Raw genomic sequence first — 288,358 nt, 5'->3', positions numbered from 1 at the left:
TCTTAAACATGAAGGATGAGTAGATGTTTATTAGGTGGATAAGTGGGGGATAGAGCATTCCTGGCAGGGGAGGCTGTGCAAAGACAAGCAGAAAAGGTCAAATCATGGAATTTGTGATAAGTTAATATAAAACCAGGCTAAAGTTTGCTCACCATTATCTCTGAAAAAGGAAACCCCCTGAAAATGAATGTGAGCTTCCTGAATGCAGGGAATTAAAAAAATAATAATAATAACCCCAATAGCTAGCACATATTAGGTGCTCAGTAAAAGTGGGTCAAAATGATAGGGTCTGTTCAAATAAATAATCTAATGTAGTATAATTTAACATAATTTCAGAGAGACTATTTGCCTACTTAAGAGGGAGAAAACCTTGGGGTGCCTGGGTGGCTCAGTGGGTTAAGCCTCTGCCTTCAGGTCAGGTCATGATCTCAGGGTCCTGGATCGAGCCCCGCATTGGGCTCTCTGTCAACAGGGAGGCTGCTTCCCCCTCTCTCTCTGCCTGCCTCTCGGCCTACTTGTGATCTCTTTCTGTCAAATAAATAAGTAAAATCTTAAAAAAAAAAAAAAGGGAGAAAACCTTGTAATCAGATAATTTATTTATTCAATAACTTTAATCCAATCATTATATAAATTGCAAGCCTCCATATATTTTCCTCAAGACAGGCCCCATAAAAATACCCCACAAGCAAAGTGATGTTTACCAGACTATTCTTAGTTAATGGAAATAATAGTCCATTTATACAGGCTCTTCCTTACTTACTCCTGATGAGAGAAGTTCTATTACAAACATAGTCTGTCTCAACTAGCTCACTTACTGTTTGCCTTAATTTGTTGCCCTTGACCTCTAGTAGCTTCTTTGCTAATTCTCTAAAACCCAACAGAGCACCAGACACAAACCATCAGGTGTATAAGTATTGCTTAGCTCAGGAATGAGATGACTTCAGAAGAAAATAAGGACCCTGCATTCAGCATTCCAGAGTTTTTAGCTTTATGGTAAAGCTGTTATTTTTGACTACACAGAAATCTTCCTCTACTCTTCTTGCAATGATACTGCGATTTTGTATTGGAGGTCTACCCCTTGGTCCCTGGACATAGATCTGGAAGTTGTCCCTAAGTCACATGCTCACTTCTGGCTAAGATATAAGCAGATGACCATTCTGCGCAAAGCTTCTCTTTTCCCAGTGTAATTTGAAACGTGAGTAAAGTGACATAGGAGATGATTACCCCCAGTCCTTCCTACTCTACATATCTGGAGCTACTCTAGGTCTTACCTGTTCCTAACGGTGGGCCTTTAGATTAGGAGTTCCCCCAAAAGGGCAGTAAATTTTGGTTTAGCCTAATTCATTCAGCATTAGATTCTGTTGTTTGCAACCAAAGAAGTCTAATTACTCACCATCGAAAAAGTCTATGAGACTTAGCAAATGATGAGAGAAGAGAAAGTAGGAAATGACATAGAAGAGGACTGAGTGGAGAGGCTTATTGAAATACAAATTCTGTTTCAAAATATGAATTGTATATTTTAAATTGTTAAATATGAGCCTAAGTGGTGTCAAAATTCAGTGAGCATGATAATCACTTGGGATACTTGTTTAAATGTAGATATCGGGGTCCTGCAACCAGAGGCTCCGATTCTGTGGGTCTGTGTAGGGCCTGGGAATCTGCATAGGTGACACATTTCCTCGATGATTCTTAGGCCATGCTTTGGGAAACACTGCCGCAGGTTCCACGGTATATGAAAAACGGCAGTTAATCAGACCTCCCAACACAGCAGCAAAATGGGCCTGTTCCCTGCTCAGGTTTGCTAAACAGTCCCAAGGTTCTAGGCATGATTGTCTTATAAAATATTCTAGCTTTGCCCATGACAATGGTGACCTTTGAAATAAAGAATAAAAAAATCATTTTAGAGTATCCCTTAAAATGGGGGAAAGGGGTAACCAAGAACAGGAATGAATCACTAGATCAGCTCTACAGGTAAGATCACACATGGAGGGGCACCTGGGTGGCTCAGTGGGTTAAGCCTCTGCCTTCGGCTCAGGTCATGATCTCAGGGTCCTGGGATCGAGCCCCGTATGGGGCTCTCTGCTCAGCGGGGAGCCTGCTTCCCCCCTCTCTCTCTGCCTGCCTCTCTGCCTACTTGTGATCTCTCTCTCTCTGTCAAATAAATAAATAAAATATTAAAAAAAAAAAAAAAAGATCACACATGGACCCTGTATGTTGATAGCAGGTAAGTCGATCTCTGGGGCCAACATACAGCATATTCCACATAATTCCCAAAAACTTATTTAAAGAATTGAATTCACTTTTCCAAAAACCAAGTTAACAGAAATAAAGGTTCTCATAATGTGCTACCTAAGCATTTTTATACAACAAAAAATTCCAAATACTTTTAAGTGTGGTCAATGCTTTCACAGATAGATCTTTATATAAAAAGTCTAAGATAGATATATTAGAGGAAACAGCAAGACCTGACTGTGTTTGTATGCAATGGCCACTTTGGGCTCAACTGCTATTTTGCTTAACAATTTTTATGATATTTTATAATATTTAGTTTATAACATTTATTTGGTTACAGTATTGTTCCATAGCTACCATGCAAAATCTTCATCCTAGAAAAAAAGTGTAGTGGTTTAAAAAAATTTTTTAAAGGTTTTGTTCATTTATTTGACAGAGAGAGAGATCACAAGTAGGCAGAGAGGCAGGCAGAGAGAGAGGGAGAGAAGGAAGCAGGCTCCCCGCTGAGCAGAGAGCCCGATATGGGCCTCGATCCCAGGACCCTGGGATCATGACCTGAGCCGAAGGCAGAGGCTTTAACCTCCTGAGCCACCCAGGCACCCCTAAAATTTCTTTTAAATTTTAAGTTCAGTTTGACATGATTCAGCAAGTCTATGATTGAAAATCCACAATCTGCTCATTATCCCACTATACTGAGGGAAGGATGGGGAAAAATGTATAAAGAGAAAGATTTTATAATAGAGATTTAAAAAGAGAGAGAGAGAGAGGAAGAGGTTCAAAACTAGCTTTTAAAAACCAGTATCTAGAGGTGCTGGGTGGCTCAGTCGATTAAGCATCTGTCAGCTCAGGTCATGATCTCCAGGTCCTGGGATCAAGCCCTGCATCAGGATCCCTGCTCAGTGGGGAGTCTGCTTCTCCCTCTGCCTGCTCCTCTCTCGCTTCCTCTCTCTCTCTTTCTCTCTGACAAATAAATAAATAAAATCTTAAACAAACAAACAAAAAACCCCAGCAGCTAGTAAAGGCATCACAAGGAGGAATACGAGGTCCGGATGGTAGCATCTGGAGCAAGCACACAGTGCTCTAGAAAGCTCATGTGAGAGGACTAAAGTTCACAGAAAGCCTCTGTGGGCTGCCTTCTGTCTTACTTCCTGCACATGACACTCACAGGGATTACAATAGAGGAAGAATATGCATGAAAACTACTGTCTGAGTTAATATTAGGAATTAGTCATGGGCTTGGAGAAATACTTTTCATTATTTAGACATGGGCTTACAAATCCAAAAGTCAAAGAGAGAATATGAAATAAACACAGAACTTTTTATTATAACTTCAAGCTTACCCGGAAAAAAAAAAATCTGTTTTGTTTCATTCTGTTAGTACATGTGACAATCACATCACACCCTGTGTGTTGTAACTTTTACCAGACATCTACCAAGCATCGCCTGTCCACAGCAGAGACAGGACGAGATTAAAGGGGAATTATTTTTCTTCTAATGCTTCTTTGTAGTATTTTGTGTCATTCTTTGGCTTTTCCTTCCCAGTAATCTTTGTCTTTCTTACTTTATTGAGGATAGTTCTCGGACTGTAGAGAGCAGGGTAGGCTCAGCTGCTTCCTTGGTTAGCACCAGAAATATGCAGATATCTAATTCAATGTGACACAGCAATTGTTTATTGAATATCCACGTGATGTTCAATACTCCATTACTCGGAAGGATACAAAAGTTGCATAACAGGATCTCTGCCCTCCTGGAGCTGGAGAGCCGGCTGACAGGTGTGGGTGAACAAGAAGTAGATGGAATAGGAGGACACTACAGGTGAGGCTTTGGGGGTAACGGGGCTGATGGTGGCACTGTCCCTTAGTGAGCGCTCTTGTGGACATTACACTTGTTTTTAATAGTCAAGAGAGTCACAGTAGAAATACTCTTAAGAAAACCAGTATCTGCAGAGTAGAAACTCACAAATTATGAGTTGATGGTTGTCTCTGGCAGTGCTAGGAGAAGCCCGGCTTACATAAAGCAGATGTGGATAATAAAGGAAAGGAATTCCATATCTGTTGGGAAGTGCATCTGGAAGATTCGCCCATCAAAGAACAGTGATCTCTTTTAAGCCTGAAGGAACTACAAATGAAAGTAACACATGGTTGGCCATTTCAAAATCTTGCCCAACCAGTGTCAAGCACAGAATTATCAGCAATGAGTAATAAGCTGAGAAATGAAATTTGAAGGAGAAGTATAAAATGGAACTGAGTTCCAGGGAAGCAGTTTTTCCCCCTCCAGTTCAGAGCTAAAGCAGTCTTCAGTCCCTTCTGGATTTTGTCTGTTTTTTGTTTTGTTTTTGTTATTGTTGTTTTTGTGGGGTTTTTGCAAGGACTAAGAACAACGACAGTGTGGTCACTTACTTTTCCTCTGCTAAAGATGATCAAATGACTAACTAAAGGTGAAAATCAGTTTGGGACTACCAGCAGAATAGTAAGTTTTTATGAATTAATTTTATTCATGGTGTGTGAGCACCATTTGGCTGTAATGTGAGATATTAGAGAGCTTTGGCATAGTTTTCATGAGGGAGGAGGCAATTGGTGATGGAGAACAGCTCTCTTAGGAGCTCATGGGTCAGCTTAAACTATTTTGTAAGCAGTAAATTAGACAATACTTCAGCAAGCAGAAAAACTGTGGAAATTTACAAAAGGAGGGTGACAAACATTTGAAAACTAATTAGCAACCAAGATAAGAGAATACTAGTTCTCAAAAACAATCAGGAATTAAACTACCGAGAAAACGAATTGCAACAAGTTGATAACATAGGAGAAAGTCTTAGAATAATAAGGTGGCTCAGTTTATAGAGTAAAAGACTTCGTTCCATTCCATGCCACTTCCCATTGTACGGCTCCTTCTATATGCTGGGCAAATAGGTTCCCAGACAGTAGACGTTCCTTGTCAACCCTTTACCAAGCCATTCGAAGCCATGTTCTGAGCTCCCATCTTGCTCCAAGCACTACTCTAACCTCTGAGGATACAGTGGGATATATCAAGCTTCTATCCCAAATTCTTTGAGATTTCCTTCCAGGAAGATGCAGATCCAGGTGGTGGATTTGCCTACATGTTCAGGAAATTTGAAAGACCTACCCAAGGACTTCACCATTCTGCCCTATTCTCCATCCTTCTTTTTTTTTTTTTTTTTTAAAGACTTCATCCATTTATTTCGAGAGTGAGCATGCACCAGCAGGGGAGAGGGGCAGAGGGAGAGGGAGAAAGAGGCTCCCACTGAGCAGGGATTCTTCCACTTGGAGCTCTATCCCAGGACCCCAGGATCATGACCTGAGCCAAGGGTAGATACTTAACTGAGACACCCAGGGGCCCCACTACTCTCCATCCTTAAATGACAGTCACTGCACAGCACACACTTGCATAGAAGTCACTGCTTCTTGTGAATCACAGTGTGTTGATTTTTGGTTATGCACCCATGTGAGCCCAGTGTGCATCTGGAGGGTGCAACCAAACAGATGCAGCACCGGGCTGGAGAGCTCTCTCTAGCCCACATGGCTTCAGGGAAATCAACTCATCACTTCCATACCTTATCAACTTTCTGTATCAAAGTAAAATACATCAAGAACGATGGCAGTGTTTCAGCTAACATTTTTTAAAAAAACATCAGACCTTCTCATATAGCTGCTCTTATTCCTACATTAATTCGATAAGAAGAATGTCAGATCTACAGAACAGATGAAAGAACAAAGTCATTTTACTTACCCTAACAGTGCTAGCCAAACTCTGTCATATTATGGTCCACAGAAAATCACAATATTTGAATGGCATTGTAGGGTAAAGGAACGCTCTTAAAGATGGATGTCCTGGGGGTGCCTGGGTGGCTCAGTGGGTTAAAGCCTCTGCCTTCGGCTCAGGTCATGATCCCAGGGTCCTGGGATTGAGCCCCGCATCGGGCTCTCCGCTCAGCAAGGAGCCTACTTCTCCCTCTCCCTCTGCCTGCCTTTCTGTCTACTTGTGATCTGTCAAATAAATAAATACAATCTTTAAAAAAAAAAAAAAGATGGACGTCCTAGGGGGCTCTGACACCTCAGGTCCAGGGAAGCCAATATCTCAGGACACCTGCAACCCTTCATGCCCATCATTTGGGAAGTTCTGATCTAAAAATTGAATTGTGAAATGTTTGACTTCATATTCAGAAATAAGTGATGTGCTTTTCCTAACCACTCCCTCCATCCAGCACCTTCAATGAAACTAGGATCTGTGGTCAGGAAAGAGGTTCACAATTTGAAATGGCTCTTGGAATGAATCTTTTTTCTTTTTTTAACCAATGGGACTGTGCCATAAAATTAAGGTGAGATGGACAGAACTGAGAAATCCTGAGCAAGAACATCCCAGCCCAACACTTTTTCTTTTACAAAGGAAGAAACAAGGCCCAGAGGCCACACCTTAGTGTCTTAGTGGAAGGAAGTTATGAAATGAGACAAAGGCAAGACTTTGTCACTTTCCATCCCAGGCTCTTTGCTCCACAGCAATGGTGCTCAAGGGCACACCCCAGACTGGCAGCATCAACATCACCTGATATCTTGTTAGAGGTGCCACTTGCCAGGCACACACCCCCAGACCTAATAGATCAGAAACTCCAGGGCTGAGGCCCAGTAGGCTGTTTCAGCAAGCTCTCTAGGTGCCTCTGATGCACATCAACATGTGAGAAGCCCTTGCACAGTGATGTGGCTGTCACAGAAGGCGGATTTGCACCAAGACCACACCTGTGTGGTCAGAAAGCCAAGCACCAAGCTGGAGCATCTGCTAGTGGAGTGCAGGTTCACTCTGACAGGGGAGAGGAACTTTTCAAGTAAATGGTAGAAGTAAAAACTTGAGAGTAGAAGAGAGATCCCAGGTGCAGGATCAATGTGGGATCTCCAGTTCTTTAAATACTATCAGGTCTGTGAATGGCCAAGGGCTTGCTGCCTTCTGAACTCCTTCAGTAAAAGGGTCAACTCTGTGTGTTTGGAAACTGAAAGGGAAAACCAGTAGAAGACAACAATTTTACCTCCTATAATTGCCCTTTGTGGCTTCTTGTGTTAAATGTAATTTTTCTGAAAATGACAAACCTCTCTAGATTTAGTTTTTATAACACAGGGAAGATTAAGAAGAAGAGAGGGAAAAAAGAGTATTTCTTAAAGGTGTGGCAAGATTGAGTTTGCCCATTTTACATCATCACTGTTAAATTCTTTTGCCCTTAAAAACAGCCAAGTTTTTTTTTTTTCCCATGTGACTCACTCCCAGATTTCTGTTCCTTAGATGTGGGTCCTACATTGTGTGGATCAGGGATATCAAATAACCAAAATATATTTTTTAAAAATGCATGGTGTGTTCTTTAGTCTAAGAATAATTCTGTCACAAGGAACTAAACAAGTAGAAAATCCCCTTTTCATATTGAAAACTCATGTTAAGCTCAGCAATATTAGTAGCATTAAAATACTTCTATGTTATATCCTCAGGACATCCATGAATAATAAAAACTACAACCAACACTGTTGTCATTCGTTAAGATCATTTAAACTGCTCCTTAAAGAGGAAGACACGACATTTCACTCATTTTCTTTTACCCTCCTCTATCTTTTCTAATGCTGTGGACTCATACTCTTGGATATTGCCTTTTAAACTCTTTATCAGATATTTATTCAATAAGTGTCAACTACCATAAGAAAATCCAACCCTCCCAGTCCCTGAAACCATAATATGCAAGATAATTATCAGGTCTATGTCCTCAGTTTGTTGGATGGCCTTCTGTTTAGCACCCACCATTGGAACCATTTCAGGGGTAGAGGTTGTAGGTACAGAGAGTGAGTATTTTGTTAGAAGACACAGTAGGAAAAAAAAAAAAAAAGACATTATTATTTTCTTTATTTGTATTATTTTTTGTTTATTATTTATTTATTTATTTATTTATTATTTTTAAGAATGTTTATTATTATTTAAGTTTATTTTTACTTAAGAATGCTTACTCTGGTCTTCGTGTCTTTCCTTTGCAAAGGATGTGTTATTTTCAGTTGTGCGGATAGAATTCAAACCGGATATTTTAAGCTCCCAAAATGGGAGAAAAAGAATGCTACTTATTTAGCAGGTCTTTCGGAGTGACCCAACAACCCAGTGCTCCAGTCTCTACAAAGCTCACGTGAAGGCTTCTGCGTTGGCCACATGTGCCATTCCCTTTGCTGAGATAGTTCACAAGGCTCTTTGCTCAGCACAAGCAGTCTCTTAGATGCACTAACAAACTCGACATTCATAAAATTTCCCATGAAAAGCAGAGACTGTCCTGAAATGTATTGACAGTAACCAGCACTGATACCAGAAAGGCATCACTACCATTTCCTGCTCTCAAGTGTAAAGTTAGGGAGGGATTGGGAAAGGGGGCTGATTGTTTAACAAAATAATTATCATTTTGAGTGCTGACCCAGCTTCCACGGTTAAAAGAAAAGCTTTAATTGTGTGAGCAAAGTAAAATTTTGCAAATATCTAATTCTCTAATGCACTGTGGTGACCACTGAACATTCTCTCTCCTCAAATGAATACCCTGTAAGAGAGGCCAGGTTTCTGGTTTTCCGAGGTGGCCACTTAATGACTCACAATTCAGATTCATTCTTATCACCACTGAATTCATTGCCACCTCCCTACCCAAGCCCTAGAATCAAGTTATGTTGTTATAATCAATGCATAGGTAAAGAAACTACATTTATAATGAGTGCTCTTCTATCAAAAATTTTTTTGAAGTCTTTTTTTTTTTTTTTTAACATTTTATGAGAACAACCGGACTTTTTTCCTCATGAGCAGCAAACTCATCTGTAACATTCTGTGACTCATTCTTCTGCCTGCTCTTCTTCCTCCTTGGTATTTCTGCAGGCGCTTGAAAAAAATAATCAGACACCTAACTAATGATTCTGAAGATTTTTGTCTTGGTTCTGTTGTCTCTGGGAAAAATGGTCAAGAAAGGGAAGTCTCTATCTGTGGTGAACCTATTGTGTGTCAGACACAGAGCTGTGGAATTTTTTAACGTAATCCTTGTGACCTGCTATAGTCCTAAGAGGGACTGTTATTGCTTTTATTTTACAAGGGAGGAAACTGAGGCTCAGAGAGACTTAGCAATAATCCTACAGATACTATTGGACAAAAATGGTATTTGAACTCTATTATTGTAACCCCAAAGCTCATGCTCTTTGTAAGCTAAGTAAAATATTATTCCTGGAATGTTTATTAATGTTAATTACAGTTATACTTTCATATAAAAATAATTTTATTTAATGACATATTTTCAAAGCACTGTCACGGGCATCAAGCCTGTTTCAAGACAGCTGACAGGATGGAGGGCTTGTAATGAGGATTAGCAATAATGTATAATATCACTGTAAAACAAGTGCTCAGTAGCCATTATTTATTATTATTGTTATTATTATTGTTGTTAATCTTCCCAGGGGGCTTAGAAGTTGCATAGCACAGCTGTTATCACTCCCTCTTGAGACACTTTCTCTACAAAGATTAATCCCTTTCACTGGCTTCACAAGCAAAGATTATTTTCAAATTTTTATTTGCAAGGCAGTTACTTACAGGAATTTCAAAACCCCATATTCAACTTCAGTTTGTTTGCAATTTTGGCAGCCGGGGGATGGAAGGGAAGTAGGTGTGAGACAGGCTTACAGTCTTTGCCAGCCGAGTCAGAATTGGAAATTATAACTTTGGTCTCCACAATGAGTGTCCTTTTGCATTGCACCTTCGTGATACACAAGGATGTTCTTTCTTGCAAGCTTCGTTATCTTCTTCCTGCCAGGGGTACTGCAGAGCCCTTCGGTCTGTTTCTTGCCTTGCCGGTAGGGGGAGCCAGCCCCGAAGCCGTGCAGACCTTTCTCGTTCATCGCGGGGAAGGCAGCTGTCCGCGGGACGAGGAGGGATGGGGTTTGACTTCTGCGGCGCATTCCCGCTCTCCGGAGAGGAGGCAGCGAAATGCGAGAAGTGCTCGGTATCAGTGACTCACAGCGAGACAGGAAATCTCAAGCGGGTCCACCCTTCCTTCCTGCCCTCCCGACCAGCTGGGTTGCAGAACCACCGGCCCCAGGCAGCCACGAGTCCTGATGAGAAGGGCTGGAGGGGGCGGAGACTGAGCCACAGCGGTGGGCTCCCTTAATGGCTCCAACGGGCAGGACGGCCACCTCCCTGGAGGGAAGGCGCGCTCTCTTTATCCTAGGGGAAGCTTTGTCTGTGGAGACACCCTGTGCCTCCTTGGTATATTCTTACCTTTGTATTGGTTAAAAACAATACAAACAGAAACAAACAGTTGGGCACAATTCAACTGAGTGATTTTCATGTACACTATGTTTTAAAAGCATGCAAGGTTGGGGGCGGCTGGGTGGCTCAGTTGGTTAAGCCTCAGATTCTTGATTTCTGCTCAGGTCCTGATCTCAGGGTCACAAGAGGGAGCCCCAGGCCATTCCTCCAGCTCTGTGCGGAGAGGGTTTGAGATTCCTTTTTTTATTTTTTTTTTTTAAGATTTTATTTATTTATTTGACAGAGAGAGAGAGAGATCACAAGTAGGCAGAGAAGCAGGCAGAGAGAGAAGAGGAAGCAGGTTCCCTGCCAGGCAGAGAGCCCCATGCAGGCTCCATCCCAGGACCCTGGGATCATGACCCCAGCCAAAGGCAGAGGCTTTAAACCACTGAGCGACCCAGGTGCCCAGAGGGTTTGAGATTCTTTCTCTCCCTCTCCTTTTGCCTCTCCCCGCCAAAAGTAAATGAATAAATCTTGGAAACAAAAGCAGCAAGTAACAACGTTAATCATCAACAAGCAGTCTCTGCAATGCAAAACGGCAGAATGTGTCTCTCCAGCAAAATGTAAACAATTTATAGGCGATTTTTAAACCCAGTGTAAATTCTTTCAATGAAGTTATACCATGTTCCTCTTCATGAGAACAGTGAATAATCATAATCATGATATAGGCTAACAGTCATATCTAGGACTGCTGTAAGCACCTTATACTTTTTTTTTTTTAAAGATTCTATTTATTTGACAGAGAGACACACAGTAAGAGATGGAACACGAGCAGGGGGAGTGGGGAGAAGCAGATTTCCCTCCAGCAGGGAGCCCGATGTGGGACTCGATCCCAGGACGCTGGGACCATGACCGGAGTTGAAGGCAGATGCTTAACAACTGAGCCACCCAGGTGCCCCAGCACCTTATACCTTTTGAGTCATATTAGTTTTACAACTACCCTTTGAGACTAATAACTGCTATTATTCCCAGTTCACAGTTGAGGAGACTATCAAAGAAAACCTCTTCCCTGTCTCCCAAAATGGTTGGGCCTCTGCCTTCCGCTGGGGTCATGATCCTGGATCCAGGGATCAGGTCCCACATTGGGCTCCCTGCTCAGCGGGGAGTCTACCTCTCCCTTTGACCACCCCCATACTCTCTCTCCACTCTTTCTCTCAAATAAATAAAATCTTAAAAAAATTATCCTCAGAAATAATAAATGAATAAAGGTCAAACATACAATATCATAAATGTATAAAAAATATCATAATATCATACACGAAACTGCTGCTTGCAGTGATTTGTTGTAAGAGGCAAAGAAATAAATGACATAAAATGATGCTGTATGTGTTTCCCATATTTGGCCACATTTTGAAATATGTTTCCAACTCATTCATTAAACTGTTAAAAAAAAAAAGAAAGAAAAAGAAATTATCCTACAAACAGCCCAAAGGCAAAACTCTGAAATGAGTTGTTACAGCAGACCAAATTTGTCGGTTATCTTTTTCAAGACCATGTCCCTCTCTTCCTGCAGGGCAACAATGTCAGAAAGTGTCAGAAGTGTGCATTGTCATGTGTCTGTAAAGAAACTAGGTCTTGGGTTGAAAAACCATGTTTTGGGATGTGGGTATATATATAAAACCTTTCAGTTCACCTCCTTTTATTTTCCGGCTCTCTCCAAGCTCAGCTCACACCCTGTGCTCCAGCCAGGCCAAAGTACCTCTAATGAGCCATTCATTGTTTTGTGTCTTTGAATCAGGTGCTGCTTTCTCTGTCTGAAAAGCTGTTTCTCCCCCATTCCATCGGTGAATCCTCCAGCATTCAGAATTCTGTCTTTGTACATTCAAGGAGTATTCATTGCCCACCTATTACACAGGGCCATATGACATCAGGTGACTGGGTGGTTACTTCTGTCAGGTGTCAGGGACCCAGCCACCAAAGCTGAGCTCTGAATGACAAGGAGCCAGTCAGGCAGAGATAGGCAACACTAGTTCCAAGGTGCTAAAATTCAGAGCAAGACTGGGTTCCCAGCAAACTGAAAGGAGCCAGCATGACTGAAGTGTAATCAGAGAGAAAGGCAGCTCCCAGAGCCATTGGCTTTCTATGGCCAGTCAGTAGTTTAAAGTGAAAATTTAAAGCAGAGAATTTATATACTCCAATGTATTTTAATAAATCCTTCTGGCTATTGAGAGCACATTGGATTTTATAATATGCGGGTCAAGTGTAGAAGCAGGAAGACAAGGGAGTATACAGATGCGTGAGTCAAAGCAATTCACTTTCTTTGTGTTCATACATTTTCTAAGTTATATTAATGTGACATGTACTTTAAAAACTGATGTATGTTTTTTCTCTTCTGCTTAGTGAGATCCTTGAGAGCAGGGATGAACTTTCACTACACAAAAGTAATAAATTAAAGGATAAATCGGGGCACCTGAGTGGCTCAGTCGTTAAGCGTCTGCCTTTGGTTCAGGTCATGATTCCAGGGTCCTGGGCTCGAGCCCCACATCGGGTTTCCTGCTCTGGGGGAAGCCTGCTTCTCCCTCTCCAACTCCCCCTGCTTATGTTCCCACTCTCGCTTTCTCTTTCTCTGTCAAATAAATAAAATCTTATTAAAAAAAAAAAGGATAAATTAATGAAACAAGTTCCCTGAAGCTTAAAGTTTGCAAAGACAACAGGCATCCATTCAAATGACCAGATTGCAAAGTAGATTATTTACAGTGCAGAAGAGATAGAATGCATTATAGTCAAGAGCAGAGGAGGGAAACTGAGGGTGTGATAGTGAATCGGAACATTAGGGTCTGGTGTTCTTTAACATAGTAGGAAGTTAAAACAAGGGGGCAGAAGTTTGACGGAGAACAAGTGGAGTCGGTTTCCCCTTCTGATGTTTCACAGTTTCAGATAATGGCTGTATTTAGACTCAGAGTTCTGGGTCAAGATGAAACTCAACGAATCTATTGAGAAATTATTTCTCTCTCCTGGACTATTAAATAAGAAGTAAACAAAAGTGTCCGATTACATCTGGATTGTTCGAATTACAGCAAAACCCTAACACTGAAGAAAGATGCTGACATTCTAAATGTCTCTTCTTGGAGCTATGAAAAGATCAATCATGAGGAAGAGTGAAGTTTGTTTTCAGTGTACTCCCTTCTTCCTTTTTCGTGCTTCACTCTTTTCAAGAGCTCCTCTTCCTCTACCCATTCAGAGCCCTCAGGTTGCACAAATAAAATCAAGGCCTTTTTCTTTCTGTTTTTCCCCTGTTGTTTTGCCCCCTCACCCAACCACTTCAACTATATATGTGTGTGTGTAACTACACATATATAACTGTAATATAATATATGACTATATATATTAGTATGACATATATAACAATACATAATATAATATATAACCATATATATATATATATAATTAGTTAGCTATTGCCTCATAGAGAAACATCAGAAAACTTAGTGACTTTAAACAACAACCATGTATTACATCTCCCAGTTCTGTAAATGATCTGGTTAGTTCTTCTGCACTATGCCAGTCCATCTGGGGCTCAGTGATGAGAAGTGGCCTCCCTTCCATGTCTGAGGCTCTGAGGCTACAGCGAGAACAGCTAGGGGCACCTGGGTGGCTCAGTGGGTTAAGCGACTGCCTTCAGCTCAGGTCATGATCCTGGAGTCCCCTGATGGAGTCCGGCAAGGGGTTCCCTGCTCAGCAGGGAGTCTGCTTCTCCCTCTGGCCCTCCCCCTTCTCATGGTCTCTCTCTCTTTCTCTCTCATTCTGTCTCTCTCAAATAAATAAATAAGATCTTAAAAAAAAAAAAAAAAAGAACAGCTAAGATGTCAAAGGCCTCTTTTCACATGGGGTCTCATCCTTAAGGAGGCCAGTTCACATGGTAGCAGAAGGGTTCCCAGCAGCAGGAAGACCCTAACTGCAGCACTTTTCAGTCCTCTGCACCATTTTCTTTCTTTCTTTTTTTTTTTTTAGTTTTTATTTATTTATTTATTTATTTGATAGAGAGAGAGAGAGAGGAAACACAAACTTGGGGGGTGGTGTACAGAGGGAGAAGAAGACTCCCTGCTTAGCAGAAAGCCCGGTGCAGGGCTCAATCCCAGGACTCTGAGATCATGACCTGAGCCGAAGGCAGCTGCTCAACCAACTGAGCTACCCAGATGCCCCAGCACCAGGTTTTCTAATGTCCTCTTGGCCAAAGGAAATTACCTGGTCACATCCAGTTTCAAAGTAGAGAGAAATAAACTCAACCTTTTGAGGGGAGGCACAGTAAAAGTCTCCTTAGGGACCTGCCTATGGGGATATAAGTAATTTGTGACAGTTTTGTGACCCATCACACTATCATTTTGAAGAAATCCCATAATTTCACTCACACTAGGGTGATAAGGACTCCTAAGGAGGTGGTGTGCTTCTTAATTTGGCAAAATATCTCACCTTGAGGGAATTTAGCTTGAGTCTGACTTGTGGACCCAGTAGCAGAGGAGAAGGAGCTCTTATGGAAAGCACTCTCCTCCAGCACTTCCAGGCCTGATCTATAGATAGCCACGGGCCTGAGCATAGATCCCACACCCGGTCCCCATATCCCTTGGACATTACATCATGGTGTGCTTGAGAGGCACGCTGAGACCCCAGGAGGGGAGCGTATCAATCACATGACTCTACCAAACTCCTAGTACATAACTGCTCTGTCGGTATTGGTTGAATTAGTTAATTCATGTGTGAGCGTGTGCAGGAGTGTACTGAGAGGGAAGGGAGGGTGAGCATTCACAAGCAGCAGTGCCATTCCAAATACTCAGGAGTCAAAAGAAAGCATGGTAGAGTGGAACTGCTAAGGGCTTTCCAGTCGGATGACCATACCACCTGTGTAACATAGTGCCAATTACTTAATCTCTCTAAGCCTTAGTGTCCTAATCTATAAGATGGGCATAATCATACCTTTGCTGCAGGGTCATTATAAAAATTAGATAGAATGAGAGATAGAATACCTAGAGCAACACATGCTCCATTAGGGACTTTCAGTAATTAGGGAGCAGACGCCAAGCGTAGTTTCCCACACAAATTCCATTCCTCACTCCGACCTTCCTTCAGCCCTAGGGGTACTTGCCCTGGGTGGCCAGCCACCCTCCGCCCTCCATCCCTGGACCAGCCCAATCAGAGAAATGAGCAGGGCCAGGACTGAGGAAGTTCATCTGCATCTTTAGGCTCTGTCTACGAGAGGGTGTGTAAAAAAAAAAAAAAAAAAAAAAAAAGGCTGTGCGTGCCAGTGGTGGCAGGAGAGAGTAGTAAAGCAACGGAACAGAGGGACCGCAGCAGCGTTACCTCTAGAAGTGTCTGGCTACTTTTTGGCGGCCATTGTGGTGCTACCTAACCTCACAGCAGAAGCAGCTGCGTAGACGCGGATTGGCCAGCAGCATTTGTGTGTTTAGAATTCAAAGGTATGGATAGATTTCAGTTAAAGGTTGTAGACAGAACACACACCTTTCCTTCTAGGCCTTTGCATCTCCCATTCCACCAAAAATACCTGTTTTTTAAAAAATATGTGAAGTTCATAATAAATAAGTTCATAATAAATCCCAGGATCAGGGAATCGAGGATTTCTATATATTTCTCCAAGGTGTGTGGGGGATGGGATCACAGGTGGTCAGGATTCAAACGTCAGCTCCACCAATCATAATCTGTGTGACTTTGAACAAGTCTGTTTCCTCATTATAAAACATAGATAATTATAGGACCTCCCCGCATAGGGTGGTTGTGTGGCTTGGCCAAGTTATGTGAATCACCTACAACACTTTCAGAAACACTGCTCGGTAACAGTTTTCATTATAAACAGAAGCCAAGGAATTTCAGCTAAGAAATGGCATGGAAAAAAAGTTGGAAGTTCCAGCTGGAAATTGTCAGGAATTCCAGAAGAAAGTAAAGCGGAAATCAGGGCTATTGGTTTAATATCTACAGAAACACTATGGAGTCCATCTTCGCACCATTCTCTACTCCCACATCCTCTCACAGGGGTGATATATACCCTAAGTAAACCCAAACCAAAGTTGTTCTCTCTAAAGAAGTTGAATAACCTGCCTGTGAGGGGCCTAGGGCTCCTGTTGTGGGCACCTGGAATATAATAGATAGCCTCTCTATTTTTGATGACCAAAAGAATGATTTCACTTAAAAGGATCTCCAAATGATACATGAAAAATCAGGGATCCACATGTAGGCAGCTTTTCTGAAACTTAACCGTGTCAAAAAAAAATAAAAGCCAAAAACTTCCTGAGAGAAGAAACAGGTTATCTATAAAGGCATGAGAATCTGACTGGTGTTAGTCTCCTCCCCAGCAAAATCAGTTGCTAGAAGAAAATGGAAAATACTCTAAAAGTTCTGAGGAAAAGTTCTTTTGAAACTAGAATTATATACCTATCTAAATTATTTTTCCAGTCCAAAAGACATTTTTTCTGATATGCAAGAGCTTAGAAAATGTTATGTCCCATGCATACTTTCTGGGGGAAAGAAATATTGGGAGATGTGTACTAGAGCAAAAGAAAAAGTAATCAAAAAAAAAAGGTCATGGCAGCCAAGAAAAAAAGTGAACTTGACTTAGAAATTTACGAAAAATAATTATGAGATGAAAGCTGCTCAGCAAGCTTAGAAAATCAATAGTTCAAATAGTAACAGGAAATCAGAGGATCCTCAAGTAGGAAACATTCCTGTGAGAAATATTCTTACTAATAAATTGGATGATCATTAACAAGATGAAACATATTAGAATTCTGTCCACAAGAAAAGGAAAGTTAATTAGAAATTTCAAACAACTACCAAAATGTATGAAGAAATTATGGTTTAAATATAAAACAAACTATATATCAATTAATTAATATGACATTAATTAATAATAAATTGAAAAAGAAGAATCAATTTGACCTCAACATAGGAATATTCTTCTTCACAAAGTACAGATTTATGAACATGGGGTTAGATCCCCTTCCATTTTTTAACTTCGAAATGTAAATTTATTGAAAAACAAAAATAGAATATGTTTGCAAGACAAATTGCAGACTTACTTATTTGATAAATATTGAGCATCCTCTATATGCCGGATATATCCACTATGCTTGTGATTGTTTTTAAATATTTTTCATTCCAAATGTTCATTGCTGGTATTTAGAAATGTGTTTATTTTGTATATTGGCTTCCCTTCCTCCAAGTATATATATATTTTTTAAAGATTTTATTTATTTATTTGACAGAGAGAAATCACAAGTAGGCAGAGAGGCAGGCAGAGAGAGAGGAGGAAGCAGGCTCCCTGCTGAGCAGAAAGCCTGATGTGGGGCTCGAACCCAGGACCTGGGATCATGACCTGAGCCGAAGGCAGCGGCTTAACCCACTGAGCCACCCAGGCGCCCCTCCTCCAAGTATATTAAGTAACAATGTTTATTTGACAATATATAAACTACTACCCTGAGCTACTCTAAAGGGGAAAACGGACCAAATGTTCCAGAAACAAATGAGACAAAATGTGCCCTGGCATATTAGAGGATCTCAGAATTCCTATATTGAAAACACCTATTTAAAATTTTCTAATCCAATGTCTACCAAATATGAGCATAAACCCCCTCCCCCCAAACTACCTGTTAATATTAATTCTATGGAATATATTTGTGGAATTGGAGATTTATGGTAAGGAATTTTACAAAGCACAAATAATCAAAAACGCTAGATAATGTAGGATAGTTTTTTTTTTTTTTCCCCAAAGTGGTACTTGCAGATATTTAGGGGGTATGAATATATTCTCAGTATTCCATAATATCTCAGGAGAATTTTGAAATAATGTGATTTTAATTATATAACCCTTAAATATTAGTACAAACATGTTCTTGACCATGTTGGGTACACATTCTAACAGAATAATGCTACGTGCTTCCTCTTAAGATTGGATTGTAATTGTCTTACATTGTTTTTTTTTTAAATAATTCAATTTATTTAAACTAAAAAAAAAAAAAAGAAATCACCCATTTCTCCTGCTCTCCTTCTTTATAGGCCTAATTATGCTACTGTCTGCCTTGGGTAATAACATTCACATTATTATAAAAGTGCAAAAGCTTTTTACTTAAAAAAATGATTTTGGGGCACCTGGGTGGCTCAGTGGGTTAAGCCCCTCTGCCTTCGGCTCAGATCACGATCTTGGGGTCCTGGGATCGAGCCCCGCATCGGGCGCTCTGCTCAGTGGAGAGCCTTCTCCCCCCACCACCCCCGCCACAGCCTGGCTCTCTGCTTATTTGTGATCTCTTCTGCTCATTCAAATAAATAAATAAAATCTTTTAAAAAATGCAAAAAAAAAAAGGTTTTTACTCAACCTATTGGCAAAGCAGGGAATAATCGACCATTTGGAGGAGCTCAGTGATACAAATATTGATGATGTAAAACGAAGGGGCGTGTAAAGGGAGCCGAGATGGAAGGAGGCATATGGGAGCATTAATTTTCTCATTTTATGTGGTTGTGAATCCAAATTTCTGAAGTTGATAGACCAAGAAAGAAATATTAATATTATTTACAGATATAAAGGTCACCTCGGAGGGCCGGTTTTGTTTCCTGAAAAATTGGATCGATGAAATATGCCCTGTGTGTCTCACAACAGCTTTGCCATGAATGTCATATAAAATTAAAGGTACAGGAGCCCCTGGGGAAGTAAAAATGTTTTTGTCATCAAAGCGTGTAGCTTTTATAGAAGTCTAACCATTTGCTTATGCGTTCTAACTGCAAATTGTCAAAGGATATTCAAAACACCAAGGTACTTTGATCGACTCTCTGCTCTCTGCTGCTTCCATCCTATCCTCCACAGGATAGTTTCCATCCTGTGGAGAATCATAGGCCATTAAAGGTGAGAGGACTTCAGAGATCCTGGCGCTTACCTTCCTCCTTTCACAGGTGAGGAAACTGAGCCCACACACGGTTGACTTGATGAAGTCAAAGAGCTCTTAAATGACAGAACCAGTCCAAAAATTAAGTGTCCTGAGTCTTAGGGCAGTGGTTTTCTGCTACATAAATGGATAGATAGATAGATAGATAGAAGGTCTAACAACAGTGTAAGTCCAGATAATAAGTTTGATTTGGCATGACTTCAGGAATAATGTAAACCCTGTAGTTTCATATGGTTAGACAATGTCCATGGTATAAAAGTGCCTTCCTAACTTCTGAAGGCTTATTCCATAACTTGTGTATAATCATAACTATTTTATTATATGAGATTCATTTGTTTAATAGTTTCTTTGCTAAGGTAATGAACTTTTCTCACATAGATTTAAAAATTCTAACATGGAGTTTGATGTTTCTTGGTTTCTCTGTTTTTCAGAGTAATTGGGCTGTAGTAGGCATTCTGTAAAAATGAGTTGGCTTATTCTTTCTCTTCTGTGTTTTTTTTTCCTTTAAGTTTGTGTTTGAAATCAGTTCAAACCTATAAAAGAGTTACAAAACCGGTACAAAAAACACCTAATTACTCGTTACCAAGCTTTACCAACTTTAAACAATTTTCTCTCTCATCTATTTACATTATATATATTACACATTTTAAAAATATGCGTATCTTTTCTGACTTATGCAAGAGTAGGTCACACACGTCATGCTGCTTTATCTTTCAATATTTGAGTTTATATTTCCTAAGAGCATATATTTCCTATTTTTTTTTACATAATCACAGTACGATTATCATATTTAAGACTCTTGACATTGAGAAGACATTTTAAAATCCATGTTTGAATTTCATTAATTGTTTCAATAATATCCTTCATTCATGTTTTTATTCTGACTCAGGAGATTGTCTAGGATGACATATTGAGTTCCGTTGTCATGCCTCTTTATTCTCATATAATTTGGAAATGTTCCTCAGCCTTCCTTTGTCTTTCATGCCATTGGCATTTCTGATGAATAAAGGCCAGTTATTTCATTGAATATATGATTAAGATTTGGTTTCCTCATGATTGAATTCAGATGAGCCATTTTTGGTTGGATTTCTACATGAGTGATAGGTCTTTCTCATGATTTCCTTTGAGGCACTGGGTATAACTTTGCCTCCTGTTGGTGATGTAAATGTCAATCCACTTGATTAAGATGTGTCCTTGTTTCTCCATTGTATGCTATATTTTCTTTTAAAATTAGTAGCTTGTGAAGAGATATTTTGAGACTGTAAATATCTTGTTCCTCCTCAACCTTCCTTCCCCTAGATATAACCCATTGATCATCCTAGCTTGAATCAATTTTACTGGGATGGTTGCAAAATGGCAATTTTAAAACTCCATTTTATCTATTGGTCTTCTCTATCAGGCAGTAAGGAACGGCTTTTTTAAAAAATTTGGGAGATGTGTTTATTATCAGTTTGGACCCATGAATTTTTATTTTATTCAATTATATTCCATTAATGCACCTCTTCCTCCTTTCTTTTTCTTGCCCGAAAAGTCCTAGATATGGCCTGTGGGAACTCACCCAAACTGCCAGTGTGTACTTTTGTCATGTTCTCATCATTTTTTGAGAATTTCCCTATTTCTGGAATAAAAAAAATAGTCTCCTTCCCATCGTGTGCATCACTGTCCAGGAATCAACCATTCTCAATAAGTCCTCATTCCTTTTAGTGCGGAATAGTGTTTGGCCTGATTGATTTTTGGAGATGACATCATGGAGGTCAGTCATGTCCTTTTACAACTCTTCTCCTGATTTAAGTCGGGAAAAGAATCAGAACTGAAAAAGCATTAGGTTTCATCTAGAATGAAAATACTCTGGGCTTGATTTTTATTTTTTTTTTTTTAAGGCTTAGGAAGTAAATGTGAGAAATGAATCCATAGCAACAAAATGTACTGAAGTTTGGTATCAAAGAAACATTTTAATTACCACATAACATTCTACAAAACAAATCAATTTGATTAGAAGCCTAGTATTTTAAGTGAGCTGAAAATCATTATGATTCCATTGAACACTGCAAATAAAGACGTAAGTTGTATTTTGGAATTCTTCAAGAAAGTCAAAATTGCTCAGCTTGAAAAGAGTATATAAACACAATCTCAAAATATGGTTTGAAAGACACAATATGAAATACATGCTATGAAAAAAAACAATTATAAGATATAAAATTTAAAACTCTAGCATCTGGTATATTATAAGTGCCGACATTTTTATTGAATGAATTAGATTTAAGAAAAAGATAGCCACTCAAAAAAAATTCAAATATAAAGACACATATGAAAAGTATAAAATTGCATAGGTATATGTAATAGAATGCACCATCGGCCCTCCTTCCCTGAATACTGTGTGGTCGGTTTCCAATTTAAATACCATTTCTTTTAAAATTTGAGTTGTTTTTCTTTTTGTTTTAAGAGCCAGTGGGGAAAGCAGGAAATACAGATGAAAGAGCTATCTGTCAAACATGGTATCACAAAGGCAGGCGGGACTTCGTGTTGTCTGTGCCCAAGAAAAGCAAGCTAGCCTAAACCAGAGCATCCTGGCAGTGGCCTTTCTTTGGGAAACCAGCTTGTGGCAATACCTATTCTCCAGCCGCGAGGCAATTAAATATCTAAGAACGGACAATCCTTCCATTGCCTCGCAAGTGTGAAATCAGCACCGAGCATGTTGTAACTCACCATATGTGGTAATTAAATGTAGGAACTCACACTTCTGTGTGGCCATAAAACCTCCCTTTGGGGAGGGAGGCCGCAGCATCTGCAGTTGTAGCCAACCTGAGATCAGACGGTGATAGGGGAGACGTACCTGGCTTCGCGCGCTTACAAACACGTCCCCACACAACCCTCGGTTTATTTCCGAGTCCCCGGGCTTCTCAAGCTACCACATTTGTAATAGTGAGAAAGAAATTTAGATCAAAAGAAACCGCAGGGCAGGACAGGAGTCCAAGAGCATGACTGGACTGGAGTTTCTAGGTCCTGCTCTTTTCTTTCAAGTCATGGAATAAGTGAACATAAAAGCGGAGACCAGGTTAAAAAACAGAAAGGAAGCTGGGCAAGAAGCAGCAATAAGACACCAGCTAGGAAGGATCAAGCTTCGCTGTGCCAGACCTGCTGAGTCTTGCTCATTTAGAGGGAGGCTTCCTCCTCTTGGTAAAGCTAGATTTAAAAAAAAAAAAAAAAAAAAAAAAAAAAAAAAAAAAAAAATTTTTTTTCTTTTTTTGCTCTGGTGCCCAAGGAGATTGCAGCACACTACAGGAAAATATTTCAGGATCCAATTGTAGGGGATGGAAATATCCCTCGGACAAATGGTCTCAGCTGGAGAAGCTATTTATTAACTGGACTCCCTGTAAGCAGCACCTTCCACCAGGCATTCAGCAGAAAATGAAGCCTTCCAGGAGGACTCAACCCAGCGGGGAGCCGCAGGCTGTGGGGAAAAGTACCTGATTTACCTGCTCCAAAAATTGGTAACAGTGGGAACACAGTGGATGACCCCTGACTACATTCTGAAACGGAATGGGGAGGAATTAACCCACAGGAAAGCGGGCCCAGCAGCGGCAGGGGTGGCTCTTTCCTCTATACCTGGTGATCTGGAGAAGGGATAGCTCACCACACCGGCTCACCGCCAACCACGTTCCCAAGAGGAGAACCAGGAAGGCTGAGGGAAGCCGGGTGACTCCTGAGGACAGGAGGCCCTGCACCCTGCCCTCTCTATCCACAGTCTGGCAGGCACAGAATGCCAAGGGATGCAGGGAATCCCTGTGGGGTGGAAGGAAGTGACAAGAGAGAGATCAAGTCACCGTCCAGTCATGACCTGGTGACTAAGCTTGACAGTCTCCCATTTACTATGACCTGAGCTCCCTAGGAGGGAAGAGAACAAGTTGGCATGGTCTCATCTCTGAGACCATATAATACGGCTTGGTAGGTGTCCTGCCTCTCTGCCCATGCCTTTGATTACATTTATGGCGAAGCCTTGTGAAGCCTGGCTCATGTTTCTTATATGCTTAATACATTTACAAAATAAAAAGCCACACCCCATGTGACATACCCATCTCGCTATCTCCCGACTCTCCACTTCCTTACTGCCTTCCCCTATATGAGACAAGTAAACAAATGATAAGTCCTTTTTTCAAACGACTTGCAGAGTATTAAAGGATGAAGGCTGTTTCAGTCCATTTCCTATATTTTTTATAGCTACAACATAATTATCATTGATGTTCATAATGGAGGTCTGCACGACTGCAAATCCTCCATCATGAAGGACTAAATTATATTCATCGTGAAGGACTAAATTATATTCATTGTAGATGTATTGCTGTTCGTTTTATGACATTCAAATTTTTGACAATCCATGTGTAACATATTCCGCAATAGCGATAATAAAGTGGAAAACCCCATTCTTCAAGAAAGCTCCCTGAATCAATTACCAGAGAATCAGGGGAGAACAATAATGGTGTGGAGTTCCTTCGGGAGGGCTGTTTGACACACAGGATGAATGCAGTACTGCTCTGCTTCACGTCTTTGTGTAGATGAGCCCAAGAGCAAGGCCAGAATTCTCATTCTTTACTTGAATCTTTCATTTTGAAAGAAAACTAAAGAATGATCATTTAGAAAATGCTATTCCGAGAGTCAATACTCTTTATAATTATAAACCTCAATTCTTTCTGCCATTAACCACTTTGTATACATTCTCGTGAGATGGGGACAGGCTTGGAGGCGATCGTGGCGTTTGAACACAGATGGAGTAAACTCAGGGGTCACCATAGACACTTTTCAAAATAAGGGAAGAGAAAGTTAATGTTGCCTGGCTTGGTTGCCTGGTTTAGATGGTAAGTGAAAACTGGATTTAATTATAAACATAATAAATATTGGTGTCAGAAAGTAACAAAAATTTAATGTGAAGCCTAGTCCACAGTGTTAGAGACCTGTGCTTTCTCTAGATAGGCTGAGCTGCCAAGTGTATGAAAATTTTTAGAGAACCTCCAAGCAAATTTTAAATCACAAATAAGGGCCAATTTGGTTTCTGCTTCTCTGAATCATGTATCTATAGGCACTTACCACCAGCAAGCACTCAGCCTGTTCTAGAAGTTATATGCAAAGATGTGCAAGTTTTTACCTGATTCAACCAAGCAGACCTTACCACAGTGGAACCACTTTAGAATTCTAAAGGTAAATAGTTGTTGTTCAAAAGTCAAAGGCAAGATTTTCCTTCCCGTAATTTACTACTGTTAGAAAATCTCAATGGGAAATTTAAAATTTGGCAATAGGATTTAAAAGAATGCTTACAAGTGCTAGTTGAGAGGGCTAGATTCAGAGCTCAAACTCTCATTGCCCTGGGAAATCTTCATAAACTTTCCAAGCAGTACTCTCAAATTCAACCTGTTATTGGCCACAGAGTTCCTTAGTCAAGCCATATTTTCACACATCCCTGAGACAGTTGGTGAATCCCAATCACCTTTGAAGTGAAATGCCTGAAGTCCATACCAGGTTGACCTGTTGTGGTCCTGCCTGTCTGCACATTGGCAAGCAGGTGACACCACTTGTGTAGACAGCAGTTTTGTGCTAAAAGCTGGGAGCCAAGCAAGTGAGGGCTTGCTGTCCCTTCCGTTGCCTTTTGTTTCCTTTCTAGGGTGGAGGAATTCTAGACTTCATTGAAGCTGAGAAATGACTGAACACTGAAACCAGTCCTCAAGATAAATAGATTCAAAATATTAGCAGCTTCATAATTCATAAAAATACTAGTTCAGTAGATGGTATTAATATGGATTTGAAGAAATTCTAAATAAGATACTGTTAAATGTTACTGTTTATTAACAGCAATAGTCAATCCTTTGAAAACATAGGACTCTTAAGAATTCTGTATGCCTTAAAACTGCCCAAATTTTCATTTTGAATTTTCTGTTAAACTTCATTTTGCCTCACTAATGCTAAAAACCTGATTTTCAAAACATGGATTTAATTTAGCCAGCTCTCATATATTTGTCCCAAAAGTAATCAGACAGGGATATGATGTTAACTTTCAGGTCCTATGAGAACTGTGACTGTAGATTATTTTTAACCTCTTATTTACTCTCACTTGTGTTTTCTAATCATTATACAAGGTTTATAGTTTTTATAGTCATATAAAAATGTGTTAATAAAAATATGTCCAGCACTGAGCCAGCCCTCAAAGGAGACTTCCACCTGCCCATGAACACACCCAGAGGTGTCTGTGTGATCAACATCAGAGACAGAACACACACATTGTTCAGTAAAAGTATTTCTCAAGAACTCTGCTATATGTCAGATGCTATGTTAAGTCCTAGATGGTTAAGGAGCCTCCCTAATTCCATCTCCTCTTTCCAAAACACTCTTTATCCACAGCTTTTCCCCTTCAGAAGAGGAACAACATCAATAATTATTACCTAGACCCAAACTTCAAATCTATGAAAGCCTATGCCAAAATTTAAAATAAGACCTCAAAAGGAATTGAACCCTAAATCCGAACTAGGGTAAAGCAAAGAAAAGATAATCTAAAATAAGCACATATCCAGTGTTGTATTTGTTTATTAGTTGTATATCTTAAGGAAGAACTAAAGAAAGGAGAACAATTTTTATGAAGTGTCAACTTTCTGCCAGGCATTAAGCATTGCAATTTATAAGTTGAAAATAATTTAATCTTCAAAATAATTTTATGACATATATCATTCCTTATTGTTCAAGTGAAAAAAAAACAGAGTCCCAAAGAGCTTAAGACACTTGCCTATGTCACCCAGTTGGAAGAAGTGGAGCTAGGATTATAATCTCTGCTTGTTCTGATTTCAAAAACAAATTGAATTTATCAGTTTCTCATAACTAATAAAATGAGTAGGAGGGATACTGATCTAAAGTGCCAAATACTAGATAAGTAGAAATGATAATTAGGCAAAATTTTCTTGTTTAATACTCCTTTTCCTCAACCACTTATTTTACTAAGGCAACCAAAGAAATAGAAATTAAGTGGGTAATTAGCATTAGTCTTTCTCTGTCCATTGGTAAATAATATCTTAGGAGTCGCAAAACACAGAATATTGGAGCAAAAAAGAGGCAGAGTTTAAGCTCCCAGCTAACTCATGAAAGAGAAGAAAGGGAAAGAGAGACTGGAAGGGAGAGAAAGAAAAGATAAAGGAAGAAAGAAAGAGAGAGGGAGGGAGAATGAAGGAAGGAAGGAAGGAAATCTAAGAGTGTTGTATGATTAAATTACATAAAATATTAACACTTTGTTTGAATTCCTTCTGATAGTCACTTCAACTTTAAAAGCTGGGCTTTATAAGACATTGAAACTAAAAAAACAACAGCAACAAAACTAGAGCTTCACTCATACAAGTTTGCAATAATTGTAAATTATGTGTCTCAAATTTTAAAATGCAAATAAATTCCAAATATCTAGTCCAGCCATTCTCTTTAAACTCCAGTTATCTCATTTGGCCACTAAGTATGTGATTTTGACTAAATCGATTCCCCTTTTGGAGTATAAGTTTCCTATTTTAAAACAATGAGGAATAGGTAGTTAAAAATGTGGTGACTCTGTAAACAATAAATGTCTCTCTTTTATCCTGATTTTCTATGGCCGTGTATGAAAAAATAAGAACTTTATCTATTTCAGAACTTTGTTCACACTGCATTCAATGGCATGATGAAGAGCTATAAGTACAATATCTTTTGAATATTTAATACAGTTACAATATCACATTATAAATAAAAATTTAAAAACGGATTTTGTGGTAACAATATACTAACCAGAGCTTGGGGCATGAGATAGAGAAAGTAAGCGGCGGGGAAGACCTGGTGTTCTCACAGATGCTCTCCTCCCTCCATTCTTAACTCTTTTAAGGTCAAGGACAGATAGCTGAGGCCCTCTAGCCCATAGCCGGTTAGCAGTATGTTGTCATTTCCCTTCTGCTTTGACACAGCACTTACTGTCCCTTGCAATGTATTCCTTCTGGAGGAATATGGCATTTGTCATCCAACTATAGAAAGCTACAGTGTTTCTCTCAAAGATGGTATTATTGTTACTGGCATTTGGGGTAGGACTTACTGGCTGGAAAGTCATTTAGCAACCCTGACCCTGGAGTACTGAATGCCAGTGAGTCCCCTTCCCAACTGCAACAACAGATTTAGCAGAACACCATGATACGTATTTCCACAACCTCCAGGGAGGCAGTATTTCCCTGACTGCTAATCACTAATTTAAGCCAACTGCTTCACTAAACCACAGAGTGATGAACAACTTGCTCAAGGTCATACAGATGAGGAATATTTTAAAAAATTTACCCTTCTTCATATGGAGGAACGACTTCTGATGGGTAACTGGATAGATATTTGAAGTACTTTTTCCAGAGATGCATATGGTTTTGAATGTAGATATTACCCTCTATGACAATGAGCAAAAGTAGGCACTTTTACAGTGTTCACTTAAAATAACTAATACCAAGTATCTGTGATGGATACTATATAAACAATATTCCCTTAGATCAGGGATTCTCAAAGTGAGATTTGCAAAGCCTTGGAGGTCTCTGAGACCCCCTCAGGGCCTCCATGAAGCCAAAACTATTTTTTTTTTTAAGATTTATTCATTTATTTGACCTGGGTGGCTCAGTCTGTTAAGCGTCACCTGTCTTTGGCTCGGGTCATGATCCCAGAGTCCTGGGATTGAGCCCCACGTCGTGTTCCTGGGATTGAGCCCCCTTTAGCAGGGAGTCTGCTTCTTTCTCTCTCTCTCTTCCCCTCTTTCCCACTTGCGTGTGCACATTCTCTCTCTCAAATAAATAAAAATAAATCTTAAAAAAAAAAAAAGAAAATGTAGGGGTGCCTGGCTGGCTCAGTTGGTGGAACATGAGGCTCCTGATCTCAGGGTTGTGAGTTTGAGCTCCACCTTGGGTGTAGAGGTTACTTAAAAGTAAAATCTTAAAAAAAAAAATTATAGAAATGTAGAGATCACCTATAAGTATAATGTCCACTACTGGGACATTTGCAAGGATAGATTGTGTAAAAGAGCCTGATGATTTGAAATTCTAGAAATTGACATGTACTGAAAAATTTGTCTGTATCTAATCAATAATTGCAAAAACATTTTTACACATTCTTTTTTTTTTTTTAAGATTTTATTTATTTATTTGACAGAGAGAGAGATCACAAGTAGGCAGAGAGGCAAGCAGAGAGAGGGGGAAGCAGGCTCCCTGCTGAGCAGAGAGCCCCATGCGGGGCTCAATCCCAGGACCCTGGGATCATGACCTGAGCCAAAGGCAGAGGCTTTAACCCACTGAGCCACCCAGGCGCCCCTATTTTTACACATTCTAAGTGTGAAGAATGTCTTCATTCTTAGGCAAATTAATACCGATATTATTTCTATACCTTTTAGTCGCTGACTACTTTTAATATACAATGAATCAAAGGTTAACTTTATGAGTTAAAATAAAATTAAAAGCCAAATTACTGGGAACATCAATTTTTAAGAGTATCGATCTAGACATTTTATTTTTTTTGTCAGTTTATCTGTAACAGATACATGTTATCAGTTACTTTTAGCCTATATAAAAATAATACATATTCATTATCTCAAAAAATTATTGTCATAATTATAAATGTTTTCTACCTTGCTATGTTTCCACTGTTTCTCTTACCAAATGACTTCAATTTGTCAGCACTAAAGAAAACCATTAAAAAAACCAAAACTTTCCTAGGCAGTATTCTTGTTAATATAGCACATTAAAATACACCTTATGTATCATAGGAATGTGACATGCTGCTATTAGAGATCACATTAATTTTATAGATGAAAACAAAAAGAAACAAATATAGAAGAGTATACAATATTTTTAAATGTAACCAAATATTTCAGTATCACTATAGATAAAATTTGATATAATCTTGACTTTATCACATTTTAGATTCTAATAGATCAGTGCTGCTTTCAGAAATGAACATAAACTCCATCTTTTTGCTTCTCTACCTTGAATCATATAAATGATAAACTGGTTCTGGGGGGAAATTGTTATATTGCTTTCTCATCTTTACTTCAGATGAGAATATTTGAGGCCTGAGTATTATACTCTATCACCTTGAATACATGATTAATAACTTTCAGCATTACTAGAACAACTTCAGTTATATAGGACTGCTGGCTTGATTTGCAAACTTTAAAATTATGGTGGTGAACTGTTTAAAGTTATGGTTTATCTTTGTAATAAACCACCAACAAATTAAAAAGGAATATTCTTGGGAGCTGCTGAATATTCCCCCCTCCCGAAATTCAACAGAGATGTGATTAGTGGAAGCACAATATGTTCTGAATAACTATCACACAGAACAACAGTATAGTCTCCATTTCAAATTTCCACAAGTAAGCATTTGAGCCAAGCTGACCTACAGATGTCAACCAAAGGGATATATATATATATCTTAAAAAGCAAAGGTCTTATTCCTAAAATTACTTCTTTTTCTTCTTCAGATGTAGTGTTCAATAATTTATCAGTTACATATAACACCCAGTGCTCGTTACATCACGTACCCACTTTAATGCCCACCACCCAATTACCCCATCCCCCCACCCATCTCCCCTCCAACAACCCTTAGTTTGTTCCCTAGAGTTAAGAATCTCTCATGGTTTTGCTCCCTCTCTGATGACTTTCTATTCTGTTTTTTGATAAATATTCTATAGTACTCTATTTACATAAATGAATTTTTAAAAATAATGATGTATGTATTGCTATATCAACATCCTATACATTGTATTAAAACAATGTACGAACATTGGGGCACCTGGGTGGCTCAGTGAGTTAAAGCCTCTGCCTTAGGCTCAGGTCATGATCCCAGGGTTCTGGGATCGAGCCCCGCATCGAGCCCCACATCGGGCTCTCTGCTCAGCGGGGAGCCTGCTTCCTCCTCTCTCTGCCTGCCTCTCTGCCTACTTGTGATCTCTGTCTGTCAAATAAATAAATAAAATCTTTTTTTAAAAAAAGTACAAATTAACATGAATACATGTTAAAAGAAAAGTTCAACATCACATTAAATCTATGTTACAGACACTTTTTGTTTATTGCCTGCCATCTCTCTAGAGCTCCTCTCCCCTGCACTTCTGAATCTATGTCCTTCTGGTGTGGTAACCTCAAAGCTGAATCCAAGAGAGACATGTGAGGATTCCAAATTCTAGTAGCAGTAGCCACAATAATTAGTTCAGACCAAGCTGATCAAAATGAATCCCAATCACTGGCTGGGATTATGAACAAGATCTGCAGTAGCAGGATATATGACCCTGCCCAAGAATAAAGCCAACCAAGAAGCATACAATGATGACTTCGGGAGAAGGAGAAATTGAATCCTGTACCATTATTTGAGGACCTGGATTCATCACTGCCCAAATTTAAATAAACCTCTGAACTTTTTTAGTCACATAAGAAAATACTTCTCTTTTTTGTTTTAAGGAGCCTCAAGTTGGTTTCTACTGCTTGCAGGGAAAAGCAACCTCATGAACACCGTCCATTACTCCAGCAATTTAAGGGAAAAAAAAGATTTATACTTAATAAGAGATTGTGATGAGACTGATTCCCCAAATACTCCAGGGGATTGTAAATCATTTTTAAACTTTGGAAAGCAATATCAATATAATGACCTACATATTAAGTTCTAGTGTTTTGCTTAAGAAGACAATATGGCGGGGTGCCTGGGTGGCTCAGTGGGTTAAAGCCTCTGCCTTCAGCTCAGGTCATGATCCCAGGGTCCTGGGATTGAGCCCCGCATCGGGCTCTCTGCTCCGCCAGGAGCCTGTTTCCTCCTCTCTCTCTGCCTGACTCTCTTCCTACTTGTGATCTCTGTCTGTCAAATAAATAAAATAAAATATTAAAAAAAAAAAGAAGACAACATGGCAGGTGAATAATTGTTCATTACAGTATTATATATGTCCTCAAAATATTAAATGCAGCAACCTAAGTCTTAACTGTATACTTAACTGAATAAATATATGATAGTATATCAATATTATATTAAATTTAAAGATTATGCAAAAAAATTTATAATATTAAGTAAAAAGGATCAGAAAACATTGTGCTTATAATAATTATAGCTATGTAAAATGATATATAGATGGAGACAAGCAATTCTCAACCCCGGTTGCAGATGAGAATCTCCTGGGGAGTTTTGTTAAAAATGAAAAAAATGAAGCCTCAGAAATTCTGATGTAATTGGTTTGGGGTGGTCATTGGTATTTTTCTGAAACTGTAAGTGATTCTGATGTGCAATCCTTAATAAAAGGTTTAGAATAGGAAAAAAATGAATGGTGAGCCCCTCCCAATTAGTCAGGACATATTTCATTTTTATATATTCATTTATTCACAACTCGGCATCCTCACATATCAATAAATTCTTCTTTGTGTTGGCATTTCTCATCTATAGTTAAACCTCCAAACAGTTCAGGTTTTGATAGTTTCTCTGATAGCAGAGAAAAAAATGGCAGCTTAATTATATCCTAGAATAGAACAGGGAAGAAAAGGAAGTTTTGGGAGCATATTTTCAGGTATACATTAATTCCTGGATACACCGAAACCTGGCATGTCCTAGTCTCTTGTTTTAATAATTTTAATGGTTTTCCTATTAAATTTGCAACCTGAACCATTTTTTTTGTTTTTTCATTTTTTTGGTAGGCAACCTGCTGTGTGATTTGCATAAATGTACCTGGGTTTCCTCTTACCTCTTACAGCCTTGTCTGAGCCTCTTATTTTGGATCTGTTCTTCCCTACATGTTGGAGAAACCCAGAGTTCAGGCTTCAGCCCCTCACAAACACACACTGCCTAATCAATGTGAATATGATTCCCAACTTTCTACGTCCAGGCCCCATCTCTTTCCTGAACTCCACATAGCCACCTGTCTCCTCAACATCTCCATTTGAATGTCTAATAAGCTCTTGAACCTAATCAGAACCAAATTTTTAAATTTTGCACCCAGACTTGATTGTCCCTGAGTGTTCTCCATATCACCATTCACCTGTTTGAACCAGTATCATCCCTGCTTCTCAGTCTCAACCCTTGTCCAGTTCATCAGCAAATCCCTTCGGCTCTACCTTAAAAGTACATTTTGGGCTCAACTCACTTCCCATCATCTTTAATTTATTCCAAGCCATCAGGACCCAGTAGCCAGCCTGCTTTTACTCTTGTCCCCCATTGTAAAAATTAGGTCAGATCATTTATTTTTTTTTCTAGTTCATAACCCTCCAGTGGTTTTCTGTCACGATCAGAATAAAATCATTATCTTCACCCCTTCTGGACTTCCTCTCCCATGCTCTCTGATGACTCACAGAGCTGTAGGCTCAGGGGCCTTCCTGCTGTTCCTCACAAGCACCAAGCCTGTACTAGCCTCAGGGCCTTTGCTCTCCTGCCTAAATTTCTCCATCCTCAGATCTCTGAATGGCTCAGCCTCTCATACTTTTCTCCCTAGTATCTGTCAGAGTTCACCTCCTCCGAGAGGCCTTCCCTGAAAACCTATTTAAGAGATATCTAAAAGAGAAAATATCTGAAAATTCTCTGAAAGATTCCTCACCCCCCACATTGTTTTCCATCCCTTTAAGATGTTTAATTTTTCTTCATGGTACTTATGGCTATCGGCACCATATATGCATCTGCTGTTGTCTGTCTTCCTTATAATCTTCATGAAGGTGGATATTGAATGAGTTTTATTCTCTACTTTATCCTCCAGCTTTAAAACAGTACCTGGCACATAGTAGGTGGTCAATAAATATCTATGGAACTACTGCATCAATGACTCAACAAGAAAACAATGAATCAGTGAGATATATATAAATGTGTATATATATATATCTATACATATATATACACACACACATAATTACATGTATATATAAAAAATTTAGGACAGTTTTAAGTTTACATGTATATGTAATTTAGGTTTACATATATATAAAATTAGGTTTACACACATATATATACATACATATGTGTGTGTGTATACACACACACACACACACACAGACAAAAAACTGCCCTAAAATTATATATATATAAAATTTTTTTTTAATTTTTATTTATTTATTTCACAGAGATCACAAATAGGCAGAGAAGCAGGCAGAGAGAGAGGAGGAAGCAGGCTCCCTGCCGAGCAGAGAGCTCAATGTGGGGCTCGATGTGGGGCTCGATCCCAGGACCCTGGGATCATGACCTGAGCCGAAGGCAGAGGCTTTAACCCACTGAGCCACCCAGGCACCCCTATATATATACAATTTTTAAGGACAGTTTTGTTTACAGCAAAACTGAGCAGAAGGTACAGAGAGATCCCATATATGCCCTGCCCCTACATATGCAGTCTCCCCTGCTATGAACATCTGGTCCCAAAGTGGTACATTTGTTACAATCTATGAATATACATTGACCTACCATTATCATCCAAAGTCCATCATTCACATTAGGGTTCACTCTTGGTTTTGTACATTTCATGGTGGGACTGGGAGGAATTAAATCAATGCTTTTCTCTGGCCACCTTGAAAGCATTCTTCAGCACCTCCCACCATCATTGCTTCTAATTTGGTGACTCAATCACTAGTTCAGGCCACATTTAATAATTTGTAATGCATCTTCCTTACTCTGGTGTGACTCACTGGAACTGACCCTCCACACTGAGAAGTGAATGTGACTATATTATCTATGAATGAAATCTTTCTCAAGAGCCCCCATGCGCAGGACACTGTTACTTGCCACACCCCTTGCCTGCACTGTTCCTTGGGGACATGGGCTTGCTGAGTCTTCTCTGACAGAAGTGCCCACACAGCTACAGCGCAGGTGTCCTCCTTTGCAGCCTCTTTGTCTCAGTCATGGCTCTTAATTGCAGCTCCCAGTGACCATTATAAGAGAAACAACAAACACATAAGACACGGAAAGGGGCATAGACCTAGAACTAGATTACTTGGGTTCCAATTTTGTTTGCCTTTTACTCTTTGTATGCCCTTGACAAGTCATTTAAACTTTTTTGGCTTCTGTTCCCTCATCTGTAAAATTAGGGTAATTATAATGCCCAGGTCTCATAGACTTGTGATGGCTGGAAGACTTGATATATGTGAACTGTTCACAATAGTACCTGGCACATGGCAAAGACTAGATATATTAGTGATTATTGTATTATTATTATTACATCAGTTTCAGCTTTCAATTTATAGATGTGTTTTGACTAGGTTGCACTATACATTTTCAGTAAGTTCGCACTCCTCCTCAATGCTTCTGATGTAAATCTGAGTTCCAAATTATTTTACTCTCACATTGGATGCTTATGTAGGTAAAAGCAATACAACACACAAGGAAATTATGTTGTTTAAACTTTGTAATTCCAGTTCTAATTGCAATTCATAATTTGCGGTCTAATGATGGTCTTAAAATTTTGTATTAGTTTCCTTAGGCTGCCACAACTAAGTACCGTGGATTAGGGGGCTTAAACAACAGAAATGTATTTTCTCACAGTTCTGGAGGCTGTCAGCAGCTTTGGTTTCTTCTGAGACCTCTCTCCTTGGCATCTAGATAGATGGTCATCTCTCTCTCTTCACATGCTCTTCTCCCTGTGCATCTCTGTGTTCTAGGTTCCTCTTTTCATAAGGACACCAGCCAAATTATGTTAAGGCCCATCCTAATGACCTCATTTTAACTTAATTACTTTTCTAGAGACTCTGCCTCCAAATACAGTCACATTTTTGAAGTACTGGGAGTTAGGACTTCAACGTATGAGTTTTATGGACCACAATTCAATTCAGAACAATACCACATCCCTAATCTCTAGCTACTTTTCTGCACAGCTGACACAAATTATGGATACTTAATATACGAACTCTATCATCATCATAAGTCATAGTCCAGTGAATTAAAAATTTTAGGAAAACACAATTATTACTACTTAAACCCAGGTGGGGAAAGGTCCTTTTCAAATTAAATATAACCACACACCAAGTCAGAGCTTAAATGTTATGGTGAAAAATAGTATTCTTGAATCCTCTATCATTACTTCTTTTTTGTATGTTGACAACATTTTATATTTTAAAAAGAGAGGTCATTTGCAGCTCTCAGTGAGGATATGGCCAAAGCCAAACAAATAAACAAACAAAAATTGTGAAGTTAAATTACTTTTTCAAGGCTAATTTAAAAAGCAGTGACTTAGGGGCGCCTGGGTGGCTCAGTGGGTTAAAGCCTCTGCCTTCCGCTCAGGTCATGATCCCAGGGTCCTGGGATCGAGCCCCGCATCGGGCTCTCTCCTCAGCGGGGAGCCTGCTTTCCCCTCTCTCTCTGCCTGCCTCTCTGCCTACTTGTGTATCTCTGTCTCTCAAAAAAAAAAAAAAAAAAAAAAAAAAAAAAAAGGCAGTGACTTAAAAATTAATAAAACTTGAAAATGCAATACATAAACTTGATGGTACTACAGACACTAATTCAATTTTTAAAATTAGGTTAATTTCATACATATTTTGGTTTTTTAAAAATTAACATCATTACTTTATAAATCCTAACTCAACTTTTTCTTCTTGCTATGATCATCTACCAGTTTGCAGGTGGATTGGTCCCTGAATCTTTGTCTATATCAATGCAGATCTGAAAAATAATACAACACAAGTAATTAATAAAATGTTAAGGGTTATATATTTCAGTCCTAGATTTCAACCAGATTTTCTCTCTTAAAAATTTAAAATTTTTAAGAAGGTAATATTTGGGGAAAAATGAATCAAAGTAGGTATTATAAACTTTAGGGTATATCCGGGGTTAAATAAATTTGCTTAGGAGCTATGCTCAAATAAGTTATTAGGTAGGAAATCATTTTAAAACAAAAACAGACTGTTGTACCACCTGCTCTCCTAATATATCTTTTTTTTCATAGCATTAAAGGACAAAGATCATCTGTTATGTGTTTTCTTGCTCTTAGTGATTAATACAAGATATAGATAATAAATCAGATTTCCTAAACCCTTTACCCTCTGTCACTAGAAAAATAAAATGTATTGATAAAATTCCACAATTAGTAAAGCACAAATGACTTTGATATGAAGCAAAACTTTAAGAATTTTTGAAGGAAAATTTTAAATGCTGTAGGAGTTATTGATGTACGGTTTAATATATTTGCAACTAATAGCCACAGAGATGAATTCTGAAGTGCCAGGCTGAGTTATTCACCATAAAATGCCTTGTTTAATGTTTCTTTAATGAAATCAAATCGTTAAGATAATGAAAATAAAGAGAAAGGTCAAGTCACTGAGGATAAGCCACTTAACCTTATATCTTATTGCACATAACAGCCCAGAGTAAGAAACCAATCTTCATAAATTGAATTTATTTCATATTCCTAATGCTTATGAATAAATCATCTTCTGTAATTAAATAATGCGTGCTTCTTTTCTGAAACCCCTACTACCAGTTGTTAGGTTTGGTTTGTATATCAAATTGGTTTTTCCCAATTTGACATCTGTCTGCTGGGCCCTCCCCATGGAGTCCAAGTGAGGTGCTGTACCCTTCCGGCACTCGCTGAATCTGAGTATTTGAGAAACAATAGAAGGAGAAGCTAATAAAGACTCCAGCAGTAAAACAGTTCGAGATAATGCTTTAAATTCCCTAAATTAGCTTGGAATTACATTTCATCTCCCACAAAGGAGAGCAACAGGTCATGTCACTATTACTATTATAATCTCTTCCCACACATTCTATTTTTCCAGAAATCTAACTCAGATGCTGTACTTGTGAGTTCAGGGACACATATCCTCACAAGCACACAATAAAAGCCCCCATTTCTTTGTCTTTTGCTCCAGATCATTTCTCCTATTTCTGTAATACTATTCTCCACAAATTCTTAAATTCCAAAATATATTTGAAAGGGAGGAATTCAGAATTAAGGATAGTATTTCTCATTATCTTTAGCAGCATGCTTAAAGCACATCTTAAACATCATCATCCTGAAATTTTGTTGATTTTCGCTTACAGTCCATGCAAATTTGAGGCTTTTCTTTTATTCAAGGTCAGTTCTTTAATCATCTGGGCCAAATGGGAATGATTCAAGCCTATTTATTGGTAATTAAATTAAAAGGAAAGGTAATCATTTATTTTCACCATGTAAGATTTATCTCACTTCCCATTGTTTTCTGCACAATAGGACATTTTGAATGAAAAAGCAACTTTCACTGTGGCCACAGTTCTCTGCCTTTTTTCTGCACAAACTCTGCAGAGGGATGACCCACAGCCGGACACACTCCCAAGCCCAGTTCCTGGAATGCTCCTAGTAACTCCATTTCTATTTGTTCCTTTAAAAGAGTCCATCAGAATGCAAGCAGGTGAGAATAAGAATGGGGAAACTTGAATATTCCCTGCTTTGTAAGGAAAACAAAGTAACCATTCCTCAAACTTTAATAATGCAATTACTAGTGGTAAATAATTAATGCAGGATACATTGATGTATTATAACCTTTCAGTGAAGAATCATATTTTGGATTTGGTAAAAGAAGGTTTTCCTGTGAATACTCAATTCCAAACACTAGACCCCACTATCCTGTTAAACACACCTGCATTTCAGACTTGTATTTGAAAGCTCTTAAAAACAATGTTTCCATGCAGAGGAAGAAAATACACTCAGTTGTGCTTCCCAGTATTTGGGATGGCAGTATTCATCTCATTGTCTACCATTTGCACGACGATCTTTCAAAATTATCTGACTCTGAGAGCAATTATTTTAAAATCTGAAATGCTTGAGTGGATTGAGTCCTTAAAAATAACATTTTATAAGCTACTTCCTGTTAGTCTTTTAAACCTAAAGCATAAACTGATGCTATGTGCTAATTAAAATACACACAATCCAGTTTGATTCAACAGAAGAATAAATGAAAAGTGTCCTTTAATAAGATTAAGATTCCCAATCACATTTACAAACATCTACCCAAGGCATTTAATTAAAAAAAAAAAAAAAAAAAGGGACATTTATCTTTTGACTCTGGCCAAGGAAGCACTTTTGTTAATGATAGTTAGGCACCCAAAATTTCATTTTTAGAAAATGTTTGTGTTGGAAGCATGTACAATTGGATTCTTCTGTTGCACTGAAATAATTGTTGCAAACTGACTGTGACTCCATTGATCATATAGGTCAAAAAGTTCTAAAAACTAAAAAGCCCTGCTTATAAATGCAAAAAAAAAAAAAAAAAAAGTCTGTAAGCAGTGAGGCAACTTTAAGCAAAGAGCCAGAATTTGGGCACCGTGCCTAAGTGAACATAGGGCATGAGGTGCCTGGGAGGCTCAGTCCTTAAGATATCTGCCTTGGCTCAGCTCAAGTCAGGATCCTGGGGTCCTGGAATCAAGTTCTGCATTGGGCTCTCTGCTCAGAGGGAAGCCTGCTTTTCCCCTCTCTCTGCTGCTCCCCCTGCTTGTGTTCCCTCTCTCACTGTGTCTCTCTCTATCAAATAAATAAATAAAATCTTAAAAAAAAAAAAAAAAGACAAACATTATTTTCCTTCCATGAGGACGGTGACAGCAATTGTCTAACAAATAATGGGGGAATAAAAAATAAAAGCCTACCAAGAAAATGTGTTTGATAGGGAGTAAACAAATGTAATCAGCTTCAACAATTTTTTTTTAAAAGATTTTATTTATTTATTTGACAGAGAGAAATCACAAGTAAGCAGAGAGGCAGGCAGAGAGAGAGGAGGAAGCAGGCTCCCCGCTGAGCAGAAAGCCCGATGCGGGGCTCGAACCCAGGACCTGGGATCATGACCTGAGCCAAAGGCAGCGGCCCAACCCACTGAGCCACCCAGGCGCCCCTTCAACAATGTTTTTTAGATTGCATTCCCCTTTTTGTCCTTCACAGCCACATGAGGATAGGTGGTCATTTTATTTCTGCAAAGCAGACATAACTTCTGGGGAAATATTCTATCTACACTTTTTGCCACAGTTACTTGAATAAGAGTTGTAGGAGTATGTGGAAAAGTTTCCTGGAAAAAAAAAAATTAGAGAGATGCCTTCCTGGGCAAGTGATTTTTTTTGTTTCAAAATCTATGTTAGAGTAAAAACTAATGCACTTTCAAATTCATTTAAAACTAATTTATTTGTAAATTAATTTATAAGTGAATTAATTGATTCACCATTTTCAACTATTACCCAAACATGGAGGGAGGGTTTTACGAAAGGCTTTGCTCACTGAGGTATTGTGTGACAAGTTAGATTTTAAATGGAGATGACCAGAATGGAGGAATCAACAGGAAAATATAAGCAGCTTCATCAGATATAATCTGTATCATTTCCCCTTGCCACACTGTGTTCACACCTGGTTTTATAAATGTAAAAGACAAAGCATTTATCCTTAGGAAGTATTGACGAGGAAGCTGTAGAAACAATAATGAAAAGGTTAGTTGTAACATAATAGTTTCATTGGAGAAATTAGACTTCAAATGAATCTATTTACTTATAAATTAAGGTTGGAATTATTTTTACACTTCACCTTCACTACTCTTCTAACAAAAAGCTAGACAATAAAATCATGAAGAAATGTTAGAAACTATATCCAGGGTAGAGGCTCAGTCAGTATTCACGTTCCCTAAAGTGAACTACCAACATTGGATTAGAATTTTGTGGGGGAGGGGATTAGAATTTTTTTAAAAACAATTATAACGATCATGTAATGGGAAAAAAAGGAAATACCCTTAATTATCAGAATAAAATAATAGAATGGAAAAATGAAAAGTACAATAATCACAACATACCAATGATCAGATATTAGAATGGAATCTAACCTCTTTTTATTTTTCCTGCAATAGTAACGACATGAATCCATTTGTATTCTTTGTAGGTAAATATTTAAAATGGGTTGGCCTTTCAGGAACAGCAGTATAGGAGGCACATGAGATTAAGAACATAATCTTTGAAGAAAGAACAGATACTTAAAAAAAAAACAAAAACAGCTCAGGGTCTTTTTATCCACACAGCCTCGCAAGTTACTTAACTTCTCTGGGTTTGAAAACGGAGAATGTTATCCACAAGTAGGATTATTCTGAGGCTTAAAGGAGATTATATATGTAAAGTACATGGCATGTAGTGGGTGCTAAACAAACCATTGCAGCTGATCATTGCAGTTGATAAATAAACATTTCTGTAAATCAGCCAGAAATCCAACAGAAGACGACCTAGATGTTAGGAAAGGCAGCAAAAGGGCTGCCCAAAATTTAAATGACATGCAAAATAACTTTTCATTCAATAAAAAGCTGAGAATTATGTATATTGTAAGGACCTATTTAGCCAGAGCGCTTCCATCTGATTAAACAATCATTTTGTTGTTTAAAACTTAAACTGTCCCTGCCCCCCTTCCCCCAGGGGACTTACTTAAAAACAAGTCCCAGAAACCAGTCCCGGGTAACAAAGCCCAAATACAAGGGTGGGTCAGGCCAGGTGGGGACATCCAATCAGTGGGGGGGGGCATACTATCTCCCTAGTTACCAAGGAGTATGGGCCCCGCCCTCTGGGCACCTTTTGGGCGCCAATTCTGACCAAGGTGATAGGATAATTCAAATATCTACTAGGGTAAATTGTAATTCAATGGGTCACTTATGTGTGACCTAGCATGACTGTGCAGCTTTCTCTGTGTTATAATCTCATTCGCCACCTGTGTGTGGCCAGGCCCAACCACATGGCCTTTGCCCTTAAAAGCTAGTCTGTGAAGCAGAGAGAGGTCGCCCTCTCTGTAAGAGGTGCGGCCCCAAATGTTCAGTCTGATTCTTGATGCCTGGAGCAAAATAAAGCTTTGCTTGACCTTTGCTTTGTATCAGTCTTGCTCCTTTATTCACAGACCCATTACTGGGGGACCTAACATCTATTAGGAGAAACAAACATAGATTTACCTAACTCATTTAAAAATACATATGTACCTATATTAAGAGATTTAATTCAATCATAAACATTCAAGGAATTAGACTCTCAATAATCAAAAACTTTTAAAATGTATTTTCAAATTGAATGCAAAAAATCTGTGTTATACACTAATGAGCTTTTTTTCAGTGGTCTACCAAAAAGTAAGCATCTTTCCATGAGAATATAATGAACAGTGTATTGCTTATATATTACCATGCAAAATTAAACTGTATTGGGTAACTGTTATTTTTAAATAATAATGTCCTTAATTACAAAGCATTTCAAACTTAGGCTCTAAATTTAAAGTTTATGTAAATAATCAATGAAAACCACCATAACTCTACTGCCTTAAATTGTGTTACATTAGTAATGATCAAAATTCTATCTGCAATTTTAGAAGAACTGTAAAATATCTGGGGCGCCCGGTAGGCACAGTCAGTTAAGTGTGTAACTTTTGATTTCAGCTTGGGTCCTAATCTCAGGATCTTGAGATGGAGCCCCACATTGGGCTCAGTGCGGAGTCTGCTTGTCTCTCTCCCTCTGCTCCTCCCTCCATCTGTTTATCCTATCTCTAAAACAAACAAACAAACAGATAAATAACAGCTTTAAAAAAATAAAACTGTAAAATTTCATTGATGCTTATTATCTTAATGTAAATCACCACAGTGTTTGAATAGCATATCAACGGTATAATCTAAATGAGTTAATCTCACCTGTGGGGTTTTTGGCCAACAGTTTCATATAAATTGGATGCAGATTATGCCATTCCTTCACTGGTATACCAAATTTCCCGAGCTCCTGATATTTTATCAAATGTTTAATTGATTAAGAGAAAAAAAGAATATTGTAACAATTCAACTAGCATTGAATCCTGGCATATTTAGTTGATATCCAGACACTTAAAACATAACATTCTAAAATTTATTCTGAAAATCACTCACTAATATTCGTAAAATGGAAACTGATTTTGAGTGACACTAAATTTCTAAGTACTGACATTCACTTCTAAATGAGAACTGAAGAATTCAGGATAGTCAAAATGAATCATTAGGAATTAGACACATTTTCAAACTTCTTAATTTAAAAGAGATGTTAGTTTTCAATTTAGTATCTTGTTCCCATTATTGAAAAAATATATCTCCTTCTAAAATCCAAATTCTTTACTGTGAAAAACAATTTTCTTTCATACTTTTTTTCATAATCTTTTTTTTACTACAATGAAACCCTTGAACTCTAGAGCCATTATTTTATCATGAGAAGTTGTCTGTATGTGAACCAAAAAGATGGGAGAGAGAACAAGAGTCCTAGCTATAAAACTCACTTGTACATTGCACTGTACACACTCCAGATGCTCAGTGAGATTCATGGCCAAGAACACAAGCATCATCACAGAACTTGTCAGAATCACAGAATCTCAGACCTGCTTAATAAGAACCTGCTTGTTCATAAGATCTGATGGTGGCAAGCGCGATTTATGTGCATATTAAAGTTTAATCCTCAATGGGAAAACAATTTGATCCACAGATATTAGAAACATCTGACTCTAATTAAATTAGAACTAGTTAGAATTAAATTAGATAAATTATAAATAATAGTCGATAAAGATAAATAAGAATTAAATTAATTCATTATTCTAATGAAATTAAGTTGATCTAGTGATGAAGTTACACTATATATTTAAATGGTAGGAAATCGGGGCTGAAAGGCACTTTAAAACCATGATTTCCTCTAAATCTCCACCCTTAGGAGAAATAGGTAGAAGAAAAAAAAAAAACACTATTTTAGAGACCTGTTAACATCCTTCGTTTAAACTACTTCTCTCTCAAATCTACTGTCGCTTTGCTTTGTTTTGCTTTGCTTTGCTTTGCTTTGGAGCCCAAGAAGCCAATTTCAGGAAACTGAGTCAATTGCCCTAGAAAACAGCTAGCTTTCTACTGAGTAGGTTTATTGAAGGCATGAAAACTCTATTTTAAGAAAGAGATCACACAATTATTTGGCTTTATTTCACATAGGGAGAAACAACTTTGCTATTTCTGACAACACAATATAGGTACACCGAAGAAACTTTTTCCTGTAATTCTAAGAATACTATATTTAGGGACAAAACAAACCAGTTGTTCTCCTCAGCATGAAAGCAATGTATGGTCATCCAAATTAGTCAAGAAAAGTAATACTGAGTTTTTGTCTTCTTTTAAAGAGTGGATGATTACTTGAAGTTCTAGAGAATCAGAAATAGTTCAAACTGAGCTCCACAGGAAGTAGGAAATAAGGCTCATCATGTCCTACCCAAGAGAATCTGAACAGCTGTTCTTTAATTTGGGAGACTGGATGATGACTGTGACAAGTGAAAGTGCCTAAGATTTAACTGCGTTGGAGTCTGAACATTTTTTATACCCTATTTGACAAAATGGGAGAAAGGAGACATTAACTACAGGGAAGAAGAGACATGGAGACAGAGATATTTCCTCTTTATGGGGGAACATTAATTCAGTGGTAGGAAATTAGTCTGTGTGCACCTATATGTCTATGTGAAGCAAGTGTCTAAAATGTGTTCTCATCCGTTGATAGGCCATTAATCACAATGGGATTAAGCAAATCATCCCTCTAATATCCACAAAGGATTCATCTATGGAGTCTAAAATACCATCTGGCTGCATTCCTCTTCCTCATTTCTAGTCCTTCCTCAGTGTTCACCTTCAGGTAATCAAAATAGTTTTCCTACAAGACTTCATTTAAAATGCAGGCAATTATAATAAAATATATATTTAATATATATATAAGATGTATATCTAAAAATAATAAGATTATGCTGAGTGAAATAAGTCAAGCAGAGAGAGTTAATTGTCATATGGTTTCGCTTCCTTGTGGAGCATAAGGAATAACATGGAGGACATTGGGAGATGGAGAGAAGTGAGTTGGGGGAAATCGGAGGGGAGACGAACCATGAGAGACTGTGGACTCTGAGAAACAAACTGAGGGTTTTGGAGGGGAGGATGGTAGAGGGTTGGGTGAGCCTGGTGGTGGGTATTAAGGAGGGCACATATTGCATGGAGCACTGGGTGTGGTGCATAAACAATGAATTTTGCAACACACACATGCACACACACACAAGTAAAAAAAATAAAATACATGCAATTAAAAATAGATTTTGAAATTTTTAGAGGAAGTTATGGTACAATTCAAAATATATTATCTTCATCCATGCTCAAGTTTTTCACATTATCACTTAAAATGCAATTACATGATTTGTGCTGAGGGGTCTGAGTTTTTCATGTAATCATTCAAGAATGCAAGTAGATTAATTAAATTTGGGAGAAATCTATCCTTATCACCATTCAAAAGAAGATTAATATATTTTCTCTAATGTACAGAATTCGAGAAGTTAATCATGGATTTATGGATAAAGCACCCACACTTCTGAAATAGAAGTGAATTATCAGCAGTCCAAGAACTCACAGCCTGAGATCTCCATTAATTGTCTCCCAGTACATATTTTAATTCTTTACTCTCAGCCAATGTGGTAAGTTTTGTTAGTGCCACAACTGGACATCTATCAAAGAGGTAGTAACCGAGAAAAGTGCTTTTGTAATGGAAGATCTTTTGCTGGGAGAACCAACCCATTATCAGGAAGATAATATTAATAAGTTTTAGAATTGCCTTTTCAAAATGATACTATACTGCTTTTTTATACAGATCAGATCTTTAGACACAAAATAGAACGCTTGGTGGTTCAAAATTAGGATCGTAAGTGTAAAGAACATGCCTGATTTGGGATAAGAAATTAAAATACAATATAAATAAGAGCTGGATGAAATATCACCAAGTTATCAATTCTTCACTCCTGTCGTTTTTCTTAAAATCGCTGCAAGCTCCAGCAGGCCTCCTCTTTTCAGGGTGTCTTGGAGGCAGTTTGCAGTGGAGGTTTTATTGAATTACTGAGAGCTGGCAACCTGGTTTTATTTCCATTGTAGCCACTAGTTAACTTTGTTGGTCAAATCCTATTTCTGGGCATTAGTATTTCCATTTTTAACTTGAAGTGATCGATCATATCGGTGATTCTCAAATTGAGAACCTGGACAAGCAGCATCAGAATCACCTGGGAATTTGTGAGAAATGCTACTTCCCAGGCCTTCTATCCTGATGACATAGGAAGTCTGGGTGTGGGCTTCAGCAATATGTGTTTTAATAAGGCAGCCAAATGATTCTGATATACTCAAATTTGGAGACCGTTGGATTATGTGATTTCAAAAGTTGTTTCTAGCTGTGAGATAATTATCGAGTAGAATGTTCTATTTATGAGCTCAAGTCAAAGATTTGAGGATTTCGGTCAAAGATTTTGTCTTTCTTAGCCTGAGAACCTAGAATACCTCAATGAATGAATGAATGATTGGGATCTCATCTCTACAGTAAAGTAGCCTCCTCTCTCCTGAAATCCCAGTTACACTTCACCTATGACGATTTTATGGCAAAAGTCATCCTTTTATTGCTGCTGACTTGTTCTTACTTTCACTTGTTTATATGTCTTATCTTTTCTATAAAGCAGGCACCATTCATAGCAGGTTTTCCTTCCCATACAGCAGTGGTTCTTGGGCTTCAGCATGAATAAAACTATATGGAGGGTGCATGAAAACACAGAGTGTTGAGCCCCAGCCTTAGAGTTTCAGATAGAGCAGGTCTGCATTTTTAAGAAGGTGATGCAGAGGCTTTAGGGGAGGCTCAAAAGGCTGCAAGAACAATGCTGGCTGGGATCTCCCCAGCTTCACAGACACTAAAAAACAAAGAAATGTCTTAAAAATCTTAAAGGCAATAAATGAAATTATTTTTAACATGTTGTAATATGAAAATTCAGTTTGTTTCTACTAGCTAACATATTTCTAGGTTCTCTCTCAAGTGAATTACTTTAAAGGTTTCTTAAAAAGTTTTGAAACTATTGCTTAGACAGCAATTCTGTTCAGTACTGGTTACTATAAAATACACTACATACAAAGAGACCTGAGTTTCATTCATCAAATAGGCTTAGGAAGACACAGGGATGAGAAGTTGAGACATAGATTAGAAACAATCCAGGCAAACAGGACTGGGGTGAACAGGACTAAGGTTTGTTTTGTTTTGGTTTGGTTTTAAGATTTACTTATTTTAGAGAGAGAAAAAGAGTGTGGGGGAAGGGGTAGAAGGAGAGGGAGGAAGAGAATCTCAAGCAGACTCCCTGCTGCGTGTGGAGCCTGATGCTGGGCCTGATCTCAGGAACCTGAGATCATGACCTGACCTGAAACCAGGAGCCTGGCGCTTAACCAACTGCAGCCCCCAGGTGCCCCAATACTACCGAGTTTAATAAGAGTCTGCCACTCAGAAAAGTAGAATTCCAGGTCTTCAAATTAAAAAGATAAAGTTATTTAGAAACAAATGTCTAACATAAGAAAACTCCAGTATGTGATAATAGAAATTCTAAGTGTTAATTACTTGTTATTTGTATTATAAGATACTTTATCCATTTTCAAATGATTCAGAGGTGGGGCCATTAAAAAGTCAGTTTCTTAATTTTACCTTAAATATGATTCAATGTGGGGCACCTGGGTGGCTCCGTCCAGAGTCTCACTCTTGGTTCCAGCTCAGGTATAGGTCCCAGGGTCCTGAGATTGAGCCCCTTGTAGGCGTATGCACTCAGCTCAGAGTCTGCTTGTCCTTCTCCCTCACTCTGTGCTCCTCCCTCCACTCCTTTTCTCTCTCCTTCTATCTCTCAAGTAAATAAAATCTCAAAAACACACTAATTTAAAAAAAAAAAGATTTTATTTATTCATGAGAGACAGAGAGATAGAGGGAGGCAGAGGCAGAGGGAGAAGCAGGCTCCCCACTGAGCAGGGATCCCAATGTGGGGCTCAATCCCAGGACCCTGGGATCATGAGCTGAGCTGAAGGCAGATACTTAATCATCTGAGCCACCCAGATGCTCCATATAATTAAATTTTTATACTAGTTTTCTCATATCCATTTCTCATATCCATTGCCTAAACCAAGGCATACCTGCATTTGGGAAACCAATGAAAAGAAAGGGGCAGGTTTACAACAAAATATACTAATTTCCCAAAAGTTCTGTCTGGAACTCTTTTGATTTTGTTCCTGACAACTTCACAGAAAATTAAGTCCCATGAACACTATAATAGCGTTGCTATTCCAAACTATAAATTTTCAGGATTAATGAATAAAAGAACAGGCCACAAGTGTTCATTCTACAATGTTTGCCTATAGTTGATGCAGAACCTTGAGCTATTCTAACTTTTCTGGTCATTATAACCTGTGTTTAGGGTTCTCCTCAAAGTTACTTCCTTTCCCCTTGTGACTAATCCATCTTCCCTTCCTTCCTTCCTTCTTTCCTTCCTTCCTTCCTTCAACTGAGTGTTGATTCATGCCCGCCTCTCTTCTAGGCAATGGGGATAAAAGGATGAGTCTTGACCTTACAGACTTAACTTCTAGTGGAGGAAATCAGTAATAAAATTCAGTGATAAACATATGTATATTAAAGGCACAGATGGATTCTTATTCTTGGTACAGTGCTTATTTGGTGCTCAATATTTAATTGACTGTGAATGCATTCTTCATGGTTTACAAATAGTTACAAAAAGGATAATGAGTTACATATATATTTGACCTCATATCTTATATAATACAGTATTCTAACTAAATTTTCTGATAATTACTTTTTGAGACTCTAAATTATTTTTTGAGACTCTAATTAATCAGTTAAGAAAGTTCATTCATGCATATTATATGTCATAAATTTAAACGTACATTGTAATATAATTATTTTTTCCTGATTCAAAATGTAAAATATTATGGTTGAAATCCTAAGTAAATCCCTCCTCTATTGCTTAGCAATCCTCCTGTTCTCAGTCTGTAGATTCTACAAACACAGCATCAATCTCCACCTTCCTCCACCTTCTATTCCCGGAAACCACACACTTAATCTAAAGAAAGATGAAAGTTAATCAGAGTTATATTGCATATATTAACCATGGCGTGAAGCAGGGAGTTATGTAAGAGAGTAAATTATGGTTGCTATAGGAACCATAATTTAGTATTTGGGGCAAAAGCATTAACTCTATTCAGGTCAACTATATTTTGAAGAATAATACCAAGGGAAAAATACTCTGAAAGATCAATTTTTAAATAACAAACTTACAGAGATTTTATTTTTGTTCTAAAATGCATATAAGGAATAGCCAAGAAAATACTTGTTTCACAAATTGAATACGGAAATGAAATTTCAGTGGCACTGATATTTGACAACAATCATAAAATTCCTCACTTTCTCTACTATATTCCTTGTTTGTGTCCTACTGCTTAGTGATACTGGACTCTATACAAAGTTTGTATTCTGACAGAAGAAATATAAAAATCAGGTTCCTATAATCTCTTTAAGTTCTGGTATGCAATACTTTAAAATACATTTGGAATTAATTGCAGACAACAAAATCTGTTCATATTCTCTGGCAAATGAAAGACTGTGTTTTTAATAGTTGAAATGGTCTAGACTTGGGAAGTCAGGGGGAAAAAAAGAATTTGGATGGTCAGAAAATTTTTTTAATGTGAAACTTGGCGATTCTCACTGTGTGGCACTATGTTATCATTTTCATCAGAGATTCTTTTAATTGCATGTTAAAATGACTAAAAAGAAATAACTTTATAGGAGGCCAACATTTTGTTTCTTTATTTCTAGTGTATTATTACTCTATACAGTATCCAAAATCGTTAACAGCAAAATGGCACTATAGTCCCCCTGTGCATGCATTTTTGATGCTTCCCTTTGGCTAGTACACATCCATTATATTACTTGTAATTAAGAGGGCAAATATTTTGCCCAAATCACCTCCACCATGATAAATCCAAAGAACTGCTGTGTGACTTTTGGGTAATTCACATGCATGCTTTTTTTTTCTATTCATAAACGCTACTCCTCTGAGGAAAAGGTTAAAAAGAAAAACTGTTAATAATTTGTTACACAATGTAAATGAGAGAACCTTCATGATAGTACTTTAAGAAATAATTGCTACTTTTTTCAAGTAGTCAAATGGTAATTAATCAAGGAAAAGGGTGAATTTCATTTCCATGGAAAACACTGCATTGAAAAATTATTCTAAGCTTTAAAAGGTAAACACAAATTATGACATTGCAAAAACATCCTACACAATTAATTTATGTGTCTAAATTTATGAATACATATATTTTCTTGGCTACTGTCTACTGTGATTCATAACAGAATATTTCTCTCATTACAAACTTTTTAATTAGAAAGAAAATATAATGCTCCCAAAGCCAATAAAAGCTGGAGATAAGGGGGAAAAATGTTGCAAAACAGCACAGATTATAAAAGAGGAAAACGAGTATAAGAAAAACAGGAAATTTAGATAAATCCAATCTGTTTTCTCTATCTTAACTGTGATCACATTGCCAATTGAATCTGATGTTTCCATTTTCAGTTTAATTCAAGATACTGCAGAGAATGAAGTATTTGTATTAACGTCATTCATTCTAATATAATTCTTAAATTTGAGAAGCACGTTCGAGAAGTCCCCAAATCACTCATCCACTTTCACCAAACAATACTTTTTATTATACCAAATTATTTCATTTACTGCCTACCTTTCTTACAGAGCCTCTTTTGGCTGATTAGATAGAGGCGTTTGATGGGGTTGGAGATGGTTCTCCCTCAGTTGCAAAACTGTTACATCTCCTACTTACTGGGAACGCTAGATTTCCGAATGTGCCCGGTATGAAGTGCAGAATCACAATGGTCTTACCCCTTGGGTGTCTAATTGTCTGGTTGCTTAAAGTTGTTAGGGGTATATTGCACAGGTTTTAAAATAACTATTTCGTTTAAAACTTAAGAACAAAAACAACAATGTCTGGTTCAGAATAAATCAAACATCCATGGTCACTGAGTTAATTCCGCATTAATGAACTTGCTGACAGGATGCTTAATGCTGTGTTTCAGGGGCTGGCAGCCACAGCATATGTGCTGGCCGGAGACTCCCGATTCCAGAGGCACTTCATTACAAAGCAATCACCACTGCCTCCGCTGTCCCCTTCTTGACAGCCTGGCTAAGGGGTTTGGACACAGGTAGGTGTGCGCAGTTAACCAGCGGGAGTCTGCCCTGGACAAACTCAGTCATTCGTTCTGAAGGTAGCTAAAAAAAAGGAAGGAAGGAAAGGGAGGAAGAGAAGGAGGGAGGGAGGGAGGAACTGTAAAAGGCAAAATAAAGACGAACAGGATGCATAAAACACATCCTTTCTCCCCCAAAGTGAGGAGTCCAGATGTTGAATAGGGGCCTGGATAAACAGGGAAGAGATTGTGAGGTGAAGTGGTAGAAGCGGAGTGAATCTGAAAAACTCCCAGATGTCTCCTGATACAGGTTTAAGGGACCCAAGACAAACTAAAACACTGTTGCCCTTGACCTCCCTTTCAGGAGGCCTCCTGTACATCTAGGTCCCTCTACTTAGTCATCAGCATGTGCTAAATTGCTCTCTGACTTTCCAAGTTCATCACCCCAACCAAAGCACACCTTCCTTTTAAATCATAGTCCTTCTCCTTTCCAATAAATCTCTATCCCTGAATACTGTGTTTTTCTCCTACGTGTGGGTTTAATGAGCTGACCAAAGTGGTATATCCCAAACACCAGGGAGAACATTGGTATTTTAGTAGAAAAGCATTAACTATAATGCTCTGGAATAAGGGAAGGTTTTGTTTTGTTTTGTTTGAATCTTAGATTTCACAATAGTTTCTCAGAGTAAGAAAAAGTCTTAAAAGTTTACTATAGGTTCGGCCTTTCTCTCCTTGGATTTATGCCTGCCTCCTCCATCTCTACATCGTCAAGTCCAGAGGAGAGGCTCTCAACCAGGGGCTTTTCTGCATCCCCCCCCCTCCCCCACCGCACCACAAAGGAATGATTTGGCAATGTCTGCAGATCTTTCTGATTGTCGGCTGGGTTGAGGGGCTTCTATGGGCATCTAGGGTGTAGAGGCCAGGGATGCCACTAAACATTAAGATGCCCAGGACAGCAGCCCTCCACAAAGAAGAATTATCTAGCCTAAAATGTGAATAGTCCTGAGGTTATGAAACCCTGAGTTAGAGTCAAATTTATTACAGTAGCATTATCACGCCATCCCATAGACTTCTTCACCCTTGGCTGTTAGCAGAACCAAGCCTCAGTAAATCCTGAGTCACAATGAATCACACATTGAACACGAGGAAATGCTCTGTACTGGAGGAATGCAGGAGTGGGGTGTGGGCTGAGGAACAGGTCCGCCTCATCCCGTCCCGGTCTTCATTCCCCTCTCAGCTCCATCACGCTCTGCCTGCTTGAGCAGCGAGGGTACCAGACCGCCGGCTGAACGCTGCCCAAATGACTAAGGAAAATATTTTATCGCCCTTCCCGCTACTTATGCTTCCTTGATAACACAATAAGTGCTGATTTGTACAAAGATGCACGAAAAACAGTTTTGTTCTTTGGATTAGGTTTTTGTTTGCTGTAGTCTCTGCCATTGAAGGTAAAAGATTCTTTTTAAAAAAAGAATGCATTTGGGCTATACCTCATTTTTTGACCTCTGCTCAAGATTAGTGAGGAAGAAGAGATGGTCTGGAAATATTTTTAGGCAGTCCTAAGTACATTAAAATGAATATTCCTATGAATGAATTCATTTTTTAAAAACTTCGTTAGTTTTTAAAATAAAGCACCAGAGGCTATGCCCAAACCTAAATATGGTATCTGTTGAGTGGGCAGCTTTAACTAGTTGGATCTGTTTCAGTCTGGACTTGAAACATAGCATGAAAAAGACTTCTCTCTTTACACTAGTACACAGAAGACACATTTATATAGCCATTAGGTAATCAGTTCTTAGATTTTTTTTTTATCAGTTAATACAGATTACATTTGTAACAGAGACAACCATTTGCATGAACCATATGTGGGTGAATGGAATGAGATACAAAAAGAAAAGTAACAGATACTACGACAAAATGAAGCTAAGTAACCAAACTCAGAGGAAAGAACTCCAAACTCAAGCCTTTTTCCACTAGATGAGAAATAATGTTGAAATCAAACTTGGAAATATACTTTTGCAATTCTCTTGCCCACTTACAATGTAGAGTGCAAAACTATCTAAAATATATTTTCAAATATATTTTGTTGACATATATGTTCATATAGAATTATACTAGTACAGATCTCTATAGATGCTCTTTTCTTGAATGAGATATAATTAATTCAGTATGTTATTCTTTAAAGAGAATGTTTAAAAATATCATATTAATATGTATAATATTAAATAACATTAAAATATTCTGAATTCATGACTAAAACCAAATTTTGAAAACTTTTTATAAATGGTCAGATAGGTGTAAAATATTAAGACCTTCACTTTCACTATAAAACTATAAGTAGTAAATTTGCATCTCATAAATGGTTCTATAATCAGATTAAAAAAATAAGCAGTGAAGTACCTTCAGATGAACAATTCTGCTATCTCTGTAGTTCTCTAACTTACCACATTTTGAAAGTGTGTTAATTCAGGAGATAGTCTATATAAAACAGTCACTAGAAATCATTTTGCAAACAGCGGGACATTAATAATTACAACTCCCTTCAATTTCTGTGGTTTTACAATCGCTATTACTATTACCTCGTACAGCTTTTCACCCAACACTTCCTTCTCAGAGCTGATTGCCTTCTTCCAATAAGTACCAAAGGCATGAAAACCAGAACCTTTGTATAAAATTACTATAAGCTCAGCAAACTTAAAGCATCTGCTTAATTCTTTGGCACACTCATTTTTAGAAAAGTATCTCCTACAAAAGAGATATCTTACCCTGAATCTTCTTCACATGAAGAACCCTAAAAGACTGTATGCCAGCAGTTGCTTCCTTTTTTTAAAAGAATAAATCTAAATTGTATTTTCCTTTTTTTCCCCTCATTTAATTTTTTTTTAAAACAGTGAATACAAATCTCGTGTTTTTTCCTCCATTTCCCCCTCCTTCCTCGGACATGAAAATATGGAAGCAACTTGATCTCCTGTTTCTAAATGTTCAGTTTTAGCTAACCTCAAAAAGGAAGTGGGAAACGCACAAAATTACAGAGTTTCACGTGCAACAAAACAACTATTAGTTACTCAAGCCTCATGGGATCCATTTTTTATTTGCAATATCCACATACCTTTCAAAGTTCCAATTCTCAACAAATCTACCTACTCTATTTGCCTGCCAGACAGACCCGTAGTATTATATTATACTAGAAGGCATATGCAGCTGCATTTTTCCAAATCCTCCTTTTGTTTAATACATGCTATTTTCACAGCTTACAGTGATAAAAGGACAGTAGTTACTCCTTTGTCTGGCTTCCTCCTATTTAAGCATTAGTCCTTACACAACAGCTAATAGTATGTGCTCAACAAACGCTTACTGAATAACGAATAAATCAATTTCAGCTATGTTTACGAACTTCCACTGCAAACATATTCTTAACAATCAAGAAATAATTTCAGGACATTTTGGGATACCTGTATCCTAGAGGCATCAATAATCTTTCTCTTTTCTATGAAAAAAAGTGTGTTTGTTACATTTGCACAATTAACACAAATAAGCCAACGAAACATATTCAAACCTCTGATTAAATTTAGCCACACATAATTTTGTCAGATAATTCATTTAAAACACGTTGCTCAGTCAGTTGGACAAAAAAGCACGCAATTTCTCTTCTCTTCTAAGAAAGCATTTCTTCAAAGATTTCTGTTTAAAACAAAGGAAGACTACAGATAGCTGTACCCTCCAGTTTACAAAACAGATTAACACTCATTCTTCTAAAAGATTAAGATGCATAAGAAAACAAGATGTGTGGCAGGTTTGTGGTATGGGCTGTCCCAGAATGAATAATTGTGTAACCACAGGACACTGACCAGATTCCTGGGAAGTCCAGCTAAGAAACTGAGTGTATGTATTTACATACACACATATGACACATGCATGTGCTTACCATGACCTGAAGACTTAAATTCTCTAATTTGTTTTGTTCTGTTTTTTTTTTTTTTTCTTTTTTTTAGAATTCTTGCTGGGATATGTGGAAAGTTAAAATCCTTGCTTTTAAATCTTGAAACAAAGAGAAGACAAACACTAAGACACTCTTTTCAAAATTTTTGAGTGGAAAAAAAGTTGATTCTTATTATTTAGGCCATGATCCTATCCTTCTCATTTTAAAAGTCAACTTCTAAAGTTAACACTGGAAACCATAGCCAAACTGTTCACATAATAATATGAAGATGGTTGAACACTCTAACTACAATGTGTCCATACCAGTCCACACTCCACAGTTTAACAGTCTGATTGTAAATGGTCTATGCCCTCTTCAGCTATAAATTTCAATCAAGACTATTTTATGACTCTGTGGTAGGTAGCACTGTAAAATGTGTGACATGGGCCTGCGTCCCTAAATATCTATGTGGCTCTTGATATAGTATTTATTTGGAGTTTGGACTATTTTATTGGTTTTCAAAGTGTGGTCCCTAGAACAGCAACATCAACGTCACCTGGAAACTTGTTAGAAATAAAAATCATGAGCTCATACTGAGACATACTAAATAAGAAACTAGAAGGCCCAGCAATATCTGTTTTAACCTCCAGGTGATTCTGGTATGTAGGCAAGTTTAAAAACCTCTGGCTAGATAATCCTAAAGCCTTCTCAAACCATCAAAATCCATTATTATTAAATCAAATATATCTTCTGAAACTAGCACCACTTTCAATCAAATGCACTCTATTCCTAGTAATTGGAGTAAAATCTTCTAATAAAAAATATCACATTCTATTAGTTTTTAGACATTTGCTGCATTTTCACAAGGACATTTGTATTAGCAAGCTTTCCTAATTAAGTGGACAGTGTAACAAATATTAGAGATCATTTTAACTTACACTGGTGATCTCTAAATTAAATCTTTGTTTCCTTTAGAAGAAGGTGGCTTATTCCAGCTATTGTGAAAAGTAAATCTATACTTTTGGTGACATCTTGCCTCTGTCTCTCAAGGTTGGCTGCTATGAGCAGTGTTCTCTCACTTTCCCACCCTACCTGCGAGAAATACTGAACTTTGACTCAAGAGGTGCAATCACATGCTGGAGAAAACATTTATGAAACTACCACAACAGGCCAAAGAAATGGGGCATTTTAGTATTCCCCCCCACCTCCAAAAAAAAGGTTAACTCGTCAGGAAGCGTGAAGCCTCATACTTTTAAATAATTCTAACCCCAAGCTGATCTGGTTCTAAAATGTGATTCAGGGAAGTCTATTTCTATAGTTAACAACCCAGAAATTGTTTTATTTAAGCCAATAAATCCCAAACATGACAATGTTAGATTTCTAATGATGGTATCTTCCATTTTTCTAAGGTTCTTACTAAAGGACAAAAATAGACCTTTGAAATGACATAAAGCTTGGAGGACAGGGACCAAAAGGAAAAGCTGTTAAAAAACAGCAGGGGCCAAGTTTAAAAGTTAACTTTTGCTCTCCAAGATAAAGGTTCCTTTCCCACCCAGTTTCTGTTGGAGCAGGTGATTGCCTTATAGCAAACTCCCTTGCTTCCTTTAACACCCTCATATCAACCCAACTTTTCCATGGAAACAAATGCTCCTATCTTTTCACACCATACTCCTACAAGGGGGCTCTTCCTGGCCAAAGAAGCGGACATATTCTTTAAAACAATGCCCTCGGGGCACCTGCGTGGCTCAGTGGGTTAAGCCGCTGCCTTCAGCTCAGGTCATGATCTCAGAGTCCTGGGATTGAGTCCCACATCGGGCTCTCTGCTCAGCAGGGAGCCTGCTTCTCTCTCTCTCTCTGTCTCTCTCTCTCTCTGCCTGCCTCTCCATCTACTTGTACTGTCAAATAAAATCTTAAAAAAAAAATAAATAAATAAATAAAATAAAACAATGCCCTCAATCTCTCTCAATTTTGTCAAGAAAATAAGGGAGAAGGCTGCAAAACACAGAACTGCGACATTTCTGCTCTAGGCACACAAACAAAATTGCTTTCATTGAGAACCCAGAAAGCATTTATTTCACAGTACTCAGTAAAAACATATTAAAATCTTCTGCCCTGGCATCTCAGACCTATAAAATATTTAGTCATGCAAGTGAATAAATCCTCTGTGAAGATGATTAATGGACCCATCAGCCTAGTTCGCTTCCGATTTGGCTTTTCAAATGTTTTCAAACTCCTTTCAAGAGCACAGACAGGTCTTAAGTGAGTCTGATACTGGCAGCACTTTATGTCAAAAGGTTTCCAAAAAACAAAAACAAAACCAAAAACCAAAAAACCAAAAAAACAAAGTCGTAAGAAACAGTCACCAAATGCCTTTTTAAAAAAATCCTTCACATAGTACTTGGTATAAGTCTTCAGAATTTTCAACACTTTACATCTACTGAAAAACTAAATTTACTCAAATGCAAGACTTAATATTTGCAAAGACATAAACTTATTTCTATTAATTTCTGTATTTATCATACACATACTGCCTTTCAACTGTGTGATTCTAAACTTATGTGAGCTCAAGAATGAAAAAAAAATGGCCATAGGACCATCACAGGCCAATTCTCTATTCCTCCTCCATGCTGGAAGAGGGACAGGTCACCTGGGCTAAGGACCCATTTTAAGGCAAGATGTTAATAGCTTTAAAGATGCCTGTGGCCTGTAACTTCTTTTGGCTTCCCCAACAGAAGACTTCACCTACACTTCACACAGCTGAGGGTATCACGTACACTCTTGATGCACAGTCATATACTTTCTTTTATTTTACAGAGATTATACTAGTAAAGAGGCCCTTAACTGAAATAAAATAAGCAGCAACAGCTCACACTTGCCTCCTACTGTTAGAAGGAAAATTTCATGAGGTCAAAATGGTCCACAAATTGCAGCTTAATGGGAGTTAGGGGTTCATCTTCGTTTTTTCTTTCTAATATCTATTTCCAAACCAAAACCTCTAGTATTAAGATTCTGCAACCCATACAAATGTACTGCAGAAAACACTAGTGGGTATGACTTCAGGACTGAAAATCATCTTCAAACATGTTTTTGACTTGATATGTGATGTAATTAAACAGAACAAAGCATTGGGGGGGAAAAAAAAGAAAGAAAAAGAAAAGTTAAAAGCTCTTCCCTGCCTGGTCAGGAGATTGGCAACTTCACCAAATCTAAGGCAGTATTAGCAGTTGGTTTCTACCCTTCTCTACCCACAGTGAGGTAAACTACTCCCTGTCAGCGGAACAGATTCAATATCCTTTGTATCTTGTAGTTAAGTGATAGTGGCCATACCCCCAGGGCTTCCTAGACCTTTATGATTTTTTTTCCATATTTAAGGAGTTGGAAGTAATGTCACCCAACTTGTCACTGAGGTTTTTCTGTTGCGGGCATCAAGCACCTGCCCCCATCCACCTCAGCCATGATACTGTATTAAATCACTGAATATGAAACACAGAAACACAAACGATAGTTTTGGGTTTCTTTAAAAATGACATTTGTATTAAAAGTCTTAAAATGAAGAGACAATGATTAAACGCGTGTTTGGAATTAAAAATTACAGTTAGTTAGAATTCTCTTGGTACATCACAACAGTAAAATTTTGCTCTTTGCTTCTGGAGGAACACCCTAGAACAGATAACCAAAAATTTTTAAAAAAATAATATAAAAAGGGGAGCTAAATACCTGAACATTTGAACAAAATGAAGCAAAATAAAAAAGAAAGAAAGAAGGGGGGGGAGCCCATTGCGAGACATGGAAATTACATTTTAAAGGCTGGAAATAATCAAGAAATTCACCAAACAACAGGCCCTATTGTCCTGGCTCCTTCAGGAAGGTTACAGAAAGGAAACTAGGAAGTGGTTTGGGGAATAGCAGATTCTGGGATATGGTGGGAAGTTCACAGGTTGGCACCGGCTGAACAGCTGAGTTTTGAAGGCACTCTGCAGACACAGGGGTGCTGGGGGCCCTGAATCACATTTTTGAAGTCTTTGTACTGTATTTTAAAGAGCTAGTCATCAAAACCTGTCACTGCCAACCAAAAACAACAAAAAGCTAAACTCAAAAAAAAAAAAAAACAAACCAGAAAAAAAAAAAACAGGAAAAAACAAAAACCACACACACACACAGGCACACAATAGTACACACAAAAATGTGCAGATCTGTAACATTTTTTTTCACAGCTGATTAAAAAAAAAAAATACTACCGTTCTCCCCCAGATCCCCCTTTGATACAGTAGGTAAACAAAATAGATTTTTTTTTTCCACAAATATCAGCAGACACTTTCTGGCACCCCACACTGTATTGGCATCAGTGTTTACAGTCCCAGTTCAGATGTGCATACTTCAGATTGGATACACTGTAACAAGAATCCAACTTTGCATAGACATCCTTAAAATCACAATCAGTCACAGGGTTGCCCTTCCAAGCTGGCAGAAAAGGAACCCCATCTTAATTTCCAGCTACTCCTGGAAAACAAGGAAAAAACCAAAAGTTTTTTCCCTTCCTCCTTCTCCTTCATTTGGTTCTCCCGGACTTCCTTCCATGTATTTAAAACTTGCAACTAGAAAAGGGTTGTTGGGGGGGGAATCCCCCCCTCCCTTTCCACCTCCTCCTCGTACTCTTCCTCCCTACCCCATTTTTTTTTCCACGCTGAAACTTTCGCTTGCCGGTGTCAAGCTGCCAATACAGCGCCCTAACGGCATTTAAACGGGGAAATATGCGTCAACCAAAATCAATGAGAAACGTACATGCTTCCAAGAGCCACATTTCCACCGGGTGTCGGATGGTGAGGACGGGACACCCCTTCGGACACGGGGCGGAGGCAGGGGACGCCGGCCGCACAGGCCAGCAGGGCTCCCGGGACACCCCGGCCAATGCAAAGTCGTCTCCAATCTCAAAGCAAGAAGAGAAATCACATTTAGAGAGTCGGGTGCGTTTGGCTTTTGTGCGCGGAGCGCGGCCGGCGCGCGGCAGCCGCTGGCGCCTCAGAGGATCACGCAGGCCGAGCAGCAGCCCTCGTCGCCGTTGGGCTGCGCCGCGTAGTTCATCTGCCGCACGATCTCTGCGAACAGCTCGTCCACCGAGGCTTTGTTTTTGGCCGACGTCTCCATGAAGGGGCAGCTCCACTCCTCGGCCAGGGCCTTGCCCTCGCCGTACGAGACCTCTCGCTCGCCCTCCAGGTCCACCTTGTTACCCACCAGGATCATGGGTACACGCTCGTACCGCTTCACGCGGATGATCTGGTCCCGCATGGGCTTGATGTCCTGGAAGCTCTGCTGGTTGACGAGGCTATAGACGAGGATGAAGCCCTGGCCGTTCTTGATGTACAGGTCCCGCATGGACGCGAACTGCTCGGTGCCCGCCGTGTCCAGGATCTCCAGCACCGACGGCGACGAGTCCACTTCAATCTCCTTGCGGTAGAAGTCCTCGATGGTGGGGTCGTACTTCTCGATGAAGGAGCCCGTCACGAACTGCACTGTGAGCGCGGACTTGCCCACGCCGCCCGAGCCCAGCACCACCACTTTGTACTCTCTCATGGCTCCGTCGGCGCTCTCGCCGCGCCTGCCGCGGCCCCGTCGGGGCTGAGCGCCGGAGGAAGCCTGGGTTTGGCGGCTGGGCGACTTCTCCTCTTCCTCAGCCTTGCAGGAAAAACCTAGGAGAGAGCGGCTAGGGAGCGCAGGGCTCAGAAATCACCAAACGGGGGGCCAGGGACCAGGAGCCGGGGGCCGGGACCCTGAAGGCGGCGGCGCGTCCCTGGGGCGCGGGTCCGGGGCCCCGCAGCAGTCCGCGGCGGCAGCGGCAGGCTTGGCGGCGGACCGGGAGGACAATGCCGGCAGCCTGTGCGAGGCGACGGTTGCAGCTCTTCGGTGCGGCCGCCCGGGAGGACGAAGGGGTGGTGGCGGTGGGCTGCGGAGGTGGCTGCTAACTGCGCGCCGGACAGGGACGCGCGTGGCATGAGTCCCCTTAGAGCGTGCGCCCACCGCCACGGCCCATCGCCCTCTCTCCCGCAGCCTCCGCGGGGCGAGGGCTTCCTACTCGCCGCGCGCAGCCCGGCCCTCCCCACCCCGGCGAGCATGCCCAGTGCGCGGACGGCCGCGCCCGCCTGATCCTCCGCTCCTGGTTTTCCGGGAGACCAGGCGGGGGGGCGGGCCCGAGGGTGGGGCTAACAGTTTGAGTCTAGTGGAGCGGATTGCGAGAGGCTCCAGTCTAGGATCTGGTTGAGAAAGGTATGGGGGTGTGTAGGTGTTTGAGGGGTGCTGGAAAAGCTCAGGTGAGAGGATGAAGGTGTGGGAGGATGGGTTCGTGCATAGGGCGGTGGCTCTGCAAGCAGCGTGTGGGCGCGGAGGGCCGCTCCCGTAATGCGTTAGGTTGTGTTCTTGCCGACTCCCGTTATCAAAAGCTTGTGGACTCCACTCTCCGAGGCCCCAGCAAGTGTGCGTCGTCACCGGGTCGGAGACCCAAAGGGCATTTGAGTGCGAGAGCAGCGGGTGGAGCATCTTTGCCCACCCACGGAGCAGCTTTTTTTAAACCCTTCGCCTCGGAGACACTGCTCGGCCTTCTGCGGCCACTCTGCCTGCAGTTCAGCTCCTCGACAAAGGAAACAGAAACTCAGGGCTGAAATCCTGTCCCGACAGGGGAAGGGGTAGCCTTTCGTGACCGGCGCTCTCTGGGGCTGAGACTTGGAGGGTCCCACCCACGTCCCTACTCGGCTGGGGCGGAAACCCGGCGGTCGGATTACAACCCGATCCAAAAGTCGTGGCGGCGCCCGCAGCTAGTCAGGGCATGCTCAGTGGGCAGAACAGGTTTTCGGGCTTAGAAATAGGAAGCTTTTGCACCACACACCCACACTCCAGCTCAAATTACCTCTCCCAGACTCGGGGCTCATTGGTTCCGGGGCGCAAATCTCACACCCCTAACTGTTGTTTCATTGGCTACCGCCAAGGTTTTACCAGTTTGGGTTGCTTCATTGGCTAAAAAGTAGCCTCGGCTCATGATTGGTTATTTATAGAGATTGAGTTGAGAGGCGGAGGCACAGCTGTTCTTTCTCTGCTGCTCCCCCCACCCCCTTCCTCCCACTTCCCCAACCTAGTCGTTTTGAAGCTCAGAGTGAAAAAATAAGAGGAATTTAGGCGGAGAGCTCAGAGCTAAATATAGTTCTTTGTTGGTGTTTTCGAGAGAGTCTGACTTCGAAGTGCCCAGTCACGACTGTCCCTTAACGGGAGCAGAAAGGTCTAGTTACATTTCTTGGTCCGCAAGCAGCAGTAAATTTCCAAGTTGTTTTTGCAGGGAGGGAAGTGGGGGAACTAGGGTGTGGAGATGGGCCACTTTGAGTTCGTGTCACCCGGAGGGGTGGGGGAATGCCCAGGCTTGCCCTTATTAAACGTCTCTTCGTTTTGGGCGTGCTGTCTGCAAATTTGGCTGGGCTCGCACTCACGGGAGGTGCGAGGGAGATGTCTCGACTTGCCCTGAGTCTCCCTCCCTCCTCGCGGAGGAGAGATGTCAAGACCTGTCAGAAGACTCGGCGAAGTTTGCGTGAGCCCTAAAGTGAAGTGGGTAGGAGGGGACTGAGCTGCGTCAACCCGGGCTCCGAGTCTTGCCTTTTTTATCCGATGCTACTTCCCACTCCCCCTGCGCATCACACAGACGAACCAGGCTGTGTGCTAACGTTTGATTTCAGTTCCTTAGTCCCGCCGTGACTCACGGCCACGTTTGCGAATTAACCTTTCCCGAGCTCCTGGCTGTAGCTCAGAATCTACCGGTCGAAGTCCCCAGTCATCCGACCCCGCGGGACATGGGCGGGGTGGGGTGGTTGGTGCCCATCCCTGCCCCTGGCCCCACTATTTAGTGGAGAGAACGGTTTAACCTTGACTATCAGAGAGCCTGGATATAACTAGGCTTATATAATTCTCCAGAAAAGCCTCTCAGAGGCGCATTCACCTAATGCAGCTGAAGAGAACTCCCGCAACATTTACTTACCCAGCATTTAATGCCTGCCAAGCGTTTTACATGTTTCATGTACTCCACATAATACTTATTACATGTATTTTAAAGATAAAGAAACTGAGGTCCTGGGATGTTGGTTAACTTTCTTGCCATTTCACAGTCAGTGAGTGGCCAACGTAGGATCCCAGCCCAGGTGTTTCGCTGCAGAACCTGGTTTGTGACTACTAAACCATACTACCTTCTCACAAGGTATTTTCCTCTTTCTTAGGTTTGGTCTTCAGGTAGTGTGATCAGACTGTTTCTTAAACCCAAGGGACCTCTGCTCTGTGGTTCTCCTTTTGATAATGCCCCCTCCCATGCGGTCAAGGAACCTGAACCCTCTTCTAGACCATGCTCCAGGGAGTCAGAGTTCTGGAATCCTCGCCCAGAGAGTAACAGACCCTCCTCCAGGACTTGGATGGGCCTCTGAACTTAGTCTTGTGTCCAGGAATGGCTTTTTGTTGGAGTGTGGGCAGTGCTTGGACTTGGGGGCTGAGGTGCGCCCTCCCAGGCACTTTGGGCCCTACTAGGTGGGGGAAGAGGACTCAGTAGCATCAGCTTCCCCTTCACTGCCCCTTTCCAGCCTCCTACTTGGAAGAATCCCAGAATTCATGATTCTCACCTGGCCTTCCAGGTTCTTGTAAAGAGGTATTTGTCAGAGTGGGAGGACAGATCGATATTTTGTTAACAGTTCATTCTCTTGATTTATAACTTAAATACTTAGATTACTGCTATGTGGGCCTCTCTTTGTCCTCTTACTAAGAGGGGTTCTCAGTATGACATAGTAGAAAATGCTTTGTCTTTTACAGGTCTGGTGTCTAATCTCAAGAGCTGGATATCAGTTATTAACTACAGGTTCCTTGAGCTCTCCTAACTTTAGTTTCCTGGTCTATAAAATGGTGATAATAAAATTTGCCCTACCCACCTAGCTACATGAAGAACCTTTGGAGAGAATCTAGTAACCAAACCCCTCATTTTGTATCAGAGAGAACTGAGCAGAATTAGAACCCTGGTGTCCTAGCTGCACTTTACATGGTGCCAGCCTGTCCTCGGGGATAATAATTAACAGATAATGGATGGAAACATGCTTTTAAAGCTGCAGTACCCCATAAATGCATAGCAATTACTACCCTGCCCCAGGTAGCCCGACAGCCCCATCTAGAAGATTCCACCGTCAGGACTTCATGTAGTCATGTGGATGGGTATTATTGAATCTTGGTATGAGTACCAGAAAGATGCCATCTTGTGAATGCTTTCTATTAGGGATTCTTCGGTAGTGATTTTTATTACATTCAGGTAGTCTCCCACAGAAAGATTTGCACCAGGGCTTTTGGCTTCAAAATGAAGTAAGGAAATGATGCAGAAATTTTTAAGGTTGGTCACTTCCTCCTATGAAATCTGTTAGATGTCTTCGCCTCACTTATGGCATGAATCATTATCTAGCCTTTACCATAATTATTTACACATCTGTGTCTTGTCACCCAGCACTGTGTGAATGCCTTGAGGGTAGAGTCCATATCTGGCTTATCTTTGGAGCCACTCTTGTCCCTCATAACACTTAGTACAGTGCCTACATGGGAGGCCCTCCATCAGTATTTACTGATGAATATATGAATCACATTTTATTCCTTTTCCAAGTTCCATTTGTAGTAGAAGATTATATTAATCCTTGGTGAGACATAACACTTCCTGGATCCTTAGAAAAATGTATACTAATGTTTCAGTCTCCCTGAGTCATAAAAATGACTTTTAAGATCAGCAGAGTCTACCCTTATTTGGGTGAAAGCACAGAATCAGTGCAGTCTTGGAGAAAGATACCAAAGTATCCATTGGATAAACCCTTTCTCTAAAGACTTAATTTTGCACATAACATGAAAAGGCATTTCTAGAAAACAATCTAATGTAAAAGTTACCAGGTAAGGACTGCTTAACCATTGACAATGTATGTTGCATAAACGAGTGTACCATCCCTTGGCCTTTGCTCACACAGTGGGACTGCTGATCTTCTGTAACACTGAGGTTGGGTCTTCGAACAGTTAGATGGTACCTGTCCTCTATGTTTGTAGAAAGTAGAGGTTTATTTCATCATGTTTGTAGTTTTAGCTGATGCCTCCTCTGGGTAGATATTTAGCTGATGCCTCCTCTAGTGTTTTCCTGGAGCACTTTAAGGTTTCATTTTTTATGGTCCCATTTCACTTTGCTTTTCATTTGAAAGGAGGGCATCAGTAAAGACGGAGAGATTGAAATCCAAGCAATAGGATGTCCACTGAATGGAAGTTTCTGAGGAGAGGACGGAGGAGGAGTCTAAGGACTCGAGTGGGATTGCCAAAGACACATCCTTTCTCTCCAACAGTCAAGAAAAGCCAAGAGAACTGAACTGGAGCTGAGAGGGTGAGACTCTGAGAAAGTTCAAGCTACAAGCAACCTTCTCTCCGTAAACAGAAATGGCAAGACACCTGCTGAAGGTTGGGAGGGCAGGTGTGGTCTTGGGAATCAGAGTAGAAATGAAACTGTTTTTAACAGTGACTGTGTGGTTCGCAGCGTGAAGTTGCTAAGCTGCTAAATTTGGTTTCCATGAATCTGTGAAGATGCCAATTCTGTGAAGATTCCAGTTCAATTTTTTTTTTTTTTTTTTTTTGGAAGGGTCTTGATAAATCTTCCGGTCAGATTCTGTTAAAATTCCTGAGAGCTATCTTGGAACACTGAAAAAATAAAACTTTAAAAAATTCCTGAGGGCTTTGTATCAACACATACAAATAAATAATTATAAAATTAACTCTGTATCTCCTATATGCCAACCTTCGTGAAAATACACACAAACCACTGACTTATGTGATGAATAGTTTCATTACTCATGGGAAATTAAATGAACTCAATAAAACTGTCTTACCTATGTGGTCTCTTGAGTGTTTCTTTCTGTTGCACGCTAAATTAAAATAAAACCTTGAGTACTTAACCTCAGAAAATGAGTCATTTTGAGTAGTGGAATATTGGTCTAGAAAATGTTGTACTTGTGTAGGGGGTTCTCTCACAATAAGAAAAAGTTTTATTATTTTCATTAGATAAGTAGTATATGTTTACTGTAAGGAATTAATATATAAAAAAAGCAGAAAGAATAAAGTGAAAATAACAAATGACCCCCCCCAAAACTCTCTTTTTTTATAGTTTTCTATTTTGTCTTTTATTTGTATATTTATTTTATAGCTTTCTATTTTATGCCTTTTATTATAGAATTATAGAAAATGTAGAAACCAGTTCTAGTTTTCTCGTGGCTGTTTTAACTTCCAGCTTCACGTAGTCTACAGCCAAGAGATTAAAAGTCAAATAAGACAAATATCTTAAGTACTTATCAAAGAATTTTCCTCTTTTATGTAATGGGTTTTGATGGGAGTATTTGTCCCTCGTATGTTCAAGTTGCCCAGGAAGTTGTTTTCTTCACGTAGTCCACCTGAGGACAGCCTGGTTTGGGGGTAGTCTGCCTGTTTGTCCAGAAGGTGGGATGAAGCATGTTCAGGTTCATGACCTCTGGGCCGCAGAACACAGCAGCCTGTTTGCTCAATTGACCAGTGAATCAAGGGCTTCAGCTGCATTCTCCCCACTGGTTTTGTCTCTCTCCAGAAATGATCTTCCTCTCTGTGGAAAACAGTGCCCTTTGATGTGTCAGCACCATTCAGAGCCTCTCAGTGACTTCAGCATCATTAACACATTTGTGCTTTCTTTGTCACTGTGCACCCAGGCTTCCAACTCTTTTGCCCTAAGTTTCCCCTGGGGCTTATAAGAAATCTGCCCCTCACTCCTTCTGTGTGTCCTACTGTATTTGGGAACTGAATTATTCTCAAGTTCACAAATTCTTTATCAGGAAAGAGGAAAAAAAAATACTTTTGCTAACATGGTTTAAAGGCTGAAATTTTCTCTCAACCGTTCTCAGTGTTTGATTTGAATAGAATACCAGGCATAAGCAACATTTAAAATTGTATATTCATTGTAATAATGGAATGGAAATTTCTGAAAATTACATGTCTGATAAATCTACTTTCTCATAGAGCCTCATATGTAGTAACATTTCCTATCTCGAATAACACGTTTTCTATAGGGTGACCCAGGCAGTTAATATTTGGTGGCTGGAAGATAGAAATAACATTCACAGACACCACTGTATTTCCTCTGGGTGAGCTGAACAATTTTGTAAAAACAGAATGGTTTTGTTATCCTTGGGAAGCCTATGGTTCTGAGAAGATCCTTCATTAAATGTAAAATAAAATGCTGGGAAAAGGTTGGTTGGACAAGCAAGACTATCTTTGACTCTCCAAGCATTATTTCTACTCTGTAAGCAACAGGTAACCACTAGGATGTTTTGGGACTGTGCCATGTAACTTCCCAAATATGAAGCAGTCTATTTTTATTCTGTTTAATTCAGATACACTTTTATTAGTGATAAAGCTACGAGTTAAATTAGGCCAACTTCATATAACTTTTACGTTTCAAGAATTACAGCTTGAGCCTAAGGTGGTTTCATTCTAAGATGTGGGCAAGCCAGGGGAGGAAGGTCCCAGGCAGTAAATCAGGCCAGCGAAAGCATGCTGTTGTAAGAGACTGAGGTACCACTGGAGAAGAAAGGGAAGAGATTGTTGAGGCTCATAAATGCCATGCAAGGAGAGCAGGAATAATCAGAGAGAAAGAGAGATATCTGTTCAATGTAGCGCTCACCTCTCAGGTTACCCCTTGGGGCTGCCCTGTTGAGACTCCCTAATGGAAAGAAAAGCAAGTGCAATGGAGTAGCAAGGTCTTCAGACCACTGAGATGGCAACAGCGTTTGGCCCACAGCGTCTGCAACATTTGTTGCTGGGGCCTGCAGTTTTTGGCAGCTGCAGCCACTACAGAGGGTCCTGGGTGGACTTCTATAGCAGCTCATATCTCTTCAGTGGATAGCCACAGAAAAAATAGTCACTTTCAGCATTGTCATGGCAGTTGCGGCAAAGACCTCAATATAATGAGCTGACACAGGAGCAAAGGGAATGGTTCAAACCATAGAGCAGCCAGGGAGGCTGGTCAGGGAAAGGTCAGAAGAGACGCCCATAGAAGGTTCCAGCACTATTTGCAAAAAATTAGCTTCCCACACTGTTGTTAAAATCTAAGGAAAAATAATAATTATAACACACATCACTGTGGCTGGCTGTCATATCCCTCAGTTGGCCTAATGTAGGAATTTAGGTTACGTGGCAAATTGTTTAGAAATACGTTTTCTTAACAAGCCACAAAAATTTTTCTAACACCCCCTCTTTCCCTTAGGATTTGCTGATCTTATTTTTAACATCTCCTAAAGTTGCCTCACACTGAAAGAATTGGAAATACTTATGGCTGCACTTAACTGGAAACTCAACTAAGGGATGGAGAGGCCAAAGAAATAAAAGTTTCTTTCTCACATAACAAGAATACTGGAATTGGAGTTCTTCTGGATGTGGTTCAACAGCTCAGTGAAGAGAAATGAGACCCAGAGATCAATCTGCTTTTGTGGCAGGAAGAAGGTGGGGCTGGGAGGGAGGGGCCAAGGATGCAGAAGAAGGACCTTCTGCTTTATCATGAAACAAAAGCACCAAGAGACTTCCCGTTAAATTTCCCTGACCAGTTCTGCACTGCATGCTCTTCTAGTTGCAAAGGAGCCTGGGAAAATTCCCATTTAACCTTTCCTTTTTACAGTGAGGGAAGACAAGAGAGAAGTAAATAAAGAATGGTCTTGTGTAAGTCAACCTACAGTGTTTAAGCCAAACATCAGATTACCCTTCTGAAACTTCAGATTTTTCAGGCAATTGAATTTACACATTATTTTTTCATGCCTGTTCAATCAATATTGGGTGAGAGGTAAATACAATCCCTTATTTGTTCATTAAAAAACATCACATTTAAAAATCCTTATTTGTTTTCAAGTCTGGTTGTGTATACGATAACATGCTTTGGGTAACCTAACTTTGGTTTACACAAAAATCTGCAAACAAAACAAAACAAAAAAACCTTTTAACAAAATTAAATCTTTCATGTCCGGCAAATCCTATGCAGTAGAAGGAGCATTGGAATTTTAGACTGACAGGCATACTTTCAAATTTTGGCTCAGTCACTTCCTAGATGTAAAACTGGATGACTTATTTACCTTCTGTGGTAGCCAGTCTACAAGATGGCTTCCACTGTTCCCACCTCCTGGCATTCATACCCCTGAACCCTCTTACAGTGTTTCAGTATTGAACTGTGTTACCAATGGACCATAATACAAGTGGTGGTGTAAGTCTTCTAAGATTAAGTTATAAAAGACTGCAGCTTCTGCCTTGGGTTTGCTCTCTTGCGTGTCTTCAGGACATCCAGGCAACAGTATGGAGAGGCCCATGTGACTAGGACCTGAGGTTCTTAGTCCAGCTTCTGTGAGTAACTGAGGCCTGCCAGTTGCCCAGAAAGTGAACTTGGAAGTTAATATGTTCCAGCATTCAGATGACTGCTAGGCCAGCCACCAGCTTGAGGACAGCCTCATCAAAGAATCCAGAACCAGAACCATTCCACTCAGCTGCTCCGAGTCCTGACCCTCAGAAACTGTGAGATAATAAACCTTCCTTATTTTAAGTTGTTAAATTTGGGGGTAAGCTGTTGTACAGCAAAAGGTAACTAATTGAACTTCTTTAAACTTCAGTTCCTCATCTGTATAGTGGGTGGATATATAGTGGATATAAATGATTGTTATGAGGACAGTATGGTGCCATATGTGAAATTGCCCAATGCAGTTCCTTCAACATAATAAGGACATAGAAAAAAATTAATATGACAAATATTTGTTTGTAATCATTTTTCACAATGTTTACCCTTTTCAGAACTTTTTATTTTGGATCGCGGCGTTTTTTAAAAACGCTTCTGTCTTTTGCTTTTCCTTAGTGATAGCGCGGAATGCATGCTGTGGAACAAGACTGGCTCCATGGTGTTGCCTTAGCACTCTACTGCACCGGGCATGGTTTTGTTAGTTAAGGTCACTTGTGTTTAAAAAAAAAAAAAAAGTCACGTGTGTTTAATAATGACTGTCTCTCCCAGAATGCTAATCTGTAGTGTCTGATAGACCTTCAGTGGGTTACCAACTAAATAAAACACTGCTGTAAATAGATCCTGTCTTCTACTAGAATACTTCTGGTTATTTTATTTTGTTTTTTAAAAGATTTTATTTATTTATTTAGAGCAAGCGCATGCGCGTGTGCTCAGAAACACTTGCGCGGGGCGGGGCGGGGCCGGAGGGGGGCGGAGCCGGGGGAGCCGGGGCGGAGGGAGAGGGAGTGAGAGAATCCCAAGTCGACTGGCTGCTGAGCAGGCGGTGGAGGCAGGGGTGGAACTCAAGACCCGGAGATCCTGACCTGGGCCGAAATGCAGAGGTAGAAGCTTACAGCTGAGATACCCAGGAAGCCCCTAGACTTCCGGTGAATTTAGTAATCGTTCAGAAAATGCAGCGCCAATCACGGATATAAGGGGTACATGGTAAAAGTGACTGCCCACCACCGACTCCGCAGAGTATCTAGTTTTTCTCTGCTTTGTCCCCAGTCCTCGCCCCTTGGCACTGCCCCATCCATGTCTAATCACAGACGCCAGGATCCCAGCACAGCTGCCACCAACTTTGCCGCGCAGCCTCAGGTCGTCTCTGCTATTTTTCCTTTTCCTTTTAAAAAATTACTTTCTTATTTCTTGTCTATACTACTTCCATTTAAAAAAAAATCACACTCATTTCTAGTCTATGCTACTATTACACCTGAGTTCATGCGTACCGTAAGAAGTATATGTGAGCAATATAAAAATGTATAAATCACACATATGTGTGCATATACATATAAATGTGTGTGTGTATAATTAGAATACTTTTTTCTCTTGGCCAACATGGCATGCTGGGGATAACTTTTGGTTTCTTGAACAAACTTTACTGTCATCTCTTGCTAGATGCTCAGGGCCCGCTTCTTTGCCCCAAAGCAGGGTTTGTTGTTGTTGCTGTTGTTTTAGCGTAAGTTTGTTATGCCCTGTAGTATTTCTAAAAGTCTGAGAGTTCTGAAATACTGGTTTCTAGAGAGCAGAGATTTTCCTGTGGTATTATTTATAGATCCCAAGCTCCCGCATTGTAGTTACCAATAAGTTCGGCCTCTCCTTTGCTGGCCTCTTTGCTCCCGGTCTTGCTTTTCCCTTCTTATCAATCAATCCTGGGTAATCTGGTAGATAGAGCTCATTGCAAATGTAACTGAGAAAATGAATGAATCACGATATGAGGATTCTTTCCCTCAAAATGTTGAGGGAAAAAAGCCAGACACAACCAAATACATACTGTATAATTCTATTTACCTAATGTTCATAAAAAACAAAATTAAACGATTTTTTTTTTTGTTCTTGTGCAATTAGGGAATAAACTGTATAAAGAAAATAAAAAATAATGGTTAGCACTCGGGAGGGAAACTGCATGTTTGAATGTGTTAGAAAATGAGGGTTGGGGACAAGAAAGGCTGCATAACTTGTGGGACCTAATATAAAGGCAGGATCCCTTATTCAGAATTATTAAGAATTTCAAGATGCAGCAGTAGAACACTAAGGCTAGAGAGGGAGGCTTGGACCCTCACGAAGCCAGCTCTGACTCAGGAACTTATGGGATTCTGCGCTAATGCTTTATTTTGCTTTTCCCTTGGTAGGAGGAGAGTCACACCTATAGGAATTCGTTTCACAAAAAAAGCAAGATATTAAACATTTATAAGGTATGTACTTTTCTGTACATTTATTCCATTCTACAACGTTTAAAAACTGTGAAAAACAAAAACAAATCGGAACTGCTCAGAGCACTTCCTCCTCCAAAACCTATAAGATGGTTTCCCATGGATGAGAAAGCCTGTGGCCGGATGCTTTCCCCTATATCCTCATTGTTACAGGCTCAGCTCACATGCCAGCTCATCTATGAAACATCCTCAGTTTCTTCCTTCAGGATTAACCATTTCCTTCCCTCTGCTCCCTTCACATTTTCCCCTTTATTATGGCATTTAACTTCTCGGCTTCAAGTTTGAGTTCTTTAAGATTGTTTGTTTTGGATGGACATGAACTCTTGGGGAAATATTTCAATCTTATTCATTTTCATATATAGGACCCTATAAGGGGTAAGGTAAGTGATTGTTGAAGTTAATTAAAATTATGTCCAAAGATGGTCACAACCCATTATAAAACCTGAAACACTCGAATTCCTACACTATGCCACATCCTTAAACTATGCAGTGATACAGGTTAACAAGGGTCAAAGTTCTGTGAACTAAGATACATTTATTCATCTGGTGAAAATTTGAAATAGGCACCAAATGGTTTAATGATATCATCCACAATTTTTCTATTTCACATCTGAGATGAATCTCTTAGCCATCTTTTTTTTAAACACTGTTTTAATATCATAATTTTAATCTTGTGAGGTACTTTGTCTGTAACAGATACCCTGGATACCATTTTCACCAGAAACACATTTTAAAGTCCTACTGCCCACTATTTCCTTTGATATTTGTTGTTGTTATTCTTGGCATATTTTAGCTCTAACACTTTGGGTTCTCTTGATAAACATGTGACTTGGACATTTTCTTATAACAGACAGATGGGTGTGTTCTCTGGGTATTATTTCTAACATGAAGAAAATGTTCCCCTTTACCAGCATCTGGGTAAGATTTGGAGTTCTGTCATGGCTTTAAAATATAGACAGAAATAATCATCTCTCTTCCACATAAGGTGTCTCTGCAAGTAATTTTTCCTATTTCTTTTTTTTTTTTTTTTCCTGTGCCAGCTTTGAAATCACAAATGAAGTATGGGTTCAGGAAAAAAAAAAAACACTATATAAAACAGTATTTGGACATTTCTTTTCATCATTCACTTTTATGGATGTCCTCCAATCGTACTATCCAGATGGCCAGGTTACAAGTCTGCGGTAACATAAAAGCCTTTTATATATAAGTAAGACACTGATGAGTAGACTTCTGAATGAATATACGACTAAGTGTATTTTATTCATCTTTGCACGTAATCTCATTGTACAAAGCCTACCCGAGTGAATGATAACATTTGGCCAGCAAACGTATGGTTACGTGCTCAATGACATAGACATACAGTAGAAACAGTCAATGAAAAATGTCTACCATTTCTACAGGATAATTCACTTTAATTGACAAGGAGATTTTAAATGATTCGTCTTTTACTCTGCCAAGTAATCCTACACAGAGGGAAAAAAAAAGCAGCCCATCATTCAATCAACGCTGAGATAATAACAGAGCATGTGAAATTTCATTAAAGGATTATTTATGCCATGTTTATTCCATCCCTTTTATAATGTTTATCAACTAATGACTGGAGGTCAATACCCACAGATGCAATAAGGCCTCTAGTTTTAAAGGGTTTTTGCTTCAGCTTTCATTCTTTAATAAACCCCAAGGTATATCATGGGGATTTTGGGCTTACACTGCTTGGAGTTTTTCATTGACTATTTGTCCTGCCCTGGGTACTTTCCTTCTAGCTCTACCCATGGCTGATTTCCTCTCATCTACTGAGATGTCACCTTTTCAGAGAAGTCATACCAAGCTCCACTTAAGTTAACTGTGTCCCACTCTCCCTGTATCACGTAGCCAGGAGTCAAGGCAAAGGGCATGTCAGTTCATTTAGCCTGCTATAGCAAGATGGGACAGACTGGGTGGTTTCTAAACAACAGGAGTTTCTCTCTCACCATCTGGAGGTTAGAAAGTCCAAGATCAGGAGTGCCAGCGTCAGCCCTTGGATTTCTCTCTGTGTCCTTGCAGAGAAGCATCAGCTAGGGAGCTCCGTGGGGGTCTCTTTTTTTTTTTTTTTTTTTTTTTTTCCGTGGGGGTCTCTTTAATAATACACTAAGCCCATTCATGAGGGCTCCACCCTCAGAACCTAAGCACTTCAGAATGGTCACACTTCCTGATACCATCATGTTGGGCATTAGGACGTGGACACATGAATTTTGGGTGGAAACAAACATTCAGACCTTAGCAAGGCATGTCTACAGTCCAAATCTGATCCTCCACTTCAGGGTTCCTTTTGTATAACTCACCAAGCTAACCTTTTTTGAAAATAGTTTAAATAAATAAATGCTATTTCATGATAGATGAAAATTATAAGAAATTCACATTTTAGAGTTGATAAATAAAGTTTTATTGGAACACAGCCAACGTGTGTGTGTGTGTGTGTGTGTGTGTGTGTGTGTGTGTGATATCGGGTATATGGTTATGTTTAGGCTGCAAGGACAGAGTGGACTAGGTGCCACAAAGACCATATAGCCTACCCACAGTCTGTGTTGCTCTTCAGAGGAAACGTTTGTCACCTCTTGATGTAGGCTGTTTGAACACCCAGTTTGCTTCACACTACTTAGTCAATCTATAATTATGTTTTATTTATTAATTCACTTGTTTACTTAGAAGCCTAATGAGGACAGAGACATTGTCTGTCTCCATTATACCCAGATCAGTAACCAAGTAGGTAGATTAAGAGAAGTGTAATAAATATTTGTTGAATGACTATAAAATAAATCAATGGGACCATAGCCTCTAGGATAAAGCACCTTGCCTTATTTCTTATTGCTCTATATAGGTGAAGCCAGAACGATAGGACCCGTTTCTTCTTATAATCAAGAGCAGCCATTGATATTTTAAACCAACACAAACACATTTCATAGAATGGGAACAGCAGTATTTATGGACATTAAGTTTTACTTTGAGTTCTCTAATTTCTGAATGGCCTCCAGAGTATGATATTCTACAGTGGTTTCACTTGTGGATCAGATGTAAGCTCCCAGAGAAAAGCAGAGACCTTCTCAGGTTCCATGGGCAATAAAATTCCTTCCCCGCTAGCAGTGCCTTGCACTGAATATACCCTTTTGCTTACTTAGAGGCCCGAGTCCTACACCTTCTTTATTATTTGGAGCTGGTCTGTTTCCTAGCAATGTCAGAGGTCTTGAGTTGTTACCCATTAACAATTTAACCTTAGCAATTAGCTACAGTCAGTAGTACAGATATGTGTCTTTTAACCTGGATTACGAGTCAAGAGATTTCCTACATAGATCTAAGATTCCAGAGCCCTTTCTTTCCTATTTTAATTGAAGGATAGACTGTCCCATGTGCTAATGAGGGTGTGTCCAGGTGCCTTTCCATTACCCACACTCAGGCTGCACGCTGCCCCGTCCTCTATTAAGTTATAGAATCTGGACTGTAGAGTGACCTTGATGCTGAGAAAACCTTGTTATTCAGGAATTGCAGAATAGAGTCTCAGCATCACAGTTGGGAGTCACTATTTTGGGCAGTAACTCCGTGAAGAGCAAAAGCTATACTCTCGATTAAATAATGGCATGAATACAGAGATGACCTTGCTCCTGTGAAATCTGGCCAGTGGGTTATACTCTGGTTTGGAGCTGTTAGGGAGCAAGTCATGTTAAAGGAAAGCTAGAGCCTAATAAACCTAAGTAATTTTTTATATCCACTTAAAGATCTGGAATATTAGCTGGTCTGCCTCATGCTGTTAGGTGACTCATTAGCCATGGTTTAATAAAATATACCTCTGCAGCTTCTCTTGAGTTTTGCTGCACATTCATAAAACCATCCATTGTTTTGTCTGTGCATAGCAACATTTTAATGCAAAGAGCATGTCTGTCTTTAGAGTTCAGTGGGGAAGCAATGGAAGAAGGTTCACCGATGTCCTCTCCAAGAAGGTGACTGGCTATAAATTTGAATAATTCTTAGGACCCCGAAAGTGGATTTCATGTATGTATATAATAGAAATCAGACCATCCCAAATATATTCTCCCAAGTTTCATAAAATAAATCTGTACAGTCATCTTTGAAAGATGGGCCATTGAGAAAAATCTTTGATTCGTTTATACATATTCCATGGCCTTAGAATTTTATAACCTAAAACCCCTAAGAAAGACATGTTATGTGCACTCAGGGGTAGGGTGATTTCTGTACCCTTACTTCAGATGTTCTTACTTCAGCTAAGTGTACAATTTGTGAGATGTATGGTACTGAGAGGTCTGGGTTTGATTTTTGGGAGAGATGGAGGGTGGCGACGTTGCATAACTTTCCCTTGAGCAGTGGTACATTTTCTCCTTGTGGACAGTGTGAGTCATGTTCCCCCCCCCCCTTTTTTTCACCTCAAGGAAATAAATTCAAACCTCAACTTCAATGCTGAATTTTTAAATTGTTTAAAACTTGAGAGGCTGTCACTCTGGGCTCTGACTTTTCTGCTTGAATATTCTGGAGAGCAAGCATATTGCTCTGCCTTACTAAGCCTCCACTTTCTCCTTCCGTAAAATGACAGCATCAGGAAACATGGGTGGTTTTCACATCATTTTGGAGCAGTGTTCCAATGGCCACTTCCGAAGGGAGAAGCTTTGGGACTGAGGAGGGACCTCAGCCTCTTCCTCTCCGATTCTAAAGCAAGAACATGGCCACTTTAGCTAGTTTATACTCTAAGAGAAATTTTTCTTGAACAAAACACTAGTAGAATTTGAGAACTCTTGTGCCCCATAATTTTCAAGGCCCCTTTCAGCTTTTAAAACTTTTAGACTGAGATTGGGAAGCAAAAGACTGGAATTCTAATTCAGGATCTTCCACGAACTTCCTGTGTCATTTAGGCAGTCACTCTTCCTCTTTGGGCATTCACATTTCTCTTCCAGTAACTGAGGGAATTGAATGCAGTGATTTTGAATTGCTTCTGCTTTAAAATGCTTTATCTATTCTCCCTTATCTGATGTCCCTGCATGGCTGCTCCTGTAGAAAGTGGTCTAGGGTAGAGGGATGAGTGGGCCAGAAACAGAGGGAGACTGACAGTTCCCTTCCTTATTTCCTTTCACTTTGTATTATGACTGGATCCATTTCAAGAGACGTAAATAAAGGAGAGGATAAGTAGAGGATTAGATGAGCAGAGACATAATAACACTTAAATATGGCATCATTGTGAAACTGTTTTATTTGCTCAACGGAAGATTCATGAAAATGACCTGTGAGTTTCTGATAGGGGACTGAGTCAGACAAAGATTACCTCATAACATTGCAATCTTACTTGTTTATAGCCAAACTGACTGCTGACCTGACAGAACACGTTGGGGGTTTTCCTCTCTGCCAGCTTCCGCCTTGGTAATGCTTGGTCATGCTTTCCCTAACCATCCTGGGGTTTCTGTCACACACCGTGCTGTGTGTCATAGGGAGTGGGCAGAGCAGTTTCACCTGAGGTCTTGCAAGTGTTTCCTTTAATGAGCTTCATGCAGTTTATCCTTAGGGCAACATTCTCCTAAGTTATGACTTGGTATCAAAAGGTTATACCATCCTGCCCTCACTTTCCCCTCCATCAGCACAGGAAGGGGGGAACATTTTGGCACCAAATATAGGACTTACATAGGAAAAGCTGATGCTTCAAGGGATCTCAGGAGAGCTCTAGAAATGCCCAGTAAGTCCTGGCTCAGGGAAGGAAGAAAGGCCTTCAACAGCTGCTTTTGATTGGTTATCACCCATCAGCTCCCATGCCCACACCCACTGGCTTTGGAAGTTAGATTTCAGAGCCCCTGAGGCCCTTTCCAAAGGCGTCTAACCCCAACTTTCTCCAATCACTTCCTGTTTGCATTAGGATCTGTCCCTAGAAGATTTTTCTTTTAAGAAGACTTAGCTTTATGTACATTTCATCTCTCCTTTAGTACCTTCTGTGCTTTTTCTTTTGCTTATGACTTTGACTTCCGTTTCCTTGCCACCTAGGATGTATCAGATCTCACCACTCTTCTGTTAGTTCTGTGATCATACAAGAGAATCCCTTCACGGTATTGATGAAAGTTAGACTACTAGTGTCAGATTCATCCTATGGCAAATGGGAAGGGGGTGCTTTTTATAAACGTCACGTATTTACAGTTTGGGCAGTAATTACAGAGGCAACCACTGGAAGAGAATCACAAGTTCAACAGAGCTTGTAAACATTAATCACCAAGTCAAAGAAATGGAATAATTTCTTCTCCTTCTACACATGTACAGGCTCTGGATGATCATGGTAAGCCTTTGTGACATCTTCTTTCCTTCCAGATTATTCTTGAAGATGTTAATTCAACCTCATTGTTCAACCAAGTTCAGCCTAGTTATTTAAGATGTTTATTGAACCTAGCTTTACTTTAAAAAAAAAGAGGAAATTATCAAATCGGTTTACTTGCAGATGCTTACTTCATTAAGATTAGCTTGGGATAGTCATGGCTTATTGAAAAACCTAGATATAGATATTACCTCCACTTTATGGCATCAATTTGACTTGTAATATTTCTAGATCATCCTAAGAATAAATCTGGAAGTTAAAGAGTTTTACTGTGTAAAACAATTATGAAGAATCAAGTCTGATTTAATTTGGCCTTAATTTACGGGCAGGTTTCTTATTGAAAAAGTAAAATTTAAGGGAAATGTTAACATTGTAAAGAAGAAGCAGTACAAAGGAAAGCCTGATCCAAAAGTATACTTTGTGCTTTTATTTACAAAATATTTTACCTTAACTGTTTATACAAAGATGCTAATCGTCCGCTTCAGTAGTCTAATCCATGTATATTCAATATGAAAATCATTTAAGCCATTATTTTGAAATGCTAGTGATTGTATTTTTCTATTAGTTTATGAGAAATGTGCCCTTAACCTTCCTTATTAGGATATCTTTCTCCATAGTATACCAATTGGCACTAAGGGAGCCTGCTTTAGCTAGTAGATTAGCCAGAGAACAGTATCTAGCAGTACTTCCAAATAGTATGTTCCAGATTGAAAGGCAAAGCTTGCTTAGATAACAAATATGGAAGACAGTTCTGAGAGGACAAGATGCTAAATGGCTCCTCACACTGATGTAATATGACAGCACTTAATCCTATGATGCACTCGATAAACATTTATTAATCAGGTATTGACCAATGCATGAATTGGCTCATTGAGACTGATGAACTCTATGGATCCTTGAATCATTAAATTCTGCCTACAATCGTTCCCTTTTTAGTAATTTGTCTGTCCAGTAGATCTTCAACTCCTCTTCCTCCCTAATCCATGCTATCATCAACTACTTTCCTAAATAGTCTTCTCCCCCACATTTCTCTCAATGGCTCTTGATTTTCATCCCTCTCTAGATTTGCCCATCAGGTCTAATTCCTTCCTCCTGAGGTTTTATTATACTACAAGGTAAGGAGGTGGGGAGGCAGGTAAGTGGGCATCAAAACCAGGGAAAGACACAACACGAAAAAATTAGGGAATTTTTAAACGTACTCATTTTTTTTCTTCTTTGGTAGAATCCACATGGTCTGGTCAGGGTTATGTTTTATAGGAAAATTTCCCTAAATTAATTTTTTCTACACTAAAATTAGGATTCAAATGAGATTAAAGCATTCTTCTAGATGAGTTCAAGACAAGCCAACTAAAACATGATCATCTCAACCATGGAAACAGAGTTCAGGATAGAAGTTCACTTCGGGGAATGGAATTGCCTGATAGAGGCTTGACATTTTCTGAGGGCTGGATGTGTACTGTATCTTGATCTGGGTGACGGTTACATGGGTATATACATATGTAAAATTCACTAAGCCTTGCATTTAGGACCAGGTGCTTTGCCATAAAAGAGCTCTATCACAATGAAAAGAAAAACAAACAAACAAACACCAAGAACATAATTGATGTAAAATGAGCTTTGAAACAATCCTAACCAGTTGTGACAGTCTTTTGAAAGATCAGTGATTGGTATAGTAATAACACCAATAGCAGAAGTATATACTTGGAATCTTGGAAAAACAGCCTGAGGCACATAATGTGGTAACATGTCCCAGGCAATTTCTAAGATGGAGTGATGGTCTCTCAGGGTCCCTGATAGCTGGAAGTAGAAAAGAGAGAGGCAGTCAGCTGATCTCTGTTTAGAGAACTTTTTTTTTAATTGCACACTCAACATTTTACCCCCTTTATTCTAGGCTAATAAGTTACTTTTGTAGTAGATATGCCTCTTTTGAATCTGAGTGGCTTCATGCACACATTTTTCTGGGTCTGCTTCTCACTTTATGAAGCACACTTCAAAGATCTGGGGTAACTAGGATAATTATATTTCCTGGACCCATAATGGCCCTACCAAGCTGAGGGTTCCATTGTCCTATTAGTCTTTCTACATTAAATGCTATGGGTAGAAATCCTCTACCTGAGGACTTGGGAAGAATTGAGAGGGGAAGTAGATTATAGGGAACGGCATGTCTTTTAATCTGAAGAGGGGCAGAAAAGGACAAAACTAATTAAATTGGTGGTAAAAATACAACTATCTAAATTCACCATTTTCCTTTGTAAAGCAATATTGCTAAAGACATTAAACATGTTTCCAAACACTTACTGTACAACAGTTGGTAGGTTGGTGTTGCCCATTAAGAGGGACATAAAGAAAAGCATCTGGAAACATGTAAAGATGGACTTAATTTCAATATGTTTAAAATGCGATGGTTACCAGATGTCAGTTTTAAGGGAATTTGGAAAATAGTATCTTTTACATGACTGTGAGTTCAATGTTTTCTTTTCTTAAATTTCTTCTGACCAGTTCTCTGTAATTATTTCATTGTAGTTAAGGAAGAGATACATTTTAAGCAAATATCTAATGCCAAAAATAATACAAAACTTTCTACAGCAAAACAAAGCAAAAAAAAAAAAAAAAAAAAAAAGTAAATAAGAAGCCTCCAACAGGAGGTCTCAGGAAATGATTTATTTTTTTTAAAGATTTTATTTATTTATTTGAGAGACAGAGAGCGAAAGAGAGCTTGAGAGGGGAGAAGGTCAGAGGGAAAAGCACTCCCTGTGGAGCTGGGAGTGCAATGTGGGGCTCCATCCCAGGACTGCTGGATCATGACCCATCCCAAGACAATCGCTTAAGCAACTGAGCCACCCAGGCTTCCCTCAGGAAATGATTTAAAGTAGGGATTTATATTTCCTCCAAATCCCAGCGATCAGATCTCAATAGAAAGAGAGCTGAAAGTACCCACGATCCTTCTGCTGAAGCATCCCTATACTGTAATCTATTCAGTGTGGTAAGATCAATGCAAAATTGCATTCTCTCCTGCTGGCATGTTTTGTTTATTGCCAGACATGCTTTTTATTAGTAATGACAATATTTTAGACCTCTTCTGTCTGTGTCTTGTAAAATTGCCCCAATTTCATTCATTTTGTTGACCAGTACTGACCTGTAACATTTTTAAGAAAATGTTCTAGACATTTACTTCCTGGGAAAGAGTTTATGTATAGACACTCCTTACACATTTGCTGACTGGCTGAAAGGGAAATTCATTTCTGGATGAGATGCTGACATGCCCAGGAAATGGAAAACACTCAGCCATACGTGGTCTAGGCAGTCATTTATGTGTAAGGAGGTGATAGAGAGATTTGAGAGAATAATTCTCTCAAATTTCAGAGCCTCGAGAGAAGACCATATGCCACAATGGTGAAAAACAGATACTTGTCATTTAAACTGTCTTCTTTGCTATTCTCTTTTGGGAAAAAATAATTCTGAAAAACATATGAGAAGCTAATAAAAGCTGGGCAAAAGAAAATAAATTTTATAACTTGCATCTCAAATGTAAAAAGGAAACAAAAGTTATCATAAAATATTCTTTCCAGTACATTTCAATAACTTTGGTAAATTGTAATAATGCAGATATCTTTGCCATCATGCAATAGCAGGAAATTATAGATGGGAGAGAAAAAGAGTGAAGAGAACTCTTCAGTGCTGTCTTCAATCACAGAAAAACCAGAGCTGGGGTAAAAATGGAATAAAAGGGTCTGCTCCTTTTCAACTATGCTACAGCTTTATGTCTCCTAAAATTCATCAATGATGTCACAGGGCAAACACAGGCTAGTCTGGCGTGGAGACTTTCTCTGTTTCTGGATGTGTGATTTGGGCCTCAGGGTTTCTCTTAGCTCCCTCTCTCATCAGTCCAGGGAACTGACTGAATTTTGCAAGCATTTATTAAACTGCGGTTTTGTGAACGCCAGGGCCATGCAATGGGAACTACTAAAAAGGAAGTCAAAACAATTTGAGCCACAACCATAAGAAGCTTACAGACAAGGCAAAGAGCCCAGGTGCAGAAAGGGAAACTTGCTTCTTGTAACTTCCTCGTCACTGAGGTTTGGTAGGAGCCTCCAAAATATTTGGTGGGTACTCAGTTGGAGGTGTATAGTTGTTTCTTATCAAAGAGGCAGAAGATACCGCACACCTATTTACAGCATACTCCCACTGAAGTTACTAATAGAGAACTACGTCGAAAGAAGGTTATGAAATCATGGACTAACATTCCTGTACTGACCAGATGAGAGCAAATCTCGCCATTTCCAGTGCTTTTTTTTTTTTTTTTTTTAACAGAACAACAACATTTTTGCATGTGTTCAAACAGTACAGACTTTTCTTCAGGGGAAAAGAAAAGATCTAGAGGTATTCAGAATGAATTTACAATATTTCATTTGGGCCTAAGGAGGTACTGATTTTAAGACTTTAAGGACAGGCAAGTGTGGTGGAGTTGTTTCCACCCAAACTTTCCAGTGGGATATTAAAACCCAGTCAACAGCTTCTTATAAACAGGCATTTAACTTTATATGAATGTTTTAAAGGAAGTTTACTACCTAAAATAAATTTTTAGTCAAGACATTTCAGTAACTTGTTAAAAATCTTTCCATCTTTCAGCAACATTTCATTTCTTGACACAGGATCCTCGAAAGAATACTGTGTTGCTGGCAGGTTTCATTGTTCTTATGCAAACATATGTATATTTATGTTTGACTTATACATGATATAATAAACATTACATTTACATGAGATTTACATAAAATATATTTAATATATAATATCAACATGTATAACATACATAGCTATAATTTTTAAAAAGCAATGCCTCCAGAGTTCTAAAGAGACTGGAGCTGAAAACTCAGAAGGTTGAAGTGACTTGGTAAAGCTTTTGGATTAAAGTTTCTTAGATTCTCCTTTGGAATTAAACATACTGTCTCCTAGCTAGCAGGATATTTCAGCTGGAATCTTCTTTACCATATTTCTAAGGTCAGAAAGGAAGCTGTCTGGTTCATAGGAGTTGAAGACCATACCTAGTAAATACTGTGAAAACAGGAATGATATTCTGATTCAGAAAATAAAAATGATAATTATGCATTCATTGGAGAAACACAGAGTCATAGGGCTTCACCTCCTGTGCTTGTGGTTTGTTACTCTGAACCAGGGTGTGGCCAGATAATCTTGCCAATGAAAAGTCAATATTTGGCCAGCATTTTGGCTCAATGCCTCAAGTATATTAGCATGAGTACCATGTCAGGGAAGGAGCCTGGCAGAAGAGAAGCTGCTGAAAACATTTCTTCCAACTCCTTTCCTTTATCTGCTTCAGGCTTCATTCTATTCCAGTCCTTAATTATCAATTTGGGCTCAGCAACTACATGCCCTTTATTTCCTGTAGACATGTTTTCTAGTCATTGATTTTCAAATAGGGCTACCGATTAAAATAGTAAAGAAGCTAATCCCTTTAATGTAAAAACCTGGCTGAAACTGGAAATGATCAACAGCAAAGGAAGAAAGCTAATGAACTGAGTAATTACTCACATCCTGTGGTTAAAAAGTTATGCACAGCTCGTGGAAATGACAGCGCGGTATCAATACATATTACAACATCCCAGTGTGTCATGAGGGAGTCAAGGTGCACAGAAAACTGGCCTTCTCAGGTTGGTGTGGACAGATGAGATGTAACACACATCCTGTCACCCATTGGTTTGGATCAGAACCACCCATATTACGTGTACTCAATGTCTGTGGTCTTTGCTGGGCACTTCTTTAACTGCTTTTCGTGTTTCCTGGGCTGAAGCAAAATAGATTAAACACTAAAATAGGCCATGATGCAGGGAGAAAAGACCCTGAAGGTGATAACCCTAAGAGCTAGAGTCCTGTAGTTTTGACTTTGCAACTGACTAAGTCGGGCAAGTTCCAACCTCTCAGTATCTCATTTCCTTCATCAGCCAAATGAGGGTAATATTGCCGACCCTGCCCTCTTGCCTCACAGGGTGATGATGAAAATCAAGAGAGATAATAGATATGAAAAGATTCTGAAGTTAAAAGTGCTGTATAAATGCAAGTGATTATTATGGAAAAAAAATAAAATGGCTGCTGTAGGCAACTCAGTTGGAAAAACTAGGCTGGTAAAGCTGCAAGGAACCTGAGAAATTGAGTCCAACCCCCTAATTTTGCAAATGGAAAAACTTTGACCCAAAGAGTAGTGAAATACACAGATAATTTCCATAATTCTGTATGATAAAAATAATAATTAGAGCCCTTACTCTGGACCAGACAGTATGCTAAGTGCTTTACATATGTTATCTCATTTAATTTTTTCAGTGTCCGCATTAGGTAAGTGTGAAGCTTAGGTAACAAATGACCTCCTCAAAGTCACATAATTGGTAACTGGAAGGGTCGTGATTCCAAGTTTCTGATGCCAAAGCCAATGCTCTCAACCAGCTTGCCGTGCTGTCTTACAGTTGTGAGCTTTTTCTTCCGGGGTGGCTAATAAGCATTAAAAAGGAGCTTCTCTCAAGAGGCTCCTCAGCCGACTGTCTATACTACATGTACATATACGACTATACTACATGTATAGGACAAAAGATATATTTATTAAGCATTGGATATCCTTTCCTTTGGTATTCTAAAACTACTGTCCAGGTATCATTAACAGATGCTGTATACACAAGCAACACTTGTTTACTTACTTATAATCTATAAGCCCCTTAACATAAAACATATGCAATTGAAAATGGGAAGCTTTCATAACATAAGAGTTTCCATGCTTTGCCATTTGCAGAGGTAGTAGCCAGCATCTCTCACCAAATAGGTCTAACTTGTGTAACCAATAGGATATTGCAGAAACAACGGAGTATTCAACGTCTGTGGACATTTCAAATAAAATACATAATGGAAATTTCCAGTTCCAGCGCTAGCCTCTTTTTAGAACTGTGATGGACCGACCAGTGACCCCTTTTGTGCCTCCTGTTTTGCCCCTTTTCCAAGGGGAGTGTCCTTTATCTATTCTACCATGGTTTGCTAGGTGTGGGAAGAGTGGGCAGATAGCTTGTCTCTGGGCCTTCAAATCATGGAGGAAGTGTACTCAGTGGGCTGTATTCAAGGGTCTACACCCATGAGGCTACATCAGCACCTGGACTTGACTTAGTAAGATGACATTCTGGACTCTGAGCTAACACTATACTAGGATGAGACTTTTGGGGGCCTTGGGAAGGAGGAAATGTGTTTTGCTTATTTGAGGGATATGAATCCCTGGAGACCAGGGAGACCTGGGATAGCCAGTCTCAATGTTCATTGTGTCAAAAATTCTCACTTCCTGTTTTCATGCCCTTCTGTAGTCCACATCTACAATGAACAACACCTCTAAAATCAGTAGCTTATTGTGCAAATGGTAGACTTCAACTTTAGAAACTAGATCATAAAAGTCATTATAGTTTCCACTTTGCTTTCTATTGGATTACTCGCTTGGAGGGAAGCCAGCAACCACGTCAGGAGGACGCTTTATCAACCCTAGGTATGTAGAGGTCCATATGAGGAAGAACTAAAGCTTCCCACTGAGAATGAATTGCCAATTTGTCAGTAAGCCATCTTTGAAAAAGATAACTCCAGGCCCAGGCAAACCTTCAGATCAGCACCCTTGCCCAACATCTTATTGCAACCTTATGAGAGAGATTCTGAGCCAGAACCATGCAGTTAAGCCATTCCTGAATTCCTGACTCTCTATGAGATAATTTTTTTTTAAGATTTCATTTATTTATTTGACAGACAGAGATCACAAGTAGGCAGAGAGGCAGGCAGAGAGAGAGGAAGGGAAGCAGGCTCCCTACTGAGCAGAGAGCCCGATGCGGGACTCGATCACAGGACTCTGGGATCATGACCTGAGCTGAGGCAGAGGCTTTAACCCACTGAGCCACCCAGGCACCCCATATGAGATAATTTTTTTATTGTTGTTTTAAGCAGTTGACTTTTGGAGGTAATTTGTTACAGAGAAACAGTAGAATATTGAAAAATGCTTACCTCAACAATTTAACTGATCTTAGAGATTATTTTTCAGCCACAATTTTTGGACTGAGGAAGTTAAAATGGCAGGCTGGCATCTTCATTTCAAATGTAGTTGTGTGTGTGTGTGTACTATTATAAATGATTATGGACCTAGATGTCTTAGGTTTGCCTTTATTTTTTTCCTACCAGTTTTTCCTGTGGTAGCCTTGAGGATGACCAGTTGCCTAACTATTCCAAATTCACCAATTGTAATGGTAACAAATAAGAACATACCAGTGATGAGATTAAATGTAATTTCTGTAACCAAATTAATTCAGGGATTTCTGAGCAAAAATTACCACTTTTTACTATTCTTGATGGAGGCAATTAAAGGAATGCTATCCTTCCCTCAAATTTTTAGAGGCAAAATTAAATGTGCTAAGGTATAACCGATAATTAAAAAGTAGCATGGGCTTTTTATTAGTGCTTGCCTCTCTCCCATCCCTCCATTTTGCAAAACTTTGGAGCATTATCCTCTCCCTAGAATCATGCATTTAAAAAATCTCATGTTTTTGTGTTTTGTTTTTTTTTTCTTATTCCTTTTGAAAAGGCTTTATTGTCTCTGTGATCAAGATTCTAAAATCTTTCAGGGAAAGATTGTTGACATTGGCATGGCAGGATTCATTTTGTTTTGTGGTAAAAGATCATTCAATTCATAAAATGCTCAACACATTTCAGAAACTGTAAATTCCCCAAATCCGTGTGGAAAAGAACAAGGTCTATGAATCAAAACAGAAGGAGATTATGAGAATTTTTTTAAACAACCAGAAACACTTAAAGGAGTTTCATGATGATTTTTTTTCCCTAGACATATCCAGAAATTTCCCATAGGTGATAATTTTTTTCCTACTTGATGGCTAGTTTACTTTCCACCTAAAAAAAAAAAAAAAAAAAAAAAAAGGAAAAATAAAACAAATGCACATAACTTAGATTGTCCTAATATTCCTAGCTCAGAAAAGAACAAGAGTTAGAGTCCTACAGATTTTGCACTGCAAGCCAGCTTTAGCTTTGTCCTTTTTAAAGAATGGGCAGATAGCTGCCCTTACTAAGAAAAGAGCTTTTCTGTTGCTAAAGAGTAAATGTGGACAACATGAGTGTTGAAGAGGCTATCAAAGAGGCTAAGAAGAAGAGGCTAAGCTGTGATATTGTACAGAATTAATGTCTAATTGTTCCCAAGATGAGAGTTGAACAAAAAAAATTGATTTCACTTTAAGAGATATTATTTTACTATTGCTTAATAAATTTCTATCAAACATAACATAGACTTTTTGTCAAATACTATTTGTTGGTATCAAGTAAGAATTGACTATTGAATCAGAATATTATGTCCCTATAATGCAATTGTGTCTGATTCTCACCAAAGCCTAAAGCTTTTTTGGTTAAATTTTGACCATCATACATGATGGCTTACACACACACACACACACATGCATACATACACACAAAGGCTTAAGCAAAACACTAGGCTGTTACCGAGTATTTTATTTTTAACTTTTCTCTTCCCTAGGAATAACACAAAATGGACCTCTTTTGGAAATGTGATAAGGATATATCTGGTGCATTTGTCTTCTGCAATATTCAAAATAGTTTTCCTGCCTCAGCAATGACAGTATTCTCTGAACCAAGCAATTATATATCCAAAGAGAGGGTGTGTGTGTGTGTGTGTGTGTGTGTGTGTGTGTATGTGTGTGTATGGGATATATATAGCATTAGCCCTGAATGTATAGCATTCCTCCCATGCAGCCACCACCCTGAGTAAGGTAAGAAAAAGCTCCCTCAGCTCCTTTCTGGCCAGCAACTACCACCTTCTCCCCCAGGTAATAACTATTCTTGCTATTCTCACCAATGATTAGGGTTATATGGCTACTTTTTGAGATAAAATAAATATCAAAAGCTCATAAATAATTTATTTGTTGTTTCACAGCTTATATGAACTAGAAGTGATCGCTACAAAGCTAGTGAGGGAATATTTACTATGAAATCTCCTCGTAGGATGTTGCTTCCTTGTCATTCCGAGGATACAAGGAGAGCAATGGAGAACCTTGAGAATCCATACTTGTTTATATGGAGGAATGAAAACGTACATTTTGTATGGTGTAAAAGAAAGTTTTCCTTTGTCCTATGGGTGGTTCTTGAACCTTGCAAGTAGGTATTACCATGATGTTCAAACCGATGATGGATAAAAGTAAAAGTGTACTGCGCAGTACTACGTGGTCACACATTATTCTTTTAACAAGAACAAGAAATCCAAACCGAGACACGTAAACTTTCCAGACAGAAACAGAGAGAGACCAAGCTATTTTTTTTTTAAATCTAAACACCATTAAGAATTTGTTGTTATTGTTTTGAAATGACCTCACTTAGTGTAACCTTCATATGTTGAGGTTGATTAACCCTGTGTACTTGATGTTCAGACTGTACTTTGGCGGATGCTTGCTTGGTTGAGAGAATACTGTCATTGCTGAGGCAGGAGATCTATTTTGAATATTGCAGAAGACAAATGCACCAGATATATCCTTATCACATTTCCAAAAGAGGTCCATTTTGTGTTATTCCTAGGGAAGAGAAAAGTTAAAAATAAAATACCCAGTAAAAGCTTAGTGTTTCACCTAAGCCTTTGTAAATAGCCTGCAATTTAGAGACAGTGAATTAAGAATTCCATGTTGAATTAGAAATTAAAAATAGATGCAGTAGTGAGAAATGTATTTAAGGCCCTGCCTACACTGCAGCAAAAATCGGGTTTGCAAAAATTAGGATGATTCTTGCTAGCATGCTGTTAACACAATTTCTCTGGCCAGGGAAGATAAAAATATATGAGATTTTTTTTGGCATATTTTTTAAGAGACTTATTGATTTCCTTACTGTTATAAATGCTAATGCATGTTTTTTTCTTTCAGCATGTACTTATCCTTTTGTCTGTTTTATAATGAATTAGAATGAAGGGAGTAAGAATTAGTGACATTTAAACTATATATGATATTTTCATAGAGTATAACCTTATATCAATGTGTTTGAGCTCAATTTTCATGATCAGTTTTACATGTAGTGTCCTGAAGTGCAATTTCAGTAAAGTCATTAATAGGGGCTTGTTGAAATTATGATATTATTATCCAGAAAGAGCATGACGTGACCCTTCTGCTTACACACATACATGCACGCACACATATAAACAGGTGTAAACTTTAGAATATATTATCAAATAAAAAAGGGGACTACTTCTATGAGAACACATAACTGAGAATTATATAACCTCTATTATCCTATTTCATAAGAATAGACACTGCTTACGAATTAAAGCATGACAGTGTTTTGCCAATAGATCTCAGAAAACTATCACTTGCTAGAATATATGTAGTTAATATCTCAATGTATTCTAGAGTGGTAGATTCCTTGACACCATTGAAATAAATTTAAGTGAACACATATATAATTTTTGTTCCCTAAACTTTCAAAAATAATCTTTTACTTTTCATTAGCTCTAAGACTGGGCAATCTCTTGTAATCAACTAATTAATTCATAGTGTAAGGTTTGTTTAAATGAACAACCCTCTCTTCTAAACTTACCATTTATATATTTTATTGCATGGATCTCTGCCTCTCATCTCCAGAGCTGTGAGGTTCTCGTCATCCAATTATTTAAAAAGTTTTTTTTTTTTCTTCACACTGATCATTTCTTCCCACTGAGATGGGCCATGAACAAGCTGTGGTCTTATACTTTCCTATCTCCCACCTTCCATAGTTCAGTTAACTCCACTGGTGTTTGTCATGTACCCAGCATCCTCTTTCATTCTATTTTTCCCTCAGCTTTATTCCAACTCTTTCTTTTTTACCTCAGGAAAAACTTCTTTTATTTTTCTCTCTCTCATGTTCCCCCTCTCTCTTCATAATCTCTAAGAGAATGTTCATCATGGAGGATGTGCCCCATGCTCCTACAGTGGAGACCCATGAGTTTTAAAGTAAGAGTAAATATAACAAAGAACTTTTCCCCTTTACCTTCTAAAGCTCTTGAAAATATTTAGAAGTTCCCAACAGCCAGTCTATAAATCTCTACCTAACCCCAAATCTTTTAATAAAGGTAGCTTTTAATAAGAAGTCTTATTAAGTGACGTTGTTTTGTGTTTTATTTCATCACTGTTACAGAAATAGTACTTCTTTGTTTTTCACTGTAAGCTTAACAACCCCAGTCATATTATGGGTGAAATAGGCATTAGCCGGCTAGCCTTGGCTCTTACTGTGCGTTTGTTCCTAATGTTTTACCTGAAGTGTGCAACACAGCTGTTCTCCCTACTTCTGCCTTTCCCTTTCCTGTTCTCTAGTTTTCACCCAGCAGTCAGAGTGATTATTTAAAAGGGTCAATAGCACTTGCCACTCAAACCTCCCAAAATACCATATTTAGAATAAAATCCAAAGGCTTCATAAAATTGATAGTCCATCAGATAACATATGTAACCCTCTACTATTGCTCCAATCTTATGTTCTTCCCTTCTCCTCTCTCACCACACTTCAGACAAACTGAACTGTTTGTTCTTCTTCCAAAACACCAATTTTGTTTACTTTCTATAGAAGTCTTCCTCCGGATTGGCTCAGATCTGGGCTCATTTGTCACTTGAGGCTGGCTAAAATTTTAGGTAATACTTGAATAGCCAGGAGGTGAAGGACAGAATTATGTGATAGGGGCCTGATCAAAGAAAGACACATTTGGAAATAACTACCATACAGATAACACCAAGACAGAGTTTTGCTGTCTAAGAGAAATCATGTGAGAGAGTGCAGCCCAGGGAACTGCTTTGGGAATGGTTCACAGTTAAGGGACTTGTAAGAGGAGCCAGTGAAGGAAAGAGGGTCGCAGAAAGTAAGAGAATCCATAAGTACAATGTCATTGAATATCTGTTATGCACGAATTGAAAAAAAAAAAAGAAGATAATAAGTCAAATATAACAAAGATTAGGAAGTGTGAGGATCAAGGAAAAAGCCTTTGGCTTTACTGATTTATTGCATTGTTTGAGTTTGGAAAATATCTTTTGTACTTCAAATATCTGTCTTGACTATGAATTTTTGGGGGCAACTTTTTGAAATAGCCTGTATATTTATGTAACAGACTTTCTATGTGCCCAACACCAATTTCATTTTTAAAAACATTTAAAAATTTAAATTCAATTAATTAACACATAATGTATTATTAGTTTCAGAGGTACAGGCCTGTGATTCATCAGTCTTTATAATACCCAGTTCTCATTACATCACATACCCTCCCTAATGTCCAACACTCAGTTACCCCATCCCTCCACCCCCCTCCCCTCCAGCAACCCTGTTTGTTTCCTATGTTTAAGAGTCTCTTATGTTTTGTCTCCCTTTCTGGTTTCATTTGTTTCATTTTTTCCTCTCTTCCCTTATGATCCTCTCTTTTGTTTTATAAATTCCACATATCAGTGAGATCATATAATTGTTTTTCTCTGATTGACTTATTTTGCTTAGCCTAATACCCTCTAGTTCCATCCATGTTGTTGCAAATGGCAAGATTTCAATTATTTGGTGGCTGTATAGTATTCCATTGTTTATATACACCACATCTTCTTTATCCATCCGTCGATGGGCGTCTGGGCTCTTTCCATAGTTTGGCTGTTGTGGACATTGCTGCTCTAAACACTGGAGTGCATGTGCCCCTTTAGATCACTATATTTGTATCTTTGGGATAAATACCCGAAGTGCATAGTGTAATTGCTGGGTCTTAGGGTAGCTCTATTTTCAGCTTTTTGAGGAACCTACATACTGTTTTCCAGAGTGGCTGCACCAGATTGCATTCCCACCAACAACACTAATCTCATTTTGATTATTATTATTTGTTCTTGATCATATGGACAGTATTAAGAGAGTCCCATCTATAATCCTGTTGCCCCTTGGAGGTTTCTATGAAATTGTTGCTTGTTAAAGATAGAAGCTATGATATGTAAGGGATTTTGAGTAATCCAGAGATATTCACAGAATGCGACTCAAATCAGAAAGAAAATACATTTGTTTACTTTAAGTTAAAAATATTTTATTACTCTGTATGCTTTCGTTGACAAGTCTATAGAGCTAGGTTAATATCATCTAAAACATTACCAGAAAACCCCTCCTGGAATGTCAGAGACTAAATCAGCCTGCCTATTAGTTAAAGAACTGCTTTTTATCTACTGTCAGTATTATGGAAGTCCTATACTCAAGCAAAGTTATAATTATATGTAATTACCTTTTCCATTTTCAACTAATTAAATTAAAAAAAAAAACCTGAAAAACCATCATCCCTGTATAACAGAGTGTACTGAAGCTTGAATGTTTGAACATTTAATCAAAAAAAGCATATCAATTTTGGCTTCTTCTTATCCCTCTTGTTAACAAAAATAGTCCACTGGCTCTAGAATAGAAATGCCAAGCTTTGAAATTAGGTGGTGTTAGGTTGAGTATAAATTTGCTGTCATACTTTTGATGTGCATTTTTAAATTCAGATCTCAAAAGATCTAAAGAGGTGTAATTTGTAATTGAAAACAACATAATTAATACAAAATGATCCAAAGAGTCAAAACAAAACAGCAGATAAATCCTCTGAATAACATCTAAACAAAGATGAGAAGTATGACGTCCTTACTGGTTGACAAAATGTACTCTCATATATATACTCATTTAATTTGCTCATTGTTAATGTCTGCTAAGAACCAGATTGCTTTTCAAATGTTACTAATGTTAGAATTATAGACGACAAATTCTGTCTTGTAGACAGGGAAACATGAGAATACTTTACATTTTGACATGATACATTCCAGGATATATATAGCAAGCACAATATGAGAAAGCACTTTCCCATCCACGTGGACTTTATTTATAAAATGTAAATTAAAATTAATCATGGAAGAATACCTCATATTGTTGAAGGGAAGAATTATTGTTGTAGAAAAGTCCATTTTTATATGGAAAAATTTTAAGTGAAAAAGTACAAGAATAATAAAGAATGATATTTTGTGTGTATGTATGCAAAAAAGGGTATATGTTTATTAAAGACCTAAGAGACATATACCAAAATGTAGTATCTTGGAATTCCAGATTAATTTTTTTTCTTATTTGCATTTTCTGCATGTTCTGCAATTTACCTGTATTACTTTGGCATTCATTTTGTAATCATTTATGAAACTACATGGCTGACAGTATGTAAAGCAGTGTATTGAGAGGTAAACCAAATAGACAGGAATCCCTGCCTACATAATGCTGATATTTACAACAAACAGTTTACTTGAACATGTTTATTTCCTGTGGTTAAGAGCATAGACTTTGGAGCCAGATTTGTGTTCAAATCCCAGCCTTGCTACTTACAAGGTGTGACTTTGGACAAGTTATTTATCCTGTTCCATGCTTCAGAGACCTCATAAATCATAGAAGGTTAATAATAATACCTACCTCAGAGAATGTGTTGAGAAATAAGTGAGTTAATACTTGCAAAGCACTTAAATCAGTGCTGGCATCTGGTAAACCTTTTCTACGTGTAAGCTGTTATTATTATTATTATTACTATGATTACTATTTATTGTACTTTTAAATCCCTGATAATACATGGATGAAGAGTTTCATTGCCCCTTTATTTAAAAGGAGGTAGCTGAGCAGGCAAAACCAAAGTGTTCACTCTGCAGAATCTACAAAGTGCAATGGAATCTATGGAGTGGTAGTTATATTGAGAAACAAGAACTTTAATCAAAACCTTATTATGAGGAATGTATTAAAGTTTTACTGTTAAACATACCATTGCAGATATGTTAGTGCATTGATGTTCCATTTCTGTGTTTACACAACAGTCCACACACATCTGACCTATCAGAAAATAAGGAAAAATTTTCCTGCCCATCTTTAATATAGGAAGAATAATTTTACTTAATGGACTTGATATAAATTGAAGTTATAAGATGTGAGGAAGAAAGGATGCTTTGAAGATACAGTGTAATTATTATTTTTAAAATAGGTATAATTTCTTGGGACGCCTGGGTGGCTCAGTTGTTTGAGCAGCTGCCTTCGGCTCAGGTCATGATCCCAGCGTCCTGGGATCGAGTCCCGCATCGGGCTCCTTGCTCAGCAGGGAGCCTGCTTCTCCCTCTGCCTCTGCCTGCCACTCTGTCTGCCTGTGCTCACTCTCTCTCCCTCTCTCTCTGACAAATAAATAAAATCTTAAAAAAAAATAAAATAAAATAGGTATAATTTCTCATCCCTACTTATCAGGTTTAATTAATTACTGTGCTTACCATGCTCTCTGATATGCAGTTCGTACTAAGTACGATGGCTGTGAAAACTGCCGATTACTTTTTTTTCAAATTGCTTTTTGAAGTTTTCAAATTTTTATCCCAGGGTTGGGATAATGGTGTTGGGAATAAACAGGGTTGGTAGAATGGTGTGAGGGGTGGGATAATAACCATAGTGAGTGGTTTGCCTTTAAAGTTAATATCGCTATTTTGCAAATTAAAAAGGAAGAAAAGAAAAGAAAAAAGGGGGCTCCTGGGTGGCTCAGTGGGTTAAGCCTCTGCCTTCAGCTCAGGTCGTGATCTCAGGGTCCTGAGATCGAGCCCCATATTGGGCTGTCTGCTCATCAGGAAGACTGCTTCTCCCCTCCCCGCCCCCACCCCCCGCCCCACCTGCTTCTCTCTCTACTTGTGATCTCTCTCTGTTCAATAAATAAATCTTAAAAAAAAAAAAATTAAAAGAAAAGAAAAGAGAAGAAAAAAGGACAATTTCTCCATCATGTTTTTGCAAATGAAAACTAACGGGAAAATCTGAGCCCAAGGGTTATATACTATTTCCTGCACTTATTTATTATTCAACCATCTATGGTTAACTGCTACGTTCCCATCTTAGTCAGCGCTTCCTTCAGTTGCTCTTACCAAGACCCTCTCTGTGTGCCAAGCACTGTACTAAAGCCAGCTTCTCAGTCAACAAAGATGAATAAGGTCCAGCCCTTGCCCTCAGGAAGTTTACCATCTAGAAGGAAAGCAGACTTATAAATAAACCATTCCTGCTCAATACATTATTACTAGAGAAGAGTTTAAAAGAAGCCATGCATTTCTTCCCGGCAATGAGTACGTGCAAGATTTTCATGGCATCATTGGTTGTCATAAAACTTCGGGAGAACCTCCATATTTCTATGCACATTAGCACTATTTCTATAACGTATGTGCGATGCAGACAAGTAATCATGATCTAACACAAGAATTGAATAGGAGGGTTGTATCATGGGGTCTGCAGAAAGACATTTATGCCTAGGAAGGGCATTTGTTTAGTAAGTACTGGGGCTCATGTCTTCATGTGCTTTCTTGATGGATTTTTAAAGCCTTCTCCCCCTCTTCCATTATTCTGTGACCCCCTCTTACCAAGTGGTGTAAACTTGATGTTTCTGCAAATGAATCAGTCAGAACAGAAACATTACTTTTTTTGAGCAAAACTGTGTCAATAAAGCTGTAAAGGGAAGTTGTTGGAACTCCCAAACAGTGTATAGACCTCCACAAAACAGGGCCATTGTGAATAGGGGAATGATCTCTCTTGAAGCTGGTATATGACTTCCTAATTATTTCCTGGATCAAAGTTTTATCCTACTAAAAATTTGATAAACATAGACTTTCATTGTTCACAGTCTAAATAACCTCTTCTATACTTAAAAACTGGATGTCAGCTTTGTGATAAACTATTTCATATAAACTAACACATGCATGAAGCAATGATCATTTATATCCAAATTATCTCACTCAGAAAAATCCCACCAGAGTACTTAAAAGAACAATCTATGATAATTTTATTTTGAGCTCATTGTCAATTCTCATTCTTGGTTTAAAGAGAAGCAAAAGGGTCTATACTTTGATCTGTATTTTGATGTCGACTTGGCCATTTCTCTTACTTTATGCATGTTTAAAGATAAAATACTTTTTAATAGGCAAAATCACAAATAAAATGAGTATGGAAGAACAAAGGGACCACCCGGAGTCAGCGTAGACGTCTCACAGTCTCTTTACATCGAAGGAATTAGAAATTGTTAGGAGCTCAATACAGAAATATATACGCAAAATAAAAATGCATGCTTCTGATAAAGAACTCTGTTTTATGGTTTTATTACATGAAATATGAGTTTTAAGAGTTTTTAAATGTTTCTAATAATTGTAGAGTGAAGACTGCTCAAAAGGAAGTTGGAATAAAATCCTTTAATTATAATAGAAGAAATATCTAATAATATTTCCAAAAATGACCATATTACCACTCTTTCTCCATCATATCCTATACACTTCCCACTTGTAGAACTGTATAATTCCTGGTTGTATGGGCACAGATTATGGGATCTAGGTAGAAAAGTTACATTGGACAAAATGTTCAAATCAGTGTGGTCAGATCACTCCTGAGAAACATTATGATGTTTGTTATGAGGAGGACATTTTTTTTTTTTAAAGATTTTATTTATTTATTTGACAGAGAGAAATCACAAGTAGGCAGAGAGGCAGGCAGAGAGAGAGGAGGAAGCAGGCTCCCTGCTGAGCAGAAAGCCCGATGTGGGGCTCGAACCCAGGACCTGGAATCATGACCTGAGCTGAAGGCAGCGGCTCAACCCACTGAGCCACCCAGGCGCCCCGAGGAGGACATTTTTTTTTTTCCACAGTATTTTGAATAGAACATGATTATTTTTGACTTTTGTTCTTGTTGTGGTGGTCAGTTTTATGTGTCGACTTGGTTGGGCTATGGTACGCAGATATGTGCTCAGACATTCTAGGTGTTTCTGTGAGGATGTTTTTGAATGAAATGAGCATTCACATGGGTGGACTTTGAGTAGAGCACATTACCCTTCATAATATAGGTAGGCCTCATTCAATCTGTTAAAGGCCTAAGTAGAACAAAAGACTGACCTTTCCTGCACAAAAGGGAGTTCTGCCATCAGATGGTCTTCCGACCTTCATGGCCCAACCTGAAGCACTTGGACTTGCCAGCCTCCATAACCCTGTGAGTCAATTCCTGAAAATAAAATCTCTCTCTGCATATGTACACGTCCTATTGAACATATCCCAGTCTGTTTCTATGGAGAATCTTAATATATTAGATAAAGCTCTAAAGTCAAATTCTGGAAAATGACATATGTAGTGGTACTGGAGTGAGATAGGGTTAGAAATTCTTTTGGAAACTACTGGAGAAGTAGGTGAACAAATTAATGTAGGTCTGTCCCCTCATGTTACGGAGTATAGTTAGTGTGGAGGCTGGGAGACACAAATGCCTTCAGGGAGCATTGCCAGCTTGTAGCATGTAGAAGGTCCTCACTTAAGACAATAGCATGGCCTGTGGTGTGTGGTAAACAACTATTATTGGATCAAGTCTAGTTTCCCTCTTCTTCCTCCTCCTCATTCTCATTTTTGTTCTCTTTTTTAGTTTTCATAAGTTAATATTATACTGTTCAAATACAAAAAAACCACTTGTAAACCATGCTAGGTCATTATATTTATGACCCCAAATACATTTGACCTTGAAATTTCAAAGAAGCTTGATCTCACAGATATTGGCATAGGACTAACAGAGGACATGTAAGGGTGTGCCTAGTTAAGAAGTAACAAATCTAACAGAGGGCAGGGAGAGTAGCATTGTAGATTGGGTCTGTGAGGGCAAAGGTATTAGACCACAGCAAGTGAGGGAGAGACACAAAAAACGGTTACACAGAGGTGATATTATTACAACTCAGTGCTTGAGTTGGAAAGTTCCATAGATTTGCAAACAAAATCCCCCAAAGATGGTGACTTTCCCAAGTTCACATCTAGGCAACAGGAGAGTCAACCAGGACAGATGCAGAATTTAGATTCCTCTAAGGAAAAAGTTAGATAAAAGTGCAGCCCTGTTAAACCATAAGTGCCCGGAGAGCTTATTTATGTACATCTAACAACTTTATCACAGTGCCTTGTACAAAGTAGATGCTTGATAAACATTAGTGATTTAAAATAGAACTTAGTAATAAATAAGTAGTCAGCCTGCTGTCACAAAGGCCTTTCTCAGTCTGAAAGTACAGGAAGGGAAGTGCCTTTATATATTTTTATTTTTTATTATTTTTTAAAGATTTTAGTTAGTTATTTGAGAGAGAGAGAGAGAGAGAGAGAATGAGCACAAGCTGGGCGGGGTTGGGGAGGGAGCCAAATGGAGAAGGAGAAGCAACCCCCTGCTGAGCAAGGAGCCAGACATAAGGTAGAATTCCAGGACCCTGAAACCATGACGCAAATCGAAGGCAGTCGCTTGACTGACTGAGCCACCCAGGCGCCCCAGAGAAGTACCTTTAAGACACAGGGACAACCTTGGGGCAGTGAGCCCCGAGGCACACCTTTGTGCCTGGCTCTGTGGAAGGACTTGTCTCAAAAATTATCTGTCCCTCAGCACTCTGTGTGAACTTTTTGGTTTTTATCTTTTATAACATTCCAGATTCCCCAACCTCAAGCCTCCATTTGGTTAGGGCAACCCTCCACCCTTTAAAAATCAATGTACATTTTTAGGATTAGTGTGACATTAGATGATAAAGCAATTAAAATTAAGTAGTTTTTGTCTACTCATTAGCTGAAGTCAACTTTATTTGTGAAGATGGGGGATTTTTTGTTTAGTTGGGGTGTAGGAAATATTTTAAGAGGAGAGACAGCAGGATGTCAAGTAAATTAGGACAGTTAACAAGGGGGGTTGGGTAGAGAGATTGCAAGTACAGACATCTTATGGCTAGTTAAGGTAATCTAAGATCTTGTTACTCAAAATGTGGTCTGAGGACCCCACTATGGTATCAACCAGAAGCTTGTTAGAAATGCAAAATCTAAATGCAGAGACCTAAAAGAGTGTTTATGATTATGAAAGTCAAGAAATGCTTCTAATCTTCCTTCTTCTATTCCAAATGACTTCCTACTTCCTGGAGCCAGGACTTAAGGCCTGTGCTGTTACTAATGGATTTGAATTACCCTATGCGTTAAGTAGGTTTTAAAACTGGCCCAAGAGACTAACTAAAGCATGCAATACAGCACCCGTAGGGGAATGTCTTCTGATTTGGACAACTACACTTGAGTTGCCTTCGGTCACCCACAGGAAAGTCTTATTCTTTTTTTTTTTTTTTTTGGAAAGTCTTATTCTTAGTTCAGAAACAAAACTGAATTTTCACACACCAATCTATAAATAGCCGAGGTAATAATATTAGAATTTCCATATTCAGATGTCAGTGACAGTGAGAGAAAATCAAATATCTAAGCAGAAAAAAATCCCTCAATATCATAAATTTATTTATGATAAGTCATACTAAGAAAGCTTAAAATATTCCACCGAATGAAGAAATTTAAAAAAATTAAAAACAACAACCAATGAATGGGAAGTTAAGATTTCTTTCTAGACTCCTTGTGGCTTCAAGATGGAGCCAAATTTCCTCTATCCCTAATATCCAGAAGTGTGTCTGGAACAAAGGAGACTAATTAGTTGTGAATGAATTGATGAACGAGAAAATCAATACCTAGTATGATGCCGCATTTAAACTGGATTCTAAAAAAATGTTTGTCAGATCAACAAAAAGGTACAAGAATATACTAAATCAAAAGAATTATCTACTAAAGAGAAGAAGGTGAGTCATGGTGATTAGCAAATAAATGTTAAATTAAAATGGCATGTCTTATGTCACTGAGGATAGAAACTGGAAAAAAGATTTTTAAAAAACTATACATTTTTCTTTAATTGTAATGAAGTAGTCTACCAGCAACAGAGGTTAAATTCATAAAGGTTTACCAAAATGAATTAATTTTCTTTGAAGACCTTCAAATCCAGATAATCTCTCCTATGGAGTCAGATTGCCATCCATGTCCATTGTCAAATTTTTAACATCTAAAAATGTAAGAGAATAAAAACCAACTTGCTGATTAATGAGCATTTTGCATATTTTGTTTTAAGTCATATCCTCCGATGTAAGTATGGAATCCAATTGTTAGGACAAAGTTAACCCAAGAGTTCTAGATCTAGCATAAGTCTTTTTAAGACTTCTAACACGTTAGTGTCCCATGGCAAATCAATTAAATACCCTGAAATGTGAAAACTTTCATAAACCTCTACTTTTAACCCAATTCCAGATCAACTCAGAAATCTGACAAGCTAGTCAGTGTCATGAATGGAGTGAAAACTTGAATAGACAATAATTGTAACCAGTAGCTCAGGACAGAGGTGTTTTTCATTTTGATTTTTCCTGAAACTGAATTCGGGATTGGAGTTTGTTTCTCATGGATCCGTGTATAGTTAGCATTTCTTTCCAAATGAAAATCCAGCACCTAAGCCATTCCAGGGTCTACCCTCCACAGCCGGGTTACATCTCCAAGAAATGAACTGCCTGAGTCTCCATGCTCAGACTGTCTTCTGAGCAAACGTAGTCATCGTTTTTTACCTTTCCAGAGTAGATTGCCACACCTTTGTGAGTCTGCCTAGGCTTCATTCTATATCAATACTATAATTAGAAGATGTTGACTGAGTGCCAGCTGTGAGGGGGCACTTTGGGAGCTGGGAGGTAGCCAGGACCAAGACAGGCTGGGTCATGGTTCTCAGGGAACCTACATCCTAGAGGGGAAGGGAGTGGGCAGACAGGAGACAAAAGAAAACCAAGCAAATAAAACCTAAACCTAACCAAGCCAAACCAAACCAAATGCAAATAAGGAAATGCCAGTTAGCGAGAAGGGCTGTGATAACAATAACATAATCTGATATGTGGTACATGGTAGGTAACTTTAGATTGTGTTGTCCGAAGAAGTCCGTCTCAGGAGATTACATTTAAGCTGAACCGCAGAGAAGATGTCAGGCATGCAGGCATCTGGGGTAAGGACATTCCAGGCGGAGGGAGGACAGTTAATGAGAAAGCTTTACAATGAATGGGGAGAAGCTGGGCTGGCTTACAAAACACAGAGAAGTGGGCGTGGAAGACAGCCGTTGGAAATGAGGTCAGAGGGTAGGCAGGAGTGAGATCACATAGAGTTTTACAGGCAAAGGTAAAGAACCTAACATTTTTTTCCAATTGGAAATAGGAAATCTTTGATATATTTTAAACACAGGAATAATATGATCAGATTTAGGACTTAAAAGGATCACCCCACTGTTCTGTGAAGGGTGGATTGTAGAGCGGTAGGGTCATCCAGACAGGAGGTAATAGAGCTTTGGACAGTGTGGTAGAAGGAGACAGGAGTGAAGTGAGTATTTTTTTTTTGTTTGTTTGTTTAATTTATTTTAGAGAGAGAGAAAGCACAAGCCAGAGGGGCAGAGGGAGAAGGAGAGAGAATCTGAAGCAGATTCTGTGCTGAACACAGAGCCCAACACGGGCGTGCCCTGGCCGGGGAGGTCAAGACCTGAGCTAGAACCAAGAGTCGTTCCCTATACTGACAGCACCACCCAGGCAACACAAAGTGGATGTATTTTTTTTTTTTTAAGATTTTATTTATTTATTTGACAGAGAGAGAGATCACAAGTAGGCAGAGAGGCAGGCAGAGAGAGAGGAGGAAGCAGGCTCCCTGCTCAGCAGAGAGCCCAATGCGGGGCTTGATCCCAGGACCCGGAGATCATGACCTGAGCCGAAGGCAGAGGCTTTAACCCACTGAGCCACCCAGGTGCCCCAAGTGGATGTATTTTTAAATTTGGAGGTAGAGACAACAGAAGTACCTACAAAATCCAAAGATTTTATAGCTTCTTAATGAGGTGTATTGTCCTGTTGTATTTCTCATATCACAATCAATATTATTAGAATTCTGTTGACATTTGTGAACCAAACTAGTTTGTAGATCAATGTCTTCATAGAAAAGTCTGTATAGACTTTTAAGTTTCCTTCCTCTTATGCCTCTGGGAAATGAGAAAACTCCCAAGTCACCACCTTTTTGAGCAGTTTGGGATATTGTTACAAAAATGGATGATTTAGTGTTTGCTTCTGAGCCCTATGAGAGCAAGGACTGTTTGTTCATCACCCACGCTCAGCACTGAATGCACGTAGGTCCCTCATAAAGGCATATGCTGGAAGTGAATAAATGCTGACATGTTAAATTTCATTTCATTTTTACTCATATAAACTTGACATGGACTCCTTAAAATGTTTCTCATTTGCTATTCTGCTACTCAGAGAAGATTCCTTTTTTTTGGGATAATTCATGTTAACATCTACTTTGGGATTATTTGATAATGGAAGATTTTATTTTTAAAATATTTAATTAAATTGGTGTTCAATGCATGGATAATTGTGTTTACATTTTGTGTTATTTTGCTAGAGCTGCCATCACAAATACTTACACTGAGTGGCTGAAACAACAGAAATGTATTTTCTCACAGTTCTAGAGGCTGGACATCCAAGACTGGGGACAGCAGGTTTGGTTTCTTCTGCGATCTCTCTTTGACTTGCAGATGGCCACTTCCTCACTGTGGCCTCCCATGGCCTTTCCTCTGTGTGCACACATGGCCCTGGTATCCCTCTATGTATCCACATTTCCTCTTCATCTGAGGACCCCAGTCAGACTGCATTAGGACCCATCCCAAAGACCTCCCCTTAATTCAGTCACCTCTTTAAAGGCCCTGTCTCTAAATCTAGTCACCTTCTATGGTGCTGGGGGTTAGAGCCTTGACACAATTTGGTAGGAACACAACTTAACCTGTGTTTGTCTGTTACAAATGCTAATTCATTATCAGTAAGAAAATAGACCTATTTTTTAGTGATGACAATACACCAGTCAATAAAACACACACACAAACACACACACACACACACACACACACGTATGTGCACTAGCCCCATAAGGTAAATAGTATTTTTTGCTGATGCACGAACTGAAGCGGAGAGAAGACCAATTGGCCCAGATCCCAGAGCTAGAAGGTCAGCGCTAGGATTTAAACCCAGATCTTCAGGGCGCCTGGGTGGCTCAGTGGGTTAAGCCTCTGCCTTCGGCTCAGGTCATGATCTCGGGGTCCTGGGATCGAGCCCCGCATTGGGCTCTCTGCTCAGCAGTGAGCCTGCTTCCTCCTCTCTCTGCCTGCCTCTCTGCCTACTTGTGATCTCTCTCTCTCTCTGTCAAATAAATAAATAAAATCTTTAAACCCAGATCTTCATGACTTCAAGGCCTGTTCTTTTAACAACAACACAGTGCTGCCATCCCTATTAGAATGATCATGAATATATCTAATAAAATAGTGCATGTAAAGTACTTGGCAGAGTGCCCGACACGTAATGACTCGACAAATGTCAGGTTACTTTGCCTAACACTACAGGCTTAAAGGACAATAGCATTTGAATCACCTCTTTCTGGCCCTCCTGGTTTTTCTGGAATGCCAGTTTGGAATATGTGTCTTGAAAAGACTGGCCATAATGGTTATTTCTCTCGACTCTGTGTCAAAGCCTGTTCGCTATTTCAGTAGATGCCTCTGTGTACATATGAATTCATAGGAGCTAGATAATGAAAATGCTTTTAAATATAAAAATAGTTTTCACAATTCTAATGCTTAGCAACTAGCATTAAAAAGGGAAAGAAAAGCACAGTAACATTCCTTTTCCTTTAAAGACCATTCTGTTTATAAAACCATCTCTAGCTGTGAGTGCTTTAAATCAGTAGGAATTAAGGCAAAATAAAATAAACTCCAAATTTAACATAGTAGTAAATTAACTATTCAAGATCCTGGCCATGAATACATTTACCAATTTATAGAGGTAAAGGTGGATGGTAAAATGAAATGTCTATCGTGAAATGAAAATTTACTCTGAACAGAGAAAACACCCAGCAGGTTTAGAAATGGAATCAAAGAGAATGCGAGACAGAATTCTCCTCGTGTGATTTCACTGCTTACTGCTACACATGCTATCTCGAAGTGTCTAGTAATAATAATAGTCGAGGCTTGTTTAATGAAATCTGTAACCTATTTTAAAAGGTTCTGGTTTAGATGGTATAATAGCACATACATGTCTGTTGGTTTTGGCTTTAACCCAAGGGGCAGGCAGTTGCCTTAATAGAGATTCCAGAGATGGGAGGCAGGCAATGTATCAGAAAACGCCACTTTTCCGAGGTAGCTGGTGCAAGTGCCTCAGCTATCTGCCTCTGTACGCCTGAGACTCGGCTAATTAGCATACTAAATGTCAGAAGTGGTTTTTATCTGGGAAATTCATGGTTTATTTATAGGCATGATGAATGTTAGAAATGGGCCATCATTGGTGACATTAAAGGTATTCATAGATTGCTAAGGAATTTTAGAGACAATTTCCACCTTTGTAGGAATCTGGTGAATTCTGAAACTGGTGCCAGCAGAGAGGGGACCCAAGGTTGGACTCCAGACGATCTTGGGTCCATTCGTGGTTCTTCATTCGATTGGCTGTCCAAGGCAAAGTGGAAAGGACAGAATCCTGCCTGCGGATTTTTGTTTTGAATAAATTTTCATGCAGAATACTTAAAGAACGCTGGCACATCTTCAAGCTTTTGAAGCTGCTTGTTAACAAGTGTTTGTGAAGTGAATATTTATTTGTATGGCAAAATTGGGTCCGAGATTTATTTTTCATTATAAGGTGGTAGCCAGTTTGTTGGGGAGGGGTCAACCCTTTCCCACTCGAGTTCTTGGGGGTCAGATAGAATTCAGTATATATATGTGTATAGTCAAAGTGGCTTAGGTCCATCAGAGCAGCATGTTAGGGGATGCTTTCTCTTTAATTCCAACCTTTAATTTTCTGTGAGAATGTTGACATGACTCATAAAAAATAAAATATTTTAATATTATTAATCATGCGATTCTAAGTAGTCCCTTAATAATACTAAAAATGAGACCACTTGAATGAATATTTTCCTTATTTCTTAGTTTTCAATTAACATTCTTTTTTATCTTTCCAGAAAACGGGAAAAACAACAAAAAGTTGCCTTGAGAATTTATAAATTAAGAAAAGCGTTGTCCTTGAGGCAAAGAATTCAGAGAGAAAAAAGCAGGAACTAGTGCTTTAGCCTTAGTTAAATTTCATAAACCATTTTGTTCTGGATTTGGCAGAACACAGAATGCTTTTGCCAAATTTTCCCTCATTATTTAAAGCCACATGTTCTATGAAGGAGATTTAATGCATATGTTACAAATGCTTTTATAAATATGTTTTACTAGTGGGGAATACTAAGCTAAGGTAACCAGGCCTAAACATTACCCCATTATAACACAAGCCATGGGATTGTTTTAATCAGTCACTTTCCTACAGTAATATGGAATGGAATTTACCTACAGAGGAAATGGAATTTAGTTAAACCATGAGGAATTGAGGTTGAATATATTTATCACCAGTGAGATTTATTAAGCCTTACAATATATGGAAAGCTTAGGAATGTAGATTCATCAGACAAATAAAAATTCGGAGTTGGAAGGGGATTTTGGCAAGTTGTAACCTCATTTGGCCTCAGTTTCTGCTTCTGTAAAATTTAAGGGTTGGTGTCTGTTGTCGAATCCCAGCCTATTAATATTAAGGACCACCTTTCTTATTCACTCACTCACTGTAGGCCCTAAATTTCAAAAATTTTGCTAACCAAATTGCATCTGATGACTAAAAAATCCTTTCTCAGATTTTTATTAATGAAACATATTAATCACTGGTTGTGATCAGTAGAAGATACCCAGGATTACCACACTGGGTGGATATATTGTTGGCCAAAACAAAGATATTTGATATTTTATTTAAGCTCTGCAGGTTGCTTTTGGTAAAATTTACTATTTCCATCAATCATTTTAAAATATAGGCAGTGCTGATTATATGAGGATAATTGATTCCAGAAAAGAGCCATTTACTGTGAGTCCATGTAAAACAGAGTTCACTCTGCCTTGAAAGTTGAAGTTTATAATTACAAAAATGAGTATATTTTATTTCAGTTATATTTGTAGTTAAGGAGATATGTGTACCTGAATATATTCTAGAATAATAGAGTGATAAGAAGGTTGTTTGTTTTATTTTGATGTAATTTTTTTCCTAAAAAGACCTCACCTCACAGTTAACTTTGAAGTTTGCAAGAAGGGTCCTTTTGGTTGGGGGAGAGGGAGGTGTGGGGCATAGTGAGTGCAAAATAGTCAAGGCCCAATGGCTTCCTTAATCCTTTGATCCTTAATCAAATTGTTCTCTTGTGCACCCTGATCATCCTTGTGCCCAATCTCGGACTTCAGTTTGCATTGTACTGGCATTGTGTGGTTGAAGGATTACAAGCATCAAGTAACTGTCATAGAGAACAGAGATACGGAAGCTAAAGGCAAGGCTAGATCTAGTGGTAGCATGGGGATAAAGGGGGACTATTTTTTTTTTGTAAGTGTTTCATTTCTGAGTGATTTTTTTTTTTTTTTTCATGTTACATCTACTTTCTTTCCTTTGTAACTGGTACCATTGTTTGCCATGCATAGAAAAGCATCATTCACCTGGCTGGCCTAGGAACCCCAGACTGGGAATCAAATTGCTTGATCTGTGTTATACCCTCTGTCTCTAATATTCTATATACTTGGTTGTATACTCTTTTCTCATGTGGAAATTGAGAGGCTGAAGAGTTATTATTTGCTATAGGTCACATGGCTACTACTTGCCGAAGCAGGTGTAGAATCTGGATTCCTGGCTTTTTTTTTTGTGGGTGTGGGGACTCTTGAACATAATATTTGTGATTGCAAATGTTTATGATTTTATTAATTCAAATCATGCCTTGTCTTTAAACTCTAAGATATTATAATTTGATTAAATAGAAATGCTAAATGTTGGGGCGCCTGGGTGGCTCAGTGGGTTAGGCCTCTGCCTTCTGCTCAGGCCATGGTCTCAGGGTCCTGGGATAGAGCCCTGCATCGGGCTCTCTGCTCGGCAGGGTGCCTGCTTCCCTTCCTCTCTCTCTCTGCTTGCCTCTCTGCTTACTTGTGATCTCTGTCTGTCAAATAACTAAATAAAAATCTTAAAAAAAAAAAAAAAGAAATGCTAAATGTTAAAAACAATAACTGTCCCTTCCTCAGGAAACCTCAGGGGCTTTAAAAGGATATTTTTAAGAAATATATTCTGTTAATTTTAATCACATTTTTCTAGTCTGGAGATCAAAATTAAGCTGCAATTTCAGACACTGGCACTCCAGAACAGCACAGTTTGCTACAACTCAGCCAAGGGAATTTCCTTTGTTAAGATGTGTCAAAGAGATGGCATCATGTGGTCTAAGTGGTAACAACACCCTCCATGTGGAACCTTCAAGATGGTACTTGGAGGGTGCGGGAGGGAGAGAGTCTTCAGTTTCCCACACTGGAACCAGGGGGAGAAGGGATGAGTTTGAGTATTAGAATCTGGGGTGGAATTTAGTATTATTGGTCTCTAACCTTTTAAAACTTACCCAGAGTTTAGATTCCCCTTAAACTAAATTATGGAACATTTCCTGTATAAATTGATTGACGAGACACTTTTTTTCATGGATATCTTCAGTGGGAACTCCAAAATAGCAGACACGCTATTGTTATTCTTACTAATCTTCCTCTCTGAGGAGCTATTTTTTTTTTAAAAGGAAAATGGAAGAAAACAACCTTATTCTGCCTTGAGTCATACCTGAATAATGTCACAGGAGAGTCATACGCAGGCTCTCATTAGCCCTTCCATGGTCAAGTTTTGATAATCTCTCCTGAAGAGTATCAGGACTTTTTTCCTTCCTTTTTTTTCTCTAAAATTCATGGAGAGCTTATCTTTCTACTAGCCATTAAATCATCTGTCATATGGTAAACTAGAAAAGAGAGCCCTTCTTGATTTATACTGGTAAAATAGGTCGTCAGGAAAAGTTAGGAGATTTAAGAATATTTGAGTGACTTCTTGCTTCCTGGTGAGACTGTTTAAATTTAAGATATGCACATAGTATAACTGTGAAAAATCTTGTGGAAATTCAGAAAAGTTTTAAAATTTCAAAAAAAGAAAACAATCACCAATAATACTAAGAGCTTTAACCTTTTCCAGGTCACAGCAGGATAGAGAGTGGTTGGGTGCATGGATTTGAAGCTGCTCTGCCTGGGATCTACTGTTCCCCAGCTGGCAGAGGCAAGCTTCTTAACCTCAGTGGGCCTCAGTTTCGATCTTTATAGAATGGGGAGGAGAATAATACCTACTTCATTGGGTTGTTGAAAAGATATAAATGAGTTAACGTACATGAATTTCTTAGAACTATGAAAACATGACCCATGTCAACGTCCATGGTCGTGTTAGTGTCATTATTATAAGTTTATTCTTCTGAATCCTTGATAGACATGTAGATGAATAACGTCACAGGTCTTAGTCTATAATTAGAGAGACTCAGAAATCACCAATACTATGTAAAAGATCAGGGTGAATCTGTAGCTTCCTATCTGTAGAATCTGGTGCCATTTAGAAATAAAAAGAAAAAAGACATGACTATTTGTTTCTCTAAATATAGGAGGAGCATGAATACCGAATGTGAAAAAAGGATTTGGTGAGGTTGGGGGAAAGTTCAGAGTTGATTTAGTGGTTAAGACATGAGTGTCTCAGTAATTTGGGAGAGTTCGTAACATGAAGCCCCTTTCTCGATAGTCTGATGGACTATCAGTGGTTCTCAAAGCTGGATCCCCAGACCAGCAGCATCAGCATGACCGGGAGCTAGTTGGGAATGTAGATCCTCAGGCCACACCCTAGACCAGACTTACTGAATCAGAAACTCTGGGGGTGGGCCCAGCCACCTACCTTTTTGTAGAGACAGCACACTAAAGTTTGCGAGCACTGGAATAGTGAGGTCACATGACAATTGAAAAACCACCTCCTGTTTTTCTAATTCTGACATTCACGTGGACCTCCCCAAAAAGTCAAGAACCACCGCATGGATGGAAATCACCCATAATTAAAGAAAAACAAAATAACTTTTGAAAATAAATTTTGTCGGGGAGGTAAGAGGGTTTTAACGTTATTTATGTATGTATTTATTTATGAACGAAAGGCCCTTACTGTAGTAATAAATAAAATCTGAATTCAAAGTCATCCAATTCTGCCTTAAAAGAAACCAAAGTGGTTCAAAAATAAAGCACCGTTCTCTGAGGGGCTTTTGTGTCTCTATAGTTCTACGTTCTGACCTGAAGTGGAAGTGTTTGCTTACCTAATAGCCTGCAAGCTTCAGAGCAGTTTCCATGTCTTGGACATCTCAATATTTTTGACGCTGACTTAATGGAAGTGCTAATACACGTTTCTGCAGATCACTAATTAACTGAGCCAAATGCTTATTACTTAAGAAAGATTAGTGGGTGAATTAATAAAAAGATGGCAGAACTGGAATTTTGATTTTCCTATACAACTTAAAAAGTAATTGTATAAAGTTGCCAAAGGAATTACATTTTTTAGTAGGCACACGGTTTTGAAATAAGAAAGGAAATTAAAGGGTCTGATTAAAGCAATATTATCAGATTTTTATTTTTAAAGAGACAGTGGAAATTAAGTACTTTCCAAGTATATATTTCATAATTCTTAGCAGAATTTATTTAGATTTCCATGATGTGTCATAGCAAATGACATGGAAAAAAAATATATATGCAAACACACACACGCACACATTTTATCTTCAATCTGATGGTAAGAAAAATTGAAGCTATTTCCTTTAATTAAAAAAGAGATTTGTTGTTTTTATTATGATAGGCGTGAACTATTATTTTTAAAAGCTAGGAGAAAGAAGAGTGGGGGAAAAAACAAGTTTAGATTCACTTGAGTCACTGGGCAAGAATCTGGGAGAAACGCTGAGCTCCCAGCCTTCCAGGGAAAAGATTGGCAATCACATGCGTGGGTTCTCAGAAGTGCACAAGCCAATGGCCAGATGGTGACAGTTTGGGGAGAAGAAGGGTTGTCAGCACCGAGAACATTCAGGTTGCATACAGATGTTCTACGTGGGTTGGGACAGAGGGAAGCCTTGCCTGAACAAAGATAGAACCTTCGTTAAGAATTATTTAGAAGCAAGCCATTCACCTTAATAATGGAGAAAATAGAAAAAAAAGTTCTATAATATTTAATGTATTAGTAGTTATAATATACAGGAAATCATGTCTGAGATCTTTGAGGTCATCATTCTTGAATTCGAGTAAATGCAGTAAGGAGCATGTTGCTTTAGTCAGCCAACTGGAATGTAGTAGAGTGCCTTGGGTTTAATACAGGTAAAAACAAAACAAAACAAAACACCCGATCTTTATGTGTTCCCAGCCTGTAAGTCTGCCAATAGGGTCTTTGTGCTGTAGCTGGTGATGTAATCACTCAGGGACAAGTACCTGGTACAGTGGCGGTTTCTAGAATCCAGAGTACCCTGTTTGGTGCTGCATGCTTCACCTTACTGTTGCCCTTAAACCTTGCTCTTTGCCAGAACATCTATTATTCAAGCTGAAGTATGCTGAAGAAGGGAAGGGAGCTGATTGAGAGAAAGAGGGCAGTGAGAGCAAACGGCAGGGTAGTGGTAATCAAATCCTAAAAATAGACAGCTAGAAGGAATCAATGGCTGGAAGAAAATTCCAGGAAGATCTCTGTGAAGTTGGTTTGTCTTGGCTCATTTGAATGAGGTTCCCTTTACAGAGTTAAATTAGTAGAAACTCTGTGGGCCTAACATGGTCTTCAGTTTCATTATGATATGTATGTGTGGATGTCAGTTTTGACTAAATTGCATGACACAATAAGGTCTGTACCATCTAGACTATGCTGGGGGCTTTGACTCTACCCACTGAGCTTCAGAAAAGAGGGTTACTCCCAGTCTTTTTCTGAAGTAGCTTGGGAGATCTGGTCTTTGCGATTCTATAGCCATTGACAACACATCTTCATTCATTGGACCAACCTTGAAAGTGCTCTCTCTCTTAATTTCAAAGGGCTATGGGATTGGTGAGATTGTGGGGCATGCACTCCAGCTAGCAGCCCCCCTTTCCTCCCTGTCATGCCTGAGGATGGTGAGAGGAAAACCTATTTACCTAAAAGTATGTCCACGTGCTCCTTGTTTTTGGACACAACCTATAGTTAAAGAGCCTTATAGAGACCTATATAGTTTTGTTGACTCCTGGCCACCAGTGAAAAAGAAACCTGGGGCCTATATGGGAAAACTGAGGCCAAGCAGCTGTTTCAGGGCAGACTTCAGGAGGTTCTGGTTGTAGTGTTTCCTGAGGCTAGTCATTCCCAGGGTTCTGGAGTTTGGAAGGTGTGTTGCGCTTTGACTTTAGCTCTCCATTACTTTTCATCCAGAACAGGTGGATAACCAGCTTTCAGTATGCCCGTGCATGGAGGCAGGAGTGGGACTATTCCTACCTTCCTAAACTACAGAAAGACTAAGAGTGAAGGAAAGAAACGAAGGTGTTCTTTATCCAAGGAAGGGGAATGACTGATGAGGGATCAAGCAGGACACTACAGATGTTAGCTGGTTTCCTCCAGCACAGTTCTGGATTTGAAAGTCTTCAGCAATTATACCTTTTCTTTTGGACGCTTCAATTTTTAAAAACCTTTTCTCATATATTTTCTAATTTTAACCTCACTGTTAGCTCTCTGTTTGAAGAGGCTGTGTAGAGCACTGATTAAGAGCACACAGATGCTGCGGCCAGTGTTCAAAGCCCATCAAGCTTATGATCTTTGGTGAATTACTTAGCCTATTGGTACCATGATTTTCTCATATGTAAAATGAAGATATGTTAGCAAGCTCTTCACAGGTTGGTTGTGAGGGCTCTATAAATTAATACGTGTAAAACACATAACAGGACCTAGCTCACACTAAACCATCAGTCTGTGTGAGCTCTTATGAGGATACTAGAGCCCCTGAGAAGTGGAATGATTTAGAGGCTACATTCCACCAGAATCTCAAGGTCACAAGACTGAAAAGTGATGGTGCCTGGACTTGAGTCCTAGTTTCATTACGTCAGCTCTGGCTCTCCTTTTCAACCATAGAAAAACATATGAAGATTTAAATGCACCCATGGGGACAGAGAGAAGAGAGAGGCCCACTGCATTTGTAGAAAATCATAATGTATGTCATTGTCTCACAATTATGTACGAGCATTTTGTCTGTGATCATGAGCGTTTTTGTGGACAGGATCCCTATCCTTCTCTTTCCCTTTACTGGTACCAGGTACGTGAAGTGCCTGGCTATATGTGTAGATGTTCTCGAATGAAAGAATGGAAGAAAAATGGAGTGAATACATGAACGGATGAATATGCATGATTAGTAAACAACACTGTGAGTCTCATCAATTAGAGCAAATAGTTGGGAGAGGTTGGGGTAACAATAACCCCCAAACTGTGTCACCGTGCTGCTAGTAGGAAAGGGCTTGAAGCAAGAACCGTCTCTCATCGACACAGCCTCACGTGGTTTCCTAAGAGCACTTATTCTTAGAAAATGATAATAAAGGGGACTGAAATGATCAGGTGCCTCAGAACATTGGAATTCACTGTTTCTTTAGCGTAACACCTTTCCCCACCCCCCAACTCATAGGTATGCAGGGTCAGATTTCCTTTTCTCAGCTAAGATTTTCCTTTTAATCTCGAGTCCTTAGTGGGAGGATGAAGGGCTTGTAACAGCCAGGCTTTAGTGGTCATCAAGTTTTGAAGTCCAGTTTTCTGTGTCCTTGATCACTCAGATCCCTGGTATAGCCTGCTAACACACCATAAATGCTTCTATGATCTACCCTCCCAGCCCCTCCTCAAATGGACCCACTCTTTCCTGTCTTTCCATGGCTGGCTACTTGGTGAGCAAATCACTAGCAGCAAATAAAGATTTGAACTCTGTAAATGAACAATCTAAAAATTAAAGTCTCTCTGCACCCTATGGAATTCCCTAGGCCATCCATCATCCCTTTAATTCAGCGTTTTGTGGAAATTATACCCTATCCTAAGTGGCATTTCAGTACCAAAGCAGTGGGTGGCATGGAGCTCTGCCACATTCCACTTATTAAGATGTACGTTACTTTGTTATGATTTGTGGATCTGCTTGATTTCTCCTAATTCTACATTTCTAAATTAATTGAATTAGTTCTCCCTATAAAACCATGATAACTAAATTTCTGCAGCACTCTGCCTCAGAGTTGCATAGTAAATTCCCCCTCCCTTCTCTCTTCCTTCCCCAACTTCTCTGGGGCTTAATTTTTGTCCCCTGCTTCAGCATTTAACACTTGAGAAAGTCAGACATTAAGTTATCATCAGGACCTTCATTTCACTCCCAAATGTAAATAGCTTAATCTATAGGATAGATTTGCAAGATTTATAGGAAGAAGCATGTGAGCGAACTTTTTAATGCTAACTTTAAGAATTTGGGTCAAACTATGCCACCGACAGTCTGGAGTTAATATTTATTACAGGTACGATAAGCTATTTGTTACATGTACAACTCCAGAATGGCCCTACTGAAGATCTTAGGATTTCCTCTGCTTTACAATAATTCCATAATTCAGTTTTTTTTTTAATTGTAATTATCATTTAGGAGGGTGCATGAATTAGTCTGATGGCAAGAGCTCAGAATAAAGAGTTGGAAGATATGACTTTAATTTCTGGTCTTTTTGTTCACTCATGTTTTGGCCTGAGGGAACAAGGTCATCACTGTAAGGAGAGGGTGGACACTTAACGAAGTGTAATGGGGGTGGGGTACTAGTACTCTTTCCATAAAGTGCCAAAGGGCCTGTTGTTCTCTTTTTAAAGGTCAGTGTATTTGTGTTAAGTCCTTCTTTCTCTCTCTCTTTAAAGATTTTATTTATTTATTTGAGAGACCAAGAGAGGGTGCATGGGCAGAGGGAAAAAAGGAAGCCAGTTCCCTGCTGAAGCCAGTTCCCCGCAGCGCGGGGCTCGATCCCAGGACCTGGAGATCATGGTCTGAGCCAAGCTGAAGGCAGATGCTTAACCAATTGAGCCACCCAGGCGCTCCTCTTCTTTCTCTTTTAAAAGAGCAAAAGGAAGTAATGCATTAAGACCCTAATAATATGCTGTGACTTAACGTACAAAACACTGTATTACTGGGCTCTTAGCCAAATGATGTCAGTGTGTGTATTTATGTGTTTATGGGGGAGGGGCTGTTGGGGCTCGGGTTGTAAGTGAGAGGGCAAAAGAAAAGAAGGGGTTGTTTCACAACACTGAGGACATATCACCTTTTTCAGTTTCTTAAACTATAAAACAGGAGAAAAGCCCTGAATCTATACAGTCATTTGAAGCTTTATCAGCTAATGGTTACTAACATGTTGAGGAATGAATGGGAGATACATACAAAGTATCAGTCATGCAACTGAGAACATCTGACATTCCCAGGGGTCACTCCTTTCATCCCTGAGAGTGAAAAGAGCCGTTAGTGCTGTCAGGAAGCTCACAGGTGCATGTGCCCACATGTGCACGGACACACACATGCATACCCCTAATGTTATATAATACCTTTCATATTGAGCCATCTAAGCAGTTAAAATAACATGTAATCATAGCAGTTAAAATAACAAGTTAAAAAAAAAAAGGAAGTTATTTCTCCTCCTTCAATGTATAGTTTTGATAAAATGTTATTTTGTTTTTTCAGTCCTTCCAGTATGACTTGTAGAAGGTAATGACAGGTTGCAATTTTGAGTCCACTTAGTGTTCTTTCCTCTGAATAATCCTATTTGACAGGTTCCCCTCCACTCTTTTTTTCTTGTCATTAAGAACAGCCTCAGTCTGGTCTGAGTAAAGAGTAGATTAATTGCATGGCTGGAGGAACACAACTGCTATGTTCTGAGAGGTGAAGAAGGGAATTTCAGAATGGGATCTGTCTTTATCAGGAATCAATAGCCTTAACACCTCTAAGCTATGAGGTAATAGTCACCCATCTGTATTATATAAGTCGAATATTATACCATATGACTTCATTTATAGTTTGAAATAGAGAGAGGATGTTCAAATCTTTTGGTCAGGATCTCGGTGTTCCCAGAATTCTGTTTTGCCTGATCTTTTGGAAAGTGATCAGAGCAGTGAATACTTAACCTCTTAAAAAGTTGCCATTTTTAATGAAGTGTTTCATTTGGAATTGACAAATATTTTAAAACTTTGTACAGTTTTGGTGTGTCCATGCTCAAAAGTTATCAAAGAAGGCCATTTCTCATCGTAAATATATATTTTTTCCATTTCAAAAGAAAATCAAGAGAATAATTTTGAGATGAATTAGTCGATGACAGTAGGTGCCTGCATTCTAACTATTTTCCCCAAAAAGCTCCATTTGAGCTTACCCTGCATTTCAGAGAGTATTACTCCTGGTGCGAAAAGCTATTACGGCATCCAGACGTTGGGTGGCCTGCCAAGATCACTAAGTCAGGCAGTGGGATCAAGGATAAAACTAGAAGTTTCCAGCCTTCCAGATGGTGGCAGAACAAGCTGAGACCCGAGTATCAGGTGTTTCTGAACAGTAGGAGGGTAGAGACAGTCCTTCAAGAGCAAGGGCCTCACCCTCTTTCCAGAAGGCAGCTGCAGTCTGAAGTTCTTAGACCTGGGTCTTACATAGGTCAGACCAGGGCTTCCCTAGCCTCTGTAGATGGACAGTCAGCGGCAGTCTGAAGTTCTTGTTTGGGTCCAAGAATGACAGGGAATTTGTGAATTAAATAGTAAGACTACCTGACAGAATAGCTTGGGATTTCCATCTCAACGAAGTGCTGCCCTCAGCAGCTTCTCCTGCCTCTTCAGAGCGGTCTGCACAGATTTAGTGTCTAAGTGACAGGTGGAGAAAATTGAGACCTTTTTGCTGCCCCCTCCCTCTTCCTGGAGAACTGAATACTAACACACAGGAACATCTCACCAACTTTTTTTTTTTTTTTTTTTTGAGGGCGGCAGGTAGTGGTGGGTTGGGGTGCAATAAAGTTTATCACAAATGCACCAAATGAGTCAGTTTTCCCTACTTGGCCCTGGAGGGGTGGAGCAGGGAGTGGTCACAGTGATCCTCTGCTGGCCTGGCTCTCAGTCACTTCCTGAGTCAGGAGCCCTTCGGGTAGGTCACCATCTCTCTGAAACCGGCGGTAATGGACCACCTGGGGCAAGTGGTTGTTTCACAAGAGAAAGAGACTCCAGGAGGATGAGGAGGGAGGGAAAGACCCGAAAGGGACAAGCAACGGAACCCCAGTGTGGGCATAGCTAAGACCATTTTCCTACACGAGAGATTGCCTATCTACCTAGAAGTGCAAAGGCTAGATTCCATTTGACCACACCTAGTTTCTAAAGATTACAGAGGTAGTTTAGGAGATAGGAAGTATCTGTCCAAGGTTTGCTAGAAAATCCAATTCTGGTTAAGCAACTCTCATTCAGTAGCTTCTGAGTTACCCATGCAGTGTGACCTTGTCTACAGGGAGGAAGCAAGTACAAAGCCTTTACCATGATTTATAAAGTCCATCCTCTTCCCTACTTAGGTTTACTGTAATCAACTCTCTGCCACTCCACCCCTCCCCCTAGCATACTCAGACACACTTTGCACTCCAGATTATTTGTCATTTGCCAAACCTACCAGGCTCCCTTTTTACAACCCTCCTTCCTGGGGTTACCTTCCCCGTCCCCTGTCCTTGTTCCCTTGCAAATATCAACCAGTTTATCTTTCAAGATTTAGCTCAAGCTTCAGCTCCTCTGTGAAGCCTAAACTGGTCACTACCACACCAAATAAAATCCACCATTTTACTTTTAGGCCCCCATACGGCTCACTTGATTCTGTCTGTTTGTTTACGAGTCTGTCTTCCCTGGCTGGACTCTGAGTGGCCTTGAGGTGGAGCCCGTGTCTTATCTTAAAGTCTCTTGAAACTAAAAGTAGTGTCTCAGTAGTTAAATATGTTTGTTGAATGAATGATGGTCAGTATTCTCTGCTCTGTTCTATCTGTTGTCTTAGAACAATCCACATCTGCAGATTTTTTAAGCAATGAGGAATTTGGAAGAATGATAGGGAAGGATTTTGGAAACTCAAAGTCCAACTCTGGGTTTCTGATAATTCTTGTCACGGTGGGACAGATTCAGTGCGTGAGAAAATTCCGTAGAAACATTCTATCTGTTGATTATAACGAACTACATTTAAGTCAGGTCCTGGCTGTGCTGAATACTAACTGTTTGGAAGCAATTTATTCCTTTTTTTGGACTGTTTTCAACCCAGATAAATATAATCCAGGGAATTTTTTATTAAAGGGTTTTATTTATTTGAGGGGGAGAGAGAGAGAGAGCATAGAAAGGTGGAGAGGCAGAGGGAGAAGCAGACTCCCTGCTAAGCAAGGAGCCTGATGCAGGGCTCAATCCTAGGACCCAGGGTTCATGATGTGAGCTGAAGGCAGATGCTTAACCTACTGAGCCACCCAGGCACCCATCTAGGGAATTTTTAAAACAATACTGATGTCTGGACCCTACCCTGGATATGTCTGGTTAAACTGGCCTAAGTAGGGCTTGGGATTTTTAAGTTTAACAGGGGATTCTAAAATGCAGCCAGGCTTGAGAATCATTGCTTTAAGAGAACTCATCCAGGACCACGGCTTACCTAGCCTCTGTAGACTGACAGTCACCAACTTTACAGGACCAATTTAGACCCAATGGGCATCTTCACCTCTATATGTCTAAAACAATCACACCCCATGCACCAAAATAACTGGCATCTCTGTCCTTCCAATAGCTCACACCAAAATCCTTGCAGCTGAGGAGATGAAAGAGTACATTGACCGGTGGGGGAGGAAGCCAGATATATTTTAATGAGGGCAAGAAAATTACTACCATAGAAGAATAAGGTAAGGGCCATGAGAATTATACAAAGACCTAAAGGTATTCAAAGAATGAGAATTTTTCGGGTGTGGGAGGCAACTGGAGATATGAATCAGCAAAGACTTCAAGGAAGAGGTGATGTTTGAGATTAGTCCTGAAGAACTAAAAGCATCATTGTAGTGGGACTGAGGAAAACATGGAAGGTGGAAAAAATAGCTTGGCAATAGCACAAAACTGTGAATGTTTGCCTGACTAGCATTGTAGGCTCGTGGTAAAATGGGCTATGTATACCCCAGTGGTCAGAATAAATCTGGAAAGACTGGACTTGGCAGTTAGGCAGGCCTGAGTTTGGACACTGGTGCTACCAACTTGATAACTCTGGGATTAGTTATGTAACCACCTTCAGCCTTGGTTTCCTCATTTCTAAAATTGATCTGGTCATGGGGCACCAAGGTGGCACAGTTTGTTGAGTGACTCTTGGTTTCCATTCTGGATCATGATCTCAGGGTGGTGAGATCGAGCACCACATTGGGCTCTGCACTTAGTGTGGAGTCTGCTTCAGATTCTCTCTCCCTCCCCTTCTGCCCCTCTCCGTCGTGCTCTCTCTCTCTTTCTCTCAGGTAGATAAATAAATCTTGGGACTCCTGGGTGGCTCAGTCGGTTAAGTATCTGCCTTCTGCTCAGGTCATGATCTCAGGGTCCTGGGATGGAGCCCCGCACTGGGCTTCCTGCTCAGCTGAAAGCCTGCTTGTCCCTCTCCCTCTGCCCTTCCCCCTGCTCGTGCTCACTCTCTCGAGCACTGTCTCTCAAATAAATAAATAAATACATAAATAAAATCTTTAAAAAATAAATAAATCTGTAATAAAACTGATCTAGTTATGCATTTCCTGGGATTATTTTGAGATATCTGTTCCGTAGTAGTTATTTAGTAAATTGTAGGTATTATTTTGTGGAAATGTTGAATATCAGGATGAAAAGTTTATTTATTTATTTATTTATTTATTAGCCAGCTAAAGGAAGATTTGCACAAGGTAACTACAGTTGGAATAATCTGCCAGCAATGTGAAGGAGGGAGGGAAGTGGGGGAGGCAGGAGAGAAGTTGGGAACATGTTTGTAGTCAGCTGGTTGATCAATAATCCTCAGGGTGATGCTGCTTCATGGTCAATCAATGATGTCACAGTTTTATTTTTGAGTTTTCAGAATGTACGGATCCTGTTTATTTTCTTCCTGTTGGATTTTTCTGGCAGTGGATAAAAGGAAAATCAGTGGAAGCTCAATCAACCAATGTTACCAAAAAAAAAAAAAAGAAAAAAAAAAGAGAGAGAGAGAGAGAGAGGAACTTAAATATCTGGGGTTAGTATGTGGATGTAAACATCTTTGAGTGATTTGGATGGGGCAGGCTAACATTAGCCACTTGAATTAATATTTTACCAAGAGTACATGTTCCAATAAATCTTACCTTCCTTTTGTTCCAGTGATACAGCCGAGTCGCAATAGTGTTCTAAGAACAGGTATGTATTCTTCTAGTCAGTTCATTTAAAAAGGCAGGAGGGCAGGGCTCATTCAGAGTCAGAAGGTTTGCCACTGACCTGCCACATAGGACCTTGGACAAGTCATTGAATTTTCTTGACCCACAGATTCCATATCTGTAATTTGGGAAAGATAATTTATTTCCTGCCTTGTTCTCAGGGTTATTGTTGGGATCAAAGGGAGTGACTGATAGAAAAATGTGTTTTATAAGCCACAAATGCACAGCATTATTATCTAGACCAATCTACATCGCATCAGTTAGGCACAAGCATTATAAACTTTCTTTGGAATGTTCCCACTTCATTTTCTTCCCTGTCCTTTGAAGGTCTGCTAGATTTATCTTTCTTTCGGGTGGCGATCATTTACTTCCATAAGCAGATCACGGTTGAGCTCCCATTTCTGGGGAGATTTCCAAAGTACAGTTTCGAACTAAATAGCCATTTCATCATTTTGGATTTGTGTTGTTTGCCTTCCCCTGTGTTTTGGGATAAGTATGGGAGGGTTTGGTTTTAGACTTCAGTTATTTCATTAAGGGCAATTCTGGAGGAGGAAAAGTTCTTTTTTGGTCATTTAATGAAACAACTTCTTGTATAGCAGATTCTCTCTCATTAAGGGCTATGCTGTAGACTACAGGGATGATTTAAGAGACTGAGTCAGCATCTTTATCTTGTGATGTATTAGAAGATGTGTTAGTTCCCGTTGGGAGAAAGAAGAGAAACGGAAAATAAAATCTTATTGCCCCCTTTTTGGTTAATTTCCTGTTTTTGCCAACAAAATGAAGCAGTTACTTCTGAAATATAGACACACAGATGAGAAAATGTGTGTAATTACTTAATAAGAGGGGAGTCTTGCATAATTAAACTGAAATTCAATGCATTTTAAGGAAAGAGAAAGCATTCCAACTAAGTTACTGGCAGATAATAATGAGGGAAAAAATTGAAAACATTTGAGGCTCTGAAGTCACACTTCTGTTGATACATATGGCATTAATGGATTTTGAGCTCCTCTGCCTCCTGGTAAGCAGATGGTTTTATACTTGTTCTAAAACTAGGGGTTAGATGGCTTGATGGCAAAAAGCAATGACCTTTCATGGCAAGTTTAGTTTTGGACCTAATGATCTGTGGATTTAACTCTGTCAAAGGATGAAGACAGACTTTGCAAACACATATTCTCATGCTTACTACTCTTTATGATACTTGAACACTGACTGGCCTTGGTAAATAAATCACCGTTGATTCTCAGGGTGATATGTCTATGTCTGTATCTATATTTATATCTACATGTTTGTATTTTCCCCTTTCCAGGATGAAGCTAAGTTTTATGACTGTTGCTTTCTCTTATCCTGGGCAAAGGGTTAAATCAGGGAATTGTTATCTCTCGTTGGATTGCCTGCTCAAGTATGCAAGTTGCAAACAATAATAGGATACTAAAAATATACACTAGTTCCTGATAGGCTAACTAGAAAGTAATATTCCTGTAAGTAATTATGCTGCCATGAAACTATAGTAATAAGCTTCCCCCGAGCCTCCCACTGCACACACATATTTTATTACAAAAATACTGGGCTCATTCCAAATCCTAACTAACTTAATTTAAAACTGTATGTTCTATACAGCAAGTACATATATATTTTTTTAAGTTAACTAACCATTGTACCATCAGCTCATACATTTTATGAATGGAAACAGCACTTCTAATTGATAAGTCTGGCATGCTTATCAAAGAAGCTTTAACAACAGTGACACTCTGGGAAACAAATATAACCATTTTACTACTTCCCAGAAGTAGCCTGTTTAGAAAAGATCCAAGAAAATGACAGATCTCTGCATTCAAGACTCATGGCTGGAAGCTGAAATGTACAGGAAAGTCAAGAAGGAGGAGCTGATCCTTTCCTTTTGGTGGTCAGAGGTGCTAGGAGCTAACCAAGGGGAGGGGACTGGCTAGATAGAACCTAGCGAATTACATCAATAAACACATTCTCACTCGGGCTCCCTGGGTCCTGGGATGCCAGGACTCTTTCAACACAGCAATTATTGAGAGAGAATTGCATCTAAAGAAGGAATTCTCACCTTCTTTAGTTTCATGTTTATAAAACACCCTGGAGAGAATGTATATTAGCATGTAATACCCTGATTGATTAAAGTTATTTGAATCAAGTGATGATTGGGTGGATATGATATCTTAAGAGGAAAGAGCATGTGCATTTTTTGTGTGAAAAATAGTTCTCTAAATGTACGTAAGAAAGACTACAATGAGGCATTCTAACAGACAGTGAGGTGGAGGGAATACAGATGCTTTTCATTTTCTTCGGAAAAGGAACTAGAAAGCAATTAAAAATATAGACATAAAGAAACAGTATTTATATTTCCTTTCATACGCGGGAAGAGTGCATTTTTGAGAAGTGAAATATTTAGCTAAGTTAGGCTGTATATATTCAAAGAATCCTATAATACATAGTTATTAACTGAGGAGTATTGTACTAAGCAAAATCCCAATTCATTTGAATATCTTATAAGAATAACTTAGCTTTAAAAAATAAAAACTCCTCCTTGTCTCTCTGAAATAAGTCAGAATTTGAACTGAGAAATATTGCTATAATAGACTGAGACCAGAAACCATCAGAAACCATAAGGATTAAGGAATATTTGTAATGGGCAGTGATGGAGAAGATACTGGGAAACAGGCTCTCTCCCATGTTACTGTTGGAAATATATTTTCACCATTCTCCAGGGCTATCTGAGAATGCTCATCAAAAGTCTTAACATTGTGGCTAGCTTTACAACCAGCATTTCCATTTCTGGGAACTTACCTTACAGATTATATGAGAATATGAACAGTCCAATAGAGATGCTCACAGCAACATCATCTATGACAGTGAGAAATTAGAAATAGCTTCAATGTCTCATAGAAGACCATAGTTTTGCTTTTGTGCTTGATTCAATCACAGCAAGCCATTCAGTAGTATACCATGTAGCCATTAATAAGTTTGTGCATGAGAGTATCTAATAAACACAATGTTGGACAAAAGAAGCCAGGCACAGAAGACTATATATGTCATTTATATCTAGCTCAAAATGAGGCGAAAACAATTAGTGGTGAACTTTGAGAGTGCCTTATGACTGCAGGTAGGCACAGGGGCTTCCGGTATTCTATCATTGCTGTTTCCTGGCTCTCAGACTGATACATAAGGATGTTCATCTTGTCAATGTTCATCAGACTGTACCTGATGATTGTTTCTTTTCTGCATGTCGGTCATTCTTCAGTAATATTTATCAGAAGAAAAGCTATAAGCAGTATTAATAGCGTAGAAGGAAGTTCAGAAGGGGTGCCTGGTTGGTGCAGTCAGTTAGGCCTCTGACTCTCAGTCTTGGCTTAGGTCCTGATCTCAGAGTCATGAGATCGAGCCCTGCAGTGAGCTCCACGCTCAGCGTGGAGTCTGCTAAATTTTCTCTCTCCCTCTCCTCCTGCTCCTCCCCCACCCAATCCTAAAATAAATAAATAAATCTTTAAAAACAAACAAAAAAAGAAGAAAGTAGTTTGGCATATATTACTAATGTAAAACATAAAAATCCTTTTCTGTCTTAAAGAATTTTATAGAAAAATAAATGGATGATGTTCACAAAGTGGCCTTGGTGTATATCTCTGGGTGATGGGATTAAGAAGTGATTTTATTTTTAGTGTTTTAAGTTTTAATGTATTCTTAAATTGTTATGATATATACATATTATTTTTGTAAGAAGAAGAAAGTCATTGTAGTATCGTTATAGAAATGAGGAAAGTACTGAGGTTTGTTAAAACAGAGAGCAGAGTTAACAAGAGCATGTGAACAGTAGGAGCTAGAGAAAGAGTTGATAGAGATCGTTACAATTCAGTCACCTGGCATTTTACAAAGCCAGTATTCAAGAAGAGAAGATCTTCATTCTGAAAGTGCATGACATATGGCTTCAAAATGAAGGCAGGATGCGAAAATTCTAAAATGAGTCTGTAATAACTGACTCTGCCCCACTAATTTGTTAGGTGATACAAAGCAGTCTGGACGTCAGTTGTTCTGTTTGTAGAATGGGTTTAATAATACCTTGTCTGCATCTTCCCAGAGGTATTTTGAGAATAAGAGATATAAAGATATAGGAAGAGCTTTGAACTTCTCAGCGATGTTGTCCAAGGCATTATTACAAGAGTAGTTTCTGAAAAAAATAAGGGATTCGATGCACTGGAAAATTTTGTGAACCTTGGGAAACTATACCTTTAAGAAGCACCTATATGTTAGAAAGATTTTAGAACACCATGTTGAGACTTTTATACAAGAGCATTTTTATAAAGAAAAAAATGGACAGAAATGAGTCTTCTTTTTCAGCTTAAGAAAAGTGGAACAGTTTTCTCGATCCAAATTCTTTTAAAATTGGATGATAACACTAATTCTATAATTCTCATAATCAACTGGCTATTTCCTACTAGGGAGGGATAAAGATGAGTCCTTTACCCCAGAAAACACATTTGCCTCAGCTCCTGTTAGAATGTTGTTTATCTGCTTATTGTCAGTTCTCTTTAATTTTAGAAGCATGGTTTTCTAGGATTGGCTAGGGAAATTCTAAAGAGGTGACAGATGGGGTGCCTGGGTGGCTCAGTTGGTTGGGCCGCTGCCTTCGGCTTGGGTCATGGTCCCTGAGTCGTGGGATTGAGTCCCATATCAGGCTGCCCCTGCTCTGTAGGGAGCCTACTTCTCCCTCTCCCTCGGCCTGCCACTCCCCCTGCTTGTGCTCACTTGCTCTCTCTGTCAAATAAATAAATAAAATCTTTAAAAAAAAAAAAAAAAAAAGATGGGCGCCTGGGTGGCTCAGTGGGTTAAGCCGCTGCCTTTGGCTCAGGCCATGATCTCAGGGTCCTGGGATCAAGTCCCACATCGGGCTCTCTGCTCAGCAGGGAGCCTGCTTCCTCCTCTCTCTCTCTGCTTGCCTCTCTGTCTACTTGTGATCTCTGTCTGTCAAATAAATAAATAAAATCTTTAAAAAAAAAAAAAAGAGCTGATAGATTCAACAGTCTGAAGCCTAGAAGTTTCCCTCTCCACCCTGACTCCTAACCTACCTGCATTCTGTAGTCTTCTTTTATTACCTTAGGGGCATGGTATTGATATGCATTTAATATTTTATAATGAAATCCGTTTTGAGCTACTAGTTTTATTTGCCAAATAGTCTATCTAGGCATTGTTTTTGTCCGTATCCTCTTTTTCCAGAGGACAAAGCTGTGTCCATGGCATTCATTCCCTCTAGTGGCCCATTGAAATGGATTTCATCGAATGGTGGTTATAACCCAAGCAAATAGATCTCTGTGGCATTCTCTAGAGCGGTGACTCCAAAGTATGGTCTTTGGACTAGCAGCATCAGCATCCTCTGGGAACTTGGTAGAAATGTAAATTATTGGGCTTCACTCCAGACCTACTGTATCACAAACTCTAGAGGTGCTGTCCAGCTTGATATAAAGACATATCTTTATATCAAGATAATTTTGATGCACGAAAAGTTTGAGAACTGCTGCCCTAGAGGAATTATAGGTGCCTATAATTACATATAATTGTATAATTGTAATATAGGTGCCTAGAGGCTCAGTATGCTGCCTGGAGGGATCCGATGAAAATTACCAGTGTACGCAAGCTTACTTTGAAAACAACATTGAAATCTCAAGATAGGTATTTATCATAAAAACCTGGTAGCACTAGCAGCTTCACTCTGCAGTCCTTTGACCATTTTTCTGCTTACCACGATGGTAGATCAGAAATGTTCCTAATTTATAGACAAAGTAAAATCAGGGGAAAGGAAAGCCCCTTAGAAGTTGGGTGCAGCTCTAGCATCATCTGAGTTTCTCTGTTAATTGTAACAGAGATGGCTACACTGCTTTTCCAAACCTTTCTCCATGGCCAGATAGAGCATGAACCTGAGTGCTAGTCTTATTTCCGCCAGTAAGTCATCCCAGTCTTTGAAGTAAGGTTCAGATATGTGAAATCCCCCAAGAGTGGAAAGATCTCTACTCTGAAATTGTCAGCCCCCTGTTCAGTTTCTCAACCTAACCACAGCCATCTGTATAAAAGAGATTTGGTCCTGCCTAGAAACTTCCTTGATACCAGGTGCAGAAAAAGAAGGCCTCTTCTCTTCAAAGTAAATTCAGTTTACACATTACACAATTGGTCCTTTCCTTGCAAAGGATGTATAAGGTGAAACCAGAAAAGACATAACGTGAGCAACAGTAGTTTTACTACTGAAATTTTTTTTTATATTAAAAGCATACTGGGGGCGCCTGGGTGGCTAGGTGGGTTAAGCTTCTGCCTTTGGCTCAGGTCATGATCTCAGGGTCCTGGGATGGAGCCCCGCATCGGGCTCTCTGCTTGGCAGGGAGCCTACTTCCCCCTCTCTCTCTGCCTTCTCTCTGCCTACTTGTGATCTCTCTCTCTCTCTGTCAAATAAATAATAAATAAAATCTTAAAAAAATAATAAAAGCATACTGTCTAACTAACCTCTCCACTAACTTTAACTTACTAGTTCGTTTCATGTAAAGACTTTGATGCACTAGAGGATCCCTACCCAGTTTATTGGATTTGATTATCTAACTTGTACTTAAAGATCCTTGTGTAAGGGAGCCTCTAAAAGGTTTAATCTATTGCTAGGAGTTTGAAAACAACTCATAAACAAAATCTCTATCTCAAGTCTCATTAAGAATCAGAATGGTAACTGTTTTTCTGACAGAGATATACATAGATAATAGTTTCAAAGTTTTAATAGTGAATTAATTCCAGAATGTTGTAAATACAGTGGTAAGGCTTTGCAACAGTCAATTGCCTGAGCCTCAGTTTTTCTCTCTTAAAAAGGAATAACAGATGGTTTTGAGGATAAATGAGATAATTCACATAAATTGCTTAGGACAGTGCCTTTCACTTAGTGCTCAAAATGTTAGCTGTAATAGTTATTTTTGAAATTTTAAATGCTATTCTGATTTCTGATGAACTACAGAATGCTGAAGTCAGTACAAACAGATCAACTAAAGTTGAATAGTTTAGTAATCGAAAAATTTTCATGATGATGGATAGGGTTGCCTTATCCAAAGGTACTACCATTTACATAAAGAATTCAGATAATAAAATACTTTATCCCATAATAATCATACTTTGAAAACATTTAACCTAGCTAAGTTTCTGATATGTAATATCTTATTGGAATTTGATTTCTATATTATAAAAACAAAACCATTTTTTAAAAGATTTTATTTTATTTTATTTTATATATAAAGAGTCCATGAGTAGGGGTAGGGGCAGAGGGAGAGGGAGAGAACCTCAAGCAGTTTCCCTGCCAAGCTCAGAGCCTGATGCGATCATGACCTGAGCTGAAATCAAGAGTCGGACACTTAATTGACTGAGCCAGCTAGGTGTGCCTGGAATACTAACTTTTATTTTGTAGACACATGTAGGTCATATTTAAAACCAAACAACTGGGAAAGTTAGTCTACAGGGTATTTGGCATTTATCCATTTGGTCCCTGATGTAAAGAAATCTTATTTGGTCTGGAAGATACGCAGCAGGAGGGTAATGGTCCTAGGGCAGAGTAGGGTCAAATTCTGTTTTTTCCTAATTCAGTATAATTCCATATTAACGTCCCTGTTACCAAAATAATGCATAAATATAATTTAGTTTGAATAGTCTTAAAATGCACACATGAGAAAGGAAAACAAAAGGAAGAAAAGAGGCTCCTTTTTATAGCTTGTCTCAGTTAATCCAGATAAGAATATTGAAATATATTTTGTGTGTGGGTATGCACGTGTGTGTGAGCATGCATGTACAGTTTTATAGAGGAGAAAGCGGGAGCACTGAGAGATTAAAACAGGGAGGGAGCGGAAACCACACTGAGAACTCACTAGAAGTCTCAGAAACAAGATCATGCCTTATAGAATGAGTCATGCCCTGTGCTTGGAATTAATTGCACATTTCAAGGCAAGGAAAAGATCTTTTCTCCTTCCTTCCTTCTTTCCCTCCTTCCCTCCTTCCCCTCTCATCCCTTCCTCCCTCCCTTCTTTCCTTTCTTTTTCCTTCCTTCCTCCCTTCCTCCCTCCCTCCTTCTTTTTCTCTTTTTCTTCTTTTCTTCTACCCATACCCCTCCCACCTCTCTCTTTCCTTTTTAAATAGATGATTAGTAAAGCTTTAAAACCTACTATTCAGAGCTCCTTGCCAGCATAACACAAACTGGTCTCCAGGCTTTACTGATTTTGAATTCTAGAAAGGATTTAAGGCAATGTACATTTCTGACCTTTGAAGACTGAGGATAAACAGCTTGGCTTGGACATATTCTAATTTGGCACTCGGAGTCCACATTCGTGGATCTAGCTCTTGGCTTTTCTCTCTTCCTGACTGGGCCCTGTAATATCTGTGCCTATCTGAAAGTATTAATATAAGATGTGCATAATTGGGTGGGTGAGGAAACATGCTAAATTAGAACGTACTACATAAATGTCAATTCTTATTATATTTTACAACCTGAAAATCTTTGTAACTAATACCAGTTGATCTCTGAAAGAGAGACCTTGGAAAGATGTTATTATGCCAACCTTTGGTACATCAGATGTTATGTAATTTCAGTTCTATTTATCAGACGTAAACATTCAGTAAGAATACCACATGACGGCCCTACATCCTACAGTCTAATTACCAAACAAATATGTACTCAGCCGGTCAGAAGCCTAATACAGAGTCTCAGCCTTAGTTATGGACGAAAATTAATGGTGATAATTATAAACAGTGACAGATTGGATGGCAGTCCCTCTACAGTCTCAATTTGCAATTTTATTTTTGGCAGAACTCATAGGTTTTATGACCAACAGTATATTGCAATCCAAGGGAAAAAAATATGGAAACATTATGAGCCATTTTCAGAGGCTGTCTCACAAAACGCACATTGTCATCACTGAGCTGGAGAGAACAATTCCTTCCTGATATGACATGGTAGGGGCTGTTGTTTATATTGTTGCGATGATTATTTTAAAGACAGGGAATATATATAGTACTACATCTTCCTAAAGGGATCAGCATGAAAGCTGCATGTTTGTGTGTAGCCAAAAGTTTGCCTAATACCATTCAGAATTAATAATTAGAGAACTGAAAAAAAGAAATTCTGTTTCGGGGAGTGGCTCAAACATCAAATGTTTAACAACGGTGTAGTTTTGATTCATAAACATGGTTTGAGAAAATATACAAAACAAGTGAAGATAAGAAAAATCATGGCAGATTTATTTTCACCTTTTTAAGTTAAACTCTAGAATAGATAATTTAAAATTGTAAGTTGAGCTATGGAAATGTGCAAATTTACTCTCCCATATTTTAATCATATGAGCTGTAAATTTGTGAGTTATTAAAATGAGACACCCCTAGTTTCATTTTCGTTTTCTGGTAGGATTACACTGATATTCAAGGATTAGCTCAGATCTGTAAATAAAATTAAGCAATGTCAACACACAGATCTCCATTCTCTTGGTTTACCTCACCTAACTATTCTTAGGTCCCCAGTTAGATTGGCCACATGGGAAATACTACTGTTCAGAAACATTTTCATGAAAAATTCACCAATAGAAAATATCTCAGAGATAAATTTTGCACAAGTTGCAAGTCTGATTGTATTCAGACGGGGAAAAATGGTCTGATTGATATTTTTGTATGACAAGTATAGAATATGAAAAACAGCAAGGATTTTAATGGTTGATGAAAAGTTAGTTTCAGGTAAAACTTAAGGACAACACAGGAAGTGAGATATGCTTTCTTTGTAATCAAACTATTAACTAATCTCTACTGAAAATGATTCATTTCACATCTCACTTTTTTTTTTACTGTCTATCAAAGCACCTTGTTTTATTTTCTTCTCAGCACTTATCACCATCTAAAATTATCTTTGTGATATCTTTTCTTGTTAATGAGCAATTGACCTTGTCAGCTTTGTTCACAAGTGAATCCCCAACACCCAACACAGTCACTGGTACATAGGTCCTCAAAAAACACCACAATTTTGGGGCACCTAGGTGGCTCAGTCAGTTGAGCATCTGGCTCTTGATTTCCACTCAAGTCATGAGCTCAGGGTCGTGAGATCGAGTCCCGTGTAGAGCCCCTCATTGGGCTGCACACTCAGCAGAGTTTGCTTGAGATTCTCTCCCTCTGCCCCTCCCCCCTGCTCTCTCTCTCTTTCAAATAAAAAAAATAAAATCTTTAAGAAAAGTACTATAACATTAAAATGATAATTAAAAGAAACATGAGGGGCACCTGGGTGGCTCAGTGTGTTAAAGCCTCTGCCTTCGGCTCAGGTCCTGGGACCGGGTGCCGCATCGGGCTCTCTGCTCAGCCTGGAGCCTGCTTCCCCCTTTTTCTCTGCCTGCCTCTCTGCCTACTTGTGATCTCTGTCTGTCAAATGAATAAATAAAATCTTAAAAAAAAATAAACAAAAAAATAAAAGAAACATGAGTGGGGGCATTCTCTTTTGATGCGTATTCTCCAAAAGTTCTGCAGATGGCTTTCTTAACCTTTTTTCTCTTTTTTCTTTTCTTTTTTTTTTTTTTTTAAACTTGTGTCTTTCTTTTTCTTGCTGTCTCTTTCTAGTTGGGAAGGAGGGAAAACATTTTGTCATGAATGATGAATGAAACATGTTCCTTGATCTGAGAACTTGAGAAAAAGCTACAGAAACATGGGCTTTTATTTGGAGAGCTTAGAGCTTATGAAAAGATACACATTGTTAAGTTCTCTCTGGAAAAACAAAAAACAAACAAAAAAAGCAAAACAAAAAAACAAACAAAAAATCATTAGCCAGACTTCTAGTTAGGTAAGCCACAGAAAAGTTTGATTTCTCCTTCAAAAATCTGAAAACCGCCTGCAGGTATGGATTCTGATTAAAAAGCATTTTTCTAGAATTAGCAGCATTGTAACCTCTCTTCTGTCTTTTGAACAGCAATCTAAGAGAATGGCTAAAACATGGGCTCCGCAGCAAGGGTGCCAGAATTTGGCTTCTGGCCCTTCTGTTTAGTAGCTGTGTAATTTTCGGGAACTTAAACAAACTCTTTGTGTCTTAAGTTTCCTCATCTGAAAAATGGAGTAATGATGGGAGCTTCTTTTTAGGGTTGTAAAGAATAAAGGAGTTAATACATCTCGGGTCTTTGGAAAAGTATGTGGCCTACAGAGGGGACTCAAAAATTTTTCTGTTATCTCTTCCAAGGTAAAGTGTCCAAAGTGATATCAGTAGTGCAAAATTATCTACTCTCACAGATACCAAATTGTCTCCTTAGAGAAAGGTCAGACCAAGTGTGGCTAGGCACATTGATTTTGAACACGCATGACCTGTTCCCCGGCCTGTAGCTCATGTTTTACGGACTGAGACTCACTTAGGGAATAGCTAATACTAAAGAACTAATGTTCATTGGGTGACAGACTACAGTATTTCTAACTTCCTATGATGCTAGAAGGTTATAGTAGCATCTTCCAAAGCAAAGTCATCGAGAGATAATAAAAAGGAAAGAGTTTGAACACCAAACCGAGATTTGTTTCATCTCCCTTTCTGGCTACTGTCTTCTCAGGTGGACCTGAGCAAACAAACAAACAAACAAAAATTCCATCTACACTAGCAAGTCTCCATATCGAGTTATCACATGTCCTTCTAAGAAAAGGATCTGAGGTGATCTGAATATATGAACATGCAGATCCTGAATCCTTTCTTAGTCAACAAAGGCTTGTCAAGTGGCTACTTAACATGCCAGATTCAGTCCCAACTCTAGATCCAGGACTGGAAACAAAACAAACCCAAAACACCATGCCTCCCTACTGCTGTTTAACAGCTTAGAATGTAGTCAGATGGAGATGGACCATGGACACACATTAGAGAAAAGGAATCCACCTCTGGGAGAAGGAGAGAATTTTGATTTCAGGAATAAGGAGAGGTAGGCTTAGCGTCGTAAAAAGGCAGAAGGGGGAAAGCTAGTGTAAGTAGAAGGAAGAGCACAGAAAAAGCTGAGGCTAGATGCAGCAGGGTGGGTTCTGGAACCACAAGTAATTCAGTACTGACTCCAGTAGAGACTTCTGACTCCTTATGCAGCTAAATCTCCAGAGGAGTTGGGTTTTTCCCACTCCTGTCTGTCCTTCTGTCTTTTCTTCTTTCCTTTTTCCTTTCTTCCTTTTATCCTCCCTATGTCCCTCCTTTCCTCCCTCCCTTCCTTCCTTTCTTCCCTCTTTCCCCTCAGAGATTTTAAAGTAACAGGTCAAGGGGTGGTGACCATGGCTTGGTATTGTTAAGTGCCTCCTAGGTGATACCGTAGCACCAGGTGACGAAAACAACCAAAGGTGGTACCAAACAGAAGACCTGACCTTGACTATTACAGAGAGCAACTTCAATACCATGCCTAGAGAAGTAGGATGACCTTGGAGAGTTTCATGTTTGGGGTGGGGGGATATACTCAGAAATTCACTCTGACTGTATTGCTCTTGCCAACTTGTGGGCTGGAGGGGAGTGAGACCAGAGGCAGAGACCACTTAAGATGCTCATGTGATAATCCAGATGACTGCCTACAGATTTCCTGTTTTTTTCTTAACTCTGACTTCTTAAGTGGAACAACTTCCCCTCAAAAAACACCTAGGCAATCCTTAATTGCTAAAACTCAAGGGGAAGCCACTGAACTACGAACCCTTACAAGTCACAAGGGCAATCACTCAAATAGGGGTTCTTAGTTCTAATGGATTTCAACAGACTATAGGCGCCAAAAATTGTCTGTAAAATTTTTACCTTTCTGGGCATGTGTTCTTTTTCTTGAGTGCTGGTCAACAGTTCTCATCACCTCAGCAAAGTGTTAGATGATCCCCACAAGTCAACAGCACATGAGGAAGGAGCACAATGTCCTGCTGTGGGTGAGGCGGGCATGTTTAGAAATTTAGTTATTCCAGATATAGCTCTGATATAATATGTGGGTGTTTTAAAAATTGTTCCTTAACTTGAATTCTCCTGTGGTTTCTAAACTTCAAAAGCATAAAATCATCTAGGGAGATTACGAGGAGTACAGAATTGCAAACCTCATCTCAGAATTATGCAGTAAGGACCTACAGGGGAGGACCAAAGTGATTTTAATAGCCAGTCAAGTTCAGGAACCACTGAGATACTTCTTTACTTATAGAAGTATTTACTTATAGTCTTTACTCTCTTGCTTTTATTATTATAAATCTTAATTATTAATGCATAAAAACCAAACCAGGATCTTTCTTTTAAAGTAATACATCAAATTAATAATAATAATAATAAATGAAAATACTATAACATCACCAATTCTATAACTCTCTGAATATGGGAGCATATAGATAATGCATTTTATAATTCTGGAGAATTTTTTGAGTTGGAAGGTTTTTATTGTTTTTTGTCTGCATCTCCATTCCCCCTCTCTCTACCAAGAACTGTTCTTCAATCTTCTTCTAATAGTACTGTTTCTATTTAAGATTTTTGTGCCAAGGTGAAAATCATTCTAAATTGCCTTATCTCAGCACTTGAAATAAATAGATACTCTTTTTAAGAAAGAGGCTTCCTGGTTTGGGGAAATTATTTTCACTCTCATATGAATCTGGCCCTCCCATGAATAGCCTTCTTATTTTCCTCTCCTTATGCTATCTGCTCCACATCTGATATCCAATACAAGGCAGACACAGCATGTTATCAACCACAAGAAGAAAGAAACATAAGGCCGTTAGAAATCTTGGATCTCATTTATGGTACAATTGAAGACATACTCTGGAGTATCAGAAAAGCTTTAGATAATTAAAAATGAAATGTAAGAATGTGTTGTCCTAGACAATTATGAAGGCAGAAAGGAGACCTTTTGTATGTTGCTGGACTACTGCTGTCTCCAAGGACAGCTTGAAATAGCAGCAGGAACATTATAATATGCAGAAGGACTGATTATATAGGATTGATACAGTATTTGATATGATTTCTTATTCTAACAGATTTAATAATATACATTTGACATAGTTTAATATTTTAAATGACAGCAACACAGTTGCTGTTTTGATGTACACCTTTCTTTTTTTTTTTTTAAAGATTTTTTTAATTTATTTATTTGACAGAGAGAGATCACAAGTAGACAGAGAGGCAGGCAGAGAGAGAGAGAGAGAGAGAGAGAGAGAGAAGCAGGCTCCCTGCCGAGCAGAGAGCCCGATGCGGGACTCGATCCCAGGACCTTGAGATCATGATCTGAGCCGAAGGCAGCGGCTTAACCCACTGAGCCACCCAGGCGCCCCTAATGCACACCTTTCAAAAGGAAATATTTTAAATAAGTTCCACAGAAATAATCCAATCTTGGAAAAATCTAGTTAAAAAAATTTTTTTAAGGTTTTTAATTTTTTTAAAGATTTTATTTATTTATTTGATAGAGAGAGATCACAAATAGGCAGAGAGGCAGGCAGAGAGAGAGAGGTGGAAGCAGGCTCCCCGCCAAGCAGAGCACCCAATGTGGGACTCGATCCCAGGACCCTGAGATCATGACCTGAGCCCAAGGCAGAGGCTTAACCCACTGAGCCACCCAGGCACCCAAGATTTTTAAATTTTTAAGTAATCTCTACACCCAATGTGGGCCTCAAATTTACAACCCTGAGGTCAAGGGTCACTCACTCTTCTGACTGAGCCAGCCAGGTGCTCCTAAAAATGGTTTTATTAGGCCTGGGGCTAGCAACCTCTGGCATGGCTTGCTTTGTACCTACTCCCTATTTGTTTTTTTGTTTTCTTTTTTCTCCTGCTTCCTTTTGGGAAGCTTTTTTCCACTTTTCTATATCTCACTGTTATCCTTTGGCTCTTCTGTGGTTTATCCCAGCTTCTCTCTCAGAGTTCTGTACCCACAGCTCTGTGGAGCTTTACACTGGCTCTCAGGAGAAAAACACCGTGTGCTCCCTTTATAAGGATGCCCAAGAGAAAGGAAGGACCAGGAATTTGAAGAAATTTGAATTCTGTATGTTCAGTTTTCTTTTCTTTTCTTTCTTCCTTTCTTTCTTTCTTTCTTTCTAACTTCAGGTGGATTCCCTATTGTCATTCCTTTGCCTTATTGGAGTTACCCTATTACACTTTTTTCTTTTTTCTTTTTCTTTCTTTCTTTTTTTACATTTTTAAAAATTTAACATGTAACATAGAATTTCTCATTGTTGTGTAGTAACAAGTTATCAGACTCTTGGGTTTAGTTTTTGTTATCAGCTTAAAATACCATCAGGTGAAGAGATAAAGTCTATCTTTAGAAGCCTGACAGTGTTTTAATTTGCCTGAAAAAATGTGCCCCAAGTCCTGAACATACTTCACATCTTCTGTCCAGTCTTTCCTCTCCCTACATTTAGAATCACATTGTGAGAGAAATGGTTTAAGGACTGCTCAGGGCCAAAAGGCTTTTCTTGGAGCGGTGGTTCTCAGTGGGCTGATTTTGTCCCTTTTTCCGGACCTGCGACATTTGACTATATCTGGAGACATGTTTTGTTTTTGGAACTGAAGAGGTTGGGTGCCTGGGTGGCTCAGTGGGTTAAGCGTCTGCTTGGGGCTCGGGTCGTGAGCCCTGGATTCTGAGATCGAGTTCTGCATCTTCTTACTCAGTGGAGAGCCAGCTTCTCCCTCTGCCTGCTGCTCCCCCTGCTTGTGCTCCTTCTCTTTCTCCCTCTCTGATAAGTAAATCTTAAAACAAAAACAAAAACACAAAAACACACCAAATAGGTGCCACTACCTTGTAGTGGGCAGAGGCCAGTGATGCTGCCAAACTCCCTCTTGTGTACCCCGTAGCTCCCCACTTTATCTACTGCAGCCAAACAAAGAACGGTCAAGCCAGAGTGTCAATAGCAACAAGTTTGAGAAACCAGCCATGTTCCAGACCTCAGCTGGGCTCTGTTACAACGCTTGCTTGATCCATGGGCAGCAATAGGAGAACGTGTTCGTGAGACCTGATGCTGAGTCACAGATGATGATTATGTGAACTCGGGAAAACTGGCTGTGCTTGTTAGACTTGATGGGTGTGTATGTGTCTCCCAGGCACTTGGTGTGTTTGTAATGGAAAGTGAAATGGAGTCTCTTAAGCAAGGGTTGCGAGGGCTGGACACAATCTATTTAAAGAGCATAGACAGGGTTGCCTGGGTGGCTCAGTGGGTTAAAGCCTCTGCCTTTGGTTCAGGTCCTGGTGTCAGGGTCCTGGGATCAAGCCCCGCATCAGTCTCTCTGCTCGGCAGGGAGCCTGCTTCCTCTCTCTCTGCCTGTGTCTCTGCCTACGTGTGGTCTCTGTCTGTCAAATAAATAAATAAAATCTTTAAAGAAAAAAAAAAGAGCATAGACAGCAACAGCCTGGGCTCTGCCTTCAGTTGGTCACAGGGCTTGAGCAAGTCACCACTTGGGGCCTCCCTTCTCTTATCTGTCAAATAAGGATTTGAAGTAGCTCATTGCTTCCTGTTCCAAAACTGTATAATGAATGAAAAAAACGACCTCACGGTTAAATGGAAATATTTAATATAATTGAGACTAGACATCTTCTTAATTTGTCGTTCCCTAAAATTTTTCTCTTTCAAAAGGAGAGTCATCTTTAAATATCTGTACTCAAGATATATTGTCTCGAATAAGCTTTGTATTCTAGGGAGACAGAGTTTCCATTGATGGTTAAATGTCGGCCCTTTGCGATGTGCTTCCTATAGAAAAATCTAGTTTGTCTAGCCACTTGTTTTACTCTTGTCTTGAAGAACTGTCAGTGTCTTTCTACTGGAAATACCCCGAGCTGGCTGCCCACTAAAGCTCCCTGGAAAAGACACTAGGGTAGAATCAGGTCTGAGGAGAGCCACTGGGAATTGTGGCCTATAATGACCTCAGGCTTTATCCTGTACCACACCCTTCTCTGAAAACTCCCTGGATCAATGGAGCATTGGTCTGACTCATCAGTGCCCAGAAGTTTATGAGCGGGAGAGAGGAAAAGAAAATAAAATAGGAATGCTCAGTATATACAACACACTTGACAAATGCTATCGAATGTAATCACCACAAGTACTGACTGAGTGGATAATATTAATATCCCTGTAACTGATAAAAAACCCAAGTTCAGAAAAGCTGACTTATTTACAAGCTCTAGAAAACTCGATTCAAGGGGACTTCAATAATAAAATTAATTTATGGGGTACTGTCACTGAGAAGCCTTGAGGTTGACATAGAGTTTGGTCCAACGCCTTAAAATATATCATCATTGTCCCAGTTTCTATTTCTCCTTTGTGTTTGCTGAAGTGTTGGTTTTAGCTTTACGCTAGATTGTGCCTCCCAGAAGCCCTGGGCTGTCACTGCAGGACCTCCTACCTCACTGCTCTGGTAGTGATGACCCTGCAAGCCCAGGGTTTACTCTCTCTCACTGGCTCTTGTCGGGTCATGTATTTCTCCCCAAACTAATCACTCAGAGTTGAGGAGGGTCAGCTCGTGTCAGGAAATGTTTGATCCATCTGGGCCCATTCCTAGTGTTGCTAGGTCAGAGCAACAGATTAGAAATTGATTGAATTCCTCAAAGGAAGACCTGGGTACTATTGCAAGCAAAATTTGAAGGACTAGATACTCATAGCAGTTCAAAGTTCACCAGTGAGTTAGGAAATGAACAAAGTGTCTGGGGTTTCTCATATAAAAGTAATTTTTTAAACAATCTAAAACTAACTTGGAATTCAAGTACCAAATGAGCAAAAAGATTATTGCCAGAATCTGGATGACTGAGCTTTAATTCCCAATAACGTTCTAAAAACTCTTGTAATTTTATATTAGTAGAGTTTATTATTTAGTGAAATTTTGAAGTTGATTTAGATAAACACTAAGTACAATTTTTATTCACTGCTTTTATTACTGGATGCATTCTTCCCACTGATTGGTAGCAATCCTTGCAAAAAGGTAACCAAGACCAAATGATTCCCCGCGTCCATCCGTCTGATCACCTTGGGATGGAGTCATAAGAAAGAATCTGAAAGATCTCTAGACCCATCCCAGTGTCTTTTTCCCCTACACTTCTCCTCAGTTTCCAAAGATGACTCCCTTTGTTTTTAGCTGTGAGTTATTTAATCATGACTAATATGATGATTTTTAAAGTAGTTTGAGTCAATTCCATATGATTTTAAAATAATGAAGCTAACAATTTAAAAGGAAGACTACATTATTGTTTCAAATAAAGAGATTTTTCTCTCCATAATATAAACTATAAACATCTTTAATTAAGAGAATTCACAAGGTCCAAGGGAGATTGAGCAGCAGCCACTTACTCTGTAGAAACAAAAACCATGGAATGTAGACTTTAAACTTGTTTGTCCCCAAGAAGTGACTAGAACTCAATTTAATCTGAAATGGCAGGATTTACGTGAGTTGGGTGTTGCAGCATTTCTCTGTGCGGAAAAATATCGGGTTAAGAGAAAAAGCAGGTTTCTGGTCCATCACGTAACTATCAATATACCAAAATAGTCTCTGATTACCAACAGTCCAGCTGGATGGAAAATGTATTCCTCCCTTTAAAAAATTACTTGTTTTGCTAGGTGAGAAACCTAAGGCTGAACAAAATATCACTTGTGAAGAAATTAGCACAAAAATTTCAAATATTAATTTTTGGTTTACCTCAGATTACCTTTAGACCACAGGGTAGAAATTATTTTTCAAAAACCCCACAAAACCTCCTTTATAACATTAGCTATTAAAACAGAAAACAGACCACAACCCTGAAATGATAATCCTCTTCGTGGACTTATGTAGAAGCACTTATTGTCTGCAGGCAGAAGTCAGAGTTGGCCTCCTGCTGATCGGTCTTCTCTCAACTGGCCGGGTTCAGGATGTCACCCTTTGAGTGTCAAGAGGTAGACGGCATATTCAGAGAAGAGGGACTTTGGCGGTGAAAGACCTCAAGATGAGGTCATGTCCAGTCTGGATTTGTTGAAGGAACGTGGGTGTTTAATCTAGGAAATGGTCAGCCCTCATTTCTTTTTCCAAATAACCAGAAGGTTAACTTGACCTAGCAAACTAAGTGCCCTATTCTGTAGCCCCTCACGGAAAACCAGAAGCAGTGAATGGAGGCTCCAGAGAGCAGCTAGGGACCCAAATGATAGAGCCCCAAGTCGGGGTTTCAAATACTTGCTCCACCACATGCTAATTATAGGGTCTTGGCAAGATATTTACCTACTCTGAGGCTCAGTTTCCCTGTCTGGTAGGTAGGGAAAATAGCAACTAACTTGCAGGGTTATTATAGTAATCAAATGAGTCAACAATATATGCAAAGTGCTCAGTGTAGCAACTGGTATTAAGGATTCAACACATAGTGGCTGGATAGTTGCTTCATAAATCAACATCACACTGTTACTCTGATTTTTCAGAAGTCTCCAATGATAAAGACTCTTGCCTTTGGAAACACCCATTTCAGCTACAGCTAGAGAGATTCAAGTAGCTTCTTAAGGTGTGAGGAATATGGGCTTGAAGTCAGCTGGTCTGGCTTAAATTGCAGTTCTAACATTTACTAGCTCAGTTACCATGGGTAAGATATTTAATTTGTATGAGCCTCAGTTTTCTTATCTTTTTTTTTATTATGTTATGTTAATCACCACATAGCACATCATTCATTTTTGATGTAGTGTTCATGATTCATTGTTTGTGTATAATACCCCATGCTCCATGCAATCCGTGCCCTCCTTAATACCCATCATTGGGCTCACTCATCCCCTCAACCCTCCCTCCTCTAAAACCCTCTGTTTGTTTCTCAGGGTCCACAGTCTCTCATGGTTCATCTCTCCCTCTGATTTTCCCCAATTCATTTTTCCTTTCCTTCTCCTAGTGTCCTCCATGGTATTCCTTATGTTCCACAAGTAAGTGAAACCATACGATAATTGACTCTCTTTGCTTGACTTATTTCACTCAGCATAATCTCTTCCAGTCCCATCCATGTTCATGCAAAAGTTGGGTATTCATCATTTTTGATGGCTGAGTAATATTCTATTGCACATATAGATCACATCTTCTTTATCCATTTGCTGAAGGGCATCTTGGCTCTTCCCACAGGTTGGCTATTGTGGACATTGCTGCTATGGCCCTTCTTTTCACTACATCTGTATCTCTGTAGTGCAATTGCCGGGTCATAGGGTAGCTATATTTCTAATTAAAATATTAAAAATTAAAAATACAGTTTTCTTAAATTATGATAATGACATCTCTTTTGCAAATCTGTTTTTTCCTGAGTAATAAATATTCTCATCAGAACAAGAGTATAACTTTTTGAGCATGTACTCAGGGTCAGGCACTATTCTAAATGCTTTATATGCATTCATTTATTTAATTGTTTCAGTAGAACTGGGAGGAGTTGTTATGATCATTCCCATTTTACAGATGAGAAAACTGAGGCAAACAAAATGAAGTCATCTCCCCACGGTCACACAGTTAATAAGGGGTAGAGCAGGAATCATGAGCCCGAGATGTCTGGCTCCTGGGGCTATGAGCCCATGAGCATTCCCATCACAGTGTTTGACCTTGAGCATACATTTGTTCCTTCCTCCCCCACACTCTGGAAGACCACTTAGCTGCCATAACCTTATGGTGAACAGGAAAACAATGAGTCCAACTTTACAAGGGTAGTGATTTGAGAGTCCAGACTTACCTTTCTTGAATGCCAGTACATGAACTAGGGTCAGATTGCCAGTTAATGGAAGATCACTTTGAAAAGTACTAATGAGCAGAGGAAATCTAATGAATAAGTTCAAAACCTGAGTGTAAGCCAACCCCTTATTCTCCAGGTACTATGGATAACATAATTAAATTAACAGAAGCAAAGATGGAGAGTGTATTGAGTATGAAATAAATGGGTATGGAAACTCGACCTTCACCTCAGGCATGCAAGGCTATGCCATTTAGAAAGAGCAGGAGGAGCAACCTCGGGTCCAGAGAAGACTTTGTGAAAAACATCCTTAATTACAGTAGGAAAAAGGTGAACTTTCTGCTCAAGTCGTAAGTCTTTTTTTTTTTTTAAGATTTTTTATTTATTTGACAGACAGAGAGTACTAGTAGGCAGAGAGGCAGGTGGGTGGGGTGGGAAGCAGGCTCCCCACTGAAGCAGAGAGCCCAATATGGGACCCGATCCCAGGACCCCAGGATCATGACCTGAGCTGAAGGCAGCGGCTTAACCCACTGAGCCACCCAGGCGTCCGTCAAGGCATAAGTCTTAAGAAAGAAAAAGAGCTGGTTAGCAAAAGGGTTCAAAGACCCTGATTCAGCCAGTTAGGCCTCTGCCTTTGGCTCAGGTCATGATCCCAGTGTCTTGGCTTGAACCCTGCATTGGGCTCTCTGCTCAGCAGGGAGTCTGCTTCTCCCTCTCCACCTGTCTGCTGCCTTGCCTACTTGTACTCTCTCTTTGTCAAATAAATAAATAAAATATTAAAAAAAAAAAAAGACCCTTATTCACGTCCGGCAAAGCTGGGTTCCCTGAAGAGCTCTGTTCTTGTAGCTCAGTGACTGTGACACTGAGTGAAGGTGATAAAGAGCAAGACTGTGTGGCTGTGTCTTTATCTCATACACATATATAAATGTACATGAATTTACACACATACATGTAGACATATATTTCAAGATTATACCCCTAAAAATAATTTCAATAGATCATCTGTCAGTTATTCCTTAACTAATTATTTAGACAAAAGTGTCCCCAAGTTTTCGTGAAGGATACAGAAGAGAAAAAGAAGTTTTGTGATTCTTCAGTTGGAATCTGAATCACAGCCAAATTAATTTCTCTTTGCAGTGTTTTTTTAATCCTCTTCCCTAAACAGTGCTAAGGAAATGATGAATATTTTTTCACAAGAGCAAACACACATATTTTGGTTCCCTAGATTCTATCATGGCGTAAATACCTAAAGGAGATATCAATGTTGTGAAAACTCCGAAGTAGCTGGAAGGCAGAAGTGCAGTGGGGAATTTTCCAGAATGCACATTGACAGCAAGTTGTGGCAGAATGTTGAGCAGGGAGTACCGGATGACATTTGGTAATTCTCTAATTCTCAAGAGAAGAGAATGACTCAAGTGTTTCTAGAGAAGCAGAACAGTGTCTGTATCAGAATAAGAGAAGGACAAAATAACTAACTGCTGTTGTATAAGATAAAGGCGTAGAAATGACTTATTGTGAAGGAAAGGCCTTTCCAAAACGAGTGGACTCGAAAGACTATTTTTAAAATTTACCGTGAGTGCCAAATAATAATGAAAAACATCTGTGCATCTTTCCCCAGATAACAGATAAATAAAATATAAAGTGAACAGAGAGAGTGGAGATTTTGTCTCCTTTACACTGGGAAGAGTAACTGTTGAAGCTGTACTTTTTCTCCCCCAGTTGGAGGGAAATAGATGCTTTGGGTGCCATCTAGTGGGTAAATGAAGGAAGGCACCTAAAAGAGAATTTTTTTTATAATTCCTTCACAGAAAACATGCATATAATGAAACCCTTCAGTTTCAGGGAGAAGGCATTAGTTTGAATCTTATTAGGGAAATCAGTGCTTATTGGTATGAGCAAGAATTCGGAGGTGATTTGGAGAAGGCAAGGACTTCGGCCTCTCAGGTTTTGCTGAATGGCCTGTACATAGAATGACATCTGGCCCACTGTATAAACTCGTAATGAGCCTGTTTGAAACAAAATGAATAAATGGAGACAAATATTATAGGATTTCAGAAATCATATATATCTTGTTCTGCATGGGTATTGCACCCACCTACGTTTTTTTTTTAAAGGAATGGTACAACTTTTACAAATCATTTTAGATAATTAAATTATGACTTCTTTGCATCAAAGCATTGTTATTGTGGATTCTTCAAAATCATGTTAGGGGTTCTTTGTAGAGTTTGAAATGGAATATCAGAAAATCTAGAATATTCAAGCTCTAAAATTCATATTTCTCGGCTCTTTCTTTTTCTTTCTTTCATTTTGCTCATTTTCACAGATAGAAGAAGGAGATTCACATATGTTGTATCTCTTTGATGAACTAGATGTCTTATTTAAACCTTAATTTATATAATCTTCACAAAGACAACTGGGTAATTAAAACAACAACAACAGCGAGGCTCAGTGATTAGTTTATATAATCATAAAGTCCACCCAAGATTTTTGGCTTGAAAACTTGTCATTTTGGTGCCATTATCTGGGTCCAAGGAGTCGGTTTAGAGTTAGACGTGTAACCCATTATGGCCAATGAGACAGAGAAGAGGTCTTCCAGAAAAGTTTCTTATCCTGCATAACAAGAAATATGAGAGAGAAATGCTTCCTTTTCTGCTTCTTGACATTTTCTGAAAATGCTGATACCTGGAATTGCTGCAGTCATCTTGTGGCCATGAGGGGAATGAGTTCACATATCAGGGATGACAAAGTGAACAGGTGGGAAGATAGGCATTTTTGGCATTATGGGAGCAACTAAGTGAACCAACCCAGAGACTGCTCTACCTTGAACTTATTGCATGGATAGTAAAGAACCTCCTTTAGGAAACCATTTAGAGATTATTTTTCTGTTAATTGCAGTTGAAAACATCTTAATTAAAACATATAAGTGGAATATAAGGACAAATTATCAGAAATAGTTTGTTTAAACACTGTGAAAAGGGTGCTGGGGTGGCTCAGTTGGTTAAACATCTCCTTTCGGCTCAGGTTCAGGTCAGGATCCCAGGATCCTGGGATCAAGCCCTGTGTCAGGCTCCCTGCTCACCAAGGAGCCTGCTTCTTCCTGTCTTCCCTGCTCCCGCTCTTCTTGCTATCTCTCTCACTCAAATAAATAAATAAAATATTTAATTAAAAAACACTTAGAAAAGAGAGCTAATATAAAAATGAGTCTTAGTTAATCAGAGAGATAATCCTGTATTTAAAAAAAATCAATAATGGTGCATTGAAAACTGTCGAACAAAATGTCTTTTGGGAACTTTAAGTTGAGACAAGAAGGAGCTAAATTCTGTACAGAGAACAATAAAAAAGACCAGAAAACAGAAACTCTGCTTACATTTCATGGGTGCCACAGCTTAATATAGACTGTTAAAAATCTAAGTTTGTTTGTTTGTTTGTTTTTTTAAAGATTTTATTTATTTATTTGACAGACAGAGATCACAAGCAGGCAGAGAGGCAGGCAGAGAGAGAGGAAGGGAAGCAGGCTCCCCGCTGAGCAGAGAGCCCGATGTGGGACTTGATCCCAGGACCCTGAGATCATGACCTGAGCCGAAGGCAGCGGCTTAACCCACTGAGCCACCCAGGTGCCCAAAAATCTAAGTTTTTTTTTTTTTAAGATTTTATTTATTTATTTGACAGAGAGATCACAAGCAGGCAGAGAGGCAGGCAGAGAGAGAGGAGGAAGCAGGCTCCCTGCCGAGCAGAGAGCCTGATGCGGGGCTTGATCCCAGGACTCTGAGATCATGACCTGAGCCGAAGGCAGAGGCTTAACCCACTGAGCCACCCAGGCGCCCCCAAAAATCTAAGTTTTAATAACTTTCTCAAATGCTGTGTCATGCAAATGGAAAAATAGGTCAGCCAAACTTCAGCACACAGGATCCATATTGAAATAAGCTTCTTGCCTACTAAAAATGGTGTGCTTATAATTTCATGCATCGACATAGATGTAATAAAAATTCACTTTGCTTTTCCCATCTCAGGTTCCTGCCAAAAGTGAATTTTCCACACTGAATTGCAAGTTCCAATTACTACATATTTTTCCCCCATAATTAAATAAATCTATGCTTTTAGCTCTCTACCTTAATTTTCTGGAAATCAATTCTAAGGAAGAAAAAAAACCCCAAAACCAAACCAAACACTTCCAATTAAAGTGAAAATTAAAAATGAAAATAGTTTATTAAAAGAAATTCAAATAAAAGATGAAGACATTTTCAAAGTTAATTGAGGCATTGATTTTACAATTTATAAAAGTAAATTTACAATTACTTGGATTTAATTTCCATAGCAAGACTTGAAAGTTATAGGTATTTGTATTGTAGTCTGTCTCAGGTAAGATACATGTGCGCATGCACACACAAACACACACACACTCACACCAAAAGCCAAACACAAAACAAACTGAAATGATAGTTTCTTTTAAGATAAGATTCAGAATCATTTCCTATAAAATAATTTTTCTGGGTAAAAGATTTAAGGAGTAAACATTTTGTTCTTCTCTTTGCCTTTCTTTAGCATTTGTAACTGGGTGAGGATTTTGGTGGGGAGAAATGGAGGCACCATTAATCACACCCTGCTATCTTTTCCTGCTTCTATTTGGTTAATAGAGCAGCCTTGTTGTTCAGATGATCAGCTTGCAATAGAACTGAGTCTCCTCTTAATCTCAGGCTAAGGAGAGTATGGGTTAGGTTTGGTATGGCTTTGGAGAAGTTGTTCTGTTACCTTCCTATGTTTCAAAACAGACATTTTACCACTCTTTCACTGTTGATGTATTCAAGTCTGAAAGAATTTATATGTAAAACCATCATTCTATCACAGCTCAGAGACATTCCCAGAATAATTTTTTTTTATATAGACATTGTTAGACTATCACAATAAAGTATGTGGTATTTTTCATTAACCTCATATATGCCTCTTCATAATTATGTCAGAAATAATAATAAATCAAATGATCATTATTATATCTTCAGAAAATGCCTATGAGATAGATGAATTTTTATTCCTATTCTACAGTTAGAGAAACAGGCTGAGTGGAAGACTACTTCCTGTGAGATCACATAGCTATCAAGTGGCAGAGCCTGGATTTGAACCCAGGCAGACTGAATATAAAAACTCTGGCAAAGGCAAACAGTTTTAATTCTCTTGTTCTGGTGAGACAATAGTTATTTTAATTAGCTTGTTAAAATTATGTTAGAAAGGATCACTCACGTATTACTGGTGGGTATGTAAAATGGCAAATGCTCTTGCCAACAGTTTAGTAATTTCTTATAAAACTAAACATGCAACTGCCATATGGCCAGGCAATTGCACTCTTGGGCATGTAGCCCAGAGACATGAAGACTTGTGTTCATGCAAAAACCTTTCCACAAATGTTCACAGTGGCTTTATTTCTAACAGCTCTGAACTGGGAACAACGCACATGTCCTTCAGCAGGTGAATGGTTAGACAGACCATTATTCCAGACCATACCCAGGAATACTACTCAGCAGTAAAAAAGAATGAACTGGTGATAGACACAACAACTTGCGTGTGTCTCCAGAGAATTACGCTGAGTGGAGAAAGCTATTCCTAAAAGGTTAGGGACAGATTTTAGTTGTATTACATTTTTGAAATGGCAAAAATCACGGAGAGCAGATCTGTGGTCATCCATGGTATAGGATAGGGTAACTGGGTGGGAAGGCAGGAGATATGGTTGTTGCAAAGGGGAAGAGCGGCAATCCTTGTGATGATGGAGGTATGCGGTCTCGCTGCTGGAGTGGTAGATACACAAATCTATGCAGGTGATAAAATTACATGGAACGAAATGTGCATGCCCACACACAACTATATGTAAAACTAGGGAAATTTGGATAAGATCTGTGAATGGCAGGGGTGCCTGGGTAGCTCAGTCAGTTAAGCCTCTGAGACTCTTGGTTTTGGCTCAGATTGAGCCCTGGGCCAGGCTCCATGGTCAGCAGGGAGTCTGCCTGAAGTTTCTCTCTCTCTCTGCCCCTCTCCCCCTCAAATAAATAAATACATCCTAAAAACCAGAAGATCCATGGATTGATCAGGGTCCATACTCACTTTTGATATTGTAGTATATTTTTGCAGGTTAGCCTTGAAAGACCCTGAGTAAAAGGTACATGGGATCTCTGTGTTATTTTTTATATCTACATGTGAATCTATAATTTATGTCAAAATAAAAAGTATAATTAAAAATTACTGGAGATAATTCTCATATCCTAATTAGAACTACTTTCCCATGTCCCTAAGAAATGTGAACTAAAAATTTTATAGTATGTACTTGTAGCCACAAAGTAAGATATAAAAATAAGGTTTCATTCAGCAAATAAAGCAGCCAGTCTTCATTGCTGTATTGCTTTTACTGTTAGTGGTTCATCCACTAACAAGTGATTCAGTACAACTGCATCTTTGTGCTATATGGACATGCATTATACAGTAGCTGGTTTTTTTTTTTTTTTTTTTTTTGAAGTGTGAAAAGAAATCCCTTAACGGTACAGCCTTCCTCTTGCATTAATTCATTATCCGAGCCTGGGCATATTTGTCTGGCTTTCATTTTCTTTGTGTGGCTTTTGTCAAAAACATCGATTTTTAAATGTAAATTGATTTTATTTGTCAGTGCTGATTGATTTTAAAGATAGAATTCAAGTCATTTATTTTTCTTTAAGAAAGTGGTGTAATAGTTTTTCTCACCTTTGATTTGAGCAGGGCAGAGAGGAGGTATGTTTGAAAAAAAAATCACTTTCGAAGTCTGCTTTCTTCACACACAGTACTAATGAATCAGGACAGTCTTAAGTTACACAGCTTCTGGTTTGGGCTGTCATTTTCTTCACTCACTCTCGCTCCAAAGTCCCCAGCTTCTGTTCCCCTGCCACTTTTGTTCAAGCCGTGCCCGTTGTTATTGGTGTTGATATAATATACACAAGTGAGATTTGCCTTTATGGTTACCATGGAGACGCTGCTTATTAATAAAAGTCTTTCTGCTGAAAGGAATTGTGATGTGATGCATTCATCCAGGTCTGTAAGCAAGTTTTCTACATTCTGAAATTACGTATTCAATAGAGAACTGGCTCTGAAAAATTAACCTCTGACATTTACTGTCCCCTTCAGTGACCTTGTCCTGTTTCTCAAGATGTGCACTATCTTTCCAAAGTTGTGACTACATCCTGCTGACCATAGGGAACTAAATAGAATAAATAAAGCAGGCAGTAACGCTCCTCTTCCCTCCATTATCCTCCCAATTAAAAAACTTGTGACAATTATTTACACGTCTCCCTGCTATGTCCTCCAATCAAAATTATGACTGGCTATACTTTGTAAATGTATCAAATACCATGACACTTACAGTTGGCATGATCTAGTTGAGAAATTTATTGCAGATTGTCTTATAATTGTGTGTTCTATCACTTCCACCGACTATGGATAAATCAAAGGCAATATCACTCTGTGCTAATTTTATATTCCTCTCTTCCTTCCCTCTTCCTTGCCTTACTAACTTAGGGATGAACAGCAAATCATTCAGTGGACAAATGTTTCTGAAGCTCCTACTGTATGCCTAGTACATTCTAGGAGCTAGAGATACTGCAGTGAATAAGACAAGTTTCTAGATTTTAAAAATTAACATATAATGTGTTTGTTTCAGGGGTATGGGCCTGTGAATCATCAGTCTCACACACTTCACAGCACTCACCATAGTACATACCCTCCCCAGTGTCCATCACCCAGCCACCTTATCCCTACCTCCCTCCCCTACAGCAACCCTCAGTTTGTTTTTTGAGATTAAGAGTCTCTTATGGTTTGTCTCCCTTGCTGGTTTCATCTTGTTTCAGTTTTCCCTCCCTTCCCCTATGATCCTCTTTCTTGTTTCTCAAATTCCTCCTATCAGTGAGATCTATGATAATTGTCTTTCTTTGATTGACTTATTTCGCTCAGCATAATACCCTCTAGTTCATCCACGTCATTGCAAATGACAAGATTTCATTTTTTTGATGGCTACATAATGTGCCATTGTATATACATACCACAGCTTCTTTATCCATTCATCTGTCGATCGACACCTGGGCTCTTTCCATAGTTTGGCTATTGTAGACATTGATGCTATAAACATTGGGGTACAGGTGCCCTTTTGAAGTTTTTTTTTTTTTTAAGATTTTATTTATTTATTTGACAGAGAGAGATCACAAGTAGGCAGAGAGGCAGGCAGAGAGAGAGGAAGGGAAGCAGGCTTCCTGCTGAGCAGAGAGCCCGATGTGGGACTTGATCCCAGGACCCTGGGATCATGACCTGAGCCGAAGGCAGCGGCTTAACCCACTGAGCCACCCAGGTGCCCCACAGGTGCCCTTTTGAATCACTGTGTTCATATCCTTTGGATAAATACCTAGTAGTGCAATTGCTGGGTCTGTTTTTACCTTTTGGGGAAATCTCCATGCTGTTTTCCAGAGTGGCTGCACCAGTTTGCATTCCCACCAACAGTGTAGGAGGGTTCCCCTTTCTCTGTATCCTCTTCAGCTCTGGAAATAAAAGCTAGAGAATGGGTGTAATTTTAGCTCCTGTAGTGTGAGAAGAATGGAGAATCAGAACCTGACCATTGCTTAAAATGAAGTCCTGGGATAAAGGGCACCCCAGCCCATGAAAGGAAGAGAAGAACAATTTTTGATCAACTATAACTGGGGTTATAGTTTATAAAAAATTACTTAACTAGGATGAAGGGGAAAGCAAAAGCTGCCTAGCACCCAGGACTCATACTAACCAGTGCACTAGCTTAATGCCTGGGTGTGTACTTGTTCCAGTGTCATCCCTGGGGAAGCCCAGAGTCATCCATGCATGACCTTGTTCTGGACTGGACCTCCCAGTGGTCTCAGTGGTTCATCAGTGGGAGAGATAAATATATTGAGAGAGGATAAGAAAACAAGCGAAGAACTGGAAGGGAAGAAACCTCCCATGAAAATGAGCTTAAAAACCCAAATTCCAGAATATATCAGAAATAATTATAACTGAAAAGATAAGCAAAAAAACTTAAAGATTGGAATAAATAATCCCTCTGGATGAAATGAAAATAACAGAGTAATCTGAGAAATTAGAGCAAGCATGTTTAAGATTTTAACAAGATTTTTCAGAGAGAGAAAAGAAAACAATCCTAAGAATATAAAGATTATGAAAAACAAAAGCAGTAACCTATGAAACAGAATCAATAAAAGCCTCGCAAATGAAAAATATTACTATTATGGAAAAAATAAAAGGATGAACTCAAGACTAAATGCAGTTGAAAAAAATTCTTATTTTATTTATTTATTTTTAAAAAAGATTTATTTATTTGGGGGGCATGAGCACGTGACGGGGGGAGGGGTAATCTCAAGCAGACACCACACTGAGTATGGAGCCCCACATGGGGCTTGATCTCACGACCTGTGAGATCATGACCTGAGTGGAAACCCAAGAATCTGGCGCTCAACTGCCTGAGCTCCCCAGGTTACCCCGAAAAGAAAAATTTTAAATATTAGGGAAAAGGCGCTGAGAAACATACACATAATCCAGTCAAAGGAGGTAAGACATTGAAAATGCATGTATGAAATAGCAGTGAAAAGATGGGTACACTACAGAAAGGTTCCAAAGTTGTTTATTAGGAGTTTTTGAGAAAAGGAATTGAAGAAGTAGCTGAGGTATGGTTGTTAAAGATAGGTTAATATTACACAGAACTAAAAAGAACAGAATTTCGTCTTGAAATACTGTATAAATACATAGCAGGATATATTTTAAAATAGATTATTATGTATTCCAATGAGAAGATTCCTCCAAATCAACCTTTGTCCATTGTGAAAACGTGCACTTTAAAGGATGTTGATGAAACGGTGAGTTGTGTACTTACAGAATTTAAGTTTTTACTTTATTCACACATATACTTAAATTATGTTATCTAAATACAGTAATTCAGAAATATTGCTTTTCTTCTCCAGCCACACTTAAAAATTGTCACCTGTATCTCAGTTGTTTTGACATGCAGTGTGATATGATTGTACATGTGATGTTGGCACTGAACATTCCCATTCACAGACATTAGTACAGTCTTATTTTAATTTTTCTTCTTCTTCTGGGTTTATATTCGTAATCCTCATAATGCAAGAATCATTGTTGCTTTTTAAAGTCCTCTTTAAAGGCCTAATTTCTAATGGCCTCCCAAACCTAGAAAACATAAAGCCAAACCCAGTAATAAATACTGAAATTGTTAATCTTCTTTGCCTTTTTAAATACTGATTTTAACATATGATCTTTGTAAACACCAAAACTAGCATTAATTGTAGAAAAAACATTGCAGGGTAGTTCCTGGCTGTGTTTTTGTAAGCAGTATTTTATGGCTTATGGAGGAGGCCCACGATATTAGAGATTGTGTAGGGATCTAAATGTATGTGGTTATTTCTTTTCTATAATTTTTTTTGGAAAACTGTGCCTTATATTTAGTTTATATAGGGCTTCTAATGACCCCTTATTGCATATCAGGTATTAGTCGTGGGCGTTATAGCAGGAAACAAGACGGATAATTGTCCTAATCTCCTGGAGTCCACATTCTACTTTGATGATATAGACAATAAGCAAACAAGCAAATATCAGGTAGTGATGAATACTACATACAATTAAAAATAATTCCAAGAAATGGGATGAACCTTATCAGGAATCTAGAGGGTTTCCAAGGAATCTATCAGTTTGAAGGGGCTGTTAGACCAGGCTGACCTTAAGTCTCATTTTCAGACCAACCTAGGTCTAGAATTGCTATTTTCTAAATCTAAACCCAGTAATTTACCTTTGTACCATTCACCTTTTTAAAATTGAACATTTTTTGGAGTATAGTTGAGATGTAGTGTTATCTTGGTTTCAGGTGTACAACATAGTGATTTGAGAAGTTCATACGTTATGCTGTGCTTGCCACCCGTGCAGTTCCATCTGCCACCAGACGACCCCAGTACCGTATCATTGACATGACTGACTGCATTCCTTCTGCTGTGCCTTTTACTCCCACGACTTACTCACCCCATAACTGGAAGCCTGGACCTCTCACTCCTCTTCACCCATTTTGCCCAATGCCCACTGTCTTCCCCTCTGTGACCACCAGTTTGTTCTCTGTATTTATAGACCTGATTCTGCTTTCTGGTTGTTCATTCATGTGTTTTTTGTTTGTTTAGATTTCGCTTATGAGTAGAATCGTATGGTATTTGTCTTTCTCAGTCTGACTTGTTTCACTTAGCATGATACCTTCTAGGTCCATGTCGACCTCACATAAGAAATGCATGATATTGAGAAAGTAGGAAGAAGAAAATTGGAAAAGTGTAGAAAATCAAAAGTGAACAAAAAAATAAAACATTTCTGACTTATTGACAGGCGGAGATAAATAATTGTGTATACATGCGTGAGTCTTACTCCTGTTTAGGCCACTTCCAACCTGCCTAGTGGGGATATATGTACTATTACTTTTGCTTGCTTGCTCTTTCTTTCTTTCTTTCTTTCTTTCTTTCTTTCTTTCTTTCTTTCTTCTTCATTATTGTCATGTGTTGTGTAATCTGGAAAAAACCTACATTATTTTAAACTGGGTGTTATACACAACTAATGAATCACTGAATGCTGCACCAAAAACTAATGATGTACTATAACTTGGCTAACTGAACATAATAAAAAAAAAAAGAACTGACTTCCAAAAAAAATTAAATCGGGACTATTAGCTTTCACTTAGTATTTCAGATTTCTTTTCTTTTCTATTTGAAGTCATTGAAGTGATTTTTTTTTACATTTTCTTTTTTTTTTTTAAAGATTTATTTATTTATTTGACAGAGAGAGAGAGAGAGAGATCACAAGCAGGCAGAGAGGCAGGCAGAGAGGGAGGGGGAAGCAGGCTCCCTGCTGAGCAGAGAACCCCATGTGGGGCTCGATCCCAGGACCCTGAGCAGAGGCTTAACCTGCTGAGCCACCCAGGCGCCCATGAAGTGATATTTTTAAACCTAAATCTGAAACTTCTTATTAATACATTCTAATGGATATGGTACTTTATTGATTTTGTTTATCTCATATGTAATAATATAAGAATATATTGAACATAATCCAAAAATACCGATTTAAACAGCTTCTAAAAGAAAGATGGTTTGCTTATCTGCAAAAGTTTCCTAGGAAAGTATATTCTATGAATTACTTTCAATTGAGGGAAACCCAATCCATTTACCACGAGTTATTATCTTATGGCATATTTGATATTATCAGGTTAATTTCAGTATGTTAAATTACTTACGTTATGAGAAAATTCCTGGATCTTGGAAAGAGATAGCCACTCCTTCCTGAAACCCATTTAATGTGGAAAATACAGATTCTTCTTCTAACTTCATGCCTGTACGTGAAGAAATCTAATAGAAAATACTGCTAGATAATAGATTCATCCATTCATCCATTCATTCCAGATGAAAATCTTTACTCCTCTATGCTCACATCCTGTTTCAGGTGATAAGAGACGCTCATAGTAACTTTTGTGTTTTATGAAGTCACAGGATGTTTTGTTTGCACAGTTGTTCTGACATAAATGATATTGATTCATTAACTTCTTAATTTCTCGAATGCAAGCAACTCACATATTTTAGAATTGTCATTTTCCCTCCTACACTGTGATTCTGGAAAGACACATGTGTAATATATCCCTGAACTCTGATTTCATTGTCTTGGTACGCTATAGACTTCCACGTATTTATACTTTGTAGAATTGTTAAGAGAAGTTTCTCATGATACTTCCAGTAAAATTTTACTTTCTAATCAAATGTGCCTTTAAAAAAATCAGGAGGAAGACAAATGATAAGAGATTCTTAATCTCACAGAACAAACTGAGGGTTGCTGGGGGTGGGGGGATAGGGATACGGTGGTTGGGTTATGGACATTGTGCTATGGTGAGTGCTGTGAAATGTGTAAGACTGATGATGAAATGTGTACGCCTGATTTGCCCCTGTACCCCTGAGGCAAATAATACATTATATGTTAATAAAAATAATTAGAAAAAATAATTTTAAAAATATGTAAAATTAGGGGCACCTGGGTGGCTCAGTGGGTTAAAGCCTCTGCCTTCAGCTCAGGTCATGATCCCAGGGTCCTGGGATCAAGCCCCGCATCAGGCTCTCTGCTCAGCGGGGAGCCTGCTTCCCCTTCTCTCTCTGCCTGCCTCTCTGCCTACTTGTGATCTCTGTCTGTCAAATAAATAAATAAAATCTTAAAAAAAAAAAGAGGTGGTACACACACACACACACACACACACATGTGCACACACAATGGAATATTACTCAACCATAGAAGGACTGAGGTCTTGCCATTTCCAACGACGTGGATGGAGCTGGAGGGTATAATGCTAAGTGAAATAAGTCAGGGAAAGAAAAATACCATATAATTTCACTCATATGTGGAATTTAAGAAACAAAACAAAGAAAAAAAGATAAAGAACAACAACAACAGACCCTTAAACAGAAAATAAATTGATAATTACTAGAGGGGAGGTGGGTGGGGGGATGGGTGAGATAGGTGATGGGGAATGGAGTACACTTACCGTGATGAGCACCGAGTAATGTAGAGACGTGTTGAATCACTATGTTGTATACCTGCAACTAACATTATTACACTGTATATTAATTATACTTGAGTTAAAAAATAAGTAAAAATTTAAAAAAATAAAGAGGTTTTATGGAAAAATGTCTAACGAATGGCTTACGTCATAAGTCTTGGAGGCATTTACACCACACACACACATACACACACACAAACACACACGTGCGGGAGGGCGCACCGCCCCCACACACACACCTGTTGTGTGCTGCCTGGAGCAGCTCCCAGCAGCTGCTGGGGTGGGTGGAATAAGACAGCTGAAGTTGCCTTTAGGTCTCTAGGAACAGCTGGTGGTAGAAGGGCACATGTTGGCAATGATGCAGGTGAAGAATCCAGTTTTTCCTGTCAAGCTTTTGCCTAAAAATGGTGGCAACCACACCAGATATGCTTCACTGGAACTTCGTGAAAAGGCCGCTGTGGGGAGAGAGCCCTCGAAGCTTGAGCTAGGACTAAAGTGAGGCAAATGTGGTGGTAGGATGCAGAATTTAAGGTAGCAGACTAAACGTGCTGACTGCACCTGTAGGACCTTGAGAATGAATTCCACCTTAAATTTCGTGTCCTGTTTGTCTCACCCTATCCCGGCCAACTTGTTCTGCAATGTTTGGTGTCTCTATGTTAAAGGCTACCTATGACCAGGTATAAGTTGGGTGACAAGAAAATCCCAGTGTGGTGAACAAAGTGTCATTTTCTTCCATTGATGCATCTGGGAGGTATTTGATAATGGGCTTAAAATAAGAACTGAGCTGAGAATTCTGAGTATCAAGGCTCTTCTAGGCTAACTAACATATTTTTTTTTGTTTTTTAAATTTTATTTTTTATAAACATATATTTTTATCCCCAGGGGTACAGGTCTGTGAATCGCCAGGTTTACACAATTCATAGCACTCACCATAGCACATACCCTCCCCAATGTCCATAATCCCACCCCCCTCTCCCAACTCCCCTCCCCCCATCAACTAACATATTTTTTTAAATTATTTTGTTCCATTAGCCACTGTATGGTACATAATTCGTTTTTGATGTAGTATTCAATGATTCATTAGTTAAGTGTAACACCCAGTGCTCATTATAGCACGTGCCCTCCTCACTACCCATCACCCTGTTTTAAAACTATATTTAATTTCCACGCATGCTCAGTCACATGAAAAAAGGAGAAATGTCCAACTTGATCAAACTGTACAGTCTATTCTTGTTTGTTCTTTGTTCTGGTTGATATCCTGAACGGATCCCAGCTATGCTGCTTCTTCATAACATTTACTTAATCACTGATTACTGAGAATTTTCTCTCCATTCTGCAGTTACTCTGAGTTAGGCTCTAAGTAATGTCTGTCCATGGCTCTAGCTACCTGTATTCAGAATCACACAGAGCTTAGTGAAGTTGGTTAGCTCCCAGCTTTATTAGCAAAAAGCTTGCGCTAACTCTTTATCCTCCAAAAATGGTGTCTCTTTCTCGGTGCAGCATTGCCTGTCTCTGATTGGTCCCTCATCGAGAAAGTCTCGTCCTGTTTTAGATTTTGGCACGTCGTCCAGGATTGTTGTAACCTGAGCAAGTCCTCCATTACGTGAAAAATCTGTACCCTCTGTCATTCCCTGAGTTGGCTACAGAGAAGCCCATCACTGGCTTCCAATATGTAACCATTTCATGTTCATTATCGTGTAGGTTTTCCATATTACACATACCTCTTTCTGTTCTAAGTTTTGTGAAAAATGAGCGAGTGAGAGTCACAAAAGTACAGGTAGAACATCCTTTATTTCATTTCTGCTTCTGACCATCAGATCCTAAAGTCCTACTCAATGCCCTTAAAGCCAAGCTGGCTTCCAATCTATGAATTAATTATCCATTCATAAGACAAACTCCTATCTGCCTTTTCTCATAGGCGCACTTGTCCTTCCTGGCCTGATTCAGAGTGTCTAAGGCAGGAGTCACACCTTCAAATGTATTGAGTCCAGTCAGAATATATGAATGAATAAAGCTGACAGGTGAAAGAGAAGAGGGTTAGAACTGTGGTAAACAGGCATATAGGCGTTCTCTAGATGGCCTGCCTGGACCCCAAGTTCAAACCAGATGTAACTAATGTAGCATAATCCATAGATATACAATAAAAATGCGTGTGTGTGTGTGTGTGTGTGTTTGTGTGTGTGTTGTGCTCTATCACACTTGGACGGGGAACTTTTTTTTTTTTATGTAAAGTATTGTATATTATGAAATTTCCATGCATCATATACATCTCTTAAAGAGCCAATTAAAAGTGAAAATTTTACAGTTGATCCAGAAGTCCATGCTGGAGATAAGCTAGGTATAAGATAGCTGTTTCCCCAGGAAGGAGAAACAGCAGAATTCCAATTTCTAGGTGAAACAAAATGCTAAAAATAAACTCCATGCAGTGAGACTGGGAGGAGGATTTAACAGTAGTGTCAGTCTCATTCAAGTGATTGGGGAGATCAATGAGAAAACATCTTTTCCTGCAATTAATGCTGTTAGCATTTTAAACTGAAAAAATTCCAGGGTAGACAGAAGCCTCACTGAAACAGTAGCGAGACCAAAAACACTGAAGATTCTGCTGTGTTATAACTTTCTACATTAATTCTTAAATTAATTTATCTGAACCGCTTGGAATCCCAAACTATGAAAGCAAATAACATAGAAAACATTACTGAAAACCCCCCAAATTTTATTTATTTTGAAAAGCAAAGCTCAAAAATTGAAGTCTCTGGAGATCAATTTTCTAGATTAAAACTTAAAATATATAGTTCTTGGTACTAATATTCCCCCAATAACAAAATTTTGTGTATTGATTATAATAATACTAGATGGTATACAAACTTAAATGAACAAGGACCAAAAATCTAATTTCCGATAATAATATCAATATAGTAAAATGATTTGGTTTTGTAAATATCAACCATTATTAAATTATCTGTAGGGCTGTGTCTGAACATATATTCCTCTTTTTCCTTCTTTTTTTTTTTTTTTTAAGATTTTATCCATTTATTTGACAGAGTGAGCACAAACAGGGATAGCAGGAGGCAGAGGGGGAGGGAGAAGCAGACTCCCCGCTGAGCAGGAAGCCCGAATACAGGGGCTCCATCCCAGGACCCTAGGATCTGATCTGAGCTGAAGGCAGAGGCTTAACAGATTGAGCCACCCAGGCATCCCTGAATATACATTCTTCAATTGAGAACGTACCTGTCTCTAACAAGGACACGGGAAGAAAAAATAAAAAACGATGAAAAATAACTTGTTTTATAAGTGCCATATTTCTTTGTAAACAAACAAAAACACAGTTCTCACAGTGTTTCTTGAGAAACAGCTTTTTCAGGAAGGTGATTGAATGCTTGGCGACGGAAATGATCTGGAGCCACCTTGTGGTCATTATCTGTAATTGCATGTGGTTTTTAAAAACAACCATGGAACCGTATTCTAAAGTAAATAACGGTGGTTTAAAGCTGAAAAATTCTCTAATTTCTTTCAGAATCCTAGCGTTAACAATATAGGCAACATATTTATATAGCAGAGGTGCATGACAAAAATATTTTTGTAGGGACGCCTGGGTGGCTCAGTCGATTAAGATTCTGCCTTCCACTCAGGTGATGATCTCAGAGTCCTGGGATCAAGCCCCTCATCCTGCTCCCTGATTGGCAGGAAGTCGTCTTCTCCCTCTTCCTCTCTCCCTGATGAGCCCTCTATCTCTCACTCTCTGTTAGATAAATAAATAAAATCTTAAAGATACAGAAACACACACACATATATGTTTTTGTTTTGTTTTGGTTTTGGTTTTTTTGGTGACAGAAAGCAGTAATAATGATGACAGTAGCAGTCACTCACTTATTCAGCGCTCCCTGTGTGCCAGGCACTGGGCTGTGGGTCTCGTGTACCTTCATTCACTGGATGGGAAGAACGCTTTAGGGAGAACCAAGGCAGACTAAATCAGTCTCCTATCCAAGGCCACACAGATTTACTAAGAAGTGCAGCTGGGATTTGAAAGTCAAATCATTAGTAACTACTACCCTTTTAAAAATACTTATTGTATATCAGGTAACAGGTTAAGCTCGCTCTATTTGTTATCTAATCGTTATAACATTCTTACAGGGAAAATATTACTACATCCACTATATAAATGAAGAGATTCAGACATAATCTGGGTTCAGACAGAGTATCAACCTGCCCTGAGTCATTAGCCGAAACTGACAAAGCTAGAATTTGAAAGTAGGATGATTTGGTCCTAAAGATGACACTCTTTATACTATGGTATACTGTATTAACTACATCATAATAATACTTAATCATATGTGTCTGGATTTATTCATCCACTCACTTGTAACACACACACACACACACACACACAAAGAGGGAAGGTGTGGAGTGGGGACAAGAGAGAAAGGCTAAAATACAGGCTGTTGGGTTTGAGGCTCAGGGTCCATCTGACAGGATCTAAGAAGCATCTAGTTTCTTCAAAGCTGGCAAGTCTGATTAATATGGCTTTAATTATGATGGAAGAAGGCTAAGAGAAAATTTCATATATATATGTACATATATATGTACATACACACACACACACATCAGGCATTATGGAGGTTATGCTGAATTTTCTCATTTACACACACACACACACACACACACCCCATGACACATTTTCTGGCATACTTTCTTCTCCTTCCTTGAGTAAATCATTCCTTTCCAAGTTGATACTTGGATATCAGTTTCCTGAGAAGCTTCCCTTGCCAGCTTCCCCAGTCTAATGTCCCTGAAACTTCCACATCACACTCCCCCCCACTTCTGCCTTTCCCAGCACTTTGCACATTTCCCTGTGGTGTGTTTTCCTGTGCCCCATCAGACACTGAGCTCCATGGCTCTCCATGCCACTTCCTCCATCAGTGGACCACCAGCATTCAATAAAAGCTTGTTGGCAAATGAATTAATATCTACAAAGAAATCAGTACAAATCACAAAACTAAATGCAGTAAGTACCAGGGATGCAGAGTAGAAGTATAAATTACAGTAAAGTGGATGCACAGAAGGGGCAAATGATCTATTTGATCTGAGGAAGGAGAAGGTTAAACATATTTTTCTTAATGAAGTGATATTTGATCTGTGTAGGGGCAGATGGGAAGGACAGAAGGTCATCATAAGGAATGAGACTGGCCATCAAATACTAATGTACATGAAAAATAAATTGCCTGGTGAATTTGTTAAAATGCGGATTCCCTGGCCCAATGCCTAGGAATTAGATTTCAGTGGAACCTTGGAGCCCACATTTCTAAAAAGGTCTTCTGCTGATTTCAGCGCTGATGATCTTGGACCTCATTTTGAGGAAACCAGAGGCATGAAAAGCGTGATGTGTCTGAGGCCTTGCAAGAAGTTCATTGTGGCTGGGATTTGCGATGCAGGAGAAGAATGTTGGAAGGGGTGGTTAGGAAATAGTTGAGGCCAGGTTATGAAGAGCCTTGTGGATCATGCCAAGGAATTTAAATTTTATTCTGTAGTTCTATGGAGCCATTAGTCACCTAAAAGAGGGAAGGAGATAAGATCAAATATGGTTTGACTTCATTGTAGAGTGTGGAATTCATGGGCAAGAGACCAAAGATGGGGTGCCCACCAGATACCTCTCCCACCCACTGCCTCAATGTCTGAGCAGTGTTTTTCAAAAGCCTCTTGGGATCCATAAATTTTCTAGGATGGTCTCTTTAGCTTGTGTCTTTTTTTTTTTTTAAGGTTTTTTTATTTATTTGACACAGAGATAGAGAGTACAAGTAGGCAGAGCAGCAGGAAGAGAGAGAGAGGGAGAAGCAGGGTCTCCACTGAGCAGGGAGCCCGATGTGAGGCTTGATTCCAGGACCCTGAGATCATGACCTGAGCCGAAGGCAAATGCTTAACCGACTAAGCCACCCAGGCGCCCCACTTTAGCTTGTGTTATGATGGCAATAATAATTTGAGATGAAGGCAGTCTTCTCCCAAGTCATCTCATTGGTTGTTTTATAACCCCTACTACTAGGAAGTTCTAGTGGCTGTTTGCATTTGTGCTTCTCTGTGTATCATGCCTGTGAACTGGCAAAACAGTGTTGGAAAGTGTTGGATCAGTGCCTGGCACACAGTAAGGACTGCACGACTTTTCACCATGTTTATGACTGCTTTTTGTTAGAAACCTCTCCTAGGCTGTGGGCCTTTGTTCTCCTGCCATAACTGCAGTGACTTCAGCAACAGCCTCGCAGAGCCACAGACCTCTTCCATAGTCTGAGAAATATGCTGTAACGGCCTTCTGACGTGGCCTTACTTGAGCTTACTTTATTAGCACATCCCTGTTAGAGAAGGAGCCTTTGGAAGTCATACCAGACTCTGTAGCTGAGATCTCCATGCAGAGAACATACATGTCTGTCACAACCTCTTACACGATTAATTCCCCAGGGTCATGGCACCAAGCTTGAGATAGGAGGGAGTATGGTCAGGCACCAGATTTGATTATCTTCTCTCCAATATCTGAAGACTCTAAAATGGTTACCCTAAGTATCCTTTGTTACTTCTCCTCCTGTACATAGATTGGTGGAAGTTGATAGGAATAAGGCAGTTGGGAATCTGGGATTTTGTAAGGTGGAACCTGTCAGGGTTTAAGTATCACGAACTCCAGATTCTCCTTCTGAAACCAATCCTTGTCTCTCATGTCCACTCTGTTGAATAACACCTGATTTTTCATGGATTAATTAGAAAGCAACAGAAGCACTGGGTTATGTGCACCTCTTGTACTTACATGGAATTGTAACAGAAGACTTGTCACTGGCAGGTCACACACACACACACACACACACATACACACACACACACACACACACACACAAAACCCCCTGGAGAATGTTCTACTAGTATAATTACTTCAGAATCAAGGGATTGATAAGGACCCACCCAGGGTTCTCCTGGTGGCAAAGGATCAGGACTGGCTTCTTCGTTCTCTCCAGCTTGCCCTGGACACTGGGCTTTAGCTCTGGATTCCTGGTACATCTCTCATGGGCTACTTGTCACCAACATGTCTCCTGGACGCTCTCCCTCAAGATTTCTTTTCCTCTTTTCATCCCACTCTGACTCCTTCCTTTGGTTTTGTTGAGCCCTTTCCCCATACAGAGTTGCATGTCCTTCTTCTGGCTCTGCCTGGATTGAGCAGGGCTCACTGGGGCCCTATTTCAAGAGCCATCTGTCACTCGGGCCTCTGTGGACTGGTGTCAGCAGCCCAGAATCAGCTGTACCGCTTCACAAAACACTTCCCTCCAGCCACAATTTAGAAAGTGGCAGAAACCATCCTCCATCCACCATCAAATGCTGGGCCCTCCTCACAGTTCTCTTATGACTCTCTATAATGCTTGCATTCTGTAAGAGGACCTGACGGCTGATTCTGCGTGCATAGTCCATCACTGCTTTTCTGTGCTCAGGTATTATGCCAAAGGCACGTAGTAGCCTAAAGGAAACCCACTCAGAGTTTCTTTTTCAACTTACATAAATAAATGGTGGTGGCTCTTTTTGCCCTTATAATCAAAACAGAGAAAAGCAGCTGAGGCTCCTTCCCAAATGTCAAGAAATCTGAGTGGGGAGGGCATTATCGAGTGTAATGTGTAGGAAATCTATCTATTCTTTAGCTCCATTGTCTTCCAGCGTGGGCATAGAGTTCCTAGAAAGTTCTACTCTTTGTTAGGGGATCCCCTGGGAATTATAGGCTCTTTTGTTCCCTAACTGAAGCATACTTCAGAGAAACCAGGTCCTAGTATTCCTCCCTTGATAGGAAAGGGCTCCAGCTGGGAGCCCTAGAATTTCTGGGCCACCTGGAACAGACTTTGAAGTATTACCTGAAAGGAGCGAAGACCGTAGAGGAGTCGTTCAGATTAAGGCTGTCTGGTTCTATTCTGTTTCAAAATAGAGTCAGAATCAGATTAGATTCCGACTGTTTGCTGGTTTTTAATCAACTTCTACCAGTCTAACCACTGCAGGCAAGGTTTGCCCTTGAGCACCCTAGTGATAAGTAGATGATGTGGAAGGAGTGAGGAGTTCTCACTTCTTAAATCTGACCCTAAACCTACTGGCTGCCCTTTAGTAGCCTAAGGCATCCTGACTTCAAATCACACTGTCCGTTTAATGTGTAATAATTTATAGAATTATAATTGTAATTTTTCTTTTTTTTTTTTTCCTGCCCTCATGATTAGTTATCTCAAATGCAGATATATTGCAATGACAAAGAACGCTTTATGGTCAATCATTAAGCTCTCTGAAAATGCCATCCTTGTGGAATGCTTCTGGAAAGGTCACCGTTCCTTAAACTCCATTCAGTGCTTCTGTTCTTTTTTTCAGCCTTTGTCTGTTCTTTTGGAGGGAAGAACAAGCACTTCCCAACTCACAGCTTTTGGTTTTATCTTTCCTTCCACGCTGCACACGATCTAGCTGAGGTGAGGCAGCCACCACCTCACGTTCCTTCCAGGTTGTCCCTGACGGAGAACACTCGCCATGAGAACCTGCAGTGGATAAGGATCGTTTATGCTCCGAAGGAACTGAGGTGATACAGACTGATAACGTTACTCTGGCTGGTATTGGAGGTCTGAGCTGACTCCCCTGTGCTATACCCGTGACCTCTTACCCCACAGCCTCCTCCCCAAAGCCCAGATTTTACATAATGCATTGCACCTTCAGGGCACTCCCAGCACTCAAGACCAAGAGGCCTTGCAAGGGCATGTGGCCAAATGCCTTTTATGGATTTGTAAGGAACTGATCTTCTGCCACCTCCCGGCATGGCCTCCATTTATCTGTACTCATGTCTCTGCCTGTAGAACTAATGGCTTCAGTGGAAGGAGCTTGGTGCTAATGGGTAGCAATTCTGGAGAGGGGCATCTGGAGGAGTCATGTAGGGTTGAACCTAGTAACAGGCCCAGGGCTATGGCCCAGAAGACTTTCTTACTCTGACATTCAGCACGTTTCGTCTTACAATTAGAATATTAATAGCCGATGCTTATAGTGCTTACCCTGTGTCAGGCTTTCTTCTAAATTCTTCACAATGAACTTAGTCCTGTTAACCCCAACACTAAAGAGAGATTTATGAGGGAGAAAACTCCCAATTCTATAATCTCACCCATGAGTCACTTGGAAAGCAATCCAACTGCGTTTCTCTGTGTCTGTGTCAAAGTATGAGGCTAACATAACAACCTCTACTGTTTGTTTTCCTTGGCATTTCTATAGGACAACTCCCGTCCAAACTGGCACCCCCCCCCCCCCCCCACCCAGTTAGCCTGGTCCTAACAGTCTCATGAATGTTGACTCAGCCACAACCCTGGATGCTCTCCAACCTTCCTGCTTAGAGGGCGCCCCGTGCACCTTTACCATTCATACCCTGCCCACAGGTTCCAGCACACTTGGCTATGTTTGGTCATTAGAGTAGAGTGTCTGTTACATTGGATCTATGTGGTGATGTCATTCAGATAAAGGAGAACACTATACCACATTTTCAACAATCCTGGACAGTAACATTTCAAAGTGTAACTTTAGCATACTGCCCCTGTACTTCATGGCCAACCAATAAATTCATTAACAAAATCTGTTTCCTCTTCTATTCTTGATAGATATTGCAAAAGTCCTCTTCAGTTGCTGTAGAACTTCTTAGAGCCTGCCTTCATTCATTTCAAATACAGTCATGACGATATACTCCAGGAAGTCATCTGTCTCACATAACTAGCAATCTGGATGTAATTTTAAGCTCAGCTGGGATTCTCCATGTACAGAAATATTTAGCAGTTGGCTGAATGGAAATAGTAATGTGTTACAGAAATGAAGTAGCGTCCATTTCTTTCCTCTGACTGGGCAGCCTATAGCTTACTTACAACACAGCGCTTCTACTCTGACCCTTTGTCCTTGCTAACATGAGCTGTTTCTCTCTGTGTTTCTTCATACATACAGTTTCAGATTTCTATACACAGAGATACATTTCCTCTTTGTATACAATACTTATTCGCCTCTATTTCTCTTGAGGAGGCAATAATAATCCATTATGGTATTAGTTAGGATGATTTTGATACCAATTAATGGAAACCCTAACTCAAATTAGGTTAAGCAATAAAAATAATTTATTGGTCATGTAAAATAAGATCAAGAATTAGTCTGAGTTCTAGATAAGGCTTGATCTAGTAACTTAGAAAGGTAACCTGTAATTTGACTGCTTAGTTATCCTAAAGCATTACAAATGACTTTCAACTGCTTCTAGTAGCCATATTCATATCTGGCAGAAAGAACCCTTCTGTGGGAGGTGCCTGGGTGGCTCAGTCATTAAGTGTCTTCCTTCAGCTTAGGTCATGGTTCCAGGGTCCTGGGTTCGAGTCCCACATCAGGCTCCCTACTCAGCGGGAAGCCTGCTTCTCCCTCTCTCACTCCCCCTGCTTGTGTTCCCTCTTTCACTGTGTCTCTCTCTGTCAAATAAATGAATAAAATCTTAAAAAAAAAAGAGAGAATTCTGTGAATTTCTAGTAAAGAAGTTCTTTTCTCAAAAGTCCCAGTGCACATTTTCTTGCATCTCAGTGTCCAATTGGGTCACACCCCATCTCCAGGCAATCAGTTCTGGCTGGTAAATGGTACACACTGACTGGCTTAAAGTATGCAGGGTTCACCTCTGATAATGTGGGATCAGCTTTTGCCAAGCACAGAGGCTTGTATTGAGGAATGTATTTTCATAGGAGGAAGAAGAGCGAGCTTGGATACAGCAAGCTACCCTACCCTGACCACAGTTCTGTCAAATTGAATCCCATTTATTGTCAAGGAAGGCTGTGAAGTGTTACTTACCATCTCTTGTGTGGTCTGTTTCACATGTGCTCTGTATATTTCCTATGCTCTTTGCTTTGGTATGCACAGATCTCTGAAACCTCAAGCAGTCTTACTGGATCCCTTCTCAACTATTTTCTTGTGTCAATGAGTAGGTCCTGAGTCAAGTGCTTTACATGTTCACACCTTAGAATTTCGCCAAAGCCTTGTGCAGCAGATGCCATCAACTTCTTTCTGGAGATGAGGAAACAACTAATTTGCTCAGTGTCACATAATTGGTAAGTGATGGACTTGGGATTTATATGAAGGACTTAAAGACTTAAGGACTACGCCATGCCAACTAGCATGTCTCTAATGACCCGAGACTTACCAGGAGTGCTGGGAGAGCAACATGAACTATTTTGGTTATATTCAGAAAAATCAAGAGAATAAGGAAGTTAGACTCTGTTTCTTGGGGCTAATACTTTAGTGTTAGGAAATAACAAAGAGTAAGTAGAAATCTTGTATTTCTACATTGCTTTTCATCTTTTCTGTTAGGGGAGTGATCTTTGTTCAGAAAGAGTAGCTCATATCGTGGTAATAGGGAATAGATTTTGAAGCTTGGTGAAGACATTACAGAACACCTAACCACTTCCCTGAGTTCTTGTCTTCTTGCCTGGACAAATTAAATACCAGGACCTGCGAGCAGCTGTGCCAGAGTCAGACTGCAGGAGCAATGACAGTGATCTGTGGTAATGGGAGCTACTCCCAAAGGCCTAAATAAATAAGTGAGCAAACAAAAACATAAAAATTTACACTAAAGACTGACAAGGTGTTCATTGTGGACAAGTGCCAAAGTAGCTACCAAAACCATAATTTATTAGCACTTAGGAAAGGAAGGTACTCTTCCAAATAAAAGGAAGTAACCCTTCCAAATAAAAATGGCAGACTGAAGAGGGGTGTTTACTTCTGCTTTTTTCTTAAGACTCAAAAATCACAATTAAGAACTTAAAAATGCATAAATCTGAGTATGTGTAGTAACAAATGAGAGGGCCCTACATTTTGAAGCTAAAAATGCAGTACATGCATTGCTGCTGACCTAGAAGTCCATTGAAAATGAAACCCAAGCCTGTGATCAGACAGAAAAGTCAATGAGAAGTAGGTCTGTCCACTACAAACCTGGAAAGGCTTGGGGAAAGGACACAGGAGTGGGGGTAGCCATCATGCATAAAAGGGGGATTGGAGGAATCCTTTCTCTTGCTTGGATCATATAGTGTGGTGTCCTGAACCTCTACCTTGCACAAAACTGGAGTATTTCTCTAGGAAAAAAGACATACTCAAAAGAAAAGCCTACTGGCTGCATAACAACACCTTATTGCTTTCATTATTTGGATTCAGGTATGTCTCCCTTTTTATTAAGATGAGTCTCTCAAAGGTAAGAACCATATTCTCTTCCAGTCTGTATTCCCAGCATCTATCCCAGTGCCTAGAAAAAAGAAGAAATGTATCATAATATATTTTTATTATTATTTGGTTACAGTGGGAGTTTATACCTGTTGACTCAAAATAGTTCTCTTTGAGTCCTGAGATACTATGACTACAAAACAAAAACTTAATTTCCCAAGAAATTATCAATATTGTGTATGATAGACTGTGACCTTTAAACTGTATAATTGAGAAAATGGGTATCCATTGGGAACAGCACAGCGTAATATCGCATATAGGAAGCAGTGAAGAAAATGAAATCATTTCCTCAATGTATTTATTTTTTCATTCTCCATTCCTCTATAGTTTCTTTTTCCTTCTCTTCATTCTGTTCACTACTCTCTTCACATTTAGAGATCATGTAAGTTTGTTCTGTGTATCTGGTGGATATTATGTATCTCTATGACTCTCTCTCTCTCTCTCTTTTTTTTTAAGATTTATTTATTTGAGAGAGAGAGAGAATACACAGCGTGGGGAAGGGAGGGGCAGAGAAAGAGGGAGAAGGAAACTCAGACTTCCGCACTGAGTGCAGAGCCCCACGCAGGGCTGGATCTCAGGACCCTGGGATCAGACCTGAGCTGAATCCAAGAGTCTGATGCTCAACCCACTGCACCCTTATGACTTTCAGTCTTTTATAAACCAGCCAGTGCCATGTGTCCTCTGGTTAACCATTCCTTGTGTTTAGAGTCAAGGACTTTGGGAATACAGTCCTCTTCCTTAATCAAGACAGTGTGCTATTGGCAAAAGATTAGACAAATTGGTCAAGGGAACAGAACAGAGAGAGTCCAGAAATAGACTCACATAAATACACTAAACTGATTTTTAAGAAAGGAGAAAAAGCAAGACAATGGAGTAAAAATAGTATTTTCAACAAATGGTGCTGGAACATCTACATGCAAAGAAAATGAATCTAGACAGAGACTTTATACTCTTCATTCAAATTAACTCAAAATGTATCAGAAATCTACATATAAAATGCAAAAACATGAGATTCCTAGAATATGACATATGACATGACATTGTGTGTGATTATAACCACTTAGATATAACACCAAGCATGAGCCACTAAAGAAAGAATTGATAAGCTGGATTTTATCAAAATTAAAAACATGCTCTGTGAAAGATAATGTCAAGAGAATGAAAGAATAAGCAACAGACTGGGAAAAAAATATTTGCAAAAGACACATCTGATAAAGGACTGTTAACCAAAATATAAAATGAACCCCTAAAACTCAACAGTAGGAAAACAACCCCAATAAAAAAATGGGCCAAAGATTTTAACTGACACCTCTCCAAAGAAGACATACAGATGGCAAATAAGAAGATAAAAGGAAGTTCCACATCAAATGTCATTAAGAAACTGCAAATTAGAGTAGTAAGATACCACTATACAACTATTAGAATGGCCAAGATCTGGAACGCTAACACCACCAAATGATGGTGAAGATGGGGAGCAATAGGAATTCTCATTCATTGCTGGTGGGAATGAAAAATGATACAGCCTCTTTGGAAGGCAGTCTGGTGATTTCTTACAAAATTAAACACATTCTCACCATATGATCCAGCAACTATGTATCATGGTATGTCCTACAGGAGTTGGTGACTTATGTCAAACATAAATCTGAACATGGATATTTATGGTTTTTTTTTTATAATTGTGAAAACTTGGAAGGAACCAAGATCTACTTAGGTGGTGGTATATCCAGATAATGGAATACTACTTGGTGCTAAAAAGAAATGAGCCACTAAAATACATGGAGGGAACTTAAAAAAATGCATATTATGAAGTGAAAGAAGTTAATCTAAAAAGACTACATGATTCCAGCTATAAGACATTTTAGAAAAGGCAAAACTGTGGAGACAATACAAGGATGGGTGGTTGCCAGGAGTTAGTGAACAGGGAGAAATGAATAGAAAGCACACAGAGAATTTTTAGGGCAGTGAAAATTTCTTTGTATGACACTATAAAAGTGAAGTCGTGCCAATATAAATTTGTCCAAATCCATGGAGTATACAACACCAAGAATGAATCCAAATGTAAACTATGAACTTTGCATGATTAGTATGTGTCAGTGTAGTTCACCAATTGTGGTAAATATACAACTTTGTGGGGGATGTTAGTAATGGGGGGCTATGCATGTGTGGTATCAAGGTATAACTGGGAAATCTCTGTACCTTCCTCTCAATTTTGCTGGGAATCTAAAATTGCTCTAAAAAAATAAAGTTTTAAAAATAAGAAACAAGTGACAATGGCAAAAACTGCTTTTCCTAGAAGTTCAGACTTAATATTAGACTTAATATTAATGTCTTAATTAGGCCAGACTTAATATTAGGTCAGACTTAGTATTAACGTAAGCACAATGAAAAACATATAGCTTTGAAAAGTACAGGTAGAATTATGCAAAATTTATACACCGTTGGCTTAAAAAAGAACCTCATTCTTATTGGGTAGTACCTGTTCATTTGAAAGCTGCTTTTAGAACATTTTAAGTGGACGTTTTAGTAAAAAAAGATGTTACTAAGATAGTATAAGGCAGTTTCTAGAAGACATTTACACCTAATGTTTGCTTTAGCTTTAGTTTCTTCATTGAAAACACACACATTCAGTTTATATTTAAGTTTATTCTAAACTCACAAAAAAGTATCATGTTGCAATCGATACATAAATATGAATGGGCCTGGGGTGGTACATCTCAACCAAGGCAAATCTAGAAGAAGTTCGACTTCTTGAATTCATTATTTCTATGAACATCTCCAGATATTGATTTTCTCTGTTTGCTTTACAATTTAAAAAGTATTATTTTCTTAAATTTTGAATAGGTTGTATGGTTTATATCATTCAGAAATCATCAAGAATCCAAAAGTATACAACAAAAACTTCTTTCCTTTCATTGACACAATATACTTCTTATGTATCCTTCTAGAGAACTTCCCTACAACACCTAAGAATACAAATTCCCTTACTACAATTTTCACAGGAAAGGAACATGCTCTACCTAATTATTTGCACCTTGCTTTTTTTTTTTTTTTTTAAGGTTTGTTTATTGTTGTAATAATGTATCTTGGAGCTCCTATTGCTCCAGTATATAGAATGTCTTCCTTCTTTTTACACCGGCCCAGAGTTCCTTTTGTGGATATATAGTTTATGTAACTGTAGGTGTGCTGACAACACTGACTCCCTCTTTGGCCCTCGGTCTTGATTGCTCTGGCTCACAGTGGTACCAGTTTAGATAACTAGTCGAGATCCTCTGGCGCACAAATGGTGCCACTTTAGGTCACTACCCTGTAACCTTACTACCATGCCCCTCCTTCTATAAAAGCCGTAGTTTGAGGTCCAGGCTTTGGAGAAAATATGGAGACAGAGAATAGACTGGCCTACTACTACTACCTGGGTCATCTTCTCACACACCCCCCCATCTGCTGGATCCCCTCTGTGAGTAAGTTACTCTGGATAAAGCTGTGTAAATGATATGGAGTGACTTCCTTCGTTTTTCAGTATTAAATTGTCTCCTCAGTCTGGAGGATACGTTAGTGACCTCTCCTCTATCTTCTAACAATGAGTCCCATATCGACTGACACTTGTTTATATTCTTGATTCTACAAATAATGCCACAATAAATACCTTTGCGTGTATGTGCTTTTTCAAATATTTGAGTATTTAGAATGGGACTTTCGCCAAACTAATGGGTGGAAATGCTTATCTCAGTGAGTTTTAATTTGCATTTATTTTATTATCATTGAGTTAAGAGCTAGTTGTAAATTGCTTCCCTATGAACTGTCTGTTTATATCCCTTGTCTATTTCTTTCACTGTTGGGTTTCAACCTTTCCTTAATGGTTTTTATTCTATATATTAGAAAAGTCATCTTTTGAAATGTAATATCTTTTGACTAATGCGCAGTAACAGAGTCAAATTTTAGTCAATTGATTTTACGTAAGTTTATTTTATTTCACCTGTGGTTATATTAATGAGCTTACATTGTACTAAGTGGCTTAGGATCACAAATTTAAAATGTAGTGTGTCTTTCTTCCTGACCTCATAATTTACTAGGGATGATAAACATCGAAAAATAACTTGGATACAAGGTGGGCGTGGGTAAGAGAGAAATTAATCCTGACTAGGGAATCAGGGAAGACGTAGTGGGAAAGGTGGGTGGGGGAGGGTAGATTTTGCAAAGGAGACTTAAAGGAGGAAGGCTCTTAAGTGACCCGTGAATTTGGAGTCTTTTGGGCATCTCGTGAACACAAAGTGCCAGAGAGCAGGTCTTGAGGTGATGGTCTGTGGCATGAAAGACCTCTTGATAAGCAGACTCAGAGTTTTTGACCTTTAAAGAATCATAATTCTCATTAAAATCATTTTGCAAATGAAGAAATTGAGGCAAGATAAATTAATGGATTCTCTTAATATCTGAGTTGTCAGAGACCGTGTGGGGACTCAAACTATGGATTCCTGTCCCATGTTGTTCCATTACTTACACTCCCTCTAGAAAATTGTGGTTAAACTAAAGAAGGCTCTGAATACCAGTGAAGGAATATGGAAAGGACCTGGGATGATTGAATCTAATTATTAGGATAAATTAGAGGGAAGAGGAGGTAAATATAAGAATCAGGTGAAATCTGGGTTATTGTAAGAAAAACTAACCTCGTTTCCATTTTGAGGCCTTACAAAACCCTGGGTAGGTAGCACGTTTGTTAGAATGCCTTCTAATCTTCTGGTTTGAGAAATTGTATGGGCACGCAGGAAAATAAGTGTCTATGTTTGTATTTTCTGTGTGGGGTCATTGGCATGAATAACAGAATCTAGACTGCCTATTTATTAGGAAGGTCCAGCTTTTCCCTCTTGAGTCCCCCTGGCCGTGTCACATACATTGCCTTCACTCTTAGGACACTCATCCAAAAGGTCACTCCTCCCAAGATTGTGCCTTAGGAAGAAAATAGCAAATCTAAAGCAAATGAGTACTTCATTCGGGCATAGCGTCGACATGTGTAATTTAATACTAAGACTGAAACTCATTGCTATTGGCTTCATTCAATATCAGCACATAAGTATAGGCTTTCATATTTTATCACTCCTTTCTCCATCAACCACTACTTGTTTTAAGTTCATCTTTTGTACAAGCAATCAATTCTCAGGAAAACTGGCTGTCAAGCTAGAGCTTGAAGGAAATAAAAAGAGAAGAATATCAATAAGCTTCCTGCTGCTTTGTCCTTTATAAATGGTCAGATTTATGCCTTGTATGCCTGATACCTATTTTCTGAAGCTTCCAGTTGGCTTCCAGAGGGGGGAAAAAGCCCCTGAACTATCCACCTTCAAGATCTTGCCCTTTACCTCTGGGACAAGTTAATTAGCTTTTTGGGTTTTTTCCATTTAAATTAAAGACCAATTATGATGAAGGGGAATAATTACATTCAGTGGCATTTTATTTCTGATTTTATTATTGCTTTAGTCTTGCTTGATGTGGTTGGCTTCAAATCTAACAGCCAGAAAACAGGATTCACAGTTGAGACGGTATAGTGACCTGAAGAAGTATAATTACTTCATAATTGGGTTTATATATTCACTAATTACCATGCCCCAGAATTTTTCAGTTTAAAAATAAGGAAAATAATGTCCATAGTTGGGAGAGTTTCAATGAAATACTCAGGTAATTTTCTAACAGTAGGAGCTCAGTGGTGATTCCAGCCACAGTGAATTTAGCGATGATTAAAATAATCTTATATTACAACCAATTACCTTTGGGAATTGATGCAAGCCCATAATCCATTTGATTTTTGTCACAGTCAGTCATGCTCTAAGTAAACAGTTCTCTGCTGCTACCAAGAAATTTACTCTCATCAGAACTCAAAATTTTGAAGCTTTTCAAGAGCATTTGGTTTAGTCAGCACTTAATCTGAAAGTAAATGGCGTCCTTTCAAATTCGAGGTTTGATAAGCTTGCAAACAGGAACTCCACTAAACTTGATATCTTGTAAATTGAATAAAGGGACCACAAGAGCGATTCATCCAGAGCAATTAAGGCATTCAGTACATGGAATCAGATTTTTCCATAGCAGCTGCTTATGTAGTGGATCAATCGTTGAAAAAAGTTACAGAAATATGCATAATAATAAACTGAAAGTTCAAGAAAATGTGATCTTTGAGAGCTTTAGAAAATTAAATACACCTTTCGCAAAAACTCATATTTACTTAGAAAATTATATACTAAGAAGGTAGGTTCTATGTAGGAAGAACAATGAAAGCCATATGATTACTTCTCTTCAGTTCTCTATTATGTTCCCCATTTGCTTAAAATCTATGTCACCTTGAATAAGTTGCTTTAATTTTCCAAGTCTGAATCTATCTCTATGCATAACAGGAGAATAATACTGCTTATATATAGGGGTAAACACAGGCCAGAGTGGATGGTTCCCAAGAGTGGCTGCTGTGTTTGCTCTCGTGTGAGTTAAAGGGGTCCAGTGTTGCCCCCTAGGAATGCAGAAGGAAGCCTTCTCTTGGAGTCCTTCATGTCAGTACTATGATTCCTTTATTATCTTTGCCACTTTGGAGTTAGATGGCAAGTTAGTTTTCTTCTCCATTTCATCTAGACTAAAAAGTTTGTTTGTTTTTTACAGTTATTTTGAATGCAAGAATAATTACTTCTCTTTGCAGAAACTGACATACTACAGCCAGGGAGTCCTGTATGGGCTGAGCTGGTTTAATATTTAAAAAAAAAATTGCAAACAAGACAAACAAAAACCAGTATATGTGGTCAAGACTAGATTGACATGCAAATTCTAAAATATATACTATCTGGCACTTCACAAATTTTTTTTAACCCCTGCTCTATGGGCTTATATAACTTTCTAGGATCCTTATGAGAAATGCTGAATAATGTATTTTAATTCTTTATCCTTTCAAGTCTCTGTGGTAAAGTACTTTCCTCTCTTCCAAACTGTCAGTATTTGCATTCATGGTTATAGCTAACCATGTCAAGCGTGCTGCTTTTGTTATATCCATTCATACACATCAAATGTTTTAAGACTCGGGACACTCATCATACTGTATTTTGTAGTTTAAAGCTGTTAGATTTATATGTGTATCTCTTCTTCAGATGTGCAACATGAGAATGGGTCAGCTCCTAGAATGGCAGTTTGGCCAAGGGTAACAAAGTGCATGATGTCAGGGAGTCTGATATGAATTTGAGCTTTACCACTCATCCAGTGTGTGACCTTGGCCAGTGTAGCCAAGTTCTCTGCTATAGTTTCTATACTAGCTACACAGCCGAATATAGCACCTTCTAGAATTGTCTGGCTTTTCATGAGAAATCATAAATGAAAGCATCTTGCTCAGTTATAATGCCTAGTCTAGTCTAATGCCTAGACTCCCCCCAAATATTAGTGGGCTCAGAATTTGAGGTCAGAACAATGAATTTATGGATTTAACTCCATGTTAGACCACAAAATAATACCCACAATTTCTTACAGAGTAAGAAATGAATTTTTTTTCTTTCAACAGCCGGGAATGAAATAAATATTTTTTATTTGGTTAAACTTTATCATTTTCTTTGTAGTCTGAATTTATTAGACATGACAAATTTTGTGACATATAAGGTTGTCTGTATTCTTTCTGCACTAGGAGAATCTTTATTTTAAAATATTAAATATGGGGCGCCTGGGTGGCTCAGTGGGTTAAGCCGCTGCCTTCGGCTCAGGTCATGATCTCAGGGTCCTGGGATTGAGTCCCGCATCGGGCTCTCTGCTCAGCAGGGAGCCTGCTTCCCTTCCTCTCTCTCTGCCTGCCTCTCTGCCTACTTGTGATCTCTGTCTGTCAAATAAATAAATAAAATCTTTAAAAAAAATAAAAAATAAATAAAATAAAATATTAAATATGTAGTGAGTTTTGTTATCAGGCACATCATTTTTGACTGAGAAACAACTTCATGAAGTGAGTATTTAAGGGGTCATGTCAGTGAGTACTTGTACAACTATAATGTGTGATGTGACATTACTGAGTGCCTTCAGGGAGATCTATTTCTTCTCACACATATATTTATTCTTTAACATGGCTTCATTTGGAAGCATGCTGAATAGCATGGTAACAGCAATTGCTAATGGCTTCCCAATATCTATTTCTCTTTCTTTTTAGTAAAAGAACCCTTATTTTTACCGTTGCATATGGGTACCTAGGAAAAGATGACTACAGTTTCTCACCTTACTGCAACTAGATATGTTTGTGGTTATGGAAAGTTGTGTGGTAATTGATGCAAGAAAAATGGTTTGAAGTCAACAGCCAGGAAAGAATTCTTGAGAAGTCTTTGGTGTAAAAGGTGGTTTTATTAAAGCACGGGGACAGGACCTGCAGGCAGAAAGAGCTGCACTGGGGTCATGAGGAGTGTCCATTGTGTACTTTAAAGTTGGGAGGGGCTTAGGGAAGGCTTAAGTCTCTAAAGAGTTTTGAAAGCAAGGTTTCTAGGACCTTGAAGGGGCTAACTATTGCTAGGAAAAGGTCATTTATTACCTTCTCTTAAAACTTTGGTCCTGAGACTCTTCAGATGTGTATCACCAGGTCTGTGCTTGGGGGATGATTGCCAACGTTTGTTTATCTTGGGGTGGGGGTAGAGATAAAGGAAGTTTTCAAAGGAACTTTTATATGTTAAAGTAGATTTACAGCATCCTGGGGATGGGGCTAAGATTGCCTTTTGCCCTTAGCAAGGTATTAACATCTAGACTGCTGAGTTCCTAGAGGAATATCACTCTGCCTGTTTTAAGGACTTGTTAATGGGCTGTAGGTAGTGAGGAAATTTAGTAACTTTTCTTCTTCCTTTGTTTCCTACATGAGTAATGTCTAGGTAATCTCCTACAAGAGAAGGGCTGTATCTTCTCTTTCTCTAACATTTTGCTGCCTGCCTAGAATAAAAATGTAGGTGGCTGGGGCTCTAGCAGGTATATTGGAACTGGAGGTCGAGGAGTACCCAACAGGGTAGGGAGGTCAGAGAACTGCAATGTGCCTGGGTTTCTGATTTTTTTTTTTTAAAGATTTTATTTATTCATTCGACACAGAGAGAGAGATCACAAGTAGGCAGATAGACAGGGAGAGAGAGAGGAGGAAGCAGGCTCCCCGCTGTGCAGAGAGCCTGATGCGGGGCTCGATCCCAGGACCCTGAGATCATGACCTGAGCTGAAGGCAGAGGCTTAACCCACTGAGCCACCCAGGCGCCCCGGGTTTCTGATGTTTTGAAAGTCTTTGTAAAATCTGCATTGTCTTCCTGCGGGACTTACTTTCTGTGAGATGAAGAATAAGTTATATTTTGTTTTAGTTACTATTCTTTTCATTTCTGCCATAGATGGTAAAATCTAATTCTGCCTAATATAGACGTCAACAGATTTAATTCGTTCATAGTAAAAGTAAAACATCAATGTATTTTTTAAAAGGGCAGCATATTGATGCCAAAGCAAGGATCATGAAAATTTAAATTTGCATCTTGACGTTGTCTTTAAATCCATCATTCATACCACTAATTATGTGTGTGTGAGTATGTGTGTGTATATAATGACTATGGTACAAAAACTTCTCTAGGACACTGTATTACGTAACTTGATGTTCCAGTGTTGCACCTGTTCTTGGACAGAACTGATCAGCCAGTCAGAGATCTTATGTCTATGAAGCAATAATACATTTTACCGAGGTACATTTTTTTTTTTTATACGTAATTTCCAACCCCTGTGATTAAAGAAGCGTGTTCTCAAATCAGAGGGGGAGTCCGATTTTTTTTTTTCTTAGATTTTATTTATTTGACAAAGAGCTCACAAGCAGGCAGAGAGGCAGGAGAGAGAGAGGAGGAAGCAGGCTCCCCGCCGAACAGAGAGCCCGATGTGGGGCTCGATCCCAAGACCCTGGGATCATGACCTGAGCCGAAGGCAGAGGCTTAACCCACTGAGCCACCCAGGCGCCCCCCGAGGTACATTTCTTTAGCACAAATCAACCTTATTATAGAGTTAAGAAATTTTGTAAAAAATGTGTGGGTTATATTACTCTGACAAAAAGTTATATTTTCTATTTCACTTACATTTTGTTCCTTCATTTACAACAACGCTTGGCAGGTGGTACTAATTCGTTAATTGCTACCAATGAATACTGCTATTTTTTGTGAATAAAACTACTATTTGATGATCACAGAGGATGTCTTCTACAAATTATGTAGTATAGTTGTGCCTCTGCAAATAAGACACACTGAACATGATAATTTTAAATGTTTGTTATCTATGAATTTTCACAACCAGGCAGTGTGGCAAGATGACAGATCCATATGTGAAATAAGAAAAAATACACATGTATAATAATGCCCAGCAATTTCTTTTTGCATTTTTGTTGGGAATACTAGATTCAAAGATGAAGTACATTTTACTGATAAAATATTAAAATAACCAACTGCCATGTAATTAAAGTATAAGCATTAGTCTCCTAAAATAGTAAGCAACTCTTCCTTAAATATCAGAAACCTGCAGCTTAGTAAGACTTAGAAGTCATTTTAAGTGAACCCTAGAAGTAGGAAGAGAATTCATATTTCTTCGTTTTCAAACTAGCGCTCCCTTGGATATGCTATACGAAGTTTTAGAAATGATGAATTATTGATGGATGTCACACTGTTGTTGACTCTTCTGAGCAAGAGATTTAAAATTCAATTCTAGCTTGTACAAAAGCTTTGGAATTAATTGTAGACACCGACCAATTTCTTTGCTCTGTCCTTCACCTGAGGAGATTATCACTAAACCTCTGCCATTCCTGTTACCACATTCTGCCCCAGTGGGGTTCCACTGCTCACTCACCAGAGCAGACCTGTAATCCCTCTACAGCTCAGAGGCTGAAAATGATATGGAACCAAATCACACTCAGGGAAATGGGAACCCTGAATTTTAATGAAGCAACTAGTTGTGATATTTTAAATTCTCTGCTTCATTAATAAAAACCTTGCACTTGCGCTATTATCCTAAAGCCTATAAATATTGTAAAAGACCAAATGCTTCTCAAAAATATCAATACCGCTTACTAAATAAATTATTTACAAAGTAAGCAATGATACTGAACTACAGAACACGGAAAGAAAGGGAAGCTACTAGACAAAAGTAAGCCACATTGGAAATACGCTGGCCAGTTGATATGGGACAAACTCCTAGAAAAGCACTAAGGAGGTAATTTTATAAAGAGGAATGATGATCTGGATGTTTGTTGCTACCAGTAAAGCCTTCTAGAATAAAGTCGCATGATAGATGGGTGTCCAGTGGGAGATTATAGCTATAGAGGGGGATGGGCGGAGGCCAAGTGTTGGTTCGTTCTTTACAGCATTCCCCCGCCCCCACAACTTCATAGTCAAGAAGGGACTTCTGTTGTCACTATTTCTGTGTTTCTAGGCAATATATTTTCTTTTCTCAATGAGAAATAAAACTGTATTAGCTGTTTTGTTATTAGATGGTCAAAGTTGTTAACTGCTTATTTCTATACATGAGTACTTAAAGCGGTGGTGTGGGTTATTGATTAGTGAAAGAAAAAGATAAAATGAGCTAACTGAGTGATATGTGGGAAATCTTCTGATATCTGACTCCATGCAATGATATGAAAGGCAAGAAGCTGGTAAGAGCTCATCAGTAAACAGAAGTCTAGGAATAATAATTTGACATACAGGATGTCAGTGGGTGGAAGAAAAACAAAAGGACTCATCCAGGAATAAAAGTTATGTTCTTGTTACATATTTATCACGCACTGATGCTTTAGAGAAGGAATCGTGCCATAGAACACCCATATAATCCATAATTGTTTGAAGTGTGTCTTTGTGCATTCCACATCAGTCTTAGGAAGAGAGGAGGAGCCTCTGCCAGAGAGGTTTATGAGCCAGGTTTTGTGACAGAGAAATTCGTTAATGCCTCCTGGGAAGATGGAGAAGGTCAGAATGGAAAGTGTTTCACGAAAGAATTGAGTGACAACCCACCCCTCCACTCCTCTACCCCCTCCACCCCTCCACCCTGCTCTACAGAAATTACTTGCAGCTGTGACCTTAAGGTATCAAGGAAGCAAAACTCAGAGCTGAGAGCAACAAGTGTAAGGCTCAGAATGTTTAGAAGGAGACTTTGACTCTGGTCAAAGAGTCTGGACACCTGAGAGAATGAGGATGAGGGCGTTGAGTGCAGGTTTTGTAGAATAAAGCCAGGCCCCAGTATTCAAATATTTCAGAGTTGAAGGTGGGGGTTCTCATTTTCGGGGCCATTCACTTAACTAATATTTGTAGCCTCTTTAGTCTAGATTTCTACAGTTAAGTGTTCTAATGCCTAGAAGTGCCAACTACCCGCTGCAACACCTCTTTGGGGATTGTTTGGTGGGGAGGGGTCTCCAAATTCAGTGAAGCACTCGACTTCCCAGCACAAAACTCAGACTCCTGAGCAATTTTAACACAATGGTTTCTATCATTAAGTATGAATAACTCTAACTCCTGAGGGAACAGCAACAGGGTCAGTCACCATCTGTGGTGGCTTTAAAAAAAATGGTCTTGAAATTCCCAGATTGAGAGATGGGGGCTGTGTCTCTCCTTTTGGCTCTGTAGCAAATAGAATGCAGCATCATGACATTGTGCCAGTTTCAGTCTCCAAGATTAAGAAACTGGCAGCTCCTACTACCTGTCTCTTGGCTAGTGGCTCTTCACACCCAGTTATAACCCTGTGAAGAAGCCAGCTGATCACAGGGTAGAGACCTCGTGTACTCATTCTAGCCAACAACCCCAGTGGACGTCCTGGCCAAGAGCCAGCGTCGACCCCCAGACGGGTGAGTGGATGAGACTTCAGACAGTCTCAGCCCCCAGCCCTTGCATCACTCGAGCCTTGCAGCCAGAGAGCTCCAGGGTTCACAATGCATGAGCTCTGTCCGAATTGCAGATTCATGAGCAGCATAAGTAATTGTTCTGGTCCAGTAGGTATAGTGTGCTTTGGTCCACAACAACAAATAATCAGAAACATTAACTACCTTAGATTTTTAGTGGCTGCAGAAATCTATCTAGGGGTATCTCTCACTTATGGATATTGGATTTTTCTGAGAGAAAAGTTTTGCTCCGTGTCTTTCAGGATACAACCTGGGAGACACTGTAGATTTCTTTTTAGATTATTAAAGTTCAGGTTTGGCTAATGGGAGCATTTTGTGAATCAACATTAATATAAAATGAGAGCAAAATTATGTAAAATGTTTTCCTGCAGCATTGAACTGGTCTATAAGGACATCAAAGGATTTTTTTTTTTTTTTTTTTGAGTCTAGATTTTCACCATCCAAACCCATCTATCTTCTTTCTTGGAGAGAAGCCTTATCCTCTCTCATCAGCTCCCTTCATACCCATATTGGTCTATTGCTTGGATCATTGTGTTAAACAGACTGCCACTTTAATAAGCCTACTGTTTTCCTTCAAGTACCACGCCATATTTTCTCTATCCTCCTTCATATCCCACCTCTGAGAAGTATGCTTGACTTGCTTGTATGCAGAGTTATCTGCTTTGTTAGCTTCCAAATAGGACTCATTTCTGCCTTGATGTCAAAGTTGATTGGCTAAAATTGTGAATTTATTAAATATTGTACATTATCAGGAAGATTTGGGTCTTACCAGCTTCTGGCACACTAAAATATCAGGTATTTATTTGGATTAAGTATTCACTACCCAGCTTTTATGTATTTACTTACTTCATTTTCTTCTTTATTTGTGGTTTCCCTGGACTTAGAGAAACCGAGGAAATTAAAATGTGAGCCTAATTAATGCAAGCAGATTAAACCACCAATGTATATAATTTGTAATAAGTTCAAAGTTCTTTTGTGCACAAAATGCTAAAAAATTAAGGAGAACGAGTATACATTTCAGTTTTCAGCTAAATATTTATTGTATTGGGAGGAAAAGTTGAATATATGATTCCATGCTGAACTACTTTCATTCTTGGTGTTTATGAATTTTAAGACGTATTGATTTAAGTAAATTACGTAAATCGTTTGGATGCTATATTCTTTTTGAAAAATTTTTAAAAAAATTATAAAAAATGCATATTGTAGAAAGTCTAAGCAATATATAAAAGTATGATTTGAACAGAGAATCTACCCTATGAAATCTTTTCTAATTTGTTATTCCTATTCCCACCTGGTGTCCCAACACACCTGCCAAATTAAGTCTTTACTGTGGGAAAATTCATGAATCCTTTTTACATCACCCCTTTGACATTCACGAACATTATAAACATGACAAACCATTAGAATCAATTTGAAAAAGTTTATTTTAGGATGACATACTTTTTAAGCCACAAAGTTGACTGTCAAGTCTGGCGATGAAACTGAATCTTGTCTAAATGTCAACAGATGAACTTTTCAGACTTGTTTTGCAGTAAGCATGAGAATATTATGTTATGCTTTTACATTCATTATCTTAAATTGTCTAAGGAATTTATTTCAAATAAATGAGCAGTCATTTTATATGATAAATTGGGGGCTCAAAAAGTTAAGCAAATCTTCCACACATATAAATAAAAAGCAGAAATGGCAGTAACCCAGAGCTTCTTTGCTCTCCCAAGTCTGCATTACTGAGCTGACAGTAATTAAGTAAAAGTTATCATTGGAGAATTCAGGTAACTGCAGTATAGATAGTATTGCTCCCATTCTGTCTGTTGTCATTAAATGCTGCTTCTTATTCATAGAGTAAAACCTGTCCCCTGTTGAACTCTTTTCACAAAGAGATGCAACACATCGAAGGAACACCTAAATTCACATTTTGTCTCTCTCTCTCTCTCTCTCTCTCTCTCACACACACACACACACACACACACACACACACTTCTGTTGTAATTTAACCCATGGACTTATTTTTCAGAATTTCCCATAGGCGATGAAAAAAAAAATACCAGGATGACATTTTTATCACAAGTGAAACTTGATGATATGGCCATAATCTTAGCAAAAATTAGAGCATCTCTTAAGGGAACAGTGGCCTTATGCTACTTAAGGGTGTATGCCATCTGGCAGAGGAAAACACGTGATCACAGTGTATTGCGCTTCTTCATTGAGCAGACTTTAACTGAGCACCTATTACATGCCAGACACTATTATAAGCAGTGAAGATACAGCAGGGAACAAAGTAGTTTTAGTCTTAGCTCTCATGGAGCTAAGATCCCAGGGAAGCAACAGACAACCAAATGACAAACATAATTATAGTGGGTAAGTTAATTATGGATCTGAATAAATATAGTCAACAAATAGAATGATGAAATAAGGAGAGGGGAACTTGAATGCATATGGATTGGGGAAGGCCTCTTTAGAGGTGAGAACAGAACAATGTCTGGGAGGAGGGTGAGATTCGGCTCTGAAAAGTATAGTGGAGAACAAGGAGGTAGAGCTAATTTAGGTCTGATACTGGACACATGACTGTTTTATAATCCCCACGGAGTCCAAACGCCTAAATTTGAGTGCATGGTTTTCTATTTTCCAGAAACTAGTTTCCATGATCAATTATTTCATTTCCTGACATTGATCCTATAATTCACCTATCGTGAGCATAAAGAACTGATTGATAAATCTGGTAGCTAAGTTGCTCTCCCTTGCTGGTTGGTTCAGGGGTAAATTTTGGTTTTTGAGCATTAATATTCCCGAGTAAAAAGCAGAAAGGAACTACAGAGAAAATCGATGGGAGGATAGAGATCTGGCTACTGTTAAAGACGGAACAAATCAGGTTGAGACTCAAGAGAAAAATAATCTAAATCAGAGAAAGAATCAGGATGTCAAAAGAAGATTATCTCAGTTATTAACAGAAAAAGACCATGCAATAAAATAGTTTAGAATAATGATAGATTCATAAGACAAGCTATCATACATCCCATTTCTAGTTCTATTTACATGTACTATGTGAAATAATTATTGAATTTACATACAAACGAAACTGTCCATTAAGAAACCTGTAGACATGGTATCAATTTAAGTTTCCCCCCTTCTTCTGGCAAATAGTCTTTTACTATCTCTTTCCGGAATTACAAAGCAGCATCATTCCTTCCAGGAAGTCTTCATAGACCACCATGTTGGGCTAAATATTTCCCATCTGAGCTCTCACAGTTCTCTACACAAAGCCCTTTCCTAATCGCTTACCAAAGCAGATCAAAGACGCTTTAGTAAGCTTTGGCGCTTCAAAGACCAGGCCAGAATTTTATTATTCATTGTGTGCACACTGTGCATGATGTCTTCTTGTAGGTGTTCAGTACATGTTACCTTGAAGTGATTACTCTGACTGGACCCTCATTGCAATCACTATTTCTGTGTTCTGAAAAGAATTCCCTGTTTATTGGATGGAACACTGGGTGTGGTGCATAAACAATGAGTTTTGGAACTTGAAAAAAAAAAGAATTCATGTTTATTGAGACTTTTTTAAAATAAGAAAACATGGAAGAATTCCTTTAAATTTATGGAGTAGGGAAGGCCTATCTCAACTATGGCTCAAAATCAGAAACTACAAAAAAAAAATTGATGAAATGGACACCACGTGAGCACATATATGCACACACACACGTGCACATGCTAGTTTTTACATGGCAAGAAAACCTCATAAGCAAAAGCAAAATACATATTAAAACCCCAGGGAAATGTTTGCATATTATACTCTAGATAAAAAGACAAATTTCCCTAGTTTATGAAGCAGTCCTAGAAAGTGGGAAGAAAACGATTGCTGGATGCAATAGAAAAGAAGCAAAAGGCAAGGACAGACAGTTCACAGAATGTAAAGTACAAATGACCCTTGGTATTATGAAAAGAACTTAAAAAAAAAACACTAATAAGAGAAATATGAAATCCACACCAAAATCTCATTTCTTTCTTAACCAGATTGCCAAAAATTTGCTAAGTTTGAGAATATACCCCGTTGTCGAGGTTGAGGAGAAAGGGGCCCTCTCATATATTCCTGATAGGAATGCAAAATGGTACAACCCCTAAGGAAGGGGAACTGGCAATGTCTCCTGGATCTGAAGATGTATTTACTTTTGACCCAGTCATCTCCCTTCTGGAACTCTATTCCACCATTATGCCTATACATGTATGAAATCATGTATTCATAAGGTTAGTTATTGTGACATTACTTTTCATAGTAAAAGATCAGAACAAAACCCAATTGTTTATCAATAGAGCACCAGTTACATTAATTACAGCCTATCCACACAATGAACTATTATGCAAACGTAAGAAAGAATGAGGAGGACATCTAGTGACTGATACAGAATGAGCTCCAGGGTAGATTGCTAATGAAAAGATCAAGGTGCAGACCACTGTAGAGAGGGTAAGAGAGAAGGACTAAGTATTCATATTTTCTTGTGTTAAAGAATCATGGAAGGCCAAACCGGAAACTAATAAAATCATTATGTAGGATGAGGAGAGGAAAGAGTGAAGAGAAAGGGCAGGGGTGGGGACAAGACTTCTCTGTGCACACTTTATTGTTTTGACTTAGGAATCGTGTAAATGTTAACTATTAAAAACTACTAAAAAATCACTGCATTTCCAAAAAGAACAGGACAGTGACTATTAGCTTTGTATATGTATGTTATATTTATTTTTCTTCAGAGAAGATCAAAGTTATAGATGCAGAAATAAATGTCACAGTATCTGAGTGTGTAAAGAAGAGAGTTTGATGTACCTGGGAAAAGTGTAATTTTAGAACCAGAGAGATCTAGGTTCAAATTTGTAGCTCTACCACGTAATCAGGGGTTTGACCTTGGTTTCTTCCATTCTTCATTTTTCTCCTATAAAATGAGGCTAATAACGACAGTGTCCAAAAGGTTTCTAAAGGGTCAAATAAAAGAAGGTACTTAAGATTCCTCATACATCGTCTAGCTCATCAGTCATACAACGAACAGATGCAGAGTCTGGAATTTGACTAGGAAGTCTTCATTCTGGAAGCTCTCTTCCTTGCGTATATTCAAATAATGTGACAATTCTGATACCAGGAATAGTCATTCTCTTGCTATCTGGTCATCCTAACAACGCCTTAAAAATTTAGCTGAAGTCTGATTTCCAGCACAAAGACTTCTTTCATAGGGATTTTATTCCATTTATGTTTAGTACTACAAAATTTATGAGTTTTATATTTTATGTACTATATTTTTGTCTCTTAAGAACCATAAGATTTTTTGTACTCTTTCCCACATTTTAAACAACAACTGAGCATGTAAAAAATGCTCAGTAAATTTTTGTTGATCTATTTTCCTGCATGTATGACAGAAAGCCTAAATATTAAATAGTGAAGCCTAAGTCTAGAGTACCAATTTTATTTTTTGATCTGTGCACCCATTAAATAATGGATCTGCGAATTTTTGCAGTCTACTAAATGTTTTTCTATATATCTAACACAATTATGAAGATTACTTTAAAAAAATTTTTTTTAAAATTTCTTTTCAACATAACAGTATTCATTGTTTTTGCACCACACGCAGTGCTCCATGCAATACGTGCCCTCCTTAATACCCACCACCTGGCTCCCCCAATTTCCCACCCCCCGCCTCTTCAAAACCCTCAGGTTGTTTTTCAGAGTCCATAGTCTCTCATGGTTCACCTCCCCTTCCAATTTCCCTCAACTCCCTTCTCCTCTCCATCTCCCCATGTCCTCCATGTTATTTGTTATGCTCCACAAATAAGTGAAACCTATGATAACTGACTCTCTCTGCTTGACTTATTTCACTCAGCATAATCTCTTCCAGTCCCATCCACGTTGCTACAAAAGTTGGGTGTTCATCCTTTCTGATGGAGGCATAATACTCCATAGTGTATATGGACCACATCTTCTTTATCCATTCGTCCATTGAAGGGCATCTTGATTCTTTCCACAGTTTGGTGACCGTGGCCATTGCTGCTATAAACATTGGGGTACAGATGGCCCTTCTTTTCACTACATCTGTATCTTTGGGGTAAGTACCCAGTAGTGCAATTGCACTGTCATAGGGAAGCTATGAAGATTACTTTTAATGAAAAAGTAACGTGCTCAGGACTTACTAAAATGCTTATATTTTGGGTATAATATCATTTAAATATTTTCCATTCTAGTGTTTTATATAATTTTAAGTAAGGTTTTAGCACCTTCAAAACTGACATTTAATTGTAAAAAATGGCAGTCATAATTTTTCACTTGGCTATCTTTTAAAAATATTACTTTTTCTTGTATTTTTAAATAAACCTATTTTTTAGAGCAGTTATAGATTCACAGAAAAGTTGGGCAGAAGGTACAGAGATTCCCATATGGTCCCTCCCTGTACACATGTTCCCATAGTTTTGCTCCTCTAGAATGTCATACAGTTGGAATCATATAGCATGTGGTCTTTTTATATTGGCTTCTTTCACTTAGTAATGTGTATTTTAAGTTTTTTTTCATGGATTGACAGCTTATTTCTTTTTAGTGCTGAATAATGTTCTGTTGCCTAGATGTACCACAGCTTTGCTTCTCTTTCTTGCTTGCTTTCTCTTTCTTTCCTTCCCTTCCTTCCTTCCTTCCTTCCTTCCTTCCTTCCTTCCTTCCTTCCTTCCTTCTCTCTTTCATTCTTACCCTCCCTCCCTTCCTACCTTCCTGTTCGTCTACCGAGGTGCATCTTAGTTGCCTCCAAATATTTGGCAATTATACATAGAGCTGCTATAAACACCCACGTGCTGATTTTTGTGTGAATATAAGTTTTCACTTCATTTGGGTAAATACCAAAGAGTGCGATTGCTGGATCATATGGTAAGAGTATGTTTAGTTTTGTAAGAAGGCATCAAACTGCTTTCTAAAGTAGCTGTATCATTTTGCATTACCACCAGTAATGAATGAGAGTTCTCTTCCTTATGCTTGCTCTCCGCACCACCATTGGTATTGTAAGTGCCTGGATTTTGATCATTCTAATAGGTGTGTAGTGGTATCTCATTATTGTTTTAATTTGCAATTCCTTGATGACCCATGATATGAAACATCTTTTCATATGCTTATTTACCATCTGTGTGTCTTCTTTGGTGAGGTGTTTGTTGAGGTCTTTGACTCATGTTTTAATTGGGTTGTTTGTTTTCTTACTGTTGAATTTTAAGAGTTCTTTGTATATTTTGGATAACCGTCCTTTATCAGATGTGTCTTTTGCAAAATTTTCCAGTCTATGGTTTGTTTTTTCATTCTCTTGATATTTTCTTTTAATTTTTTATTTTTTTATAGACCTATAATGTATTATTAGCCCCAGGGGTACAGGTCTGTGAATCGCCAGGTTTACACACTTCACAGCACTTACCATAGCACATACCCTCCCCAATGTCCATAACCCTACCACCCTCTCCCTCCCCCCCTCCCCCCCAGCAACCTTCAGTTTGTTTTGTGAGATTGTCTCATGGTTTATTTCCCTCCCAATCCCATCTTGTTTCATTTATTCTTTTCCCACCCCTCAAACCCCCCTCATTGCATCTCCACTTCCTCAAATCAGGGAGATCATATGATAGTTGTCTTTCTCTGATTGACTTATTTCGCTAAGCATAATACCTTCTAGTTCCATCCATGTTGTTGCAAATGGAAGGATTTCATTTCTTTTGATGGCTGCATAGTGTTCCATCATATATATATACCACCTCTTCTTTATCCATTCATCTGTTGAAGGACATCTAGGTTCTTTCCATAGTTTGGCTATTGTGGACATTGCTGCTAAAATATTCAGGTGCACGTGCCCCTTTGGATCACTACGTTTGTATCTTTAGGGTAAATACCCAGTAGTGCAATTGCTGGGTCATAGGGTAGCTCCATTTTCAACTTTTTGGGGAACCTCCATACTGTTTTCCAGAGTGGCCTTTGCTCTGTCCCACAGATTTTGAACCGTTGTGTTTTCATTATCATTTGTTTCCATGAATTTTTTCAATTCGTCTTTAATTTCCTGGTTGACCCATTCATTCTTTAGAAGGATGCTGTTTTGTCTCCATGTGTTTTGGGTTCTTTCCAAATTTCCTCTTGTGATTGAGTTCTAGCTTCAGAGCATTGTCGTCTGAAAATATGCAGGGAATGATCCCAATCTTTTGGTACTGGTTGAGACCTGATTTATGACCCAGGATGTGATCTATTCTGGATAATGTTCCATGTGCACTAGAGAAGAATGTGTATTCTGTTGCTTTGGGATGGAATGTTCTGAATTTATCTGTGATGTCCATCTGGTCCAGTGTGTCATTTAAGGCCTTTATTTCCTTGTTGATCTTTTGCTTGGATGATCTGTCCCTTTCAGTGAGGGGAGTGTTAAGTCCCCTAAAATTATTGTATTATTGTCGATGTATTTCTTTGATTTTGTTATTAATTGGTTTATATAGTTGGCTGCTCCCATGTTAGGGGCATAGATATTTAAAATTGTTAGATTTTCTTGTTGGACAGACCCTTTGAGTAGGATATAGTGTCCTTTCTCATCTCTTATTATAGTCTTTGGCTTAAAATCAAATTTATCTGATATAAGGATTGCCACCCCAGCTTTCTTCTGATGTCCATTAGCATGGTAAATTGTTTTCCACCCCCTCACTTTAAATCTGGAGGTGTCTTTGGGTCTAAAATGAGTTTCTTGTAGGAAGCATATTGATGGGTTTTGTTTTTTTTATCCATTCTGATACCCTGTGTCTTTTGATTGGGACATTTGGCCCATTAACATTCAGGGTAACTATTGAGAGATATGAATTTAGTGCCATTGTATTGCCTGTAAGGTGACTGTTATTGTATATTGTCTCTGTTCCTTTCTGATCTACTACTTTTAGGCTCTCTCTTTGCTTAGAGGACCCCTTTCAATATTTCCTGTAGAGCTGGTTTGGTGTTTGCAAATACTCTCAGTTTTTGTTTGTCCTGGAAGCTTTTTATTTCTCCTTCTATTTTCGATGATAGCCTAGCTGGATATAGTATTCTTGGCTGCATGTTTTTCTCGTTTAGTGCTCTGAATATATCATGCCAGCTCTTTCTGGCCTGCCAGGTCTCTGTGGATAAGTCTGCTGCCAATCTAATATTTTTACCATTGTATGTTACAGACTTCTTGTCCCGGGCTGCTTTCAGGATTTTCTCTTTGTCGCTAAGATTTGTACATTTACTATTAGGTGACAGGGTGTGGACCTATTCTTATTAATTTTGAGGGGGGCTCTCTGCACCTCCTGGATTTTGATGCTTGTTCCCTTTGCCATATTAGGGAAATTCTCTCTAGTAATTCGCTCCAATATACTTTCTGCTCCCCTCTCTCTCTCTCTTTTTTTTTTTCTGGAATCCCAATTATTCTAATGTTGTTTCATCTTATGGTGTCACTTATCTCTCGATTTCTCCCCTCGTGGTCCAGTATTTGTTTGTCTCTCTTTTGCTCAGCTTCTTTATTCTCTGTCATTTGGTCTTCTATATCACTAATCCTCTCTTCTGCCTCATTTATCCTAGCAGTAAGAGCCTCCATTTTTGATTGCACCTCATTAATATCTTTTTTGATTTCAACTTGGTTAGATTTTAGTTCTTTATTTTTCCAGAAAGGGCTTTTATCTCTCCAGAGAGGGTTTCTCTAATATCTTCCATGCCTTTTTTGAGCCTGGCTAGAACCTTGAGAATCGTCATTTCTGAACTCTAGATCTGACATTTTACCAATACCCATATTGATTAGGTCCCTAGCCTTTGGTACTGCCTCTTGTTCTTTTTTTTGTGGTAATTTTTACCGCCTTGTCATTTTGTCCAGATAAGAATATATGAAGGACCAAATAAAATACTTAAAGGGTGACAAAGACCCCAGGAAATTGTGCTTTAACCAAATCAGAAGAGACCCCAAATCATGGGGGCAGGCAGTCTAATATATATTAGACTGGTGACTAGAACAGGGTCACCCACTTAATTTTGGGAGTATTTTGGTCTCTTAGAAGAAACTACCTCCCAAAATTTTAAAGAATGAAAAACATATATAAGGGTAAACACAATGAAGGGATGGAATATGCCTATAAAGATGAAAAAAATTTTTTTTTAAATTTCTAAAAAGAGGGGCACCTGGGTGGCTCAGTGGGTTAAGCTGCTGCCTTTGGCTCAGGTCATGATCTCAGGGTCCTGGGATCGAGCCCCGCATCGGACTCTCTGCTCAGCAGGGAGTCTGCTTCCTCCTCTCTCTCTGCCTGCCTCTCTGCCTACTTGTGATCTCTCTCTGTCAGATAAATAAATAAAGTCTTTAAAAAACATTTAAAAAAAATAAAATTTCTAAAAAGGAGTTGATAAAGTAAGTTGGTTGGGAGAATAAAGAAAAGGAAAGTGGAGAGAATTTGCTCAGGCTGGAGACTAGAACAAACCTGCAGCTAGATTTAGGGTATATTTTGATCTATTAGAAGAAGTTGTACCCCAAATTTTTTAGAAGAAAAAACCCTATGTGTATACAAAAAATAAAGTTAGATACAATGAAGGATAAAATATGACTATAAGAATGAAGGTTCTAAAAAGATTTTTTTTCCTATGAAAAATATTGTTAAGATAAACTAGTTAAAAAACATTAAAAGAGGAAAGGGTAAAAGTTAAAAAAATTTAGCAGAACAAAAAATAAAATTATAAAAAGAATAATTAACTGCAAGACTAAAGAATCATGGGGAAAAAGCCATGAATTCCATGCTTTGCTTTCTCCTCCTCTGGAATTCTGCTGTTCTCCTTGGTAAGTGAACTTGGTCTTGGCTGGATTTCTTGTTGATCTTCTGGAGGAGGGGCCTGTTGTAGTGATTCTCAAGTGTCTTTTCCTGAAGCGGAATTGCACCTCCCTTACCAGGGGGGAGGCTAAGTAACGTGCTCGGGTTCGCTTTCAGGAGCTTTTGTTTCCTGAATGCTTTCCGTAGAGTTCTGGAGGATAGGAATGAAAATGGTGGCCTCCCAATCTTCAGCCCGGAGGAGCCGAGAGCTCGGGGCCCCACTCCTCAGTGCGCTCTCAGAGAAAAGTGCTCAATACTCCTGTCTCCCTGGCCTCCAGCCACGCTCCGAGCTCACCCAGCCTGTGACCAAATGACTCTGTTTCTGGCACACAGCTCTGCCTGGAGTCTCTGAACCCCACAGATCCCTGAGCTTTTTCAGGGGGTGGTCTCCCCAGATCTTGTGGGGACCCCACTCACACAGCAGTGGCCTGTGCCACAGATTATGGTTCAAGGTAACCCCGAGTTGAGAGCTCACTCCTCGGCTCTGTCTCTGTAGCCAGCTTCCGTGCTATAATACCTGGGAGCTCTGCAACACTCAGACACCCCTGATCCTTCTGTGACCCTGTGGGACTTGGGGCCATGCTGACCCCGAGTGGGCTTCACCCCAGTTTAGCCTCTGGAGCGATGTCCCTCAGTGGAGCAGACTTTTAAAAGTTCTGATTTTGTGCTCCGTTGCTCCGCCGCTTGCCGGGACCCGGCCCCACCCCTTGTGGTCTGTCTTCCGCTTGCTTTGGATTCACCTCTCCACCGGTCCTACCTTTCAGAAAGTGGTTGATTTTTCTGTTTCTAGAATTGTTGCTTTTCTCTTCAATCTCCTGTTAGATTTGTAGGTATTCTCAATGGTTTGATAAGCTATCTAGCTGATCTCCTGCTACCTGATGTCATCTCAGCCTGCTACTTCTCTGCCATCTTGACTCCTCCCCCTCTCTTGACATTTTCTTTCACAGAGCAGAAATTTTTAATTTAAATGAAGTCTAGCTTATCAATTCTTTCTTTCATGACTGTGCCTTTAGTGTTGTACTTAAAAAGTTATTGCTAAACCCAAAATCCTGTGCGTTTTCTCCTATGTCATCTTCTAGAAGTTTTATAGTTTTATGTTTTACATTTAAGCTTATGACCCATTTTGGGTTAATTTTTGTGAAGGGTGTTAGACCTGTGTCTAGATTCATTTGTTTTGCCTGTGGATGTTGTTCCATAACCATTTCTTGAAAGGATTATCTGCTCTGCTCCACTGTATTGCCTTTGCTCCCTTGTCAAAGATAAAGTGACTGTATTTATGTGGTTCTTTTTGGACTCTATCTGTTCCACTGATTTGTCTATTCCTTTGCCAATACCACAATGTCTTAATTACAGCATTTGATGACTTTAATATGCATTTGCTCTATTTTAGCATTTGTCATTCTAAATTACCTGAATGAATATTTAGCCATTCAACTGAAAATAGTATATTATTCAAAGTAAGTCAGAGGAGTGGGCCTATCCATTGTTTTCTATGTAATTTCCACATCCTACTTATAGTTCTTAGGGTCACTGCTCCATATTTCTTGATTGGCAATCCAGTATTATTATAACATTTCCTTCTTACCTGGGCAAATTGGGTTTTTGTTTTTGTTTCTGATGCACAAAATGATAGTTCAATTGAAAGGACACCTAAGAAACAATTTAAAATATAAATCTAATGCCAGTTTTATATAGAAGCTAATATATTTATTTTTGCTTGATTGACAGAGTCCAAATCAGAGTGAAAATTGGCAGATGACCATGTAATACAGACTTAATGCTAGACCTCAAAAACCCTTTATTTTCTTCTTTTTAATTACACACTCTCATATACAAATGTATAAATGTGTCCTTCAACACTGAGAACTGACAATATCTAGTTTGTCTTTTATAAAAGAAGCTACTTCTTTATGAAATAATTTTAGATACTTAGTAAAATAATAGTTGTATTTATTATTTGCTGTGTTTGAGATTCTGTGCTAAGCTTTGCCCTATACAACTTTAGGGCAAAATTTCTTATAAATCTAATACCTAGTAAGATAGGTGCTATTATTAGCTCTATTTTATTTAATTTTTTAAAGATTTATTTATTTATTTGAGAGAGAGAATACATGTGTAACAGGGTGAGGGAGCAGAGGGTGGGAAACCCAAGCAGACTCTGTGATGAGTGGGAACCCTAGGTGAGACTTTGTCAGGACCCTGAAATCAGGACCTGAGCCAAAATCAAGAGTCAGAGGCTCAACCAACTGAGCCACCCAAGTACCCCTATTAGCTCCATTATAGAGGTGAGGTAATTAAAGTGTAGAGAGGCTAGAAAGCTTGTCTAAGATCTTTCACATTTAGCAAGGGTTAGAGCTGATCTCGTCAGACTCGCTCTGGGGTCTATAATCTAGCCACCTGACTGAACTAAGAGGCTGACCTATTTAAGGGTTAGGGTTATCTTTAGCTTATGAAATTCCTTATTCTTAAATTTGGTACTCTATAGTAGTCTTCTTCTTCTTTCTTTTTTTGGAATCCAACCAGAAAACATGGACAATTAAAAGTGATGTCATTGATGGGGCACCTGGGTGGCTCAGTTGTTTGAGTGTCCAATGCTTGGTTTTGGTTCAGGGTCATGATCTCAGAGTTGTGAGATCAAGCCCTGTGGTGGGCTCCACACTCGGTGAGGAGTGTGCTAGAGATTCTCCCTTTCCCTCTGCCCCTCCCCCTGCTCGTGCTCTCTCTCTCAAATAAATAAATCTTTTTTTTTTTCTTTTTTAAAGTCATGGGGACCAATTAGGGAAATCCTATATAGCACTTTGCACCATTCAAATTACTTTTTGTTGATGACAGTTAGTTATGACAATGCTGAAGAAAAATTATTACATTTCATGTAAATGATTAAATAGGTTTTTCAATCCATCGAAAAAATTAATATTCCTTCCAGTTATAAAGGTCACTGTTTTTCTCTTTTTAACCAAATCTTAGGTAAAGTATTGATAAAAGGAAAATGGAAAAGATTTGTATGTAGATTTCGAATATAAACTGACCCAAACTTAATTTACTGAAGTAAAATGGAAACTGTCTCCTTCCTTTTCCCCATGTCAATAATATTTTTAGGAGAAATTTGAATTTAAATGCCTCTTCAGCTATATGTATTGTGAAATTATTAGGAATTTGGAGTTCAAAAGTACATTTTAAAATTTAAATTTTGTTTTATTATATACAGGTAAAAGAAGTTGTAAGAATAAGGAAACAAGTAATCATGAAAAAAAAACAAGTAATCATGAGCTTTATTGGTAATTAATGCTTTTACAATAGTAACCTAATATTAGGTGAATCTAATGTTATCTAATATTTTCTAATTTTAACAAATATATTACTGAATTGCAAGTTAGTGCTAGACTTCATATTAACCCCACCATATTCTAGGCATACTTCAGTGCAGGAGGTATTATGGTTTTCAAGACAGATAATGTTGCTACTTTTATGAAACTTATTTTCTATTTGAAGTGTGTTTTTGTGTGTGTTTGTGTGTGTGTGTGTGTGTGTGTTATTTATTAAGAAGCAAATAAATAAGTTTTATAGACTGAATTGTATTCCTTCAAAATTCATAGGTTAAAATTCTAAACACTAGTACCTCAAAATATGACTATATTAGGAGACAGAATCTTTTAAGAGATAATTAAGTTAAAATGAGGTCACTGGGTTGGGCCCTAACCCAGTCTAACTGGTATCCTTGTTAAGGAGGAAATTAGGACTTAGACATATACAGGAAGAACAGCATGTGAAGACACGGGGAGAAGGCAGCCATCTACAAGCCAAGGAGAGAGGCCTTAGAAGAAATCAACCCTGCTGATATCTTGACCTTTGACTTCTATCCTCTAAAATTGTGAAAAAAAGAAAAAAATCTCATTGCCCCATAGTCTGGCACTTTGTTATGACAGCCCTAGGAAACTAATACAATAAGCAAGTACTATAAGATCAAAGTAAATGTGCTAGCATAGGGACCTATGGGGGGATTACCTTGACCTGGATACCCAGAGAACGTTTCTTAAAGGGGGAGATACTTAAAATGAGATATAAGTGGTAGGAAGCAGTTATGTGAAGGAGGAGAAAAGAGCAAGTCATCCAAAGAAAATAGGAGAGCCAAATTTCTGCGGTTCAAAGAACCGCAGAAGGCATGAATTAGATCTGTTAGAAAATGATGTGAAATAGGGATGGATTCCTAAGCTAGAGTCAGACAATGTAAAACTTAGAAGCCAGAGAGAGGAGTTTGATTTTATTTAAGGGCAATGGGTGGTCCCAAGAGGGTATGGATTGGAGATACGATATCATGGGATACCTGTTTTAAAAAGATAACACTGGTTGCTGGGTGAAGTGTAGATTTAGGGAGCAGGAGAACATGAAAGGACACCAGCTAGAGGCTCCCCTGGTTGTCCAGGCAGGTGGCAGGGTGGCTTGTGCTGGCTAGTCGCTGAGGAGATGGAAAGAACTGGTTAGATCAGGGGTGGGTTCTCTAGTCAGAGACTAGAAATACATACTGCCAGTATATAATTGTAGTGAGGAAAAGAAAGGGATTAATAACTTTTGGGTTAAGCAACTTGTTCTACTTTGTCCATGTTACTTTCTAATCCCCCCACCCCCTCACTGCAACTCGCAACCCCTAGTTTCTTTTAGAGCTATCAGGCAGCTAGAAGTATGAGCCTGAGTTTCTGGAGTATTTCAGAGCTGGTGGTAAGGAGTTGGTAGCATTGGTACAGAGATAATACTTCTAGCCTGAGGAGTGGATGAACTCACCCAGGGAGAGTGCATACCAGAGAAGAGAAAATGTGTTGTCTCACCATGGGGCAATCATCTGGAATGGTCACTGTGGAGAAGACTCAGGGTAGGCCTTCATATATATATATGAATATATATGATATAATATGAGATAATATATATATATATTTTCCAAAATAGATGGTGCATTTTGGCCTTGTGTGAATAGCAGGCCTGATCTAGGTAGATCTTGCACATGGTGATCTGCTCCCGGAACCCTCATTCAGATACAGCAAAACACCAATTAAAAAAAAATCAACTTGCAATACTTCTTACTTCTCTTCATATATGTTTTTATTCTAACCCCTCTTAATACACTCAGAATACTCTCTCTAGTGCTTTCCTGCTATTTCTTGTGCCCATTACTCCTATGAAATTTCAGAGACCTTTGAGGAAAATAAAAATCAGACCTTATAAGTTCACAAATTATATATAACCTTTCTTACTCAAGTCCTGTCTAGACTCCTCCCTTCTAGAGGAGGATAAACAAGGAGTTAGTTATAATGGCTAACTAAACGGAGTTAGTTATAATGACCCACTGCTTTGAGAAAGAAAAAATGGTACATAACTCAGCATAGCCCTTTGAAAGTGTCACAAAGTCTAAATGAAATGCAAAGTATGGTCTTGGCAAGTAGAAGTGGCTCAAGCAAAAGATATTTTTATGACTACAAATCCAATAACTTCATTCATTCATCCACTCATTCAACATTTATTTTACTTTTTATTTATTTTTAAGGCACTTTTTAAACAAAATAATTTATTAATTTTTCAGAGATAGAGAAAAAGAGAACACACAGCAGAGGGAGCTGCAGGCAGAGAGAGGAGGAGGCTCCCCGCTGAGCAAGGAGCCCAATGCAGGACTTGATCCCAGGGATCCCAGGGCCTTGGGATCATGACCTGAGCCAAAGACAGGCACTTAACCAATGGAGTCACCCAGGCATCCCTCATTCAACAATTATTAAGAAGCAACTATGTTTTAAGCATTCTGCTGCATCCAAGTGATGCATGGGATCATGACAAGCTGAAATCCAATCAAATGCTTCTACCTGGAACATTGAACCTGGAGCAGATGAAGCTTGTGGCTTCTTATTAAGATGGTTCCTACAGGAAAAAAAAAAAAAAGATTTTATGGTTCTCTGATACTGTCCTGGTTCTTATTCCGTTCCCAAACTTGGATCTCCAGGCTTCCATTGACTCCATGAAACTTTGCTAAACTTCTTATACAAACTTCTTCTGCTTAAGAGAGCAGGATCAATTTCTATCATTTGGAAAGAGTTCTGGTTGCCCGCGCTGTAACTGGGAAACTACAAAAGGATAAATTAGAATTTCAAAGACTTAATTTAAAGACCTCTCAAATGGCTATGTATCAAGAATTACTATCTAAGACTCATATGTAATATAGGATGAAGGACAGTTTCCTCCAAAAATAGGTGAAAATGAACTCTGCTTGGTACCCAATTATTTCTTAGATTAGGTCTATTTTATTAAACCCTAACAGCAAGTGATTTCTTGCTGTCCATCTTGCCATAGTTGAAGAATGGAAATTTGGTTAAAGGATGGAGGCAAGTAGAACTAATTGCCAAGTCAAGCAGAGTAAATTACATACAATGTCTAAGTACTATTAATAGAAACTCTCCCCAGAACCTTGGGGTTATAGAACTAAGTGCCAGAGAGAATGAAACATCGAATTGGTCTAACCAATCATTTCCAATTTGATAACCAAGAAATGAAAACACTTGGGGAGTCTATTCACAAGCTCAGAATATTTCTAGTTCCCTTTCTTTGTCAGATCTTTAGGGTAGACTTTGGGCTTAAGGGCCAGAAGTGATAGCAAGTCATTCTAAAGTGCTCAGAAATGGGAGCATGATGAAGCATAAGGACCCGGATTTCTTGTTAGCCTTCTGGGTGCAAAAGATAAAGAAAACCAGTGAACAAATGACAGTATCTTTTTTTGCAGCAGCCATAGGCACCTTCGTTTTTTGCTCTTAAAAGAAATGCCACCAGAAGGCCTTTATTTAAGACGGGGGAAAAAAGTGTTCTTTGTAACTTTCACTGGAAGTTAGAAATAAAAGAAAAAAGTTCTGCTTGCAACTTGACCTGCATGTTAGAAATAACTCTATTGCACACATTTAGGCCAATAGAAGCCGTATATTTATGTATCATTACAGCTTTTAGCACTCCTTTACATCCATAATCAAATCTGAAATATGAGGTGACTCACCAGAGATTTGAGTGTAGTATCTCCATTTTGCAGATGACGATTCTCAGCTCAGAAAAATCAACTTGCCCTAAATCATATAGCCTAGGAATTCTGGAGCCCAGATCAGAAGATGAGTTTTTAGGATCATAATGCTTTCATAAAATAATGATATCTTTAGCTCGCATTATCATAAGTAAAACATTTTGATTAGATATAAAATTTATAATAGTAATTTCGTAAGAGAAAAATGCAACATTGTGCAACATTAAGTCTCCATTTCTGGCCTAAAGGGCCATGGGGGTTAATTACTATTCATGACACAGAGTTTTGATAAAATGTGATTTCATAGTCAAAATAGTTCTGGTGTGCCCAAGAACAATTCCTCAAAGGCTTATTGTTAGAAAGTTATTAGAATTAGATGGAAAATTATAGAAAAAGAGATTTGACAAAACTGGACAGTACCCTTACTGGGCTACCACTGTGCATTTGCTTTCAAAATATCAAATTGCCTGTTTGTTTCATAGGGATAAATGATTTTTTTTTAAAGATTTTATCTATTTATTTGACAGAGATCACAAGTAGTCAGAGAGACAGGAAGAGAGAGAGAGGAGGAAGCAGGCTCCCTGCTGAGCAGAGAGCCCGATGTAGGGCTTGATCTCAGGACCCTGAGACCATGACCTGAGCCAAAAGCAGAGGCTTTAACCCACTGAACCACCCAGGGTGGCTTGTTTACCTAAGGATAAACAATTTTTAAAAGCGAACTAAAATTTAAAAATGGACTTGTATAGTATTGTATTAAAAATTATAAGTCCATATACATCAATTAAATTATCAGTGGACTCTAAGTACTTCACACTGTCATGGGGCTGGATTTACCAAAAGAAGTATATATCTAGTGCTAATTTTTAAAGAAAGGTTATAGAAGAGATGTTACCAGCTCTTATAATAATAATAAGTAAAAATGGCGGCTACTATTTATTATTTGATGTGAATCATATCATTTAATCCCTAAAGCTGTCTGTGAGACTGGTGCTGTTATTCCATTTTATAGTTGAGATTACCAAGTCCCAAAAAAGATAATTGTCTAAATTGTCCAAAGTTGGGGGCACCTGGGTGGCTCAGTGGGTTAAGCCTCTGCCTTCAGCTCAGGTAATGATCTTAGGGTACTCGGATCGAGCCCTGCATCGGGCTCTCTGCTCAGCAGGGAGCCTGCTCCCCCTACCCTGCCTGACTATTTGTGATCTCTGTCTTTATCAAATAAATAAAATCTTTTTAAAAAATAAGTTGTCCAAAGTTATATGCAGCTTGGAAGTAGATGGGTGGAGATAGCTTGACTCCATCATCTATCCTCTTGATCATTATTGCCTTTATTAGATACGATGCATATCAAAAAGGGCGGATTCCATTTACTAGACAAAAGAGATGGATTTTAATGAATCATTTTGTTTTTGAGATAATATGGCCTGAAAGATTTGTAAACCGGCGCACCGCCATGTGCTGTTGTAGTGCAAATGATCTCAAGTTCTCATCTCAGAAGGCTTGGATTTCGTTTCTCAACCCGCCACTTAGGTGGGTGGCCAAGGGCAAGTTAGAAAGGTTCCCAAGTTGCTATGTAAAATAGATGTAGGGGCGCCTGGTGACTCAGTTGTTAAGCGGCTGCCTCTTGCTCAGGTCATGATCCCAGGGTCCTGGGATCGAGTCCCACATCAGGCTCCTTGCTCAGCTGGGAGTCTGCTTTTCCCTCTCGCTTCTCCCTCTCCCACTCCCCCTGCTTGTGTTCCCTCTCTTGCTGTGTCTCTCTGTGTCAAATAAATAAATAAAATCTTTAAAAAAATGTAGTTAATCATTGTTGTTGTCATCAGCTGCTGTACCCTTATTTCTTATGATACAATATATGAGAACATATTTTTAAAACTATAAAATTATGACTTAAAATTATTTACTCGTTAAGAAAAACAGAGCCCCCCCAAAGTAATGTGTGAAGTAGAATTACTTAATAAAAGAATATTTTCCAGACTATTCTCGGAAATTCCAACTTTCCTCTTGACAACATTATTTTCTCATTGTCGGCAAGATTTACAAGAGGTATTTACAGTAGAATTGGCATTCATGGAACCATTTGTTACCTGTGCCCTGAAACCAGCCAAAAAATGTCATCTGGGAAGGTACCAGTGCTATAGTCTGGTCAGTGATACCTTTTAAGAAAGTTTGCCCAGTTGCCTTATTCAGATTATTCAGATAATGCACATCTCCAAGAGAATGAGCTGCCTTTTTCATTTTAATTTATTTTTATTTTTGTATTTTTTAAAAGATTTTATTTATTTGAGAGAGACAGAGAGCACTAGTAGAGAAGGCGGAGGGTACACAGAGGCAGAGGGAGTAGCAGGCTCCCCACTGAGCAGGGAGCCCAATGCGGGACTCGATCCCAGGACTCTGGGATCATGACCTGAAATGAAGGCAGATGCTTAACCGACTGAGCCACCTAGGTGCCCCCATTTTCATTTTTAATATTAGGCATTTGATAAAGTGATGAGTGGATTGGAGGTAAAAACAGAAGGAAAGATGAGAAGTGATTTTATGGAAATCAGGACTACAAAGCCCAAGAAAATTGTTGATGATCCAGGTAGAAAGGAATTCCATGTTTCCTAGAAACAGAGAAAGGGGGAAATAAGACGGCAGATGGAAGTGGTAAAGTAAAGTTGACATTTAAATCTGAAAACACTTGGCTTAATTGAGCATCCAGCTCTTGATTTCTGTTTGGGTCTTGATCTCATGGTTGTGAGTTCGAGCCCCACATTGGGTTCTGCCCACAGCATGGAGCCTACTTTAAAAAAAAATCTGGGGCACCTGGGTGGCTCAGTGGGTTAAGCCGCTGCCTTCGGCTCAGGTCATGATCTCAGGGTCCTGGGATCGAGGCCCGCATCGGGCTCTCTGCTCGGCAGGGAGCCTGCTTCCCTCTCTCTCTCTCTCTGCCTGCCTCTCCGTCTACTTGTGATCTCTTTCTGTCAAATAAATAAATAAAATCTTTAAAAAAAAAATCTGAAAACTCAAATAGAAATTGCATGATTAGTGAAGAACATAGAACTGATGTAGCATTCTAAATAATATGAGTTGTGCCTCAGCTAGCTGGGCCTTTTCATAAAACTGAGTAACTATGGTGCTAGGGGAAAGTGTTGGGTTTAAGGTTTGAGAGATTTGAGGGGGATGGAATATGGAGGGAAAAAATTATGATGACTCAATTATTTTATTGGCTTTATAAATCCCTAAGGGAATATTTTCTATATGTGAGAACTGAGAGCTTATTTCTCCCTTCCCACATTATCTTAAAATATACTTTATCTCAGCTTCAAAAAGCATAAAATATATCTATGTACGTATATACATGCCCATATACATTTATATATTTATATACACACATACATACCCACATACTCATCTAAGGCATCAGAGAGTTCATTTAATTACATAGTCATCTGGGATTGTGTTTTGTGTAGTGGAGAATATAAACTCTATGAGTAGAGAAACTGATTGTCCTGTTCACTGATACATGCTCAGCATCAGGCAAAGAATCCTGTAAATAAAGATGCTGTATAAATAATGGCTGAGGGGGATGCCTGGGTGGCTCAGTTGGTTAAGCAGCTCCCTTCGGCTCAGGTCATGATCCCGGCGTAGCAGGGAATCAAGTCCCACATTGGGCTCGTTGCTCGGTGGGGAGCCTGCTTCTCCCTCTGCCTCTGCTGCCACTCAGCCTGCCTGTGCTCACTTGCTCTCTCTCTCTCTGGCAAATAAACAAATAAAATCTTAAAAAAAAAATAATAATGGCTGAGTGAGTGAATGCCATTCATTCTTGGTCTCATAGCAAATCCTCTAATTTTTTGAGGTAGACATCAAAACCCCAATATTACCATGGAAGGCCCAATTTTGAATGGTAATCTTTGAAAATAGTTAAAAATAAATGCATATTTTAATTTATGAAGAGAAAATCTTAATACTTAATCATGCTCTTAGGTCATATAAGTAGGGTATGGTATTATTATAATCCATCTGGTAAAATGTCCAAGCATTCAACTATTAGGAAAATATTTACATCTGTTCAGAATATACAGAAATTGATGTGTTAATTTTCACACAAATTTCTTTGTGAATCTAAAGGATTACTGAAAGCCATAGTCTTTTACAAACTGACAATGTGCAAAGCTCAGTTAAATAAAGACATAAATGAAAACCAACTTTTAGCAACTAATATTGAAATGTCATTGATGTCAATTTAGCACTGGTGGAAGATATTAAAAGCTTCTCAAAACTGACATTTTTAATCAAAGTAATATTTTTAATAATAGTTCCTCTGTGATCATGGCAATCACTTGTGTTATTCAAAATCCATTTTTTGATACAAGTACATAGGTGCAGCTCTAAATGTGGATGGTGTAGGCAGTACCTAGTGTGATCTGAAGGTCACCAAAAGGGCTGTTCCCCCCCAAATCTATCCATACCATCAATAATATGGTGTTAGGTTTGTAGTGAACTCTATAATGTTATTGGAATATATTATTATCTTAGTCTTATCACCAGCACGTCAAATAGGGCAAGTAAGTAGCAACAGATGCTTGAACAATTTTAGTGACTTGCTCAAGGCCATATGGCTAATAAGTAACGACACTGGGACTCAAGCCCAGGCCTTCTTACTCATAATCTAATGTTCCTTTCACTGTAACACATTTATTCTTGGCACCTAAATCCCATGAGCCAGGGACCTTCTTTTAGGTTAGACACAGTTGGGTCTCCAGAAGATCCTTGTTAAAGTTCAGGTTTACTTGAGATGTAATGCATTGAACAACAACAACAAAAAAAACATTAACCCTGAGAAAGAAAAATTAGAAGTTTAACAAGATGAGACACAAACAAAGGTCAGTTTGGATGGTAAAAATTAGAAGGCCCACAAATGGAGCACTGATATTGTTGGAGCATGTGAACCAGCCAGGTTAACACCATGGGAGGCCCTGAATCCTGGCTCTGAGGTCAGCATAGCATAGAAGCTCCGGAGACTGCTCCTGGAACTGAAGGAACTGGCCTAGGGAGTAGGTCTGAGGAAGAGCTGAGACTGGAGAGCAATATTTACTTGTTTTTGATTAAAAATCACCCATGTATGTATGTATGTATGTATATATTTTTTTTAATTTAATTTTTTTGTGTATTCCAAAATTCATTGTTTATGCACCACACCCAGTGCTCCATGCAATATGTGCCCTCCATAATACCCACCTCCAAAACCCTCAGTTTCTCAGAGTCCACAGTCTCTCATGGTTTGTCTCTCACACTGATTTCCCCCAACTCCCTTCTCCTCTCCATCTCCCAGTGTCCTCCATGTTATTCCTTACGCCCCACAAGTTAGTGAAACCATATGACAATTGACTCTCTCTGCTTGACTTAGTTTACCAAGGTATATTTTTATCAAGACAAGTAACTTGCTTTGAAAAGAGACCATTTCTTTTTTGGCATAAAAAAATTCTCTAAACATCTAATTTTCAAATGTTATTAATTTTTAAACTCAAATTATTATTTTTTAGACAATTGGACACTTTCACCAAAGTGATACAAAAGGGAATAAAAAGGAAAGCCCACAATAATATGCATATAACCCCCACTCTGCTGTTCCCCATTCACCAAGACACAAACATGTCTGGACACTAAAGGTCAATATATCCCTTGGGAAAAACCCAGACCTGTGCTCCATTCATTGCCTAGGACTCCAAGTTGTCCCACCAAGGGTTCTTGCTAGAGCATTGTATTTCTGATGTAGACATCAGTGGAGAGAATTGTAGTCTATATGTAGCAGTGCCTGAAAAGGAGATTTAAGCCCAATAGTTGACATGTGCCACGTTAGGCAATCAAGTATTTGTTCAGAAAAGCCAAATAAAGAGTTAACATTTAGTGCTATCTGCAGAGTCATTTAGCCTCGATTTCATGGCCCGATATCACAACCTCTTCCATTAAATATACTAACAGTTGATAAAAAGCTCAGATTAGGTTCTGTTAGGAGAAGATGTAAGTTAATGTCAAGCTCTTTTGGTTCTTTGCTTTATTATTTTCAGGAAACTCTCCCGAGACAGAAAGTGTAAGCATGTGAATAAGCTCTTCCATGAGCAGAGGCCAGGATTGTTAATGGAATGGCTTTTATGTATGTAAAGTGTTTTGAAGCCTGGTCTTAAAAACAGGGTTTGTATATTAGTTTCAATTGTAGATTTTATTCTTATTTTTCTCTTAAATTAATTTTCAGCTCGGCTCACCAAATTTCCAGCAATAACATTTTATGAATTACTATGAAGACAGAGATGTTTTCTCTTATTCTGAACCTGTTTTTCACAATTTTCTTGAGCAGATAATAAATTTAGTTCATGAGGGTGAGGACGGGATGAAGAACTTTCAGTAACATGGAATCACCATACATTTAACAAATATTTACTGAGCCCCTGTAGTATGTTAGGCCATTCTAAGAGGTAAGGTTACATCAATGGAAAAGAAATCAAAACAGAAATCACCACCCTTGTGGGCCTTGTTTTCTAGCTCCGGGAGGACAGAGTTAAAAAGTAAGTAATTTACACAGGATGCTAGAAGGTGGTAAATGCTAAGGAGAGAAATAAAACTTGAAAGGTCATAGGGAGTGTCAGGGTCTGGTGTGGGTTGCGGTGATGAACAGGACCACTGGCACAAGCCATGCTAAAAAAGGGATATTTGAGCAGAGACTGAAAAGCGGTAAGAGAACAATTATGTGGGTATCTAGGGGAGGAAGTTTCCGGAGAGAGAAAACAGCAAGTGCCAAGAAATGAGGCAAGTGAATGCCTGGTGAGACCCAGGAAGAGTAAGGCAGCCTATATAGCTGAAGTGGAAGGATCCAGTGGAAGAGAAGTGGGAGATGAAATCTTGAAGAGGTAATGGATGGCCCACACCACAGAGGACCAGAATGCCACTGTAAGGTTTTTATGCTGAACAAGGTGGGGAGCCACTACAAGGTCTTGAAAAGAGGACTGCCAGACTGGACTTAACCATTTAACCATTTCAGCCTGGCTGCTGTGCCAAGAATAGACCGTAGACGAGCCAGTGTGGGAGCAGGAAAATCAACTAGGAAGTCATTGCAATAATCCAGAAGAGTGATGACACTGGCTTGAAAACAGTGTGAAGTGGTCAGATTCCGCATATGTTCTGACCAGAGAGGCAACAAGATTTGCTCAGGAATTGAATGTGGTGACTGGAGTAAAGAGAACCGTGTAAGATGACTATGAGGTTTGGGCCTGAGCAACTAGAAAGACATAGTTGCCATGTACTGACATGGGAAGGTCACGAGAAGGACGGTTTGGTGGAAAGATCAAGCACTCACTCAGTTCGAACACAGGAGATGCCTATTAGCTCTCTTAGTGCAGATTCTAAGCAGGAGATGGTTGTCCAAGTTGGAAGTTCCAAGAAGCGTTCTGTGCTGGAGATCTGGGACACATTTGGGGATTGCCAGCCTACCAGGAAATATTTAAAACAACACAACTATATAAGATGACAGAGAATGAGTGAGAGACAAGACACTCTGATATTAAGAAGCTGGGGACAAGAACAGAAACCAGGACTTTCTCCTGAGATAAAACAACCAGTGACCAATGAGAGAGGAAGAAAATAAGAGGGAATGGTATCTTACAGGCCAAGGGGAGAAAGTGCTTCAAGGGGGAAGGAGGTATCTTGGAAATACTTCTCATAAGCCAAATAAAATGAGCACTGATCCTTGGATTAACTGCTGTGTATTTACTTTTGGGATTAGATTTAAAATTTCTTTTCCTTTGGATTTTCTTCAGTGTACTTTTTGGCAGGCAATCCTGTTTTCTTTCTTTTTTTAAATGATTTTATTTATTTATTGAGATAGAGAGTGTGAGCAGGGAGAGATGCAGAGGGAGAAGGGAGAAGGAGTGAGAGAATCCTAAGCAGACTCCATGCTGAGCGTGGAGCCCCATATAGGGCTTGATCTCAAGACCCTGAGATCAGGTCCTGAGCTGAAATTAAGAGTCAGAGGGTTAACCCACTGAGCTGCCCATGTGCCTTAGGCAGCCCTGTTTTTAGAAGCTAGGTTTGATTGTCCTGGAAATAGAGCTTGAAATTCTGGCCCCATGCTGGGTCATGTGTATTTTCTCTGCTTCTTCCACTTCTAAAGTAGTTGATCTCTCTGGTAGGGTTAGACCAGACCTCTCATATGTCTGGTAGGTGATAGCACAGAAGAGGCAAGAAGAATTAAATCCCATTCTCCTAGAGCATTTCCATTATGGTTTAGGTAAGGCTGTAGGGTCTCAAAAAACATAAAAGACCTGTCATTACACTTAAAGACCAAATAGTAGGAGGCCCTATGGTTATTTATTCAAAGATACGGAAAACTGAAAAAGATGGGGGAAATAGAGGTGTTGCAAACTTGGAATTTAAATAATGATTTTTGTATATCATTTATTATAGCCTTGATATCTCAACCTTCAGTTCCCAGATCATAAATGGGGCATTGCAGGACTTCCACATTCCCATAAAAATATGTAAACTATATAAAACTACATATAAACTATGCATAAGATATGTAAACAAAAAGCACTTAACCATGAAGGAATTTAGAACTTCTTTAAAAATAAAATTCCCTCAGGAAAATTAAGTATTATTTTCATCACAGTGCAAACATCAGATAACTGAGCTTAAAAACATAGTTTACAGACTGATTTAAAGAAAGCTTTTATATAGTTTGACTGAAGAGGGAGATGCAGTTAGGAAGATGCAGTCACAAATAATTTTATTGTATGATTATATTAGATTTTTCTTTTCATGCTCACTTTTCTATTTAAGGTTTTACTTTGTGTAGGATTTTAATAATGGACAATGAATATATATATATACACACACATATGTTTTAATAAACATGTTTGAATTTCACAAATTATATACTGAAGATCCAATTTCAGAATACAAATTCTTTTTCATTTATGTATTGTTACATAATGAATCACCCCAAAATTTAAAGCTCTCAAGTTATAATTTTTTTTTAAATCTTTGGGATTCTCTTGGTTAACTGGGTTGAGCTGAGTGGTTTACTATATTCAGCTGAGTGGTGCTTATGTTTCATGTGATGATGGCTGGGGCCACAGCCCTAGGATACTCAGCTGGACTAGAGTACAAGATGGCTAACTCACATGGCTGGCAGTGGTGCGGGCTCTTGCGAGGAGCTCAGCTAAGGCCATAGAGTGCCTCGTTTCTTCTGTGTGAACTCCCATTGTGCTTGGGAATTCCAAGAAGCAGAAAGTAAAAACTGTCAGTGCTCTTAAGGCCTGGGCTTGAGCTTAAGCTCAAGCTTAAGAATGGTATTTGTTTCTTTCTTTCTTTTTTTAAGATTTTATTTATTTATTTGCATGCGAGAGAGATCACAAGTAGGCAGAGAGGTAGGCTGGGGGGAGGGGGAAGCAGGCTCCCTGCTGAGCAGACAGCTGGATGTGGGCTCCATCCCAGGACCCTGAGATCATGACCTGAGCCAAAGGCAGAGGCTTAACCCACTGAGCCATCCAGGTGCCCAGGAATGATATTTCTGCTGCATACTCTTGGTTAACCTGACACAAGGTTAATCCAGATTCAAGGATATAGAATATTCTTTCCACCTATTTCTGTAAAGAGTGGCAGATACATCGAAGAAGGGATGAAATGGTTGAGGACCATCTTTGGAAATTAGCTGCCACAGCTTGTCCTCTGCCCTCAACAGTCCATGACTCTACCACATGAAAATTACCCTCATTCTTTTCTAAGACCTCTAAAGCCTGATACCATTATGACAGAGCCCAAAGTCCAGGATGATCTAGTCCTGTCATCTAAATCAGGCCTGGGTGTAGATGGGGTCTTTAGGTACAAAGACTTTTAAATGACAAAGTACCTGTTGTCCACACTTTTACCCACATTTAGAGTTGAGTGGCTTTCTCAGCCTGCTTCCAATCTGTAGGAGGGCATTTGTGGGGGTTCTAGAGACCTCTTTTAATTTTCAAGTCTCTGTACCATTTGACTCGAGCTTGTATAATTCTTTTAAAAATGTGCAGGTTTTCTGTGTGTCAAATCCTGATTTACTTCATTAAATCAATGAAACAATACCTATACATTTCTTTCAACAAGGCTATGGGAACGCACCTTAAAGATTCTTAAAAGTCCTTTTAGCGTAGTAGAGAGAGTATAAGAATCATGGCTTGTGATTCCTGAGGGGCCAGTTTTTAAACTTAGAGGGGCTTTAACATATGTCCTTAGCTTCCAAGAAGTTCTGTAGTCTAGCTCAGAGGGTATACAAAATACTCCATTACATTTTCCTGATGTCCCAACAAAAGGTCTCACAGCCATACCCCCCAAACTAATCTTGACCTTGGGACCATGTTTTAGGGTTTGCTCTGGCATTGCCTCCAGGTTTTAATTTTCTTTGAGTATATTTTGTAAACTGTGATTTTGGGGATGAGTTGTATTTTCTAAACCAGTAATTTTGGAGTTGGAAATGTTTCTTTTGTATTTACTTGAAAACCTAATGAGTCTTCTATATTACTGCAGTTAAGAGTGTTGCCAAACTTCCTGCCATTACATAATGTGGGTAATATTTTCCTCAGTCTTTAATAACAGTGTCCTCACTGTCTGCCTGGCTACCATTTGCAATCTCCTTGAGGCCCTCCTGGTCTATGCTAGCTACTAGTCATAAAGCCAGTGTCACATGTTTAAGGATTTTGTTATGGCAGCACCCTACTTCCAGTTATCAGTTTTAATTTCAGCTATAATGGTACCGCTAATAAAAATTCAGGGCATTTAGGGGAAAAAAACCCCCCACAATTTTCCTTAATAGTAGTGCTAACAGAATCAAAATTGACAAATTTTCAATGATTCTCCATGCCTGTCTATATCAGAGTTAGTCTTTAGCAATATATACACAGAAATTACATAGCCTAGGTGTGAATTTTTCTCCAGTGATGAATTGGCCTGTAAAAATTAGTAAGCCAAAATGAGGGCATCAAAGATGTCATTTTAGGGACTCTTCTAAGATTCTTTCCTGTTAAAGATACTGCAATTTCCTCCATTCTCCCAGTCACCTTTAGGCTAAAAAAATGTGAAATTTTCTTGACTTTTTTCTGTCTTCTAGCTAGGCACCCATTACGTTCTCTAGATTCTACCTTTGCAGTACCTCTCATAGCTATCCATCCACTCCATGTCTTTGACCTCAGTTCAGATTCAGCCCTCCCTCCTTGTCTCTCATCTTGTCTAGTTTAGTAGCCTCCTCATGTCCAGTCCTGTGCTCTACTTTCCCTTTCTCAGTTTTCATTCACTGCACATGCACTGTAACTATTAGATGAACTAAATATGGTCCTTTCTCTTGAGGAACTCAACCCTATTGACCAAGACATTTTCTTTAAGCACAGATTGAATTACTTTATTCACAGTTCAAAAACAGTGGAAGACCACCAGATCCTCTTCCTGAATCCAATCCAGGATTCCACACTGCATTTACTTGTATAGTTCCTTAGTCTACTCCATTCTGTGACAGTTCCTCAGTCTACTTATCTATCATGATCTTGACACATTTGATCAGTACTCATCAGTTATTTCATAGAATTTCTCTCAACTTTTTCTGTCTAATGTTTTTTTTCATGATGAAATTTAAGTTTTGCATCTTTGGCAAGAATACCACAAATGCCATGTTGTGTCCTTTCCAATGCATCCTATCAGGGGTGTATGATGTTGATACGTCTTAACTACTAGAGATGTCAACCTTGATCGCTTGGAAGTGGTGTCTGCCAATGTCCTCCTCTGTAAAATTACTATTCCTCATTTGTCATCTAAAAATACCTTGGAAGAGAATATATTAATATATTATTTCTCCTCAAACTTTCACCCAGGGATTTTAACATCCTCAGTGGATTTTGTTTGCAACAATTGTTACTGTGATGTTTGCGTGATGCTGGTTTTGTATGTCTCTCATTCCCTCTTTATTAATCAGAATTATTGTGTAAGGAAGAGCTGCCCTTTTGTTCCCATTTATTTATTCAAATATATATTGATAAAAGTATGGGCTCATGGATATTTATTTTATGTGTAAAAATCAAATGCTGTATTTATTTTGTTGTCCATAGTTCAATAGTCACCTTTTTAAGGGAGTTTTCTTCTTTAATTACTCTAACTGGATATTATTATGCTTTTCTCTGAAACTAGAGAGCATTTCATCTGTGGCACTCTTATGTCTCTCCCTACTTTTAGCCTTACATTGTAGATATTTATGCGTATGGCCATTCTTATAACCCCTACCACCATTTTATGCACTAGATTTTTGAGGTTAAAGATGACATATTACTAATCTTTTGTTCCCTTTGTAGTCAGTGTATATTGTAGGAGATCAGCAAATATCTGCTCAATTAAATTCAATCGGCTAAAGTATTTTTGGCCAGGACATAATTTAGCAACACTCCTAAGAGCCTGAAACTGTTGTCCCACTCATTTTTATACTCACTTTTTATCTCCAGGTTTCTTTGTTTTTGAGCTCTTAAATGTTTTATTGCTTGTGTCCCCATTTCTCAGTGTTCTAGATTATTTGTGTTTCAAAAAGAAAAAAAATGCCTTTCTTTAAAATTATTAATAGAAAAATGGGAATTCAAGTAGGAACATTACAATTCAAAACAATTAAAAGTTAACACAGAACTAAATTAGGTACAGATAAAGACAAAGGACTAGGGGTAAAAAGCAATTAAGGCACAGAGCCTTAAAAGAATCAGACATATGCAGTAAAATAATAGTATGCAATTAGAACAATTTGGGTCTGAAATGTGGAATTTGGATCTTCTCAATTTCCGATCTGATTTCTCCTGATTCATGTACTTATCAAGTGGCTGAATCACATTAAGAGTGAGGATTGTGTCCAGGTCATATTATAATACAATCTGCATTCTTCTCTGCATGTATATGTGAGAAAGAGAGAGGGGTACGTGTACATACACACACATGTATGCGCACATTATTATTTGTTTCTGTGTCATTAGTCTTATGGAAGGCCATTTTAATTAATTTATCCAAAAGCATGTACTAAATACTTATTAAGAGTTTAGTTTGAGCTATTGATGTTGAGAAAATATAAATACATTGCTCTCTAGGTAGTTCTCCAATTGCAGTCATTTTTGTGCTATTTTAAAAATACACAATTAGTTACTGGTAATCTGGGATTTGAACCCAAGCAGTCTGGTCCCAGAGCCTAACCACTGATTCTAAACTCCTTCTTCCTATGTATTTAAATTGTTAAGTGTTCTTTCTGAACCACAATAAATAATTTTATATAACACTGGTGGGCAATTCCATATTTTGTGATTTCCTAAAAGTTGGGTGAAGCTTATAAGTAACTGTAATGCAGAGTAAGTGTTACATACTGTGAGAGTGGCACCACGGTGAATTGCTATAGGAAAAAAAGAAGAAAAAGAGTATTTTCCTGCTTGGTAAAGTATAAAGATTTTGTGGAGGAGTTGTCATTAGAATATTTGATTTGTATGTACAGACGTGGGCATAAGAGGAAACATTCCCGCTGGGGGTGGGGGGAGGAGAGACTGTGTGTGAAATGCAGCAGGTAGATAATTTTGATGGAGCACACATCGTGCGAATGAGAATAATGGGAAATAAGGCTGGTTTAGTACTATACAAACCATTAAAGGATCTTCCACTTAATAATAATTTATTGTGTTAAGGAAAGGAAATGAAGCATCTGAAAAAATGCCTAAAAACCTAGGAAGATATCCGAAAGTGTTTTGAGTTGGTGACATGTTTTAGATTTATAGATTGAGAGTTGAATTGATCAAGATATTTATTTAAACACAAGAATATTAAAGCTTGAATTTGGGCAAACTACCACCAGGTGGTAGCAGATGTTTTTAGCAGATATTTTTCAGTCCAAATGACTTGGTTTAAGCCAGAAACTTGTGCATGAAAGCCAGTTCAGATTTCTGTTATCCAGGTTCTTATGTGTTTAAAGGTTTTTTGGTATAGCATATAATTACATAATGGTCCAGATTTGTATAAAATAATTTACTTCTAGTAGTACAGCAGCAGCCCTATTTAAAGAAACAATACAACATGTTTGTTTGCCAGACATTTTTATTCTTAGAAGTAGAATGCTGAGGGATATACACTGATCCAATGGGGTGGTTGAAAATTACTATTCTAAATAACATTTCAAACTAGTTAGAAAATATAATATATTTATCTGAAAGTCTTATACTTGAAGGAGTAAAGCTGGAAATTGGGTTAATTAAGATTGAGAGAGATTGAGGAAGGGCCCAAACTTGGCTTATTCACAGATAGTGGATGGAATCTAAAGATTTCAGATTGTAGGCAGATCTGCCTTTGAGACACAGCTATTGTCTTCTCCTTTTATCATCTAATTTAATCCTCCTAATAGTCCGATGTAATAGAAAGTATTATCTTTATTTAAACATAAGGAGACTGTTGCTCAAAGAACGTAAGTAATTGCCTAATTTATTTGTCCAAGTACAGAACAGATCTGCAGTTTGAAACCTCATCTGGTTTCACTTTCAGAGCCCTCTCTTTTCAGTACCCAAGAGCTACATGGTCTACCTGCTTCAGATATCCATTGGCTTCTGTCCTCACTGAAGCAGGAAAGGAGGTGATAATCTTTTATCGCAGATAATTGATTGCTGCATTTTCTCCACATTTTATTATGGAAACTTCAAACGTACAAAAATGTTTAAAGAAGTTTGTAGGGCACCCTGCATATATCTATAGCCTAGATTCTGCAATTTTTATTTTATCCTACTTCATTTATCACGTAGCTATGCATCTATTCATCCTGCTATCTAATCATTGATGCAATTTTATATGCATTTTACAGCAAAGTGAGACATCTGTATACTTTACTCCTAATCACTTTGGCATGCATATCATGAACCAGAAAACAATATTAATTTATAGGCTTGTTAAAATTTTGAGATAAATTTGCAGACAATGAAATGTACCAATTTTAAGTGTATCATTCAATAAATTTCAGACAAACGCATACAATTGTGCAACCCAAATTTCTCTCCTGATATACAACATTGCTCTCTAGTTGTTTTATATTCCTTTCCAAACAACCTCCTCTTCCTCCACACCTCCCAAGGACATCATCTTTGTTTTTTTTTTTTTTCCCAGTTGTCTATTTGTTTAATCATAGTTAATGTTGCCTGTTTTAGAATTTTATATAAATGAAACAGTATGACAGTATGTACTCTTTGTGTAAAACTTGTCATTCAGCATGTTTTTTGAGTCATTCCTTTTCTTCTGTGTGTAAGTAGTTTATTCCTTTTTATTCCTGTTGATGGACAGTTGGACTGTTTTTTTTTTTTTTAAGATTTTATTTATTTGACAGAGAGAGATCACAAGTAGAGAGAGAGAGAGAGAGAGAGAGAGAGAGAGGAGGAAGCAGGCTCCCCGCCTAGCAGAGAGCCCGATGTGGGACTCAATATCAGGACCCTGAGATCATGACCCGAGCTGAAGGCAGAGGCTTAACCCACTGAGCCACCCAGGCAGCCCAGCTGGACTGTTTTGTTTTTTGTCTTTTGTGACACAAAACAGCTATGAATTCTCTTGTATGAATATTTTCTTTCTTTTGTTGACTACTGGGGAGTGTAACTTCTGGGTTGTGGGCTAACTATAGGTTAAATTTTATAAGAAACTGCAAGAACTTTTGCCAAAACGTTGTACCACTTTACACTGCCACTAATAATGTATTAGAGTTCTGGTTGCTCCATTTTATCAACACTTGGTGTTGTCCATCTTCTTAATTTTGTTTTTCTGGAAAATGTGTATTGTTTTCTTATTGGGGAAGAGAGCCATACACGGTCAGCTTTGGCTGGACCCTCAATTCCCCTTGAGTCAACTTCCATTATGAGCTTTCCTTACATTTTTTGTCACAGCATGTTAATATTCCCCAACTTACCCATTCATATCTTTTCTTCTTTCCCATAACATTTTGTTTTTGAGGAATTCTTTCACTTCAACATATTCTATTTCTACAGACTAGGTCTTTTACTAACTCCTCTTTCAATGTGATAGATTGTCCCTTTTGATTAGTATGACTCAGTTATAATTGTGTTTCTTATTGTTAGCAGTCAGATAAAAGGATTCAGGTATGCAAGCTCTTTGTAATTCAAATTGGACAGTATTTAAGAATTCTGCTGGACATTTCAATAGGATTTCAGGCTTAGCATTTTTAAGTTATGTAGGCAGGAACTGCTTTTTTTGCAATGAACTTCTTGAGCTCGAGTAAAGTAGAAAATGTTTTATGGTGAAATTGTGATTGGCAGTTGCTTGATCAGATAAGTTTTGATGTGCAAAACGTAAATGAAAGAGTAAAAGCTGATGAGTAGCAGGTTTTGTTTTAATTTGGCAAGACTTGAGCAGAGGAGCAAAACCTAGGGATTGCCCATGTTAAGCTTTGTGTTTGTTAATTTGATTATATTTTTAACTCATTGTGAATAATAGAGGTCCTCTGTTTCTTACCTGTTTGGTACTTATGAAAGGAAGATCTGCCAGAAGGTTTCTTGAGAGAGTATTACTGAAGTTTGAATTATTTTTTTTAAAAAGTTGCTGTTTATAATTTGTAACATTGTATATTCTACCAGTGATTAAAATAGTTTTAACTGATTCCAAAAGGGCAGGTACCCCTTTTAAAATCAGAATTTCAAAAATTACATTTAAAGGACATTTCTTGACATGTGTTTTACGTCTAGTAATGTAAGGCGTTAATAGAATAGAACAGAAGAATGCATAAATAGATTTCTATTTTCATTAGGAAGACATTTCTCAACAATTTATACTTCTGTCCACATTCATTAAACATAAGAAAAAGGAAGAAACATGAAAACTTCTTGGTCTGAAATCCTGACCAAGATCTTACTAGCAAAATCCTGACCAAATCCTGACTAACAAAATCCTGACCAAATCCTGCCCAAAATCTTATTAGCAAAAGAAAAAGGAATAAACTGGGATTAAATGACATGATAATATAAGTTACAAAGCAGGGAGAGAACAGTGAATAAATCACAAAACAATGCTTTGGATATCAGAACAATCTCTCACTTTTTAGCTGTGTGATCTTGGGCAAGATTTTTAAATTCTCTGAGCCTCATAATGTGATTTTTAAAATGGAATAAAATGCCAGTTTATTCTCAAATATTCAATATGGTATTATTAACGATAGTCACCATACTAACATTATCTTTTTAACATTTATTTATTTTATAACTGGAAGTTTGCGCCTTTTGATCTCTTTCACCCATTTTGCTCACCCTCATGTTCCCCTCTTCTCTGGCAACTACCAATCTGTTCATTTTATTTATGAGCTTGGTTTTTGGTTATTTGGTTGTTTGGTTTGGATAGATTTCATGTATAAGTGAAATCATAGGATCTGTGTCTTTCTCTGATTTATATCACTTAGCATAATGTCCTCAAGGTTCATTAATATTGCGAATGGCAAGGTTCCATTCTTTTTTTTATTGCTGAGTAATACTCAGTTGTATTTATATGCTGCAACTTCTTTATCCACTCATCTATCAGTAAATACTTGGGTTACTTCCATATTTTGGCTATTGTAAATAATGCTGCAATAAACATGGGGTGCATGTATCTTTTTGAATTCATGGTTTGATTTTGGTGGGGGGAGTAAGTACCCAGTAATGGAATTACTGTATCATATGGTAGTTCTGCTTTTAATTTTTAAAGAAACCTCCATACTGTTTTCCACAGTGGATGCACCAATTTACATCCCACCAACAGTGTGTGAAGGTTCCCTTTTCTCCACATTCTCACTGACATTTGTCATTTCTTGTCATTTTGATAATAGCCATTCTGACAGGTGTGAAGTTCTATCTCATTGTGGTTTTGACTTACATTTCCCTGATGAGGAGTGAGGCTGAGCATCTTTTCACGTGTCTGTTGGACATCTGTACATCTTCGTTAGAAAAACATCTGTTCAGGTTCTCTGCCCATTTTACTTCTAGGAATTTTATAGTTTAGGTCTTATATTCAAGTTCTTAAACCATTTTGAGTTAATTTTTATATATGGTGTAGGATAGTGGTCTACTTTCATTCTTTTGCATGTGACTGTCCAGTTTTCCATCACTCTTTATTGAAGATATTGTCCTTTTCCCATTACGTATTTTGGCCACTTTTGTTGTAGATTAATAGGCCATATGTGTGTGGGTTTATTTGTGGGCTCTCTATTCTGTTCCACTCGTCTATGCATGTTTTTATGCTAATGCCATAATGTTTGGATTACTATGTCTTTGTAATATAGTTTGAAATCAAGGCACATGATGCCTCTGTCTTTGTTCTTCTCTGTCAAGATTGCTTTGGCTGTTTGGGGTCTTTTTTGGTTCCAAAGCATTTTAGGATTGTTGATTCTATTTTTGTAAAAAAAATGGTATTGGAATTCTGATAGGGATGGCACTGAATCTGTAAATGGCTTTAGGCAATATGGGCATTTTAACAATGTTCATTCTTCCAGTCCATGAGCATGAAATATCTTTCCATTTATTGGTGTTGTCGTTACTTTCTTTCATCAGTGTCTTACAGTTTTCAGTGTACAGGTCTTTTACTTCCTTGGTTAAATTTATTCCTTAGGTATTTGGTTCTTTTTGATGCAATTATATATGGAACTATTTTCTTAATTTCTTTTTCTGATAGTTTGTTGTTAGTGTATAGAACTGCAACAGATTTTTGTATATTGACTTTGTTAGTTTTTATTCAAATTCTATAAGTTAACATACAGTGTAATAATACTTTCGCGTATATGGTACAGTGATTCAACACTTCCATACAGCACCCAGCGCTCATCGCAACAGGTGTACTCCTTAACCCCCATCACCTATTTAACCCATGTGCCCACCCTCCTCCCTCTAGTAACCATCAGTTTGTTCTCTGTAGTTGAGTCTGTTTCTTAGTCTGCCTCTCTCTCTCTTTCCCTCCCTTTGCTCATTTGTTTCTTTAGATACGTTTTATTTCTCTTTATTGCCTTAATACTCTGGCTACAACTTCCAATACTATGTTGAATGAAAGTGATGAGAGTTCATATCCTTGTCTTATTCCTGATCTTTTTTATTTTTCCTCCTGATCTTAAAGGAAAAGCTTCTAGCTTTTCATCGTGTTTGATGTTAGCTGTGGGATTGTCATATATAGCCCTTATTACATTGAGGTACATTCCCTTTATATCCACTTTGTTGAGAGTTTTTATCTTAAATGGACGTTAAATTTTGCCAAATGGGGGAACCTGGGTGGCTCAGTTGGTTAAGCGATTGCCTTCGGCTCAGGTCATGATCCTGGAGTCAGGCTCCAGCTCTACAGGGAGTCTGCCTCACCCTCTGACCTTTTCCCCTCTCATGCTCTCTCTCTCTGTCTCTCTCTCAAATAAATAAATAAAATCTTAAAAAAAATTTTTTTTTGCCAAATGCTTTTTCTGCATCAAGATGATCATATGATTTTTATCCTTCATTTTGTTAATATGTTGTATTATATTGATTAACTTGCAGATATAGAGAATCCCTGGAATAAATCTCATTTGACCATACCATAGTATATGGTTCTATTAATCTATTTGTCTTTTTTGAAATTAGTTTTTATGAAGTACATAGTATATACCTTTCAGTGCCTGGTTTCTTCTGTACAAATTTCTGTATGAGCAATTCATTCACAATTTTTCTTTTTCTTCCCTTTATTTTTTAAATGAACATATAATGTATTATTTGCCCCAGAGGTACAGGTCTGTGAATCATCAGGCTTACACATTTCACAGCACTCACCATAGCACATGCCCTCCCCGATGTCCATAATGCAGGCACCCCATCCCTCCACCCCACACCCAGCAACCCTCAGTCTGTTTCCTGAGATGAAGAGTCTCTGATGGTTTGTCTCCCTTCCAATCCCATCTTAGTTCATTTTCCCCCACCTACCACCCACGACACCCAACCTGTCTCTCAAATTCTTCATATCAGAGAGATCATATGATAATTGTCTTTCCTGATTGACTTCTTATTTCACTTAGCATAATACTCACTGGTTCCATCCACATCATTGCAAATGGCAAGATTTCGTTTCTCTTGATGGCTGCATAGTATTCCTATGTATGTGTGTGTGTGAGTGTGTGTTAATGTGTGTGTGTGTGTGTGTGTGTGAGTGTGTGTTAATGTGTGTGTGTGTGTGTGTGTGTGTGTATCACATCTTCTTTATCCATTTGTCTGTTGTTGGACATCTAGGCTCTTTCCATAGTTTGGCTATTGTGGACATTGCTGCTATAAACATTTGGGTGCATGTGCCCCTTTGGATCACTACATTTGTATCTTCAGGGTAAATACCCAGTAGTGCGATTGCTAGATCATAGGGTAGCTCTATTTTCAGTTTTTTGAGGAGCCGCCATACTGTTTTCCAGAGTGGCTGTACTAGCTTATAGCTTGCATTCTTACCAACAATGTAGGAGTGTTCCCCTTTCTCCACATTCTCGCCAACATCTGTCGTTTGCTGATTTGTTAATTTTAGCCATTCTGACTGGTGTGAGGTGGTATCTCATTGTAGTTTTGACTTGTATTTCCCTGATGCTGAGTGATATGGAGCACTTTTTTATGTGTCTGTTGGCCATCTGGATGTCTTCTTTGCCGAAATGTCTGTTCATGTCTTCTGCCCATTTCTTGATTGGATTATTTGTTCTTTGGGTGTTGAGTTTGATAATTTTATAGATTTTGAATACTAGCCCTTTATCTGATATGCCATTTGCAAATATCTCCTCCCATCCTGTCAGTTGTCGTTTGGTTTTGTGGATTGTTTCCTTTGCTGTGCAAAAGCTTTTGATCTTGATGAAGTCCCAATAGTTCATTTTTGCCCTTGCTTCCCTTGCCTTTGGTGATGTTTCTAAGAAGAAGTTGCTGCTGCTGGGGTCAAAGAGGTTGCTGACTGTGTTCTCCCCAAGGATTTTGATGGATTCTTGTCTCACATTAAGGTCTTTCATCATTTTGGGTCTATTTTTATGTGTGGTGTAAGGAAATGTTACAACTTCATTTTTCTGCTTGTGGCTGTCCAATTTTCCCAACACCATTTGTTGAAGACACTGTTTTTTTTCCATTGGACATTCTTTCCTGCTTTGTGGAAGTTTAGTTGACCATAGAGTTGATGGTCCATTTCTGGGCTCTCTATTCTATTCCACTGATCTATGGGTTTATTTTTGTGCCAGTACCATAGTGTCTTGATGATTAGAGCTTTCTAATAGAGTTGAGGTCTGGAATTGTGATGCAGCCAACTTTGGTTTTCTTTTTCAACATTCCTCTGGATATTCAGGGTCTAGTTAGAGGTCTGGTTAGGTTTATTCCTAGGTATCTTATGGTTTGGGTGCAACTGTAAATGGGATCAACTCCTTAATTTCTCTTTCTTTTGTCTTGCTGTTGGTGTATAGAAATGCAACTGATTTCTGTGCATTGATTTTATATCCTGATACTTTACTGAATTCCTGTCTGAGTTCTAGCAGTTTTGGAGTGGAGTCTTTTGGGTTTTCCACATAAAGTATCATATCATCTGCAAAGAGCGAGAGTTTGACTTCTTGTTTGCCACTTCACATGCCTTTTATTTCTTTTCGTTGTCTGATTGCTGAGGCTAGGACTTCTAGTACTATGTTGAATAGCAGTGGTGATAGTGGTCATCCCTGCCGTGTTCCTGACCATTCAAAATGATATTCACTGTGGGTTTTTCATAGATAGCTTTGATGATATTGAGGCATGTACCCTTTATCCTTGCACTATGAAGAGTTTTGATTAAGAAAGGATGCTATACTTTATCAAATGCTTTTTCAGCATCTATTGAGAGTATCATATGATTCTTGTTCTTTTTTTTAATTAATGTATTGTATCACATTGATTGATTTGCGGATGTTGAACCAGCCTTGCAGCCCAGGAATTAATCCCACTTGGTCATGGTGAATAATCGTTTTAATGTACTGTTGGATCCTATTGGCTAGTATTTTGGTGAGAATTTCGCATCTGTGTTCATCAAGGATATTGGTCTGTAATTCTTTGATGGGGTCTTTGGGATCAAAACTCATCTTTGGTGGGTTTTGGGATCAAAGTAATGCTGGCCTCATAAAATGAATTTGAAAATTTTCCTTCCCTTTCTATTTTTGTGGAACAATTTCAGGAGAATAAGTATTAATTGTTCTTTAAATGTTTGGTAGAATTCCCCTGGGAAGCCGTCTGGCCCTGGGCTCCTGTTTGTTGGGAGATCTTTGATGACTGCTTCAATCTCCTTACTGGTTATGGGTCCGTTCAGGTTTTCTATTTTTTCCTGGTTCAGTATTGGTAGTTTATATGTCTCTAGGAATGCATCCATTTCTTCCAGATTCTCAAATTTGCTGGTGTATAGTTGCTCATAATACATTTTTATAATTGTTTGTATTTCTTTGGTGTTAGTTGTGATCGCTCCTCTTTCATTCATGATTTTATTAATTTGGGTCCTTTCTCTTTTCTTTTTGATAAGTCTGGCCAAGGGCTTATCAATTGTATTAATTCTTTCAAAGAACCAGCTTTCTAGTTTCTTTTATGTATTTTACTATTCTTTTGGTTTCTATTTCATTGATTTCTGCTCTGATCTTTTTTATTTCTCTTCTCCTGCTGGGTTTAGGCCTTCTTTGATATTCTTTCTCCAGCTCCTTTAGGTATAGGGTTAGGTTGTGTACTTGAGACATTTCTTGTTTCTTGAGAAAGGCATGTATTGCTATATACTTTCCTCTTGGGGCCACCTTTGCTGTGTCTGCAAGATTTTGAACAGTTGTGTTTTCATTTTCATTTGTTTCCATGAATTTTTAAAAATTCTTCTTTAATTTCCCAGTTGACCCATTCATTCTTTAGTAGGATGGTCTTTAACCTCCATGTATCTGAGTTCTTTCCAACTTTCCTCTTGTAGTTGAGTTCTAGTTTCAAAGCATTGTGGTCTGAATAAATATGCAGGGAATGATCCCAATCTTTTGGTACTGGTTGAGACCTGTTTTGTGACTCAGGATGTGATCTATTCTGGAGAGTGTTCCATATGCCCTAGAGAAGAATGTGTATTCTGTTGTTTGGGATGGAATGTTCTGAATATATCATTGATGTCCATATGATCTAGTGTGTCATTTAAGCCTTTATTTCCTTGTTGATCTTTGGCTTAGATCGTCCATGTTGGTGATGGACGTATTAAAGTCCCCTACTATTATTGTATTATTGTTGATGTGTCTCTTTGATTTTGTTATTAATTGGTTTATGTAATTGGCTGCTCCCATGTTAGGGACATAGATATTTAAAATTGTTAGATCTTCTTGTTGGACAGACCCATTAAGTATGACATAGTGTCCTTCCTCCTCTGTTATTATAGCCTTTGGCTTAAAATCTAATTTATCTGATATATGGATTGCCACCCCAACTTTCTTTTGATGTCCATTAGCATGGTAAATTATTTTCCACCCCTTCACTTTAAATCTGGAGGTATCTTTTGGTCTAAAATGAGTTTCTTGTAGACAGCATATTGATGAGTCTTATGTTTTTGTCCATTCCGATACCCTGTGTTTTTTGATTGGGGAATTTAGGCCATTTACGTTCAGGGTAACTATTGAAAGATATGAATTTAGTGACATTGTATTGCCTTTAAGGTGACTGTTATTGTATATTGTCTCTGTTCCTTTCTGTCTGTACTTTTAGGCTCTCTCTTTGCTTACAGGACCCCTTTCGATATTTCCTGTAAGACTGGTTTGGTGTTTGCAAAGTCTTTTAATATTTGTTTGTCCTGGAAGCTTTTTCTCGCTTCTCCTATTATCAGTGACAGTCTAGCTGGATGTAGTATTCTTGGCTGTTTATTTTTCTCGTTCAGTGCTCTGAATATATCATGCCAGTCTTTTCTGATTTGCCCAGATCTCTGTAGATAGGTCTGCTGCCAATCTAATATTTCTACTGTTGCATGTTACAGACCTCTTGTCACTAGCTGCTTTCAGGATTTTCTGTCACTAAGACTTTAAGTTTTACTATTAGACGATGGGTTGTGGACCTATTTTTATTGATTTTTGAGGGGGTTTTTCTGTGCCTCCTGGATTTTGATGCTTGTTCCCTTTGCCAAATTAGGGAAATTCTCTGCTATTATTTGCCCCAATATACCTTCTGCCCCTCTCTTTCTTCTTCTTCTGGGATTATTCTAATATTGTTTCATCTTATGGTATCACTTATCTCTTGAATTCTCCCCTTGTTGTCCAGTAGTTGTTTGTCTCACTCCCTCTTTCTTTTTTTAAAAAGATTTTATTTATGTGACACAGAGAGAGAGAGATCACAAGTAGGTAGAGAGGCAGGCAGAGAGAGAGGGGGAAGCAGGCTCCCCATTGAGCAGTGAGCCCGATGTGGGACTCGATTCCAGGACCCTAAGAGCATGACCTGAGCCAAAGGCAGAGGTTTAGCCCATTTGAGCTACCTAGGTACCCCTGTTTGTGTCTCTTTTGCCCAGCTTCCTTATTCTCCATCATTTGGTCTCCTATATCATTAATTCTCTCTTCTGCCTCATTTATCCTAGCAGCAAGAGCCTTCATTTTTTATTGCACCTCATTAATAGCTTTTTTGACTTCAACTTGGTTAGATTTTAGTTCTTTGATTTCTCCAAAAAGGGGTTTTCTTTCTCCAGAAAGGGATTTTCTAGTATTTGCCATGCTTTTTCAAGCCCAGCTAGCATCTTGATAATTGTCATTCTGGACTCTAGTTCTGATATATTAATAACATCACTATTGATTGGGTTCCTAGCCTTCAGTACTGCCTCTTATTCTTTTCTTTTGTCATGAGTTTTTCCACCTTGCCATTTTATCCAGATAAGAATAGATGAATGAGAGAACAAAATACTAAAAGGTAGCAACGACTCCAGAAAAATATACACTAACCAAATCAGAAGAGATCCAAAACCAGGGGGAGAAGAAAAGCAGGGGGAAATATATATATATATATATATTAGAATGGTGAATAGAACAGAGCCACACTCTTGATTTTGGATTTATTCTGGTCTGATAGAAGAACTGTCTCCCAAAATTTTAAAGAAAGAAAAACTTACATATATACAAAAATAAGGATAAAGATGATGAAGGGATGGAATATGCCTGTAAAGATGAAAATTAAAGAAGATTCTAAAAAAGGAATTGATAAGAAGTTGGTTGAAAAAAAAAAAAAAAGAAAGAATGTGATCAGGCTAAAACAAAGGCATGTGTTAGATTTAGGGTATATTTTGATCTACTAGAAGAAATTGTATCCCAAAATTTTAAGGAAAAAAAAAAACCCTATATGTATGCAAAAAATAAGGTTAATTACAATGAAGAGATATAATATGACTAACAATGAAAATTTAAAAAGATTTTTTTAAAAAGTATTGATAAAATAGTTTAAAAATGTTAAAATAGGAAGGAGGAAAAATTAAAAAAATGGAAAAAGAAAAAAATTTTAAAAATTCAACTATTAAAGACTAAGGGATCATGGGGAAAACAATCCATGAATTTTATGTGCTGTATTCCCCTAGCTCTGGATTTTTGCAGTTGTCATTGATAGGTGAACTTGGTCTTGGCTGGATGTTCATGCTGATCTTTTGGCAGAGGGGCCTGTTGCAGTGATTCTCAAATGTCTTTGCCCAAGGCAAAATTGTATCACCCTTTTAGGGGCCAGGCTAAGCAATCTGCTTGGGTTCACTCTTGGTAGCTTTTGTTCCCTAAACGCTTTCCGTACAGCTTTGGAGGACAGGATGAAGATGGTGGCCTCCCAATCTCTGGCCCAGAGGAGCCGAGAGCTCAGGACCTCACTCTTCACTGTGTCCTCAGAGAAAAGCAGTCTATCCCTCCCATTTCCCTGTCTCTGGCTGTGCTCCATGCTCACCTGGCCTGTGACTGAGTTTTCTATCTCTGGTGCACAGACCCGTTTGGAGTCTCCAAACCCAGCAGATTCCTGTGGTGTACTCCCACGCCGTTCCTCCAGGAGGAGGAAGGAGGGGGTTTCTCCAGATCTGCCACCTGTGGGGTCCCTGCTTGAAGAGCAGTGGTTTGACTGTGCCTTGGTTCATGGTTTAAGGTAATCCTGACCTGAGAGCCCCTCCTCAGCTCTGTCTCTGTTGCAGGCTTCACCCCTCTGATACCTTGGAGTTCTGCTGTACTCAGGCACCCCTGGTCTTTCTGTGACTCCACGGGACCTAAGACCACACTGTCCCCTTGAGGGCTCCACCCCCCACTTAGCCTCTGGAACAGCATCCCTCAGGGAAGCAGACTTCTAAAAGTTCCAATTTTGTGCTCCACTGCTCTTTCACTTGCCAGGAGCTGGCCCTCCCCCGTGGTCTGTCTTCCCAAATGTTGCCTCGGATTCACTTCTCTGCATGTCCTACCTTCAGAAAGTGGTCAATTTTCTATTTCTAGAATTGCTTCTCTTCCTCTCTTCTATCTCCTGTTGAGATTTCAGGTGTTCAGAATGGTTTGATAACTATCTAGCTGAGCTCCTGAGACCTGATGATATTTCGATCTTCTCCTCTTCTGCCATCTTGCTCCTCCCCTCATTCACTGTTTTTCCATGAGAGACTGGGTTCTCCAAAGACAAGTGCTGAGGAGTTTGGATTGTAAAATGGTATGTAGGGTTCTATATCTGTGAATGGAAGGAGGAGAGAGGATTGGACAGAGAAAGAAGTTAAACTGTGAAGCTGACCTGACAAAGCTTCAATGAATAGTGTCCATCAGAGTGTCCTGTGTTGTGTTGAAATGCCTAGGCATTTGCACCTTCATTTAGTTCCCAGGTATGAGTTGTGGGAAGGGCAGGTGCTAGGCAAAGCAAGATGCTAAAAGAGGTGACCAAGCGGAGGCTGCCTCCTGACTGCATTGTTTGTGACTTGTCAGTCAATTCTATGGCAGGATTTAAATAAGAAAAAAAAGGGGGGGACTCAAAATAAATTATCTGAAAGTGGGACTAATATTGCATAACATTGGGACAAGTAAACGTCTCTTAAGTTCCTCTGTATATAAAAAATATATTTTGAAACATGGATCTCAGCATCATATCTTGGTAACATATTACTGTGTATTTTTTCATATTACCATATTTTTGCTGTGTAATATTACATTGAATGAATCTAGCTTTATAATAGGTTTTGAGTTCTGAGAGTTTAAGTCTATAAGTTTATACTCCTTCAATATTACCTTGATCCTTAAATTGTTTTTTTGTTTGTTTTTTTTTTTGTTTTTGTTTTTGTTTGGCATCTTCCTATGTATTTTAGAATTACCAACTGCAAAAAGCTAGTACCTAGGAGGGGCTGTTACAGGAAAGAGTACAGAAGCTGATGAAGATAATGAGCTGGATCCCATTAGGAGAAAAACAGGGATACAGTGCACTTCTCTTATCAACTGAACTCTAGCACAGCATCAACTTCTCCACTGGCTTGAATTAGCAGATTCCTTATAGCAGGGTTTGGTTTGAATGGTGAATATTTTGCAATTTTTTGTGGTTTTATGTAGTATTATTATTATAGGAATATTCAAATAGTAAGAGTTTATATACCAAAGGAAACGTTTGTTTCCTTTGTTTCCTATTCATGTAATATATATATATATATATATGTATTGCACACACACACACACACACACACACACACGTCTGTACACTGCTATCTCTAAATTTATATTTTGTGAGGTACTTACTGTTTTAGGACTATACTAATGTGCTGGTTAGTTGTATATTGTATATTTATTCTGGTAACGTAGCTTTGGTGGAAATTGTCAACAGAATCCTAGAGAACCCAAAACAATAATGAATGTAGTTAGCCATTTCATGCCTCAATGCCTACAGCTAAACATGTACTAAAGAAAGTAAATGATAGTGCAGACTTCCTTTCTACAGTGTCATTTCCAGTTGGGGAGTATAATTATGTTTAATTGAGTTGAGGCACATTATTACACTGAATCATGCCTCTCTTGATTCTAAATAAGAAATCTGTGATATTTTATAACAGTGGAAAAATGCTTTCATTTGGAGTGGAGAAAAATTTAGTATGGCGGCCAATGTATGTGTACCCCCATTTATAAACAATTAGGAAAGATCTTAGATATTATAGTTGGAACTTCTGACAATTGATTAAAGCATAGGTCAAGTAAATTTTAAAATGTATATAAAGTGCACAAAAAATATGGACAAATGATATGAATAGTGAAAAAAATGGTTAGGGATATTGAAGTCCTGAATTTTAGTTCTAAAATCATCAACCACTAGCTATATTTGGAGACTGTATCCAGTTACTTCATCAATGAAACAGAGTTGGTCAAAGTGCACCTAAAAGATCTCTTCCCACAAAGCTTATAAATATAAGCACAACTCATACTTAAATAATGTGTTCTGAGAATTATATTAATGTTATCATCATTCACATTACTCAAAAATACATTGAGACAAAATGTAAATGTCATATGATAGTTTTGTTTTTGGTACAATGAATACCTGACTTCATTTCTTTCACATTGTTTTTCACAATATCACCTTTTTTTTTTCCCTATTCATGATTATGTCAATTGCATCTTAACTCTAAGTACACATTGACAAAGGAGGCAAAAATATACAATAGGGAAAAGATAGTCTCTTTAACAGATGGTGTTGGGAAAAACCAGAGATTTTCCCATGCAGAAGAATGAAGGTGGACTACTTTCATACACCATCCACAAAAAATGAAAAACAGACCCCAAAGTGGATTAGAGACCTGAAACCATAAAACTCCTAGAAAAAAAAAATAAGCAGCAATTTCTTTGGCATTGGCCATAGAAGCATTTATCTAGGTATATCTTCTGAGGAAAGGGAAATAAAAGCAAACCTAAACTATTGGGACCACACCAAAATAAATAGCTCTTGCACAGTGAAGGAAACCTTCAACAAAATGACAAGGCAACTTACTGAATGGGAGAATATATTTGCAAGTGATATATTTTATAAGGGGTTAATATCCAAAGTGTATAAAGGACTTAAAAACGCAATAACAAAAATCTAAATGATCCAATTAGAAAATGAGCAGAGAACCTGAATAGCTATTTTCCAAAGAAGGCATACAGATGTCCAACGAACACATGAAAAGATGTATATATACAATGGAATATTATTCAGCCATAAAAAATGAGATCTTAGCATTTGTGACAACTTGGATAGACTTAGAGGGTAAAATACTAAAATAATTCAGACAGAAAAAGATAAATACCATATGATTTTACACATGTGGAATTTAAGAAACTAAACAAATGAGCCAAGAAAAAAAGATACAAACACACTCTTAACTGTAGAGAACAAACTGATGGTTACCAGAGGGGGGTTCAGTGGGAAGATGGTTGAAATAGGTGATGGTGATTAAGAGTACATTTATCACAATGAGCACTGAGTAATATATAGATTTGTTAAATCACTTCTTTATACACTGAAACTAGTATGACACTGTATGTTAATTATACTGCAATATAAATACACACACACACACACACACACACACACACACATACAGAATCCATGTCCTTCATAAACTCACCAGTTGTGACTTTTTTGTATGAGGAACAGCATTTAAGTTCCTAAGCTTGAGTTTCAAATTACCAGCATTCTGTTAGGTTCCCAGGCTTAGGAGTGCTCAGCACACTCCATTAAATCAACTTTGATAATCACAGAGCATAAGGGGAAGCATTAATAGATGAATTGCTTCATTTTGCTCAGTGATTTCATATGCGTATGTTTAACAATGCTCCCCCACCTTCCATTTGCTGCTAATAACTCTGTAGTCTGGATTGACCTTTGGTACCAATTCTAATTTTGGAAGTGACTGGCTTTAAGGCCATGTTCAAAAGAATTCTGAGGCCCCTTTGGGCTTGGAAGAAAAATGCACTGTAATCAATAAATGACAACTACTTTAGTCATGGAGGGAAGCCATAGGCACACATGTGCTACAGATTGGCCATTCCTACTGCATTTACTACTTTGTGAATCACAATGAGTGTAATGATTTTTGAAGTGGAAAAAAATGTCATTATCATTTGTTGGATAAATTATATGTCATGTAAATTATACTAACAGTCTCTGGCCCCTCTCCTTTCCTTTCTGCCACCCAGCTGAAGTAGGACATAGGTCTATAATCATGGTTAACACTGTATCTACCACTCTCTGGGATGGAAGAGCCCTGAATGCTTTAACTTTATAGTAAAGCACTGTAGCGTGATACAATTCAAATATTCCACTTTCTTCCAACAGGGTTAATGTCTCAAGAGTCTCATTCTTTTCCATATATAAAAAGAACCCAGACTCACAAAACCTTAAATAGCATTTAACATTTCTTTTAATGTCTCTCTGAACACCAATTGTTCCCTGGGTACCCTAAATAATGCTTCAGAAGCAAAGTTGCCAAACTACACAAGTGCTTAAGAGTTAGGATTTTATCTGTTCAAGTAAAAAGACCAAATTCCATGAGGCTTAGTAAATAGACATATACCCTGAGACACAAATAAAATCCACATTTTCAGACCTCCCATTCCTTAACTGAAAGATCATCTTTGTTTTCTAACAGAGTAGGACATAACAAAGGACTATATTTACTGACTGACCCTTTATGGGAAAAGTTTGCTGACCCCTGATCTTTACAAAGGATAGTCATTTAAGTTTATCTTTTATATTTTTAAACTTACTGGACTAAAGAATTAAGAACAGGTTTTGTTCCATGAGACTGTTTTCTCTTTTTTGGCTTATTTATGAAATTTGTTTTGTTTTACTTTGTCTACCTATGACATGAAGGTCAGCCTCCTTGTTAAGGTTCTTTGTCTTTTTCAAGGTAGTATCTCACTTAGCAAAAACCTTTATCTGTTTCTTATTGTACCATTTTTAAAAATTTTTTTATTTCTGAGAGAGCGCAAGTGGGTAAGCAAGTGAGAGAATTTGTGTGTGTGTGTGTGTGTGTGAGCAGGGTTAGGGGCAGAGGGAGAGGGAGGAAAGCAGACTCCTGGTTGAGAAGAGAGCCCCACGTGCGCTGGATATCAGGATCCTGAGATCACAGTCTGGAGCCAAAATTTAAGAATCGGACACTTAACCAACTGTACCACTTTAGGTGCTCTGTACCATCCCTTTTTTTTTTTTTTAAAGATTTTATTTTTTTGTGAGAGAGAGAACACACGCGCACGAACATGAGCATGAGTGGGGGAGGAGCAGAGGCGGAAGCAGACTCCCCACCGAGTAGGGAACCCTTCCTGGACTGGATCCCAGGACCCTGGGATCATGACCTGAGCCAAAAGCAGGCACTTAATCTACTGAGCCACCCAGATGCCCCTCCCTTTGCCATTATTTTAATCACTACTATAAAGAGCAAATCTACAGCTGGTAGGTCATTTATCTACTATGCACATTGCTCAAGTCTGGATGAGTCTAGAGGGTTTTAAAATGGCACTCTTAGTTCCTTTTCTTTCTTTTTTCCTTTTTAGTTTTTGTTACCTAATTGGTCCCACCTTGGAATTTACCAAGCCTAGAAAGGTAGTCACAATTCCTCAAACAACTTTCCAATGACTCAAGAGAAGAATCGTTAAGAAGGCAGTCAGGCAGGCAGGCAAAGAAGGAAGGAGAAAGCAGCAGACACTTTAAGACTGCTTCAGTATTGCTTCAGTGGGTCTCCCAAAAGCCCATCTGCTTCCACACTGACCTCTTTTTCAATCTCTCAGGATTTCAGATTCAATTCAAGTAAGGACAGTTTGCTGGAGTCTCAGAGGACTGGCTAAAATCTGTTGTAAGGTTACTAAATCTGCAGTCATTGCCGAGACAGTCATAGGCATTTCAACGATGGGACTATGGGGGCTCACTTCCACATCAGGCATTCTTTTCCTCTCAAAGTATGTGGAATGTAGCTTATTTGAGGCCACTCTATCAATAAAGATATGCATGGTTAATTTCCTAAGTTAGTTGTTTTTAACAAGTATCTACAAATTTGGAAAGAATGAGTTGTAAAGAAATTTGTATTTCCTAAGACTGACTTTTGATGAATACCATATAAGTTACCTGAGATTCCTGAACGGTATTCCAAATATCTCAATAACTGACAACATTTGGCAAATAAGCCTTAGGTTGCCAAACTGTACTCTAATCAAATAGGCAGTAAGTTTATTTTTAAAAATTTCCTCTGTTCTTTACAAATTGCCAGATAATACATGTGAGTTGGAGTTATAATTCTTTCCCAGAGTATAATATTAGAAATAATGAGTAAAACACAGGAGGAGGAAGACTTTGGCTTATGAGAAAGAACTTCTAGAACTGCATTGTCTAATATGGTAGCAATAGCCACATGTGCTTATGGAACACTTGAGCACAGTAGGACTGAGGAACTGAATTTTCAATCTTACTGAATACCAATGACTTTAAATTTTAGTTTAAGTGGGTACTTAATACTGGAAAAAAATTAAGTAGGTTTGCAACAACTTAGAACCTACTTTTTTAAAATGTAAGTTTTATGAAATTAAAATACAGATCAAATATCTTCTTAAAAACTAGCTGTCCAACTTGAAATGGGTTGAGAATTAAAAATACACAATGGAGGGGTACCTGGGTGGCTCAGTCAGCTGGGCATCTGACTCTTCAGTTTGGCAGGGGTCATGATCACAGGGTAGTGGGTATCGAGCCCTATAGACCTCTGCATTCAAGGGGGAGTCTCCTTGGGATTCTCTGTCTTCCTCTGCCCCCACCCACACACATGTGAGCACATACTCTATCTCTGTCTCTCTCTAAATAAGTAAAATCTTAAAAAAAATACCCAGTAGAATCAGAAGACTCAGTATAAAAAATATAAAATAGCTTCTTAATTCCATTTATATTGATTTTCATTTTGAAGTGATATTTGGGACATGGTGAGTTAAAAATGATAATAAGATTTCACCTGCTTTTGTTTTACTCTTTCAAACATGGTTAGTAGAAAGTTTAGAATGATTTTAAGTCACTTGCATTATACTTTCATTAGAGAGCACTTACCTCAACAATTCAAAATGGAAGAGTGGTTTCCAGAGACAGTAAGCTTAACATTCCTGGCTGTATTTAAGTTCTTTACTGGGTACCTGAGCCAGCTGAATTCTCAAGTCCTCAAATCTTTCTCAGTTCTGTTTCATTCATTCAACATTTATTATTGATCATTCACGGAGTGTCATAACTCTCCTAAGCATCGGCCCCTGTAAATATCTATTATTTACAATAAACTTGCACTAGTTTGCACTAGTTTATTGTAAATAATAGATATTATGATTGGTGTATATAAACCATGGTATTAAGAATGTCAGAGGAGAAAAGAACCTAGATGTCCATCAACAGACGAATGGATAAAGAAGATGTGGTATATATACACAATGGAATACTATGCAGCCATCAAAAGAAATGAAATCTTGCCATTTGCGACGACGTGGATGGAACTAGAGGGTATCATGCTTAGCGAAATAAGTCAATCGGAGAAAGACAACTATCATATGATCTCCCTGATATGAGGGAGAGGAGATGCAACATGTGGGGTTAAGGGGGTAGGAGAAGAGTAAATGAAACAAGATGGGATTGGGAGGGAGACAAACCATAAGTGACTCTTAATCTCACAAAACAAACTGAGGGTTGATGGGGGGAGGGGGGTTGGGAGAGGGGGTGGGGTTATGGATATTGGGGAGGGTATGTGCTATGGTGAGTGCTGTGAAGTGTGTAAACCAGGCGATTCGCAGACCTGTACCCCTGGGGATAAAAATATATGTTTATAAAAAAATAAAATTAAAATTTAAAAAATGCAAAAAAAAAAAAAAAAAGAATGTCAGAGGAGAGGGGTGCCTGGGTGGCTCAGTCAGTTAAGTGTCCACTCTTGGTTTCAGCTCAGGTCATGATCTCAGGGTTGTGGAATCCCTGGTTGGGCTCCATGCTCAGTGGGGAGTCCGCTTTCCCTCTTCCTTCCCGCCCTGTGCATGCACATGTGCACACACACACTCTCTCTCAAATAAATAAATAAATCTTTAAAAAATGTCAGAGAAGGTGCATGTCAGAGAAGAACCTTCCTGAGGAGCTGTAATTTTGAGCTCATACTTACAGGGTAAGTTAGAGTTTCATAAGTGTAGATGGGGAAGAGGGAATAAATGCAGAAGAAAAGAAAGAAAAATAAATGCAGAAATGGCAGGCAAGGACTTGGAATATTTGTGGAACTCCATGTCCACTGTTGCTCTCATTTAGCAGAAGGATGGGAGATTGAAGCTGGTTAAGGAGAAAGAAATGGTATTGTGATGGATCTTACACACCATTTAAAGGACCTAAGGGGTGTCTGGGTGGTGCAGTTGGTTAAGCCTCTGACTCTCAGTTTCAGCCCAGGTCCTGATCTCAGGGCTTTGAGATTGAGCCTTTCCCTTCTCCTCATTGGGCTCCATGCTCAGCACAGAGTCTGCTAGTGACTCACTCTTACTTTGTTCCTCCACCCTCTTAAAAAATAAATGTTTAAAAACAAATGAAAGGACCTCAGATTTTACTTTGTAGGCAACAAAGTCCACTGACAATTCTAACTGTAGTTATTTGACTATAAGAATTAAGTTTCAGAAATACCGTTTTGTTGATTCTGAGGATGCTAAGTAAGAAGGACTTTGGACTGGAGATAAGGAGTCGGTGGGTTAAGCTATGGTAGTGGTCCTGGCAAGAAAGGATGAGGCTCTGAGTGGGGGTGGGGGACACACAGAAAGGGCAAATGACTGCTAGGGGAATGACCACATGCTATATAAGCTCAGGGTTCCAGCTGGGAAGGTACCTTTTACTAGGGCATGGGAGAGAAAAAGAGATCTGGAGGGATCTGAAAACTGTTCAGTTTTGGGTATTTGAGACTGAAATACCTGTGGGATATCCATACAGAGAGGTCTGCTAGATCATTCTCTGCATATTATTAAAGGAAAGGAAAATGCAGAGGAAAAGAGGAATACCCTTAAAACTTTAACCATCAGAAAAAAACCAGTATGATTTTATCTTAAAATGAATGCTCTTAAAAATATATTATGTACTTTGTCTTGCAAGGAAATTTAAATGGAGATTTAATCTAATTAATGTTCTATATAAGTAACTACTGAGAAAGTTATACAATAGGAAAGCATTTGCAGTCTCCTAAATGAGCAATATTAGGGCAATGGTTAAGTAAATAGCAATGTCTTTGGAACATTATGTAGACATTGAAATTATATTTCAGAGAATATTTAATCAGTAAAATATTCATGATATGATAAGTGAAAAAAACAGGATATAAATCTATGAGTAGTATAATCCTAATTTTGTCTAAATATTTATCTAATTATAGAGAAATATGGGCAAGAACTCTAGGGAGTAGCATTACAGATAATTTTGATTTTCCTTTCTTTGCTTTTATTAAGTGCTTAATGATGAAAATTTATCAAAGACTGGGGAATAAATGGTCTGTATAAAAAAGTATTCAGTTCCACTGAATTTTAAAAATTACATTATTGAGTTACAGACAAAAATAAAACAAATGCATTCAGTCTCATTTTGGGTGTAAATATGGTACCCTCGCACTTTCTGCCACAATTATCTTGGAAGAAAAGTTCACTAATCTATACAAATTAATATATATGCTATTTGCATTATTGGCTTGTTACCCACAATTAGGGAAAGCTTTTGTAATTCAGACTGGGGCAGTTTTGAGAATTGAAGGGCCAGTATTAATACTCTGGGCAACAGATACAGACTAGACATATGGTCCCACATTCACCTGGATTAAAATTTAAGGCCTCGAGTTGTGAATAGAAAGTTAACCTTTAGCATTATTTCCTGTCTCTCTCTCTCTTTTGGAGAGAGTAAACATTTCAAGGCTAACTTATATAAATAAGATGAATCATACAATGACGCCCACAGGCAGTCCTTTTTACCAATAATTTGCTCATTCACCAGATTTCACAATTCAGGTTTGAAAGTAATTCATTCTGGATGGGCTGATACGACAGGAAGAGAAAGAAAGCGTAAAAATCCACCTGTTTGAAAATTGATTTCTACTATGTTGGCTTTTCTGGAGTTTATAAAGTTCCATTTGAAGCTGAAAGACAGTGTGGAGTATATTATATTCTGACCTTCTAATGAATTTTATGTTCTGGTTAATCTCCTAAATACTAAAATGGAAACCTTTTAAAATGATAGGCACTTGAAAGTATTAATATCTGGTGCCCTAAAGTTGCTGTATTACAGATAGCATGAAATTTCACAAAGACTGATGTGACTCATAGAAATTCATAAAGTCATTTAAATAGCCAACTTCTTATAAGATTTGTGCCAACTTCTTATAGTTAATGAAAGAAAATGTCTAGATAGGGAAAACACTCTCATAAAGAAACGAGTATAATAAATGTTAGAGAAGGCATTAAAAAGAGCATGTCTCATCTTTGTTAATTGCACTGTTAAAAAGTGACAGAGGAAAGGGCACCCAACAATCCATAAAATTATATGTGGAAATTTCTTTTTTGAACAAAACCAAAATCATAAGCTTCTTAGCAGCTTTCATAGTTAAATGAAGCTGGTAACATATTCAGTGAACTTTATGATTTGCTTTTACCAAAGTATTTTGAAAATGATGGCAAACAAGCTTATTAAATACTGCTTTGAATTTTAGAATGAAGTTTTGGTGGTATTGGGATTAATGGGTGAGGGAGTCTATCATTTCCATGAAGAGAGCAAAGTAGAAACCTTATTTCTGTTAAACTTTACAAAAATCTGAGTGACTTCACAGATGAGAAACCTTACAAAGTATTTAAGTGTTCTTGCTCAAAGTAAAACCAAGTATTGCAAGTCTTGGTATCCATCTGCTTTAGATTGTCAGTTATATTGAAGTATGTACACATAATTTTGGAGGATAAACATAGCTCACCTTTTAAACATCTGATGTGTCGTTCCCCCAGTCACTATAAAGATCACCTGGCAGTTAAAGTTAGAAATGATTTTGTCATTGTCACATTAGAAATAAGTTTATGGCAGCTTTGGAAATAACTCTATTTCACCCACTTTGATGATGATGTTTCAAATTGCATATCCATTCAAAATCTCCTATCAAGAATTAAGCAGATTTAAACACCACATGAAGGCACAAAAGCCAACTTCATGTTGTTTTTGTAATTCATGAGAATTTAATTTTTAAAGGTGTAATGGAATGTTAACAGGGAGAAGGGTATTGTGGCAGGACCATCATGGCAGGCATGCTTGGTGGAAGACACAGCAGTGAGAGAGGACACCGGGCTTTGAATCCACATTTTGTCTAACCAGTTTTCTGACTTGAACAGCTGATCCTCTATGTCTTTCTACCTCCCTGTGAATGGTTTTGGATGTCCCACCCCCATAAAGCCTAAACTTCTAAGGAAGGAACTCACAAACTAAAATGATAGCCAAGTACATTGTAAAGTCCCTGGAGGAGATGATGTCTGTAGGGATGGTATTATGATGCTAATGTTCACCATATGCAACATCATGCATAATGTTCTGTGGTTTGCTCCCAGGTTTTTCATGAGAAGGTAACTAGTTTTTAGTAGGCTGGTCTGTGATTCTCTCCACGAGAGGACAGTAATAAATGTGCATACACATACAATAGTCTAGTGTGTCTCCCTGAAATAAAACCTATGTTGCAGAAAGATGCCAAAGAAAGATGCCAAAGAAAAACATGAATAAAATAAATTTAGAGTCAACATTCTGAATAAAACCCCAAGCATTAATTAGAGGGTATGGAAATTGCTGATCTAGAAAATATTTACATACCATAGTACATAAATGGGCAGTTGCTCTGAGACTAGCCTCTCTGGGAGAAGTCTGCAGTGTGGAGAAAGAAAGGACCCTCCACAAGCAGTGAGGTGATTCATGGACAGCTCAGGGTTGCTCCCATTCCAAGGGTGGGCTCAGATCTCCTCCGGGATGTATTGTGTACTTTTCTGTCTCTGTAGCTTAGCCCAGTACTTTGTGTGCAGCAAGTGCTTAATCAAAGCTTGTTAATGAAATGTAGGCATCCCCTGGATTGGTTCCCTGTATGGCCACTTGTGAGCTTTTTGATTTTGGGGAAATCACTTCTTTTTCAGACTCTGTTGGCACTGGTTTTGTGGATTCAAGAATTTCTGAGAATCTTTTGCATCCTAAATTATGTATTTAGCAATCTCACCTTTCCAGACATATTTAAAAAATTTCTTTACTACTGCCCTTCTCTGCTTGAGAAAACAAGTCAAGCCTTCTTACTATGCTCTTTAATACTTTTTCATCTCTGATTACTTATTTTACTGATACAAAGTTTTTGCACAGGGTAAAACAGGTTTGCTTGCAGGTAGACAGCCTGAATATGTACTTATGTGTACATTTCTTAATCTTGCTGAGAATCACTTTCTTGAGTAGCAAATGGGGATACTATATGTATCACAGTGTGGTCAGAGATAAAACAAGACATAATATTTAAAGTAACCAGTATAACCTTTGGTTGACTTCTAGCAAATGTTCTGTATTTTCTCTCTGATAGATCTAATAGTGTGTGGCTGCATTATCTTCTTATATATAAGTAGTAGTTAATGGAGAATCCTATTAAAATAGGCTGCTTTTAGCACATGGTGGGTCATATTTTGTCCTCTATAATAATATACTACTAAATATAGAAATAACCTTAGTATCATTAGGACATAGGTAAGCAATAGCTGCCTTCTCCAATAATAATAATGACCTTGGGGGTCTAAATTTTCCAAAAGAACTAGAATAAACACGTATCCTGTATATTAACCAAATTTAATAAAAATATTTTTATTGGTGAATTTATAATAAAATAGAAATATTTTGAGTTTTTTACTATTTGTGATTGAAATACATTTTTCTCTTTATAAAGTACTCAGTCACACTGTAATTTCCTGCAAATTTAAATGTTCATTTTGTTAGAATTAGCAAGTACTGTTGTCCTTATTTCCCATGTGATGAGAGGAAAACAACCCCAGTGTCTGAATCATTTATCCGTTAGTGACAGTAAAATAAACCCATAGCTGGAATATAATTAAGAAACTAAGTGTTCGACTTCCCAACAAAGGCAAAATGACAGATTTTGGAATAGCTGTTGATAAGGCATAGATATAATGCCTGTGACTTACTGACTGACTGACTCTGTAGGTGAGTGTGTGAAAATCCCAATTTTTTCTTGCCCCTTCATGAGGAATAAAGAGATGTCTGAAAACTAGGGCTCCTTCGTGCTAAGTGCCTTGTTTTTGTAGGAAGAATCAAATAGCACCAACGGGCCTGCAAAGACCCATGAAAGAGGGTACTCACCAAAGTACAGAAGCAGATTTTTTCTTTTACCCAAAAGGTGCTCTGTGTTTCTAGACTGTCTCTTTCTCTCTCACACTCACTTTTATGAAGGTTTCCCTCAAAAATGGCTTCTTCTTAGACATAAGGGGACTATATAAATTTTTCAAGAACATGTCTTTTCTGGGTTAATCCATCACATAATAGAGGATGTAGACTATTTGTGACTTGAGCCAAAGAAAGGCACTTCCTAGATTCTGATGTAATCCAGGCAGATACACAGAGCACAGCACGCCAGATCTACAAATTTTTGAATGACCCAAAGTACAAAATAGATGCTGAAAAACCCAAGATGTGAATGTTAAGTGAAGAACAGCATTATTTTTTCCTTATGAGGGGAGGGCTATCACCAAGAATCTCTAAAATAAAAGACCCGATTCCTCCTTTGACACTTCTTAAATACTCCTAAGGCCAAATGCCTTCCCGCTTGGCTGGCAGGCACTGCACACACAGTTAGGCCCTACCCAGACTTGACAGCTTTGTGCTTGCCACTTCCACTGCCTTTCCCCCCCACATTCCATGCCCACACTTCAGTCCCTAGGCCTTTGTTTGGTTGCTTCCTCTTCCTGGAATATCTTTACTTCTGGTGAACTGTGACTCAACCCTCAAGTCAGACTCCAATGTCCACTCTGAAATCAGTAACTTCCTGGGAATCTCTTCTCTCTATCCACAGCAGAATGAAGTTCTTCCCTCCTGTAACTCTCCCACTTGCCTAAATATGGCACTTGACATGTTTGTATACTACAAAATAGATACGGTATCACTAGTGCCATTTGTATTACATTTTCTTCCATATGTCCATCTCCTCTGTTAGCCAGTAAATTCTCTGCTCTTCCCACCACCCCCTCCCTTTTACAATCAGGGCCTGAAACATAGTAGCCATTAAATAGCATTGTGTACACAGGAATATTCTCAATGCAATTATTAAAATTCATGCCATATATGTGCCCACAGTCTAAAGCCTTCATATGCAGATGAAATTGTTTCTGCTAATCTGCAGTTATAAAACAGAGAGGGCTGTGCTGTCTTTGTAGACACTTGTTCTCTGAGGCTTGCTTTATTTACTGATGAATTATTAAGGTACTTTTAGCATATCAAAATTAAATTGGTTGAACTTGGCAAAGTGATAGATTTATTTCCTTCTATTTCCTAGGCTAATTGTTATGTTTATTTTTAAACCTTTTAAAAGGAGTAGACATTGACACACATATATAGTTTGTTGGCTATCAACTGTTTCTTAGATTGAGGATCAAAATATAAAACTGTGGGGGAATTATGGGAGATAAACATTGCAGATGCACCAAGGTTGAAGGGAAACATGTAAATTAAAGTACCTTGAAGATCTGCCTTTCTTGGTAGATTCATATGAGCTGTGAAGTGACATAATTTTTTAAAAGATTTATTTATTTACTGGAGAGAGAGAGCACATGAAAGCACACATTCACAGAGTAGGGAGGGGCAGAGGGAGAGGGAGAAGGAGTCCCAAGCAGACTCTGCACTGAGCTGGGAGCCCAATGCAGGGCTTGATCCCAGGATTTTGAGATCATGACCTGAGCTGAAACCAAGAATCGGACACTTAGCCAACTGTGTCACCCGGGGATCCCTGTGAAGTGACATAATTTAGTGGTAGAAAATTAATAAACGTTTTCTTCATAATTAGAAATACTCAAAAGTGGAGTGGGTTGGGAAATACTTAGGAGGGATAAGGAAGATAGGATTGTTGAGAGAAAGTCAGGTTGGCCAGATGGTTACATGTAGGAACTAGAGTCAGAGGAAAATCCTACCCAACAAGAATGTATAGCTATGAGCAATGGGACCCTAGAAGTAATTAACATCTTAAATTAACGTTAAAAAGCACAAAAGAGGGGCGCCTGGGTGGCTCAGTGGATTAAGCTGCTGCCTTCGGCTCGGTCATGATCTCAGAGTCCTGAGATCGAGCCCCGCATTGGGCTCTCTGCTCAGCAGGGAGCCTGCTTCCCCCTCTCTCTCTGCCTGCCTCTCTGCCTGCTTGTGATCTCTCTCTGTCAAATAAATAAATAAAATCTTTAAGAAAAAAAACACAAAAGATGGTTAAGATTTTGACATCACCCTCACTGTATTCTTGCAAAAGAGGGATGTCAATCTTTGGTAGGAGAAGTAGCTCCTTCTTCAGGTTCAATGGGAAAGTCTGACCTGACTGAAAAAGGCCTTGTCAGTCACTCATTTCAGGAACAGGAAATATTCATGTGAAGGGCTGACCTAGAGCTATGGAGAGTGGATATTTCAGCCAGTAGGGACAGCAAGAACAGATCATCAGTAGTTCAGTGTTGCTGGAGGGTGATGTTAGAAGGGCTTGGTTGAGATGAGGCTAGAGAGGCGGAAAGGTCCCACAGTTTGTTCTGCCACATAAAGGCAAGGGATGTGGAGGGGGAATGGCTGCCATGATGTGGCTTTCTGACGTGGCCTGTTGTGTGGAGAGATTTATTAGCTGCGGAAATGTGCTTTATTTATCCAAGAAGTATTGAGTGTTTTCTGGGTTTCTCTGGGTGTCAAAATCGGACAAAGAGATAATCTTCTGGGAGCATTTTATATTTGCTCTCATAAAATGTTATTAAAATGCATATAACAGTGTTTCCTGTCTTCCAGTGTGAGAAAACCACAGGGAGCTTTCCGGCAATTGTAAGAAGTTTCACCACATGTGCAATAAGGAGGGTGTGGTTTATAGGGCATGCAGAACTATTTCCAAGAAACAAAATTCTGCCCAACAGGTTTAGACACAAAGTCTTAGTTGCACAAATGGCTAAACATTCTTCGTTATGACATGTACAAGGAGTCATTCCAAGCCAGCAAAGCCTGCCAACTTCAGTGCAGAAAAAACTAGGGGTCAGTCATAGCCATTGGCAGTTATGTTTATGAAATACACGTTAGTCTGTGTAGAATACCAATTTTCCCCTGTTCTGTGTTACTAAAGTAACCCGAGAGAATGTGGGATACCATTTCTTCCAGTAGCTCCAGTTAAAGCTCTCTGTAATGATAGGTTTCTATTGAAATAATAAGTTTATACATATTTACTCACCAAAGTCCCCTTCACCACAAACTCTTAGGAAGATCAAAACTATAAATGGTAGGAAAAACAAAAACAGGATATTTAAAATCCATAAACCCATTATCTGGACATAATTTCCATTGTTTCCCATTCAGTTCTGAAAACAGTAAAAACATAAATATAGATGCTTAATTTCTTTTCTCCCTGCCTACCTTGTAGCCTACACACATGCATGTGCACATATGTGTGTGTGTGTACACACACACACACACACACACACACACACACACATATGCACAAAGGTGGGGAAGACTAGTTCTTCCAGAAGTATTTCTGATGGTACATAAAAAGGGAGTGCCTTTGGCTTTTGGACAAACATACCTCTTCCAGATAATAGAGTCTCCCAAGACAGGTTTAAACACAAAAACTCAGTCACTAACTCTTTCTGGAAGGCAAAGTTCAGTTACTAAATGTGTAGAATTCACTTTTATATTGATATTTTAGAATTCTTAACTTAGATGTAGTTTTTTAATGATTTATTTGGTGTGACAAATTTCAATACCAAAAATATGATAAGGAAGCATTAAATAATCATATATATAGATGCATCCTAAAAATGCAGCAATTAATGGAGTATGTTTGTCATATTTAGTGTGTAACACAAACACAAAGACAAAAGCATGCTATGGTCATTATTAAATCCTAGAATGGTTGACATGTCCTTACCTTGCTCCCTAAAAATGAGTCTTTGTAACCATGGAAATGACCTTTGTTATTCATCCAAAGGGAAAGTGGGGAGATGGCTGAACTAATTATAAAGAATTTAGGAGTTTTTTGTTTTGTTTTGTTTTGTTTTGTTTTAGTTTTTGTTTTTTGAAATTCGACTCACTGGTATTCTTGATTCCCTAACTCATTTGTGACAACAATCAATGTTGCTAGGGCAGCTGCCAATCCCAGGTTTCTCTGCTTACTCTCTTGCCTCGTCCTTGCTCCTAATAGACAATGTATTGGAATGACCCCTGGATAAGTGGTTCATAACCATATTGATGGAGAATGTGCCAAGTCTACAGAAATTATAAACCTGAGATCAGAAAAGAAACTGTAGTGGCTACCAGGTCCAGGGCCCTAGTGTATTACATTCATTTCCTGACTACCCCCCCCCCCCCATTTCTTCAGGGAAATATCCTATCTCATGTTTCAAGTAGTTCTTGAATAGGGATTTCTATACTTTCAGCTTCAGGGTTGAGACTTGGGTTGGTCTGAGCCAATCAGTATGCCACATTCCCTTGACTAGAGTAATTGGTGTGGGGTTTTTTTTTTGTTTTTGTTTTTGTTTTTTTTTTTGCAACCACATTTGAACAATAAACAGTCTCAATATTTTTTGTGTTATTCTGTCAACAGAGAGAAGTTCCACTTTGTAAACTTGAAGCTGAAAAAATATAAATTCCTTTTTTCCAAGTTTTTATTTAAATTCAAGTTAGTAGGGACGCCTAGGTGGCTCAGTGGGTTAAGCCTCTGTCCTTGGCTCAGGTCATGGTCTCAGGGTCTTGGAATCGAGCCCCGCATAGGGCTCTCTGCTAAGCAGGGAGCCTGCTTCCCCCTCTTTCTGCCTGCCTCTCTGCCTACTTGTGATCTATCTCTCTCTTTCTCTCTCTCTGTCAAATAAATAAATTAATTAATTAAAAAAAATAAATTCCAGTTAGTTAACATAAGGGGTAATATTAATTTGAGTAATACAGAATTTAGTGATCATCCCTTACATATAGCACCTGATAGTCCTCACAATACCCTTCGCCCATTTAACCCACCCCCCACCTACCTCCTCTCTAGTAACCATCAGTTTGTTAGTTGTTTCTTGGTTTGTCTCTCTTCCTGCCCCCATGTTCATTTGTTTTGTTTCTTAAATTCCACATATGAGTGAAATCATTTGGTATTTGTCTTTCTCTGACTGACTAATTTTGTTTAGCATAATAACTCTCTAATTTCATCCATACAGGTGAAAATGGCAAGATTTCACTAAAAAAAATAAATTCTGAAGCCATCTAGAAACTAATAGAGGAAAACTTACTTGAATGCAAAGTACTGAAAAGATCCAAATTCAGAGAAACAGAAAATCAGGCCTTGATGACTTCACTTGAAGCCCCTGAATTAAGGCCTATCTAAAGCTAGCATTACTCTGAGACTTCTCATTATAGGACTCAATAGATTCCTTATATGCTTAGGTCAGTTTGGGTGGGTTTTAAGTTACTTGCTACAGAAAGAATTCTGTCTAATACAAGTCATCACCTGATCATTGAAGGACCAGCTTACATTTCTACCCTCTTGGTTGTGACTCATAAGGATGATGGCAAGTGAAACCATATCCCGACAGCCATCAATGGCATCAAAGAGTGGGCTCTCATCTTTGTGGATGTGCACGATTATATATATGCACATATGCTGTGCATATGTGTGTATATGTACGTGTGTATATATATCATCAAACACTATATTCAATATATATTGAAACAGTTTTCTTCGGTGAATTAATGAATATCCTACTACTGTTTAAGCAAAAGGAGATGAAGCTTACTAATTTTGCTTCCAGCAGTCCATACAGTATGTAAGTACAACCATGTGGCTTCGGTGGGAGAAAATAAGCCATAAGAAGATCTGGATCTAGTATCTTAAAGATAGAGCAGGGCTAGGGGAGGAAGGTCACGCTGATTAATAGAGACCCCTCTAGTGGCCATGCACAGGGACACAGAGGGAGTCATTTCTCATATGTACTGCTCCAGTCTTGTGCTCTTTTTGTACCCTGCAGCTGATACTGTCTGCTTGTGTCCAAGTAAGTTCAAATAAAGTTAGATGGTGAAAAACTTCAGCCTATAGGCAAGCAGCAGTCTTGTGCATTGGATTGTAGCTTGGAAGCTGACAGGCTTAAAGTGGCTCATAATATATCAGAAAAGAGATGGGGTCAGCTGTTTAGTCTGTAATATTCAGTGGCATTATAAAAAAATCCACTGTAGCAAGTGTGATGCCTCGTTAAGTCCCAGCAGCAGAGCTGGGAGAAACCGTGTCAGTTACACAATGATGTACTATATGAAAATGAAGTTTATTTCAAAGATCCTGTCAGTAACTATTAACCAATATTGAGGGTGCAAGTATTACATGAGCTGTTCAAAGGCATTCTACATTTTTATTTATACAAAATATGTTCTAATATATCTTCTGTAAAAAAATCTAGCAGTTAAACTTAGATAGTGAAAACCAACAATAAAGGTAATAATAAAAATAGATGATGTATTTCAGTGCGTGACAAAAGTATCATAAGTCATCTGGGAGTAATATCCTTGGAAATCTATTAGCAATTAACAGAAATAATTTGACCTTGCTAGAATGGAATCTGGGATGGAAGGAAAATAAGAAAGTAGTTATAAAAATCCACACATATTTGTTTTAAAGATAATCTTGATTTCTCTGAAAGTAGAATAAATATTAAACTAAAGTTAAGACTTACTCAAGATGATTCAAGTGTAATAATTTGAAATGTTTTGGTGGAAATCTTTCAGGATTGATTGAGTTGCATAGTGTTATTCTGATAACAGGCTGGCAGACTTGACCCTTTGAGGGCCTATGTTAATGTATAGAGGTAAAGACAAGTGTGACTTAAAGAAACATGGAGGAGCTTAATTCATATTTCTTATAGCCTAATAAGAGCTTTTGCAGTTCTACTAGCTCAGAGGATGCATAATCTGACAAAGAATGGTCCTTTAGACAATGACTTATATAAGTAACTTAAAATACCCTCTCCATTGCAACATTTAACTCTTTTTTCCCAATCAAATGCCTCAACTACCAAAGGTGTTCTGGGGCAAGGTGCCAAGTGGCCAATCGTCACCTTTTTTCTAACTGGGGAGTATTTTGCACTTGGTTGTCTCTACCTATCTTTTTGTTATGAGCTACTGGCATCTTATGACATTAACATTAGCTCATAGAAACTTTCCAACTCCAATCATCAATAGATCAAACAGGCCCTGAAAATTTGGAAGTTCCAAGTAGGTTGAGAAACCCGATGGTAAAGGAATATAGTATTGCCTAATGAACAAATAGGATACCATTGAACAAAAACCACTGCTTGAATGGAGAGTCCAGATTAATCCCCTTAATTTTGATGTTTGACAATGAGGAAACTGAGAATCAGAGGTGAAAAGAACTTGCCCAAGTTGTGTAGCTGAGAAATGGAGAAGGCAAGATTTCAACCCAGGGGATGTGACCCCAGAGTCCTCCCATTTAGCTACTATTCCTTAGTGCAGTGATACAAGTACTACAGGTATATCTTGAGGAGACACTCTAACTCATTAGCAAAATAATTGACAAAATTGTTTTAAATAACTAGATCTGAAGCTTCTAGACAGACTTAAAATAGGAGTTCTGTTTCGAGAATCATGGTCTGTTCTTACAGTTATATTCCCTTTAGAAGATTTTTTAATAATGTTGTTTTTAAATTTACACAGCAAGAATGTATCCACGTGTCACCATGTTTTCTTGAGTATAACATTTATTCAGCTAATATTTATGAAGTGCCTTCAGTGTAGCTGGGCATTCTTCTAAGAATTGTGAATCCATCAGAGAATGAAACAGTAGGGATGCTGTCACTGACCTAATGAAGCTTACATTCTAGTATGGAGAGACAGGAAATGAAGATGAGAAATAGCTACAGCATGTAATATAGAGAGAAGATATTAAATACAATATAAAATAAAACACGGTAAGTAGGGTTTAGCTGCTGGAGCAGGAGATAAATCTCAGGAGGGTGGACAGTGACAGTTGAGCAAAGACTTGAAAGAAGTAAGGAAAGCAGCCACATGGATATATCTGGTGGAAGGAAATTATGGATCCTGGAAGACAGCAGTGCAAAGGTTCTGCTCTGTCCAGTGTGTTTGAAGAATAGGAAAAAGGTCTATGTGTCTAGAGCAGAGTAAACAAGGGGTGTAGAACATCTAAAGTGGTAGGTAAAATATAAAGAGCTTTAAATAAGTCTGATCTTTAGTAATGAAAACAATCAGAGGCCAGACAAAGAATAAAGACTGATTATGCAATGGTAAGTCAAATCTGGAGTTTATTTTGATCTGAGGACCTCTGTTAATTCCTGATGGCTCAGTGCCTGGCTTTTAACTGGCTGCACATATTTAGGACTGGGACAAAGATTTGAGCTCCCAAAGTATGGTGTTCAAATCACAGATACTTTAGTAAAGCAGAAAACTTCAAATTACAACTTTCTTAGAGAGTGCATTAGGATAAATCTGCCCACCACTGGAAAGGAGGTAGTCATAGACTTGGGACTAGTTGGAGGCTTGTATTTATGTGAGTTAGGGCACAGGAGTAACACTACTTGTGTGGCCCATGAAAATCCTCAGTCTAAATTTTAAGTTTCTAACTTAGTCTTGAGTTGGTAACATCAGGGAATAAAGCAAATTAAAAGATATCTATATTTGGAGATGAGGATTCAGTTGCTTATATGTATAAGACCTTTATTTTTCTATGACTCTTTTCCCTTTCCACTTTTATCAGGATCTTCTTTCTCTTGTCTCTCTTATCCTTTATCCTATTTGATTTTGATGCCATTCTCAGCAGTTTTCTTTAGGGTTGGGATCCATTCTGAAAGACAGCCTGAGTGGGGCACTTTTCAGAGGATCTTGCCCCTGGAGCAGGTAAAATTCTTCAGTTTGAGCTGCTGTTCCCAAACTGACTCACTGTACTTCTTGATGAATACCTGGTGGGTATTTTATACTTCTGTTCCTAGACACAACATTGCTTCCTATTGCTTCTTCCTGCATAGTTGCTGATAGCATTCAGGTCTTGTGGTTGTTGGTGGATTGCCTCCACTCACTTGTATATTTTACTTCCTGGGGACATCTTGTTTTCTAGTCATTCTAAATATTTTTCTTTGAGTTTTGGGTTTTGCTGCCAGTTTTCTCTGTCTGTTTTTATATGGGGATTTGGAAAGCATCAGAAAGTATGTCCACCAGTACTATTATCTTTCAAATTCCCATAACATTTATTTTGATTTCTATTTCTTTGTAAGTCTTTTTAAAATTCAATTAGCCAACATATAGTATATCATTAATCTCAGATGTGGAGTTCAATAATTCATCAGTTGCACATAACACCCAGTGCTCTTCACATCATGTTCCCTCCTATTGCCCATCACCCAATTACCCCATGCCCCCCACCCATCTACCCCCCCAAAAACCCTCAGTTTCCTAGAGTTAAGAGTCTCTCATGGTTTGTCCCCCTCTCTGATGACTTCCCATTCCATTTTCCCTCCCTTCCTCTATGATCCTGTGTTGTTTCTTATATTCCACATGTGAGTGAAATGATATAATTGTTTTTGTCTGATTGACTTATTTGACTCAGCATAATACCCTTCAGTTCCTTCCATGTTCATGTAATGGTAAGTATTCATCTTTCTGATGGCTGAGTAATATTCCATTATATATACTACACGTATGTATATATACATATATATGTGTGTGTGTGTGTGTGTATGTATATATGTATGTATATATAAAACCACATTTTCTTTATCCATTCATCTGTCAATGGACATCTTGGTTCCTTCCACAGTTTGGCTATTGTGGACATTGCTGCTATAAATATTGGGGTGCAAGTGCCCTTTCATTACATTTGTATCTTATCCCAAAGATACAATAGCCAATTACTAGGGGTTTGCTGTGTAAACTAGAGTAAGGTGAGTTTTTCCTACATAGGGTGGAAGAGTTTAAAAGGGGTTCTGCTACTATTTGTTTTTTGGGTGTTGAGTTTGATAAGTTCTTTATAGGTCTTGGGTACTAGCCCTTTATCTGATATGTCATTTGCAAATATCTTATCCCATTCTGTAGGATGCCTTTTAGTTTTATTGACTGTTTCCTTTGCTGCATAGAAGCTTTTTATTTTAATGAAGTCCCAATACTTCATTGAAAAAAAAAGATTTTATTTACTTGAGAGAGAGAATGTGAAAGAGAGAGAGAAAGAGATCATGAGCAGGGGGGAGGGGTGGAAGGAGAAGCAGACTCCCACTGAGCAGGGAGCCTGATGAGGGACTCCATCCCAGAACCCTGGGATCATGACCTGAGCCACTGGCAGATGCTTCACCAACTGAGCCACCCCAGTGCCCCCAGTAGTTCATTTTTGTTTTTGTTTCCCTTGCCTCTGGAGATGTATCTAGCAAGAAGTTGCTGTGGCCCAAGTCAAAGAGGTTTCTGCCAGCATTCTTCTTTGGGATTTTGATGGATTCCTGTCTCACATTGAGGTCTTTCATCCATTTTGAGTCTATTTCTGTGACTGGTGTAAGGAAATGGTCCAGTTTCATTCTTATACATGTGGCTGTCCAATTTTCCAACACCATTTATTAAAGAGGCTGTCCTTTTCCCATTGGATATTCTTTCCTGCTTTGTCAAAGATTAGTTGACCATAGAGTTGAGGATCCATTTCTGGGTTCTGTATTCTCTTCCATTGATTTATATATCTGTTTTTATGGCAGTTCCATGCTGTCCTGATGACCACAGCTTTGTAATAGAGCTATAAGACCAGTATTGTGGTGCCCCCAGCTTTTGTTTTCTTTTTCAACGTTCCTCTGGCTTTTTGGGGTCTTTTCTGGTTCCATACAAATTTTAGGATTATTTGTTCCAGCTCTGTGAAAAATGTCAATGGTAATTTGATAGGAATTACATTCAATGTATAGATTGTTCTGAGTAGCATATACATTTTAACATTTTTTCTTCCAATCTGTGTGCATAGAATGTTTTTCCATTTCTTTGTGTCTTCCTCAATTTCTTTCATAAGTGTTCTTTGTTTTTGGAGTGCATTTCCCTTACCTCTTTGGTTAGGTTTATTCCTTAGCTAACTCATGGGTTTTGGTGCAATTATAAGTGAGATCGATTGATTCCTTAATTTCTCTTTCTTCTGTCTCATTGTGTATAGAAATGCAACTGACTTTATGCATTGATTTTATATCCTGACACACTGATGAATTCCTCTTTGAGTTCTAGCAATATTTGGGTGGAGTCTTTTGGGTTTTCCAACTAAAGTATCGTGTCATCTGCGAAGTTTGACTTCTTTGCCAATTCAGATGCCATCTATTTCTTTTTAGTTGTCTGATGGGTGAGGTTAGGTTATCTAGTACTATGATGAACAACAGTGATGAGAGCGGGTATCCCTGTCTGTTCCTGAACTTTAGGAGAAAAGCTCTCAATTTTTTCCATTGAGAATGATTTTCATGTATGGCCTTTCATGTATGTCATGAAAGGCCATACATATACATTTTGAAATAAAATTTCAAATTTATGAAATTGAGGTATGTTCCCTCTATTCCTACGCTGTGGAAACTTTTAACCAAGAAAGGATGCTGTACTTTGTCAAATGCTTTTTCCGCATCAATTGAGAGGATCATATGCTTCTTGTCCTTTCATTTATTAATGTGCTATATCATGTTGATTGATTTGCAAATGTTGAACTGGCTTTGTAGCCCAGGAATAAATCCCCCTTGGTTGTGGTGAATAATCCTTTTAATGTACTGTTGGATCCTATTGGCTAGTATTTTGGTGAGAATTTTGGCATCCGTGTTCATTAGGGCTATTGGTCTGTAATTCTCCTTTTTGGTGGTATCTTTGTCTGGTTTTGGGATAAAGGTAATGCTGGCCTCATAGATTGAGTTTGGAAGTTTTCCTTCCATTTCTATTTTTGAAACAGCTTCAGAAGAATAGGTATTAGTTCTTCTTTAAATGTATAGTAGAATTCCCCTGGGAAGTCATCTGGCCTTGGACTCTTATATGTTGTGAAATCTCTATAACATTTAAAAAAAAGAAAAAAGACCTATCTTTCTTATATATACATAAACAAGTACACATATGTAAATAAATACCAAAAACAAAACAAAAAAAAAACACCCAAGACATTCTTAGAATAATGGTGTGTGAAGAACGAGCAAGCAGAAATGGTTAAAGAGTAAAATGCATGATTGGAAATAATTATCAAATCATCATATGTAATAACCAGGCCAGCTTCATAAAAAAATTAGTAATAGTCATAGAATTTCTTTGGTGCTGAGTGTCTCCTGCTTCTGTTGTCAGTCTGCCTCTTCTGGCTGGCTTGCCACACCTAGTATTCCAGTGACCATCTCTCTTTTTGCCCACCTATGATCTATCAAAACGTTGTCTTTGGTCCTTATGTTCCACTCATCCATAATTCAGTGTTAAGAATGTTAACTTGTATTTTTGGAAAGAACTCTAGACTAAATGGAAATCTCAGCTAAGACACTAATTGACTGGAACAATGTCTATTTGTGTGTTCTACCTGTTCTTAAATTGGATTATTTGTGTTTTGTGTGTGTTTGTGTGTGTGTGTGTGTGTGTGTTGAGTTGTATAAGGTCTTTATATATTTTAAATACTAACCCTTTATCAGATATGTCATTGGAAAATATTTTCTATCTAGTAGGTTATCTAATTTTGTTGATGGCTTCCTTTGCTGTACAGAAGTTTTTTATTTTGCTGTAGTCCCAATATTTTTTTTTTTGGTTTTGTTTCCCTTGCCTCAAGAGACATACATATCTAGAAAAATGTTGCTATGGCTGATGTCAGAAAAATTACTGCCTGTGTTCTCTTCTAGGATTTTTATGATTTTAGGTCTCATATTTAGGCTTTTAATCTATTTGAGTTTATTTTTTTGTGTGGTGTAAGAAATTGTTCCAGTTACAGTTTTTCTGTATGTAGCTGTCTAGTTTACTTAGCACCATTTTTTTGATTAACATATATTATTTGTTTCAGGGGTACAGGTCTGTTAACATCAGTTTTACACAATTCATAGCACTCACCATAGCATAAGCCCTCCTCAAAGTCCATAATGCAGCCACCCTATCCCTCCACCCCCTACCCAGCAACCCTCAGTTTGTTTCCTGAGATTAAGAGTTTCTTATGTTTTGTCTCCCTCCCCTGTCCTACATTGTTTCATTTCCCCCCTCTTCCCTCCATGAACCCCTGCTCTGCCTCTCAAATTCCTCATGTCAGAGAGATTATATGATAATTGTCTTTCTCTGATTGACTTATTTCACTTAACATAATACTCTCTTTTCCCATCCACATCATTGCAAATGACAAGATTTGGGGTTTTTTTGATGGCTGCATAGTATTCCATTGCCTTTATATTACCATCTCTCCTTTATCCATTCATCTGTTGATGGACATCTAGGCTCTTTCCATAGTATGGCTATTGTGGACATTGCTGCTATAAACATTCGGGTACACATGCCCCTTTGGATCACTACATTTGTATCTTTGGGTAAATACCCAATAGTGCGATTGCTGTGTCACAGGGTAGTTCTATTTTCAACTTTTTGAGGAAGTTCCATATTGTTTTCCAGAGTGGCTGTACCAGCTTGCATTCCCACCAACAGTGTAGGAGGGTTCCCCTTTCTCCACATCCTTGCCAACATCTGTCGTTTCCTGATTTGTTAATTTTAGCCATTCTGGCTGGTGTGAGTTGGTATCTCATTGTGGTTTTGATTTGTATTTCCCTGATGCCGAGTGATGTGGAGCACTTTTTCATGTGTTTGTTGGCCATCTGGATGTCTTTGCTGAAATGTCTGTTCATGTCTTCTGCCCATTTCTTGATTGGATTATTTGTTCTTTGGGTGTAGAGTTTGATAAGCTCTTTATAGATTTTGGATACTAGCCCTTTATCTGATACATCATTTGCAAATATCTTCTCCCATTCTGTCAGTTGTCTTTTGGTTTTGCTGACTGTTTCCTTTGCTGTGGAAAAGCTTTTGATCTTGATGAAGTCCCAATAGTTCCATTTTGCCCTTGCTTCCCTTGCCTTTAGTGATGTTTCTAGGAAGCAGCTGAGGTCAAGGAGATTGCTGCCTGTGCTCTCCTCAAGGATTATGATGGATTCCTGTCTCACATTGAGGTCTTTCATCCATTTTGAATCTATTTTTGTGTGTGATATAAAGAAATGGTCCAATTTCATTCTTCTGCATGTGGCTGTCCAGTTGTCCCAACACCATTTGTGGAAGAGACTGTCTTTTTTCCATTGGACATTCTTTCCTGCTTTGTGGAAGATTAGTTGACCATAGAGTTGAGGGTCCATTTCTGGGTGCTCTTCTGTTCCATTGATCTATGTGTCTGTTTTTGTGTGAGTACCATACTGTCTTAATGACTACATCTTTGTAATAGGGCTTGAAGTCTGGAATTCTGATGCCACCAGCCTTTCTTTTCTTTTTCAACATTCCTTTGGCTGTTTGTTTGTTTGTTTGTTTGTTTTCTGGTTCCATATAAATTTTATGATTATTTGTTCTATTTCTTTGAAAAAAGTTGATGGTATTTTGATAGGGATTGCATTAAATATGTAGATTGCTCTAAGTAGCATAGACATTTTCACAATATTTGTTCTTCTAATCCATGAGCATGGAACATTTTTCCATTTCTTTGTGTCTTTTCAATTTATTTCTTGAGTGTTCTATAGTTTTCTGAGTATAGATTCTTTGCTTCTTTGGTTAGATTTATCCCTAGGTATCTTATGGTTTTGGGTATAATTGTAAATGGAATTGACTCCTCAATTTCTCTTTCTTCTGTCTTGCTGTTGGTGTATAGAAATATAACTGATTTCTGTTGCATTGGTTTTTATACCCTGACACTCTACTGAATTTCTGTATGAATTCTAGCAGTTTAGGAGTGGAGTCCTTGGGTTTTCCACATAAAGTATCATATCATCTGCAAAGAGTGAGAGTTTGACTTCCTTTGCTGATTCGGATGCCTTTCATTTCTTTTTGATGTCTGATTGCTGCGGCTAGGACTTCTAGTAGTACTGTGTTGAATAGCAGTGGTGACAGTGGACAGGCTGCTGTTTTCCTGACCTTAGGGGGAAAGCTCTCCGTTTTTCCCCATTGAGAATGATATTGGCTGTGGGTTTTTCATAGATGGCTTTGATGATATTGAGGCATGTACCCTCTATCCCTATACTGTGAAGAGTTTTGATCAAGAAAGGATGCTGTACTTTGTCAAATGTTTTTCAGCATCTATTGAGAGTATCATATGGTTTTGTTCTTTCTTTATTAATGTATTGTATCACATTGATTGATTTGCAGATGTTGAACCAACCTTGCAGCCCTGGAATAAATCCCACTTGGTCGTGGTGAATAATCATTTTAATGTACTGGGGGATCCTATTGGCTAGTATTTTGGTGTGAATTTTTGCATCCAAGATCATCAAGGATATTGGCCTGTAATTCTCTTTTTTGATGGGGTCTTTGTCTGGTTTTCGGATCAAGGTAATGCTGTCCTCATAAAATGAATTTGAAAGTTTTCCTTCCATTTCTGTTTTTTGGAACAGTTTCAGGAGAATAGGTATTAATTCTTCTTTAAATGTTTGGTAGAAATCCCCTGGGAAGCTGTCTGGTCTGGGCTCTTGTTTATTGGGAGATTTTTTATGACTGATGCAACCTCCTTACTGGTTATGGGTCTGTTCAGGTTTTCTATTTCTTCCTGGTTCAGTTTTGGTAGTTTATAGGTCTCAAGGAATGCATCCATTTCTTTCAGAGCATGAAATTTGCTGACGTATAGTTGCTCATAATATGTTCTTATAATTGTTTGCATTTCTTTGGTGTTGGTTGTGATCTCTCTTCTTTCATTCATGATTTTATTAATTTGAGTCATTTCTCTTTTCTTTTTGATAAGTCTGGCCAGGTGTTTATCAATCTTATTAATTCTTTCAAAGAACCAGCTCCTAGTTTTGTTGATTTACTGTTCTTTTGGTTTCTATTTCATTGATTTCTGCTCTGATCTTTATTATTTCTCTTCTCCTGCTGGGTTTAGGCCTTCTTTGATGTTCTTTCTCCAGCTCCATTAGGTGTGGAGTTATGTTGTGTACTTGAGAACTTTCTTGTTTCTTGAGAAAGGCTTTCCTCTACTTTCCTCTCAGGGCCACCTTTGCTGTGTCTGCAAGATTTTCAACAGTTGTGTTTTCATTTTCATTGTTTCCATGAATTTTTTCAATTCTTCTTTAATTTCCTGGTTGACCCATTCATTCTTTAGTCGGATGCTCTTTAGCCTCCATGTATTTGAGTTCTTTCCAACTTTCCTCTTGTGGTTCAGTTCTAGCTTCAGAGCATTGTGGTCTGAAAATATGCAGGGAATAATTCCCAGTCTTTTGGTACCAGCTGAGAACTGATTTGTGACCCAGGATGTGATCTATTCAGGAAAATGTTCCATGTGCATTGGAGAAGAGTATGTATTCTGTTGCTTTGGGATGGAATGTTCTGAATATATCTGTGATGACTCTCTGGTCCAGTGTGTCATTTAAAGCCTTTATTTCCTTTTTGATCTTTTGCTTAGATGATCTGTCCATTTCAGTGCAGGGGTGTTAAAGTACCTTACTATTATTGTATTATTGTCAATGTGTTTCTTTGATTTTGTCATTGATTGGTTTATATAATTAACTCCTCCATATTAGGGGTATAGATATTTAAAATTGTTAGATCTTCTTGTTGGACAGACACGTTAAGTATGATATAGTGTCCTTCTTCCTCTCATTATAGCCTTTGGCTTGAAATCTAATTGATCTGATATATGGATTGCCATCCCAGCTTTTGATGTCCATTAGCATGGTAAATTGTTTTCCATCCCCTCACTTTAAATCTGGAGGTATCTTTGGGCCTAAAATGAGTTTCTTGTGGACAGCATATAGATGGGTCTTGGTTTTTGTCCATTCTGATACCTTATGTCTTTTTATTGAATTTTTGATTGATTGCCTTTTGACTGTCTTTTGATTGAATATAGGCCATTTACATTCAGGGTAACTTTTGAAGGAGATGAATTTAGTGCCATTGTATTACCTGTAAGGTGACTATTACTGTATATTGTCTCTGTTCCTTTCTGATCTGTTACTTTCAGGCTTTCTGCTTAGAGGACCCTTTTCAGTAATTTCTGTAGAGCTGGTTTTGTGTTTGCAAATTCTTTTAGTTTTTGTTTGTCCTGGAAGCTCTTTCTCTCTCCTATTTTCAATGATAGCCTAGCTGGATATAATATTCTTGGATGCATATTTTTCTTGTTTAGTGCTCTGAATATTTCATGCCATTCCTTTCTGGCCTGCCAGGTCTCTGTGGCTAGGTCTGCTGCCAATCTAATAATTCTACCATTGCATGTTACAGACCTCTTGTCACTAGCTCTTTTCAGGATTTTCTCTTTGTCACTGAGACTTGTACGTTTTACTCTTAGATGAAGGGGTTTTGACCAATTTTTCTTGATTATGAGGGGTGTTCTCTGTGCCTCCTGGATTCTGATGCTTGGTCCCTTCCCCAAATTAGGGATGGTTTCCACTATAACTTGCCCCAATATACCTACTATCCCTCTCTCTTCTTTCTTCTTCTTGGATCTCAGTAATTGTAATATTGTTTCATCTTATGGTATCACTTATCTCTTGAATTCCCCTGTCGTGGTCCAGTAGTTTTAACTCTCTTTTTCTCAGCTTTTTTATTCTCTATCATTTGATCTTCTGTATCACTAATTCTCTCCTCTCCATCATTTATCCTAGCAGTAAGAGCCTCCATTTTTTATTGCACCTCATTCATAGCTTTTTTAAAAATTTTAACTTGGTAAGATTTTAGTTCTTTGGTTTCTCCAGAAAGGGATTCTCTAGCATCTTCTATGCTTTTTTTAAGCCCAGCTTGCAACTTGATAATCATCATTCTGAACTCTGGTTCTGACATTTTACTAATGTCCATATTGATTAGGTACCTAGCTGTTGGTACTGCCTCTTGTTCTTTTTTTCTTTTTTTTTTTTTTAAGGTGAGTTTTCCTGCCTTGTCATTTTATCCAGATAAGAATAGATGAATGAGCAAACAAAATACTAAATTGGTAGCAACGGTCCCAGAAAAATGTACAATAACCAAATCAGAAGAGACCTATAACTAGGGATAGAAGAAAGGAGAAAAAAAAAAGGTTAGACTGCTGAATAGAACAGAGCCACATACTTGGTTTTGGGTGTACTTTGGTCTTTTAGAAGAAACTATCTCCCAAAATTTTAAAGAAAGAAAAACTTACACACACACACACACACACACACACACACACACACACACACACAAATAAGGGTAAACATGAAGGGATGGAATATACCTGTAAAGATGAAAATTTAAAAAGATTCTAAAAAAGGAATTGATAAGATAAGTTGGTTGGAAAAAGAAAACAATAAAAGAAGAGGAGAGAATGTGATCAGGCTGGAGACTAGAACAAAGCCACAACCTAGATTTAGGGTATATTTTGGTCTGTTGGAAGAAACTGTATTCCAAAATTTTAAAGAGAGAAAAACTTATATGTATACAGAAAATAAGGTTAAATACAATGAAGGGATAGAATATAACTATAACAATGAAAATTAAAGAAGATTTTTAAAAAGGTTTTTATAAGATTAAATAGTTTAAAAAGGTTAAAATAGGAAAGAGGAAAAAGAAAAGAAACAGAATAAGAAAAAATACAATTAAAAAATTTTAACTTTGAAACACTAAAGAAAAAAGCCATGAATTCTATATGTTGTATTCCCCTACCTCTGGTGTTCTGCAGTTCTCATTGATCAGTGAACTTCGTCTTGTCTGGATGTTCCTGCTGATCTTCTGGGGGAGGGGCCTGTTGCAGTCATTCTCAAATGTCTTTGCCTGAGGCGGAATTGCACCACCCTTGCCAGGGGCCCCGCTAAGTAATCTGCTCCATTTTGCTCTTGGGAGCTTTTTTCCTTGAATTCTTTCCGTACAGCTTTAGAGGATGAGAATGAAGATGGTGGCCTCCCAATATCTGGCCCGGAGCAGTGGAGAGAGCTCAGGAACCCACTCCTCAGTGTGCCTTCAGAGACAAACAGTCATTCACTCTCATCTCCCTGGTCTCTGGCCGCACTCCATACTCATTCAGCCTGTTACCAAGCATTTTTATCTCTGGTGCTTGGCCCCGTTTGGACTCTCCAAACCCGGAAGATTACTGCAGTGCACTCCCATGCCACTCCTCCCAGAGGAGGAAGGTGGGGGATCTCCCTGGATCTGCCACCTGTGGGGTTCCTGCTCAAAGAGCACTGGCCCAACTGTGCCTTGGATCATGGTTTAAGGTAACCTTGAGGTGAGAGCCCCTCCTTGGTTCTGTCTCTGAAGCAAGCTTCTCCATTCTGATATGTGAGAGCTCTGCCACACTCAGGCACTCCTGGTCTTTTTGTGACCACACTGTCCCCGTGATAGCGGCACCTGCTGCTTAACCTCTAGAGTGACATCCCTCAGTGGAGCAGACTTCTAAAAGTTTCCATTTTATGCTCTGCTGCTCTACCACTTGCCAGGAGCTGGCCCCTCTCCTTGCAGTCTTTCTTCCCATATATCACCTCGGATTCACTTCTCTGCATGTCCTACCTTCCAAAAGTGGTCACTTTTCTCTTCCTAGAATTGCGGCTATTCTTCTCTCTGATCTGTTGAGTTTGTAAGTGTTCAGAATGGTTTGATAACTATCTAGCTGAATTCCTGGGTCCTGATGATATTTAGGTCTATTCCTCCATCATCTTGCCTACTTAGCATCATTTGTTGAGAGATTTTTTTCCCATTGTATATTCTTGCTTCCTTTGTTGAAGACTGACTATATATTTGTGGGTTTATTTCTAGGTTCCATATTCTGTTCTATTGATCTATGTGTCTATACTGTTTTGCTTCCTATAGCTTTGTATACATCTTGAGATCTGGGATTGTTATATCTCCTTTTTTGTTCTTCTTTGTCAAGATTGCTTTGGCTATTTACAGTCTTCAGTCATTCTGTACAAATTTTAGTGTTACTTGTTTTAGTTCTGTGAAAAATGCTGTTGGTATTTTGATAGGGATTGTATTAAATCTGTAGGTGCTTTGCATTGTATGCATATTTTAACAATATTTGTTCTACCAGTCCATGAGTATGGAATATCTATTTGTGTCATCTTCAATTTCTTTCACCAGTGTTTTATGGTTTTCAGAGTACAGATCTTTCACCTCGTTGGTTAAGTTTACTCCTAGTTGCTTTATTATATTGGATGTAATTGTAAATGAGATTATTTCCTTAATTTTTCTTTCTGCTGCTTCATTAGTATATAGAAATGCAAGAGATTTCTGCATATTGATTTTGTATCTTGTCATATTGCTGCATTCATTTATCATTTCTAGTAGTTTTTTGGTGGTGTCTTTAGTTTTCTGTTTATCATATGTCATCTGCAAATAGTGAAATTTTACTTCTTCTTTACCAATGTGGATGCATTTTATTTCTTGTCTGATTGCTCTGGCTAGGACTTTTAGTAGTATGTTAAATAAAAGTGGTGAGAGTGAACAACCCCTCCTTGTTCCTGACCATAGAGGAAAAGCTCAGTTTTTCTCCATTGAGGATGATATTAGCTGTGGGCTTTTCATATATGGCCTTTATTATGTTGATGTATGTTCCCTCTAAAACTGTTGAGGGTTTTTATTATGAATGGACATTGTACTTTTATGTCAAATCCTTATTTTTGCATCTACTGAAGTGGTTTTTATTCTTTCTCTTACTGATGAGATATATCATGATGATTGATTTGCAAATATTGGACCACACTTGCACCCTGAATATAAGTCCCACTTGATTGTCATGAATGATATTTTTTAATATATTGTTGGATTCAGTTTGCTAGTATTTTGTTGAGAATTTTTGCATTTATGTTTATCAAAGATATTGACCCGTAGTTTTCTTTGTAGTGTTTTTATCTGGTTTTGGTATCAGGGTAATGCTGGCCTTTTAGGATGAATTTGGAAGCTTCCTTTCCTCTTCTATATTTTGGAATACTTTGGGAAGAATAGGTGCTAACTCTTCTTTAAATATTTGGTAAAATTCACCTGTAAAACCAGCTGGTCCTGGAATTTTATTTGTTGGGAACTTTTTAAATTATAATTCAATTTCATTGCTGATAATTGGTCTTCTCAAATTTTCTATTTTTTTCTGATTCAGTTTTTGGGGTTATATGTTTCTAGACATTTATCCATTTCTTCTAGATTGCCCAATTTGTTGGTACATTTTTCATATTCTCTTGTGATCATTTATATTTCTATGGTGTTGTTCTATTTCATTTCTGATTTTGTTTGACTCCTCTCTCTCACCTTTTGCTTTTTTTTTTAATGAATATGGTTAAATGGCTACCAATTATATTTTCAAAGGACATACTCCTGGTTTCACTGATCTGTTTTATTACTTTTTTAAGTTTCTATTTTATTTCTGCTGCAATATTTAATATTTCCTTCTTCTGACCTGGGGTTTGTTTGGTCTACTTTTTCTAGCTCCTTTAGATGTAGGGTTAGGTTATTTGAGATTTTTCTTTCTTCTTGAGGAAGGCCTATATTTCCATAAACTTTCCTCTTAGAACTACTTTTGATGCATCCCAAAGATTTTGGACCATTATGTTTTCATTTTCATTTGTCTCCATGTATATTTTAATTTGCTCTTTGATTTCTTGGTTAACTCATTCATTGTTTAGTAACATGTTATTTAACCTTTATTTCTGTTCTTTCCAGGTATTTCTCTGGTTGAATTCTAATCTCATAGCATTGTGGTCAGAAAAAAAGTATGGTATGATTTTGATCTTTTTGAATTTGTTGAAACTTGTTTTGTGGCTTACCATGTGATATTTTCCGGAGAATGTTTCCTATGCTCTTGAAAAGAATGCATATTCTTCTATTTTAGGATGAATGTTCTGAATATATTTGTTAGACCCATTTGTTCCAATATGTCATTCAAAGCCATTGTTGATTTTCTGTATGGACTATCTATCCATTGATGTAAGTGGGGTGTAAAAGTCCTCTACTATTAATGTATTACTGTAAAGCTCTTCCTTCATGTTTGTTTTTGCATTTTTACATATTTGGGTGTTCCCATGTTGGGTGCATAAATATTTACATTGTTAAATCTTCTTGTTGGATTTTTCCCTTTATGATTACATACTGTCCATCTTTGTCTCTTGTTACGATCTTTGTTTTAAAGTTGATTTTGTCCTATACAAATAGTGATACACCAGCTTTTCTTTCACTTCTGTGTGCATGATAAATGCTTCTTGTATCCACTTTCTTTCTTTCTTTCTTTTTTAAAAAGATTTTATTTATTTATTAGACACAGGGAGAGGGATCACAAGTAGGCAGAGAGGCAGGCAGAGAGAGAGGGGCAAGCAGGCCCCCTGCTGAGCAGAGAGCCCGATGTGGGGCTCGATGCCAGGACCCTGAGATCATGACCCGAGCTGAAGGCAGTGGCTTAACCCACTGAGCCACCCAGGTGCCCCTATCCACTCACTTACAATCTGCATATGTGTTTAGGTCTGAAGTGTGCCTCTTATAGGCAACATATATATGGGTCCTACTTTTTTATCCATCTTGTCACCCTATGTCTTTTGATTGGAGTGTTTCATCCATTTACACTCAAAGTCATTATTGATAGGTATGTACTTATTGCCATTTTGTTATTTGTTTTATGGTTGATTTTGTAGTTCTTCTCTGTTCATTTCTTGCTTCTTTCTCTCATGGTTTGATGGCTTTAGTGATATATTTGGATTCCTTTCTCTATTTTTTGCATATCAGTGATTTTTGATTTGTGCTTACCATTAGGTGTTTATATAACATCTTATGCATATAGCATATAGCAGTCTATATTAGATTGCTGATCACTTAAGTTTGAACCTAATCTAAAAGCACGACATTTTTATTTCTCTCCCTCTCTTATTTTAGGTATATGGTGTCATACTTTACATCCTTTTATTCTGGGAATCCCTTGACTGCTTTTTATAGATACTCTTATCTTTACTGCTTTTGTGCCTCCTACTTTTCTTATTCCTACTTAGGGTCTTTCCTTTCCACTCAAAGAATTCCTTTAGCACTTCTTGTAAGGCTGATTTAGTGGTGATGAATTCCTTTAACTTTTGTTTGTCTGGGAAATTCTTCTTCTCTCCTATTCTGAATGATAACCTTACTAGATAGAATATTCTTGGTTGCATGCGTTTTTTTTTTTGTTGTTGTTGTTTTTTTTTTTTTCTTTCAGCAGTTTGAATATTATCTTGTCAATCTCTTCTGGCCTGCAAACATTCTGGTAAAAAACTGGCTGATAGCATTATAGGGGTTCTTTTGTGTGTAACTGTTTTGTCTTGTTGCTTTTTAAAATTCTCTCTTTATCACTTTTTTTTTTCCATTTCAACTACTATTTGTCTTGGTATAGACATCCCTGGGTTGGTTTATTGGGGGGGGTACTTTTTTGCCTCCTGGATCTGTATTTCTGTTTCTTTCCCCAGATTCAGGAAGTTTTTAGCTATTATTTCTTTAAATCTCACTTGTACTTCTAGGATCCCCATAATGCAAATATTATTATGCTTGATGGAGTCATTGATTTTATTTTTTCGCTTATTATTATTATTTTTTCTTTTTCCTATTCAGCTTGGTTACCTTACATTACTCTGTCCTCCAGATCACTGATCTGTTCTGCTTCCTCTAGTCTACTATTTATCCTCTCTAGTGTATTTTTAATTTCAGTTATGGAGTTCTTCATCCCTGATTGGTTCTTTTTTATGTTTTCTCTTTGTTGAGGGTCTCACTGAGATCCTCCATTCTTTTCTCAAGTCCAATAAGTATCTTTGTGACCATTACTTTAAATTGTCAATTAGGCATATTACTTATCTCTGTTTTGTTTAGATCTCTTTCTCCGATTATTGTCCTGTTCTTTTATTTGGGACATATTCCTCTGTCTCCTCATCCTGTATATCTCTCTCTATTTCTATATGTTAGGAAAGTCAACTACATCTTCTGCTCTTGGAAGTAGTGACTTTATGAAGAAGAGGTCCTATAGTGTCCTGCATTGTAATGTCCCCTATTCACCAAAAGTTGGCACTTCAGGGATATCTCCTATGTATGTTGTGTACACCCTATTGTTGTGGCTGAGCTGCATTTGCCTTCAGTCCAGTCATCTGCAATCAGTCTCCTTTCTTATTGTAGGCAGAGTTTGGTCCCTCTGTTGTTAGTGGGCTAGACTGGGTTACTTTGAACTTCAGCTGGTTCCAGACCAGATGTTTGTCTTAGATGCAGTAGATGGAGCTACAGGGCATTTTCCCTGTGTTGTCCCTTGGGAAGCTTTTGTTAGTAGGTTGGACCTGCAGTCAGACCAAATGTCAGCTCCTAACCCACTGCTGGGGTTCAGTCAGTGTGTGTGGTTTTCTTTCCCTCTCCCTGGGACAAAAGGCACTTGGGAGTAGTACTGGCTTCTGTCAGGGCTGCTTGCACACTGCCATGCTTATGGCAATCCTTTGATGGACACTTGCCAAGCATGTGTTGGAAGAGGCAGATCCCCAGTAGAATGCAGGGCTGGGTGAGATGTTGGCAAGCTAAGTGGTGAGTGTTTACACTGTGCTGGTTCCCGCAGATATCCATGTAGCTGGGCTTGGGGGATGGAGGAGGAAAATGACCACTGCCAGCTTTTTTGTTTTTGGAGAAGTCCTGAAAGATCCCTTTCCTTCCAGCATATGCTCTGAGATTAATAAACAAATCTCCCTCCTGTATACCCCAAGCATTTTCCAAATGGCTGCTTCTATGCTGAATCTCAGCCAGGCTGTCTGTTATGCTGTCTCTTTAAGGGAGTGACTCAGTTTCGTAACACTTCTAGCTCTTTTAGAGCCAACCACACCCATTTTTAAAGTTCCAGGTGTCAAAACTCACTGACTGAAAGAACTTACGATGTTAACTCCTGTGGCATCAAAGTCAAATGTTAGGGGGTAAGTCTTTGTCCTGCAAGTCTCCCTCTGTCTGGGGTGCCTGGTGTGGAGTCTGCTCCTCTCCTCTCTGCGTACAGCATCCCTCCCTCCTGAAGACAGTCCCAAGAGTGAGTTCAGCTCGCAACTGCATTCACAGCCCTTCCTACTCTCTTTTCTGTGGCCCCTTCTCTACATTTATCTGTTCTGCCAGTCTTTAGGTCATTTTCTTTTTTTTTTTTTTTTAAGATTTTATTTATTTATTTGTCAGAGAGAGAGAGAGAGAGAGAACGAGCACAGGCAGACAGAGTGGCAGGCAGAGGGAGAAGCAAGCTCCCCACAGAACAAGGAGCCCAATGTGGGACTTGATCCCAGGACGCTGGGATCATAACCCGAGCCGAAGGCAGCTGCTTAACCAACTGAGCCACCCAGGCATCCCTTTAGGTCATTTTCTAGATTATTTACAGTAATGTGGCATTAGGTATATCTGTGGGACACGTTGAGCCTAGAATCCTCTTTGGCCATCTTCCTGGAACCAAACATGACCATATCTTATAAAGTCTAGATCAAAGTGTTAAATTATTTTAAAAAGGATTTTCCATGGTAGAAAATAAAAAAAATATATATATATATAGTGGAGGTGAGATTCAAAGTCCTTTCCAGTTTGAAAACTTTTAATTGTAGCATTTCTCATAAGGATACTTATTTTAACATAGACACTACAAGAAGCAGGTCAATTTATTGAGATATTTATCTTTTTGTTCTGACTGTTCAAGAAGATATGGAAGAAAAAAAGATATTTTCCCCAAATTTGGCTATGCCCTTTCTCTTTGTGGTCTAGGTGGTTCCCTTGCTTAGGGACCTTGTGTTTCAGTGCTGCAGGTACAGTAAACATGACAGTGAGCAGAACCCTAAGATTTCCAATATTTTTACAGCTCTTCATCTTGCTCTGTTTCCCACCTTGTTCACAAAATTTACTTCAGTTCCTTAAATATACCCAAGTGCTCTCTTACTCCAGACCCTTTGCACATGTGTTTCCTTGACCTGTAATGCGCTTACACAGCCAGAGTCTCCCTCTGCATGAGACAGGCATTTCTGGCTACCATATCAAAAATAGGATTCCTGAACCCTTTCTACCTTACTTTTCTTTGCTATGTGTTTGCTTCTTTTTATAAAATTTATCATTTGTCCAATTATTCTCTATGTACACTTGCTTGTGGCCTGTCTTCTTCACTGGAATATTAGGTCCATGATGGAAGAGATTATGCTGATCATTCTCACTGATGTTTTCCCAGTGTCTAGCACAGTTCTTAGGGCACAGTAGACCCTCATGTATTTGATAAATATTAATGCAAATGAATAAGTAGATGAATGGAACACTTGGGAAGAACTCTGCAGCTACAAAATTTGAAAGTGGGTACCAGATGGGGGAAATTGGAAGGGGAGGTGAACAATGAGAGACTATGGACTCTGAAAAACAATCTGAAGGGTTTGAAGAGGTGGGGGGGTGGGAGGTTGGGGGAACCAGGTGGTGGGTATTCGAGAGGGCACGGATTGCATGGAGCACTGGGTGTGGTACAAAAACAATGAATACTGTTATGCTGAAAATAAATTTTAAAAAAATGTTTAAAAAAAGATAAAATAAAAAACACAATGTAATTGAAAAAAAAAAAGAAAAAGAAAAAAGAAAAAAGAAAGTGGGTACCAGAGCCAGAAAATCAGTGTCGTCCAATAAGAATGATGGCACTCATGGCTCCTGGGTGGCTCAGTGGGTTAAAGCCTCTGCTTTCGGCTTGGGTCATGGTCCCAGTTCCTGGGATCGAGCCCCACATTGGGCTCTCTGCTCAGCAGGGAGCCTGCTTCCTCCTCTCTCTCTCTGCCTGCCTCTCTGCCTACTTGTGATCTCTGTCTGTCAAATAAATAAATAAAATCTTGAAAAAAAAAAAAAAGAATGGTAGCACTAAATTCAAGCCAAAGAATAGAAGTATCAATAAAACATGAAGAAGATTGGAGCTAGCTAGAAAAGCAAACTATATTATTAGAACCTGGAAACAGTTACTAAATAGGAAAGTAGAGACTTTTCAGATTGCCCCATCAAGTTACTTGGTTAAGAAAATATAAATCGATAATGACATTTTGTTAGAAGCAAATTTTATTATTTAAAAGGTTAATGGCAATATGACACAAGAGAAATCTAGAAAAAAATAAGTTATATAGTTAAAAATTGCTGGGATATATCCAAATAAGGAGAGGGGGAAAATATCCATTTCTGGTGAAGAATTTGAAAGGGATTAAATGGACTGCCTCTAAAAGAATCATGGTTGCAAGAACTAAAAACATCATTATAGTGAGTAATGGAAATATCTTAGGTAATATGAAAAGTTATTACTTGTTACTCAATTAACAAGCTTGAGTAGGAATTAGAAGCTAGTGACTTCTTCTTTTTTTTTTATATAGAACCTCATGACTTCTTACCTAATTGTGTAGTTTAAATATCAACAAAATCATTAAAAAGTACTTCATGACCATAGCACATATGTCAGACCATTGGCCTGATGGTATATGTTTTATTAAATTATAAGAAACAGTTGTCCCAGTTAAAGCAGAGTGAATTAATAATGTGGGCAATATAATCTCCAGTGACAGGAAGACTAAGAGGAGTACAGGAGTCAGAGATGGAATATCAGATACTGGTTTAGGAAAGGGAAATCAAATAACTGTAAAAACAAAAACAACTAAAATTCTTAGAGATGGGACTCTGAATCCAGTCATTTCATGATCTATCACTTCCCTGACTTTTAGCCACTTTTTGGTGTTATAGAGAAATAGAGAAATAAACCCCAGCAATTTCTAACAGGCAAAATTCACACCTCGCTAGTTTCTGTGGGAGTCAATATCATGATCAAAGTATAATTAAACTGTGTATAAACTATAATAGCAGTTTGATGAGACACATGAGTCGAATACATCTACTCTGAGCTAGGAGGGATTGTTTCCCAGGTAAGGCTTTTCAAACGTTGGGTTACTGCTGCATCCAGTGAGAACATGGCATACTGATATGCCTTCCAGCTGTAGGCAAAGTGAAGCTCAAGGGCTTTTCTCTAAACCTGACAAATGTTTTAAGGAAAATCCCATTAAGTTTTTATTTGAGAACTGAATCTTCCAAGCCTAAAATTAAAACAGTAGGTATCATGAAACTAAAGAAGATGTGATGTTGGATGCTTACTTATGAGCCATTTATTATAAATGGATAACTTGAAGGGTATTTGCCAAATCTATGGTTCTGAAACAAATCTTTATTCAACAATGCTCCATTTGTCAAACACTGCCTGGAAACTAGTTCACATGGATGAATTTTACAGATAACTGAAGCATCAGAACTATTTTCTGATACATAGCATACCACACTGCATTGTCAGTAGAGGATGCTGAACTTAATCACTCCTTCTCTCCCACAGAGGGTAACTCAAGACCATCATAACTTATTATCCTTGGTAATGACCTGAGGACTCTCCTGAGGTGAGAAGGAGTAAAGGAACTTTCCCAGACCAAATGATACCAACATATTCTACTTCTCTAGTTCTATCAGATTTCCGAATTTTTGGGTTTTCATTCTCTGGCATTTCTCTTCTCCTATGTCCTTGTTTCTAATTTGTTGACTTCCTGCAAATGGAATTTTTCACATTGAAAAATTTATCTCCCATTTAAAATGCTTTGGCTTTATGATAACTTTAGCAATGGCATTCACCACTCAAAGATTCTTGGTTTAATTCTAGGTGGGTTGCTGGTTTCTAAATGGTAAAGATGTGTGAAATCTCACCTCTAAATTAGTCACAAGAGAATACATTATTCCTTTTATAGAGAGTAATTTGAAAAATAAGCTCCTGTGTTATTTGAAACTCAACATGCAGAAATTTAAGTTCAAGACTAAAAACACAACTATTTATGAAAGACAATGAATTATAATATTCCACAAACAAATATAATCTCATATTTCCAAGTCACTAGGCACAGTATAAAACTATAGCAGGTACCAAACTTTATACCCTCACGCATATATATCTCTTTTCTGTAAGACTTTGCCTTTAATTCTGAAGATAAGTTTATAGATATGACAATATAATCAAGGAGTCTAAAATCCGTGGCAAGTTATGTATGATGCACTTAGTTGACTTCTAAAATGTTAAAAAGGATTCTGAACAGATTAATCTGAACAATAAATTAAATTTAAAAATCCATAATTAGTCTTTATAGTTTCTTTTAGGTAGTTTTGGTTCTTGTTTTTCTCACTCATATAACCGTGGCTAGGACTCTGTTCTTTCAAAGAATATGTTGAGAAAAGCAATAGCTAGACCTCAGTATCCTAATGCTTGAGGCTTCCAAACTGTCTCCATAGATGAAAACCTCTGTTAGGAGAAGTGTAGACTATGTGAAGGAAAACAAATTTAATCCAAACACGGAGCTAAGAACCATGCCCTGAAGTTAGTCTGACAAATTATGCAACAGTGGGGGACACATCTTTGTATTTCTAGTTGACATTTAAGATTCTATCCTTCTCTTACACTATGTGTTTATTACAAAATTTATCATATTTACTCTTATTCTTTTCAACTTCATTGTAAAATAAAATTCTGTAAATACAAACTTCTCCTTCTATGCCGTCCTTTCTCTAAATTGAACAGAAGCTCTGAAAATAATTCTTTGGGAGAAAGTATGTTCCAAATGGTTCTTTTAACTGCCTCATGAATCGTCCCCAAATTTCTATGCATTGAACAATAGACAGGTGGGAACTGAGGCCAAAAAATAAGTGTCATCTTTCTTTTCATCTCCCTTTATCAGTGTACAAGGTATCTAGAGAGGGAAATGGTTACACATTTTCACTTTTATATTTTTTTCCAAAAATATATTCAAATAGTCACTTTGCCTTGGGCAAAACTGCTCAAAACACAGAAATAAAAAAACGAAAACCAAAGATACACCAGTACCTAAATACTTAAGCTATCTACAAAATCAGATATCTGGCAAAATACTAGTTGAGATGATAGTAGAGAAACATATAGTACACAGGAAAGCCTTCTGAGGACTCTGTTTTACTTAAGCTAATGCATTTAAATTGGGAGAGATCTCAATTTTTATTTTTCAATTAAGTGAATATTTTATATATTAATATAAATAAAACCTTTTTCTGTCATTCAGGTTTCTAATGTTTTCTCCTGTTATTTAATTTGTTTAAAGTTTTTATTTTTAAACTATGGAAGTTTTATATAGTCGTACTGCCCATTTATGATTCATTGTCAAACTGACCATTTTTTAACTTGATGTTTTCTGCTTTGGCTGTGATGATCAGAATGGCTAATAACTACTCCTCTAAATATACTCTTTTCTTTCCTTTATGAGCTTATTTTTTACATTTGAATTTTTAAAAAATATTTTATTTATTTATTTCACAGAGAGAGATCACAAGTAGGCAGAGAGGCAGGCAGAGAGAGAGATAGAGGAGGAAGCAGGCTCTCTGCTGAGCAGAGAACCCGATGCGGGACTTGATCCCAAGACCCTGAGATCATGACCTGAGCCGAAGGCAGAGGCTTAACCCACTGAGCCACCCAGGCGCCCCTACATTTGAATTTTTAAAAAGTGTTTTATTTATTTATTTTAGAGAGAGTGTGTGCCGGTGTGGGGGAAGGGAGGGGCAGTGGAGGAGGGAGAGTGTCGCGTGTATGGCGCGACAAATCGACCAGGGTTGAGAGGGTAAGAGGATGGTGAAAAGAAATTAAGAGTCAAAGAGATGGGGGCAGGAGGAGCACCAAGGAGGATGTCCAATAGTGCCGATTTTATTCAAGGCTGTAAGGCATTATATAGCTAACAGAAACAATCATAAGAAAGTATCTATTTTTAGCTGATTACTAAAGAGTTTGCAACATGCACAGAAAATCCTTCAAGTTTTCCCATTATCTATTTCCCAAGCACCAATAGCAGACCCTTTAGCACCAGATGTACTGACTTCAAGGCCACTCAAGATATAGTTTATGTAAGCACAGCACCGTCTTACAGTGGTGTAGTCTATAGCCCGTGCAAGGACAGCAAGGACCAGCCAAGAATTTCTGACCCCGACCAAATCATCTCTATCTGACTAGCAAACGTGTGGGAAGTCACGTAGGTGAGCGCACAACACATAGCACAGACCCTTTCTCAGTGCTACTCGTCTTTATCGACCTAAGCCTTTTGTTCGGCTATTCAGCCTTTAAAGGAGGCACAAGTCAGGGCCTGGTTTGGTTCTCGTCTCAAGTCTTACCGTGGCCTCCCACAGGAGAGGGACAAACAGGCTCTGTGTTGAGCTGGAGCCCAACATGGGGCTCTATCTCACAACCCTGAGATCATGACCTGAGTCAGAATCAAGAGTCAGAAGGTTAACCAACTGAGCTACCCAGGTACCCCACATTTAACTTTTAAATTTAATACATACTAGGATATAGGGATCCCGTATTTCTCTTATATTAGGAACATCCCCCCCACACACACACACGCCGAAATATTTTTGGAGAATGTTACATTCTCTTTGTTGGAGTCTTCAGATTAATTCTTATAGAGTGAATTAGGAGGTCAAAGAGTTCGTGATAGACCAATAATCTTTATTTTAGAGTTAGGTAAATTTTCCCTAACATGAGGTCATTGTTTTATTTAGAGATTTTAGGAATTTAAGAATTTATTAAGTTTCTTATTTTATAAGCAGGAATTAAGCACTGAGGATAAGTGGATTAGAGAGCTGCACTTTCTACCCTCAAGTTCATGGTCTAGTTAGGGCGGGGGGTGGGGGTCTGAATGCAAGCAGATACCTCCAGAGCATTGTCTTAAAGGTTGTGCTATTAGAATCTGCCTAAATTACCTTTGCAGCAGTGAGGGTTCCCAGAGGAGGGGATATTTGAGTTGTGCCTTAGAGGGTGAATAGGTGTTCACCAACAAGACAGAAGCAGAGGGCATTCCAGGTTGAGAAGCAGCAACTGGCAAGATGCTGCTTCCTCTTGTGCAGTATGCCAACACATTGAAGCATGCCAGCACATTAAAACAATCATGAGAAGTTTGCTACAATTCAAATAAATATGCCAGAAAAAATATTGTGCTTGGAAAAATCAATCTTGTGGCTATATTGAGGAAGTATTAGAAGATAAGAAAAAGTTGAGGTTATTTTTTTTTAAAGATTTATTTATTTATTTATTTGACAGAGAGATCACAAGCAGGCAGAGAGGCAGGCAGAGAGAGAGGAGGAAGCAGGCTCCCTGCTGAGCAGAAAGCCCGATGCGGGGCTCGATCCCAGGACTCCGAGATCATGACCTGAGCCGAAGGCAGCAGCTTAACCCACTGAGCCACCCAGGCACCCCAAAAGTTGAGGTTATTGATTGAAAGATATTTTAATAGCCCAGGTGACATATGATGAGTCTCTGAAATTTAGTCATAGCAATAGGGATGAGGAAGGGAATGGCATAGAGAAGTACTTGGAAAAGGTAAGACTCCCAGGTTTTTTGTTTGGTAAGCAGAGTAGATGGTGGTACTAAAGCCAGGATATATGTTATAGGAGGCACAGCAAATTTGGGAGATCACTTATCTCTACAGATACTGAGGCTTTTGCTTTTGTTTTAAATTTATTTCATTCAATGAGAGAGAGAGACTGACTGTGTGTGCAGGAGGGAGGGGCAGAAGAAGAGGGAGAGAAAAACTCAAGCCGTTTCCATGCTGAGTGCAGAGCCTGATGCGGGACTGGATTTCATGACCCTGAGATCAGACTGAGCTGAAACCAAGAGCTGGCTGCTCAACGAATTGTACCACCCAGGTGCCCCTGCAGATACTGAGTTTTAATTACCTAAAGACCATCCAATCAATAGTTGGTTATTGATATCTAGAATACAAAAGAGATACCTGAGCTGAAGTTAAATCTTTGGGAGTCATGGATTTATAAATTGAGAATCCTAACTCATATATCTATGGGGTAAAGTTGCTGCATAGACAAGGTAAATGAAAGAAGTGGATGGTAATGAATGGTGGCAACTGTCATGAGCTGGAGAGAGCATGCCCATCTGAGGGGAGCTGCTACTCAGCAACAGTCGATTGCTGATGTGGGACTGTGGGTCCAGTGCCGCCAGCTTTTTTATTTTTATTTTTATTTTTTTTAAGATTTTATTTATTTATTTGACAGAGAGAGATCACAAGTAGACGGAGAGGAAGGCAGAGAGAGAGAGAGAGGGAAGCAGGCTCCCTGCTGAGCAGAGAGCCCGATGCGGGCCTCGATCCCAGGACCCTGAGATCATGACCTGAGCCGAAGGCAGTGGCTTAACCCACTGAGCCACCCAGGCACCCAGCTTTTTTATTTTTTAAGAGAAACCAGAAACCTGGATTTTATTATGAGCTCTCCCAATTTCTAACTACTTTAAGATTTTTAAAGATTACTTTTTGAGCAAAAACAAATTAGTTGGCTTGTCACGTCAGGTCAATGGACAGTTCTGTTGTAGATGGTAATGCAAATTGTAAGCTTAAATAAAATCCCTATGAAAAATGGAGTCTAAAGTGAGAAAAGGGGAATCTCATAAAAATCTCTGATTGAAACCTCATTAAAAACTTGAGGTTGAAGAGAGAGCCTTGGACTAGGAACTGTGCAATGTAACTCATCTATTTTTAGTGGTGGGAGAGTAAAAGGAACATTTGATTTTGTAACATAGAGATTTGTGCCATGAGAAATTCATGAGTATCAGCTTCAATAAGTCCTCAACTGTGGCAGTCCTCTTGCCTTTCTTTCAACTTACTCCCAGCCATCCCACCACCATCTCACATCTTCACTATCTTCTGTCCCTCACCTCTAACCCCAGCTATCCTCTCTTCTAGTTGGTGACCTCATCTTGTGCTTTACATAGAAAATAGAGGCTATCAGAAACTTCTCATACCCCTGATACTAAGCACATTATCTTCTGCTCCTCTCTCTTCTCCTCTTCCCTCTGGCTCCTCGTGAGTTTTACACTCTCTAAGACTTTTCTCTGTGATATATTCAGCCACTCCATCTCAGTCTTTACCTAGATTTATGTATGTTCAGGACTCTTTGATGAACAAGACTGAGAAACAAAACAACCACTCCTAGTCCCACAAGGTTCTCTGGCTTACTCTGTAATCTTTCCTCCCTTTTATAGCCAAACTTCTTGAAAGAATCAGATACACACCCTGTTTCTAGTTCCTGTCCTCCACTTACTCCTTAGCCTATCTGATCTAGCTTCTGTTTCAAAATCCTACCAGATTTTCTTGCTAAGATCAGCAGCTACTAAACCCACTGAAGGTTTTAGTCCTTACCTCTCTGTCCTCTTTGTGTCATTTGATGGGGCCACTCCACTCTTTGTGACCCATGGTTCCCCTGGCTTCTGGGATATCAGCTTCTCCTGGGCTTCCTCCTACTCCTTCTTAGATCACATCTCATTCTTCACTTCCCCTGGGAACTCTCCCTTTACTGGTTCAAATCTCACTATTATATGGTCTCTGAGGACAGTAAAACTCTCCTTTGTAACAATTTTCACTGTGAAATTTTAATTTGTCTGTGTGCTTTCCCTACTCATAAGCTGAAGAAAGGGAGGAAGCATGCTAGGTTTTCTCATCCCCCTATTGAAGGCCTAGTCCAAGTAACTAGTTGAAGGCCTGGGGGCTTAGTAGCTATCTGTCTAGTGGGTGAATGATCAACTGAAAATGAGTGAACTTAAAGCCTGGAACTACAGAGAATAGAGGCTGCCTCACTTGCCCAGTACATGAGGAAATAATTAGAAAACAGGTTCATTTCCAGTTATTTCGCATTTGGATCATTTTCATGTTAAATTTTTGTTGAACATATACCAAACAGATATTTCAGGAATTTATCTAAGCAGAGTTTTTTCAGTCTATTCAATTTCAATCATTTTAAGCTTTAGTTTTTATTCTTCAACCCATGTTTAATATTTAATATAATCTCTAAGTAGCATGACATAAAGATGAATAAAGCTTTCTGTTAAAGGCATAGTTTTTTCTTCTTTATATGTTTAATGTCAAAACTTAAATTGGAAACAAAATTTAAATGTCCATTTATTTAAATAGCTACATATGCAGAGAGGATAACTATAAGAATGTAACAAGCAGAAATCTTAAAACGCTATTTGAAATTGTATTAAAAACCTTTTGCTTTACCCAAAATGCTTTTACATCACAAATACATCCATGTAAAGAGTCATCGCTTCTCAGCCTTTTGGCTAAGATCAAGTGTATCTATGTAAAGAGTCTACATCCATAGAAGTATATAAGTCAGTTAAATGTCTGGCTTTGGCTAAGGTCAAGATCTTAAGGTTCTAGGATAGAACTGCCCCATGGGGCTCCCTGCTCAGTGGGGTGTCTGCTTCTCCCTCTCTCTCTGCCCTTCTCCCCTGCTTATGCTCTCTCTCTCTCAGTGAATAAATAAAATCTTAAAAAAAACAAAAAACCTGTATTTAGAGATTGATAAACACTTACAGTATGAGGAATGGAGTAAACACTTTCAGTATGAGGAGAAAACACTTGCAGTATGAGGAATGGATCAAATATTATTGTTTATGATCATCAGCTATATTCATATGTTGAGCACTTGCCATTAGCCAAGCTGAATTAGGTCAAGTCTTCAAGACCAACTGGATGTAGGATTGAGCACTGGGGACAGGACAAAGATCAAAGACACAGGTTTCTACATGTGTTGACTGTGGAGGATGAACAGAAATTATTTCAGGAAGTTTTTGATTTAGGCCACCAATATAAAACTAAATTAAACCATGTTGAAAATAGTCCTACAGTGAGAATTTGAGACTTTTTGGTTATAAATAACATTTTGGTAGTAACTGATACATCGATGATAGGTGAAGGTCAGGGATCAATCAACAGTGTTGGATGTCATTGAGGGGTCAAGCTGCATTGCAGATGAAAAAGTCCCTTGGATTTTCTAATTAAATACATAGGAGAGTCTAGTATATGGATTTGGAGTTACAAAAACAGCATTTTTCTGGGAACTAAATGTCTCAAATCAATTTGGTCTTTGTCTGGACAGCATGTGTTCAAATTACAGTTTTGTTATCTTTGATAATGTGACATTAGTCAAAGTATTTAAGCCCCCAGTGCCTCAGAGTTTCTCATCTGCAAAGTACAGATAATAATACATGCCTTCCAAGGGCGCCTGAGTGGCTCTGTCATTTGAGCATCTGACTCTTAATTTAGGATCAGATCATGCTCTCAGGATCCTGGGATCAAGCTCTGCATGGGGCTCCATGCTTAGTGGGGAGTTTGCTTGAGATTTTCTCTCCTCCTTCTGCCCGTCACACCCTTTCTAAAATTAAAAAAGAAAAATCTTAAAAAAATACCCATCTTTCGGTGCTTGGGAAAGAATTGAATAAAATTTTCAGTGCAATTATCTTTTACATAGTAAGTGCCAAATATATAGCGTTGATGATGATGAGGACCACCGTCTCTGTTTATGGCAGGGCCAGGACAAATAGAGAAGGAAGGAGACTTTGATTCAACATAGGGATGAGGTTTAAAAGGCCACATTGTCTAGATGGAGGAGTACACTATAAGATGTAATGAATTTCACATTACTAGAAGGAAGGACTAGACAATCCTTTGACAGGAAGTTGTCTATGGGGTTTGAGGCATGACATATAGGTTAACATTCTAGTGTTATGATCATTTGAATTCCCCTAAGGAATAAGAGATAGATGTATGGTATATAATTTGGGGAAAAGGGGAAAGGAGACAACTTTCTTATAAGATTAATAGAAAGTTTGATATGTTATTTCACAGCAAAAGCAAATGATCCCCAACTGGACAAGGACAATTTTCTGGTCAAACACAGAATGGCAGCTGTTATATGCAAACACTTTTCCATGCCATCTCTGCCCACTCATTGATTTTATGAACAACAGCCTTGTTTCTTGCACTGTAAGGTCAAATCTTTAGGAGAATAAAAAGAATTTCCTCTTGAAAAAAGGTTGGGAGCTCAATTTTATGGGAATGAGAATATGTGTCATTTTCTAGGAAAAAACTGAATTTTGAAAACAGAGAACTTGGTGGGTGATTAGTAGTAGTGTTACTGAAAAATTATTCAATTAAAGAAAATAATTACCTACAGAAATGTTTTTTTTTTTAAAGATTTTATTTATTTATTTGACAGAGAGAGATCACAAGTAGACGGAGAGGAAGGCAGAGAGAGAGAGAGAGAGAGGGAAGCAGGCTTCTTGCTGAGCAGAGAGCCCGATGTGGGACTCGATCCCAGGACCCTGAGATCATGACCTGAGCCGAAGGCAGCGGCTTAACCCACTGAGCCACCCAGGCGCCCCACCTACAGAAATGTTTTAAAGGACAACTCCAAAGTTATTTCACTCTACTCTCAATTTTTGAACTCCATACAGAAAGAAGTACTTACTAATGTGGCCATTTCTGAAGACTTTTCTTTAATTGTTTTTAGAACAGTGGTTGTGAGTGAGTAGAGCCATCCACTTTGGTCTTTTGACAAGTCATATTCACTCTTGAGATGACTGGAACTAAATGTGCAAATTCTGGCTTTAAGTAAATGATATTCACAATCCTGGACTATCACAAGCTCCAACAAAGAACTAAGAGATTTTAATCATTAAGACAAGATTTAGCATGACATTCTTCTTCTATGGAAAGCACGTAAGATAAATCTTTCTAGTCCCTAGACCTTAGAGAGGTTGAGGATGATCTATGCAATAATCCCTCAGAGGAAAACCTTGAAGGAGCCCTAGTTTTCCTTACAGTATATGAAGCACCAGCATATGAAATCGTCTTTATGTACACATCACCTCTGAAATACCCGAGGGAAGCCCTCTTACAGCTATAAACATACTAAAGAGAACCGTTCTGGATTTGATTTCCTCCGAGGCTAGCAGACTTAGAAAATGGATTTATAATATACTCACAATACGTCCTGAGTGCAGTATTACATATACAGGTCTCCAAAGACAACACTCTGAACATCCTGAATGGGAAATAAAATCATCAGGATTACTAAAGTCCTTTTTTTTTTTTTTTTAAAGATTTTTAATTTATTTGTTTGACAGAGAGATCACAAGTAGGCAGAGAGGCAGGCAGAGAGAGAGGAAGAAGCAGGCTTCCCACTGAGCAGAGATCCCAATGTGGGGCTCGATCCCAGGACCCTGGGATCATGACATGAGCTGAAGGCAGAGGCCCAACCCACTGAGCCACCCAGGCGCCCCAGGATTACTAAAGTCTTCTAGGGCCATCTCAGACCACACCCTATATCTTGAGTTGTAACTATGAGAAGTGCATTGGACTTACTCCTTATTCATGCAGAGGTGAAGAATTGAAACAAATCCTTTTATTCCTGCAGTGTAAATAAGGCTGTGTAGCAACATGTTAGCAATTTGGCATTTCCGGATTTAATACTCACTGTTCTACATAATCTTATGTGATTTTATTAGACATTGACTGGAAATGTTTTATAATTCCACTGAGGCATAAATTTGACTTGAACATGCTGAGAGGCTGGAAAGTTTTGATTAACTAGTGAGCAAGTGGATGAGCCCAACTGACTACTCAGTATCCACATCTTGTGCCTTATTTGTTGTCTTCTTTCTTGATCATATTTGTAATAACTGGAATGAAAGTATTTTGTAATAAAGAACTTTAGTTATGATATCTGGCCATAAAGTTAGAAAAAACATGGTGGGAATTTCAAACTGATTTTAATGCATGCTCACTGTTGATGGAAGTGTGATTGGACCATGTTCTGGTTTTTGTCCCCAGATTTTTTAAACTTTGTAAATTTAGAGATTTCCCAAGGCCTCATCTTAAGAATATCTTTTTAAAATACAAGGATTAATTGTATCTCTTTAAAAAAGTATAAAACAGTCCAGGGACACATGGAAAAGAGTTTGAGGGTAAGGAATATAATTTCACTTCTGCCTTTAGGCAGTCCTAAGGTGATGTCTTCTTTTTCCAATGTTGATATGATCTTTAAAAATATTTATTTGAAGGACACAAACATTATCAAAAATCCCCTTTTGTAGAATCATCTTAAATGTTACCTTACAGAGAGAAAATACTGAAAACATTTCTCCATTTCCATCAACAAATTCAATTAACTCTATAATGGTATAAACTCATCCAGAAAATCAATTCCCAACAAAACATTTTAAAACAAAACATTTTAGTACAAAACCAATGTTTATGCAGTTGGTAAAGAATTACTTACTATTTTATAATATAGAAAATATGATGATTTTTTCCTATCAGAGTAACTTCTGATTTGATGTAAAATACTTCAGTGGTTCCTCATTGCCTTCAGGATAAGGCGCATACTCCTTCACATGGCCTATAAGGCCCTTTATTGCCTCCCTTTGGATCCTTACTTCCTGCCACACACCTCAGCCCACATTTCTCCAAGCTCCAGTCATACTGAAATACTTGCAGTTCCCAGACCTTCAGGGACCTTTGTTTAGGATGCCTTGTCTGTCTGAAACTCTAAACTCAGTGTTGTTTTCTTTAGCAACAGTTTTTCTACAATTAACCACTGGAACATGTCTTCCGAAGGCCCAGCAACTCCCCCAGTCTGGCTCATTGTTCCTCAAGACATTTCCCAAGCACCCAATGCTTCTATTTATGATAACATTTTTGACGCAGCCTGATAGTTGTCTCTTTGTCAGTTTCCCCCATTCATTCATACATTCATTCATGTATTTCACAATATTTCATCAACATCTACCATATGACAATCACTATTCCAGGCACTGAGGCTACAACAATGAACCAAAAAAGTACCAGTTATCATGAAATTTAGCTTCTAGTAAGGACACAAAGAACAACACATAAACAAATAACAAAAAGCCCAGCAATCTTAAGTACCATGAAGCAAAATAAAACAGGGTAAGGCAAAGAGGGAATAAGTTAATTATTTAGTAAGTCAATGGGGAAAGTGGTTGCTTTTAGGAAAAAAGGTGGTTTACTTTTTACAAATGGTCTTTGGGGAACTTTTAATGAGATGGCAGATTTTTGTTTTTTGTTTTTATACAGATTTGAAGTAAGCAAGAAAGCAAAGCAATATTGGTATTTAAATGAAGGTGTGTACTAGGCAGAGGAAACTAACTGCAGACTGCGGAACATATATTTCTGGCATATTTGGGGGAATAGCAAGGAGGACAGAGTGGCCATTGTACATTGTTTGAGGGAGATAGTTGTAGGAGATGATACTTGAGAGGTATAATGGGAATGTCCAAGAAGGACAATGGTTCCTGACAAGGCCATACATTAGAAATAGCTGGAAAGTTTTTAAAACTATAGGACATCCCAGTATCATCTCAAGAGAGTCAAATTTAAATTAATTGGGATGGAGCCAGAACTTTTGTATTTGTTGTTGTTGTTTTTCCTATCAGCTTTTTTGCCCAAGATTTAATAAACTTTTAATTTTAGAGTAGTTTTAGATTCATAGAAAAGTAGCAAGATAGTATAGAGAGTTCCTGAATATCCTCACCCAATTTTCCCTGTTAACATCTTGCATTACAACGTTACCACGTTACCATTTACTGCAACCAAGAAAGCAACATTGGTACGTCAAATTTAACTAAGCTCCCTACTTTGCTAGGATTTCACTACTTTTTCATTTAGTGTTGAGCTCTAGTCTAAGACGACACTCAGATGACATTTACTCCTTATTCCTCTATAGTGTCCTCTGGTCTGTGATAATTTCTTGAGCTTTCCTTATTTTTCATGACCCTGACAATTTTGGGGGGGGTGTATGGCCTTGAGTTATGTCTGGCCTAGAGTTATGGGTTTGGGGAAAGAATATTGCAGAGTTGAAGCAGACTTTTCATCACATTGTGTCAAGGGTACATGTTATCAACATGACTTATCACTGATGATGTTAACCTTGATCACTGGACCAAGATGGAGTTTCCCAGACTCTACACTGTAACATTTCCTACCTTCCATTTCTCACACTCTACTTTTTGAAAGTAATTCACTAAGCACAGCCCACATTCAAGGGAGGGTAGGGGGTGGGGTTAAAGTTCACCTTTTGATAATTTTAAAGAGCTCCCATGGTGACTCTAGTGTGTAGTTGATGTTGGGCATTCTAGACCACTTTAGGGTGTGACCAATACTCTGAATGAGTTGGGAAGACTTTGAAGAATTTGGGGCAGGTTAGTGGTGTGAAATGACTTATGATTTTAGACTTTTTCTCTATGGACTATGGGGACAAGGGGAAAAGCAATGAGATCAGTTGAGAGGTTAGTACAAGAATTTAGGTGAGGAGATGATAGGTTTAGAGACTAGAATTGGCTATGAGCTCCTTAGGAGATGGACCAGGAGTTCTTTACATCTTCAGAGCACAACACATGCCTAGTACATATAACAGATGCACAATAAACGTAGCAGGTAGTTCATATATTGCTCTTTGGGAAGCAGCTCAGCTCAAACAGTAGTAAGGTAAGAAGTCTGAGAAGGCTCTAGAATATAACATGGCTGGTATCATTTACAAGTGATTGAGAAACTGAAAACTTACATTCCTTATCTATAAAATGGAAATAACAATTCTTTATAGAATTATTAGTAGGGATAACTAATAAGAATATTCAAATATAAGAGATTCCCTGTGTATTGCCATGATTTGTTAAGACTTACACACATCCAGGTACAATAGTGATAAAGAAGCTGAGATCTGAAGTACTACGCCTTGGTTCTTATCCCAGTATTAATGCTTATTACTTGGACCAAATTATATCACCTCTCAGTTTCTTCACCTTGGAAACAAAGATAATAGTCCCTATCTCATAAGATTGTTGTGAAAATCAAAAGATATACCAAAAAGTGCTTAGGATATTTCCTGGCATACAAAAAGTTCTCAATATGTAAACTACTACTATTGTTATTTCATCTTTAGAGTACATATTTCATGTTCTCAGAACATTTTCTCACTTAATCCTATTGTGCTGGATACCCTGTTTCCCCTCCAGATCCATTCTCCACCCTGCACTGTGATGGGTAGCTGATCTATATAGACTGTATCAGGATGGTGCCCAGTTGGGAGGCAGTCACGGGACATGATAAGGTGAGAGGAGAATGATGGTAGGATATAAATCTCCCAGCATCCTTCCCACCTGCTATCAAGTTGACACTGTCTCTGTTTTCCTTTGGAAATCCTTGGCTCATGGCCAGTAGCCCTCTCTACAATTTTCTTTCCTCTTCCAGTAATCATTTTCTTTCCTTGCCCTTGAAGGCCAAGGGATTCGGCTATCTTTATTCCTAGCCCAGGGCATTATCCCTCTTTCACATATCTTTTCACATTCTAAAATATTTCCCTTTATTAGAATCTTTAATTATCTAGTTTGGGTATACATCAATTCCCTGTTGGAATCCTGAAGAATACACCCAGAAATAGGCATTATTCCCATTTTGCAGGTGATAACATTGAGGCTTTAAAAGAATCTATCTAGGATAATAAAAATTTCAGAAATTTCATGGGTAGAGAGCCATGAGTTCAAGTCCTGTATGAATGTAAACAAATCACTTAAACTCCTTTTGCTGTCTGAACCCTGTAACTTCTTTTTAGCTGTGTGAGTTTGGGCAAGTTATTTAAATCCTCTAAAGTTCAGTATTCCCTCATGTAAAATAGCCCAAGTACATAGGATTTCTGTGAGTATTATAAATGATAATGCAATTAAAGTAATCCTCATAGTAGCAGGTACAGAATGGTCACTATAAAGTATTAGTTTCAGTCATTAAGCCTCTGTCTTTGGCTCAGGTCATGACCCCAGGGTCCTGGGATCAAGCCCAACATCGGGCTCCCTGCTCTGCAGGAAGCCTGCTTCTCCTTCTCCGACTCCCTCTGTTTGTGTTTCCTTATAAATAAATAAAATATTTTTTAAAAAGTGTTAGCTTCATGTCCCAGAAAGTCCCCACAAGTCAAAGTCTTTGGTAAAATTTCGGATGTAGTTTGGTAATTTCTGACTCAATATCGGTAGTATGAAGACTAAACTTGTTCATTTTTATTATTTTCTAAGTACATTTGAATGCACTATTGTCAAGTAAGATTCTTGTTGGCTTTCCTTGTTGTTGTTTTAGTCTTTATTTTGTTTTTGCAAATTTAACTATAGGATTATGCTTTAACATCCAAAAAATACTTCTACTTTATATCTCATAGTAGTAAATTTAGGTACGTATGAAAACAAAATTTTTCTGTTAGCTTTATAATTTAAAAAGTTCTAGACAGGTTGGCCTAGTATAGAAAGTTTTCACCAAAATGATTTTACTAATGATTATAGCAAGCAGTGCTAAATCTCCCTTTTAGATAGCCTTTTCCTATTGGTGTTTGATAATTGCTTCTCTTACACAGAGGGACAGATTTAATTCAGAGCTCTTTCTGAAAGCTTTTCGAAGGTGGAGAACAAACTCTCTGCACAGAATTTTTTTTTTTTTTAAGATTTTATTTATTTATTTGACAGAGAGAGATCACAAGTAGACGGAGAGGAAGGCAGAGAGAGAGAGAGAGGGGGAAGCAGGCTTCTTGCTGAGCAGAGAGCCCGATGTGGGACTCGATCCCAGGACCCTGAGATCATGACCTGAGCCGAAGGCAGCAGCTTAACCCACTGAGCCACCCAGGCGCCCCATCTCTGCACAGAATTTGATTTGAAGTAACTGTTTCCACTTTGGGGATTTTCAGTTATTATCAGAAATCATTTATAATCCAATTGGCAATGGGAGTGGCACTGGACTGTGTTATTGAATCCAACATTTTGTCCAACAAGTATATTGATTGGAATATGTCAGCTTTAGGAATATTTGTTACATTTAACATAACTGTCACTTAAGAGATCTCACAGAGTGGTTCCACTGGGCCTGATCATACCAGGAAAAAAATAAATTGCTTGTTTAAAAAAAAAATACATGTTTAAGGCTGTCAAACTGCCAAATTAAAAAGAGAAGTTGTCTTTTTTTTTTTTTTTTAGTATAGTTGATGCACAATATTAGTTTCAGGTGTACAACTTAGTGATTTGAAAAGTTTATACATTATGCTAGGTTCACCAAAAGTATAGCTACATTTTGTCCCCTTATATCATATTACAATATCATTGACTATATTCCTTATGCTGTGCCTTTTATTCTTGTGACTTAATCATGCTATAACTGAAATTCTGTTATTGCAAAGCTCTCCCCTCTGGCAACCATCATTCCCCACCCCTAGATTTATAGGTCTGATTCTGCTTTCTGTTTATTCATTTTTTTTTGTTTGATTTTACTTATGAGTGGAATCATATGGTATTCTGTCTTTCTCAATCTGACTCATTTCATTTAGCATAATACCCTCTAAATCCATTTGTGTTGTTGCAAATGGCTTATCTCATCCCTTTTTTATGACTATGTAATACACCAGTGTGTGTGTGTGTGTGTGTGTGTGTGTGTGTGTGTGTGTGTGTGCCATATAGTCCTTATGCATTCATCTATTGATGGACACTTAGTTTGCTTCCATTTCTTGTCTACTGTAGATAATGCTGCAAAAAAATGGGAAAGCATATATATTCTGGAATACTGTTTTCATCTTCTTTGGGCAAATACCCAATAGTGGAATTATTGGATTATATTATTCTATTTTTAATTTTTTGAGAAATGGCCATACTATTTTCCACAATGACTGAATCAGTTTACATTCCCACCAACAGTGCATGAACATGCCTTTTCTCCACATTTTTGCCCACTTTTTTGTTTCTTTTTGATTTTAGCCATTTGACAGGTGTGAGGTGATATCTCATTGTGGTTTTGATTTGCATTTCCTTGATGAGTGATGTTGAGCATCTTTCGTGTTTCTGTTGGCCATTTGTATGTCTTCTTTGGAAAGATATTTATTCAGTTCCCCTGCCTATTTTTAAATCAGATTGCTTTTTGTTTTTTGTTTTGATGTTGAGTTGTATAAGTTCTTTATATATTTTGGAAACTAAACCTTTATCAGATCTATCATTTGCAAATATCTTCTCCCATTCAGTAGGTTGTCTTTTTGTTTTGTTGGTGGTTTCCTTTGCTGTGCAAAAGTCTTTTGTTATCATGTAGTTTCAATAGTTTATTTTTGTTTTTGTTTCCCTTGCCTTAGGAAACGTAACTAGGAAAATGTTTCTGTAACTTATGTCAGAGAAATTACTGCCAGTGTTCTCTTCTAGGATTTTTATGGTTTTGAGTCCACAATTAGGTCTTTATCTATTTTGAGGTTTTTTTTTGTATATGATGTGAGGAAGTGGTCTAGTTTCATTTTTTATATGTAACTATCCCATTTTTTCCAGAACTATTTATTCAAAGATTATCTTTTCCCCATTGTGTTTTCTTGCTTCCTTTGTCATAGGTTAATTGACCATAAAATCATGGGTTTATTTCTGGGATCTCTATTCTGTTCTAGTGAACGGAGTGTCTATTTTTGTGGTCTATTTTTGCATCAGAACCATAGTGTTTTGATTAATATAGCTTTAATAGTATATCTTGAAATTTGGTAGGTGGTTCCTCCACCTTTATTTTTTCTCAGGATTGCTTTGGGTATTTGGAGTCTCCTGTGATTCTGTGCAAATTTTAGTATTATTTGTTCTAGCTTTGTGAAAAATGCTGCTAGTATTTTGATAAAGATTGCATTAAATCATGAGTTGCTTTGGGTAGTACAAATAGTTTAACAACATTAATTCTTCCAATCCATAAGAATGACATATTTTTCCATTTATGTCGTTTTTAATTTCTTTCATCAGTGTTTTATAGCTTTTGGAGTATAGGGCTTTCACCTCTTTGGTTAAGTTTATTCCTAGGCATTTTATTCTTTTTGGTGCAATTGTAAATGGTGTCTTTTTTAAAATTCTCTTTTCGTATTAGTGTTTAGAAATATTACCAATTTCTAAGTATTAATTTTGCATACTGCCACTTCACAGAATTCATTATTTCTAGTAGTTTTCTGGTGACATCTTTAGAGTTTTCTGTTTAGTATAATGTCTACAAATATTGATGGTTTAACTTTTTAACCAATAGGGATGCCTCTTACTCCCTTTTCTTGTCTAATTGCTGTGACTAGGACTTCTAGTACTATGTTGAATAAAAGTGGTGAGATTGGACATCCTTGTCTTGTTTCTGACAAGATCTTAGAGGGAAAGCTCTCAGTTTTGTACCATTAGTATGATACTAGCTGTGGATTTTTCCATATATGACTTTCATTATGTTGGGGTATGTTCCCTCTAACCCTATTTTGTTGAGAATTTTTATCATGAAAGATTGTTGAATCTTGTCATATGCCTTTTCTGCATCTATTGAGATAATAATATGAATTTTATTCTTCATTTTGTTGATGTAGTTTGACACTGACTGATTGAAACACCTTTGCATCTCCAGAATAAATTCTTGATAGTGGTGAAAGTTTTTTTTAATGTATTGTTGTATGCAATTTGCTAATATTTTGTTGAGGATTTTTGCATCTATGTTCATCAGGAATATTAGCCTGTAGTTTTCTTAACTTTAACAGTATCTTTTTCTGGTTTTGCTAACAAGGTCATGCTGGCCTTGTAGAATGTATTTGAAGTTTTCCTTCCTCTCTTATTTTTTGGAATAATTTGAATAGAATAGGTATTAACTCTTCTTTAAATGTCTTGTGGAATTCACCTATGAATCCCTCCAGTCCTGGATTTTTATTTTTTGGTAGCTTTTTGACTACCAATTCAATTTTGTTCATTGTAATCAGTCTATTAAGATTTTCTATTTCTTCTTGGTTCAGTTTTAGAAGATTGTGTGTTTCTAGAAATATACCCATTTCTTTCAAGTTTTCCAGTTTGTTGGCATATAATTTTTTTGTCATTTTTTTAATAATCCTTTGTATTTCTGTGGTATCAATTGTTGCTTCTCCTCTCTCATTTCCTATTATATTTATGTGGGTTCTCTGTCTTTTTTTCTTGATGAGTCTGGCTAAGACTAAGTTTGTCAGTTTTGTTTATTATTAAAGAAGCAGCTCTTGGTTTCATTTTTTTTTTTAATTTTTGTTTTTTAGTCTCCATGTCATTTATTTCTGCTCTGATATTTATTATTTTATTTAATCTACCCAGTTTGGGCTTTGTTCTTCCTTTTCTAGTTCCTTTAGGTGTAAGGTTAGATTATTTATTTGAGCTTTTTCTTATTTCTTGAGGCAGGGCTGTCTAGCTATATCCTTCCCTCTTAGGACTGCTTTTGCTCTGTCCCAAGGTTTTGGACCATGTATGTCATTTTCATTTGTCTCCTTGTATTTTTTTTTTTTTATTTCTTTGATTGTTTCATTGATCATTGGTTATTTAGTGTTGTGTTGCTTATCCATATGTCTATGTTTTTTCCAGGTTTTTTTTGTGGTATCTAGTTTTATATAATTGTAATTAGAAAAGACGCTTGGTATGATTTCACTCTTCTCAAATGTATTAGGGCTTGTTTTATAACCGAATATGTAATCTACTCTTAGAATGTTCCATGTGCACTTGAAAAAATGTGGTTTGTTTTTTTTTTTGGATGCAGTGTTCTATATATACTTGTTATGTCCATCTGGTCCAATGTGCCTTTCAAAGACTTTGTTTTCTTATCAATTTTCTGTGTGGATGATCTATTCATTGATATAAGTGGAGTGTTAAAGTCCCCTACTATTATTGTATTGTCATCAATTTATCTCTTTATGTTTGTTAACATTTACTTTATGTATTTAGGTTATCCAGTGTTGAGTATATAGATGCTTATCATTCTTTTATCCTATTTTTGATTGATCACTTTATCATTATGTAGTGACCTTCTTTGTCTCTTGTTATAATCTTTAAAAAAGTCTATTTTGTCAGATATATGTATTTTTACTTCCATTTGCATGGGGAATGTTTTCTATCCCTTTACTTTCAGTCTGTATGTGTCTTTAAGTCTGAAGCAAGTCTCTTGTGAGCAGCATGCAGATATGTCTTATTTTTTTAACCTATTCCACCATCCTATGTCTCTTTTTGGAGTCATGAGTCTGTTTACATTCAAAGTCATTATTGATAGGTATGTACTCACTGCCATTTTAAAATTTGTTTTCTTATCATTTTTGTAGCTTTTCTTTGTTCCTTTCTTCTTCCTTTATGATTGATGAGTTTCTCTAGTGTTGTATTTGGCTTTCTTTCTCTTTATTTTTTGGTGGATGTATCATAAGTTTTGTGTTTTGGGGAGGTTTGTGGTTACCATGAGATTAAATATAACATTCTAAGAAAATAGTCTATATTAACATCATGGTCATTTAAATTCAAATTTATTCTTTAAAAAAGCAAAAAACCTTTCTCCCTTCCCTTTTTACTTTCTTCTTTGTTTTATGTATATGCTGTTATATTTTACATATTTTTATTTATAATTTTCTAATGTCCAATTATAGCCATTCTTTCTCCACTTGCAGAAGTCTCTTTAATATTTCTTATAATATTGGTTTAGTGGTGATAAACTCTTTTATCTTTTGTTTGTCCAGGAAATGCTTTATCTCTCCTTCAAATGTGACTGGTAACCTTGCCAGATAGGGTATTCCTGGTTGTAGGTATTTTCCTTTCAGCATTCCCTCTGGCCTATATCATGTACTCCCTATGGCCTGCAAAGATTCTGCTGAAAAATCAGATAGCCTTACAGGTTTTCTTTTGTGGGTAACTTTTTGTTTCTTTCTTACTGATTTCAAGATATTCTCTTCATCTTTAAATTTTCCCATTTTATTTTTTTCAAAAAAAGATTATTTATTTATTTATCAGAGAGAGAGTGAGCACAGGCAGCAGAGTGGCAGGCAGAGGCAGAGGGAGAAGTAGGCTCCTTCCTGGGCAAGGAGCCTGATGTGGGACTCAATCCCAGGACGCTGGGATCATGACCTGAGCTGAAGGCAGCTGCTTAACCAACTGAGCCACCCAGGCGTCTAAATTTTCCCATTTTAATTATTATGTGCCATGGTGTGGACCCTCTTGGGTTCTTCTTGTTTAGGCCTCTCTCATGCTTGGACTTGGAAGTCTATTTCCTTCCCTAGTTAAGGGAAGTTTTCAGTTATTATTCAAATAATTTTTCTATACCTTTCTCTCTCCTTTTCTTCTGGGAAACCTATAATGTGAATGTTTGTTTGCTTGATGTTATCCAAGAAATCTCTTAATCTGTCCTCATTTTTAAAAATTCCTTTCTCTTGGGGCACCTGGGTGGCTCAGTTAGGTGTCTGGCTCTTGATTTTGGATCAGGTCATGATCTCAGGGTCATGAGATTAAGCCCTATGATTCTCTCTCTCCCTTTCCCTTGCACACCCCTCCACCCTGGCTCATGTTCTGTCTCTCTCTCTCTTAAAAAAAAAAAAAGTGAAAAAGAAAAATTTCTTTCTCTTTTTGCTGTTCAGCTTGTGTGTTTTCCATTATCCTGTCTTCTAGATCACTGATACATTCTTCTGCATCCTCTAATCTGTTGTTATTCTCTATAGTGTGTTTTTTATTCCATTATTGTATTCTTCAACTCTGACTGGTTCTTTTTAGTATCTTTATCTCTGTATTGAAGGTCTCACTGAGTTCTCCCACTCTTCAGCCCAATGAGTATCTTTATAATCATTACTTTAAATTTTTTATCAGGTATATTGCTTATCTCTGTTTAATTTAGTTTTTTTCCCTGAAGTTTTCTCTTTTTTTTAAAAAAAATTTATTTATTTATTTTGACAGAGAGAGATCACAAGTAGACAGAGAGGCAGGCAGAGAGAGATGGGGAAGCAGACTCCCCGCTGAGCAGAGAGCCCGATGTGGGGCCCGATCCCACGACCCTGAGACCATGACCCTAGCTAAAGGCATAGGCTTTAACCCATTGAGCTACCCAGGCACCCCTGAAGTTTTCTCTTTTGATACAAATTCCTCCCTATCCCCATTTTGCTTGACTCTCTGAGTCTGTTTCTCTGGATTAGGTTGAACAGCTACTTCTCCTAAATTTGAAGGAGTGTTCTTATGTATGATATCCCCTATACACACACTACGTGCTTGGTAATTTTGCTGGTTGGCTCGCTGAAGCTCTGGCTGTATATGCTAGTTAGTCTTTTAAACTGGCTTTTTACAGAAAGAAGAAAATAAAATAATAAATAAAATAGATAAAAGAAGAAAAGAAAAAGAGAGAAAGGAAAAGAAAAAGAAAAAATCCTAAAAGAACAAAATAAGAAATGTTTAAGAATTAAATAAGATTTTTAAATTTATTAATTTAAAAAAAAAGTGACTTATTTTCTGTGCCCCAGCACCACAGAGGCTGCCATGAGTTTAAGGACCCTGGGATGGCTGAGGTTGCAAGCTCACTGTGATGAACCAGACCAGTCCATTATGGTGCCCAGACCAGGGTCTAGACTTTTATGGTTGAGTGGGAACATAAACCATGTCATTCTCTAGTCCCTCTGACCAGAATAATGTTCCTACAGCTCAATCTCTCTTTGGTGAGGTACTCGTGTTATCTCATTTATATACTAGTTGCTCTTTTAAATCATGACTTATTTTCTGTGCCCAAGGACTGTGGGACCTGTTCCTGGCCCCTCAGTGCTATCCCTCCCCACTGCAGTTCACAGAGTTAGGGGTGGGTGTTCCCTTTTTTACATGTATCTGTCTCTCTTGCTATTCTCTTGCCATTCTATGAATGGTTGGTCAGGAGCTGTTCAGTCAGCCCTCATTTCTTCAAGAGATTTGTTTTATTAATAGGTGTTATTCAGTGTGTTCCATGGAGGAGGCGAGTTCCAGGTATTCCTACTCACAGTCTTAGAACACCCCAAATCCTAAAATTGAAGTTTGTGTTTTTTTTAACATTAAAGCTTCATTGTCCTGGATTTTAGAATTCAAAAAAAAAAGAGTATAAAGAAAGCTAATGTTAATTGGCTATCCACATGTGCCAAGTATTCTTCATATTTTATTTAAATATCCCAACAATTTTGCAATGCAGGAATTACCTTCAGTTCACTAAGGTTCAGACAGTTTGAGTAGTTGAGCATGAGTCATCCATCTGAGAAGTGATGGATTCAGGTCTCACGTGTAGGCTTCTCTGATTTCTAGTCCAAACTCATTCTACTCTCATCCAATCACTAGCCCCATGTTGTCAGTATGGCAATTTATTAGAGAGTAGCTTTTTGAAAAATTACTAAAAACCTCATTCTTACTTGATATTTAGACCATTTTCTCAACTTCTAACTCATCTCAAAGCTTTCTCTCCCTATCCAGTTGTTCTGTTCATTTACAGTCTCATTATCTCTTACCTGGATTGTTGCAATGCAATTGTAACTTTTTTACTGAGTCTAGTTTTATCCACTCCAATATGTTATCCATATTAATATTTTAAACACAGAAATCTGATTATTAATCTCTATTGAAAGCCTTGCATAGTCTCTCATCCCCAATGAGATAAAGTCAGAATTCCTCAGTGAATAGCCCCTGCCTATATATTCATCAGTCAAGGTAATTTCTCATACTCTTTGTTCCAGGCATATGAAATTTCCCTAAACCCACCATGCTTTCCCATGTTTCCCAGGGAATACATGTTTCCCTCAATTCACTCCCATCTTACCTGGAGAATGTTTATTTATCTTTCAACTTTCTTGTCAAAGTTACCCATCCAATGAAGTCTTCCCCTGTAAGACAATACTAAAGTTGTTTCCTTTCATTTTGTCTCCTAATAGATTTTGAGCTCATTTTAAGCAGGGACTGTGTCTAGATGTTCAATAATTATTCATAAATAAATCTATTAAGACCTTTAGGGTCAGTTCCTCCTTTTCACCCAAATATCTTTCAATATTCAGTTTCTCTGTCATACTAATCACATCGAAGTGCTCAACAGCCATATGTGGCTACTGTATTGAATAGCACAGATGTAGAACATTTCCATCATTATAGAAATTTTTATGGGAAAACTCTGTAAGCCTTCTAATTTGCCCTGGACATTCCCCTAAGCCAAACTAGCTCACGCATAGTTCTGTCATATCATTTCTTTGCTCAGAAACTTCTGACAGGTTTTCTTATTACCACGGAACAGTGCTTCCCAAAATGTAATGTACATTTATATTACTTGGAGATGTTGTTAAAACATAGTCTCTGATTTAATAGGGCTGAGATGAGCCCAGAATTCTCATTTCACCTCTCAGCTCCTGAGTGATGCCAATTATGTTCCTTCAACCATATTTTGTCACCCTGCATTTCAAAGTTTTCTGTCCTTTAACCGGCCCTGCCTGATGTCCATCAGCTTCTAGAAAGGATTCTTCTTTGCTCCAGCAGCTAAGTTTCTCAGTAGTTCCCACTGATAACATTATTCACCTATGCTCTCTTCCTACCTTCTTCCAGTTCCTTCATCTTCAGAAAAGCTCTGTCCAGTGGTTCAAGCCTGCTCAATCACCACTATACATACGTCAGTGAGCATAGAGGTCACCTCAAGGGAGCTTGATATCTATTCACGCATTCCTGCAGGAGATTCTAGTCATTAGGTTTGAGATGCAGCCCAGAACCACTTATTAATGGACTGTAGTTGCCTCTAATAACAGTATTTCCCTGACAAAACTGAGAAATGTTGTCTTAGTCTATTTATCTATATAACTGATTTTGATACAATTTTATTCACTTATTTGACAGAGAGAGATCACAAGTAGGCAGAGAGAGGGGGAAGCAAGCTCCCCGCCCAGTGGAGAGCCCAACGTGGGGCTTGATCCCAGGACCCCGAGACCATGACCTGAGCCAAAGGCAGAGGCCCAACCCACTGAGCCACTCAGTGCCCCTGCTTGTGGTGTTTTTTGACTCAGTCTATTTAAGTCTAAAAAACATCTTGGACTTCAACCCAGATCACTTATTGGAATCCCTTGAGGGATATTTTTAAGTCCTCATGCAGATACCCTTACCCAAAGATCCTGATTTAATTGGTAAAGGGGTATTCATTATTTTGTTCTTCAAAGCTCTGTATTAGTTTCTTGGGGCTGCTGTAACAGAGTACCACAAGTTTGATGACGTAAGACAACAGAAATTTATTCTTTCACAGTTCTAGAAGTTAAAAGTCCTAAATCAAGGTGTTGGCAAGGCTAGGCTTCCCATGAAGTCTCTAGGAAAGAATTCATTGCATGCATTTCTCCCAGCTTTTGGTGGTTGCCGGTGGTAATCCTTGGCATTCCTTGGTTATGGCTACATCACTCTACTTTCTGCTCTCTTCCCTTGCATAATCTTCTTCCCTGCAGAGACTATTTTTAAGTAAAGGTCACATTCACAGGCATTGGGTGTTAGGACTTCTACCTTTCTTTTTGTGAGACATGATTCAACCTACAAC

At 38.4% G+C, this 288,358-nt stretch overlaps 1 protein-coding gene and 1 long non-coding RNA gene across 2 annotated transcripts; one reads left to right on the top strand and one right to left on the bottom strand.

Annotated features, from left to right (window-relative positions):
* Window positions 1-57,823: 57,823 nt before the first annotated feature.
* Window positions 57,824-59,907, bottom strand: RAP2B (RAP2B, member of RAS oncogene family). The gene has a single exon (XM_047728420.1). The coding sequence runs from the start codon at window positions 59,887-59,889 to the stop codon at window positions 59,338-59,340; it is 552 nt and encodes a 183-aa protein (XP_047584376.1). The 5' UTR covers window positions 59,890-59,907; the 3' UTR covers window positions 57,824-59,337.
* A 728-nt stretch (window positions 59,908-60,635) lies between these two features.
* LOC125099078 (uncharacterized) lies at window positions 60,636-65,224 on the top strand. Its single transcript, XR_007127025.1, has 2 exons — window positions 60,636-63,709; window positions 64,551-65,224. It is a non-coding gene; the product is annotated as an uncharacterized LOC125099078 (long non-coding RNA).
* The last annotated feature ends 223,134 nt before the right edge of the window (window positions 65,225-288,358 follow it).

This window comes from Lutra lutra, chromosome 1 (genome assembly GCF_902655055.1).
Source record: "Lutra lutra chromosome 1, mLutLut1.2, whole genome shotgun sequence".
Lineage (NCBI taxonomy): Eukaryota > Metazoa > Chordata > Mammalia > Carnivora > Mustelidae > Lutra > Lutra lutra.
The sequence above is the reverse complement of the archived record's forward strand: the minus strand, read 5'-3'. Positions and strand labels throughout refer to the sequence as shown.

Excerpts from the sequence above, each read along its gene's own strand:
- RAP2B (XM_047728420.1), bottom strand. The coding sequence starts at position 59,889 with ATGAGAGAGTACAAAGTGGTGGTGCTGGGCTCGGGCGGCGTGGGCAAG.